At 45.2% G+C, this 250,716-nt stretch overlaps 1 protein-coding gene and 1 long non-coding RNA gene across 6 annotated transcripts in view; one reads left to right on the top strand and one right to left on the bottom strand.

The window, feature by feature from the left end:
* Positions 1–26,601: 26,601 nt before the first annotated feature.
* LOC104147813 (PDZ domain-containing protein 2-like) lies at positions 26,602–239,606 on the bottom strand. 4 transcript variants are annotated; one of them, XM_068927921.1, is made up of 25 exons: positions 239,546–239,606; positions 172,488–173,355; positions 95,792–96,194; positions 84,279–84,421; positions 83,339–83,471; positions 81,132–81,299; positions 66,492–66,603; positions 64,126–64,274; positions 63,387–63,506; positions 60,734–60,848; positions 58,923–58,996; positions 58,530–58,755; positions 57,325–57,442; positions 54,910–55,042; positions 51,809–51,890; positions 50,734–50,837; positions 49,948–50,107; positions 48,012–48,802; positions 46,605–46,749; positions 41,245–44,899; positions 40,357–40,474; positions 36,356–36,457; positions 34,312–34,582; positions 32,238–32,372; positions 26,602–30,793 (listed from the first exon to the last, which is right to left on the bottom strand). In XM_068927921.1, the coding sequence occupies exons 2-25, from the start codon at positions 172,964–172,966 to the stop codon at positions 30,627–30,629; spliced, it is 8,103 nt and encodes a 2,700-aa protein (XP_068784022.1). In that variant the 5' UTR covers positions 172,967–173,355; positions 239,546–239,606; the 3' UTR covers positions 26,602–30,626. The 4 variants fall into 4 exon arrangements, with proteins under 4 accessions (XP_068784022.1, XP_068784023.1, XP_068784025.1 ...); XM_068927922.1 differs by lacking the exon at positions 239,546–239,606 and adding an exon at positions 217,133–217,210; XM_068927924.1 differs by lacking the exons at positions 172,488–173,355; positions 239,546–239,606 and adding an exon at positions 112,324–112,366.
* Positions 239,607–248,909: 9,303 nt separating this feature from the next.
* The window catches only part of LOC138064798 (uncharacterized), a 3,664-nt gene continuing 1,857 nt past the window's right edge, over positions 248,910–250,716 (top strand). The window contains exons 1-2 of one of the 2 annotated variants that reach the window (XR_011138052.1): positions 248,910–249,277; positions 250,335–250,458. This is a non-coding gene — a long non-coding RNA (uncharacterized lncRNA). Of the gene's footprint in view, positions 249,278–250,331; positions 250,459–250,716 lie in introns of both variants that reach the window. The other variant, XR_011138053.1, reaches the window with a different exon arrangement.

Raw genomic sequence — 250,716 nt, 5'->3', positions numbered from 1 at the left:
TAAGGACTATCTAAATGAAGCGAGCTTTGTGCTGTGAGTCTAGCCGCACTTTGCTGAGGCCATGTGAGCTGTGAGCTCTTAGTATGCAGCTCCAGAGAGCAGCTATGCAAACTCCACGTGTGCTGGGCTGCTTCCAGCCCTGCCGCTGTGCACCTCATGCTGCCGACTAGAGACTTGGGGAGCAGTCAGAAGAGATCATTTTGATAGACTTTGCTAGTTTCGCTGCCCAAGAACTATCCCTAAGCGAATCTTTATATTCTAAAACCTTTTTTTTTGCTCCAAATAATTAGAGGGAAAATAACTGCTGAGCCCACTTTGCCCAAACTTTAGTCCAGCAGAGAAAATAGCATCATCTAGGCAAGTTACTGCCATCAGGCAGTGCTGAACTACAAGATGAAGAAAAAAAATCAGACATCATCAACTTTAAATCAGAGACACCTACAATGAGAAGGACTTCAAGGAAGATCTGAGATTTTTCACAGAATTAGAAATGGAAAACATTTGTGTTCTGCTTTTTAGGGCCCTTTTAATATATGTAGATACAGAAGTGTGACGTTAGCTGGCAGGTAGTATCATGACTGATTTCAGTGTGCTTTGAAGCAGGGACTTTTTTAAGTTTAAACCTTCAACTTCTGGGATTTCAACCAGCAAGTAATGTCTGAGAACCTGGATTTTCACAGAGCTTAGGAATTCAGCTATTTTTCTTCCTTCAGCCTAGAAAGAGTTTGCTTTACTGTGGTTTTTAAATCGGTAACTCAAGGTTTGTTTTGTGAAGATGACTTGATACATGACCTGAACAAAGCTGGAGAATGGACGGGAATTTTACTGGGCTGCAGAGCACTTCAGGGGATGACTCACTGCTGCGCTGGGCGGCTGCTGGGCAGCAGTGACGTGCCTTCGTGTGCACAGCCATAAATAAGCTCTTCTGCAAGAACGATGCAAGATCCATTTTGCAGAAGGTTTCACAGTCCTCTCGCCCCAAATTATCTCCTGCAAAGCCTTTGTTTTCACAGGATTTTTATGCATGCTCAGGCTTTTATTGCCATTACTTTTCCACTGAACAGAATAGACTCGCTGTTTCCACTCGAATGGCACGAGAACAGGTATTTTCCAGGAAGTAGCCTAGGCAAAGCTTCGGTAGCAGCTTCCTGCAGTGTGCTCGCTGCATCATCCCACTCCGGCAGGTTTTGCTTTATCAGTGGTAAGGTGATGAGGGAACACTTGGTTTTAAGGGACTGCTATTACTGCTTCCATTGCTGCTTGTCCCCTGCACATGGAAATAGGTAGTACTTTTGGCCAGTACCTTTACTGTCCCTCCCCTGTTTCCCTCTTCACTGCCCAGAACAGCATCAAAGGCTCTGGAAACATCAAAACTTCAACTCCCCCAGTGCTGCCCCCCATTCTTCCATCTTGTCTTTCAGATCTAAGGCCCGGACATATCTGGATGCAGAAAACAAGAGCTGAGAGACAGCATGCCCTAATCACGGTTTTCTCAGATTTAAACTGAACAAGCTCCTCAAAGAGCAAATGCCCTCCAGTTCTTTTGGGAACTGGAAAATGCTTCAGGAGGATGACATTAAAATAATAATAAAAAAAACCTGCCTACCTTTTTGCATTTGGAGACTATATGACAGTGTCAAAACTAAGGCTTTGTGTGGAAACTTGTTGCATACCCATCCCATCTGTCTGTCATTATAGATCTATGTCAAACACAATAGCGCTGCTTCCCTTAAAAGAGCTGTGCAACACTTTGGCATCTTGCTCTGAAAATCAAGCTGTTCTCAGTCTCCTGTCCATTACCTTTTTTTTTAACAGACCCTTTTACACGAACACAACTGATCCTTGATCATTACGTCCTCATTAATACAAGGAAAGAATTGGTAAAACAAGATTTACTATGCAGATGGCAAAACAGAATTTTAAAGCAGTCTTCAAAGTGATCTTTACACTGGCAGCATCATTGCTGCTGTGGTTCAAGCTGCTCGACAGGGTCCCCGCATGCATGTGTGTGTGGCGGAGGGGCTTCCTCTTCAATTAAATACTTCTACCTTCAATTAAATACCCCTCATCACAGTAATTAGGATGGAGATTTGAGGGCCAAATGCCTGCAGCTCTGAAAGCCAACCTACCCAGCAGGGGATGGTGAGGCATGCCATGAGGGGCACACGTCTTAAACCTTGCTGCGTGATTGCATAGTCCCACAGAGCTAATATTTTACTTTGAGCGGCTAGTGTTAAGGGAAGGGATAACACCTGACTGATACAGGAGTTGTATCAGGTAACAGGTTTTTAAGCTGAGGGACCAAAGAGGAAAACAGCGTATCTGATCCTCTGCTCACACATGACTCGCACATGCTTGTCCCAGTGCAGTGGGCCAGGCTCAGTCCCTAGCTGTGGGATCCTCTAAAAAGAGGAATTTAGGGAAGGAATCGGTTTAATTATTTAATGAGTAGGTCGTCCCCTGGGTGGCCTCTTCTTCAATCTTTGTCTCCCGTGCTTGAAAAACAGCAGCAACTTCCATGTATCATTTGTACAACAGATGTCAGATGAAAAAAGGCAAGAGAAAATATTGCTTCAGGGGTTTTCCAACTGTAAGGCTGTGGTTAAGCTAAACCTCCGTGACACAACGTAGAAGAGAAAAGATCAACAATAAACAAAGAGTGACCTTACAGCGCACTATCTAACAACGTAATCACCAGCAGAGCATCTGACCCCAAATAAGGAGAAGTGGCTACTTCTCCAGTCTCTATAGCAGGGAGAGGGGTAAAGATTTTGATTCCCATAGAGGGTCCTGGGAAGCTTTTTGGCTTTTTTCCCTTTATTTTCCCAGGTTTTTGCCTCTTTGTTCTCCTTTAGAACATAATTTAATGGTCTTAGTTTGTTGGTACAATATTATGTATGAGCTATACCACACTCTCTCTTCAACGTGCCATCTTGTCCCTCTGCGTTACCAAGCCCAGCCCTCGATGCTACAGACCTGATCTGCAGCTTTTTGTCTTCACTGGTCTCATCCACATCAGAGTTGAGGGCACATTTCCCCACTGGCCGCTCATCTCTATGCTTCATCCCCTGGAAATTAGTAAAAATTCTCACCAGCCTAAAACTTCTAAAGTTTATCCTTTTAAAAGGACCCCTTCCTCACCACACTGTCAGCATTTGCCATACCCTAGGCTAGTATAAACTTAAAATCAAGAATTCCTGATAATTCTCTGATAAGCAATCAGACAAACAGTATACATATGGATCATAGAGAGGCCTCTTAGCCTCTTCTCCATACCAGAGTTTAACTAAGCTGTGGAAACAGCCTTTGAAGCTAAAGCAAAGACAAGTGAAGGTAAATGTTAATCCTGCTGGCTATTGGCTGAAGTGCACTTTCAAATATGTAATTTACTTTTGGCCCATTTCCTCTATTTCTTTCAGTAAATATTAGATGTGTATAGCCCATAATTTCATAGGCAAGTTTCGACGACTACTTCCTCTTTTGCATGAAAGCTTTTCTCAGTTTTGTTCTTAAACAGACTCTCCCATCTCCTGATTTTCTATGTGTACAGTCATAATTTAAAAAGATTAACCAGACATACCTTAGAAACTCCACAGACTTTCCTAGGTTTATTCCTGTAAATGTGCCTCAGCATTCCTCGATTTATAAAGTGCAGTGCTATTACCTAGCTCACATTTCTTGCAAATGATCGAAATAAAGAATGAGTCATATGACTAGCTTTAGTAGGCAGATGATTAGATATTGATTTAAGAGCTACGATAACCAGTCTGCAGGTCAGTAACTCCTGTACAGAATTTAGCTGCACGGACAAGGAATGATGTAGAAGTAAAACGTGTAAATGGATTCGGAAGAAAACATATATTTGAATTATTAATTAATTATTAATTAATTTTATTTAATATGTATCCCTGAAATGTATACTCCAAATCAGGGAATCCTTAATCTTCTAGACTGCCAGAAATCGGTAGGATAAAAGAGAGGGGAAAGATTGCTTCGTGCCCATCGTGTTTTTGACATTCTAAGCATCCTCTTTTTCAGGCATCCCGTAACCATCGTTAAGAGGCAAGTTTCGGAGCTGACCCTGCCTGGCAATGCTTAATGTTTTGTGCTATGTAGATTCTCCCTCATGCCCAGAGCATAGGATCAAATCCTTTACAAGCACAGGATAAAGTACTGATCCCACTGTCCCAGAGAACAAAACAGTCTTTTCTATCACTGTTTGGCAGTTGGATGTCACTTGTTCAAGAAAAGGCCCAAATTCTTCTTGGATGCTCCACTCCTAATTATATTGTTGCCAAATAATCCTGGGCTCATATTAGGAATTTCCCTCGATCACTTTTGTCATTCAGCATGGCCATATATTGATTATTGGTGGGGAAGGAAGAGCAGCCATATGCATCCAGCTGGAATGACCTTAGATATTAAGAGAACAAGCATGAAAAAAAATCTCTCTCTTCATGGTAGAGTGCACTGCTTTGCTCAGCTTCAGCAGCATACTGCACTGAATGCTTCCTCAAAAAAGACCTGTTATACTCTATAGCTGCATAGCACACTGCCGGGTGTATAGAGGAGAAGTAAACAGAGAAAAAGAAATAGCAGATATAAGATACGTACATGTACCACAGCTGCAACCCCCAGAAATTTTACTCTTACGAAATCTGTCATTCTCTTTGCTCTACAAAAAACATGTAACGTTCTGCTCCTGGGAAAAGTCTGCAAACCACTAAGGCCTGTATTATCATGGGAGGTCACAGAATAACCTCCATTTCCTGACTGCCAACTGCTTGATTTCTCAATTTGCCGTTTACTTTTGCCATATACATTTTGTATGAATATAGAAGCTGAGTTTACAGCTTGTTGGATTTCTAAGGTGCTATTCTAAGAGGATATTAAAAGAAGTAACTGAAATAATAAAACACTCACCTTAGACTGGATATAGTAAATTCCAATTAAGGACATTTACAATCTCTTTTTGCTTCTGGTCAATGAATCTGGCCAATGTACTAACAAAGGAGGATTAGTATTTTTGCTTTTGTGTTACAAGGGATGTTCTCACCAAGATTTTCAGTTTAAATGTTACCTTTCCCAAATTTCTGGAAAAGAATGTGAATTTCCTTTAACCTCTCATAAGTTTAAAGTGAAATATATTATTTTTATGATTGGTCCAGTTATATTTTCCAACCAGTTCTATTACAGATGATCTAGGCAGATTAACAGTGTAATTTGATCAAACATCAAAAAAGTTACTAATAATATCAGTTTAGTATCATTTGAGACCCTGATCTCAAATATGTTACAACCAAGGACAAACAACAACAACAACAAACAATCAGAAAGAAGAAGAGTATGGCTATTTTCCACCCACCCTGCTTACATACTAGTGTTTTCTTTAATTTAAGGGTGTGGTTGGTTGGCGGGACAGCATTTAGAAAAGGAAGAGACAAATGATTGTTCCAAACCCAGTAGCAACACAGAAAAATGAAAGAAGGGAAAGTGTGGGACCTGGAAACAAAATCCCAAATACGCATTACAAAGAACATTTTGAGTAGATAAAATGGTTATCAGAGTTTCCAACAGCAGATGCAGAGTATGATGTCACAGTGTTGATTGTGCACGCTGGAAGTCTTTGTGCTGCTTTGTCTTTCGGAGGAGGAATTAATAACCAGGCGTTCTAGAGATTCACCTCTGTATCTCTGAGGTTTCCCAGAACTGCAGGCCCAGTTGTTCACTTGACTTATTGCCAGCACGACTCTGATTTTCCATATATGGCACCCACTATTTTTTTCTCTTTTTTTCTCTTTGAGGTTTTTAAACCTTGCCAGCTCTGCGTTGACATCTGTGTGACACGCTCCCCAGGGCAGCGGGAAGCTGCAGGCCAGGGGAGCCGCTGGCAGCTGTGGCTGTGCCAGCAGCCTCGAAACTAGCTCCTGCCCAGCCCTCGTGGTCAGGACCACGGCCAAGGAGCTAAAGGGAGTTGTGGCCGAGGCCAAGGAGAGGCCCAACCGGCTCACCCCTGCTATGGGATAGTTTCTACCATCCCCACGGTCTGCAGCCTGTCCCGAGCAACAGGAACGGGGTCTTCATAACTGGTGAGGAGGAGGAGGAGGAGGAGGCAGCAGCAACCCCAGGTCTCCTGGGGAACTCCAGAAGAGGCCAGTAAGGGAAAGGGGCTGGAGGCCCATGGCTGCAGGCCCTTTGCAGGCAGCCCACAGGCTCACACAGCTCAACCCTTCCTAGCCCAGGCACGCCTCGGCCACCAGAGACATCCCAGGAGGTCACATCCTACAGAGCTGCCAGGAAAACCCCAGGGGGATCACATCACACAGGGCCACCAGGAGCACCTGAGAGTCATCAGGGAAACCTGGGCGGGGGGGAGGGGTTTCACCCCCCACCAAGTCACCAGGGAGACCACAGGGCAGTACCAGGGATGCCCTGAGAGCTCACATGCCACAGGGCCACCAATGAAACCCCAGGGTGGAGGTCACATCCTGGGGTAGGGTCGCATCCCACAGCATCGTCAGGGACATCATGGGGGGGGTTCACACCCCACTGGGAAAGTGGGGTCACCCAAGAGGGTCAAATCCCATGGGGTCTTCGGGGACCCCCCCAGGAACCACAATCACCAGGGACACCCCAGCAACCACGGTCCCACGGGGTCATCTGGGACACCCCGGGGGGGGGGTCACATCCCATTGGGTCATCAAAGATATCTGGGGCAGCAAGTCACATCCCACTGGGTCACCACAGTACAACAGTGGGCAGCTTCTTCCTCAGTCACCCATGCCTACATGACTGGGGTCCAGACACAGAAGTACCTTTTACACCTTATCAGCAGTCCACCATGCGGACCACTCTCTTGACTCATGTCATGAGGTCCTGTTTACCTCGTGTTGCAATGGTGCCTTGACAGTGACAAAAATCACAGGGGCAGCACCCACAGGCTGGCCACCTTTCTGGGGAGCATTGCCTTCCCGTGGGCCGGTGCCCTCCAGCACAGCGCAATGCCAGGGTGGAGGAAGGCAGTTGAATAGCCACCATCAGCTGCACACCTGCCAGTTCACACATGGAGAAAAAGCACCTTCAAACCAGGAGGACTATCTTCCTAGAAGGGTTTAGCCAGCCCAGCATCAATTTTCTTAGTAAATACAGCTTTTAGGAAAGAAAGGCTCTTCATATTGTCTCCATAAGTAAAACATAGTGGGTATATCAATGTCTCTGCCTGGCCTGGAGCCTTGGGATTCTCCTACCACCTTTTCTCTATCCCTTTTGAAGGTCATCCCTCTCCTCCTTCACGTATGGTATTCACGCTGCCTTTCCTTGCCCTCCACCCATGCTTCATGCAGGCTGCAGGACCTTCCCTCTGCTGTTGTAACCACAGACACAGCTCAACACACCAGCCACCAGATCTATGCCAGATACCTGTCACCACTAATCAATGAAATCACCCTGTGTTAAAAAGGGAAAGGGAAAGGGAAAGGGAAAAAAGGAAAAGGAAAAAGAAAAGGAAAAGGAAAAGGAAAAGGAAAAGAAAAAAAGAAACAAAGAAAAAATAAAAAAAAAAAGCCAGACTAACGTCCAGGACTTCCAGCTAGATAAAAAGATAGGGTCGTTACTGGCCAGGGAACAGCTAAATATACCCCCCACCCCAGAAAGAGTTTATATGTCCAGGACACACAGAGAGCTCCTTGCAGATTCACAGCCTGCGGAGGCCTGGCCAGCTCCTTTTCCCTGCCCAGCTTTATTCCCCGAGCCAAGCAGCTGGCACAGCACCTGCTCCAGCTCCAGTCGAGGGCCTGATGAAATAGGGAAGGAAGGTGGCATCACTGCCACCAAGTATGATGCCACCCCAAAATGGCTGCAGCACAAAAGTCAAGTCTTAAACCTGCCTGCAGGATGCAGCCCTACACACTTCCTCACCACAATCTCCTTCACTTCCTCCCCCTTGGGCCTCTCTGTCCTCAGTTCCCTCACTCCTCTGCTCCTCTCCTGCACACGTAAAGTTGGAGAGGATGGCGACGGCCCTCCGGAGAGGTGCTGCAGGTCCTCCCTCATGGGGAGGGAGGTCCTCCCTGCACTTAGACCTCGGGAGGGGGAGAGTGGGGAAGGGAGCAGCAGACGTCGGGCCTTCCCGAACATCAGAGAGCTCAGAGAATAGACACAGGTTGAAAAATGCAAAAACACATTGTTGTTGTCAAGTGTAAAACCCTTTTCCTGTTTCCTCTCTTTACTTCTCCTTTATACCCCTTGGAGCTGGCTGATACATCTGCAGAGATCTCTGGTGAGGAAGGACATAGTGTCCTAAACCTCGAAGGGAGATTTTTTTTTTTATTTTTGACTTGTTTTTTTGTACTCTTAATACCAAAGGTCATCCCAGTGGCTTTCTCTCTCCCACCAATAATCAGCAACACATACTGGCACACCCATGGCTGGGGAGGGCACTTAGCACACAACCGCGGACATGTGGGGGAAGTTTGTCCCTGTGTTTAGAAGCAGTGTGGAAGTAAAACACCAGGGCTTTGAATCTGGTGCTTGTTTTGCTTTCCCTGATGTCGTCTGAAAATGAAGCAGGATCTTGAACGTTGCACTCATCTAGTAAAGAGGGAATTAGGATCTGGAGGATGCAGGCTGGTGGTACCACATGAAGCTTCTGCTCCATTGCAGCCATCCCACTGAAGTCGAGAAGGTCATGGGGAGACAGTGGATGGGAATGGCCTTTAGGTCATGATGGTGATAAATTAGCGTCCAGGGAGGAGAGCACCATTGCCACCTCACTACCTTATCCCACCACTAGAGCCAGCAAGTCCTCCTCTTTGCTGTGAGCTGATCACATCTCTTGAATAAACACTGAACCCCAAAAGGAGCACGGGTGGGCAGGAAAGGGCAGGCCTGGACTCCGTCTGCGCGTCAGCCATGCCGCGAGGTTATCGCCTCCGCCGTCACCCCACAGCATCTGCCAATATTGCTGTAACCTTGTTGTCTAAATGCGGGGCTGCCTGGCAGTGCTAATGCATTTCTTCTTGCAGCCCTTCACAGCTAAACTTCCTGCAGCAGATCTGGTGGGAAGCTGTGTTTTTCCATCTCCAAATTTTAGAAAAAGAAAACTGGTTTTCTTTCCAGTATAGAACAGGCAGCAGAAGTCATCTACCCTCCTTTCCTGGCGTAAGCTTCTGTTTAAGAAAAATTAAACACAATAAACACAAAAGGAAATGAACTGTTTTAGAGTAATCAGAGGCAAAGCTTTAAAGTGAAATTATCTCACAACATGTGACCAGCCCTTTGATACCAACTCCACTCTAAGGCTAGTGATGAGCCAGGTGGTCTTTTGCCTTCATAGTCTGTGGACATACTGCCAGCCTTCACACTCGTAATTTCAGTCTGCTCCACTTCCTAGCTACTTCCTAGCTACCATAGGCTGAGTAGGGAACATTAGTGATGGGGCAAGTAGCAGACTTAACACTGCCACGATGCAGCTGTGCAGACCTTGGAACGGGCAGCGGGCACAGAGCCTCTGCCCGTGCAGGTCCGTCACCGGTCCGTACATCCCAGCAATGTGTACGTGCGCGTGTGGGGTACGGGCACAGCCTGCTCCATGCTCCTGCCAGCTCCTGAGGGCTGGGCTGTGACGATCTACCCACATGAATGAAACCCTAATAATTCTCTTTTTTTTTTCTAGTTATAGCAAAGATAGAGCCGCCAAATTCCAGACCAAACATGCCTAATCTTCTATTCATGCAAATCACTGATGAATCAAATTGTAAAGGAGATTCTTATACTTTCTCAAAATGCCGAACATACTGTCTGCCTTTTCCAAATGTAGAATTCTAGACTTTACAGTGAATAAAACGGTTAAGCCCTCAAAATTTAAAAGGTGGCGGTTTCACAAAAGATACTGGATTTAACTCTGATTTGATCCTTGCTTTCTGTTACTAATTCTGCTTGCCTCTTTCTCTAAGTTCCCCCAGTTAAAATCTTTCCCGCTTTAAGTCTGCTTTGTGGGACTTATGGGCACTGAGTGATTCTTTATGCAGTTGGGAGATTATTCAAACAGGGCACTTCAAGAGCCCAGCCCAGAGAAAATGCTCAGAATGGTCCGAAAAATCTTCTAACCATGCAAAATGGCATTGGAAAGGCCCAGGGGAGACACTGAAGCGCTGAAGGGCCGTTCGGTTGGGAATCACAGGTCACCACGCCAGTGCCTAGCACAGTTCCTTTGGCCTCGCTAACTCCGTTAGAGTTCAGTGACCCACAGCGAGTCCCTGAGAACGAGCCCTGCACGCTTTGCCTGATTGCTGGCTCAGCTGCAATGGCACCGGCGGGCCAGGGACTTGCCAGGTATCTTGTACATGGGATTCTCCATTTTTCAATCCCACATATCTTGTGTTCACTCTATACAAAAATTATGATTTAAAGTGCAAAGTGCAGGGGAGGCTGTAAGGAACCAGGGAAATAGGAGGGCCTGAGAAGGATCTAGCAGACAAGCACGCAATGGTATGCACTGAATTCCAGTAGTGGAGCACATTCAAATTTACAGCACAGATGGCAAGATGGAAATAACCATAGTCACAGCCTCTGGGAGGACTCGCACAAAAAAATGGCAGTGCTGGTGCAGCTGTATTAATCATATTCTTGGCGTTTGCAGAGACACCTACGCACACCAAGAAGAATTCTTCAGCAAATATTCCACCAGCCTGACAAACAGCAACTAATATCAATATTTACTTTACTAATACCTTCTTCTGGATAGCCGTTCTGGATAGCCGTTACAAAGACTGGACTTTATGAGAGTATTATCGTCTTCCAGAGTGCTCAGACCCACCTAACAAACACACATTTTGCCCTCTGTTTTGTTAGGTCCTTTTTAGCTCTTCAGAAAGCAGAACTGAACAGGTGCCTGTTGAACAGACCCAAAGGAAGAGGCTTGGCGCACAAGGGTGCTGATGGTGCTGACTGCTGTTTGCAGTTTGCTGGTGGTGCTGTTGTGCCTCCGATAAACCCTGTTGGACCCAGGCTGGCCTTACGTGGAGCCAGTTTTAGTGTCTTTGCCTTCTGCTTTCACAGAAAATTCAGAGCACCAGATAATCTGCCCCTGCCTATTTTAGAACTGACCGCATAAGAACCTATGGCCAAGAAAATCCAGTCAGCTAAGTTTTCCTCACAGCTATCCCTTGATTAAAGAGCACACAGTCAATATAAACTCTGTTACACTCCAGATATATCAAGGAGGGGCTCTGGCATACAGGCACATCCTGAGCAAATACTATTTGTGTCAACAGGAAAGCTGCCCCGGCTTTGGTGGGGACCAGGTCAGATACATGTGAGTAATCTTTCAGAAGGTTTTTGCAGACAGGAAAATAAATAATGCAGCTTGCATGGCACACAGGTGGTCCACAGAGGAAAAGACTCAATGGGTGTTTCCCTGCTCCGTCTGTGACAAAACATTGCACTATATGAACAGGCCATGAAGTTCACCGTTTGCTAAGAAAATTACACGATTAACCTTTCAGGGGAAGTGGGCTAGAGAAAACAGCTTAGGAGGGAGAGTCTAAGAACTGGTGGTAGAGCCTTTAGGTAATATTTAAACAGCAGATAAGCCCTGTGCAAGTGGAGAAGGTCCATCTGAGCAGCAGGCAAGCAGGAGCGGAAAGAAAGAAACCTCCCTGGTTTCTTTACCTGTCTCGCGCTAAATTGCACCAGCAATTTAAAGTAGAACTAGCTACAGTCGTTCAGGTAACTATTTAAATCTGCATTAGCCCCTTCCCTCACTGTAGCGGAAGCATCGGGGCTCAGCAGCAGCTGCTGTAGGCCCAAGCTTCACTTCACTTACCGCAAGAAAACGTCTAGCATCGAGCAAAGCCATTTCCTTGAAAAGTGAAGCTGAGGCTAATGCTTAAGGCTCCATCCAGCATCTGTGGAGCTTCGCTTGTTATAGCGAACAATCCCTGGATGAACGCTACCAGAGAGGAACAAACAACACTTTAAAGTGTCAGGCTGATTTAAGAAATGACCCCCCCCCACCCCAAAAAAGCAAGCATGCCTGCAGAGGCCAGCAGGCAGCCAGGACAGCTGTCGCGAGCTGTCACGACCGGGACCGGCCCGGCGGGCGCCCAGCGCAGCGCAGCCGCACCCTGCCTGGCTTTCCTGGCCCGACCTTTAGTATGCGCTTGCTACAATAGACCTTCATTTCCTGCTAATACTTTTCGATTCAAGAGGATCCACAGGAACGACCAGCTTTATGGTAGGCAGAAAAGGGAAAAGGGAAAGAGCTTCTCAGGTGGCACAAAGCTGTCAATACCAGCCGGCCGCCGTTTGGAAGAACAGAAACAGAGGTCCGTTAATGAAGCAGCGGCGTATGCAAAATCTTATAGGGAGACACAAAAATAGCTTGAACCTGATTCAGCACAAATAACCGAGTTCAGAGGGGGAAAAAAAAAAAAAGAAGTTAGTTTCCTTTCTCTTACTCTCAATTTCGTTTCTATACCATTTGATTCCCTTTCATCACGTCTGCCTCCTAGGCTTACTCATACTGAAAGGCGGTCACGTGTTTCAGCAAGACGTTCCTACGCTGAACACGTTTGCCAAGACACTGGGAAAGCTCTGGCCCGTTTTCTCAAGTCGATTCTCCCTTCCCAGCTGTGCAATTTCACAAACTTTAGATGATGTTGCACAAAAATAAACCAGGAAGGAGGCAGAAGGGAATCAAGTCTGGCAGTTCCTTATATTTCCATTTTCGAAGGACGGTTTTGCTCAGTGGGACCCGTTTCATCTGCCCTGGCATAAGAAAGTCCGCAGGCAGGCAAGGACGCTACGCCGGGCAGGAGGCCCCGTGCTCCTGCCGCTCCTCCTCCTCCTCGCTCCGGCAGCTGCGTTTTCCCGGTGGTGGCTATGCCCACCTCGGGTCCGGAGCCGCCACCGCCGGCGCCCACCTCAGCAGAGCCAAGGCAAGAAGCAGCTTTTGTGGCTTCTCAGATGCAGCAGCTTCCTGGAGGCCTGTGCTTTCCATAGCTGCTCCGGTTTATTTAAGGGAACTGAAATCAAAAGCCTCAGGGCTCATTGGCTGCCCAAAAACCGCAACAGGCTGCTTTTGCGCTGCCCTTGCTGTGACGTACCATAGTCAGTGTCAGCCCCGCTGGGCGCTGCTCCCTCCAGAAGGGCTCTGATTTCCCACCCCTGCCCTTGTCCAGGAAAACGCTGCCAAGTGGACCTCTCCCTGCACCTTCCCCCAGGGCAGTGGGCCACGTCCTGAGCCGATGCAAGTTAGCTCCACTCCGGACAAGGGGAAGGGGCCGCCGTCTGCCTTGCACCGCCGCGCTCCGCTCACCCAGCGCCCACCGCAGCAATAGGGTAGCACTCAACCAGACACAAGCATTTTGGTCAGCCCAGCTCAGAGACAGGGCTGTTAAGCCCACTTGGTACGCCAAAGTCTGCCCCTGCTCTTACTATCCTGTCACTATTTGTTTAGAATAAAAGCAAGCAGTAACCTGCGACCCCACTTGGCCACTAGCTTGTGCCAGGCTGCCCTAGGGTGGAAAGCATCTCCTCTCCTGCTTATGCCCAAAAGAAAGGCTGGTCTCTTGGTGTTGCCACAGAAACGTGGGGAGAAGTCGCCCTTGAAGATCAGCTTCCTTTTCAGCGAGGAACTGTTGCTAAGCCGAACGTGATTGAGGTTCATTTCATTTTCCACCCCACTGGAGTGGAGTCACTTAACTGTGTTGCATATTAGATCTGTCTGTGACTTTACAAAGGAGAACAAGCCCCAGATTTCCCCTGGGTCTGCCTAAATGAGCAAAATAACCGTCTCTGCTTTCCCCAGCACCACCGCATGAGGCAGCCTGGGTGCCAGGGGAACAGCAAAGAAGAAACGCAAAGCATAGAGACGGCCGCCTTGCAGCCCGCGGGATCAAAGGATCCAGGAGGGTCCCGACACCGCAGCGTCTCCGACTCAGGCCCAGCCCTACGTGTGGCCAACTCCTGCTGCAGTACCAACACAGCCCTGGGAAGGGGAGGGAAAATGCATCACGTGCTGGGAATAAGCCAACCTATCATACCAGCCTACTGCAGTAAGTGCAGGTAAGGGGGAAGGAGAAGATGTCACACCTAACGCCCCTTCATCCTGGCTGCTCCTGCCCCCCTGCTTCCTTCCTTCGTCATGGGGAGGAAGATGCAGGTGCCCAGCAGAGCAATGGGCCGGAGTGTCCCTCTTCCCTGCGGCCTGAGTTTGTGAGAGCTTTCTCTGCGCTTCTGTTTGCGAGGCACCACGGCGCGTGCGGGGCTTGGAGGGGGGGGTCTCAGGAAATGCCCTGGTGCCCCACACCAGAGTCCCAGAGGAGCAGCAGTGATTTACAGAGCAGCCCTCAAGCTTCGCTCAGCCCCCAGGATTGCTGTGAGATGCAGCCCTGAGCATCTTGTGCTTCAGACCGTAACGGCATAGCTACAGTGAGGGAAGACACACGTCATCTGGTCTGATATGCTCCTGAGTTGTTTATCAGGCTTCCCGTCTTCTGAAACCCAACGGACTTGTTATGAAGAAACACTGCTTTACGTAACAGGATAAAGGGCAGCTGCCTCTAAACAGGCCTGATTTAGAAACAGGGCTATTGACATGCATTTGGAGCTGCAAAAAAGCTCCTAAAGAAATCGAGTCAAGCAAATAAGTCTGTACAGGTTTTATGCCAAGAGTGCTGAAGGAAATAGCTTCTAAGTTGTGCTAGATACTCTGCTGCGGGCTGCTTAAGTGTTCTAACACCTGGGCGCCAGATCGCAAGACAGCACACACTGCCCAAGGGACACCAGCATCCCTCCACGCTCCACCCATGGCCTGCTGCCCGTGAGCTGCCATTTCAGGAGAATGACTGCAAAAGAGTCGTCTAGCTGTGAGCCTTTACTAGGAAGCCTCACCCGAAAGAGCTGGTTCCGTGTTTGCACCCAGCACTGCTGTGGCGAGCCAGAAGCAGCGTATTAGTCAAAAACTGACCTGCCAGCACAAAAAAAAAAAAAAAGTAAAAAAAAAAACAGGCTTGAAATGACAGCTCTCCCACGTTGCAGGCAGGTGCTGGACAGCCTGTCTCTTGAGCGGCAGCACAGATAAAAGCTGCGACGTGCTGTCCCACTGCGGGCTGGGCACAAGGGGCGGCGCGGGGCGCGGGAGCCGCCTCGATGGGCCAGGAGGGCGCTTGGCGCAGCTTCCTCTTTCCCACACGCCAGCCGTGTCTTACCGGAAAGGCTGGGCCATGCCCAGTGCCTTTTGCAAGTCTTTGAGTGGTTTTGGAGATTTAATATGCAGTGAGCAAGTCTTTGAGTGGTTTTGGAGATTTAATATGCAATAAATTGCCCTTCTGTTTCAGGAGGTTTGCTATTGTTTTTAACACAGCTAGGAGCTTGCCCTAGGCTGGATGTATGAACACAGGGAAAGGCATTGCAGAGCTGAGCTGGTGAAAGCTACCTCTTTCCAACAGACTTCAAAGTCATCGGTCATCACGCAGGAAAGGAGCATCTTCACAGCCCCACTGCAGGCCTGCACCACGTGGCAGTGCCTTCTCCTGCCAGGGCCAGTGTTTTGTTGGCATTTACTGTCTTTCAGGCACCAATCAGGGCTTTGCTATGACTGTCCCTTCCACAGTCCCTTTAGGTCATTCTTGTTTCATTTCCAGCTTTTCATTTACCCCCAAAATAAAAGCCCATCCTGTGCACATCTGCAGCAAATACCAGCTTTCCTAGAGGCAGACTCATGCACTGCTGGCAGCACTCCTGAAAGGGTTCAAGAATCGCAAAGCCGGGACAGTGAGTTTACAGATTTAGATCTCGGTCCTCATAAATAGCATAAGCTGAAATTATAACCATCAGTTTCCAAACATTTCAAACCAAATTAAAAAAAAAAAAAAAAGAAGGAAATCAGCATGCCTCCTCCTTGGAGACAGAGGTATTCTGAAACCCTAGCCTGGGCCGTGCCCGGCCTGTGTCCTTCAGCCACCGCAGTTTCAGGTGGGTGCCAGCAGCTGCAGAGGACGGTCACCCACCGGGGAACCTGCCGGTTCTCCCTATGCCTTTGAGCACAGCCCGCTACGACAGTTAAGCTCAAAACCCGGGACCCAGCAACCCGAGAAGCGAGCGCGTCGCGTAGGGGTAGCGTTACGTCCCCAGGGTGCTTCCAAGCCCCTGGGGCGCGTGTAGGGCAGCCGCGACGCCCAGGCGTGCGCGGCGGAGCTGCCCACGGACGGGCTACCGAGCTGCAGCCCTCAAATCACGACGGGCCTGCGGCGCTTTGGGCAGCAGCGAGGTCAGCACCGCCCCGGGGGCCACTAGCGCGGGTGCTGCTGCCGCCGCGCGCCAGCGCGCCCGGACACGCCGCCGCCCGCCCCGCGCCGCCCCGCGCCGCCCCGCGCTCGCTCATTGGCGGCGCCGCGCCTGGCGGGGGGGCGGGATTCCCCCGCCGCCCGCCTCACGTCACCGCCGCCGGGAAACCCCTGCGCCCGCCTCTTAGGCGCGCGCCGCCCCGCGCCGCGCTCCATTCGTCCTCCAGCCCCGCACCGAGCTGCATCGCCGCGATGATGCCCGGCAGGACCCTGCGCAAGGCATCGCCGCCCGCTGCCCCGGCAGGTACCGGACGGCTCCCGCCGCGGGGTTTCTCCGCCGCTGCCCCGACCGCGCTGCAGCACCGGGGCCGCGGCCAGCGCCCGCGGAGCGGAGACGGGAGGGGAGGGGAGGGGAGGGTCCCCCCCGGCGCGACAGCGATTGCTCAGATTGGGGAGGGGGGGGATATCGGGGGGGGGTGGCTGAAGGGATGAGGTTTAGCGCTGAAAAATTGTTAGGAAACAATTTTGAAAGTTGTCAAAAATTCCAACCAGAAAATATCTCCTCTAGATTTTTTCTCTTTTTTTAAAGATTTTTGCTGGGCTTACCAGCCCTTGTAAAAAACTAAAAGCAGAAACGATCTCCTCTAGAATAAGAAATAATTAAAAGAAGTTTGCTGGATTTCCGTGTGGGCGCGGGGCAGGAGTTGCTGCCGGGATGCACTGCCACTGGGGGATCGTTTCTGTGTGTGTTACAGAGCAGGAAGCGGTGGCTGAGTGCGCCATGCAGCTGCGCCGCATCGGGGACAAGTGGAACCTGCGGCAGAAGATCCTCAACCTCATCACAAAACTGTTCTGCCCGGAGACGTGAGCTCGCTCCGCAACGGTGCATGGGAAAACATGGAAAAACCTGGGCTTATGCATTTGGAACGAGAGACTTCACTTACATCGGGGAGATGGAGAAATCTCTTTATATTGTATTTCGCTGCCTGTCGCCACTGAAGAAAAGCTGTCAAAACGTGATTTCTTTGGATACTACAACTATACCAGCATGGGAATGCCAAGTGGAAAACAAGATAATGATGTGCAGAGCTCCTGACCACGCGGTGGAGAGCTGTGGGACAGGAGTCCGTCCGGTCTGAGGCGCCTTCCTGCCGTCGGAAACCTGAGCTGCTGCCAGGCCGCGAGTCCCGCAGCTACGCCTCACCCAGGAGCCCGGAGCTCCTCCGGGAACGAGCCAAACCCGTCAGGCTCCTTCCTTCAAGATAGGATTGCATAACCCAGGGCAAAAGCCAGCTGCCTCGTTTCTAACTGCTCTTGTTTTCTAAAGCGTAGATTCTGCTGGACAGAGATCTGGTGTTGGGATTTTTTTCACTTGTTAATTTAAAACTATTTTTATTGAAAGGTTATTTGTTCTAGGATATGCTTCACTGACTAATAATTACAATTCTGTGAATTAACAAGATGCTGCATAATTCTAGTCTATATTATATTATATATATGTGTGTGTATATTTACATATATATTATATATATATTATATATATATGTATGCACCCTACTTGTATGAGATGAGTATTTCATGGAACTATTAATTGTATATTACGGGTTTAGGCTCAAAAAGTAGTAAAAAGAACTGTTCAAATCACAACAATAATACATCCTATTAACTGAAAGGAAGCATAATGCTTTCTGATAATAAAAGAAATATTTGATGCATTACTGAAGGGAGCATACTTTAGTCTATCATTAAATATGAAAAGAGATATATATATATATAAAAGTATATATTACACAGAGAAATACAGCTGTTAAGGTGTGTGCATTTGGTGAAAGGATTCTTTCAATATTAAAAAGAATTTCTTTAGAACAATACAATACTGCTGTGTATTTTTATAAATAATAATAACTCTTATCAACAGAAGCTGATGTTAAAGTTGAATCTGAGGTTTTTCTTGAGAACATTATTTTTTCAAAGAAAGCAACTACCTCTCTTTAAAGATATAATGTTGATAAAATTGAATGTTACAGTTAGTACAAGAAAGTAACCTTGGATTTCTAAATGTACTATGATACTTTTAGGTGAAGGCCCTTCCCTTATACTTTGTTTCCATTTCATTTCATGGCAACTTCATTTCAGTTCTGGAATGAAGAAGCTGCTGTAATTCATCCAGAGGATGGGGGTGCATTATGCCTGTCTCACTGAACAGTTGCATTTGGCTGGCTTTGAGGGAGCTGCAGCAAGCGTGCTGAGTCGCAGCAAGGCCAAGGCTTCTAGTCAGTAATGTCAGACATGACCTTCAACAGTATTTTTCAGAGGTGCAAGCTAGCAAGAAAACAGCAATAGCTGAACGTGCTTTGCAATTGCCTTTAAGCCAGTATGTTGACATGTGCAAAATAACCACCTCTTCCAGGATATGTAGCAGGAAAAGTAATTTGAAGTCACATTTTTGCTTCTCTTACTCCTCTCTGCTTTGGTATATAAACACATTCGCATTTTATAGAGGTGTGTATTTGTGCCTTTTGAATTCTGGGTCAGTTCAAGTTATATTCTTTCCCGCCCAGTGAATTCTCGTTTACATTTATAACGAATTTTTCAGTTAGTTCTTCTGAACCTGCCTTTGCAAAATTGTCATTACATAGCACTTTAAACTCCATCACAACTGACTAGTAGGACTGTCGTTTGTTGACACTGATTTTGCTTAGCAGAAAGTGACTGACTTTGTCTCCTTTCTGTGTATAGGGCTTAACCCAGTTGCAGTGACACTACTGGGAGCTTTGCCCTTGGCTTGAACCGGAGGCCGGTTCCTTTCTCCTCTAAGCCAGCTAACACTTCTTCAGTGAGAACATAGTGTTCCAAGAATAATTATTATTCATATTAGCACTGCAAAGTAACATGTTTTGCTGACATGTGTAGAAGTCAGTTTTTCAGGTATTACAAAATAAATGCAAAGAGTTTCTGTTAGGCTAAACACCAGCTTCCAGGCTATCTCCGCGTGTGATTTAGCAGAGTTGTTGGTTAAAGGCAGTCCTGAACTCAATCAAAAGGCTCCCAGTGCATCTCCTGGGCTTGGTGGAGTCCCGAAGTCCTTATCGAGCCTTCAGGAAGCTAAAGAGTGATTGGCCTGACTGGGACTCTCAGGAAAATTCAGCATGAGTGGTCACATTAGCAGCTGAAATGTATTCAAATAAAAGTGTTCTGCTCAATGTATGCTGCTTTAAAATGCAATAGGAAGCTTGGTGTGGGGCTCACAGAGCTCAGCCACTATTTCCGACTGTAGCAGGTGTGAATGTTATGAAACTTAGGGGGATGCATTTTCCTCGAGATATTAGAGTTGCGTTGCAGTATTTTTTTTTTGTCTAGATCTGTAAGGACTACATATTTTTCATGAAATGTTTTTATGTTTCTCTAAGGGTTGTCAAGAGTGCTAGTACACACCGTGAGCTCAGGAAAAAGACCTAGATCCAAATGACCAATGCCAGTGTATGAGCAAGAGCTTAATGATGTCTTCCCTAGGCACTGAGCCCTTGTGTTACCTCTCCAAATGATCTGCTATATGATTGTATCAACATGAGCTTGTTTTTCTTAAGGTCTGTTTTGGATACAGGCCAGATGTTTCAGTGTATGCTGCACGCATGTATGTCTTGAATTCTTGTTGAGATAATAAATATGATGTTAGCAAAGAAAATGAGTCAGTGTTTTTATAGCTCTGTTTTTTGAGGAGTCTGAATGAGTGATCACATTATACCAATTCCTTCCAAATACTTAGAAGTTTGAAGTCAAACATTAAGACATAAGGAAACTGCCAGTAGACTTGCACGGGGAGATTAGGGTTTTACCTCTGTTTCTAAGAGGAACGAGACTTAACCTATATCCCTGAAATTCAAAACAGGAAACCAATTGGCCTGTTTTCATATTTTCTAGTAGCTACCGCCTCCAGAATAGTTCAGTGGTGTTGGGGCACTGTTAGCTTTACCAGAGGTGTTGCAATTTTGAGGAAGAGAATCTTTGGGCATTGATGAAGGATGCACATTTATGTTAAAAATTTTTGTCTCAAATGTAGGCAAAAAGGAATAGAGAGAGTTTTGCCAAGGTTAGATTTTGGCTCTCTCCACAGAGTTGAGAAGCTGGAGTTTTGGCAGGGGAGAAATTATACTACTTACCAAGAGGGACTAGCAAAGGGATACTGTGGAGGTTATTCTTTCTCCCTAAAGTTGGGCTCCAAGGATGTGTTGGGGGAGAGGAGAGCCTGAGATTGTCGCTGGCTGCCCTGTGCACCACTGTAGGCTTTCGCAGGACTTGGTGGCTGCTTCTCCCCAGCATCACAGGCAGGCAGCAGCACCCCAGGCGTGCGGAGCGCTGAAAGCTTCCTTGCCCAAGGCTCTGGTTTTCAGCAGATGGGGAGAAAAAAAAAATCAGAGTGAAGCAAGTCCCTGTCCCTTCCCAGTTAGCCACCAGTGGAGGCTTTGAGGAACGTCACTTCGGAGGGCACCAGTGAACGAGTCCAGAGTGCTACCGCAGGGGCTGCAGGGTGATATATATATATATTTTTTTTTTTAACAGCCCCAAGTGGAAATATATCACAAAACTAAGTCTCGTCAGCCTTGCGAAGACATCCAAAGACATCCCTCCCCCCCCCCCCCCCCCCAAAATGCACCAGTCCGCTGCTGGAGCCCAACGCTCTCCAGCACAGCATGACGCGTGGCAACCAGCTCCTCCCTGCAGGGCAGGGGAGCAAAATCTCCTAACTGCGCCCAGGCATTTCTACCTGAAGGAGCCTGACTCATCCACAAGCACCTGATGCCAAAAAAACAAAGCCAACCAACCCGGCGAAGCGAACCACCGGGCTTCCCACCCCAGAGCGCTTTCCTTCAAGCACGGGCCAGCAGGCACCTGCCAGACCGACAAGTGCAGCATCGTCACAGTCAGGCTGCAGTCACTCGGGCGAAAACCCAGCCGGCACTGTCAGCCAGCTCACAGTCTCACATCCGAGACAGGATGTGCAAGTGGTATTTCCTAAACAAATTGCTAGACAACAACCCCCCCTCCCATTCCCTGCAGGATGTTTTTCTTTTTTTAAAGTCAACTGAAAAGCAGCGTCTCACATGCTGCTGATTATTTTTATCACATACGGCTGGAAGAGACTCATTTGCCTACCGTGACACCAGAGGCTGGAGGGCATGACGTGCATCTGTCGAGACGCAAGGCTGCTGGACAGGAAAGGCTAGGGGATATGACATGATGTCTCCCTATCTGGCAGGGTTTTCCATGAGGTAGGTGACTGTCTGATGACTTGACTGTCAGCGAGCAATATTCCTGACAGCTGGTAGAGCTGGGAACAAGGGTCTTCGATGCGTCATTATATGGTCGGGATGATGCTGAAGAAACCAGGTGCAGGGAGGCTGTCGGCCCTTCTCATGCACACTGTCTTTGCAGTGCGAGTCCAATCAGACCAGACCTCCTCCAAAAGCACGAAAGTAAACTTTACCAGTCCCTTCAGCAGCAGAAAACATCCCATAAAAATCAAGTGCAGTAACCTCAAGTAAAGCCATACTTGTGTCACTTTAGCTTACAGTCATCAGCTCTCCTGAAGGGATCTTGCCTCATGTGCTCAGGAAAGCTGCTGTCATGTCCTCCCTGTCTCACACATGTCACCGCGAGTCCCTCTCAATGCACCGCATGGTCAAGGAGGGCTTTGGCATTGCTCCCTGCTCACACGGAGGGACATTGGGAGTACTGCTCCCATTGGGAGCTCTGCTCCTCCAGCTCTCCTGCACCACTTTCCTGGGCCAAGGCACCTACCTCCAGGAGACAGCCCAGGTCATAAACCTTGAAGAAAACACAGTTCCCTTTAGCAACACTGGGTGTAAGGCAGGTTAACGGGTGGCAGAGATGGGAACGGGGTTAGAGATGAACCTCCCGCCGGCTTCACGGAGGGAGCAGGGTAGGGTCCAGGCACCTGGAGCTACCGCCACGACTGCCCAACCCCTTCCCATGGCCTGGGGGCCTCTGAGCAGAGGACTGCCACATTCACCACAGCGCTCCTTGGGCATTTAGCATTTTGTCTGTACTATGGCGCTCTGCCTGGCTCGAGGTGTCCCGTTTGCACCTCCTCCCTCCGCTCCGAGCGCAGGATCAGACCGAGACTGCGGCTGCCTTGTGCCTTGCTGCCTGTTAGAGATAAGGGAGGAGATTTCTCCTCTTGCACCTTCCCTTTGACGCTGGATGCGACTGAGCTGCGACAAAGGCACGAAGCCCCGTTAACTCCAGGTCCCTCCTGCCCAAGACCCCAGACTGGGAGAGAGAAGGTTTCACGGCGGCCCCGGGCTACCCCAGCGCAGCTGCTGGGCCAGCAACTCTTAAAGGGAGCCACGGCGCTTGGCACGAAAAAAAGCCTCAAAGCCAGAGCAATTTCAGGTTAGCTTGTTTGCTCAGTGCTGTCGTATCAGACTGAAATTGCTGAGGTGAGGCCAGCCCACAAGGGCGGGCATCTAAACCGAAAGGCAGCAAGGCTCTGTTTTTATTATTGGTTCACTTTAGAAATGCCTCAACTGCTGGAAAACATCTCGAGTCAGAGCTTGGCATGATGGAAGAGCGCTCCTTATTTCAGGAGGGGATGGTTATTTGCACCAACAAGTTTTTTCTTATGATCATTTAATGAGATCAGGGGGAAAAAAAAAAAGAATGAAATCTTCAGAACTCGTTGCAATCATGATTTACTTGGGAAATCTTTTAGCTGATTCAAGTGCTTTGAGGAACGTATGGGTACACAGAAAATAGGAAGTCTTAGCTGGCTTTCCCAGTAAGCGTGAAGCCTGAAACAGGCTAAGACATTTTGCTAAGAACAAGCGTTGACAGCACTTCTTGAAGAGGAGAAATGACACAACCTCCTCTGCCAGAAGCAGTGGGGATCAGCCCACAATAATGCAGCATCCCGTGCTGCCAGGGCTGCTGGACGCTGGCCGGAAGTGCTGCAAGAGTGCCCGTGCTGCCTAGTGCGTGGGAGGAAGGAAAAGTAGCAAAATCCCGGACCGAGCTTGCAGGTTCTCAGCCCAGGGCAGAGAGAAGCCCTCGCTGGCCCCAGGCTGTGCCCTGGGGAGCAAAAAGCAGAGCGCCTGGCCCGTGCCCGGGGAAGCGTGCTTCCCTTTGCTCTCAGCAGTATGCTCCCAGCAGCATCACTTCCCCGTTTACATGCAGGCATCGCTCCCCGGCTGCCGCACACCCTCTCCCCTTTCCTCTTCCCAACCAGGGATATTCCCCAGCAGGGGCTATCCTTCACAGCACCCTCGTGTAGGCACAGAGACGGCAACATTTAGCCTTTGGTCAAGTTTAGTAGCATAGTAAATTTGAAATATAAATGAAAAATATTTTTGAGTTCCATAAATATCAGAGACACGGGCTCTATTTGGACTTAGGTCAGGCTGCAGGATGCTAACAGGAAACACGATTGCAGGAAAGAGATAAAACATGACAAGTAACTGGGAACTTTTTGGATTGAACCATGAACTTGATCGCTAATAATAAAGTAGGTATCGCCACTTATCTCAGCCAGATCTGAGCTGTTTATGTTAATGACACAGGAATAAAAGAAGTCATGTCTGAAACCGCAAACTCCTTCTGCCTTTGAGTGCCAAGTTCCCCAGTTGCAGAGGCTCCGAGGTCTTCAGAAAACGCCTGGTTTCTGAAATGCGTCCGTGTTAGGCAATATGTAGCCCCTAAGAGACTGGCTTATGAATGTAATTTTCTACCGCTTTTGAATGTCTTAGTGCATAAACAATGTCACATGCACTAACGCCTTTATGGATTAAGTGCTTGTCTTATCAGTATTGTATTCCTTTTTACTTAGGTACTGTCTGGGGCAATTAAGATTTTAATTAAAGCCTTTCAAGACTGATCTTGTAAAAGCCATCCTTCTTTGACGCTTGAAGTCTATTCAGCTCCAGTTCACGACACGCGTTAGGAGAAAGTGGGAGAAGGATAGATAGGAGGATGGATACGCAGGGGAGTCACAGGCAAGAAGAGAGAGGGACTGGACTGCCCCAGTGCTGACGGTAGCAGGGTAGAGGGGAAAGCAGAAGAGACCTTCAAGGCAAAAACGCCCTTTTTCCTCTTTCTCACACAAGGAAGGGGTCACCGTGCAGCCCCGCAGGAGAGACAGGGCTCCTGCAGGGGAGATGTGTCAGAGTGAGCCCAAGCAGCAGCATGCGCTGTGGGGCCCCCAACCTCTGCCGCTGCGCATGGGGTGAGCTACGGAGAAGACCCGCCTGATGCCCCATCTAATGCCAGAAATCAGCCGGGACACAGGCCTCGGAGATCCCTCTGCACCATATCTCGATGCACTGGGCACAAGGTGGTGGTTGTCCTCCCACAGCTTCATCCTGCACTCCCACGTCCCCTTCTCATATTACTGTTTTTTTCTTATTGGCATTTTACACTTTGCACAATAAACCCCACGGGGCAGGACCAGATTCCACATTCCACCCTGCGTCGACTCGTAGGCGCTGCCATACACCACACCCTCGATATCGCCTTTCATCGCAGCTGATTGCAAGGGAGAGAGTGCTGGAAAAAGGGGTCTCTGTGCAGACGAGGGCTCGAGAGACCGCAAAGCTCCTCCTTTTCCCTTTCTAGCCCAAGAAAGAGGCATGGCAGTGCAGGGGACGCCGGGAAGCGGGAGGCCTCCCTGCCTCGTGATCTGCCCCGGCACAGGGTGATTCAGCAGAAGAGCTGGGACTTCTTCCTCCTCACATGATGCTTGTTTAGTCGCGCCCTGCCCTTGCAGTGCAGTGCTCAGAAATCGAAAGCAAATGGGCACGGCCTGCTGTTCTGCCGCCGTATCTGCTGGTGTCCTTGCCAGAGAGGTGCCTTTTGAGAGCTGGGGAGATACCCGCCATGCTTCTCTGAGGAACCAGCCCGTGGACCAGCAGGCCACATGAGGTTGGTGCCCTCTGCGCGAACAAGACCGGAAAGCCAACACCTTCCCCCACCTCATAACAGCCCATCTACCCCTTTCTGGTGGCATGTTGCACCTGAGGAACCTGTACGATTCCCCTACTCTGTATCCCATAAAACACTCCTTTAAAACCAGTCTCCTGCTGGAAAGTGCTTGGTGCACGCTGGCGGCGAAGGCTCCCCAGTTTGAGGTGACTGGAGTAATTTGCTGTCAAGGCACTTTACACCTTTCTAAAGCAAGTGAGGGACCCCGCAAGCTCACTCTTGTCCAGGTCTCACAGTCCACCAGCACCTGCCTGGAAAGCAGCCTGGTCTTCAAGGTTTGGAAGTTAAAGGGATGCCATGCACCCTAGGAGAAGGCACACCAGGGAAGCAGCAGAACCATGTATGGTGTGAAACAGGTGGGAATTCACAGCGTAGCTGCTGCGGTGAGCACAACACAGGTCACTTCATGCAGGTTTGCAATGTGAATATAAACTCTTAACTCACAGCAACATCCCTCCGCCAGCTCAGCCTACCTCACAGCGACCTGCTGATGTGCCCATACCTTCCCCAACAGCACTGGATTTTGAACATCTCGCGTTGGCTTTGGCACTTCCCATGCTGGAACAGCTCCCTGGAGGACGTCTGTACTGTGCTCTCCCGGCCCAGCTCACCCTTCTCAGCAATAGGCTTGCTTCAAACTTCAATGCAGCACTGGTGAAGCCAGCTGTCCCCTTTAGAACATGGATCACTTGATCCAGACTTTCCCAGTTAGGAGCTTATGGCCTGCAGGTCCCCCAAGGAGCTCCACCACAGCTACTTCAGGTTCTCTCAGCTCTCCAGGGTCTCCACGCAGAGAGCTGCCACCCAGCCCCGCCAGCACCCCCTGCTTACCACAGCTTGGAACGGAGTTTTTCCCTAAGGAAGGTTGAAGACAACAACAAGTATCAGGCTGGGGCTAGTCAGAGATACATAGTCCATACAGACACAACTTGTCCTCCTTAAAGCCAAGGAGCTGAGCGGGAAGCACAGAGTGGTTACTGCTGGCACGCTCCAGAGGCTGCTGCTGATTGAAAACTGCATTCACCTTTGCTATCTGCATTTTCCTTGGGTGCGGAAATATCAAGCACATCTTCCAAGGTACCAGAGCAAGTCCTACACAACACCTTTTAGGACTTCTTAAATGCTTTAATCCTGTTTATGCTGAATGATACCCCTAAGAGGGTGGTATGTACGCTTATAGCTCAGATGCACATCTCAACAGTTTTAATAGAGTCTTTGACTGTGCTCTCCAGGACAGCCTCGTCCCTGTGATCCCAGGTCACGCTTCCAGGTTGCAGCGGGACAGACTTTGGCAAAATAGAAATAAAAATCTAGAGGAGTACTAAGGATACCATTTATTTTCAAAATCACTAAAAAACCCAAACAAAACAGTTTATGGAGATACAGATTTACATAACAGAGACAGCAAATTTGAAAATGTACAATCTATTTCGTGTTATTGCACTCACTTTTTATAATATACAGGGCATTTTAAACAGTTTTCATTAGAAGAAGTTTTATTTATATAAATAAAAGTGTAAATATACAGTATCATACAAGAAGTGTATCAGCCTAATACACAAAACCTACCTAGAGTGGGATCCCAGTTTCTCACATGACCTAGTCTACTCCTCCTCAATATTTCCCTGTGTACATTTACATACCCTGAACGCAGAAGCGTGCAAACATTCCTCTCTGGGAATGGCTCCTTCCGCCTTGGACAAGAACAACTGCAGAATATTAACCGGGGTTATTTTTAAGTGAGAGTTACTAGGAAACATGAATCACTCAACATTTTCTTAATACTTAGTTGCCCTCAACAGAATCTTTTTAGCAAGAAAAATCATCTGATACTGCTCCCTCCTCACCTGATACTTCTTGCAGGCGCAAAAGACTGCAGGACATGCTATTGCCCAGTATCACACTAGAGGCCACTGCTCTACCCGGGATGTCCGTCCTCCTGAGCGGCTCCAGGCCTGGGAGATAGCAGATGGCAGCCCTGCCAGACCTACTCTATCAGCCTCATCTGAATGCCTTTGGGACTGGTCTGGGATGAAGCACGTAATTACAACCTTATTTCTTTTCTTGCTAGATGTAGCTGTGAGTCTCCGGAGAGTCACCCCTCTCCGAGAGCTCGGCCAACTCTCCTGCATGGACAGAATCACCTCGGGGACCGACATGCCACCAGGCAAGGCTAAAAATGCTCATGAACCTATCAACTACTGATGAACTAACAAAACTTCCTCTGCCATTTTAGTGCTACCAGGCACTCAGAAAAGTAACATTCACTTTGCCAGGTGTGTAACGGCAGGTTCTCTACATCTCTTTGATCTATCCATCCTGTTTTGAATAAAGCAGAACCATCTCCTATAAATTCTGGGACTTTCTAGGGAACGTCACCTCAATAGAGGCATCTGAAAAATGCTACTGCAATGATACAAACACTGGTAGCATCACTAAGGATGCTTCCTGCTCCTTCACAAAAAACAGTTATTTTCAGGGACAGAAACAATCAGGGCTAAAGTAATCTTTTTCTTGCTGCAAAGTTAGTAGAGAAGTGTGTCGTTCTATCCATATTGACTACTAGACTTTAAACATTAAATCTATCTTTTAAATTATAGTCACTACTGAATCACACACAAAAATTCCCCTTTCTCTTTGCTTTTACTGATCCAACACATATCTACATGCATGTAAAATAAAAGACTGAACAGTATTTGATTACTGAAAAATGACAACTTTCTAAATCACTCACAATGAACAGTACCTTCAAATAAGTGTCTGAAAACATTCACCACATTTTATTTTAAGACATTTCAAATTAAGTTTAATTTACAAAATGGAAATTTAACCTTTGAGTTCACACTGGCTTAGGAGTGAGGGAGCTATACGCTCCTTGGGTTGGAACTTCATGAATTTTAAACTGTGGACTGGAAAGAAATGCCATTTCCTAAAACACAATTGTGATTTACCATATTGAAGTAGCAAAAAGTCAGTACTGCACTTGTATGCATTATACATATACAGGTATGTATTCACTACGCCGCATTAAATTCCACATGCATTTTATGTATCTATTATACAACGCTGTCGATTACAATCAGGTTTTGGTCGTTCCTGAACAAGGCCTCGCAGTTCAATTGTCATTGCCAAACGTCTTCTCCCTGTTTTCAACCGACAAGCACAGCTAAGCTCTTTCTCCCAGCACAGTCCCGCAGGTGCCTCGCGGTCCCCCTGCGCGGGGCACGGCACCTTCCCGACGCCTGCCCGGGGGCCACCCAAGGCGAGGACCGGTCCCGACGGAGCGGCCGAGCTTTGGCATCATGAGGGACCCATCTCCACCGTCACTTCACAGTGCTGAACCTGAATTAGCTTCAACAGCAATTCTGCAGGCCAAGCAGCTGTCGGACTGTGTCCAGTATTGCCTTTCCTGCAGCCTAAAGCTACAGCTCTCCCTGAATTCACATGCTAACACGTGTCACCAAAAAAGAATTAAATCTATTAAATCATCAGCAAACACGGCACAGCTTTCCTGCTCACTCGCCTGGTCTCGGGCTGCCTCGCAGAGGGTGTTTTCTTTGCCCACAGCGAGCTGCAGCCTAACAAAGCTGAACCAAAGTGAGCGCTCCAGCACCCTGCGAGCAACCGCGATAAGCTTTGCTGAATAAATCCAAAGTTATCTATAGCACCATATCTGGGTAGGGTCAAGCGACAAGCCCAGACCTTTCTGTAGCAGCTACCCGGCCTCCTGGCTCACCAGGAACGTCGGCAGCGCTCCGGATCTGGAGCGGCTCCAGGCTGGGCGCCCTCCGCGCGGGGCTCTCGTCGGAGCCCGACAAACAACCTCAGGGCTCCGGAGCAAGGAAGTTGCTCTCGGACGGTCAGGAAGGTGGCCCACTACCCCATGTACCTCTTTGATGATGTTCAGCCACCCCAGATGTAGGAAGAGAAATAGCACAGTCTAATCTCTCTCATCCATGCGCTCTCCTCCCTACACAGCCTGCTATAAGTAACGCTCAGCAGAAGGGTCTGCTACCGATACCAACCGTGAGCAGCGGTGGGAAAATCCAAGCTCAACGCGGGTGGCACCAGAACCCCTACGGTTTTGCTGCATCTACAGTACGGTTTCTCCTCGTGAATTGTGATCTAGGAAAACCCTTTCCAAATTCACCATCCAGAACCCTCCGTTTCAGCCCCATCCTGCTGCCGCCGGGGTCATTTCTACCTTAACACGCAGCACACACGTACTCGCCCACTTTCACGCAAGCAAAAATAAATACGGGACAGGAAAAGAAAAGAATGATGGAAAGCCACCACAAATATGGCCAGTTCAGATGCGATCTGCTAAAATCCACATCCTTAGACCACCGTTTTCCAGCCTGAGCGTTTAAAGTTCGGCAGTCGCAAACCTCTTGCAGTCAAATAAACCTGGCCCGGCTTTCAGACGTAATTAGCAACCGCTGAAGTCTGTGGAATCGGCAAGTGCTCAGCACCTCAATTATCCCAATTTTAAAAACACAGAGATTTTAAAGGTGCCTACTGTTAGAAGCCCAAATTTTAAAATTCAGACCCCAATTTTTAACGCTCCCATTTTAATCACAACTAACTGCTCAGCGTACATCTTCTTGGTGAACAATCACCTAACACTTGCACGTGATTTTCTTGCGCACAGACTGCTGCTGCATTAATGCCAAGCACTTCCAGGTACAAATTGCCACTAAGAACAGATTCAGTTGTGATGGATGCTGAGTTAGTTCACCAGTTTTAAAAGGATTTTTCAGCTTTGTGATAAAACGTTCATTTTTTAGGCTTAAAAAGTTGTGCAAAATTATACTTCTCTTTTGTCACGCATTTTTAGCAAAACTGCACTTAGAAGAATAAAGTGAGATTGTTCCAGACATTCTCTTATTATAAGAAATAAAGACCAGACCCTAAATAAGTGTCTTGAAGTCAAATTATAGCTAAGTGATTAGTACAGTCTAAATAGCCATCCTTGTCAACAGGAGGGCAACCAACAAGTTATATTCCCAACACTCTGCAGATAGTAAAAATATCAGGGACAGGCACAGCGTTATCTCTCTCAGTCAAAATACTTTAAACCAAGCCCGGGTAAATGTCCTGAAGATCCAACAAAACTGCCACGTAACACAAAAATCTCCGTAGCGTTCGGCTTCCTACGTCCTCGATAACTAGGAGAGATTTTACGAGGCACAATCGCACGCTTGCTCAAGGCTTCTCTGGGGCTGTTTGCACTCCTCTGGAGAGCCGCAAGACATTTCTGTGTGGCATTAGAAATGTAAAGACAGCTTCAAGATGGTTTTAAATGTTTTGTCTTAGCGGGTGTGACTAGCTGCGGAGCTTCCATCATACTGAAGTTCTGTGTTTTCTGATCAGTAACTGAACAGGACCCTCTGGTACAGATTTAATAACGTTCCAGGCGTCGTAATGCATGAGGCCAAGTAATGATTTTCCACTAATAGCGAGAATTTCATCTCCAGTTTCTATTTTTCCAGCTTGCTCTGCAGCACCACCTAGGAACAAAAGGGGAACAAAGTCAACGTTTAAAAAAAAAAAAAAATCCACAAAAATATATTTTCAGCTGTGATGAACAGCAAATAAGTGATTCTTCGAACAGCAGCAATTTCAATACAAGTCATTTATGCTTAGCCCTAGGAATTTAGTCCATGCTACGTCTCACAGAAAATGTTACTTTAACCAAGATAACGATAAATCCGCAATCTTAGACAAAAGGTCTGTTTCTGAAGAAAGAAACTTGAGAGCCTAAAAGTTGATATAAATATATACATATGGGTTTGTGCGTACATACTCACACACACACGCTGCACACAACCTGCACAAACACGCAGGCTGTGCGCAACACCGATACTTTTTCCTCGGGCAGAATTTCCTTGTCACAAGCGGTAACACCACAGGGGACTGCAAAACCTGACAAACCAAGCGCGGGTAGCAAACTTCAGACAGACACGCCAGACACCCAGACACCTCCTAACGAGAGGCGCACCCTACGCTGCAGCTGAAGGTACGCTTCCTGTAACGGTAGTTTAGCTGACAGTATCAGCAATCACGGGGAGAAAACGGGGGGGGGGGGGGGGGGGAGTAAAAAGAAAAAGTGTGTAACTAAGGACATAAATTAATGACCTCAAAAATAAAACATGCCTTTCACTCTCAGAATCGCTTTTTAAAGAGGAGAACGCAAACACATGCACACACAAATCGACAAGGCAGAACTCGGGAAATATCTGTTTGATTTTTTTTCTCTTCAGGAGGAAATACGAAACTGAAATCTGCTCCGGTGACTACGCTGAGCGCCCATAGCTTCATTGAGAGTTTCAGCTTCTTTCAGAAGCTACGTATTTTGCACCGAACTGCATCCCCGACTAAACAGAACTAAAATCACAGAATAGTTCTGGTTTCCTTTTTATACTCAGTTCATCTATGTTCAACCACCTGCCGACCACACAGCATCCAAGAGTGGCCGTTCTTGAACACGCACATCACGTATTCCTGGCGAGAGCCAATAGCTTTATCTAACATGAAAATTAACAAAGATAGAAAAAAACGGGAAAAGCAGTAATTGGGTAAAATGCAGGATGGTGTTTGAAAACCACGCTCATTATCAGCATTATGCTTCTTAAAAGACACAAGCTTCTCAAACCATGGCATATGATATTGCTGCTGAAGTTTAGTATCCACAATAGTGGACAATCCCAGGAAGGAATTGCATCATATCTCATAAATCAGATTTCTCCACAAATGTTTACTAGTAGATGCAGTTCCTAGCCCGTCCCGGGAGTGTTTTTATAACGACCATTTTGGCTAATAAGAAATAATAAACAGGGGACACGAAAAAAAACCCTTGCTTCAAAAAACGATGAGTCCAAGAATTAAAACGTCTATACAATGTACAACAGGAAAAGTGCGATAACACCTATTGCGTATCCGTGTTTCTAGTACCTTTAAATATTCTTTTTACAAGCAAGGGCCTGTCTCCAGCAATTGAAGCTTTTCCACCATCAAGACTGAATCCCAAGCCAGCAGAGGTTTTCAGTAATTCAACACAGATGACATCGTTCATATCCAGGTTTGGATCTGCGACAGAAGGCACACAGCATCTTGTTATTCAGCTACAGGCAAATTGCGAGCTGCGTTTTGTTAGTTTTGTTTTTGCTGCTGTGACAAAGCAATTCACAGTTCAGCTCATGTTCAAACTCGAACGCGTTGTCACCTGGTTTCTCCTAGAAGCGAACGCACATTACTGCGGCTCTAAGGGGGGAGGCGGTGCAAAATGTAATTAGGCACAGAGACACTTAGATCTTACTTGTTCAACAGAAACATGCCAAGGCATTTTTGTGGGCAACATTAGGGCTGAACTTTCCAAAGATCGTCGCGCATCAACAAAAGGGTTTGAAAATTATAAGTATAGTTAGTGGAGAACATTTCATTTTCTTTCATTTGGTATCACTTGCTTATCCAAAGAACCACATATTTTTAAATAGCGGTAAAGAATGAGACATCATATTAAACAATTACATTGCGGTCTCTTAAGGGGGTGGATGTAATCACTGACTAGCATAACTGTTTCTGGTGTCAAATCTGTGGACATAGCTATTACTACCAGTAGGTGCGTGCTGCCTCCTCCGTATCAGTGTTAGATGCTTGCAGAATGCAATATTGCTATAGCTAACACAGATTATGATTTTGCTCAGAAGGAGGAAATAAATTCACATTTCCGGAGAAGAGGATCCTCTTTGTCCTGCGTAAATATAAAAATTATGCAGCCCATATTATCACAAAGTGCTGCTACGTCAAATGTCTGAAGATGAGCTTCGCTTGGCAGGATGGAGATGCACTGGTAGTAACACTTTCCTAGGTTGTCTACGAGATAATGTTGCCCTCTAGTGCCCGCAGCCAACAGATATTCGGCATTCGCCAACCTGAAGGGCACGTGCAAATTTAGGGCAGAAAGGGATTCTGCAGTAATTATATATATTAAACCCACGGGAACAATTACAGAAACGCTGGTCCGTTCATTTACAGAGCACTCCGTATTTCTTTTTAGCTGCGTTACAATGCTGTACTATCAAAGCCAGTTAAAGCGTAAGACGATAAAAAAAAAAAAACCACGCTGCAGCAGACTCTAGCCAAGAGTTTTAAGATGGGTTGGTGGCAGCACGCGGCCCAGTCCCTGGTGGCCTCAAGCCGAGGAGCCGGCATTGCCCGTGACAGCAGGGGAAGCCGCGGCAACAAATCTCTGGGCAACGAGCCCCAGCCACGGCCCGATCCCGCTCGGGGCCACGGGAGCCAGGGCAGGATTGAACCCCACCACGGCAATCCTCCTGAAGCAGCACATTACGCTCAGGCACCGATTAAAGGGTTACGTGCCTTAGTTCTACAAAATATAGGAGATCCATTTACAACATCCCAAGTGCAGCCTGCGCGCTGAAATGTTGCCTTGTGCCCAAACAGCAGTTTATTCATGATTTCACTGACATCCAGTTAAATCATTTATTTCTAGCTTCCCACGGGATGGCTGACTTAGATTTGATTAAGCTCCACTTACTGTAACACCAAAATAATTTTTTTGCTATATTTTTATTAGAAACAGTATAAAATCCACTATTACAAAGAGCAAGTTCAGTCCCTATGAACAACAAACTGCAGGGCTCAGGTTTTTCTTTGAGGTTTTCTCCCCCTTTTTTGACCGTTTGCTTTCTTGCACTGACTACTGTTATTACTTTAAAGGAGTTTATCCCGGACTTAAAGAATGTGGAAAGGCACTCACTAAGTTCAGTAGAAATTGGATTAGGCCCTAAACATTCTTCTAAGTTTCTGCTTATTTATGATATTTTTAAAAACCCAAAATCTGGATTTGGGCTCCAAAGAGCACAAATAAAAGTTAAAGGTAATTTCATGCGCTCCCTTCAGTTGCATAAGACACAGACACTTTTAATCTAAAACACATGGACATTTTTCCCTTAGTCTGCTCTGCGAGGGATTCCTTCCAACTGCTCTTGGACAAAGATCATACCTGTTGCTACTTCCATGGCAACATCCTTTCCAGACCCCACACATTTTTTGCCAGTAGCTGATATCTCAAGTCTGGAGAAATTGTTTGCTTTGTCTTTTTCCTTCTGGATGACAATGACCGCGTATCTGTGTAGTCTCGCCTGATGGAGCGCGTTCAGGACATCCCCATGGACTGAGCTCGCCAGGGACTTGCCGTTGATTGACAGAACAAGATCTCCCCGATGAATAGTCCCTTCTTGAGATGCCACTCCCTTTGAAAACACCCTGTGGACCTACCAGAAAGATTTTAACTTAGGGATGCTCCAACGTCATGCCCACACGCAACGCAGAGTCCCCTCTACCAAAGTCTGCGATCTGTGCCTACTGTCCGAGTAACACACAACATCCGCTCCAACAAGCGGCCCCAAACGTCAAGACCTGAGTGACCGCACAAGAACTGCAGTTAGGGATGGGAGAAAAGCAGAGGACAAAGATGGCATTACTGCACGGTCACTTCTAAGCCAAAGGCAACTAAGGACAGCGAGAGAAAACACCATCACAAACCACTCGCACGATTTCAGCAAATTCTGTAAAGGTCTTCAGGCACATACATTAACGTGACGCTCGTGCTACGGCAGACTCACCAAGGACAACGCTGCACTGTGTGACACCCTCTCCCCAAATTCCCATTGACTGTGATATGCCCACACTGCTCTCAGGCACAGACATCCAGGCCGTGCACAGCATCAGCGCACAGAAAGGCTCTGATGTATCGAAGCTACACGTTAGAACAAGTATTTCATCGTTCATCTCAATTTGGCTGAAAATAGCACATGCATAGATGCAAAAGACTGATTTAGTGGCTTGGAACAGATCTTTTCTAGGAAAAAAAAAAAAGCAAAGAACCAAAACACTAGGCAGAGGGATTAAACCTCGAGTAAACTCCATCGAGTGCAGATGACATTTATATGGGTGCCATTTACAGAAAGGAACCGACCAAAGGAGGTTAAGACCCGGTATTTAAAGACTAGTCTATCAGGCACTGTGCAGTTTTCACAACCAGAACATGGTTTCAACCACCTAGTCACACAGTCCTAGGCCCACTGGACAAAGGTTTGAGGCAGCAAATCGGTGTACACAACTTGGTATGGCATTTTCTCTAGCTATTTCACCACCAGCAGGGAGTCAGAAGTCTTTCTCTTCCTGCTCCCCCTCACTCCAGGGGTGTGCTGAGGTGGAGCCTGGTCCCTATACTGGGACCATAGTTTACCTCAATGGCTGCTTAATGCTAAACACAGGAACATGCTTAAGGCCAAAAACCGAAACATTCCTGTAATGGCTCCTGCAGCCCCCAAAGCTTGTCCTAATGTCAGCACTCAATGGATACATATCTCTTTCAGGGTAGAATCTAAAAGCACACCCTGTGTAAAGATACTGTCATATGGGACACTGGCTGTCTTGGATTTCTCTATCGCACTGATCCCATTCTGGATAGTATTTCAGTCGCCTGGTATCCCTTTTTACTTCCCAAATCACTTCATGGCAAACATAACGCCCTCGGTTCAGAAAGCTGTATAAGGCTTTTTGGAACTCGTTTCCTGAAATCCAACAGTTTTTAGCAACAGCAATAAAAACTTGTGGAGTGAAATCCAGAATGTTTGCAGAGATCTGAAATAGTCACTCTCAGGATCTGCAAAAACCTTCCAAAACTTTGCTGCACAGAATTCACTTTCAAGGGCTGGAAATTAAAGTCTTTCCCAAAAGGCTGCTGTATGCAGAATTTTATTCCTTGGAACTTAGACGCAGCTGATCCCATCCAGTAACAGACAAGTTACACTTTTAAAGCTTGAAAACATAATTGGCATCCATCTCCAATAATAAAAATTACACTACCCAGACACTCTCTCTTTGATTTCAGTAGCAGATGGTATGCAGCCGCCTCTGAGAGGCACTGTTTTATGACTGCGAATGACTTGCAGTGAGTCTTGATAAACGAGCACTTGATCTAATCACCAGCATGCTTTAAAGCGAGCTTTGCAAAAAAATGACTTGCAGTCATCACTTACTGTGACTGATTTCTGTTCCAGATCTATTCCTCCAGCAACACTAAATCCCAGGCCAGCTCCTTCTTCTTTACGAAGGACTACAAAGTACGCGTCTTCTTTGCTCTAGTAGAAAAATGGGGGTGGAGGGGAGGGGGAAGGAGGGAAGAACAAAAACAAAGATCAAGACCAAGTTCCCACACAAAAGACAAATTCCCAGCACTCTCAGGCTACGGCAAGTGGAAAAGACAACTCATAGATTTAAAACTCTGAGACGTTAGATGCGTTTCTGCTTGTGTTACAGACACAAGTAGCACCAGTATGGGAGAACTCGGATGGCAGCAGGGATTTCTTCAAGGGCTAGAAAGCAAAGTCAGAATTAGGACAGCTACTATACCTGGGGCAACTTCACTTACAAAGGCTTTATTAAACTTTCTGTTGCTGGACATTTTGCAGTCAAAATGGAATACTTTCCCTCATCCCTCCCCCAAACACATGCCATAGATCAGAGCACCTGAGGCAGTAACTCAGGGGAGCGAGGTCTGTATTACGGGGGCCAAACAGGCTTGACGCAGTGCTCCCCCAGCCCCATGGGTGGGAAAGCAGCAGAAAGCTCTTTTCCTCCCTCATCCTCCCCGGGCCCAAGACAGCCTCCTTGCTCTGGGGAAAGCAACGCCCTGTGTGCTGCTCCAGGATGAGCTCCTTGCTGAGGTAGCTTCAAGCCAGTGACCAATATACCAAAGGGTACCAACCCCGCAAGCCATCCCAGAGCTTGTCACAGTTCTCCTTTCTTTGTGCAACTCGCTTCAGAGGCGCTGTACATCCCTGCTGTCACCTTTCAGGTCCAAGCCCTGCCCTCCGCAGGGAATTACTGACACTTCTGTTGTCCCTCCTTTCTCCTTTGCCCTTGAAGGGCAGTTACAAAAATGATGGCATCAACCTCTTCTCAGCAGTGCCAGACAACCTTACAAGGGGCGATGACAGTGATCTGCAGCTTGGGCGGGTTAGACAGGACAGCAGGAAGAACTTTTTCACTTGGGGCCTGAAAGCAATGAGCCCGTTAGCAAGCTGAACACCTCGGGACTGAAGTCAGCTCTCGTGGAAAGGGAGCCTCCAGCATGGGACACAGACTAGCAAGGGCATGCACCAGGGCTGAATTTGACTCCAGATCAGAACAGAGGTGCGAAGCTGACTTCTTTGAAGCGATGGGCTGCTGCCAAAATACAGAATCTGCTATGAGAGAAAAACAGTCCTGCCCAGTGAGTCTGGTGCCGTCTTCTGAACAGCTAGTAGGACAAAACCAGACACTGTTACAGATGCCACGTTTTGCAGTGTAAGTGGGACTATAAGCAGTCATCTGGCAGAGCAAGGGGTAGTAACCGAATGTGTGGCAGAGCATCAAAAGCTGGGAGCGGAAAGCAGGTCTCAGCTTTTCCCTGGGATCCCATCCAACATCAATCATTTCCCAAAACTGCCAACAGTAAAATTAATGACACGTCACCAGAAACGAACCTTTTAATCTATTTATCATTAAATGACATATTTAGTTCACTAAACTTGACATCTTTGACTCAGGGCTGGCCTTTCTGTTTCATTTCAAAAGGCACAGGGAAGCACACATTACTATTATTGCTCAGTATTAGAGTCAAGCTCTTGGCCTCTCTGGGCGTGCTTTTGCCAAGCAGTGGCCCTAGAGGATTTTCCTGTGATTGAGGCATCCCAGCATAGCACAGAGCCAATGTCAGAAATCGATGCCACCATGCTCCAAATCAGTGATGCATCAGCGCTTGGGGAAAGAAGAGCAGTCAGGGCTGAACATCTTAGACCGCAGTCATTTGTAGCTGCCAAGACCCTTCCTACCTGTATTGAAGCGAGAACAGCTTTATGTTAGGTTAGAAATAGTAACATCAGTTACTATTAATTAGTTACTATCAGTTACATCAATACCTATGCTAGCCCCCTCCAACCACGTGAGCTAAGCGTGACAGTCATCCCTAGCATCTTTCACTGATAACTACTAAAGCAATATCCTTTTTGTTTAAGAAGGTCACGTTCTTCCCAACAGTTTCACCCTCTTGGTATCAGGACATAATTTGCTTACACCGGAAAAACAATTAGAAGCCTCTAGTCTTCGAGGGCTATATGAGGACCACGTGTCCTGGGCCAGCCACCAACACAATCTGAACACTGGCTTCCTACTCCTGATCACAAGCATTTCCCGACTCCCAAGCTGTCAAATTCTGTCCTCACCAACCACGTGTACTATGGGTCACAGATGCCCATCTAGGGATGCTTATCATTTTAATCAGTCACACCGTGGAAGTACATGGCCTAGAGTAATTCCAACCATCTGCTGGGCTTTGGGAGGAATCAGTACACGTAACTGCGTAACATCTCTGTGAGACAGGTTAGTACAAATTAACTCCTTACAGTGTAGAGCAAGTTACTCTCCTAAAATCTCTATCTAAAGAACTTGCCTAGAGCTACAGAAGAAATGAGCAACACAATAGGAAAGAGCTCAAATCTCTGGCATCTCTGTTTTGTCTGTTAGCCAAAGATCATCAATCACAGAGGTCTAATCAATAAAACATATTTTTATTTTTTTTATATTACTAGCACTTATTGAGTGCTAGCAATAAATTCAGCACTGTTCAGATCAAAAGATGATGACAAACTCTTCCCAGGGAAAGCTCTCAATCTGAATCGGGCACAGATGTCCATCTCATTTTTCAGCAGTTGCATAATTGTGAAGAACTGTCCTATTGTAGATTTAAATCCAGCATGTGACTAGCATAAGGTTTTCCAGTGTATGTGCCATACCAGGCTTAAATGTGGATATGAGAAACTATGCAGACAAGAAGTACATTCCAAAAAGCATTCAGTTTTATGAATACTTGAGTTCTCAGGTTTTAGCAATTGGCATGAATAAATAATCTCTCCAAGATCCCATGCAAAATACTTTAAAGAACAGTTAATTGTCCCTTCCAACCTCAACCGTTCTGTGCTCTAGACAACCCTGCTTGAGCAGGGGGGTTGGACTGGACGATCTCCAGAGGTCCCTTCCAACCTCAACCATTCGGTGAATTATTCTTGGCAAGGAATAAAACCCATTCCTAAAATTTCTGGTAAAATCACCAAACCCACCTGGCTCACAGAGCTCTTGGGACTTGCTACCTTTAGCTAGGCTATCCCTGGAAGGAGGTAAAGCTGAGCAGTTTGGTGACGTCCTGCTCCTCCCCAGCCCATTTTCTATTCAAAATTGCAACCTTTGCGAGTAAGACTCAGGAATGCTCCAAATGCAGCTCAACCAGCAGTTAGGCAGACCAGATGGCCGTTTCCCCTCCAGTGCTGTCATTATTTTATCAACTTCAGTTCTGCTTTAAAAAGAACGTGGACACATCCCAAACACAAGCAGGGCAGAGAGGGAAAAGAGCAATCATTTCACTTGGGAGGCCTTCTTTAAACACCTAAATAGCAAAGCAGGTTGCCTTGATGCAATAATTGTTTCCTACGGGACGGAGCAAAGAGGGCACAGGGATCTCTCACAAACGCACCACGCTTCCTGGCGTCACCAGCCACCAGTTCAGCATTAAAGATTAATTCAATCCCTGCCACCTTACTGCTAGTGAAAGTTGAGCGATTACATGCCAGAGAGGAGCAGAGCTTTCCCTGCTTGCGGAGAAAGTGGATGGACGGTGGAAAGTTAAGATCTGATGTGCAGTTACTGGCCAGCCCAGTTTCTCAGCTGTAATAACGACTGAAACGGAGACATACTTCTCCGCTTAAAATTGGTCTTTTTATCATGGCTCATGAAAGCTTTTGCACTGGACAAACAATAAGCTTTCTTATACAAAAGCCACTCAAACATACCATGGGTTTATAGCAGCCACTGTGGAACCGGTAGAAGAAAAACTACCTCTCAAAGGAACACTGGAAGAGTTCTGAAACTGTCTTGAAGAGATTTTCTCTCTCATACAAAAAATAAAATTATTGCTCACAATTTAGTTTTATCTGCTGGTTATTACCTTCACTTGTGCTTTGACTTCTTGGAGCATCGTGGCAACATCACATTTTGGTATTAGCAATGACAAAACAGACTGTAATTTTTGCTGGTCCAGGCTTGAGACTAGCAGCTGATCCAAGCTAAAACGAATATAAACATATAAAAGACAGCTTTATATTTCTAGGCTGTGCAGAGATATGTTTCAAGTACACAGTATAATTTGGATTAGAATAAGTGATGGAGTGTCAGGTCGTTAGCCAGCCTAAGTCTTGGAAACAGGTAACAAATAGTGCATATTGGGGAGAACGGGAAGGAACTGGGGTGATTGGGAAGGAAAGGAAAAAAAAAAAAAAAAGACAATTCAGAAGTAATCCTGACAACCAGTCCCTATTCTGTTCCCTCCCTCCTTTCCCAATGATTTTAGCAAGAGACGTTAATAAAAACAAAGCGACAGCTACTTCTGAGAACTGTTTCTGGCAGGACAACAAACTCATCCATCATCACAGGCTGCACTGACAGCAAATGCTGGGCAATCTCCCCATTTGAGGTGGGCAGGAGACAGTAATTGCTACTTCTTACATAACCAAAAACCAGACTAAAAGCAGTAAAAGAAGGGACACAGAAAAAGGGCCTGACCCTGCTGGCATAACATATTTCACCCTGTACTGAAGTGCAGCCACCACCGGACAACAGCATAACAGCTTTGAAAGACAAAGACCATGAAAAAATGCACCCAAATTTTTAGTGAAACATGAACTTGGCCCAAAGCCGTCCCACTGAGATGTGCTTTGGAGCAAGCCCTAAGCAACTGGAAAGTTCTCCCTCAGAAGAGCCTTGCAGGGATGAAGAAACACACGCTTCAGGACATCTCTTTTACTCACGGAAGTAAGAATAGAAAAGTCAAACTAACCTGACTGACCAGCTTTTTTCCGAACGCTTCCCATCCAGAGCGCTGTCACACACGGCGTCATCCTCCGACGCTGACCCTGGTGTTCCTGAGCCGCTGTTCCACGGGCTGCTCCCTTTCGAGCTCGCTCTAGTCCCGCCCGCGAGGTTGGAGAGGGCAGGAGATGCGCTCAGGTTGGCATCGCTCTCCATGGGCAAACCGAGCGATCTCCTGGGTGTGATTTCCAGTTCTGTTTTGAAATAGCCAGCCTGCGGGTCCCCAGAGAAGCCCTCGCTGCACAGCTTGTCCAGGTCGGGCATGCTGAGAGCTCGCAGCTCCCGGAGCTTGGAGCGGGACAGCAGCTGCCGGCCGTGACCCCGGCTCCGTCGGACCTGCGATGCCGAGGGCGGTAAGGCAGCCAGGTCTCCCAAAGCGCTTTCCTTCCCCGATTTACCTTCCCCTTTGCTGCCCTCGGTTGAATCTCTCGCCGTGTGCAACACGTCTACGCTCGTGGACGACTTCATCAGCTGCGGCGACGCCGGAGCGCTGTCCTGGCTCAGACTGCTGCCGTAGGAGCTCAAGCTTCGTCTCAGCGCCCGCGACACCTCGGTAGGGCTGGTCGCAGCTACAGCACCTATCCCGTTGCATGATCTTCTGCCAAGAGGTGATTTAGAGGCTGAGTGAATATCTATAGCTTTAACAACAGGCCTATCGAAATTTGCCAGATTTTCAAAGGATTTGATCCTCTGCTTCACAGAGAAGGATGAGGTAGCTTCATGGGGCCAGTTCAGTTCATAATAATAGTAATTTCTCCTGAAGTTTCTTAGCTTATCAGTGGCGGGGTAGCTAATGTCACTGACTAAGGGGGAGTCACCAGACACCTTTTGGATGTTTTTGGAAGCATATGTCTGCTCCTTCCCACTCTGGCCATTCAGGAGATTGAGATGGACCATCTTTAACATCCCCGTCTCCGAATGGGGGGATTTCTCATCTGCACCGTTGCTCTGAGGGCCTTGCCCAGCATGAACTGAAATGTCTGCAGCATTGCAATCCTCTCTCAAGTGACCTGACAACTGGGCTGGCATCGAGTAAGTCCTCATCACAGGTTTTGACAAGCCATAGAGATTTCTGTCTCCAGTGACATCCACTTTAGAAAAATACTGCGTGGCCTTCATCTCCTCATTCAGTTGAGGCACTTCTGCGTTCCCCTCTTCCGTTTTCTCCGTTAATGGCAGCTGCAGAAAGGGTGCTGGTGAGGAAGAAGCAGAGGAGGAAGAAGAGGAAGACGAGGAGGAAGAGGAGAGCCTCACCTCAATGAAAGTGCGTTGAATCTCCTGTCCTTCGGGCTGTTCCTGCTGAGCTGGGGGAGACCTCAATGAAGAGCAGTTTCTAGCAGATGTTCCTAAGTTCCGCAGATCTAATTGCTTAAGGTCATCTTCATTATAGACACTCTTGATCGAGTTCAGGCCTGTTCCAGGGTTCTCAGCTCTCCCTCTCACATATTCCACTTTTGGAATCCCCTTAGGGGATGAAGCAGCTTTGGGCTGACTGTCCCTGGCTCTGAAATCATCCACCCTCGCACCTTTACCCTGACACACCTCAGGCTGAGTGGAAGCTTGCTTTTCTTTTCGCTTTCCCCATCCCTGCTGCTGATCCGTTAGCTCCCCACAGCCACCACATTTCATTTCACTGCTCTCTGTCGGGCTGCTGGTGCCATTCAAGAAAGGCGGAAGTGATTCTTCAGAAATGACCAGAGATGGTTTATTTTCTAGCTCTGATCTCAGAGTCCTTGAGGCTGCTGAAACACTCTTGCCAGGATCTGTGTTTGAAGGTAAGTTACGGGATAATGGTGCTTTCTTCCCCAGGAGCTTGGGAGACAGCTGTGGAGAAACAGAAGGCCTCTTCTGATCAGCCCCATTGACTTTGGTAGGATTAATCCCAGAAGAGTCTGAATTTGCCTTTGTTTTGCTTTTGATAGTGAATCCCTTGAGCTTTGGTCCTGCTTTGGCCTTCTGGTTATTTAAAAGGGTTTCCATTATGTTTTTTTGTGCTGTCTGAGCCTTAGACTCCTGAGAGGATTTTTTCTGTGAGGATGGGCTGTGCGGTACTGCAGCTCCTTTGCAGTGATTTGTGCCTGAGCTTTGGACTTTTGCATTTGAACTCCTTCCTGAAGTCACAGAGTTAATTTTCTCATTTTTCCCTGGCAAGTCAGGGGTTATATTAGCCTTTGGATCTTTCGATTTAGTGGAAAAGGGAGACCTGAGTGATACTGCTCTTTGTGACGACGCGTTTCCGTGTTTGCTGTCTGTTTTAGACAAGCTGGACAAACTGTTGGTTTCTTTCTTTGTTAAGCAGTAACTAATGGTGTGATTACAGTCATCAACCACCGTTTCACCTTCAAATTCGGATCTCTGATCATCAAAACATCCTTCTTTGTCCAGCAAGTTGCTCTCCAAGCCACTGACGTTTCCAGCAGAGCAACAGTTTATCTTTTTGCAGTGCAGAGACCCTTCCTCTTCAAGGGATTCACAGCATGTTATATGTCCGCCAATGCTCCCCAAGCCCATCTGTTCTTCTGCACTTAAGGCAACGTTGTTATGGAAAGAACAAACTTCAGGGATAGCTGCTGAATTTTTTAGGGTGTCTTTATCTGGCAGAAAAGCTGAGGGAGGAGAACAGAGGGATGCAGAGCAGACATCTAAATGCTGTGAGGGACATAGCGTGGGACCACTCCGATCTTCCAGTTCTAGTTTGTTAATGCTCGTCTCCAGCGACCCACACATCGCACAGTCCTCAGTCTGCAAAACTTTGCTGCTGTCATGGTCTGGGGGGGACAGAGGGGATAAGCTTGTCGCAGATGCGAGATGCTGCTCCTCAGCAGGCTTTCGTGGTTCATTATTCGTGCAACAAATCTCGATTTGCTCCTCATCCGACTCTGTTATAGTACAGCCCGCAGTGGCATTAGCAGCAGCACAGGGGAGGAGCAACGCGTCACTAGCGGCATCAAAGGTTTCCACGACAGACTCTGTGTCTGAGTGAGAATCATCTGCGGCCCCATACATAGACTTTGGAAACGGGTCGCTTTTCTTACCTTCCAGAGAGTTTGCTGCAGGCAACTCGTCCTCACTTAAACTGCTAAAATTCCTAGAATAGTTATTTAAAGAGTTTTTATTCACAGTAAAAAGTTTGCCTGTGTTAATGGAGTCCAATGCAGACAACCCCAAAACCCCTTGTGTGTTAGCTGCACAATTCATAGTTTTTTCTAGCAGCTCCTCCTTCACTGGCCGGGGCTCAGGGCCGGGACAGCCTTCATCAGTCCCACAGCAGCACATTGTGGTGTATTCGTCTCGGAGGGGGCTTTCTGCTCGCGACGGGGTCCGCAAACCTCTGCACTCTGGGGCACTCATCTGGCCGAGCAAGTCATCGATATCGGTGACGGGCACTGCAGCGCTGTCCTCAGTGCGGCTGCTCTGCGTGGTGCCTGCTTGCACATCTTTGCTCTTGGCATGAGGTGGCAGTGTTGTTCTCTCCGCTGCACAGCCTGGACCATCATTCTGCAAACCTGCTCCTTCTTGCTTCCCACAGCTCTTTTCTTCAGCCACAGGGAGGTTGCTGAGGTCAGTCTGATTTTGACCATCTAGCCCTGGAGTCAGGATAAGGTTTGTATATCTGCTGACAGCTGCATCAAGGTTAAAAAAAAAAAAAAAAAGATATAAAATCCTATCAGATATGGAAAGTGATATAAAAAACAGCCGGTTTTATTACAAAAACAGACACCCACATAGTCAGCCTAGATGCTTTCCTTTTGCCCCACACTCCTCCTCTTCTTTTTACAACAGCTCCAATTAATCATAACCTTGTGTATTTGAGTGGCACACAGGAGGGAACAATCTATGTTGGGTAGGCACTCACGATCTGTTTAATTCTCATCTTTGAAATTTAAACAGCCAAGCAACCAGCTACCAAAGTATCAGTATGCAGAAAGTCAGGCTGAGCAATATCATTTCTCATTACTTCTTTGATCGAAGATGCCTTGAGTAGATTGCACAGAGTACTCAAAGCCCTGGCACAGCAACCAAAGGTGAACAGGTAACAGTGATGAGCTGTGCATGAACACCTTGACTCTGATCCTCTAGGCACCTCTGCAGGTGTTTAACGTGACACACATGGGTGATCTAATACCCACGTAAGGGTTGTGCATTGAGCAGGAAGGCTTTACAGGATTTCTGGCACAGAGCTTTCCTCGCTTCCAGTACACGTTTAACCCACTTGTGGGCAACCTACTGACCGCCCTGCCATCGCTGCACTCAAAACACATTCCAGCTCATCCGTTTCTCCAGCTCTTAGATTGCCACAAGTTCACCCCAAACATCTTTTTGCACCTTTCTATGCTGCTTCTTGGGACATTCAGGTCCTAACTGGTAGAACGGGGCTGAAGTCCGGCCTTACTTCAGCAGGCTGAATCACACATTGAGGAGACCCTCGTCTCTGCCAACAAAGGAGGGCGAAGGGAAGGGAAGAGCAGAGGAGGTGCCCGACAAAATAGTGCCAACCTGCACCTTCTCCAGTGCTAGAAGTCTGCAAAAGCCAGAGTAATCTAAGGAAACGGGAACAGGCTCTGCCCTGCCAGGAACGCCTTAAAGAACAACTGGAGTTGAAGCATCTGGAAGCAATTTTGGCTCCCAGGTATTAACAGGTACACAAAGAAGATCATAAACTAGAAGGAAGCAAAATATTATGTTCTTCCTGGATTTCGAAAAGGGTACTTTCTTCTTCAAACACTCATTTCCACACCACATAATTTGTACAGTCTGCAGATACGAATAATATTGCTGTAGCAGCATAATCAATCTCAATGAGGAACAAAACAGACATCAACCTTCCAATTCAAATAGATTTTTTTTAAAATAAGAAATATGCAAAAAAAAAAATTTAATAAGGTTCCAGTTTTTATCTTGGGGTTTCTGCTTCTCCTTTCTGCACATTAGACAACTTGGATTCATGAAAGGGAAAGAAAAAGGATTCTATTATCTTATTGTACGTTCACAAAAACACAACTTAAGCTTCAGCTTTTAAAAGAGACAGATGTGATTATAAAGGGTCAAAATATTTACTGAACAAGCACTAGCTGTAAAATTGGCTGTCAGCGCATCACTGCTGCTGAGTTAACTCCAGGTCTGCATGAGATGACTCAGACCTCTGCAAACACTGACAGGAGGGACGTACTATAAACGGGAGCTTTGAACACTTGACACAGGATTAGGTTTCCATCCCTCACCATGGTGCTAGGGAGGACCCTGAAGCCTGGTTCACCATCCAGCCTGGCTCACCCACACAGACACGGGTATTCAAAATAAATGGTACGAAAGCAAGATTCCTCTCACCTGATGCTGCTTTCTGGATCTCTAGGGTTACAGACGTGGGAAGACACTGCATGAGCAAGCAGATTTCCTCGTAAGTCATCTTATTGACGGGAATACTGTTGATAGTGGTAATCTCATCTCCCACACCCATCTTGCCCATTGATCCCTGGTGCAACGACAAATACAAGGAAATTATAAATATACCTCAGAAGCATTCCCACAGGAGCAAAGATTGCAGCGAAGTAATTAATGGCTTAGGAGCGACATCCCCTATTTCACATCACTGCAGAGCACAAGTACCACTGCCGTCAGTTTGTCAACACATAAATAAAGAGCAGACTGCGCTTTGGCAGGAGAGAAATTCATCATCCGTCTCCAAATGGAAGGTTAAAAGAGCTGCTGGGTTTCCAGAGAGACCGACACGAGGATGGAGGACATAGCTCCCTTCATTTAAACGAATTTAGCTGGGTCAGACATAGTTTCTTCAGTGTTCCCTGTAGGAGAAAACATCTACCACTTTTGCATTTTGCATATGAATGATATCCCTGGTTGCTATCTCCTCTTGGACCAACTGGACTCACCTAAATGACTATAAAATGGACAGAGACTGAGCTCTTGAGGTACAAAGCTAAATGTTTTTTGTTTTTTGTTTTTTTTTAATCAACGCCACAGAGTAAATCAGAGGAAGGGGCAGGAACAGCATCCACCACCCCAACTCTCACAGTCCAAACTGCTACGACATATCCCCTCTTGAGCCCTCTAACCGGGCTAAAAACGCTGCATCCAGCTTTGTGCACCAGAATATCCTGTATCTGCACAGCTGGGTCGAGGTCAGCAACCCCACATCCAGCACAAAGCCACTATCCACACTGCAATGTGTACATGTGAGGGGGCAGAAGAGCCATGCAACACTGGCACTGTCATCACCCCTGGCAAACCTAGCCAGCCCCTGGGCCTCCTGGCATCAGAGTTGTAGAAAACAGGAACATATGCAGATAAAATAACGGAGAAGGATTTAAAGCACACCCATTCTAGGTTGCAACACAGCTCATCTCTTAGTGAGCTTTTTTGCCACTTTTTTTAAAAACTTTTTTCTTCTTTTTTTTTTTTTCCCCCCCGTGGCAAAAAATATGATAGAAAACAAAAGAACAGTACTCCCCCAAAACTGTATCTGCTAATGTGGATGGATCTATCCTAGTATATTTGCCTCTTGACTTTCTCAGTTTTGAATCAGCAAGGGTGCACTTCTGAAGCGGAAACTTTTCCTTTAGCAGCAGCTTTCAGAATGATACGGGGTGAGACATTGTGCCCTGTGGAGGCAAACATCTCCCCTGCACTTACTCTCAACAGATCACTAGCTTAACAATAATAATCCCTGCAAGGCAAAAGCAAAACAAGCCAAGGCAAATCAAGCTGTTAACAAGTTACCCTTTCAGCTGCTCCACCTGGCCGCAGCCCTGTGACGACCACCTTTAAGGGCATGGCCTGGATTTCCAAATCCAGGCCGAAAGACTCGTGCTCATTGCGAACCAGAGTGACTATTTCACCCTGGCCCTGCCCGGCACTGTCGGGCGCCTCAGTCTTTTTGCTGTGAGGGAGCGTCCTTGCAACGGGCTTGCTGTAAGAGCCGTGCTCCTCCGTCTTCTGCCTCTGAAGGCTTCGACACTCGGTGCTCATCATGCTTTTCACTCTTGTGACAGCTCTGTGCTCCAGTTTTGGAGATCTCTTAGATTCGAGTTGTGCTTCCCGCAGCTCCTTCAAACTCAGGCTGCCGAGACGAACTTCAGGCACGCTTGAGTAATCAAATGCTATGATTGGGAAAAAAGGAGAGTCTACTTGCTCCAGTGCACCGTCTGCAGACTCCGCAGAGTGGCTGGAGTGGGGGGAAGACGTCTCCATGCCAACACATCTAGGCGCTTCGCCGTCCTGGCTCTCGTCATCAATTTCTACGGACAAGGTTGTAATAACCAGGCCAGAGTCATCCTGGCTCTTGGCCCTTTGGCTTCTTTGCAAGTGGGAGCTTTCATCGTCATCACTAACGTCGCCGTCGTAGAAAACGACCCTTCGCTGCCGATGGAAAGGGCTGCGGGCAGACTTGGGGCTATCACTGAGGATGCCGGGCCGGACAGACTCCCCGTGCTTGCTGTGAACGCCAGACGACCTCCCGCTGCTTGGGGAAGCCAGACCGTTTGCTTTTGCCACTCCTGCTTCTCTAGCAGCTAGAAAAAAAAAGCATCATATTTTAATTGTGTATATTTGTGATTTTTAATGCCATGCTTCCCACTGTAGCAGAAGACATGTGGCTTTGTTTGCAGAAGGAGCTTTACCTCCCCTCGCAAAGCCAAAAGCAGGTTTTTCATGTCCTCCCTCTAAGTTATAACTACAGTACACAGCAAGAGAGATGACAGATGGCTCCACAATTTATGGGTGCTTCCTGAAATCAGTTCATGGCACATCTGGTTTTGTTTTCAGCCCACTTCTAAATTATGACTATGACCCAAAGAAGAAAGGGATGCACACACACATATGTATTTTACTTTAAACAACTGAATTTCTTTCAGATCTTGTTTGAATCTATGCACAGGACTGCCTGAATCAATTTACAACGAGCGAGAAAAGCTCTCATGAACAGAAACACAAGCACACAATAATCAGTTTCAAATTAAGGACTAATTAGTCTAGGAACCCTTTTCACATCCTTCTTAGGAAGGACTGCATCTTATTTTGTAGAAAGCTTTTTAAATAAAAATGCTTTTCAGCATTAAATAATGAATTCGCAGAGAAAAATAAGTGGTAGACAAAGACTTTACTTGAGAAGCACAGGAAAGGGAGAACAAACGTAACACCCTTGGAATCTGAAATCAGGTGAATGTCAGTAAGGAAAAGATAAGATTCTTTCAGCCAATTACTATGGGGAGAAAGATATATATGCAAAATATCTGATGTCAAATTGATCATTTGATTGTTTTTACACCACGACATGTGATATTGCGAAGCTGTGCATTTGAGGCTGCTAAGAACACTTTCATTTAAATGTAATCAATCAGATGATCATCAAATTGAAAAAAGACTAGAACACTGTCAATCTAGTTTCAGCCAAAGCAACCAAATAAGGTCATTCTCCTGTAATCAGAGCAGCAATTTGGACAAACTACCATGGAAACAGGCATTTATGTGCACTGTTGTAAATCCTGCCCATTTTCCAAAACTTCATATCATCAGCGCTGGTTTGCACCCTGCTGGCAGACGTTTTCTTACCAACAAAGGAATCACCAGGTCTTTTCGGTAAAGCAAACCAGAGCTCGGTGACCACCCCCACATCAGACAAATGACCAGACAGATTTCCATTGCGTTCTCAGGTTACCGGGTGGTAGAGGGCTGTCATCCAACAGGCTGCTTCTGCTCTTCTGACGGAGCTGCTCTTCACTGCAGCAGCCGGTTACAGCGTCGGAGAACGACAGCTGGCTCGGGCCATCGTGCGAGAAGTACTGGGAAAGTTCTGCCTCCGAACTGACGGATCCCTGCTGAAAACAAGCGCAACTGGTGACCGGCGGTCATTTCCGCGTTAACGGCCCTATCTGCACACAAGCACTAATAACCCCCCTCGCGTCACCCTTGTCAACGAAGTAAGTTTAACAACAATTTCAAAAATAGAGGAAGTGACAGCGTCCTGAGCGTCAAACGCGAATTGCTGAAATGCAGCACATCAATACATTGTAGCCAATATAATACCTTTTTTTTTTTTTTTTGGCCAAATTCCCCTAGAAGTGAGTGATGAAGCCATTCACTTCCCTAATTCTCTTTGCATACCTTCCTCACTGAGAGGCGGGAAGGATTTGTACCTCTGGACGCAGCTCGTATGGCTTCCTTGGCTTTCCCAAAAAGGACAAGAGACTTTCCCCCTACAATGGCTATGTACAGAGACCAAGCGCTCAACCCGTCTACAGGGTTTGGTCTCTTCCGCCAACCTCTGCCATCTTATCTCCTCTGTCCTACCGCCACGATTCAAACACGCGGCTTAAGAAACAAACACCTTTATGGAGCACACGTGACAGGGAAGGAGGACAGAGGTTTAGTTTTGAACAGTTGAATCCTTGGGTAAGAGCTGAATTTGAAGCAGAGCTGTTTTTACGGCATTTAAGTCTTTTACCCGGCTTGCTGGCTCCAGGAAGCGTTTCATAGTCCAGCTGAGGGGAGACGAGGTCTCTCCTTGTTTGGCTTTCACGCTAGGCGAGGGGCTTTTTTGTGCAGCTCCTGTTAAACACAGTTCAGTTAGATGCACAAAATTATAGGAGTAGTCCACATATCCAAACAAGCTCCTCGTTCACCATCTGAGCTGAGGGCTGCACTTATTCCCACTTATTATCTGAATTGTTAAGTGAATCTTGCTTTATGCAAGCATTGCACAAGCTCTCCCTCAGATCAGGCAAAAATGTTATCACAGAAACCCATTACGCCAGCCAGGCACAGGACAGAGCTACGAAGAAGAGACAAGCAGAAGAGTCTCCCTCACCTGCTGGAGCACCCTGCAGGTAAGGTGCAACTGCAGAAGACAAATTAGCAGCCAAGGGCAAGGTCTACGGCAAAAAGGTCCTAGCTATTACTGATACACGAAGGACAATCACAAATCTAACACCTTAAAATCACCTCACAGGTCATTCTGCCATTACCAAGAGTTTTCCTGGTCTGTAAGATTTCAGGAAATGCTAAGTCTAAGGCTCAAAACCATCAGGCATACGCCAGAGCGCAGCATTTTGACATGACCTCTAAGATTAAGATGGCGTTAAAACGTTCAGTCCAGTATGCAATACCTGGACTCCTTTAAGTGAATTTACCAATACTTTTTTTTTTTCCCTCCATCATCTGCAAGGGCTAAATGTAGCTGATGGATGGAGTTGACTCCTCCCACCCCTTCCCTACTGGGACATTTTCCTTCCAAGAAATCTCAAAGAAAGGATAGAGCAACCATGTTTTGCCACCCCACCTTTCAGATCACGGCAGCCTGCCTAGAGAAATCCAGACCAAATAATACGACCTACAGAGTTGATGCATGTGAAATAGGATGTTTTTGCTGAAAGTTTTGCAGTGTACACAGCAATCACATCCACCGAACTGCTCAGCTTGAGGGCCCTCAAAATATTGATGATGGTGAGGAACCCACAACATGTCCTTAAACCTTCCCGCTTCTGGAAAAGGACAAATATTAGGAGAGAACATGCTGTTACCTGCGACATGAGAGGAGTTGGCGTCCTTGCTCTCTCGATGAGTAGTGCGTGCTATTGCTTCATCCATCTCCTGCTCAGAAACCTAAGGTTTAGTGGAAGACAAGAGATCGATATTGAGAAGAAGTGAGATGAGAGTCTGACTGCTTATCACTACAAATATGTGACTCATTTCTGATATGCTCCTATATTAAAGCCTCAGCAAAGAGGACCTAGTCGAGAGCTCCTAAATCCTGGCCTCTGACTCAGACTCCCTCTGTGCCATTCCTCTGCAGAAATCGGGAAGCAGAAACCAGCTGATTCACAAAGAGGTCCAAGTGCCACATTATGTAAACAAATAAAACTGCACCAGGCTTAAAGAAATCAAATGAAGCCATTACAGCTCAATCTTAACTCGATTAAACACTGTACACTGATTTATTGAGAAATATTACTTTAAAATAGACAAAGGCTGCTTTGTACCAACCTACGTCAGCAACAGAAGACATTCAGCACTTAAAGAACCTACCGGAAGAAAGCCAGACTTCCTGAGATATTAGCTGCCTTTTTAATTTTCATTTCTTTAAATCAGCAATTGGTACTTAATGTTTTCTCTGACTTAAGAATAAATACTGGTCTACAATATTTGAAATCTGCTAATTATGTCCTGAATTACTGCAGCGCACTCGATTCTTATTAACTAAAAAACTCCATGTAATTTTAGAACAGGAACAGCTAGCCTGCAGGAGTAGGCATTTAAAAACAGAAAGCAAGGTAATTCTGTCTAAAGTAATGTCTATACACATTGCTTTACATTAATTAAAATACAGCATAAAGAGAGATGAGAAACTTGCATCTTTCTGAACCATGAAGATCTGCAAGATTCCTAAGCAAACTCAGCACTTTCGGCATAGTTTAAATGCCACATTCACTCAGAATAACAAGAAAGAAAGAAAACGTTGTGGTATTTCTCTTGGAAGTACATGCAAATACCTAATTGAATATATTCAGCATCAAAACGTACCGTGGACCTTTTGTGTCATGAAATGAGAGATTAAGTATAAAAACGTCTAGAACAACAAGAACCTTTGCAGAACTATCCCTCCGTTTTCCGCTTGCGGCATGACCTTACAGGAAACTGAAAGTCTCCTGGCTCCCGGGGAGGAGTCCTCAAAGGACACGGACCAAGCGCTTATGCTCCTGGACCTTTGCACAAACCTTAGCGTACAAGATACCCTGAGTCCAAAACTAGGTGCGGGGCAGACTACAGCACTATGGATAAGACGGGGGTTCGGGTGGAAGGTGCAGCCCGTTAGACCGGCTCAGTCCCTGCCTAGGCTGCAGCACGGCCCCGGCGCGGGGAGGCACGACGGTTGCTTGAAGGTGCCATGGCAGCGGGTTGCGGGGTGCCTGCGCACCCAGCCTGTGGGTCTGCCGACAGGCAGGCAAAAGACAGATGGTCTCTTCTCTGTTTGTTTAAAGGCAACAAAAATCCCCGCTCCTGCAAGCTCTGGCACTTCTGTTTTTTAGCATCAGGCTTATCAAACCTCTTCCAGGGGAATTCTTCCAAGCTAACTCGTAACCACAATCTGCAGCCCAGGCCATTATCTGCAGCCACAAAAGAACAATTAAAAAAACTCTGTAGCTCTTCCATGCGGGCGTTCCTGCAGACATCCAGCTTGAAGGGACTGTGTTTTCAATACTGTCTGGGAAGAAAAAAAAAAATGCTTCCGGGTCCCTCCAGCTACGCTTTTAGCCTTACGCAGCACTCTTTGGCAAAGGATGAGTTGTCATTTTAAATATCACTTCTGGAAAACTGTAATGGGATCCACTTAATACATTCCCTCTGTTACTGAGTAATAGCGAGCAATTGGCTTAAGCCAGGCATCGCAGCTTCTCCTCGCGCCGAGCGGATCAGCAGGCAGAGCCCAGCACCCCCGGCCCGGCGGGAGGAGCAGCGGCCCCGGCACAGGGGCTGCGGCCCGAGGCGCGGGGGCAGCTCCAGCCCCGGGGCGCCGCGGGTGCCCAGCAGCAGGGCAGCCCCTTCCCCAGCGTGCACGGTCCCCGCTCTCCCCTGCCATGCTCCCGGGGCTCCCCGTCAAAAATCCCACTCCCTGGGTACGCTTTGCCAATGCAACCAATTGCGTCAGCTACCCGCCCGATTCTTCCCCCCTCCTATGCTCACCTTTAACCAACAGCGCTACGGCCTCTTTCTTTTTAGCATCACAAGCCCTCGAGGCAAGGATGATAAAAGCCCAGGCAGTAGGCCTCTATTTGCCTACTGTTTGTATATTTGATTTAGCAGAAAATACACAATTTTAAGTCTACATCGAGGAGAACTCCCGTTTCTTCTAAAGGCCTCTATTTGTAGCTAGGAGTTCAAAAGTCAGAGCTCTCTGGACCCCTGAGTGAAAATATTTTTACAGCTTCATTCCTGTTTAAACAGGAAGGTTTTGTACGCTCACGACATTCTTTGAAATATTAAAATAAAAGAAGTTACTATTCCCTATAGCTTGGGTAAATAGGTTTTATCTCCCATCAATTACTTGAAAATAATCACTCCCTTTGTAAACACAGGCTTATTTCTTATTTTCAAATTACCCCTGTACAGATTTCACAGTGGCAGTACATTCCAGATTCTCTTTTTCTAGTTCCTAAAGGAAAACTTTGATCCTCGGACAGATTTTACTTTTTTAAAACCAGTATTTGTATTACTTTATTATAGTTGAGCAGTTCAGTCTGTTGATGTTTATGTTGCTGGCCCAAATTATATTCTGCTCAAACACAGACTAACTACAACACAACTTTAAGGAGGAAGAGGACACACGCGATATTTGCATTGCCATTTGTCCGAGTATGAAGAACGATGGGAACGCTTCACCCAAGCAGTTCCAGAAAAATGATAAGCGGGTGACTAAGTGAAAAGCAGCAAGGAAGCTCCAACACCGCTACAACTTTTAAACTGCAAGGCATCATTGCAACCCTTTAGCCTGACTTCTTGCACAACATCTGCTGTACAGAGAAAACTCCAATACTCTTCATTCGCTGCTTTTCAAACAGCGAGACTCAAATTACAGCACAAGATGAAAACACCACGTAGGTACTTCAACACAGTTCCTCCTCACCTTCGGGTTAGGATGCCGACTAATGATAAGGCTAACCGGACCTGGCCCGCACTCGCTCAGAATGGCGTAGGCTTCGCTCAGCGCTGCGTGGCGCAGGCTCACCGAATCTGCCTCCAGGATCTGATCACCTCGGCTGCAGGGAGAAACAGAGCTCGTTAATCACATCCGCCTCACACAGAAACGCTTGTGCTCTTGACTGGTAGCCAAATTTTTTCAAAGATACGAGTTTGATCTGACTTGCAAAGCCACCAGTGTTGCTCTTGCTCCCAGTGACATGAACAGTTTCAGTCCTGTTGACTTCAGGAGGGAGGTCCAGGGTTCCTTTTTGCACTTACTGTCAGGGCTACAAACCCTATTAAATCAACAGAGAAAATTGGCTGCGTTTGGACAAGGGTGAAAGCAAACTTCAGTTCCAGTTCTGCATCCTGATACTTGTTGAGTACAGAAAAAAAAATATTTAAAATTAGATTCAGATGGGCTGTTCCTTACCATCATATTGAACTACTCAACACAAACATCGATAAAAAGTTCACCATTTAGAAATGGGTTTACAAAGTGACTCGAGAAAAATACAGGGTGAGATAAGCCTGTATTTGCTTCAAATTAAAGTACAGAACCCAGTTTAAAAAAAAAAAAATCACTCTTCTGAGAGGGAAGGATAAATTGTTTTGCTTTGTTTTTCCAATTTCTTAACTCTTGATCATTGGTGCTCAGACATCTGGAACTATTCAAGAGAAAAGATCATCAACTAGGGATATTATTAAAGCATTCTCCATAATTACTAAAGCATTTACTTTAAACAGGCATTTTCAGACAATCCACTGAGGCTGATTTATGCCGGATTAGCTGTGACAATGGCAAGGAAATTGCACCATGAATCTCCACGCCAAAGTCAGACTGGCAATTGCACACGGCAGCTTTTCCGTGGCCTGTATTCTGGTACAGGCTCAAGAAAGCAAAGGGCGATCAACAGTTGTGTAATCATGTCGCTGCTTTGCCCATCCTTCCAATTTAAACAACTATTAGAAACTATGAAAACGGAATCACAGACAAGCACGTGATTGAGAGAGAGGGCTCAGATACAGAGGAGCTGGGTTCAAACCCTTCCTGGTATTGCAAAGCCGGTACGTGATTAATGAGGTTTTCCAAAATCAAAACCATCCTCCGAGTTTTGGCTTATGGAACCATAAACCGCTGATGAGACAACAGGAGCAATGTCTCAAAGAAGCAGGCTAGAAAACTGGGAAGCATGCCTGGATATAATCAATCACTTAACCCAATAAACGATACAGCTGTTGCATACAGGCGCAACCAGCACTGCAATCTTTTCCAAAAGGGCTTACAAAGAAAGCAAGTCGGTATTAAAGTACTCTCTCCTACAGGCATTCCTATTTGGTAGCAACTTTGAAAAGATTTTGGCAGGGCTGCAATCCTAAAATTATCTTGTTCCCCTACTCCAAAACTCAACTTGCTCTATCACAGTTTTCCTAGCCAACGAGAGCCATTGCCCGTGCAGGGAACGGAGAGCTCTCCCTCTCCCCCCCCCCCGCCAGTGAGTGGAAGCAACGCTGCTGCAGAGCCTCTCCGCACCAGCGCTCGCACCGCCAGCTCGGCGCGGACCACGCGGCCTCGCTGCCCTGAGCGCCGCCCTCGCTCCAGAGCGCTGCCCCAAGCGCCCCCATGCATTTACGCAGGGATGCTGAAAAATGGGAGGCTTTGGAGAATTTCCTCCAAGGTTTTTTGAAAAAAAAGAGGACTCCAGTAGAGGAACAGAAAATGACTTTCTGCCACTTAATGCAGCGTAAAGCACAAGGGAATCCCCGGAGTGATTTCCCTTTCCCTTACAGTTCCTTATAGTCATTCCAATTTCCCAGTGGAAAGCACGGGATGGGCAGGTTGACCTGCCACGCTTCTATCGGACGCTAAGGGCAGAAAAGCTCTGCTGCAGCCATGGGCATAGCGCGCTGCAAGAACCCCCCCCCCCACACACACACACACCACCACCACCACTTCTTTTTAAGAGTTTCAGGCGACTGAACTTTTAACAGAGCTCTGCAAACATCTTGCCAACCTGGGGTCTCTGGATGCAGCTCTGATAAAAATCAATGAGGCTGCATTTCTGGCTGCTCCGCTTTCTTGAAGGGTGCTATTATGCTCCATTTTCTATATAGAGAATTAAAAAAAAAAAAAGAAAGAAAGAAAAACCCAAACCTCAACTATCATGCTGCTTCCATGACACAGAAGAATGTCTCTTCGATATTAAATACCACTCTGGAATGCCTTTACTTAAAAGTTTTCTTTCTGGTGAACACTTAAGCATAAATCCCCTCCCCGCTACATCAACCGACTGGCGAAAACAAAGTCTCGATCCATTTTATTGTAAAACTACTCTAGCACGTTTTTGCTTTAACTAACCTTAATCTGCCATCCATTTTAGCCACTGATCCTGGGGCCAGGCTGTGAATGTATATCCCTGGAGAACTATTTTCCAGCGTGAGACAACAGGCACCAATGCCTAGCCCAACCCCTGGCTCTGTGAAAAACAAAAAGTACAAAGAAAAGTACTGTTGAGTCCCTGCAGATTGTAATCACACCGGACACACAAGTGTTTGTGTTCCCACATCACATCTGAGGCCAAGAATCACGTATTGTTTCAGGGCTGGCCTTAGGTGCAGGCATTCAGGAAGCCAAGACCCACAGTGGAAATCAGGATTGAAAATACCTGATCTTGACTGTTTTCTGAGGACCATCGTTGAGAGGATTAATGGCAAATTAATGGCAAATTTTCAGAGTACCTTGGGAATTGCCCGGGATTGGAAGTGTCGCACAAGGACTGATCAGGTCCAAGACATAAAGGAGTGGGAAAGCAATAAAATAAAGATGTAACTCTTTAAATTATTTCATAAAATGTGAAAAAACACTGCCAACTGTAACACAGTATTTTGTTAAATACCTGCATGGCATCCCTCAAAGAGACACGAAGAAACATAAGAAGTCATCGGTGGTTTAATTAATTTCCCCTGTTCATTTTTACCTCTGCTTTCTTTCATGGAACAGGGTACCTGAAGTAGGAATTACTGGATTTCTGACCTTCTTTCTCCAAATTTTTCATCTAACCTTTAAAGTCATCACTCAAGCCTTTAAGGTGGATAGAGTCATCCCACTACATGTAGCGTATGTTCCAAGTTTAGCCTGTACTGTTATTGTTAATGAGAGAAGACCTCATGAAGGAGTTCAGATAGCTCATCTGGGCAATGCTGAAAGCACTGTGTGTGTTAGCCACCTTCAGGGCTGCCCTTTACCAGAAGGATACGGCTATGTGGGCTGTAGAGAGGCTGATTCACATTTCAGCTGGCACCTCACAGCATCCTCCTTCCAGCAGCATGGATGCCGCTATGAGGAAGAGCCTCCTCCTGACTCTGGGAGCAGCAAAACGTGAAAGGGGGACCTCTTCAAAAGGCTCTGCGTTAGAGAATGACGTTCTCCACCATCCTGTGGTTCACAGAGAGCTCTCCAAGACCAGAATGACATGGCCAGGTGCCCTGGGTATTAGAACTATTAACATATTCCCAGAGTAAACAGGGCTACATTCTCCGAGCGCATTTCAATGAACTTTCAACCTTTATTGAGCGTCACATCCATGACGATCCTATCCTTTGGGCCGGGGCCTTTGCGGCTGGAGGAGGAGCTGTCCATGTCGTCAGAGCCGGTGACGGGTGTGCTTCCGCTGGCACTGGAGCTGGGCGAGCTGGATCGGCTCAACAAGGTGGGAGTCACACAGGGCGTGAGACTGGGGCTGCGCAGCCTCGTGCGCACAGTGAGGGTCACCACACCTTTCTTGAGTTGCTAGAGAGACATCAGAGAAACCACCAGGTAAGACGATATGAGACGCCAACATTTGCCAGTAAACTTGCACACAATAAATTGCGGCAGCGAAAGCATAAAGCTGAGGGTGCTAAACGGCACTGAATGAAGAGAAGCACGGATGTGTCTCTCGGTACCACGCTTGTTACCTTAAACCTCTGAATGGCCTCCTGGTGGGTCAGCCCTTGTAAAGATTCTCCATTAACTTCTAGTATTTCATCCCCTGGTAATCAGATACAAAAATGAAGTCAGCAATATAAAAAGTATAGAGATGTAGCAAAACTTCTCATAAATAAAGCAACCTGCTACCATGTGGATTCCAATTTACTGCTCAATAAAAACCCTTTTACTATTCTCAGTTTGTTTTCACTTGTCCTGATGCCTTTACAAGTTAATAGAGTGATGAGTTAGCAGAGTAAAGCCTGTTCTTCAGCAGGGATCTTTAATGTTCTTATAATAACAAACAAACTGAAAACACTACATATTTTAACTGCAGCCTGAAATGTAGACGCTCATAACATGAAGTCCAAAGCGACCACAAAACTCCCTTTCTTTAGTGAGCATCAGTAAGAGAAATGAGAATTTAAGTGAAACACTACAGCACATCACACCAAAGCCTGTTCAAAGAAAACTGGCCTTCCATCCACGTACAGAAAGCAAATGTGCTCCACTCACTAAGCACACGCAGAGAGAAAAGCGAGTAGCTCACACACTGTGATAGTGAATGCCCTCCTCACCCCAATGAACAACCACCACCACATGCCTGCCCACCTATTACAAGCTTCCAGACTCTGGGTCTACCTTCTTTTTTTTTTTTTTTTTTTTTTTTTTTAAAAAAGGAGGGCAAAGTGAGCAGAATCCAGATCTGCTTTCTGCGATTTTAAGTACAGTTACATCTGTGCACAATTAGATGGGGCGATGTCATCAGCCAAGTCTTCCCCTCCTCTCCTTCCTTAGTCCCAGTAAAAACATGAGTGTATGAGCTCTGAATATCCTGTGAAGGCTTGGTGGGTTTATGGGACAGCTGCTACTTATTGGCTTCCCACGGTCAGCGCACAACCTATGCTCCAGGGACCCCCGCTTCTTTCTGGCAGGAAGTTCGAGAGTTGGCACCAAAAAGAGCCTCAAACGCAACAAGTGTGATGAGATGTAAAGAGGGAAACGATGATATGAGAAGGAGAGAAGTAACACAGGAACAGCTTTTTGGGAAAGACAAGTAACCCAGTTCCTGCAGAAGAGCTGTAAATCACTGTTCTACCTTCAGGGTCACTTTGTACTTTTAAGCATGTAAGAGTCTGCCTGGCACAGGAGAACTCAGAGCAGTGTCCTAACGCACACAGAGCAGTCCATACACCCAGCTCAGAGATCAAGACTGGAAAAGTAGTTAAAAAAAAAAAAAAAAATTAGGATATACCTGCTTCTTTAAACAGCTGTGTTATCTTATGCCAATCCTATCCTTCCTCTTTTTATTTGCCTGGTTATGACCCTTCCTTGTTTATTCACATCTAAATCATACCGTAAGGCTCTGAGACTGCAAAGAGGCTCAGAGATCACAAAGGTCTAGAAGAGACTCTCCCAAGCGTGCCCTTCTGTATAACCCCTGCTTGGCCAAGCACCTCTAGGCCAAACGTTGGCTGGAGAGATACGTTTCACTGCTACCAGCGTCCCGCCCCAACTGAAGAAGTGGAACTTATGGCTTGGTCAAATAAGGTTCACTGAAGATGGCAAGGAAAAAAAAAAAGTTTCATGCTGTAGTTTTCCCTTCTCAAAATGCAACATAATCGAGTTAACTCCTATGATCAATCTTCCCCAGGCAGACGGGCAGGGTGTGTTATATCCTCCACAGTCTCCTGGAGATGGCCAAGGGCCTAAATAAAGCAGTACTTGATTTTCTTTCTGCTGCACTGAAACAATATCCCGTTGTGGCCCTCTATATTCAATTGAATTCTCTCTACTGTACCTTCTTTAAGTCTTCCATCAGCAGCAGCTGCGCCATTTGGGAATATAGTCTTCACAAAAATCCCCATGCGTCCACGAGCAGAGTCCTGACCTCCCACAATGCTGAATCCAAGACCCTACAAGAAAAGGAGGAAGAGATGCACAGCTGGCACCTTATTCTATTATCACCTGTCTGAAAAAGACTGCCTGATAACGTACAGGACAAAGGAAAGATGAAAATGTAATAGCTTCTGATGAACCACATCCCAATCTTATTCTCTGCTTGCATCTCCCCATTTACTTTCACTCTAATATCAACAGCCCACAAAGTAGCAGCAGGCACATCAGACTAAAAGGCAAAAAGTTATTTTTGTGGAACATAGGACCAATGGCTTTGAGTTGTCCTATTCCACTTTTAAAAACCGTAACACATTGCCAGAGGATTCCCACCCCTGAGATCTATATCCAGGACTAACTGTAGTTTTCTCTGCTGTCACAGATCCTGCATTTCCTCAGGAAAAAGAAAAGCTTAAGAACATGACATAAGGTCAGTGCTGTAATGTCAGGAATGCAGCCGAAAGGGCCAGCGTGGGGAGGTTGTCATGCACATGCACATTTTTAATTATTCTGGAGACATGTACCACGCTATATTTAAATAAATCTAGATCAACATATTCCCCAGGGCTCCATCTGTTAGCTCTTGCCCCTGCACTGCCCCGGCTGGCTGGGGGACCATCTTGCAAAGCTGATCAGGGAATGAATGAGCCCAGCAGAACAAACCTCTCCCCCTTCTTCTGATTTCCCAGCCGAATCACTTCCTTGATCCATTGCCCTGTATTTCTCCTCTTGTCACCCCTGTATGCATATTTTATATACTAAGGAGAAAAGTCACCAACCAGGTGGACAAGGGAAGTGAGAAACTGTTGTGCTTCAATGATCTGAAGCAATGGTTATTACTAGAGCCTCAGGCAGCGCTGTCTAGCTGAGGGGAGCTGGCACAGTAGACACTAACACCGTGTTCACAACCCGGTTACTACCCACGGCCTCTTTTGTGTTACTCTGAATACGAGGCAGACAACCATTTATTATTGATTGTTATGAGCTTTTGGAAATGAGTAACACCTTATCAAACTACTAGAAAGAAGGGATCGCATCTCCACCTCGTATCCCAAAATAACTCAAACGAGGGTTTTCCGTGCAATAATCAACCACAAAGTAAACTACAGAGAGAGAGCCTGGGGCCCTGGCTGCTCCAACGCACATCCACAGCGGTTCTCCCCGCAGCTCCCAGAGCTGGGCTAGGAGAAATACTGCTGGAAGGCACAACGGTTCCCACATTAGTGCACCTTCCTGGAGAGGTGCTGCAGCTCCCTGGGGGAAAAGCTCCCCCCCCCCCCCCACACACACCCCCCAGATCTACCTAAAGAGGGGAAAAAAAGGTCAGACACTTGGCTCTGAGCCATCTGAACACAAGGACTCCATGAAAATACTCTGCAAGTCCCAGGTCTGCATAGAGATAAGAGAGTGAATGCTACTATACAGACTGCAGACAGTGCTTATCCAAAGAAAAGTGATTGCCCAAAAAGGAGTGAAAGGTACTTGAAACGGCCGCTGTTTGAGGTGGTTCACCGTCACTGCAGTTTGCATGCTACCAACTGCTTCATAATCCCCTGGAGTCAACTGCAGAAAGGCGGGAGGGGGAGCCTTGTCACATGGGGAGAAATTAAGGCCGTTCTCATAAGAAAAACAGCTTCAAAAAAATAAATAAGTGCAAAAAAAAAAAAACCACCCAAGAAATACTTGCTTGAAAATGTCATGAAAGACCTGAAGCCCCCAAATCAAGGAGAGCTATAGTAGCTGTGAGCCAACCTATCAGGGCAACTGTTATTTCTAACTCTTTGGTGAATCTAAAGCATAGCAAAGAATTCATTTTGTACTCAAGCTTGAAAGTCAAAATAAGGCATTTTAGTCCAAAATACATTCATCGGACGATTTTAAAACAGTATTTCAACCGAAAAAGCACATTTTTAGCATATTTAAGCAAGAGCTCCCATACTAGCGTGGATTAGATTGGGAAAATCCATTTCTACTCCCTCAGCGTTCAGCCAGCTGGCACCTAGCAAATGTGCAAACACATTACTGGTGGGGGGGGGGGGAATAAGAGGACTCTATGACCCAGAGAATTCAGGACTCTCAGAGAAACAATCAACCAGGAACCTATCTTTGGATTTAATTTACTGTGGGTTTTTTTTTTTTTAAATGTATACAGATTCCATGGAGATAAAACATGCTCGTCCATAAATATGCATGCCAACAGGTACTCTTCCGTAGCAGCACCGATCTTGCACAGACATACACATTTATAGGCCTGTTAATACTACTTGATATCTCGGTAATGACCAGACTCACCACATCAGAATCGAAGCCACCTCGCCCAAAGTGCGTGCCACAAACATCACTTCCCCCGTATTTTGCAGGTGTAACTTTGGCGTTCACTTTTGGAAAACGGAACGTATTGTTACTATTGTTGGCCACCTTTGACGGTCACAACCAGGCACACCTTTACTTTAATAAACAGTCAGGTGCTGGAAGTCATGGGACTTGGAGATGCCTTAGGCTCTTAAACGCCAGCTCGGACTACACGCGAGGAACCAGCCACATGCAGAAAAGCTCACCTTGCCTTGCCCTTTCATCAGGACAATGTTAGAAATAATGGACGGCTGGGTCAGTCTCCATGGAGATTCCACCTGGGCAGCACTGAAGGAGCGGGTAGACTTCTTCACAATCTGGTAGTCCTAATAAACAGGAGCAAACATGGGAAGTTACTCTGATTGCCTGGCACAGGCACTGGGACGTCACGCTGGGAAAATTGCATGTATCAGGGAGGGGGGGAGGAATCTTACAGACAAGAGCAAAAAGAAACACATGATAAAGTCAAATAAGCATTGAGGAGACAAAGACCTTGCTCATTACAATCAAAGTGAATTTTGCCATAATTTCCCCATATTTCACACTGTAAGAGCATTTTGTAATGTACCAGTCACAAATTTAGAAGATTCATGATATAGTGAAGTCCTTATCTGCTAAAAAATGCCTACATCATCATGTGATTAAAATAAAGAGAAGCAGGGCTTCTCTGTGCTCACATTTCTACAACTAGATCTCATATCTATCAGCCTGAGTACCCGGCCATAGCAGAAGCACCACCTTTCACCGTCCTCACAGCACAGTAGTTCTCCATCTGCAGCTAGCGTATCCTGCTTTTGGTGTCAAAGTTTGGTTTCAGTCTCCATGATTGACATATGCAGTCACATTTCACTACAGTCTCTTCTCAGAGAGTCATACAGATCCTAAAGGATCAAGTACAAGCTGACAAAGGAAACCAAGCTGCTCAGAGCCGGGCTTTCTACCCACCTGCCTGGCTCCTGCCGCTTCCAGCTGCTGGGGGAGAGAGTGTTTTCTCCCTCCTCGGGAATATTTTACTGCTATTTCGTAGTTCGAGTCACCATTCTCCACTGTCAGCTCGTCATCTTCTCCCACGGATTCTAATCGGGATCCGGCACCTAGGGAAAACCAAAGAAATGCCACATCCAACAAATATCTCCGGACTGGGTTATCCTCGCGCCAGCATGCAATAATCACCTCCTCGCAAATCCTAACTTAAACAATACCTTTCAACAACACTATGCAGCACGCCACCGGGCAGTTACAAGCTAAATTTGATCATCCTCAAATAAAAACTTTTCCTGCTGCCCTAGGCTTTATAAGATCATTCATGATGCTGAAGTCTTCAGAACTGTCGCTTGTGGTGGTAAGTAAAAAGATAATTGAGCCAGTAGCTCTGGGACAGAAAAGAAATTCAGCTGTTCTCACCCAATGGCACTTGCACTGCGCTAAGCGCTCAAACTCCATTTATTTAAAATTAAAAGACATGACACTGTAGCTGTACACGTTTCTGGACGCGTCATGTCACTTTGAGGGAAATTTTTCCGGAACGGAGAAAGGAAAAACGTGCCAAATAAATGTTATTTTCTTCCCTTCTAGCAACAATCCTAGATGTCTTGAAGGGGAGAAGAATGTAGAAACAGAATTCACATTAGAAACAGAATTGTCTGTCTTGAAGGACATCCTGTAATTAGTCAGAGAGTTCCCCATTCCTCACAACGGGGCTCCTCCAATTCTCATTTCTCCGAGGTACCTACATGACCCCCATTCACAGCAGCTCCCGCGCCTTTATCCTTGCAATTTCCCTGTCACACAGGGCAACCTGTGTTTTACAGATGAAAATCTGAGACACAGACAAAATTCAGACAAGTCAGATTTAATGATGTGGCTTCAAAACCACAAGTTAAATTGCAGCTGTCACTGAAGGGGGCAGCTCTGCTTTTCCTTCTCCTTCCGCCACCCTGTCTTTGCACTAGACAGGGCTCATGGGCCATGCATAGGAGGCACATCCACTGCAAATTTACCCAGCAGAGCCCCAAACCCATTTTGGGCCACCTCCTCCTCAGCAGGAGGCTGTGTAACCACTGGTGCCAGCACAAGGGAGGCGCAGAGAGAATGCAGAGCTGGGGGCAGTAGCTTGTTTTTACCAAGCTTTAACATGATTTTACAACCACTCCCAGAGGTGGAATTTGTGCCCATCTCCAAGAGTGCAATTCCCAACCCGCACCCTGCTTCGGAGTCCAAAGTAACCTCTGGTTTTAAAACTCCCAGTCCCTAGGCATGCAGGGTGCTGCTGCCAAACACACCCAGGCTGGCTATTTTGGCAAGACCCAGCCTCCTGGCATATCCTTCACTCCCAAACCCGCGAGGGACCCACAACTAAGCCTTCCCCACTCATCTACCTCCCCTCCTCTGCCTCAGGAACTGGAGCCGGCTGCTTTGGACGAGCACAAGGCACAACGGGGTTCAGCCCAGAACCCAGCAGCCTCCGCTATCCCTGTCCAAAAACACGGCAAGGCAAGGCAAGGCGGGTTGAACTGCCAGCAGAGCACGGCTGCAGCCCAGGGACCACAGACTCCAGACCAGATCCGCGGTGGGAAACTCTCTTCTAGGAGAAGAGCCACCCTCCCTGGTCTTTTCTCTCTGCCTCTGAATGCCATCCCCTTCCCGTGTGGCAGACCCGGCTGGAGGGGGCTACCCTTGCCCCAGGCTCACCCGCAGCCCGGGGCATCAGCACCCACCAGAAACGAGGGCTAGACCCCAGTATGCCCCGCACTGACGGCCCGTCCATTGGGGTCAGCGGCTCTGCCCCCACAGTAAACTCTGAGCGGTTGCCGCAGGCCAGGATTTTAAATACGTATTGCTTTCAGAGGATCTGCCTGCAGGATACTAAAAATATCTGAGTAAATGGAAATTAAGGTGAACACAGGAGGGAGGGAGTCTCTAAGAGCCTTAGGGATGAGAAAGGGATTGAGCTCTGCACACGGCTTACCGTTAAGACTTGGGCACCAGGCGATAGAAAGTGTGTGGCGTATTTGCCCTAATGGGTATTTTGGTGATAAGTGTTTCAAAAGACTCCTCCCCACTTAAAAAAAGAAAAAAAAGAAAAAGAAAAGAAAGAAAAAGAAGCTTCCAAAAACTTTGCTTCATCTTTCTGTCAATATAATAGTTTAACTCAGGAAGCTGAATGTAAACATTTTACAGCTGGAATTCTCATTCCAAATTAAACTAATATGATTTCCAAAGGAAAGAAAACTATCTCACTTTTAGAGAGCTAAAAGAAATACACAATGTAAAAATTCTACAACTGCTATCTTTTATCCACCTTGCTTTACCTTGGGATCGACTTCTGTATTTCAATATGCCACTTCCTGGAGTTGGACTCTGGTTGTTTCCTTTGGACACTTCTGCACAAGCTGGATCTTGAAACTTCTCTGTTTCCATGACCTTAAAAACAACAAAAAACAGAAAACCCAATTTACCTGCAAATCAGAGAAGATGATGGAGTTGTTCTCATTTTTATCGGTATAAGAGAGAGAAAATTCCACTGCACATCACCATTTTCCAAAGCATGTCATTGTATTAAGCCAGCACACGTTTCAGTCAGTAATTTTCAGGAGTACCTGTGGATATTATTAAATATTTTTACCTCTGGGCATGTTGAGACAGCAATCCTCTGCAGGGTACCGTGCCTCCAGTACCCAAACCAGCTCATTCAGGAGCTTCTCCACGCACTGTCACAAAATTTTTAGTGTAGCCTTCACTGCTGTTCGTTCAGCTCAACAAACTTCCAGAGGCACCACAACAGCATCTTTACAGACACGACCACTTAGAGTGCTATTTTATTGCTAGCGTCCACAACACGTACCAACGCATATTCTGGATAAAAAGCTAATTCAACAGAAGGTTATGAGGGTTACACAGCTAAACACTCCAAAGTTTAGAAATGTTCAACTTAAATTTACATGCTGAATCACATCCCTGCAACCCTGAGTAAATGCGCAGAGACACGAGGAACCTGCTCATCCACTGTCCGCTGCCTTGCGCTGACAAGTGCAAGGTGAGCGTCAAAGGCTACTGGCATTTGCCCAGGTGCAGGTGACAATATAAAGTGACAATCTACAGACCTGCCACCTTCAGCAGCAAGGTCACACACGTCCTTTCTGAGTAGGTCTCTCTGAAGAGGTGCCAAGCTGCTCAAGTACATGCTTTACAAAACATGCAAAGACTCTCCTCAACCTATGCATCACGGAAGACCCGGGCGATTTTTTTCCCCTCTCCCATACTTCCTTTACCGAACTACGTTGAGTGAGAGTTTCCAGGATGTGCCACTAGCCAGTGATCCTCAAAGTGCTCCTTACTCATACCCTAACACCATGCTTTCACATCTGCCACGCGTTCCCTGTACAATTTTAGAAACACTGTGACAAGGAGAGCAAATTTCCAATACAAGCTACTTACTGTTCACACGATACTTTTAGTCTGCCATATAAACTGGCTATAAGAGTCAGTTAAAAAAAAAAATCCCCCCAAACCACCAAATACATCTTTTATTGTTAAAAAATAAATTCTATTCTCAATTTGCAAGATTAAAAATGGCAGAATTGTTTCTGCAAAGAATCTGCCTCCTATCTCACAAACCCTCTTCTCCCAAAAACAAGAAAACCAGAACGAATCTGCACAGGGTCTAGACCTTATGATTTCAATTCAAAGAATAAAAACGTCAGGAAAAGAAAAAGATAGCCAATAACAGGGAACTAGAATGGAAACTGCTATTCAATTTTGGCTTTTTTTCATCTCAGAATCACAGAATCGTTGAGGTTGGAAGGGACCTCTGGAGATCATCTAGTCCAACCTCCCTGCTCAAGCAGGGTCACCTAGAGAATATTGCCCAGGATCACATCCAGACGGCTTTTGAATATCTCCAGCGAAGGAGACTCCACTACCTCTCTGGGCAACCTGTTCCAGTGCTCTGTCACCCTCACAGGGAAGAAGTTTTTCCTCAGGTTCAGATGGAACTTCCTGTGGTTCAGTTTCTGCCCGTTGCCTCTTGTCCTGTCGCTGGGCACCACGGAGAAGAGGCTGGCCTCATCCTCTTGACACTCCCCCTTCAGATACTTGTACACGTTGATCAGATCGCCTCTCAGTCTTCTCTTCTCCAGGCTGAACAGGAGCCTTCAACATTAACAGCTACACACAGTTTTACAACTCGCACGCTCTAGCCACTATTTGTTGATTTTTCAATGCGTTGCAGCAACGACCCCAGAGTCCACACCTAGTACCACATGCTCTGCAACTTAGTTCCACGTAACGTGATTCATCCGAAGAACAAAATAACTTATTAGTCTAATAAAATCACTGCTTGCAATTTGGCTGTCCTTGTGAGGGATTCTTTCCAGAAAAGATGCAAGAATTCAGACCAAAAAGTCCCCCCCCACCCCAAATACCCGAACCATCACGGACTAGGTCACAGCCAAAGAATCACCAACCCTCTCTACAATCTCCTTGAGAGCGTGCCTAAAATATGGCTGTTTAAACAAAGTTGTGCTGAAATTGATCATGTAAGTGAGAATATCCATTACAAGGGAGAACACCTCCCTTGCAGAGGGCAGAAATCACTTGTACCAACACACAAAAATCACATATCTGGTGGTTTCAGGGCAGTGAGAAACAATCCGGTGCCCAGGAGCAGCACTAATTCTGTGGATGAGGAATGTTTGAAACATAGGGATAGAGAAAAACACGACAGGATGCCTAACTGAAGCAGCCAGTTTTGTCTCCACGCCGCAGAGAGGGTGCCGCCTTCCACTCACAGCAGCGCGAGGTGGTACCAGGCTGTACAGCTGCGTTAATTTAGCAAGTCAACTAAAGGAGCTGGAGGGCATATACACAGGTAAGACCAATCTGCATATTTAATGAAAAAGTGCACTTCATTTTACATAAGTAATCCCCCCACTTAATCTTTGCCCATCCTTACAAACTAAGCCTCTTCCCAGCTGCTCTCTTTACCCCTACTGGATTCCCTGCTGCCTCTCCCAGTGCCTCACGTCTCTCCCATCTTCCACCCATCTCAGCTTCTTGCTGCTTCCTCCTTCCTGACCTTCTCCCAGTGCCCAAAAGCTGCAGCTAGGAAGTGCCAAGCACGCTGCCTGCTTGCTCTTGCCAAGCCTCCTTCTTCAAACCTCTCCGTCGCCACGAGCGTTTCCATGGGGGACTGAGCAGGGACCCTTTCCTCAGACCCCTCCTGAGCAGGAACCAGAGTCCTCCCAGCCCCGGAGCAAACCCCGGCGCAGAGACACAGAAGACGTCTGTCCTGACAGACAGGGATGGACCCAACCTCGCGTTCCTAGGACCTGGGCATGGTCCAGCGCTGCAGAGCCGTTTCATTTCTGCACTGCAAACGGCCACAGGCCGTTGCACCTGACATGACCACACAGCTTCCTGCCCAAAGCTGCTTGCTTCCTGCAGCTCAGAGCGCAGGAGAAGAAACTCGGGTCAGTCGGCAGCAGCCTACACACACATACTCTAAAACGTGCGCTGTTATATCGTATGCCCACACTGAGCCAGGGCTCAAGAGCCAACCATTTGGTACATCCCAAGTTTCTACTACACAGGGCTTTCTTTCAGTCTGGAGACTTCCCACTTTTATTTATTTATTTTAACTACGCAACAGAAGCAAATACAGACGCATTTTACAGTTACACGGATTTCAACCTGGAGGCATAGGAGGAAGAACAGAAGAGAATCACCACCTCCATTAATAAAATACAACCCGTCCCTTCACGTCATTACTGTGCAATCCTAGAGGCTGTCAGCCTACAGACAGGAAACACCCAACTGCACGTATGATCTGGCGAAGGGCATGTGCGTGCAAACACCAAGTACAGCCTCAAGACATTCTTAGTGGCTTCCTGAAATTACATTTTATCCAACTTTGCTTCAGACTCCAGTAAGAAGTAAAAACATCTAAATTACCTATGGCTCTGTTTATTTCTTATTTTAGCAAAAATGCTTTTCTGACATGGGTTATAAACATTTTGGGGAAGACATTCTAGCACTCACGATATATGCTGTGAAGTAGATCTTATTTAAGTTGTTGAGCTTGTCTAATAAACCACCAAGGGTTTTATCCTACTCTGAAAACACTCAGAAATCCAATCCACAAAGCTTTCAAGAACTCCCAATAGCCGCGTGTCTGTAATCTTTGGCTCCGATGTTGGCTGCACTGTCGTAACTTAGACAAGAAAAAAATGCAGCTCCACCTTATCCTTCTGGCCACACGTGAAAGTATCGCTTTACTGTCTCAAGCCGGCTGCCAGGACCGTAACCATGCCATTTTAATTTTCCTTGCTTTCAAGGAAACGGAGCTTATTATTTCAGTGTTGTATGCCTCTCATTAAACTAAGCTAATAAATCCCGTTCAATGCTGTTTCATCGTTAAGGACAAGGGGAATTTTAATATACACAGTAGTTTGAACAATTTCGAGGGAGATCTAAAAATAGAGACCCTTCTGCCAGTTCATTAAGTAACTCCAGGATCAAGCGATGGTGACATCTCAGTTGATTTCAAAGGAAACAGTGCTATCTCGAACACACAGTCCTGGCACTAAACCAGGATGAACAACTGCCCCCAGAGTCCTTACTCGGGCAGAACTCCAGCATGCCCTGGCCCTTAATTAGGCAAGATGAGGAGCAGGATTATAAAGAGTCTGCATTGTTTAACCACAAACAGCTTGGCAATCATCACCGATTTACAAAAACAAGGCAGCACACATGGGATCATACAATTTAATAAGCAAACTGCTTTACTGCTGCTGTTACCGAGCTCCTAAGCCTCTGTCTTTCCCAGCAGTGAGCCCATCTAGCTCCCCAAGGTAGAGCCTGCTGGATTTCTTCGCTGAAGAGCATCAGCAGGAGATAGACAAGTTTAACTTGATGTTTAGGAAGTGAAACTCGTAGGCAGTGAGCATCGAGAATTAGATTAGAATCAGCCCGAGCCATCAGCGGCTTGCCAAGTTCACTCATCCCTTCACCAGCAAAGGGTCAAACCAGCTGCAGCAAGTCCACTGCCCTCCTCTAAAACAGCATGCTCAGAGAGGAACGGCCGTTCCCCTGCACACAGCAACGGTGTATGAACTCCACGGGACAGCTCTTGACTTCCTCGGTCCTGCCAAAGCCAGGACAGCTTCTTAAGCAGCGTTCATATTCGATCACGAAAGCAGCATCGTTGCTACATATGCAGGGCAGCCGGCAGAACAAACCCAACGAGTCCCGTGCTCTGTCTCCAAGAGCAGCTAGCATCGGCCCCTTCAGAGAAAGGTACAAAACGCCCCTACCTCGATTAACTTGGTCCCTACAGAAAGACCTTCTAGTCCCTCGAGACTAGCTGATGCCTTAAAGGCTTCAAACTCTCCCAACATTTGGGGGATTTTCTTTGAAGATTTGTTATAATTCCAGTTGTTCCAGTGGTTCATGCAATTATTTATTGGTTTCAGGGACACAGCATGCTTTAAGCCTTAAATGTGTCTTGTAGACAGGGAGCTCCACAGGCCCTCTTACCTTGCATGGAAAGTAAAACACCTCCACTTTTAAATTAGTTCTTTTTCTATTTAATTGAATCCACTCCCATCCCCCCAGATACACTACAAAGCGCAGCACCGTAATTTAGCAGCGTTAACACTGCAAACAAAGAAGATTTTTTAACCAAGGAAGGCACTGAGCTTTCCACTGCTTACTGCTCCGGTTTTACTGCACGTGCAAAGCTTCAGGGACAGCTGGAGAGACCGGGACGAGCCAGAACGGACCTACGTTAGAGACTACGGGGGCCAGCCGCACCCTGCCGAAAAACAGCACCTCCCAACGGCCCGGATCGCAGCCGGAGCAGAGCGCACCCTCAGCCAAAGGCACGGGGCTGGCGACAAGGCCAAACGCAGCCCAGAGTCCAACATTCCCAGAGCAAACTCCGGGACTCCCTTCTCCGCAGGGCATCACTGCTGCCCGCGGTCACGACACACGTGCCGAGACCCAAAGGGGTCGGAGACAGAGAAGAGGAGGAACGCCAGCCTACGTGTCAGTGCTTATTTAGTGCCTTAGTTGGCATCCTCGAAAAACCCCCAGCACGGGACTCCAGGAGGGCTCGGGTCTGGGCTGGACTTCACACCGGCGGTGCAGCACAGCGCCGGCAACCTCCCCCCGCAGCAGCCCCGGGAACTCCCACGCTGCCGGTACCGCCGGGAGCAGCCTGCGCTTCCTCCTGCCTGGGGAAAGGGGATGTGAACCCAGGCCTCCATTCACTAGCTGTAAAGAAAGTGTTGGAAACCTCTCTGTTCATGTGCAAGCAAGGAGATCAGGAAGTCAGATAAAGGTTTCAGGAGGGGAGCTGCCCTGTTTTCTGAATAAGTGGAAACGCTAAATAAACAAAACAAAAGCCTTTAAAGTGGTCTCCTGAAGAATGCCGGGTCTATCACCCTACCAAATGTCTGTATTCAAAAGCAGGCTTAAGTTTTCAATGCAATAGTTGCTAGTATGAGCGTTACTGTCAGCTTCAAGAGGTGCAGAACTCCACGGTCTTTTAATTGCTCTTTACCACGTCCATAAACTAGTCACACACAAACCTCCAGGTGAAACGTAACCTGGCACTTATCAACACCAAGGCAGCAGCATCTACCACTTGCACACGCTCGGCAAACAGAACGCAAACGCACTGCAGCGCTAATCAGTTGCTCTCCTCTTACGTAGTGCTCAATCGATTTTGCGTGAGAGCTTCCTGTGCCCCAAAACACACTTCGATGAGTTTGGGATCAGGAACGCAGCACGCTGACCTTGGCCCAGAGGATCCTGGCAGCCTACAAGTTCTCAGTGTAGACGGACTTCAGCTGAGCTGGTTTCAAAGACTCACTGGTGCAACGTCATTTTTATAGTCAGGGCCATAGTTAAGTAAAGCAGATTTAAGTTTCAAATTTCCAAACGGTTGCTAAAATTAATAAAAAAAAGTTTTGAAGGCCCAAACGTTGCAAATATCCTTTTTAAATAGAAAGGAACACAGGAAATGGCTAATGCAACTAAGTTCTCTCCAAGAGGAGGATATCACAGACAGCCATGAGCCCTTGGAAACAGTAAGATTGTCCCAGCTGATCAGTTCCCAGTCCCTTTTGGGCCAGAATACTCTTCTTCTGCAATATATCATGATTTTCACTACAAACATCTTCTGAGCCGAAGGAAATCAAATTCAGACATTTCTGAAATGGTTCACAAACAGATCGCTGCAGTTTTATTTCTTACGACCCCCCCCCCCCTTTCAAAATATGGTTGCATGCAGTATATTCATAGGCCACAAGATGTCTCCATGTGCTGCAGAGAGCTGCCAGAAGACTGGCCCTGGTAAACAGAGGACACAAACATGGAGCTCAAGTTGTGTGAAAGCTGGTCTGACTCCTCAGCTGTTTCCTTTAATAAATGCTCATGGTTTAGCACAAATCCAGAACCCATACATTATGACAAACCATAAGCTGCTTCTGATCTTTTCTAATTACAACTTTTTTACCCAGGGTGAGGGACAAAGGAGGCAATTGCCAATCCTCAAAATAAACAACTCTCCTGAGAAAATGGAGCAAGACCTCCCTAATACTGAAGTCAGCCCACAGCTGCAGAGAACATTCCCACGATACAGCTGGTGGAAAGCTTTGGATTTCGGTTCTAAAACCAGTTTATATCATCTTAAGTACATGAGAGGATATGCAATCCATAAGCATTAAGTGCCTTTCATACCTGAAGCCTATGTATTTATATAGGCTGTATTTATTCAAGCACAGTAAATCTAGAATACATGGGAGCTGAACCCAACCAAGACTGGATTGTGTACGTGTTCAAGAATTTGCAGATAAACAAGCTGCAGATGTGATGATACAAGATTCACGCTCACTCTCAAATCCTAGGGCCTTTATCATCTTTCTGCTAACGTACGTGAACTGGATGGCTGTGACAGACTCCTCCTTGTTCCTATGCCACGAGGGGGTTATTTTTAGTTTTTTAAAGGCAGTTCATCTCCTTCAAAACTGGGCAGCTATCCAAACAGCCAAAGGAGAGACGGGCTGTACTGTTTATCTGTTGCTTTATGGGAAAAACCCTCATTCAGAAAAAAAAAGGACATACAAAACCTGTACCGTAGATAAACTATGTTTCTATTACTCAGCTGACTTGGCTTTCAAACACATTACATGGAAGAGCAAGAATTACAACTCTAGGCATTGTCTATGCTGATATTTATGGTCAAGTCAAAAAGGTTATCTTCCACTAGCCCAGGCAACAGGAGATATTTCATAGCTTGAAGCCTGCATCATATCTGCAGAGAACCCTGTTGATAATTGGTCTCTGGATGAAACAATTTCCCCTGGGCTTGTCCTTAACACAGAGGAAGCAGAAAGCGGTCCAGAATGGCTGGAAGCAAGGAACTGGTAAACGTGCCACCTTTGGTAAACCAGAAAGCGGTCCAGAATGGCTGGAAGCAAGGAACTGGTAAACGTGCCACCTTTGGTAAACGTCACCTGTGAGGGTGACAGAGCATTGGAACAGGTTGCCCAGAGAGGTAGTGGAGTCTCCTTCGCCGGAGATATTCAAAACCCGCCTGGACGTGATCCTGGGCAACATGCTCTAGGTGACCCTGCTTGAGCAGGGAGGTTGGACTAGATGATCTCCAGAGGTCCCTTCCAACCTAAACGATTCTGTGCGACTGCTGCTAGGAAACTCTCTCCTGACCTCAAGAACATATCTCCATTAAAGTCTCCATGACAGATAAATTTTAGAACCTGTAGAAAACAGTAATCTAATGACATCGTCCCCCAGTTGCCTTCTAACGCTCTTCCCCCTCCCCAAACTCATATGATCCACAAAAATTCCTATACTGTTCCCAATCCCTTGTCTGCAAGCCCAACACCACCATGTGCCCTTTGCAATTACAGAGCAACTCCGTAGCAATACAGAAGAATTGCAATCATTTCTTCTCACGTGACATGGCTTCTGGAAACAAGAGGGCTACTCGCACACAAGAGGAGCGGTCACATTAGGCAAGTAAGATTTGGTCCCTAAACATTTTGTCATTTTCTCTTGCCAAAATTCCTCACTGTATTTACTCTAAAACCTTGCACTTCACCAGTCTTCTGGATTCACTGAAGGACCTAGCGCATCTGTTTAGCCAAAGCATGAGTGAAGGGCACTGCACAGGCCCACAGATACGCTGGACAAGACTGTATCTCAGAAAGGTAGAGTACTGTCAGACTTCCAACAAATGCAGCATTTATAGTTGACCAGCAACTCCAAGACATGCTAAGCTGAGGCTGGACCCTGTTCTCGCCTGACTCTTCAAAGGGATCAGTGCCAAAGGACACAATCAGTAAGAACAAGGCAAGAATCACAAATGCTTCCAGCCCTCGCCGTGAAGAGGAAAGGAGCCGCTCAGCCCTTCTCCAAGACCAGGGCCAGCCCCATCCTAGCCTCACACCACCTCTTCATCTTCCAAGTGAAACATTTCAGTGCAAAGCAGATTATTGACAGCCAAAGGTCCTTCTTGTTTTTCCAGACAGGCAATTCTATTTGAAAAGAGATCCATGTTTCAACAACCTCTTCTGAGGCTGCAGTGCCCTAACGGGAAGGAACGCTCAAGTCCTCTAAGTAATGAGGGTCCCTCCCCGCGCTCTGCACACATTTAATTGTTGAGTAATGCTTCCTGCTCCTTTTCAACACTAATGCTTTCTCTGAAATGCTCTTCCAGTGTTTCCAGAAGAACTTTTGACCCCAGGAGTGTTTTTAAACTTATGGCATTGTTATCCTCTTCCTTATTATGCTTGCATGGCTAGAGGTAATTACATATGGATTCTCCAATAAGACAGAAAGGCTCGCAATGGGAAATAACTAAACATTCCTAAGGCTCAGATTAAAAAAAAAAAGGAGGTGGGGGGGACGACAAACGCGTTTCTGCATATTCACAAAACAGGTTTATTTATCCAATTTCAGCGGCAAGCCTTGCCAAAAACATAAGTGGGTCTTGGCACAGATAAAGAAACCCAGCTCATGCAAAAAAAAAAAAACCCTGGTATTTAAACTCTAACTGGCGACATCCTGTTTCTGTTACAGTAGGAGTATCAGACCTTGGTGGGTCACAGCAGTCTCCGCATGCAACGCGCCCACAACTTGGATTAACGGACGCTTCAAGCACTTAAGGTCAACACAAAATGATTCAATACTAGCAAAAGAGTTTTATAGCCCTGGAGCAGAGGCGGGTGGGAAAGAGAGAGGGGGACTGTCAGAAGGACAGAGCTCCCTTCCTCCCCCCAAACACCGGCAACAAGCATCTCCAGCGCTCTCTCCCTGCTTCCAGGAGCTGCAGACTCAAGCCTCCCCAGGCAGACACTATCCTCTTATACAAACTTTTTCAAATTTCTCATCTATCCATTCATATGAACCTGTTCATTACAGCTGAATACTTAATAAAGAAAATACTTGATCATCAGACATTGAACAACATAATAGCTCCAGAAACAAGGGCGAACAACTTTTAAAAGCAACTAGGAATTGTGCACGCCTCCACGTGGGCATCCAAAATGCTCCAAAGTCATCAGACACTTTGCAAATTCTTGGTAGATCCGTTTTCTGTCTAGAGTTCGTTTCCCAGGTTGCTCTGCCATCCAGCAATACAGTGACAAATAGGTTCAATTTCAAGCAACAGAAATGCTAGTAAAAATGAAATAGAATTAAAAATAGATAGTCCAAAGCAAATAATATCATGTTCTCCTATTTCACTTGGACGCATATAATGACATTTTAAAATATCAGTGACAATTGCACAAGGCAAAATATGGATTTGGGGGGGGGGGGGGGAGGAGAGGGTTAAAAGCCCCAAAGTAATTGAGGACAATTTAACACAGACTCTGTAGCCCAGTATTTCATATCTGAAGTTAAGGGACATTCTGGCCAAACTAGCTCTGAAAGAAATGTGCTTTAAGGATATTAATGTAATCCTTTTTCTGCCTGGCAGCACAAGTTTTTATTAAAGTTAGAACTTGAAGGAATGTTTCATGTTAAACAGGGTTTTACATAACCAGACTCTCTGTAGAAACAGAGCTCCAATTAAATTGTATTTATGAAACTTTTATTAATGTAACACAACAAATCGACTTTTAAGTAAGCTTTACAAAGTGATCTCTCTCTTAAATTACAGTTTTCAAGCGTCACTAAAAAATTCTTTCACTGTGTCCTGAGGAAGCTGAAGAGCTGAGAACGTTGCCAAGCTGGAAATACTGGAGCAAAACTTACGGTTTTAAAGCACTTGCTCACAGGGAAAGCTCTGAACAGCCAGCACCTAAAGAAGAGATGTATTTCTTTTTTTTTGGAAGTGATGCAAAATCACAGAACTATGTGGCTTGGAAGGGACTTACAGGGGTCCCTGGTCCCACCCCCCCCCGCCCCTCAAAGTAGACACAACTTATATCAGGTTGCTCAGGGCCTGCTCCAGTTCAGTTCCAAATATCAACGAGGAAGTCAATTCCAGTGTATGCCTTAGTTGTAAATGATTATTTCTGATGCCGTGTCCCTTTGACTCCAAGCCTGACCTCATGAGCCCTCCCTGCTCACCTGCAAGCTGCAGGGGGGTTCCCTCCCCCAGGGGCGCTCTGCAGAGTTCAGGAAGGGATATCGATCCCTCTGCGCCTAAGCACCGAGTCTGCTTCAGCCTATAAAAAAGATCAGGTGCTAACCCACTAACAGCAAGTGCATCGGGACAATAATTTCTGGTTCTGCTCAGCACTGCACTTATACTCACAGCAAAGTTAATGAAAGAAGACCTTAGACAATGCTAAGAGTTTCCAAAACCCTTCATCCTGTAATTCTGGTAGTATCTTCTATGTTCAGACTCTAGAATTAGATTTATGTTAACACTGGTCAGAAAACACCTGCCTGTTATTGCCTCAAGCCTCCCATAGTAACTATAGCCGACAGAAGTGAGGCACAACTGCTCCTGAGCCCTGCAAGTTGCAAGTGTGCAACAGTTGGTTGCACATGGCTAGTTTTAAAGTCTTCCTTGTTCACTTGGCCTTTCGCACAGCAGCAGCAAGCGGCAGGGGGGAAGCAGCAGAAGCGGAGGCAGGCTCTAGGACTACAAAAAGGGGCAGCAGACCCCTAGTTGACGATAAATCATTTTGAATTACTTTTTGTTACCTAACCACCCAGGACGTGACACCACTGACACCATCCCTTTCAGGCTCTAGAAGTACTGCAAAATAAGAATGAAAATTCATTACCCTCTTGTCAGAGGGGAGAAACCATGGGTGACAAAGCTAACTCCAGACCAGAGTCGGCTGGGAATCACTTGGAAAGTGAAGGCTTCTGATGCTGAAACCGAGTTCACGATCTCAGTTACACCGGTCCAGACCTTGAGTGCCTACCCCACTGGAAGTCTAAACACAATTATATTTGCACGGGTAAAAAATAACCAAGCTTAGCTTCTGCTTTAATCATCAGTCACACTGTCACCTCTTATCTACAGTATATATATGGAGTATATATGAGAGAAAGAAAACTTGCAATCATCAAGGGAGTCGGAGGAGCAGAGAACAGTAATTGCCAAAGTAATTTTGCAGGAACATATATGATTATATATATATTTATATATATATATATATATAAAAATATGCATATATATTTATATATATAAATAAATAAAAGTGATGCTTCATGTTCATGCTGACCTTCAAATCAGCTTCAAAAGCCTTACTATGAAAAATCCTTCTCCTCATCTCAGCACACCAAGTAAAGCCGTGCGTGAAGTTTCTCTCTTCAATAAATTTACCTTCCTATGTGCGTGCCCGGCTCACCTCTCCCCAGCAGGCTGCACTAGCCCTGCCGAGGCTGGGGCAGGTGACGGGCCCATGGTGGGACTCCCGCTGTACCAAGCACCCACCCCATGCTGCAGAGCGCTCCTGACGGCAGCCACGTAAGGGGAATACAGAGGCGTCCCGCACCTTGGATTAGAAGGGGAAGGACTTCATTTGCAGCTCAAGTAAAAAAGGAAAAGGATTTAGCCCCAAAAGACACAAATAACAAATAATAATAAGCACAGGAGAGAGAATATGCAGGTACAAAGTGAATACCAGCATCGGCTAAGGTAGCATGGCTACATCCCTCTGAATTCCACCACCGCCCCCAAATAAATAAAAAAAGCAATTAAATTGAATAGAAATAGAGAGGAGAAAAAAAAAATCCTCCTGCCATTCTTCTAATGCGTTTGTTGTACTCAAATTTCTATGATTTCCCTCCTCCCTCCCCCACCCCTCAGTAGTGCATTATATAAGCACAGAGATACTCCCAGAGACGAGACCACCACACAGGTAGGTATGATCAAATTAGCTTTAAAATCATGACAGCACCACTAACAGCAGCAGCGGCACTGGTACAGACTCCAGGGCAGGCTATAAACTCTGCTGCAGGGCCCTGGGCGGGCTTGCTTGGTGGGGTCTTCACTGATGTGCATGCTACCTAGTGTTATTAATCTAGAAAGGAAATATCTGATAACATCAAAAAAAACATCACTGAAAACCACAGATACCCCTGCTGGAAGCTCAGGGGCATATGAAGTGACAAATAATTGTTAACGTATGCTGAAATTTTCACTAGAGCGCTAGGTAGCTGCATGCTGAAGCCCTATGTAAGTAAGTTTTGCGAAATTTGATTTTAACGTTCAAGCTTTGCTGAGCCACAGCCTTGCAAATAATTACCAGAATTTGAAGTATAACAGCAAGAAGAATTGCAAAACACTTTTTAAGCCAAAAGAATGCTTAGATGTCCGCTCAAGTTAGCCCAAAAATACTAGAATTATCATCAACACTAAGCACCCCCTATTTATTTGTTTTTCCCTCCCTCCCACAAAGAGTCAGCCTGGCATATAGAAGGAAAGACTGCGCAGAAATAAAGCAATAAGAAAATAAAACTTGTCACACAAAAGAGTTGTTTGAGAGCCGGGACTATTATAAGCATAGACTCGAAGCACATGAGAGAGAATATGCAGGTACAAAGTGAATACCAGCATCAGCTAAGGTAGCACAAGACGGGAAGCATAGGAACACAGAATAGAAACAAATCACTAAATGAGACATCACTTGTATGAGTCCTTCCAAGGATGTAAGAGATTTATTACAATTGCCACAGAAAAGAGGGAGAAAAAGACGAGAAAAGAAAAAGATGAAGCCTTCAGTTGAATCCACCTACTTTCTCTTGCCTATAATCTAGCCTGTAAACTCTTCAGGGCAGAGATCATCATTTTATTCTGGGTCTGCACAATACAACAGGGGCCCAGGACACAAATGAAGCTTCCGAGAACTGCTACATTAGAAATAAATAACAATAATCCACTTAATCTCTGCTGAGCGTAGCCCCGAAGGGAATGCAAGTGAGATTATCAATTGGCAGCATTTACTCAGTAGAGCTTCAGTTCCAGTTCACGGCCAGAAACTCTTGCTCTTCCCCCAAAGTCTCTTGGCTTCAGCAGAGCAAATAACAACTTGAAGAATCGGATCATAAACTGTTAAAGAAGTTTAGTCACAAAAGGAGGGGAAAGAAGAGAGTATTACTACGCAAGCACTGCAAGAGACTTCTCATCAGTTCCAACAAAAGCATTTGGAAGTGGGTGGAAAACAATCCAGCAACAGAGAGAAAAACAAAACAAAACAAAAAAAACATTGCCATTGCCACATAACTTGGAGGACAAGGGAGCTCTTAGTCCCCGTAATGCTTTGCTATACTGCAGTAACACAGAGACGGCAGAAGCTGCAGTTGATCACATCACTGGCTAAGCTTGTCAACCACTTTTAAGGCAAAGAAGGGCTGGGCCGGATCGCCCCGTCCTGAAGATCCGTTCTGTGTCTGGCTGTAGGACAGATACAAACCGACCTCAAGGGACAGAGTAAAAACATCACCAAAGCCACACTTACAGCAACCAAGGTTTCAGGAGACACATTCACTCCCTTCACATCTTCTTCTTCTGGCTCTTCGTTTTCTTTATTATCAGTGCAAGAGACAGTGTCTTGGACTGAGCAAGTGCTAAGCAAGTCTGGCAAACTGGTAGATGGGTACTTCAGAAAATCCCCTTCAGCAGATTCCTACCAGAGACACAACAAAATAGATTATACGGCATGTAGAGAACCACCAAAGTGAAGGTGAAAGTGCTCCGTTTCACTTGCCCAGTGAGAGCTCCCTGATAATCCTTCCCCAGTTACATATTTCCACGTGCTGGTAACGTTTCAGTTATAAAAAGCAGCACTGATTTTAAAGTATATACATATAGTAAGCATAGGCCAATACATCTCTAAAACATTTAGATTTTATAAGAGAGAAGTTAAAATAAATGCTTCTCCAACAGCCTGCTCCTCCACAGCCTGAGTTTATTAGATGTCATTGCAACAAGATTCAGAGCTTAGAGAACTCATTACTCACTTCATCGTGTCCCCAAATCACACTCTGCATTCCTGCACTCTCCCTGTGGATGCTCTCCCTCACACATAATGCTATCTATGTGCATAAGAAGAGTAACTACTTAGAAGAACAAAATGAAAACTGACCCACCAACCCTATATTAACTCCATCCTGGATGCTTAAGGATGCGCCCATTCTTTGGCATGTTTTCCGGCAAGTAAACACGTGCATAAACTGAAGGCAGTAGTGAGACAGAGTCTCATTTTACCGCTTTCAGAACAGATCCTGCGTTCAGGGTGGCTCACCAGGCCAAACTGCAAGGCTGCTTTCCCATACTAACAAATCACATATCCAAAAGGATCTGTCAGAGAACGCTTCACCTATTTACATCTTTCCTCAGAATGCTTGACACAGGCAAAGATTAGATCCTCAGTTGCTTGGGTTACCAAGTTCTCCTCCCAGTGACACGAAAGTTGTCCAAGTACACAGAGCAAGGGCCAAAAGACTGAAAGTTTGATCAGAACTGTGAAGAGCTTTATACTGTAAGCTTATTCATGATTATTTTGATGTAGTTATAAAATGAATAAGGAAATAATTTTAGGAAGAAATTTATGCAGGCTACTCTCTCGCTTTTTGGAAGAAGCCCAATTGTCTACATGAAGTACAAAATGTACCTACTTCAGTTCAAAGTATCTTGTTTTCAGAATAAACACCGGTGGGGCTAATATCACATTGTAAGCCTACAGAAGGTCTTGAACAAGCTTCACTGTCTAACCGAAACATGAGAGAAAATACAGGGTCTTTGCTTGGACTATCATCAGGCAAAGTCTCTTCTAGACAAACAGGAGCATAAAGCGCTCCAGGAAACCGTAAGAGCATCCAGAAATTAAACCCTTATTAAACCCCATTCAGGCTAGGGCAACCTGAGGGTGAAACTTAAATAAATAAACGGAGGTTCCGGCCACCACCCCAATTTCACACCTGCCCTCACCCCACAGGTCCAGTAACCCCAGCCACTTCCACGAACTGGCTTGGCAGCCCAACACACACTTGCATCAACCCAAATGAAGGAGCAGCAAGCTGTGGTCTGAGGGAAGAGCGAACTTGGGTGGGCAGGCTTTTCTTAAAAGAAAAATACTGTGCAATATCCCCCCAATCTCTCCTGTGATTAAAGCAAACTAGGAACCCTACTGATAAATGAGTGCCACCCTCATTTTCCTGAAATTTCATGCTACTTTATCTGCAAGAACTTCACTCCAAGCTATTAACGAGGACAAATTAAGGAATTCAGACTAAGAGATCATCATCAAGAGACCTCAAGCACACAGATTATGACAAGAGATAAGAGCTACAGAGGCTACACAGGCAGGATCTGAAGAGGCTGAGAACAGCCTGCTTTATTTAGCAGGCTATATATATTTTAAGAAAATGTTTTTGGCCAGAACTTAAGTAATCTCTGCATGAATAAATACAGACTCATTTGCACACAGAACTACTGCGACAATACAAGCAAATTACTAAGTTGGCCTGTATCTTGCTGATTTGCCACAGATCTAACGCAGCTATCAATAGCTGTACGTTAAACTTAGAGAAGCAAACGTGCACACGTAGCCTCATCTCGCAGCTATTAAAAATCTGCCCTTTCTATACAGCGCATGCACAAACACTTTTAAACGGATATTCAGACAATCACCAAGGACAAGCACAGAGGATTTACTGAACATACCTTGCTAGCTACCACCAGCTGCACCAGGCCAGCTGCAGAGCGGAGAAGGGCCACAGCTTCCTGGTGGGAAAGCCCAACCAGTGACTGCCCGTTGATCATGAGGAGCTCATCGCCTGATGTCAATCTGCCGTCCCTATGGAAACAAAGTGGGAACACTGAGCTACAGAAGAGGATCTTCTGCTGATGCTGTGCTTAGACAGCATATGTTGGTGTGCAGGGACATGCAAAAAATGTGACTTGGTTGAAGCTGAACTCAAATCGATTTTTTGCCGTGTTATTTGCCCAAAGGGTGGGAAACGGGAGGAACAAAGAAAGTTGCTCGGAAGGGGCTCCACAGCAAATCATTTAGGAATGCTTTATAAACAGAGCCGTCCCCCCCTTCCCTCTGGGACCGAGTTACCCTCGCACCTTCCCTGGGCCCCACTGGAGGTGGCCAAGCCTCGTCCCTTTCCAGCAGGGCAGCTTCACTGCGCTCTCAGCCACGGGCCCCATCTCGCTTCCCCGGGCCCAGGGTCTGCAGTGAACGCCCCAGGCACACTGCCAACGTGCAAGGACTTCGTCCTCACCCTTTCCCGTGAGCCGGCTGGATTACTTTCCAGGCTCTGTCACCAAGTACTTGGGGGCCAAGAAAAGGCAATCGTATTTGGCCTGGGCCTATTGTACTGCCCCTCAGAGAAATCAGTATGCACTTGCAATGAAAGCAACTGTTTGACCTTTCTACATGTTGGATTAAACACGGTGGAAGAGGACTCTGTGGCCAATCACGAAAACAAGGTTTTAAACTAAAAATCCCATAGTCTCTTTCTGTAACAAGGATACCGGTTTCAACAACGGCAGGGCAAATTGCCCCAGCTTGTCTTTTGAGTTCAGCTAACAGTGATGACAATGGATGGTCAATCATACGTACTTCAGCTTCACGAAGGAACCAGTGTCACCTCACCTGTGTGCGGGGCCTCCTTCCTCCACGTGGGTGACAATGATGCTGCGAGGGGATCGCTTCGACCCTCTGCCTCCTGTTATTTGGATTCCCAGCCCGTCTGTCCCCTTCAGTATATGCATCTTCCATATACGGCAACCTTCTCGCTGGGAGAAAACGTGCAGAGAGTCCTTGAATTTACATTTGGACAGTAAGAGAGCGTCCTGCAAACGCCTACTGGTTTAGGAACATAGGCGCAGGGGTGTAGGTGAGGGGCTGCGAGGCTACAGAAGGGAGCTCTTTGCAGGGTGACAGCCTTGATGCCCATCACCATACATCTGCATAGCGCGAGCTATACAGTCGCACTGCGCAAGTTGCCTTTGTTATCTGTGGTCCAAGTGAAGGAGGCAGAAAGGAGGAGGCAGCACAGGTTAGTTCAGCATGTGGAGACTTCCTTGCAGGCGTGTTCGCAGCTTCGCCACTCGCTACACCCTGATCCTTCCAGCAGCAGCCAGTAGCCTTGAAGCCTTTTGCCAAAACTGCCTTGAGAGGAAAGGCAAAGATCTGCAGTAGCTGTGCAAATGGGTTGCAGAAGAGCAAAAGGCCATTCAAGGGGGAACTTCAAACACTGCGGTAACATAGCTGCTATTGCAGCAGGGATTTGACTTGCGTTGTACTGCAGCGTTGACCTCTCCAGAGAGGCTTGCAATATTTGAGACATAGGAAAGAAAATACCAGCCGCCCATCAAACATTCCCCTATTTGACACCCGCTGTACCAACCGGAAATAATAAAACTTACCACACGGAATAACTTTTAAATATAGGCAAGGTAATTTATTTAAATCGGTTATAAATATTCTCCCCAAAAGTGCTTTACAAACTTTGGAGCAATACAAAACACAGAACAAAAACTAGCTTTGAGAAGTCCTACTAGAAGGATTGGGCCCAAAGGAACATGAGTGTGGCAGGTATTAGCGGAACAGAAATGAAAAGAGAAAAACAAGCAAGCAAGCAAGCCAGCAAGCAAGCTACATTAGGCAATTGCTAAGATTCGCAAAAAGAGGAGAAGAACCAGGCTAGCAGAATTATGAGAAATTCTAAGAAGCTTGCAAGCTTGGAAGACACAGGAAAATACACAATTAGGGGATAATTTTCAGGCCACTTGCTGAAGTCATTCAACACTGCCTCATCTCTCTGGGCATCTATTTCTGATTTCTGGTTTTGTTCTGCACGCAAGTGATGCTCCCAAAGCACACAAATGCCCAAGGAGTGACAATGATTAAAATTTCATGCCAAACTGTGAAGAGCATGTAGAAATCACTGCTTGTTTCTGAGAAGTGCAACCGCTAAGTATATCAGTGAACCTAAGGTTTGTGACAACTTGCAGACTACAGGCCAACTATTTTCATCAGAGCCTTTGTTAGCTGCAGAAAAATGCAATTTTTTTTTTTTTTTTTTTTAACATGACCACTGGGGCCCTATGCTGAGACTTTTAAATGCAACGTCAGATGAGTTTTTCAGATATAGGAACAAAGAGGACGATATCTACATCAATATCTAAGAACAAAGTGACCCACAGTTAGGAGAAACAGGAAAAACAAACCCCATGTCTTAAGGGGTAACCCAAAAGTCTGATCCTGAAAACATATACACCTGTGGGTAATTTGTTAACTTGAAAGCCAGGCACACGAGCAACATCCCAACAGGTTTAACTGGGATCCTAAATGCATTAATAAAAACACAGTCTCCTGTTGGATAACAGGGCATGTCAGGACAGAGAACACCTTGAGATAAATTAAACTGATACGTGAAACACCTTGTCAAACGGAGGGGCAAGAGTCAACTATGTTTATGTACACATAAAAAAAGAACTTATCTACAGCACAGGAGCACTCCAGAGAGACTTGATTGCTATAAAGTGTCTTGTACTTATAATAAACATAGCATAACAGAGAAATATAATCCTTCTCCCCCCCACCCCAAACCAAGACCAGGCTAAAACGATGACAATCCGATCTCCTCACAAGATGTAGTTTTGAGTGTCCACACGCTAAATTCAGTTTAGAAGCATACCCTCTAACAACGTTTAACAATGCAGCCATCAAATTGTGTTTAACCATTTGCAAAAGCTTTGTGGAATGCAAGTTATGCAAAGGTCTACAACATGCAGTGCCTACTTGCATTCCTCAAAAAAATCATACATTCAAAAAAAAAATTATTCTTAACTGACCCACACTCAAAAACTCATTTACACAGCAAAACACTTAACAGAAGCAAATTACAAGACTCTGCTGTTCTTAACACAAGTATCATCTTATTCCCTTCAAAGTCCCATTGAAATCAGAAGCACTTGCAAAGTGAGGCATTAGTCTGAATACGGGTGGCAGAATCCAGCCACATTAAAGGCAGCAAAACAATCTACCATATGCCCAAATATGTATTTCTTTCACTAGTTTTAGAATGACATGATCACATACTGTTTAAAAAAAAAAAAAGGAAAAGAAAAGGCTGTCTCTCGAGTTCCCATTGGTCATCTATATGCATCTCACTGGAATAAGCAATTATTCCAGTGTGGACGGGAAATCAGATCACCTCACTATTCTTCTTGATAAAACATTCATAGCTACTTATTTAAGCACACTGGTGCTGTTACAAAGCAAACACACACAGACACACGTGCGCATGCGCACCCTCCCACCCCCCAATGCAAACATACCTTTGAGGTACATCAAGGTACATCACTCCAAGTTCTTAAAAGCTGAATATTTTAAAAAGCAGATTCCTAGTCTCTGTTTGAGGACTCTCAGAGAAAGGGGGGTGTTCGGCAGAATTCCCATCCCTCCACATGAGGTAGCTATCTTCTGTTTTGTACAGAGCAGCACGGGATACTTCACAGCCCACTGGGAAACCCTGCTGCTTTGAACACGTATCTTCTGCGACTCCATCACCGCAGAGCCTTAACGGTAAAGCTCTGTGCCGAGTCCAAGGATTTTTAAATGTATTTTACTGAAAGTTTTTACTGAAAACCAGTTTCCTTGAGTTACTGGACATTTCCAGGTTCAACAGCACAAAGCTTAAGCACTTAAAAAATAAATAAATAAATAAATAAGGCAGAGTGATTCGTATTAGGTCTTCAATTTAAATTTTTTTTAAAGGATCTTATTTTCAGGCTTTCCTTTATAAGCAAAGGGACTACAAGCTCACTTAATCTTTAAATGAAAGCTAGGATTCTGGTGTACTCACACAGCTCCGGAGACTTATAATGCACAAGGGAAACTCCAAATGTAGTTAGAATTGGCAGTTTGCAGGTCTGACATCACTATCCTTGGAGCCTGCCTAATTCCTGCTCAGAGCAAGATGAGTTTAACTACTGGACAGTCTCCCCTGATCAGCTGCAGGATTCTGGCTGCTGCTTGGCTGCTGCCAGCCTCATATTCCTATTAACGTCTGAATTTTTCCATCCACTCAGAATAATTCTCGTAACTTCATTTATAAACAACACAATAAATCTGCACACATGCCCCAGAAGCTCTCTCTGGAAAAGCATTTCATGCCTATGGCAAAGAGATACGCCGATGACTGTCCAGCCAGGTATTTCAAACTCCAGACCCCCTCAGTGGGGACAGAGAGAGGCAAAGCAGCTGCTGCATCCCAGGACTAGTCAACCATGGCCTGACCGGTGCTCTGGAGGGGGCATCTAAGAATAAGGAAATCATCCCATATCTGCCCTTAACTGAAGTCAGGTCACAATAAGGAAACTCAGCAATCGAGAGAGTGAATGCAAAAGGGCTCATTAGAGGACCCAGGCTGGCTATGCGTGTCGCACAAGCCATTAAGTTTCAAGAGGAGACTGGACGATCTCTTGAAGTCCCTCCCAGACCTACATTTTTGACATCCCTCAGCACTCCTGTAGCAAGAGGAAACACAAATAGTCGCGTTAATAAGGCTGCAGTTGGAGTGGCTAATTCTTCTCTCTAGTTACGTCATTCTTACGTGACTCAACTTTTTTCCTAACTTGGCTCTTTTCAAAGCAGGCAGCGTTTTGGATCAGATTTTTCCGCTTGCAGATGATAAACTTCAAAGCGCATAAGTTACAAATAATTAAAATGGTTTTAAGATAGTATGAATATTCTACTTGGATTAATCGCAAGCGAAAAAATAGGTCATCTTATGTAACAGACCACAAGTGAGAACAGAGAATACAGTTGGTAGTTTTGAGTCAGTCCCTGCAGGCCATCGTTCTCCACCATGAAACCACTGTACATTAGACAGCCTCTGTTCAGAATAAGTCTACATCTGGAATAAGCTAGTGTGTTACAGATCAGAAAGGAAGCGCGCTGCCGGTGCTATGCGGGGAAGCTTGCATTATGCCTGCTCCAAGCGCATACCATCAAATGCTCAATTTCATAAGCACATCATTAATAAAACAAAAAGGACCATTTTTCCCCCCAAGTATAAAATAAATAAATACATAAAATATGTCAGAACCACTCTTCTACCCTTTCTTTCACCAGCTAATTGCAGGGGAGTTTAAAGGCGGTTGACTGATTTTTTGACTGTGTGGTGCTCAAGAAGCTGCAAATCTATATATCCACAAAGGAAAAACTGCTTTGAAATCTTATATTAAAGAAAAGCTTGGCAGGAGCAAGGTGTAAACAAATGGAAAACAGAAATGCACTAAGTAGTTAAAAAGCCAGATAGTAGAAGGGAAATGTAAAATAGTTGTCTACAAAAAGCACTTTCTGTCAAGCTGCAATTCAGCAGTGCCTTCTGCAATAAAGCAACAAATTTTAAATAAAAAGCACTGATGAGAATACCAGTAATTATATGTCATCATGTGAGATCTGCGTCCATACATTGACGGTAAGAGGCCCTAACGCAGAAGACGGGATGCCTCCGTTGGCATTTTACCACAGATTTTTATTGTCTGTCTCCAGGAGCTGGTTCCCACTTAGGCATCTCACAGATTTTACCCATAACAGTAGCAGAAGCAAACAGCCAGGTCCTCCTCACTGCCCACAAAGCTGCTTTTGGAAACTCGACACTTAAAAGTAAAACAGATTCACACATTAAAGAAAATGACCACAATAATCTCGACAGGAGCTGGCAGCCAACGTGCCAATGACACGCAGCTGAAAAATCGCAAGACTATTTCCCATACAGAAGTAGGCAGCCAGGGCACCAAATTCACACCAGCGTGTAGGAGCAGGCCTGCAAGCACCGACCAGTGCACCAGCCTCCTCGATGGGCGGCCAGAGCAGGAGACAGGGTGGGACACCGGCACACCTTTCCCCCAGCACCTTTCACCGACTTCCAACAAATTAAAAGCACATCTGCCAGCAAGCCTGAAGGAGACCAGCTACTTGCCCTGCCTTGGGTCACATCATGCCTCCTCCCCAACCCGCCTCCCACTGTCCCTATTCCCAAACAGGCACGTGGGAGGGACACAGCGGTATCCAGCAAATTAACTTTCACAATCAGATAGATACCAGGCGATTAGCTTAAACATGCCAATCTCAAGATACAGTCAAGAGCCATCACCCTTCACATCGTAGATAGGACTGCGAATGACTCTGTATCAGAAAATCAAGGCAAAATCTGCTTTTTTGCAGATTCTCAACAAAGTAATTATTTCATTAGTGGATAATGAATACTCTGATATTATTAGGATATTTTTAAGGCTGATCTGGCAGCAGGGTACCTGCTTTCTTCTGGTCTTGCTATACAAGCAGGCTAAACAATTCCAAAACAACAAAAAGCAGGAAAACAAAAAGCTAAATTCCTTTATCAGTAAACTATATTCCAATATAAAATATTCCAAGACAAGAGTTCTTTGTCCTTCCCTATACTGTCTACAATGTTTCTTAGCAGTGAGGCACTGAAGACTTTGGTTTCTATGTCTGCATGACACAAGCCACTCCATGCCTCTCGGTGTCTCCTATGCCACTTGAAAGAAGGGAAAAAAACCCCAACCAACCAACCAACCAAAATAAACTAGCAGCCTTTAATAAAAATTGCATGGGGTTGACCATGCAACCTTCCAACGTCCAAGAAATAGGCAGGTGCCAACAGCACAGGTGCAACTGCGACTCCATTCCAGAGTGCACTACCGACCACCTCAACAGGGTGACTTGTTAAAGCAGTTCCCAGGCGCTTGGTGTCCTTTTCTGAAACGCGAGGAGAAAGAAGCGCCCCAGGAGATGAATCCTGGGGAACAGCTCAAGGCAACAACATTCCTCCCCTCCCAAACACATGCAACTAAAATACACAGAACAGGCATCACAGACAAGGGGATGAAAGCCCTGCTGCTTAAAACTGAATGACCTCCGGGGATCCCTCTCCAGGGACAGGCTCATCCCTGACATCATTTCCTTGGCAAGGGCTTTAAACATTTTATCAGCCATTGCAAGCACCTGAACTACATAATCACCCCTCATAAAATTCTGCTGGAGTCATTTGTCATCCTGAGCCATCACCATCTGGATGGTGCCTCCTCGGGCTCCTCCTCTCCCTCCCTCCACCTCCTGCCTTTGACTGAAGCTTTATTTCAAGAGCAGCCAGTGGATTTCTCACTGTCCCTGACCCAAGGGGGCTTACACACAGCAACTCCCCCTGGAAAGCTCAGGCTTTTAAAAGTTAGAACGCGTTTGCACTCTCACAAATGTCTTGCCTGGTCTCATTTTGTTGCTAGGTTATTGGGAATGTTTGGTCAGTTGCTATGAAGTTTCTCCAAAAATAAAAAAAAATTAATGATAAACCCTCACTGGCTGCAGTATATTGAAGCCTATCCTAGAGCAAGCCACCAGGGTCCTGATGTCAGCTAAAGTCGAGTCTTTCATGGGGACTGACTTGCATCCTCTTGTGCCAAGCACCCAAAGGATCCCTCAGGTTTGTTTAGTGATTTCACTGACTTCAGCCCCCTGATTCAAAAACTAAGTATACACAGCTTTATAATCATGACTTACAGCACTAAAAAACCCAGAATATTCCGTTTTAAGGCATGTCCCCTTGGTTTCCAAACATTTGCGCTTAATGATTAAACTTAAATGGTGTGAATTTATATTCAGCTAAAGCCATTCTTCTGTATTCCAGTTGTGAATTTTCTGTATCATTAATACCGCATGTAAAATGAAAAAAACCCACTTTTTAGCAGGTGGGAAATGCGTTTGGACTGGAGCTCTCACTTACGTTTTACCGTAACAGAGCTTTGATCTCATCTGAGAGCTCCTAGGTGCGTCCGTAACACAGCACAGCACCTCTCCGTGCTGCCTTTGTAGGTAGCTCGTTTCCAACGGCGAGAACTTAGTTTCAAGATGACACATTAAAACTAATTCATTATAACTTCTCTGTTATCAAATTATCTTTACACAACCCCCTCCCCCCCAGCCTTTGCCCCTTTGGAAAATTCATTTTAGACACAGAATAAGAGGACAGATTACTATTTGAAAGTAAAATTTACAGCTACCACAGCTGTACCTAGCTATGGCTTAACTCATAGCAAAGACAGACAACATCTTAAGTGAGCTGAAGAAATTTGGTAACAAGTGAGACCTAACTCAGAAAGTTGTGACGACTGTTTTTTCTATGGCAAGGTGGAACACCGCTGGCAGCAAACAAATTATTTGTAGTATTAGTACCGGTTCCATAAAAGCACTTCCTAAAACCCCAAGCAAAAATCAAGGCTATGTTTTCTCAGTGTTGTACAATACAGTTGAAATACAGCTCTTGCCCCAAAGAGAGTTGACAATCCTGCCCAGGCACGACAGAGGGAAGATATCCTTATCACGGAGCACGTTAAAGCGTCAAGACGGTAGGCAGCCCCAGGATTTCATGTTAACGAAAGCTGGAAGCAAAAACACAAGATAAAAAGACCAAAGAACAGAAACAGACTTTGAGGAAGGCCTTTACTATCTAAAGGAGTCTACAATAAAAACTAAAAACTGAGTTATTTATATCTAAAACATGCATCGTATAAAAGCCCCATAATAGCCCTGATGAAATAATAATCATTGCTTAGGTTGCCAAAAAAGCTGATGTAAATCTTTTTAGCCTCACTAGCTTCAATGGAGCTGCGGATATTTACACGCTTGTACGTTGCTCAGAGCAGGGTTTTCATTTTGGTAAAACAAATTGATACGAAAAGTTTTTCTCACCATGCTTAAAAAAAGTAAAATCTTTAAATTGGTATGTAACTAGCTCGCCCATGGTTTCTTTTTACGGTTTCTCAGCCAACTCCAGTAGCCTCTCCTCATACTCATCTTATAGCCTTGCCTTTACAATTACTAGCCTACAAAACACTACCCTGTTTCAAGCCACTGAATCAATGAAGGAAACTTTGCCTGCTGTATTTAAGCTCCCAAATCTTCCCAGAACATGATGGATCATTACTCCAGCTCAGAGATTGCCTGTTTTTAAATCACCCCACACAACTTCCACCAAGACCAGCCTAGGTCCCTCCCAAGGTCATACCTGCCTTCCAGGCCTCCAAGACTTTCCTGCTACACAGACAAGAGGTACCTGTTTAGAAGTTGCACACTTTAAGGGGCATTTAGGTTCATCCCAAAAATATTGCAGCATAACATAACCAACTGTAAACATTAAATATGGACTGCTAATTGATAGGTACAATATTTACTGAGGTTACGTACTAGCAAAGAGCCTAGCAGATTTGCTTATACACAGCACTAAGAACGGCAAGCGTACAGGAGAGACCGACCGAGATCTAAGAGACGAAGGCAAGCCTGAAGGGGACTGACACATGCACGTGAGCTGGTAACGCAGGAACCTCCTGCTTAGGTTCATCTGACAAACAGTATTCATCTCAGCTCTCATTTCACGATTCAGCATTGCTGTTATTAGCAGCGCACAGGGATAAAGAAAAACACCAGGCTAGTGGGAGAGCAGGTACGGCAAGAGCAAACAACACCCCATCAGCACAGCTGTAGCTGCCTCAAAAGCACTCCTGCTGCAACTTCTCCAAGGCATCAGCCATAAGCTACCTGCTGGGTTCGGTAAGGGAGTGGCTGAAGACACTCAAAACGAACTTTCCTGCCTTAACTTTTAGTTGCTACAACTTTAAGCAAACGCTCAAAAGGGAGAAAAGAAACTTTCCTGGCTTCAGTATTTCAATTTCTGCAACTCTTCAACCTGCTTCCCGGGGCAGGGGAGTAGGAAGGAGCAAAAGGGAGTACAGGAGGCGTTAACGCAAGAGGTCCTTGCGCAGCTGTGCAGGTCACAGAACCGCTTCTCCAACTCTTTCCTCTCACTGACAGCCACCCTCGAGCTCGCTGCAACCGGCTGGGATTGCTTTGAGGCAAATATAGTGGTCCCCAAAGGCACGAGACTGACAGCACTGGATATTCAATTAGTCAACTCATGGAGACAGCGAGCACTGCGCGGGCAGCGGAGATGGATCGGTTTTCCCCACAGATGCGATGCCCTGCCAATGCACCTCGTCCCCGTTTGGGAGGAGATAATTCATCCCATGGCTTTGAAAGGTTTGGCTCGCTCTTTGAAGCTTGGAATGAGGTTGCAACTTCTGACGCTAAGTTCTGGAAACTGTTTTCAAAAGGCTCCTACCACAACTGGATCTCAAATGCCTAAGTGCCAGGTCATGCTTTGAAAACAGAGCTTTAAGGGAGATTTGAGGGTCCCAAGTTTCTTTATTCCTTGCTTCCTCTCTTTTTTCCTTTCAATAGGAGGCAAATAATTTTTCAAATTTTATTCACCGTCTGTTAAGAAACAGAATTAAGCCACTGATTCCTTTGATAGAAGGATCAAGCCATGCTATTCGGGCTCTAGCTATTCAAATTTCTCCACGTTCAAATGTCAGGAAAACGCAATTAATACTGACACATACAGAGGTCAAATCTCTAAGCAAAACATTAAGAGGGAAAAAAAAAAAAGAGAGAGAGAGAGAGAGAAGCAATTTTGCTAAGTGACTGCGCCTCCCAAAAGGCTCCATGAGAGATGCACCAGAAATGAACAGACAGACAATAGCTCTTCGACTTCCAGTGACTTAACTAAGCTTTCATGTTTTACAAAGCCACCTTATGCGTGTTTCACATGAAAAACACGTATTTATTGCTCACGTTCATATATATGTTCTGAATTTAATAATTTACTTCTCAGACTGAGATGGCTCAAAAAATCAAGACAACACTAGCACGAAACAGCTCTAGATCAAGAGTTTTGGTTTTTTATATATTGTCTTTCCCCACAAAACCTCAGATCATCTTTCGTTTATGACATGTCTTTAATTAGACATCTTCAAAACAGATTTAAGAAGTTTTTAAATTGGCCAGAGCCTTCAAAACCCTGAAGGTCTGGATCTTTAACTTAATATTCTCTTTTGGAAAGGCTTTACAGCCTGTACACTTCAAAAACTGTGCACTAGCATCTTTCTCTCCCTGTTGCACCATGAAATCAAACTTGGCTCACAGATGGGAAGAGCAGGTTTTCTCAGTTACGTTTCTTTAGGACCACTTTTTTTTTTTTTTATTGGTTTCAGCCTTTCTACTGTATTTTAAGTTTGAAACAACCACCACCACGATGCACTAGTATCAGAGACTGCCAATTCGGGACACATTAATACCACACCTTTGTTCAACACAATTTAGTGATATGACATACACTCACACTGCTGTATTACCAGCTTTGTAGTTTTAAAAACAAAACCAGCTGTTGCAGCAAGTCCCCAGCCTAGCACAGCAGCATCCATCTGTTTATACTATCAGCGTCTTTGGAAAGTTTGGCAAACAGCTCTTCTGGTGATAGATGCATAGTGAAATCTGATCAAGACTCGGGTTATTTTTCTGCACGCAGCAATGCTGAAATTCCAGCCAGGCAACAAACCCCACGATCTCCATTAGGATGGAGAGAGAAGCGGTAAAAGCCCCTGTCCCACTGTTGTCCCAAACATTGACAAACTGTCCGTCTCATCAACACAGAGTAAAATTCACAGCAGCTTCCACGGGATCTCTAAACATTTTCCAAACAAGTTCTGTAACACAAGCTAAAAAATGGCCCGTGGTCTTCTGCTGACTCCCTTTCCCTTCAAAAAGGAAGCTTTTGATTCCAGTTTTAACCTAAGCTTTAACGGCCTGTAGAGCTCAGACAACGCTAAACACGAAGCCTCAAAGAACGAAATGACCGTCCTCCGCTGACGCTTCCCGCTGCAGTGTCATAACGTCATCAGTTGTTTCAAGCCAAAGAGATCCCGAAGCTAAGGCTGATAGCTCTGGTAACTAAGCAATCTTCTCCCTTCGTCACAGACGTAACGTGAGAGAGGCCCCTCACAATTATTATTTAATGCCCAAATCCTCCTCCCCCTGTTTCTGCACCCCACGCCAGCTCTGAGAGAGCCTACCTGAGGCTCAGGGCCCCACTGGCTTCCCGGGCGCAGAGGTTCAGCCTGAGGACCGAAGGCCACACGGTTCGGATGCCTGCATCCAAAGGGATGGGGGCAGCTGCCCAAGAAAAGCCCTTAAGTCATGGGCATACCTGCTGCTGCTTTTAAAAACCCAAAGAAGCATACCTGGGCAGACTGGTCGCTCACGTCAGGCACCCCACCATCCGACAGCCGGGACCGGTGCTGTCCCCCCAAGCTGCAGAACTGCTCCTCCACGCTGCTTTCCGCCTCGGGCGACTCCAGCTGAGGAGCCTCCACTTCCATCGGGGTGCAGTGCCCGTTGCCCGGCTCCGAGCTGGCCTTCTCCTTGCTCTCCTTGCCGCCTGGCGTTCTGGTGATGACGCCAAACTTCCTCGTTCTTTTCCCATTTTGGGCAGCTCTGTCGCTCGGCTCGGGGCCCGGCTTCGCCTTGGGGTCACAGCCGTTGCCGTTGTTGCCGTTGGAGGGAGGAAGAGGGGCTTTGCGCTTGATGCGGCGCAGCATGATCAGGTAGACGAAGCCGCCATTCCAGCACTGCTCAGCCAAGTAACTGCAGGGGAAGGGACAAGCACGGATTAGGACAAGCACAGCTTGCCCCGTGACGCCCACGCTGCACCCCGCCGACGGCAAGACGCGCCGCTGGGTACCCAGGCACCCTCTGAGCAGCCCCAACTAACTGGCTACCAGGATATATTAGGACACCTGGGGGCATCAGCAAATGCTCTTTTCATTCGGTATCAGATTTTCTAAGCAGCGCAGACGCGCAGGGGAGCTCGGAGCGACCGCAGACGCTGCTCGGCAAACAGCACTCAACGCCAGGCACGTTCGCTCAGGCCGATCTCATTCGGGCATTATATGACAACTGGTACACACCACCCACCAAACTGGTTTCCACCACTCTGACCTCAAGACCTGTGTCACAGCAACACAAAAAAGTGGATGACGCAAAGCAAAGCAGAGCGGGTTTCCAGTGGAGAATAAAATAAGTAAGTAGAGATTTAGAAAGGAAAATCAGGCAGGCTTCATTTGTGCAGCAGCCCATAGAGCTATTGCATCTGAAATGACCCTCCTTAGAGGAACTAATCTTCTGCTTCAGCATACATACAGGCTTTGAAGGCCTCGGGGGGAAAAAGAAAAACCACCACTGGGGTAAGCAGGCATAGCTCCAGTGGCCTCAGTACAGCAAAGCGTGGCACTACAAATGAAGGCGTACTGGCTCCGGTAAACGGACATGGAAATAAGGTGGGTTTCCTTCAGAGTAAGCATACTCCAATCAAAGTAAGAGCTATGTCATCTCAGCTGTGGAAGGAGCAAGCCACGAGGTTTCCAGCACTGCAGCAAAACATCACCTCCCCTCCCGCAGGCTTTGAACATGCCTTAAAGGAACTGACATTTCTGTTTCAAGCAAATACCCGGTGACCTTAAAGAAACTGCACCCATTGATGCAAAAGGGGAATCTAACTTCATGTCTCTTTTGAGAGCGCATATACCTCAACCCAAATTCTTGAAATATCTGGGTTCTGAGCCAAGGGCGTAGCCTACCAAGAGCACAAACAAGCTGGAATTTGTACTTAGCAGGTTTGTATGTGCCCTTTCACACTAATTTAGGCCCCCAAAATACATTGCCTTTCTCACTAGCAAAAGCTGCAAGAATTCCCAAGAGCATCAAGTAAGCGTCTGCTGCAGCTGCAACAAACGTTTCACTAATATGGAGCAGTTGGTGAACCTACAGCTACCAGAGATGGGAAAGTAGGTGTGGAGTTAAATCATAAGGGATCCTAAGAGAAAATAATAGAGCAGTTTTGGTTGAAAGAGGAGGAGAAAAATTCAGGGGTCTTCCATCTTTTTTTCCCCCTTACTTGAAGCTTCTGCGCAAATTTTCCTCTCTCCTTTCTTAAAGGGTTGGTTAGTCTTAAACACAGTCCCTGAAAATTATGCCTGAATAGAGGTGACTTACAGCAAAACAGGAAAAGCAGCTATGATAACCCCTGAAGCAAACTTCTGTACAGAGGAGTGAAGAAAACACTCTTTAATTACTGAAAGTAATCTGGACCAGCCTGGGAGTGACTGAAAATAACCTACGACGGGTGTGCATTTTGTCCACAGATGTTAGCTGGTAGTTTCAGTCCAGTTCTTCCCAAAGCTTACATGTCCCCACCAGAAAACATTACAATCAGCTTACATCTGATTAGAAAGACTCATTCCTGAACGAAGATAACAACTATGTAGCCTTCAAAACAACCCTGGGGTAACAGACTTGAAGGACAGACACATTGGCTCTGCCAAATCTCCCCAAAGAACAGAAACTGCAGTTCAACTCCCAGGACAATACACTCAACAGTTTTCACCAGGCAAAACTTGGTTTTTATTTAAATATTTTTAATGATTTAAAAAAAAAAAAAAACCATCTCAAAACAGACAGCCAAGGAGCCCTGTTGGCTGGAAAGTCTCTGCAGCCATGGTCAGCTATCTAGGTGGCCATGAGGTGACACTGCACTCAGCAAGGTGCCGAGGGAAGACAGGACCTAAAGGGTTAGCTTAAAACAAGTCCAGAACTAAGATGGAAGTACTTCTGATTATCAACTTAAAAGAAAAAAATCTTCTAATCAACAGAAAATGGGCAGTTTTGTTCCAGAAACAATATGGGCTGCCTGTTTTTCACATTCATCTTTCAACTCAGATTTCAAGGCAGCCAGTAAAGCTGATTAAAATTCATGACTTTTGCTTGCAGCAATACCACTGCACTCTGATCCATCACACATGAAGCCTGATAGCATTGCTTCTCCTGGCGCACGGAAGCAGAAAAGCAGCTCCTCTTCCAATAGTCCTGTGGTTCACATAGGTGCTGCCCACCCTGTTTTTGTGCAGAGTCAGTTCTGCCTGACTTGTTTTTGGGCAGGTGCATGTATGCAGGTTGTTCTTAAAACACAGATCTCTATCTCTGAACTAATCGCTGATGTACTTTTGAGTGCCAGTAATCAAGTGCATGCATTTGTCAGATATTTGATTTAGGAACTATGTGGAATGAAAGAGAGGTAAGTTACTGAATGTCTCAAATAAAGCAGTCTTACACAGGAAAAAATAATTTACTATTTCATTTCCCACTGTAGCACATTCATTCTGTTTATAAATGTAAAGTTATGTAAAGGTAAGATGGAAGCTCCTTTTTTCTGTCCGCTGGCCGCAGAGTATCAAGCCCAAAGTCTGGAGCAGGGTTCACAGCCAGCAGTAATAGATGCAGCAGCACTGAAGTCAGTGGAGCCACACTGATTTACTCCATATGTCGAGATGGCCTACAAGTTCCAGGCGTGCAGCCTGTAGTAACTCATGCTTTTATGTCTTCCTGAGTACTTCTAGGCAGTTCAAAGCACACAATAATTCTCCATGAAAAAAAGAAAAGCATTCTCTGGGTCAGTGAGCAACTACCTTTGAATGGCAGTAAATGACCACGTACCCCAGCCGATGTCAGATATTTCAGGACGGGGTAGATCCAGCTGCTGTAAGGATGGGTATCAGTGATGCAATAAGTGGTATCGTTATCTCAGAGTTTGTTTTGAGCCAAAGACCAGGCATCCCATGTTGGAAAACCAATAATGGTATAACACTGAACTTACATTACAAGACAGGGAACTAATATTGCAAGCATTTGTGGTCATTTGCTCCCTCCCTTCCCTAGGCAGGGCTGTTAACCAAGCAATCCAAGGCTCTCTTAAGTTGTGCTAAGAATACGCTGCCTACTTAGTCGGCTTATTTTTCCTTTGCTATTTCTTTTCTTATTTAAGAAAGAAGCCAAAAAACCTTAAGAAAGCCCAGGAGGCTCTAAGTGCAAGACAAAAGACAGGAAAGGTTGTATTAGATGAGTGAAAATCCGCAGATTTTTCATTACTTTCCATCAATCCAGGAACATCTTATGCCAGAAGGCAAGAAAAAGCTGGATTCAATAAAGCATATTTGTACAGCCTCTAGACTGCAGAAAACTGTGCAAAAGCTAGACAGGACCCAAAATTCCACTTCTCAGAGTTTTTAACGTGTGCAAGGCAGACAAGCTTTTTCCTGGATTTGGCCCCTACAGAGCACTTGGAGACATCAGAAATCGGTACACCACATCGGTTTCAGGCGGGCCGAGATCAGAGCTGATACAGATTTGGAGAATCAACTTCTACCTGGAAGTTGTTAGTTATTTTGAACACTGTCTTCAGCTGGGAAGGAGAAAACGCACGGCACAAAAGTATCTCTAACGCAACTTCAATTGATCCGATTTATTGGAAACTAAGACTGTTAGTCACAACTGTTTTTCGGCCTCCTCTCCCCCTCTTTGGTTGGTAGGGGATGGAGTAAGATTCAGGAAAAGCCCTGGATCTTATAAAGCAACTAAAAAGCCTGGCAAGCTACTCCTAATACCGGTGAATGACTACATGTAACAAATCCTATTATCATTGATTTTAAGAATGCAAGAGATTTTACCAACTCACAATACATCTATTAAGTTTAGTAACCCTATTAAGTTTAGTAACCAAAACAGAACGCTTTACCAGCAAAGTACCTGCCCATGATTTTTGTATTTGCCCGTTTGCAGGCTAGTGTCAATGCCCTCGGCACAGCTGGGCAAGCTGGTTTCCCTGCTCTCAAGAGGCCAGCTGCCAAGCAAACACGCAGGAGTACTTTTGTGTTAGGAAAAGGCTGTCTTGTATCCCCTCCCCTTACATAGCAAGGAAATCCCTTACAGGCAAGCCTCGCAACTCCTTTCCATAATGTGTTTTACTAGCAGGACGTTGCCCCATCCTACGTGAGTAACTACTGCTAGGGCTCCCGTGCTCCATGTTTCCCCAGGGCCTCCCCAGCTGAGCATCTCAAAGCCCCGCGCAGTACTTGATGCCCAGGAAAGCCCTACCGCAGCACAGCAGGATGCAGCAGCAGAGACTCACCGCGTCCTCTGCGACAACAGCAGCGGCAGAGAAGCCTACCTGCGGCAGTCACAGGCCAGGCTGGGGACAGTCAGACGTGGAATTCTGGAAAAGCACCACAAAGGCTGAAGCACAGGGAAACCCAATCCAAATTCACATTCAGACAGGAAACTACCAAAGATCACAACAACCACCTAGGCACCAGGGTGATGGACACCAAGACGCCCCTGGAAGGGATGACGAACGTTAGGCCTCGGTATTTCAGCGGCAGCTCCCCAAGCAAGCTCCAAAACGTCTCTGAAACATTTCTGGGCCCAGATACAACGACCACCTGGCTGTTTTTACTGCTCTGATCTCACTCTAGTGTTAGCTATGGTAAAATATCTGCCTATATGAAATATCAGCCTCAAGCAGTGAGGCAGACTTGTTCTTCTCTGTAGCAGAGAAACCATGAAAACGTTAGTAATTTTCAAAACTAAGGAAAAATTGTTTTACCCTTTAAAGAGTGCTGTAGGGTTACCTCTTGCAAAGTTCAGCCACATGTTAGAAAGTGCAACTGGTGGCTGGTATTAAGGGTCATTTAATACTCCCTTTCTATCAGAACTATGAAGAGAAGCACACATCTGCTTCTTCCTTCTGAGACTATTTTGAGCTCCACAGCCAAATCCCATTTCTCCCCAACACCGCTGAACTGATTGTAGCGATTATATAAACTGATAAACTTGCTGAGTTTATTCCAAGTTCCTCGGCATGTATGTGAGGTGTTAGACTCAGAAATGGTGTTTTAGGGTAAAGTCAGTCTTCTTTTCATTTTATATTTATATGTGTGCACGTGTATGTGTGTGTGTGTGTGTGTGTGTGTGTGTCTGTATAAAATACAAAGGTTTCCAGACTTGACAAGAACATGCTGCAACAAATTGTGTCACATCACATCTCAAAGCTAACGCAGTGACACTGGAACAAATACAGATGGTCACACAGAGAGAAGGAAAACCCAAAGCAGGCCCAGCAGCCACCAGAAAACATCTGGATTTACTTTAGGATCAGAAATATTGAAGTATGTTTATTTTATAATAATGGCACTCTTTTGCATCTCTACAGAACCTTTCATCCCAATAGATCAGAAAATATTTTGGAAATTATATACACAGAATATCACTGATAGCCAGCCAACTGCCATATAACATAGTTCACCAGAGCAAGAAGAAAAAATTTCAGCCGAGGCAGCTGCTTTTAGAGCCTCTACCTAGGACGTCTGGGGACCCGTAATGTCCTTAGCAGGACAGAGAGGCTGCTAATTTTTATGCTCTTCTCCAAAAGACTGTGATATGGTAAAACTTCTTGAAACTTAATCTCCAGGCTGGAAAGATACAGGGCAGAGTGGTTCCTAACAGAACTAAACATATGGACCCAAAGGGGATTTAAAAGCTAAAATTAACAAACTGCCTCTCCATGATAGAGGCAAATGATCTAACTTGGTTTTCAGGTAATACGGGGCACATAACTCCAATGACTAGCAGATAGTGACAGATCTAAGAGCACATGCCTCCCCGTCAAACCCTCACCCCGCTGCCACCACCACGTGTGAAAGCACCCAGCCCATCGAGCACAGATCTGGTAAACACCACAGGGATACCGTTCAAGCTCGTTGTTCTCTAGGACAATGATTTCTAGGTCTCTGGGCAGGATTCAAGTCACCATTAATGCATGCAGTCGAAGAGGAGGATCAGCACGCTCCAAAGACCCGGTCAACCCTTTCCCTCGCCACCTCGCAAGCAGGTTCACTGCAGGGCTGGGCTGGGGGCACACCTCCTCAGGGTGGCATGTCCGCCAGGACACCCACTGCCACCCCGTCTCTGCCGTCACACCTCCTCTGCCTCCCCAGGGGACCCTGCTCTCCCAGAATAGTTTATCTCAGTAGAAACCAACTGCGCTGGTAGAGCTGGCTGCTGCTTGAACATATTCCTGTGGGCAGCTACGGCACACCAGGAACGAGCCAGGGAGTTTTCAGTTCAGCGTCTCACCACCTACAAGCCCTTTCCTGTCCTGGGCTCTGCGTGTGATGACACACACAACAAGGGATGCAATGTTCTCCTCCTGCGCTAATAAGCAGGGGGGAAGCGAAGAAACAGCATGGGAAAAGTCAGTCGTGGAGCAAGACACGAAAAACATCCACGGAGCTGATTCAAACAGTCTGGGCTCCCACTTCCCTTCTGAGGGCAAACAATTCAGAGGCATCAGCTCATTGCCAAGAATAAGCAGCACTTCCTGCAGTCTCACATTAGCTGCAGCTCTCCAAGCAGTACCAGCTTTTTTCAGGAAGACCAAAGTGCTGGCTTTCAAGAGAAACAAAACTCTGAATTCCTTTTTTTTTTTTTTTTTTAAAAAAAAAAAAACCTGTGATGCATTTTTCACCATCAAATTTATAGCGAGGAATGCAATTAGACCCACTGAAATTTTGAAGAACAATAAGTTTTGAAGTTAAATTTCAAGGTATATTTCCACAGCCTTTTCTAAGCCAATATAAGCACGCCCTGCCCACGTTCGGCGCTGGCTAGACCTAATCCTCCTCTAGATTAAAACTGCTAGCAGCTAGGAGCGTGATACTGTGTTCGTGCTCACAGTGGTGGTGTTCAAGCTGGCCGGTGTCAGCGTGCACAACACAGCACAACAACAGCAACTCAGAGAGAAGCGACACTAGCAGCGAGCCCCCAGGGCAAGGTCCGATCTTCATTCGTTCAACAGAGGAGCTAAACCAGCAAGAACTTAATAGGAACAAATGCTTCAACGCTGAAGTTTGCAAAGAGGAGGGACAACAGCCCCTGCGGAAACGCACCTCTGGCCAGTGGAACGAGGCACGAGGCAGGACCGCTTCGCACAGGATCACCGTGACATCGCCAATCCTCAAAAAGGGCGAAAAGGGTGCAAAGGAGTGCTGCTGTGTCTCTGTGGGCTCGCTGCCTCCTTGCTGCTTCACGGGAACGTAACATTCAGCGAGGCCTTGCGACATGGGACCGTGACTGAAGTTGGGTGTGATACCTTATGCTACCCAGTCTTGATGCAATGATGTGGCCAGGAATTTGGGAGAACTGAACTCCTCTTCCCTCGCTGCGCTCCAGACCTCCTGTGGCGCCCCGGGCAAGTCTTCCAGGAAAACAAACAGGGCCAATAACATGCCTTATCCCGCAGAATTGCTGCAAGGCCTACGATGGTGAAGCCCTTGGACTTTAAGTGCCACAGTTTCACAAACACCTTATATCTGGGATCACCGAAGGAGATGGCAGCCTTCCTCCTGCCCCACATCCTGCTCTGGTGCTGGCGCAAACATCTGGGCAACAGCCCAAACGAACCCAACGAGGAAAATGATCCAGCTTAAAATGAACCCAGCCAAAAACAAACATTCAAAAACTCCAACCTCAAGATAGGGAGTTTTAACCCAGCCCAGCCCTCCGACCCGGCCCGCGGCGGGCACACCCGCGCTTGCATGGGCACGGCAAGAAAATCAAGTGGCTGGAGGTGGGCAGGGGGCTGCACTTCCGCGTCCCTCAGTAGCACTCACTCACGCCGGATGAAAGAGCGTCCACGGAGACGGCCTAAGGGAAGGGAGTCACACACACATTCCAGACAGAAGTACTGCCTTGCTTCGGCTTCCTGACATTAACACCTTTGGTTTCTAAAATTAAAGGGATAGGCATCCTCACAAAAGTGATGAAGACCAGGTGAATCACATCCCCATCTCAGGTGCAGAAAGGAGAGAGATTAGAATCATTGCAATTATGCTGGCACAACGCAAAAACACATTTCTGCCCTGTACCTTGCAGAGACTCTTCCCCAGAAGCACATCCAGCACTTTGGGAGAGCGACAAGAAAGGACCAGCAGCGGAGTAGGGGAACTCCGAAACATCAAGCACACGGACAAAGGGCGCGGACAGACACCCTGAGCCTTTTCCCTACCATCCCCACAGTGTAACGTCTCAAGGGGATGAGTCTAGGAGCTGGACAGCAACTCCTCCATGCCTAGGAAACCCCCAGAGCTCTGACAGACATCCTAAAGGTATCGGTAACAGATTATGGAATTGCAGTCATCTGTCCCCTGGGAATAACATACAGTCCTTTGGGATTTAATGATTTACTGGCTGTCTTAGCAGAACACAGGAGTGACATTGCATTTATACTGCAGAGACTTTGTACTCAAGCTTTACAAAGGACCTGATCCTACAAAACATGCAGCGCCCAAGACTTCATCGAGAAGTCCTGACAGACAGAAGTACACACTGCTTTCAGGGTTTGGGTGCTACAGACAGCAGAATGAGGATTAAAGAGACAAATGATGTTTGTTATGGATTTGGCAGCAGAGAACACAAACAGAAGTGGTCTAATTCAGTCAAACTATCATGACGCTGAATGCTCCAATTTGTTAGTTCATAGCTCTGCTGCAAACAAACATCTAGCTGGAGGCATGGCCATGTTTACAAATATCATTTTCAGCTACCAGAAAACTGAGCAATTCAAAATGATTAGTTATCACTTCAAAATGGTAAATACTAGCTTTTTACCTTTGGTGCAGCAACAAGGCAAAATAAGATGAAACTACAACTAGGCATTAGCACCTACAAATATTCCTTGATTCATGCTGTGTTCCTGCTGCTCAGAGTCATTCTCTCCCACCACAATGACTTTTGAAGACACTTACACTCTCGAAGATCCAGGCTACACGAGTACCAGAAGCCTTTTGTTTGGTCAAACTCTGCCCTACTGGTTCTTTTCTTGAGGACATTGAGAAAGGTCGAATTTTACACCTCCTCTGTGCTTTTGCCAAAGAAGGTGTCAACCCACCTTCTTCCTGTTGTAGCCCAGAGGTGGATGCACCCTCCCTTGGAGGATAGGGCAAGTCCAGACAGACTCGGCTGCTTCACGTGACTTGGTAACGCACCTGCAACACAAGGGTGAATGACTGCAGTCATCCTTCTAAATCCACGAAAGTGGCCGAAAACTGAGAAGAAAGGAGAAAGTTCAGTCCACAGGGGGCCTGCTAGCCCCATGGCCAAGGGCTGCCACTGATAGGGTTTGTCTACTTTGGCATTTCAGTTCAAATCAAGGGCACGCTTTTGAAGCAAATCTCCTTTCCCTTGTTACTGCGCTTTGGTTTGCACAGCGGAGCAGTCGCCAAGCACACAGACTAGGTGCTTTTCAGATGAAATTTAACAGGCTGATGTGGGCCAGGAGCACACTCAGTGCACTCGAGTGGCTACGCCATGCTCTCCAGCTGAAAGCCCACAGGCGTTCGTTCAGTCCCTGGGACCACATCAGAGCTAATCCAAAGTAACCCCCAAAATACACGCAGCATGGAGGTCAGGTCTCAGCACAAACGGTTTCACCCTACTGGCCCACTCCCTTTTAATGCTACGCTTACTTCCTAACGCAGGCACTGGCTAATCGCTCCATGCCGGTAATTCTTACGAGAGAATCCTCCAATTATTCATCTGAGGGACGTTTGCAAAGACCAGGACTATCATCTAATTAGGCCCACGCATGATTTTCTGCTTCACAAGAAGCACAAGGGCCCAGCCAGCAGCCAAGGCTTGTTTGCAGAGCATGCAGAACACGCACTGGAATACAAATAAAGGCATGTTCACCTTCTGCAGCAGTTGCAGAAAGTTACAGAGCAGCACTCTGGAAAACCAATGCCTCTTTATTAGAATATCTGAGATTTGAACTTTGACTTTCAAATTGAGAGAGTACATCAAAATAAGCATTTTACTTTACTGCAGATTGATTTTCGTCAAGTGTTATCTGTTTGACAACCATCAGTCTTACATAGGAGCAACATTTCTTTTTTGCTCTGCACCTTCCAAGGTATAAGGCTCGCTCCACACTGGAAAGCCCAAACAAGTTCCCATTTGTAAAATGTGAAACAAACTGTAAAACTGAAAAACACATGCCTCACATTAAGAAACAAGGAAACAGGTCACAAGCCATTCCTGTGTGACCCACACACGACCCACGTACAAAGTATAGGCAAACCGCAACGTCTCTGCCACTTCATCAGGAGTGCCCACACCTTGCCACTTCATTTCCCAGGGCTCTCAACGCTTTTGGTCTCTGCTATTTTAGAATCACACCCCCTCAAAATCAACTTATTTCCACATCTTTTAGCCATCTAGCTCACATCTTTTCTTATTCCTCCTTGCAATTCTTTTTATCTAATTTTGCCTCTGGTTTCCAATCACCCTAGGCAACAGTGACAGCTGGGAGCAGATTTAACCTGAGAGAAACGGTTTGTACTCAAAATTGAATGAGAAGTTAAGCATGGGAGATATTCCTCACTATAATCCAAGCTTTTTGCACAAAGGTAGCACAAGGGGATGGCTTTTACTCTTAGGAGCCCTGCAACAAACTCTGCCGATGAATGCAACAATCCCCGTTTGTGCAAAACCGCAAAGACCAACGTGACGGATGAGCCACGGGCCGCCCCAGGGCGCGGCAGCCACGGAGCTGTGTTAGCATCAGGGCTTGCAAACTCGGGCACGGAGCCACGCGGCCTCAGGACTCCTGGCTGATGCCAGCTCCCGCCTGGCTAGCGGGCTGCAGCCGCCCTCCACAGGGACCTCCCGCAATCGGCCGCGTGCGAGCCGGCTCCCTTCCCTGCCGCTCTAACGGATCCCTTGTTCCTTCTCCTCCCCATCCCTGGGAGCTGAAAGGATGGGGGAAGCCCTTCACCTGTGTCTAACAGAGATGTTCTCCTCCTTCCCCACTCGTATTTCTGCACGGTGAGGCCACCCCTTTGGGATAAAATTGTTTGTGTTTTCCCCCATACGGAAATTATCACAAATGTCCAAAAGGGAGAAGACAAAACACGTCCCACTGAAATAGCTTTTACTCCAGCCACAAAGTTTTGCGATGATATTTTAAATGAAAAAAATCTCTGCAACATTGTTTTGGCAAACTACATCCCTTTGGTTTCAACTTCAGCTGTAATTCCCAAAGTACCTCTTTTCCACTGAGAAGCGAAGGTTTTGCATGTCTGCTAATACCAAAAGGGAGAGCCAGAAAATTTAATCAGGTCAGTTTTACAGCAGGAAGCAGTACGTTGTGGTAGAAAAGACTTATTTGCAATGCTTTTGCAAGCTTGCTTGAGCTCCTGAGAAGCGCCCTATGAACAGTGAGAGGCCAGGCTTCAAATAACCCCACAGCTAGTTGAGGTGAAAGAACAAAATCACAAATTTACTTGAAGAAGTTAGTTTTGGCAACAAAGGTTATTCACCCACAAAAGACCACCCAGTCTTTGGCGTTTTCCAGGATCCTTCACGATACCAAAAAACCCTAGATATTTCACGAGCGGCTTCCTCCTTGCCAAAGGGGACACACTCCTTCATCATCCTCAAATCTTGTGATCTGATCACGAAGCTCACAAAGCCAGAAATGCGAATTTGAGATGAAAACCTCAGCTCTCTGCTGAAACAAACCCAAAAGGAACCCTAACCCTCCGTGGGCGCAGGGGAAAGCCTGAAAGTGTGAGTGACCTGACCACACTAGAATCAACTTTAAAAGGGAAAGAAAAAGGGAAAGGAAAAAAAGAGCCTAAACGTGCATACGCAAATTTTTTATGAGGATTTTATGAGGAAACCTCAAGTTGGGGGGCACCAGGAAGAAAGGAAAAGGAGTGGATTCTGCACAAGTTTGCTCATTTTGCTGAGGCCCTCAGACCACAGCGACACCCTTTATCCATCATTGGCTTCGTGGCCTGTTCGTGATCAAGCTAACTCGCTCTTTAGACCCTTACCGTTCCCAGCAAAGCCATCAACGCTTCGCTTAATTTCCAACCATTCTTGCAAAGGACATTTTTGTCCTTTGAGGACAGTAGCCCGCGGGGACAGCTGGTTTATTTAGCTATTTAACATCGCAACTTTGTTCTTGGCCGTAACAATGGCGTGTGTATACAGTAAATCCCTGGGATGAGCCGCTTTGGGTTCTGACTATGGGCCTGCTGAACCGTGCTTCCTTTACACGCTGCGACAGGTCTCTAACCACGATAATCCAATACAAAGCACCATCTCCCTTGCTCAACAGTTTCCGTCAGCGACACCAAACTCTTCCTCTCCCACTGCTTAAATACGTCTTTGATATTCCCAACATTTGGCCAGAATAAAGGACTCGCCCTCTCTAAAACAGGCAAAACATGCTTATATTACTTTAGTTTTGCAGATCCCCAGGAGCACAAACATCGCCCACCTGAGCTCCCCGGGGACAGAGCTGGGGCGGGGGGGCGGTCTGCCAGACAAGCGCATCGCTTTGATTTCAAGCGTTTCAGTCACCGATGCTCAGCTCTGAGTTAACTCAGCAATTCTCCAAATTCTCAGACGGAGGCAGTTTACCAGCCAAACAAATGCAACTACCAGCTCTTGCTAGCAGAAGCCGGATTTTAGACAATGCCCCGGCTCCCGGAGGCAGGACCAGCGCAGGCAGAGCAGGTCGCCTCGCACTGGAGCGACTCACCACCCCCAGGGCACCAGCCTAACGCCACCAAACCCCATCGCCACCAAACCCCATCGCTCCGCTCCGGGGCTGCTTGCAGAGCTGTGCTACAGAGTCAAGGCTACAATACACTCACAGGGTGGCTGACAAAGGGCTTTTTACCCTCTTTTCTCACTGCAAAAATAACTATAGGAACTGCATCTAGGAATCTGTCAAGAGAGTTCTGCAAAGGCAGAAGTTGGGCAACGCCAGATACACGTGTCTGTCTATATTAAGTTTGCCTCTTGCGCTGCATGCTCACACTGTAAAACAGCTTCTAATTACATCCTCACTTTCTGTTTTTACCACACTGAGTTTGGAGGAGGCCAAAAGGGAGAAGAATACACAGGACAGCAACCAAAAACATTTCCTTCACTTTTACTTGGTTTTGCAACACGAGCAAGACAGAGACATGCCCTCTTTGGAAGGCCAACAGATTGCTGCTCACAGCTGATTTTAACTTGCCAACCAACGCATTTTTCCCAGCAAAGTTCTGTATTTAACACACAGTGTTTGCAGCCTGCTGCAACCGCTCTATCAGCGAAAAAACATATCAAGTGCCCCTCTGACAAGCCACAACAGGGGCTTCAAAACCAGCAACTACTCAAGTGGCCAGGACAGCCCAAAGCCGCAGCACAGAAAGCGCGCACTATTTTAATAATCAGGAGAGTAGATGGGACCGAACTCTGAAAGTATTCATACAACAGGCTTTTTCTAGCAGCAAATCAGCTTCCCAAGCTGCTCCTGCAGCCAAAATTTGTCAGGATTTGCGCCAAGTTGCAACCTCATTAGATACTGGCAAATGTAACCCAGCACAAGACATGTCGGGAGAGGGAAAAATATATAAGCAATTTTGTAAAATAAAAAAGGATGGAGAGATAGTAGCCTCTCTGCCTCCATCCCGTATCGCTCTGAAAGACCTCACCTCCCAGCACATTTGCCTACAGACAGCCCTGGGACCCACGCACCCCCGGCATACTGCGACAACGGCAGGGATGGAGCCTTAGGCTGAAGCCTAAAAGGTGACCCTGGGTATCACAGCGCAGCGACCTGCCAGGAGTATATCGACTGAAGCAAAGGCACGTAACCGAACACGTCGCGGCACATCGCCTCAGCTGCCAGCGCGGTCAGGAGAGGTCCCCAGCGGAGCCGCGCAGCTCTCTGGAGCGCTGTCCTCCTTGGCTTTCCGAACAACGGTGTCCAGAAACGGACCTGGCCCTGGTACAGCACCCGGAAGGGGAGTGCAGGCAAAAAAGGATCCTGGCACCGGGAATTACAGAGGGAGGCTGCCTAAGTGCCCCAGCAGCTCCCGGCTCTCCGGAAACGTGGAGGCACTGCAGCTCGCGGCAGGCAGACTTCGGAGGCTTTGCGGGGAGTCAGTTAAAGCGCTGCTGGGAGCAAAACAGAGCGCGTGTGAGAGCATCGAGCCACGACAAAGGCAGGGATGGTGCAGAAGAGACGGGGACAAGAGGCGCTCTTTCCCCCGCTCCAGCCACGGCCGCTGGGCGACGAAGCGGATAGACCAACGCGGCTCCCAGCAGCACCCTCCAGGCCACGCCACCACCTGGGAAAAGGGCTCACCGCTGCCCTTTCCCCTTGCTGCGGGGCCAGAAAAACGGCAGAACAAATGAGAAAGCCAGGACCGGCACGGCTAAGCACGCGTCTCCCTGCAGCACGGCGATAGGTCCCAACAAATACATCACGTTTTAGACTGAATTTCCCAGTGTGATGGGAAACATGAATGCATTGTCTCCCCCTGTAATACACTAACATGCTTCCCTGGCTGATACGACCTTCAACGTAACAGAAAGCTTCTTTCTTAACCAAGGCGTTGGAATAAGTGTCTGCAAGCCTTGTCTTACCAAATTACCATGATGTCTGAAATTTAGGATACCCCCATTATTTTTCCAGCTCTGTCATGGAGCAGACCAGCCCCACGTCACAAGAAATCCCCCTGTAAGCCTTCTGATGATTTTCATTTATTATTCACTTACCGCAAATCCTTGCCGTTAACAGATTGCACTGGGGGAATCAGAACTTTCAAAGCCACAAATCTCCTAATAACTATGGCCTCTTTATGCATGCTTCAGGATTAGCCATGTCATCTGGTTAGAAACTCAAAGCTGCTCTTCATTATTGGATTGAACCTGCCTCTAAACGTTGAAAAGATTGGCAGCGCTGCCACCGATTTCAATCACATGAGATCATCCGTTACACGACATCTTCCTCCCGGACACATCAAGCACAGTGGCACGAATTTCCGCTCCACTACTGCACCAAAGACCCAGAAACCTCCCTCAAGCACATTACTATCACTCCTAGCAAACAGCATTGGCGTAAACTTGGCGGCAAGCACACAGAATAAATCAGCACGTTCAGACCTCATATTGGCTCCCAACATGCAAACCAAAGGCAGTTTTACAACTATCTGCTCTGTAAATTAAGAGCGCCTTTAGTTGCTCTGAAAAAATAAAGAGCTTGTTTAGTCAGTACATCAGCTTCTTCAAAGAGTCTACTAACTAATTAGCCATACTGAGTTACTATTAAAATACAGAGCTTACATGCAATACTCCTGATGATAACAGAGCTGGTGCTTTGGTACCGCAGCTATAGTATTAGCACAAACTGTTCTTCAGATGCATTTTCCTACAGGCTCCAAATTATACTTTAGACTGAGCATTTTCCTTTTCTACAATAGATATGGGAATTCACTTGCTTCATTTATAAGTTCAAAGCAGTAATAGTTTTTAGCCCGTGTGCAGATCAAGAATTTGAATATTCAGCAGACTGGAGAGAGAGTGAGAGGGGATGGAAGACAGACACAGAACGGAAGACAGCAAAACCAAAAACAAAAGCCGCAGTAAAAAAAAGACAGAAGTAAAAAATAGTCGCTGTACTACAAACAAGCCATACAGCTGTTCCAGATCAACTTTTGCAGGAAAAGGGTTTGTTTGATTTAATCCACAGGGCACATCAGCTAGAGGCAAACAGTCCCTCCTAGATGCAGACAGGCTCTCAAAGCAATACACAGTTTACAAACCCCCACAAGATATGCAAAGCTCAGAGAAACAGACTGCAAGGCTCACAAATTTTAATTCCAAGAGTTTTTACCCATCCCTGCTTCTTACAGAGCGGGTTTATTGGGCAGATGAGCCTTCGCTACTTAAAGATCAAAGGCAACAGCATCACAGGAAAAGAAGTTTCCTTCCCCTTTCGACTTTCATTCATCTGCTCTAGCTGCAGTTCTCCAGGTTTACTTACGGGAGAGAAAAGCAGGTATGCATACGAGGGCTCTGTTCTGCACTTCCTGCATGCCTCCAGCTCACATTAAAACTGGATTTCTCTCCTCCTCCCCTTTCCGCTTCACCACCACCTACTAAACCAACCTGCCCCACCCACAGCACTAGGAGCAGTTTTCAGAGCTCTTCCAGCTCTGTTGTGCCCAAAAGGGAATTGCCATTTCTTGCTCCAAACGTGTTGCACATTGTGTTTCTAAATTTCAGAGTACAATCCAACCGCGATAAAACTCATGCGTGTCCCAGCAGAGGAGGAAAACTAAAAATCCCCATTGCAAATGATCACAACCACTGAATTAGTAGCTTACACATGCCATATAACTAATTTCCTTCCCCTTCCCTTTTTAAACTTTCACTGAAGGTATTGATTGGACTTGTCAGCATGCTTTCACGTAAGACTGAATTCAATTAAACCTAACACAACCAATAAGACAGCAGGTACTGGACGTCTGCTTAAAAATAACAAGTGGCAACTTGTAAAGAGAAACAAGCACGTTCCATCATATATTTTGCGCCTACTGCCTGCACAGAAAAAGCCAGCAGCCTTATCCTAACCAGCAACTGTTTGCAAGTAGCAAGAGAGCAGCAGAGCAAATGACAGCATCTGCTTTCACACGCGGGATCAGAGTTTAATCCGAGCTGCAGCCACACAAATCTAGAGGGGCTAAATTAAAAATCAGTACAGTGACTCATCCCATGCAGAGAAGCATAAATTCAGAATCTGGACAGCTATATACTCCTTAAGAAAGCCTTTTATTTAGTTACAAGGATTTCTTCGTTGGATAAGCTGGGAGGCTGGATCCCATCTCCACTGCAGGACATTCATGCTCCTCTAGCAATGCAGAAGGGCACTGGACAGCCTGCATGCAAAGCCAGAGAAATCCTTGCTGGAAACACATACTCCTAGCAACTCCACCACACGCACTTTAACGTAGAGAAGAGGTATGTCGGAGCAAGGCCGACAGGACAGAAATTGTAGCTAAAGCAGCACTGTGCTATTTTCAGTCTTCCAAAAAAACCGCCACCGCAACCCAGCGTACCCTCAGGCTGCCCTAATCCACACGGATCCTCCGATTCCAGCAGCCAAACCCCGACCCCCCTGAAGTCAACGGGCACTTTGCCACCGGTCCCGCAAGAGCCGGATTTCCTCGGCGAAGCACGCGGATGGCTCAGAGCCACGGTTGCTCCGTCACAGCCCTTGGGGAAGTCGTGCCAAGCGAGGCCACGTGCCGCCTCTGCCCAGCCCGTCCTCGCCACCAGCTCCACTGGAGACGGCCGCTTTCCACGCACGCCTCCCCTCCTCGCCAGCCGTAACGCCACCCTTCCGCAGCAGCCAGTTTCTTGTTTTGTTTTGTTTTGTTTTTTTAACCCAATTAAAGCAATTCATCACAGTCATAACTTTGTTGCAGACAGCAGTATCAAAAAAGCCCACCTGGAGGCCTTTTTGTTCAAAGACAAAGCGGACTTTGTGGACTCTACTTGTCGGCATTTAGTCAGATGAGAAGCAGCTAAACAAACCGTCTCCATTTGCCGTGCTCATGAAAGTCGCACATGCAGCGGATAACCTGAACAAATTGTCACCAAGCACAATAACACACGCTTAAGCAGCCACACGCACCCCAGAAACAAGAGACCCCCATTCATCTTCATCACCATCACATCCTGTTTCCACGTCGATGATGAAACCCCCCCCCCCCAATTATGCATCAGGACTGAGGTACTGAAAACAAAAAAACACCAAAATCACACAACACGCACCTGTGGATCCTCTCATTTTTATCCGGCGTTATCTGGACGCTCAGGCACCGTTAGCAGCACCATGAGTTACAGGCAAAACCTTAAAATCAGCCCACCTATTGCTAAAGCCTTTACTCTGAAATATGGTAGCGCTTATTCTCCCAAGAATTTTTTTTCTTTTTTGGCTGGGATATTTACTCTCACATGGATCAGATACAGAAATATATACACATACAGATACAAGGCACATATGCATAAAATCCACTCATGTGGATGCCATAAAAGTGCCATATGTTTTATGCATTAGACTGGGATGAAATCATAAAACATGACTGAGATACTACAGCTCCCACACATATGTAACATATATTAGAAGCAAACACTATATAATATTGATAGGCCCAATTCTGAGAAGTGCTGGAGGACTGTTTCCAGTTACCTATCAGCACGGTGCCAGGCGAACGTCAGTGGGTCTAGAGGTGTTCAACAGAATAGCTGTTAAGACATTAGAGGCTGTAATAGTTAGCATTTAGTACAGGACGACGATACAGATATTAATGAAAGTTATAGGATGGCTAAAAATCCAACAAAAATGGTTATCAACCTCCAAAAGAACCTTCAAGATTAAACCTGTTGTGTCCTACTGGATTTTGCAGCTACCCCTTACGTACCTATGATGATGCGTATGCAGCAGGCAACGCAACACAAAGCCTCACCACCGTGAAGGGACTGGATTCGTACCAGTTTCGTTGCTTCACATCTGCTGTTCCCAATCTCACATTTCATGTGACGAAGCAGAATCGCCTTTGCTAACGCAGCCACTGTATTTTTCATGCAAGACGCTATACGTTCTCAAAAGCAGCGCTGGCTAGGCTGCCCGTGCTACCAGAAGGCAAGGGGGATAAGGGGCAGCATTGTCCTCACAAAACACTCCTTGTAGTGACGCCGACTAAAGCCCTGAACTTCAGAGAAGTTTCTGGCACGGACTCTATAGAAACATGTTGGCAAACAGCAGAGAAAGAGGTTGTCAGCTGTCCAGATGTTCCTGCCCCTTGAAAATCCCAACATATTGGCCAGCTTAGAAGTTGCCCTTCCTCTCCAATCGCTTTTCCCCACAGCATCGTGCCCTCTTCCCCCACCGCAACGTTTTCGCGTTCCTTGCAAGGGAACAGAGGCTGGAAGCTCTTCTTTCCTTCTCTAACTCTGTTTCTCCTAAGCACATAAGCAAATGTAGGGAAGAGAGGCAGCTCCTTCTTCAAATGAGGAGAACGCAAAGCCAAAACAGGAAGCCAACAATTTGATCAATACTCTTTAATTTAATTAGCTTTGGACAACACTCAAAGTTAATGCCTTAGAAGAGTCACCACAGGCTAACCTCAGTTTGCCAGACGGATTATTTTCACAAATTACAAAATAAAAAAAGATATAAATTCTGGAGGGGCTGGGGATGAATTTGCCCACCTAGAGAGACTTGCCTTCAGCAAAACAGGCAAGAGTCAGATGACTTACCTAACAGTTGATCCCCTATAAAGAAAACTCTTGCTAGCACCCTGTTTATTCATGTATTTTGTGACATTTCAGTTTTATGTTTAAGCATAACTAACATATTCGTCTTATTTTCCTTCTGTACCATTCTGACAAAGTCAGTCCTCACAGAGGAAGACAGCTATGGAGCCACAGCAGTACTGCCCGTTAGCCCCCAGCATAAACTCCCAGCTCGCCCTGAAAATAGTCACAAAGGCCATTTGCTGCACATAAAAGCTTGTTACCTCCTACAGTTTATTACATTTTAGCTAAAAAAATCAGACCTCTAAAAATATATACGTAACAGAGTTGTTAATATAACACATCAATCTCTCACTAATATCTACCATATTTTAAGGTCTATTTAGCCTCGCCAATATACATACATAAATTCTAATGTATTGGATCTGGACCAGAAGCTAAAAGCCAGGACACGAGGCCTGAAGTAGCCGTCTGGATATATGTCCAAATTTGGCAGTTTAAACTTATACATAATCATCATTACTCAGACTCAAGGATGGGAGGGCAGATCCTTAATCCCTGTTAGATTTACTGATTTAATAATTTACTAGATTTACTAATTTCCTTATTGCATTTACTGACCCAGTCGCTAAAGGATTCGAAAAGGAGGTCCTTAACTACGGAAATGGTGACTGTAGCTCAACGCTTGCTCTGCATCATTTATGACACCTCAAAGAGGGGTCAACCACCTCTACAGGCTAGTGTGCCAAACTCTGTGTTTTTATCTCCAAATGAGGCCTGAAGCCTGCGGTGGAAACTCGGTGGAAGCCAGGTGCTGGCATGGGGCTCTGCGCTCATCCATCGCCCCGTTACCCGCCACTCAGTATCTGCTAATGCATCTTTGGCACCCACGTTGCAGAGGTCTCTCACTGCTGGTTGACAATCCAAGTAAAAGATAGCACTTAATGAGCCCAAAGTGCAATAGCCTGGAGTAAATTAATCCAAATCATGACCCCACAGTGTCATCAGGGAATTAATCTCTTAGATGCAAGCCGGCAGATTTGAAAACCGCAGCCCCTCCAGACACCAGCGGTTGAGCACCCAGCTACAGACGCGGGAGCAGGCCCAGCCTTTGGACGTGCTCCACCGCTCCGCCCCACGTCAGCTGCAACCCCGCAAGACCAACACCCCTGAAATTCAGCTCCAAAACCCTGGATGGACGCCGCCTGAGGAACGCCAGGATTGGGGCCCACAGCTCTCCACCCCCGTGCTGCCGTTAAATCCACAATCCCCCCGCGGGGAGGAGGAGCAGGGCTGGAGTACGGCACCACGAAGCGTGCCAACCTGCCATGCTGCACAGATGCAACATAAAACCCGCAGTGACAACTCCGGCTCCTCCAGGGTCCTGACTGCCAACTCTGCTCCCGAGGAAGCAATGGAAAAAAACTACCAGCTCCCACATGCTGTGCGCAGGGTTACCGGAAACTTCTGTCGGTTTTGCTCAGACTAACCTTTTTAAGTGTTCGAAAAATGAGAAGCACTTCCACAGCCACCAACCACGGCCAACTCTGGAATATCTGACGGGGCTGGTGCAGGCTGCAGGCTCGTGAAGCTCTGCCTTCACCCCAGCACCACGAGCCCCGGAGGACAGCCCTGGGGAGCACGGCCGAGCACCGGCTGCAGGCGTGAGGTGCCCGTCCCTGCCGCACACACCGGCGTTCGCAAGGAGGCTGGGGTGCCAATGCGCTAAACCTGTTTTTACCGTTTAGGTCGCAGATGTTCTTTTATGCCTATGTAAGCTTCATCCAAACCATCTTTCTCAGCACTCCTCTTAATTGCGATTCGCCTGCACGTGAAAGACAGTAAGCACGCACTCAGCTCTATACAGGCCTTTGAAGTCAGTGCAATAGCTTAAAAACTGCAAGTTACACCATCGCCTGCTGGCATACAAACGTACAGTGACGGCACCGACACCAGGCTCGCTGGTTAAGGCCGCTGGGCAGAGTTTCAGGTTCTCCGTGTTGAAGGAAAGGAGGAAAGTGAGTGGACTTGCGTTTCCCCTCATTTACTGAATCTCTTTTGAGATAAAAGGGGTCTAGGAAAGAATCAGTTATTCTCAGACTCACACATCATGCTTACTTCCAAGGATGTGGTAAGGTCAAACTATGACTAGGTAAAAGACAAAAAAAAAAAAAGAAAGAAAGAAAGAAAGAATAAAAGGAGCAGGGGGTGGGGGAGAATCACACAGACACAGAGTAACCAAAAGAAGGTGTAAAAACAATACCTGATTCATAAAAGTGAGAAACGTGACCACGCCTGGGGGAAGGAAGTCACAGCCAACATCTAAAGTCCAGAGAACAAGGGAAAAAAGAAAACTATTTCAGACTTGCCTAACAAGTAAGAATTGCTTGTTTCTGCTTTGAGAGCAGCATTTCTTTGACCACCAACGCGACCAACAGTTACAAAAGGAGAAATCTAAAAAACAAAATGCTAAACTATGCCATGTCAAAAGGCTGCTGTCCCACGCCAGCGATATTTAGGACTAGACTGTACTGCCAGTTTGCATTCACAGACGCTGCTTACAGTACAAAAACAAAAGCCGTTTCCCTACCATTTATATAGCAAGAGAGACAACAGCACTCATAAAACCCTATATAAAGCTTTTTTGTGAGCCTTCTGGTTTGGGGTCCGATCTGATCAGCCCCTGAAGTCAGACCTTATGCCAGCAAATGGTGCAGCGGGTTATCACCATTTTAATACTAACCCTTTAAATTATCCACTCGTGCACGTTCGCTGCATCCTCCTCTTCCCCCACCCCATGCAGAAGGGCATTAACCCCATCCTCTATGTATATACGAAATGAAAGCATTTTGCTACGAGGTGTACGGGAATCAACAGAAATTACCCTCACCTCATCTGCCGAGTGTTTGGTCCTTTTCGTGGGTCTGTTTTTACTTGGCCTTTTCACAGCGTTATTAGTGGCCAAGAAAACTGCCTGACTGTAACAGCTGGGCACTATGAGTCAGGCCACGTGAATGTCTTTTAACCCCTTTCCACCTGCGCACGGGGAGCATGGGCTGCTCAGCTAAGCGCGGTTGGGATTAGCACTCTCCTGTGGAAGAAAACCCAAGCGCTCTCACCAAGGTCAAACCTTCCTAATTCCCAGCATCCTCAGAGGGAGGGGAAAAAGAAAGAAAAGGACAAGCCCAAAACAAGAAGTAGACTTTTCAAGTCTACACACAAGGAAACGCAGCCATCAGGGCACAAAACACGTGTTGTGATAGGATGGCACATAATACGATATAAATTCAGCACACACTAGAGCCTTAGCCGGCTTTACGCTTTGCAGAGCCCACAACTTTTGGATTCAATAAAATAATAAGCACCCTGACATCAATGCAGTCATCAATGCTAAATAAAGCCAAGCACAGTTGTTCTGCTTTGATCAGTCTTTTCACAAATGCAGTATAAATAATATTGCTGCTTTTCTGTATCTTAAGAGGCTTCACATTTGGAAAGCGTTACAGGGACACATCAGGAAAATAAGCGGCGTTTTGTTGCTTTTTGCTTCTAGTTTTTTTCAGTTGTTTTTCAAATCCTAGCGAGAAAAGTTAAACAATTGAGTCCTAACGATCCAAACAATGTGTTTACATAAGGGTTTATAAAATGAAAAAGCAAGTTACTACACATTCAAGTATCCTGCATTCCTGCCAAATGTCTCAGCAGACTAACCTCCTCCTCGAAACAGATTCTCACTACAGTGTTTCTGTCCAAAGTGTTTGAATCTGAACAGCCAAATACAAGGGCAAAAAAATACACTAGGCTTAATAGCATAAATCCCTGGAAAGGGGGATCTCACCAACTTCCAGGCAGTCACAAAGTCTAGCTGTCTGAAGCGAAGCACAAACAGATGTAAGACTTGCTCAGGTAAACGCTGCTACTTCCTTGCCAGCAGCCCAAAGACCGACTGAATCCTTCCTGCATCCTCAAGGTTTTTAATAACCTGCTCCCTTACCCATTGCATGTCGATTCATTAGGATACAGAGAGTCTTTAAGGAGCACACCAGAAGACGTCCTGCTGTTTTACAAGGCACCAGGCTCCGGGCCAGGACGTCCACACGCACCTGCTCCCCCCTCGCTGTCTCCCCAAACTCTCGGCAATTGCGATTGCTTCAGAAAGAGGAACGCTTGGCCGTGCCTGCTCGCTCGGGTCCTCCAGCCGCACCACGCTCATCGCGCTCCCATTGCGCCTTTCTATGCTCGGTTTCACGGTCCTCCGCAGGAATTCATTCAGCGCTACAAAAATTGAGCGAGGCATGAACTTCTAGCTTTGCATCTCCCAAACAGATGTGCGTGCGCGTGCCGGGGTGGGGTGGAGGGGGCTATTACTAGGCCTAGCACGTGCTACACAGCAGTCCAATCCAGCTTTATCTTGTTAAACCCATTTCTGCCAATTAGCCAAGAACCATTTCCTTCTGTAACAATTAATACTTACAACAAACGGTTCCCCTTCCAACTCACAGGGCTCGGCAGCCACCGTTAAATCTTTATCTCCCGAAGCACACGTGCTCCACAAAGAAGCTGTTTTCATGAAGGACAGGTAATATTTTTAAATCCTACCATATACAGAAGTCAAATTCAATCACGAAAAGGAGACATTTTACAATTAGCATGACTAAATGCACCATCCCCTACCAGAGGGGCACCCGACAGCACCTCCTCATTTTGATCCCCACGGCCTCCCTGTATGTCAAAGATGTGCTATTTAGCCAAAGAGCTACAAAGGAGCGCAGCTGTAAAAAGAAGTTAGTTAGACACCTTATATCATTGATTTTTAAAAATTGGGCCCCAACTGATCCGGGGTGAATCAAACAAAAAGGCCTTAACACGGCAAGAAAACGAATCTGGGTTTCCTCATGTCTTCCGAGTGCTCTGCTATTTGTCTAATACCTTCAAGCACCCTTCATCGAAAGTAAATGCACTGCAGCACAGAAAGGATATGGAAATGAGCATCCAAATCGCCCTTCTCTGAGCTGATGGAGTGAGGTGACATCAGGGGAATATGGAGAGAAGGATGTTATTTTCTCTCATTCTTCTAACGCCTCAGAGTTTCCATATTCTCCTTTTCCTGCTGACTCTCAATCTCATTTTCTCACTTCTTCCACTCCAGCAGTCAATTCTCCAGTGCTGAGCAGCCCGGCTCCATCGCCAAGGGAGCAGCGGGGGGCGAGAGCCGACTTCACCCGAGAGGCAGGCGATGGGGAGGGGGAGCCTTCCTTTCCCCTCCAGTGACAACCATCTCTTAGGGCAAAACACATCTCCAGGCCTCCTGACAAGGATTCTGCGTAAAGCATTGACGGTCAAAAACACAATTAATGAAGATCCTTAATAAATCAAACCATAAAACGTCACTAAACTCGGCCTGAGCTCGGGAGTGGTTACAACACTGCTGGTGCACCAGAAAAGCTGCCCCCACCGCAGTAACTCTGCCATCTTTTCAGTTGGGAGAACCTCCTCTCCCAGGAGCAAAACTTTCAAGACGCACAGCTCTGAGAGCTGCCTAAAATGCCTGGAGAGAGCCTGCTTTACCCCATGCGCGAGGGGAACAATCACTTTATAACCCAAGTCCCAAGAGTGTTTTTTCCTTGCGAATGATTTTTCCATTGTCAGTTCTCTAACAATACTGCCTTTTTTTTTTTTTTAAACACACAAAAGCTTTATAATCCTCTGCTTTTTCATTCGAGTGGAAACCACGATATGTCAGCTTCAAATTTTTATTTCTTTAAATCCAGCGCACGCTCCCTCCCTTCCTCAGCCATAATCCTCCCATTGGAAAGATCTGTTAGCAAGCCCCTTTTCGCCAGGGCAGCAACATCACGGCAGTGATTACGTCCCTCAAAATCCAATTAGCGTCACCTTTTAACTGAATGGCAAGGACTTTAACCAGATGAGAATAACCATAAGAAAATTAAGTGATAATTTGTTGCTACAAACTGCTCCCGACTCACACCATCCCTGGGCTCTGCCTGCAATCCGCTTCATCTGCGGCTCCCGAGTCCTTTGAACTCCAAGGATAACACATCTGAAAGCACCAAAGCGACTTTGACACCGGTGCCCCATTTTCAAACTCTTCTAGGCACACCGGCTTCTAAGACCTTTTGGACTTTTGATCATCCTCCCGCTGATTCTGGTTTTTCCTCCTCCCTCCAATTTTACCACAATAGCAGAGATTTAGCAACCACAGAGACTTAATATTTTCCTTATAATATTATTTGAACAGCACTTGTGTAACTAGAATGTTAGAATTTTAGTTCTAAAACTTAGAACTAAATTTTAGCTTTAATTCTGTAACATTAGAACTGCAGAGTTTTATAGAGAGAAATAAAAAGAGAGCAAGTTACTAGTGTCTGGATTAAAACGAAAATGGATTAACCTTCTTTTCAGAAAAAAAAAAAGGGGGGGAGGGGAAGGACATTCAGTGATGATGTAGTCAATGCATTTTTGCAACAGATGAAAAGCACAACATCTCCTCCCCTTTAAAAAAACGGTAATGAAGTCAGAGAAACTGCCAGTGCCCAGAACAAATCAATGACACCCTGAAATCAGACAAATTCAAGAGCAGAGCTTTGGTCGGGCTACCACGGGAAAGCTGCAAAGTTCAGCTCAGGGTAGCATTAGTCCCAGATATGCTTGAGGTCTGCCTTTCCCTTGCAGAAAATATGGGTAAAAAAAAGTCTCTGCAGAGTTCCCTTTCTTCTCCCTCCTCCGCAGGACAGCTGTCTAGTGCTGGAGCCCATGCTGTTGGCCTTACACATCAAATTTTCTATTCTGTCACCCAAATAAACCCTTGCTGTTCAGTTTCAGCTCTAACCACAAGCTGGTACAGCAGAACCGCGTGGCCTTCAATCCTCACCAGTTTTTACAGCCCCTCGATGAACCTGACCTGGCAGTGACCTAAAAAGTAGCCTATATGACTATCAAGCGGTTCCTAATCACCGAGATCATAGAGGCAGGTAACAGGATTTGGCCAAAGACTCAGAGGAGTTGTGCAACGCAAGTTAGGGCCCTGGAAGATACTTCCCCACTGGAGCGGGGCTACTAAGGAGAGGAACAGCGCAATGACCTGACCCTATGACCTGCCCATGGACACCCACCGCATTCAACACAGCACAGACAAGGCGACTTTCCCAGGTGCCTTCTTCCCGGTATCCTTAAACAACCAGATCAGCGCTTCTCACAATCGGAGGGCTACAACATCACTAAGCTGTACCCCCAGCTTGCAAGAGCCCCAAAATCACCGTAGGTGGGAAGCAAAGGACAACCCCCAACATCCAGTCACCTACAGCTATGGTTTAGCAGAGATTTTTTCTGAGCTACTGATTTGCACTGAGGTTTTTCCTCAGAAGAACAGTTAATAAGTGGAGAAGGAGAACAGAGCATTCCTTAAAAAAAAAATTGGAAAGAAACAGCATGAGATACCAATGCAGTTTGAAAGTTCACTCCTAAAACAGATGATACAAAGGCCAACTATTTCTTTAACAGCACTGCCCATGCACAGCAATGTCTAAAAAACTTGGCGGGGGGGAGTGGTTTGTTCTTAAAACACGTTTATACTTCTCTCCTTGCTCTAAACTCTCACTTTTTCCCTTTACTAGACAGGAAATCTCACTCCATATCATTGATCCTATCTCCTTCTTAACTATATGGCACGTCAGCTCCATCCCTAACTGATTCTCTTCAAGATGCGATAGCAGACAATGCCAGCACCACTGTGTACATAAACTCCCTCTCTAGCAATTTGTTGTGCTAATTAATAATCTATCTTCAGAACAGATAGCAATCAAAGAGACCTACTAAACATGCACAAACCCCACGTATCACAGCAACTGTCTTGCTGATGTGGCAAAAGCGCTCCTGGAGTTTGGGGCACTTTTGCCATAAATGAGGGCCGAAAAGAGTACAATCTCTCAGACACATCTACACAGCAGGGTGAAATGTCCAAGCTAGCTTTGTACTGCCCAACTGTATTTGTATGGCATCATTTACTCTGCTCTTCAGGCCATGTTTTAGCAAGAAAGTATATCGGGTGTTAGAGTGCATAAGATTGGAGGAAAATAGCACCAATCATACGATGTGAAGGGCCAAGCTACTACAAATTGACCCTGTCAGGTTAAATTTGCACACACAAAAAGAAGGCAAGAAGGGTTAACTATCTGCTGAGAGACAGTAAGGCCACATCAGGTATCACCTGTCCTTCTGCATACAGCATGAATCCAGCATAAATTGCATGCGCCCACTAACTCAACGAACGTCCGTGCCCGATCTGCATCAACTTGGAAGCACGGGGCGATCCAAGCACGCACAGATCTAGGATTACTGGTCAGCAAACCCTGCCCTCAGGCAGCTCCACTGGATGGTTCATCCGAGGAATCCTATGTCTACCAAAGTGTTTTTGCAGCATAAAAAACAGTGACTCCAGATGGGGTCTCTAGATGCTCTAGAAACTATACAAATGCAAAAGGTTACACAGAATAAATCGATGCAAGAAAAAGAACCATCACTGCTCAAAAACGTGTCCTCCTGACAGTACTGTCTCTTTCATGCAGATATGGAAAAATCCTACCAATATAGTTTATTCATGGCCTCGGTTTGACCTGAGCAAAGAACCTGAGTAAGAACTAAAGAATCTGATCCTTTATTTTCAAGTGTTAGAAAGCAATCCAAATATTTGTTTTGCACATCTTTTAACTAGTCTCTTGTGTACAGCTTTGCCCCGCTCACACAGCAAATTTGGCTGAAAATGAATCTAGCAAAGAGCTCCCAAAGCAACTTCTATAGGGAGATGCTACAGGTACGAAGAAAGAAACAGTTCAGAAACCCTTGGTCTTTACCATTTCTGCACCACAGCTTAAGGCAAACATTCATATGGGAAGAGATGTCTGGAACGCCTTTACCCCAGAAGTGAAGAAGTTTTTGCAGTGCCATCAAGTGTTTTCTATAGCACAGTTGTATCAAGTTCATTAAGCATCACTATGGAAGCTTCCTCAAAAGTGCAAGTTCTTCAGCTCAGCCACTTGGTAGTTCATCCACTACACCTACACTCAGCAACTGCAAAACATCCGTCAGGTAAAAAGCAATGGTTGATTTAAAAGCTTCTACTATCAAACAAAGGACATGAAATGAATACAGAAGAGAGGAACCAAATTAATATTACTGAAGAGATGTTGCCATTTCACTCATGAAACCTCCAGCTTTTCGTTTGATTGTCAAATTACATCTAGGCAGTTTCTGTCCAAATATGCTTTGTGATTGTACTTTAAACATCAAGTACATGCAACTAAATCTAACGCTTAAAAAAATCCCTATACTTTTAGCTCAAAGTATAATCACAGTGCATCTGGCATTTAAATAAAATAACTATTAGCACAGGAAACACCCAGCATAAAAAGTACCAGGTCAAGAAAAGACAGATGAACACAGAGAATCAGCATGGGATTGGATTTAATGCCATGTTTACTAGGGATCCGCTGTGCTGAGAAATGCAAAGAACTTCCTGTGGCAGGCTGAGCTCAGTTACAAGGATTAAAAATGCAGGCTATGAGTAAAAAGGGAGATTTAATTATCTGGCTTAATTGGACAAGGAGGAAAAACAGCTCCCATACAAGCTGCGTGCTGACTACTTTAGCAAAAGCTAGGACACCTATAGGGCTGTTAAGGGTTGAAGGTTTTTCATATTTCTCATTAAAAAATTCAGGTATCTGTTCATTGAATAAAGCAAAGGAAACGGTCACTGGAACTTGAAAGGAGAAACACTGGAACTTGAAAGGAGAAACACGTTACTCGAGATGAATCGGATTAAACTATACAAATTTACAGAGTGGCATGAATTAGCCTCTACTGTCAGCAAGTTCTGGCAACACTCCGGCCTGCAGTCAGTTAACAACTTAATAAAATTTCAAGTCATGTTCACAATTATTAACCAAATCACATATGTAACTGGCACAGACAGTCACAAACCAGTCATACAAAAATTATCCTCCCCAAAGCAGGCATTATGCCCAACTCTGCCACTGACTCATGAAATGCCCTGCAGCAGGCCATTTGATGTCTTCGTACCTCAATAAAATAAGAATAATACTTTCTTGCCATCATACTAATTGCCACTTAAGATTTACAGATGACGAATACTATGGAAGTGATTACTAATAAACCATGTCATGGTATTCAAGTCCCTAAATTCACTTTGCACATCACTCAACAGCAAATAAGAACAGCTTCCTCTTTATAAAGCTAAATTCAGTTTGTTCTGGCTATTTTCACAGTCACACTTACTTTCCCAGTAATAATATTTACAACTCCTGGAGTCCCTCTGACCCTTGCACTGGGAAACGACGCCAGAGCGCACCAGGCACGTGCATGGGCTCACCAAGGGCCCCGGAGCCATGAGGACAGGAGAAACAACCAAGTATTTCACCAACAAACTGAGCTTGGCTGGCATTGCTAATTAATCCACGTGCTAAACTGGATTACCTAAAGCTCGACACATCCCTGCGAGCCACACAGGTCGCCAACGTTATGCTTGTTCTGCCGCGGGGGAACCTGCGATGGGGTTAAAGCGACTGCCCAAGGCCGTACGGTAAATCAACAGCAGAGCTGAGAGCAGAGGCAGGATTAAGACATCTCAGTCAGTGCTATCGCAGGGCTGCGCCTGGCTGTGCTTTCGCACTCCCAGCCGGGCACCAGCACCAGAGCGCACGCAGCTGTCCCACTAGCAGATCAGGGAAATGACGCAATTAAAAACCAACCTGGGAGCGCGGCAAGGAGGGCTTGTTTTCAACAGCACAGCTCCCTTGACCTCTCTGACCACGCGCCCACATAGATGCTAGTGGCAGCACAAGGGTAGGAAAAAGGTGGAAAAGGTGGAAAAGCACAGCCACAGCCGGGGCAAAGGGAGGAGAAATACGACGTTGCGTCTCCCTCTAAAAGGGTTCTGTGGAGCCTTTAGGAGAAGCACCTTGCGCCAATCCATTCCTGAGTTTCTGCAGGAAAATAACAAGTGCACAAACAGGCCCGAACGTTGCTTTAGCCAAACAAGTGTTCTCCCCTACTTGTTGTGCTCACAAAGATGAGTCAGTGCCTCCTGCAAGCTGTAATTTACTGGGAGGACACCAACCAGCTCTTTGTGCTAGACAGGTGAAACCAATGCCTCCTTGCTTAATTGCCTGTTTTTCTTCAAACTAAGACCTGGTTGACTAGGAGGATCTTACATGGATTACCAAACCCAAAGGACAGATTTAGCAATGCATGTTCCCTGGCTAAGGCATCACCCTGTTTGGGGGGCGGGGGGGGGGGGGGGGGGGGGAAAGACACCTTTGGAGGAATTACCTGTACTACAAAAGCTTTGCTTTTCTCCCAGCTCCTAACTGAGCCAAATGACCGGATTCTCAGCAAATAAGATCATGCTCTTACCAAGAGAACTTTATTGCCAAAGGTCTCAGAACATGGGCTGAGGAAGCATGAGTGAGATCAGATGTGACAAAGGACATCAACAGCTAATTAATAGGATGAATCCAGCTTCCCTCTTGTAACCAAGCAAAATCTACGCTATGAAACAAAACAGAAAACATTTGAATTCAGGCTTTAATAATGTCCTCTTAAACAATTATCCCCAAGTGACACAATCACAGAGCTACTACACAGTAGGCTGGGCACGACCTTCTCTAACCCTTTTTTGAATTAAAGAGTGGCCACAACAGCTGATCTGCACACAAATTCTGTTGTGCATATGTACATATGTGACTGTTAGGTACACCCAGAGACCACCTCACAGATCGGACCTTCGGGGAATTAGGTCTAAGAGCACACAGTTTTATGATTCACAAAAGTAGGCACAGGCACTGCAGTTCTCAGCTCAAACAAGAGGGCGCCAGCACTGAGCATCTGCTGCAGCAGCAGCTTAGGTGCCTTGGAAAACAGAATATATCTCAGCTACGCAAGGAGTTACGCTATAAAACACGCCTGGTGCTAGGACTGAGCACTATGCCGACATAGCATATGAGCACTTTTGGTGCCTAAGCGTGTTTTAATGGGACTCTCACTCTAAGCAGTTTCATGGATAGGGGAGCAGGGGACGCTGCCTTGTTTCCAAGACTGTAAAAGAGATCAAAAACATCTCCTTAATTTTAATTTCTACATCTTGTTAATCCTCCATTAACAATCAGTTTTTGTAACAAGGAAAGCCACAAAGATAGATATCTGAACCTCTTAAAGCTTTTGAAGTAAGGGAGAACCAACTCTCAACCCAAAGCCTGGACTAAGTGATTACACGTTTCTCAAGTCATTCAAAAAGGTCTACAGCTTCTTTTTATACACAAGGTCAGACTAAACAAACACAACTACCCCTTCAGACCTGATAATCTCCATCCCTTTCTCCTTACTCTTTTCCTCTGTTTCTGCCACTGGCTCAGACGTTAGAAATAAGCAGGATATACAAGAAAATTCAGCTGAAATCAGCTAATTTATTGCATCCTCAGGGCTAGAAATTACTAGGGAGTAGAAAATTTTGAGACGTCATTTGTCAAAGGCACTCGGATAGCATTTATTTTATTGATACAATGAGCTTATCGGGTGTTTCCCAGTGGAGAGGCTATCAGTGGTGATCCGTTTTCCCATTACAATATAATGTCATTTAACATAACTACACAAGAGCGTCTGTGTCACATCATCCCCGGGCTTACCAAAGGAAATTAAGGACACAAAGGAGAGAGAAGGAAAGAATTCTCAAAACACAGCACTGCCCAGGCAGTAGGAAACACTGAAAATACTGTCTCATGTATTTGGAGCTAAGCCTTTCCGAATAAATTAGCATTCAGCCAGTGAGGACACGTGGAAGGAAACAACAAAGTGCCAAAAACGACTCGTCTGAAAAGAATTCAGTAAATAGATTCCAGTGTCTGACAAGTGTAAGCTGCACTGAATATTATCAGAGACAGTAATATCTCTTAATCAGGCGGGCTGCATTTTTAAGTGGTAGGTCCTACCAGTTAAAGTCCAAGAAAGATAATCTTAAGGGTCGTGCTAAGGCAAGGCAGAAATGGTTCACTGTGACAGATGCTGCTGAATCAGGGTACTCAGAAATCATTGCACAAATCTTACCAATGTATTATTTATTTTCACAGACTTGCTACAGATTGTATTTCTGGCACAAGGGGTAAGATCAAGAGCATTTCTTTCAAGAGATAAAGCTAATGAGGGTAATTAATGCAACTCCTAAATACACAAAACATGCAGATAACAAGCCATTTGAATTTTGTTATTCTAGTAAAAAGCACATAGATTGATCTGACCAGTTTCATGGGACTTTTACCTTGACCAAAAAAAAAAAAAAAATGAATGCTCTCATTTTAGTTACAGACTGACAAGCAGGGCAGCGGGTGTTCCTGGAAGAGGACCTAAAAATAAAAGCTTCAGGATCCTGGAAGAGGACCTATAATAAAAGCTTTTCTCTTGCCAAGATCTCCACAAGGAATAAGGGTGGCTAGCTGACGAGAATTTATACGCACAGGTGTTTTATAGAGCATTCTCTCTACACGGCTTTTATTGTGAACAAACACTACTTTGTTTAACGATAAGTAGCGGTCAACTGCCGCAGCCAAGCGAGAAAGGAGAACTGATGCTACATGTGACGCCAAAGCGAGGTCAGGTCTGGTTCAGTGAACATGAGGAGGAGGCCAAACCCCTAAAGGTCTGGAGGCAGGAGATCACAAGATTCATGGGAGGAGATCAGATGCAGCCAGTGCCTCACCCAGGACTTACCTTGGGAACTGCGAAAGCCATTCGCTTCCTCCTACCTCTTCAAGTTTCCTTCCCCTAGGTGCCATCTCTGAAGTTGTGGGTAAGTTTTTTCCTCAAGCCAGCTGCCACCGCTAGAGATGACCCAGAAAACAGTTCCCAAATGAGCAAATAAAATCACTTATTTGTTCAGAAACAGTCCCTTACGTGGTTTAAGGACAATTTAAGCCTTACTTTGCCTTACTCCTTGCCTTCTGCTTCTTTGCCAAGTAGTTCTTCCATTTTGCCCAACAGCGGCCTCCACAGTGGTAAAAGCCTTTGACAGCTGGTTGATGGACCTTTAAGTATCTGAGATAATAGCAGGGAAGAACAAGCCATCCTACATTCAGCTATACTTCCCTGCAGCGAAGGGAAAAACCCACAGTCTCATAAATTCAGCCTGTGGCAACTGGAGGAGAACGGGATACCCCCTCACTAACGCTATTAGCAATGTCTATACAACGTACTTGCCATAGGTTTGCAGAGGAACATAAATTCCCCTGTAAACAAAACAGGAACAAGGGAGAGATCTAAAATTTTGGATTTAGACCAAGTAAATAGTGCAACCCTGAGGTCTCTCTCAGAGCGCAGGACGTTTTAAAAGATCAGTAGATACCAGATAATCATACTTTCCATGTCAATGAGGAAAGAAACATGAATAATGGAGTGTTTCACTTCTTTGAATAGGTTAAAAAAAAAAGAGCTAGGAAAATAATTTATTACTTATGATCAATAACGCCTTGAATTTAATCAATCTTGGTACAGGCGAACCACCAAAATACATGTTACGTGAATAAGGTCCCTATCGTGGTGTCAACAGATATCAAAAGAGAGAAGAGCAGCCAAAAAGTCACAGCACAGATTGGATGATTTTTGTTCCCTAACAATTCACTTCAAATGGAGATCGCTATTGGAGACACAAGGCAGATTACACAGCCAGCCTCAGGAACTACATCACTGAACCTCCTTGCCTGCACACACACGCAACACACACGCCACACACACTTTTTAGGACTGATTTGTCATGAATATTTGCTAAATGGCCCATAACCCTCGCTATTATAGCAAACTCCACAGTTAGAGCTGAGCTGCCAAGACCTTTCCTTCCTGGCTTCTCAAAAAAATCTTCTGAACACATCCTATAAATTTTAACCAGGAACTGAGCCCCATAATTCTATGAAATGTTTAAGTAAACACTTGTGCTGAGTGTGGTGCTTTCCAGGTACTCAAGAGAGGGAAGTCCTACCTGCAAAGATCCCATAATTCAGGGAGTGCCCAAGAGCACGGAAAAGACATAACAACAGGTACATTATGGAAATCAGCCCTGGCAGCAGCATCACAAAAAAGGACTGCAGTAACAATGAGTTGAGCACACCCAGTCATAACGAGTTACACACAGAAGAGGAACTTGAACTCGAGCTCAAGCCCAGCCCATAGACGCTGCTTTAATTGGCTCGTGTCTGAAAATTAGCGTTGTTCCACCACGGCTTCCTGCACTCCATACCATCGCCACTGGAGGCTGTCACCTAACCTCTCCCAATGGTAATTGGAGAACTCACACCTCTACTCTCCTGATAAACCCTACAATTTCTTCTGTCTCAGCAGGTCACCTACCGCATACAGGTCTGCAGGGCCCCGAGGAGCGAGGAGGTTGCTGTTCGTCCCTCCAAGTTACGACATTCCACCCCTCTGCAAATTGACAAGATTTACAGCACCCAGAGGAATTTCACATCCTGCATCGTAAGAAACAATCCACTCTGAACCCACTGACCGCTGAGAAGATATCCAAAAGCCTCATCTGTTAACAAATTTTGGCATCTGACAGGAGGCAGCAAATGCCACGCTCCCAAAGTCTCCTCTCTACTCCCAACATTTTTTTAAATGCATCTATACAGTCAAATCAACATAGTTTTTTTTTTTGTTCCAACTCATTTTAAAATGCTTTCACTGCACATGGAAGAAAGAATCTATCATGTGGAATCCCTGCAGTTTAAAAGGTATTTGAAACAGAATTAAACAGACTGTAATGGTCTTTACTATTTAGATGGTAATTCTGTCCAGAATCACAGAACGGTTGAGGTTGGAAGGGACCTCTGGAGATCATCTAGTCCAATCCCCCTGCTCAAGCAGGGTCACCTAGAGCCTGTTGCCCAGGATTGTATCCAAATGGCTTCTGAAGATCTCCAGGGAAGGAGACTCCACTACCTCTCTGGGGAACCTATCCCAGTGCTCTGTCACCCTCACAGTAAAGAAGTTTTTCTTTCTGCTCAGTGTTTCAGTTTGTGCCCGTTGGCTCTCGTTCTGTTGCTGGGCACCACTGAGAAGAGTCTGGCCCCATCCTCTTGACACCCTCCCCCCCATACTGATGCACATTGGTCAGATCCCCCCTCAGTCTTCTCTTGTCCAGGCTGAACAGTCCCAGCTCTCTCCCTCTTTCCTCATAGGAGAGATGCTCCAGTCCCCTCATCATCTTTGTTCCAATCACCAGATTGGAATCTCACTAACGCCACCTTGTTTCCACCCAAAGGCTGGTTTACGGAGACATCACAGAAAAGGCTGATTTCCTTAACTTCCATCGGAATTAGCATCCTTCTGAATTCTGCCAAGTGGTATTTCCGACCTTATTACAGGGTGCAAAATATTTGACTGCAGGACAAGAACCTGATGAAAGAGAAATCCCACTCCGGTCCTCACAGCTGCAGATTGTGAGAATGCGCAATGTCTCCTCCAAGACCTGCCATGCTTTGGGCTGGGTCAGCACCCAGGACTGCTATGGAGCCAGAAGCATTTTGGCTACGCCCCAGCCAGACACCAGGGAGTCCACCCTGGCTTGAGATACATGGGAGAGGTTTGGCATGGTGGCATGGAAATATTGGTACGACCTGCTCAACACACGCAACACGGCCCTTCACCTCAGCCAGATTAGGTACGTCTTGCAGTCTTCAGAAATACAACGGAAAAGCATCGCTACAAACATTTGGGCGGCAGAGGTCCTAACGAGGCAACAGATCCCTGTTGAATTCTTACCTGGTCACACACACACGTGTCCGATCTGTGCACACAAACCCATGACTGCATCTACAAAGCAGATAACTGTTCGTGGATATTTATGGCAGCACATGCTGGCAGAAGACAGCACACGTGCCATCACGAAATGCACTGCTTGCACATACGAGCCATCATAATAGATGAAACTGAATCAATCACTGAAACAGAAGAGGCTGTTAAGTTTTCCTCGACTTCTAGCCTTCACATTAAAAGGGACTGAAATGTAAATGCTTTGAACAGGGATCCCTAGTTAGATACTGCAGCCAGGTTTGTGGCCATCACCTAAGATGCGCACACCTCAGCTCTGGGGCTCAAAGCTGAAATTCAATCATCTAATCCCTAATCTGCTTTCACAGTGCAGTTCCCCCTTCCACTTTTCCCCTGTACTAACAGACAAGATGACCGTCTTCTTCATACCTTCAGGCTCCGAATCCACATTCGGCCCTGCCTGTACGGGTTGGGTTGAGCAGAGGAGAGCAGCAAAGCCCAAAGCTCCTGAAGGTGCCACGAGCCTGGGGACTTTGCACAGCACAAGACCACGGACACCATCGTGATGGACCCAGACGCAGGTTATTCTCACCCAACGGCCTTCCTGTGAAGGTCAAGCCCAAACTGCATCAGGCCTATTTATCCTGGAGGCAGTCTTTACTCGTTTTTCTCTCTTCCACCACTGTGGGTGCTGAGACTAGCATATCTCCAGGGTCTTTTTCCATTCCCCCCTTCTCTCAAGTCATAAAATGGCAGACATAGTTTTTCCTTCTACATGCTATTCCGTCCATTCAAAGTCCTCCTCACTACTCATTTCTTAAAAGATGCCCAGAGGTTATAAATCAACAGCTCCCTCTCAAAAACTACAATTTCACAAACAACCATATCCTAGTCATTTCCTCTCTGGAGTTCTCCGGTACATCCTGTTTATTCTATATCTATCTTGTTTGAATTGCAAACTCTTCAGAACAAGGACTTTCTGTATATCGTGTCCCATATTGTTCGAAGCGCATCACTGGCGCTACCCGATTTGTAGCTTTTAAGGCCGGAAGAGATCGTTATGATTCTCTGACCTTCTGCATAACACATAGCAAATTTCAGAAGCAACTTCTGTGCTGATAATTCTACTGGAAGCATGCTGATAGCAGCTGACCACGCCTTTATTCTGCATTTTCTCCAAATTTAGCTGCATATTTAGGGATTCTCTTTTCTATATTCATATCTTTAGAGGATTTTCAGTCATTAGACTGTATTTAAATTCTTGGATACGTTCCAAAATACATACATACCTTACTTGTATGACCCCTGTACTAAAAGAATGGTATTTAATTACTTATTACGCTTTGCATTTGCCTAGTTTATATTTAATTTACTTGTTCTGAGACAAGATTTGTTCAAGAAGATGGAACTGTAAGGTGAACCATAGACTTTACAAGCCTGCATTTAAGAAAGCAGATCTGAAAAAGATTAAACAACTGCAATGATCTGAGAAAAGAGTAAAGGAAGAGAATGAACTGATGGAATCTGTTGGCATGCAAGGTATTTTTGTGTTAAAAACATATATACAAAAAACCTTTTATGCACTTTGAATACTTGTATTAACTTTAATGTACAACATGCTATAAAATGATCATCTTCTGAACAAGAAAGATTGAATTCTTTTCAGCCAAGTATTGAAAGCATTCTTAAAGCAGACAAAAGGAATTCTCACAAAAATATCTGTTTCTCATCAAAAACATATTGGCTTCAGCTAGAACTCAATCAATCAATACCCAAAGAAAAAAAAGCTTTATCCAGTTATAAATATTTTTCTTAAGTACAATCACCTGGCAATGGAACACCACTGACCTAACATCACAAGCATCTGTCCCCCTTGGTGATGGTCACAGTGCTGCCAGGAGCAGAAAACACCTATTCTTTGCTCATTTACTGAGGGGAAATCTGAGGCAGAGAGACAAGAAGCGACCTACCACAAATCCCACAGCGGAGAAAAACAAAAATAACGGGCGATGAAACCTCTGAGGCTGCCCCACAGCACGCCCTGCACCAAGCGCTCTCGCAGGGTGTAAGGTACCAAACGACTTCAGGCAACAGAGCCTAAGTACAAGGTGCGACTTTTTTACTCCATCGCCACTAGGTGGTTATTCACAAAACTCAGATTTCATTGTTGTAAAAAGGGATCCGATCTTGCCCATAATTAAAGTTTCCATGAACCTGACATCACAGGAGGCATTAAACAAGAGCAACAAAGTGCTTCCACAGTCTTCTTTTAATTGCCATTACGACTCTGTTTATTTGGATTAAAGCATCATCCTGGGATGTTTATAATGCAAACACTGCAATGTAGTAAGAGACAGAAGTGGAAGAGGAGAGCCAGCGAGACACCCATTTGGCAAACTTTTGTCCAAACTGAGTGATGCAAAAAACACAGTCAACAACTGTAATGAAAAGTACAAAAAACACAGTCAACAACTGTAATGAAAAGTACATGGGAACTCAGAACCAAACCAAAACAAACACTTCTTGCCACTTCCATGAGTGCCAACCTTAATGAGGTTGGCAACCATCAACAGCTCCAGTGACTTGGGGATGTGAAGAAGCTCTAGCAAGCTGTTCAGCTGCATTTGTGCACTTCCATTCACTTTTGAAAGCAGGATTTTAATTGTGTCATCGCCCGCTTTGCACGTGCATTTCCAAGGCTTCCTGAAGATATGCTAATTAACTGAAGATCTACTACACTTACAGTAACAATTGCGCTTCCAACTGTGCTCATAAACATCAATTATTAAGCAGCTTCGCGGGACACTGGCTGTACTCACAGCATATTTAAAACCCTGATTTCCCTGCAAGGTTAGGCTAAACAACACGAGCAAGACTCAGAGCACTGTGAAAGCTCTGCGACAGTATATAACTAACTGAGCTGGTTGGAGCCCAGGATGCACTTTCTGTTGGTTATGTTAAATGCTGGATAGACAGGCACTCCCCAGCAACGTTTCCCCGTAACTTCAGAAAATGCCTACACAGCCATAGCGAGGTACGAACACAGCAAGCAAGCGCCAACTGTAGTAAGTGCCACTCAAAAGAGCACAAAGACTCAGCGTCCTCAGCATCAGCACGTGCCGCTTGAGTTTGTCAGGGCTCGATCTTGACTGACCAGACAAGCACACCAACGCTGCACCATCACACCTTCGCTTCACCGTTCCCCAGCCTTGCCAGACTAGTGCCAACCCCATTTCCCAAACGCACTGCGGCCGCAGACAAGGGCAGTGTCCCAACCCCAGCGGCAAAGGAAGCGGCAGAACCACCAAGCTCCGCTGGATCTATGCTTCAGCCCCATGGGAAGAAAAAAAAAGTAACCTAATTTACAGTCCTGCCATGCTGATCATGAAGAACTGAGCAATTGTTTTCACAAACAATAGGCAATCGTTCAAAGAAAGCCACTGAATACAAGAGAATAACATTCTGCAGGAGATCTCACATACTGCACAGAGGCTCGGAAACTGATTTGTAGCTTCATCCATAAGGAATTTCTACAGCCAACTGACAATAATTTGACCCCAGCCAAGCACTGAGTGGACACAGAAATTGAGACTGGCTTTTTGGCTTCATTTCCTGAGCCCGTTCTGCGCTTTGCTCAGCACCAGGCCGGGCTCCGTTACACACAGATTTCTCGCACTGAGCGGGCTGCACCTGCACGAAGCAGCAGAGCTGGACACAGCTTTTGGCCTCCACAAAGTTAGTCCAGAGCCCCATCACAATGCTGTTCTCCCATAACATATTCTCTAGTGCCCCTAGCTTTGTATGTAATTTGTCACACACCTCTTTTCCTCAAAGCATGCATTTTACACGAGATGCACAGTTTTACTAACCCGAATGGGCTACACAAATGCAATAGCTTTACCCCCAAAACAAGGGCAAATCCACCTTCAAATATCCCTGAAATTACCATTACAATTACCTTGTCAATTAAAAACTCCAAAGGCAAAAGCTGTTTTGTGCTCTCCGTGGCACAGAGAACGGGTGAAGCAAAGATTAGCAAGCCAGCTAATTGCCCCAGGCACCCTGCTTTCTCCCACAGCACGGACTCGTTACTACAGGCTTCAAGCTTAGCTTCAACTTTTTCAAGTTTTCAATAAAAGATATCTGCCCCATCTATACTGGTGTTTTTTACCACCTTGGGAGAGTTGAAGAACTATTTTTTAAGCATCACCAATCACATACAGACGATCAGGTACGCTAATAAAAGCATGGGGTGGTTCACTCTGCGATGAACAGACTCATACAGCCTCTGTACTAGACCCTTGCAATACAGAATTAAGATATGCACACAGTTTAGATACTTCCATATAAACCGCATAGATGTTAACCTCCCCCCCACCAAAAAAGATCCATGCAGGGGATCCTCCCACCCTCTGTGCAGCAGAACGGACCCCAGATAGTCTCCAAACAAGCCAAGAGAGTGGGAAGGCCTGAATTTACAATTACATGGGGAAAGACAGCAGCCACCGCTGATGAGGACCCACAGAAGAGCTCTAGCACAGTCCCACAGTGTCTCTAGAGGCACAACACTCATCGTCACAACTGCTAAGTCTTGCTCACTTAACTACCCACACAAAACCAGTTTTATTAGAGCTTCATGCAGAGACAAGTCATACAGAAAAGTGTAAAAGCAGCAGCAAGGTGGAACTCAAGTGACGCTGCAGTTTGTTTGGCACACAAAAATATGTTTTCCCTGAAAAATAATATGCTTAGAAGGGTTTGCACAACTAACAAAACATCAATAGGCGTGTAAAAAATTCTATCAGTTTCCTAAATGACTTTTGGGGATTGGTCAGGCTTGTGGACCTACCAATAAATCACAGCAGTCCTTTTTAAGGAGCAACCACCTGTACTTGCATCTGTGAAACAAACGCAGAGAGGTTAGAGCTGCGTGTTAAATCACTTCCCCAGTGAATCACCCCTAAAGTTTTGCACATATTTAGTGGCAGTATTATCTCTGCAGAACCTAGGAAGTTAAGCTTACATTTAACCCCCTGTGCCAACATTTGTATAGTTTCCATTGCTGCACTAGAATCTGCAAAGAACGTGATCTGGCTCAGCGCTCCTGGGGCTCCCGGGATCAATTACCATTTTACACATCAGTATTTCATTACTGAGCTGTGGATATCCTCCAGCCAATCATAATCTAAGCTCTGCACATCAAGAGTCTGGTCTCTGAAAATTAGGTATTTGGCAAGATTTACTGTAATGAAGGAAAAGTTGCCTACTCATACTGTTTGAATATAGCCAGCTTCCATTCACAAAAACTGTCATTGCAGAAGCCGTTACATGCTTTAAGTTATGTGATTAAACAGTGATGGCACCTGTGCAGTAGAAACACGCTCTCATCTGTCACTTCTCTTTGAAAACAATGAGCTCTCTTCCTCTGTTACACTCAAGGTAATACATCTGCAGAAAAGTCTTGCAGAGATTAACGCTCAGTTGATGTAAATGAGCTTAGCTTTATTTATTCCAGGAGAGGATCTGGCCCCAAAGTCCTGATAAGCCATTGCCCCACCATCCTTATTAAAGGAAAATCCTACGCTAGAGCTAAAAGGGAACTTTGGCCTTGCGTCTCGCCTGTAAATCCAGTAACAGAGACTTGGCGCACTTTATATCAACAAGCCATGCTTAAGTGTGTATTTTAAATGAGGCTACGATACAAGATGCAAACACTATAAATCTTAGCACGGTAAGACAAATTTAGTGTTTCCACTGCTCATCTTCAGCTTTGCAGTGTCTTCTCCACGAGTTCCAATGAGACCGTTAACCTTACTCGAGCTCAGGCTATATAATATGAGAAACCCATCCATGGCAATGCAAACATCTGAACCATCTGATCCTTGAGAAGCAGCTCAGTAGCAGACACCCCGGAGAACTGAGGCACTGCACTTGCAGTGAGACTATCTGGGTCCCTGCAGTAATCAAAGCACCAGGGAAACGAGCTGTGTCACAAGGAGAAAAATTTAAGGGAGAAAGAAAGCGTGTTCTTAAAAACTACTGTGATTTCTATCCTCCGTTTTGAAACTGCAAGTATTCTACAGTGACAATACGCAAGCCACAACCACATGTTAGAAAGTTTGTTTTAAAATGCTGGGTCAAAATAAGAATCCACTATAATTCCGTTTAACATTCCCAGGCTGGTATGCAACCCACACAGTGCTACAGCTGGGGTAGCAAATCTTAAAAACATCTGATCCAAGGGATATGAGGAAACACCAGAACTTAGGACAATCCTAGAGCTCTCGCAGACTTGCACAACCATCCCCATTCAGCCTTTCCCCTTCCCATCGCCATTTACGCCCCAGCTGCATCCAGGCAGCAGGACAAAAACCGGCTGGCTACTTGAGAAGGATTTTTCGGCCAGGCTTGATGGTTCAGCAGTTCTAAGGCCGTGGCTCAAAGCATCTTACACTGGCCACCCAAAGTATGAATGTTCCCTTAAATAATTCCTGCTGAGAACTGGTGTTTCCCCACCTTCATTGAAACTACCTGTGGTGCCAACAGAACATTTTTCACTAAGGAGGAAAACAAAACAAAACAAAACACCTTTACCATGTGCCTCACATGGATCAGCTTTTACAGATCCAAGACAAATGAAAAAGAAAACCACACGCTAGAAGACTGACACACAAACAGCTAAGTCATAATCTACCCAATAATATGGCGCTTTCATGACTTTAACAGAGATTCTGTGAACCAAAGGTTAGCAGCCCAATCAACAGAGAGCTGCGGATTACCAACAGGGAGCAGATGCCAGACGTTAAAAATATATGTCCTACCTTTAGACTATTCTTTAATGGGAAATTAGTTGACTACAGGCTGCTCCTCCACATATTAATAAAAGGACAGAACTCCAAATTGTCTCTTCAAGTACACATACAGAGTGTAAATTTTCACGTGTGAATTTCTGTGGCTGGACAGCAAATGCTGTTAGTCTTTAAATCACTGCAGTCTGGAGTCTCAGCGCCCCAGCTGACATCGCAAAGATGCTACTGAGTTTCTAACCGCAAACAACACTATCAGGAACGACTTGTTTGCTCATTTTATCTGCTAGAATTCTCCAAGTGAGCTTAAAAGCCACTGAACAAAGGAAACATAGCAGTTATAAGAGTGGATTTAGAATACTTGATGGCCTTCCTCAGAACTGAAAGCACATGCTGATTTTAGTGAACATCATGAAAGTACAGCCTTCTCCCTCTGATACACATATGTGCATTTTTGAAATGTACAAAGCTAATGCCCTAGATCTGTCACGTTCCCCTTTAATAATTTAGATTATTGGCCATTTTAGGCATATAGAAAGTATGCTTCAAAAATTAGCCTTTTTTTTTTTTTTTATAATGACCCACTTGGTACATTTGCTGTTTATAGAAAGGTTATACTCTTTGAAGCTGCACTGCTTGCTCAGAGAGAACCAAAGCTCACTTGGAGCCAATGGTACGCCTCTCACTGGAACTGGACATGGATGAGGCCCACAGAGATTATCTATTCTGGACTTTTGGCACAAGCAATCAAAGAGGACACACAGAGGAAGCTTTTTAAAGACCATTTCTGGTGGAGAACACACTTTGATAAGCAAGTGAGACAGTGACAATGCTATTTCAGTAGTGCCTGCAATGCTTAGAGCTGACAGAATTGATATTTTTCAGTTCTGGTCCTTTCTACAACTAATAAGAGTATGAATGAAAAATGCCATTCTCACTTTACATTCAAATCACTGGTTTCATGTATCTACAATTTTTTTCATAATTTTTGGTTTTTGGCTGAACAAAAACCTTCTCCAGGAACTGTTAATTGTTGATAAAACAGATCAGAACGCAAAGCCATTTTTCACCCACCAAGAGGAAACATTAAACACCACCGCACTGACACATGCACGCTTGTTGCCAGTGTCTTGCATATGCAGTGTTTGCCTGTGTGTAGATGGCCAAACAACCCAGCTCGATGATCCATCCCGTTTACTATTTAGGACGCACACTAGAGCCAAACCAAGCTCCGCCCCTTGAAAGCCAAAAGAAGAGCAGCTTGTGCAGATGTTGAAATTCTGTCAAGAAAGACAAACTATAAACAAACTTGTTAAAAGATCTGCCTTGGGACAGCCTTATCTAATAATTTCAGTAATTCCCTTGGTAGGGAAAACAAAAGAATGCAAATGAAAACTGCAGAAAACTGAGTTTCTAACAAAAGTAGCAAAAGAGTGGGGAAACTCTGTCAACTGAGAGGATGGGCAGAGTTTTACACAGAACATTTGGAGGACTAAAACAACTAATATGAGGTACAGATTAATAAAAACAAATGCAGTCATGCCTTTGGAGATTAAAGAAATACATTCCGCAGCTTGGGATCTCAACAGTTGGAAGTGACATAGGAGAAGAAAGACTTAGGTAGTTTAGTGGCTCACAGCAAGACCATGAAAAAGCCAGATGTTGCCTGAGGTCTCAGGGAAGCACATGAAAATACGCAAGATACTACAGATGGCACAATGTATAATTTCAGGAAAGGTTAAGTGAAACTGGAATAGCACAAGGAAAGGTCAGTAAGGTGACCTCTCTCATGAGACAAAACGATAAAAAGAAGTTGGCTTGGCTACTGGAGCAAAATGAAGGCTCTCAGTGGAGAGGAAAGGGAAAGCTAAAGGAGTATAAAATAGCCATAAAGTTTGGGCTGGAATTTGGAAGAGGTTCATATCCACCAAAATAACACTGCTTGGGAAGAGTTTGCCCAAAGGAATAGCACAGAAGAAGCTTCATCATTCTGTGCAAGGAAAGCTACAGCACAGTCACCTGAGATAGCTGAAAACAAGACTAATCTTTCAGGAGGTTCAAAGTTTATCCTTATAACACACCTCCTCACCCGCTCGAGGAGCCCACAGGCAAACGTGCACAAGCTGCACCGCTCCCACAGAACTTCCCAGCCTTTCCTCACCTGCAACTGAGTCTTCTCCCGCTGACAGAGGGAGATGGTGATTACAGAGTACAGAGAGACATACAGTACTGATACATAGCAAGAGCTGCACTGGCTACAGACAGGCTTCCTGAGTCACTACACAACGCAAAGGGGACTCTTCACCAGAAGAGGCGAGAAAGACTTGAGGTGAGGAAGACTTGAAGAGAGGTTATGCCAGAAACAAGAGCGCAAGGAACATGATGAAGGCAGGCTGGTGAAGAACATGGGAATCTGCTTGAAATGACTGCGGTAGAAAAGAAACACAACTAAAGAAAATGAGAAGGATGAGGCCTCAGAGGGAAGAGAGGAGACATACTTACTGCTGAAGGCATTAGGAGACCATCATTGCGTCAGCAAGCAGTTCCCCAGTGCTCTACCCAATAACATTAACAGGGCAGGCAGGTTCAAACCAGGGCAGTTTATAATCTTGCTATACCAAATTAAATCCTGTTTCAAAGGAAAAACATGAAGCTAAAAAGGGGAGGGGAGGAGAAGGAAAACATAGAGGCTAATTAATGTCAATCACTGTAAAAAAAACCATGACTGATGCTTTTGACATAACACTTCGAGACAGTGTTTCTGCAGACAGCCGCGTGAGCGTGAGAAGGTTGCAAGAAGCAGGATTAGCCAGAGGATGCCTGGAAATCCACACAATACCAAAACATTCTGCTCCCATATTTATATACAAATATTGTACTGGATGTTGCAATAGAGACCTGTGGGTGTTTAGACCTTCAGTACGATCTCAACAGCAAAGGTTCAAAATGCTTGTTTGGGAGCATAAATAGGAACTATGCTTCAAATGTCTTGTATGCACAACTTCTACTAATGCAGTAGATGTACAGTGAAAGAGGATTATCCCAACGTGCTCTTCTTCCATGAATCCACAGTCCAGCTGGCACCGTTTTTTCTGATTTAGAAAAGCAAAGCCACAAAGAACACCTTTTTAGTTAGTATCGATGCATTCCAGTTCCCTTCCCCAACAGTGATTTTGCCCACAGAGGGGCTTCTCATGCACCATTTTTGTTGTTGCTGTTGCACTCGAGCTTTAAACCCTACATCAGAACATCAAAACATATAATTTTTAGGGCATTAGAAGAGGTTTAAACCTTCTAGTCAGGAGAAGCCATGAGTCAAAAGTTTATAGAAAGATAAGCTCTCAGTTTCCTTTATCCCTTGACCATAATCTGTTGTTTTCACTTTGCTGCAGCTTTGGGACTAGTAGTCTGACAGCTCAGGGATACTCCCCTTCATCAGGCAGAATTCAGAAAGTTTTCATTGCAACACAAAAGACAATAACTTCCTACTCTTAACTAAGCACTGACAGGAAGCTTTGGTAAGCAACAGCATCATGTAGCGTAAACTGCTCTTACACTATGGCCCTTGAGATCTGCATTAAATTAAAAGCCATTCTATGAAGTGCCCTTAAAACTACCAGCATGTGTCCCCTCTGTTCCCTGAGGGCTCTCTTTCAGCTCACCTAGAATGCAAACAACTGCCTTTGGCTGACTTAATATTTGTTTTTAAAGAGCAGCTGAGCTGATGGAAGACGATTTAAAACATACTTTTCCCCTTTCCTCCATGAGCACCCTGGCTGCTCAGCCAGCTGCTGCACTTTGCAGGCAGCTGGACTCTCTTAAATTTTAGTTTTAATGGAGAAACTAACTTTTCAGCCATGAACCAGATTCCAGTTCGGCTTTCTGTGTTTCTAACAGCTGTTTCTGGAAGGCTGCTCAAGTACCATGGCTGAGTGGCGGCTTCTTTAGAAGTTTCTTCCCTCGGGGATAACTTCAGAAACCATCTTGGCTCTTCTAAACTTTTGCTTTAGAAGCTGGACTGGAAGGCACTTCACGGTTTTTAAGTAAAAGCAGCACTTTAAAAGGATTGCAGCAGCTGGACTTGAGAAGACATGAGACACTGTCTGCCTTCCTCCAAAGTTTAAAATGGAGCCTACAGCTAGGAGAAAACAGTCACGTTAGACTAGTGTAAATCCTAAATAATTTCACTACAGTCCAGCTGGAGAGAGCAGAGGCTTCTGAACAGAGGTTTCCATCTGAAACCCCACAACCCTTGAAGGGCCCAGTGGCACCTGCAGCAGCCAACAGAGCCCTGCTACGTGGACACATCCATGTTTTTCTCACAAGATGCACACAGTGGGACTGTTTCTTTGCTGCCCCTAAACTTCTGTAAAACAGCACGTATGAGTTAGATCTCTGCACCCAACCGGAGAAGAGGAGCTTTCCCTCTCCCACCTAAATTCAAGCCGAAGACGCTGGACATGGCTGAAGTTGCTGGCAGAGGCTGAGCAGAAAGAGCAGACAGCAGTGATTCTCCCGCTCAGACCAAATGCCAGGCGCAGTCCCTGAGGCTCAAGCTCTGATTCAATTCGGCCCCTGTTATTCCTCCCTTCAGCAACTCACAGCCAGCCAGGAAAACCAGAAAGCTTTCTTTACGTCCAAGGGTGTCATTTAAGCAGTAACAGAGCATACCATAGCAAAGCATCAAGCAAACAAACTCAATCTACCCACTTCAGCTCACCTCCATCCCAGCATGCACTTCAGAGAGATTTTCCTTTGTTGCCTCTCCCAGACACCTCCCTCTCCCTAGAGAAGTAACTATTTCTCTGTCCCCTCCACGAGCCCCTTCTCACTCTGGTATTCAAATGCTGGTCTAGGGAATTGAGCAGGGCTGCAGAGTTAGCTCTTCAAAAACATCATTTCTTGCATCGCTCTTGGGTCTTGGTAGACAGGCGATTCCTGGTGGTTCCTACCAAAGACGTTTTACTTTTTCCTTATTTCATGAGTAACGTGAAAAAACTGAAGTGACCTCACACACAAAGCATTCCCATATCCTTCATAGCTTTCTCCCCAGAAGATCTATCAGAAGTAACTTCTTTGCTGAAGAAAGTAACTTTCCCCAATTTCTTACCAGTATGATGATCATCCAGAAAGCAATGGAAATCATTTACACCAGACATGCCACTTCAAAAAAAAGCAGTCAACAAACAAATCCAATCTGTATCTAAACCAAAGAGACGTGAGCATTAGCTCAGCAAATCACACTTATCTCTAGGTCACTGGTCAAGGCCCATGGAATCGAGAAGTCATTTTCAATAAATATTTTTATATTAAAGAATCTGGGAAAATGCCAGAAACTTCAGCCACTCAAATGATTACCCAATACAAGCTAAGCAGGCCTCTGTGGTCATCCTGTGTCTGGAAGCTGGCCTCTTAGCAAGTCATTTGCATCGCTTGCTCTTTTCATATTCTTCTCTTTTAAAAGCTGTTTCCTACATGTCAGTGTGTTTAAGGGTCTCCATAACTTCTTACTTTATCTGTTGCTTCCTCCTCTTCTCTACTCTTTCAGCTTTGACCTAGAAGAGCGTGAGTACTATAACTGGATCAGTCCACCTAGCAAAACATCCTGTCCCCACAAGAGGAAGGTCAGCGTTCAAAGACATAGGGCAAAGATATTTCCCCCAGTATAGTTACTCCCTTCTTGGGCAGCAAGATCATCTGTGAACAACCAGCACAGAAGCTTGACCCCACTAAGGCATTCCCGACTGTCCCGGATTACAGACAAGAACTTGAAAATATGTTTCCTTCCTGTTCAGTAGGGTGAGATTCCTGATCCTCACCACAGCTCCTGTGTCAGCAGTATCAACTCTGCCCTGCTCCTCTCTCTGTTCACCAGCAGCTGCAAGGATTTACGGATACGTTCCCTCTGTATTTTGTGCGTACTCATAGTAGTACTTGGAAGCAGCACCACAGCTTGTTGAGACGAAAGGTCAAATTCTGCAAGTTACTGCAGATTTTCAGTTCCAGCAGAACTCATCTGGAGCCAAGAGTTTCTCCATGCTTCAGGAAGCACTTGAGATGCTGTAGTAAAAATGACCTACAACAATGCCACCCCCAATCTCAAGAAAACAACACTAGTAACTATGCAAACAGCCTTCCCCTTGCAGTATCATTTAACCTGTGTTCCAGGCTGGCAACATTAGATTTAGCCTATCTCCCATTATCAGGGGGAGGGTATCATACGAGCTGTTAAAATATGCCATGGGCATGACATGCCCTAAAGCAGATACGCCTGAGCCTCCTCACTCCAACACAGTGTGAAGCAAACATAGTCATGCTGCTTCCAGTGCAGGTCTAGGTGCAGGACAGCCACATTCTCCTAACACTGAATTTGATCTTTAAGGATCTACTTGACCTTAACTGGCTCTACACTGAGAAAATCCAGTGTGCTACCATGTTTCCACAACCAGAAGCCCTGGAGGTGCACCTCTGTGACTCCAGATAGACTGAGGCTGGATCCAGAAGCAGTAGCGCTTCCACCTATCCCAGCTGTCTACAACTCTGGAAAATGGACCATTACCTCCATCAGCTTTTGGCTCAAATGACAAGCAACCTCTATCACTGATCACTATCAGCATTCACAAAGCTCCCTGCAGAAGTGGGAACATTTTCCCTACATCTTGGGTTAAGCTCTAGCCTAGTTATTACATTTTGGCCTATGATAATGGAATTCCACTGTGTATTTTAACTGAATATATTATTCCTTATTAGCAGTCTTGAGCTGTTACAAGTCTTTAGCCTAGCTAAACATTTAGTGTGTTTACTCCAGAACTGATGGCATTTCAACGACAAGCAAAGATATTTCCCGTCAATCAGGTAGAGCAGAGGTACCGAATCCTGCTCCACAGGTTGGGCACCACCTCTCAGGTAATGCAGGCTTCACTGCAAAATAAACCTCTCAGCCAGAGGGACAACTACCGTGATGCGAGGTCTGGAGGAGGACGAAGGACAGGAAAGAAGAAAAGTGACAAGACTCTGAAGAAATGTGCCTCAACCTACAGCGTGAATCAAAGTGCAAGTACACGAGTGAGCGAGCGCGTGTGTGAACTAAGGGCATATTTAGATGACTCAAACTTCACTAGAGTCCTTCCTACCAGCATTTTCATGAGGCTGCCTGTGGGCACCTCCCCATTTAAATCTTTTGAAGCATTCTTCAAGGGCAGCTGCCTTTATGCTGTCCTTCGTGAACATGCAGTAACCACAAAAGCATCCATTTCTACCCACATACGTTAAACAGTCTACAGCTTAAAGCTCTCTGTGATCACTGTGGATCTCAGTCTTACTTATAAAGCAGACAGACCACAACTTGACCTTTGTATCCCTGCGCTAGAAGGGGCTAGGGGAGTTAACAGTCTTAATCAGTCAAAAACTCTTCACCAAATGAGCAGTTGCATTAAGGAAATAACATAGGAACAAGACGTGCTGCGCAAAGACGTTCTGCAGCTGGAAGCTACTGTAGCCAATGTTTCCCTTGGTGGCACGGTAAGCTAGAACGTAATTCAGCTCAGCCTTCTAGGGCTGGTGGTGGTTCTGTGGTCATAGCAGGCACAAAGCATGGTAAAAAGTTAGAAGCAGACTTCAGAAAATATACAGAGCAAATCTGCTGAGATGTGTCTTTTTTCCCCTCTGCAGCAGACTCTGTGGACTCAGCACGCTCCAAGAGACATGCTACCTTTCAGCTTCAAGGAACAGGCTCCAAACGACCGGAGAAATCACTCAGGCCAACACAGCTGACCAGAGGCCGTTCTCTTTCCCAGGGATTTCCTCACTGCAAAACTGTGTGTTTAAGGAAGAAATTCTCTGCATGCACACAGGGGATACCCTGCACAAGGGCAGGAAAAAAAAAAAGTGTTCAAAGGAAAGGCTATACTCCCTATGAACACACCCCAGACCCATCGCTTGACAGGAAAAGATCCATTGCATTTCGATTCCTTAAGATCTGAAGAAAGGAACAGCACCACACAAATAAGAAAACAGGCACCAGATCATGCTGCCTTTGTCATTTTTTACCCCAAGCCCACAAAAATCATAATTTATACTTTAAAAAAAATAATAACGAAGCATTAAATAGCAGTAACATAAACAGGTCTGTCCGGTGCTTTCTGGAATACAGAGAATATGGATACAGAAAAAAAGGTGGGGGAATCTTTGCCATTTCACACACCTCCGTGCTTCAAGAAGTTGCACCTTATTGCTCTGCCCCCCCAACAACAGCATCTTAAACATGGATGATCAATGCCAAAACAAAGTCTCTGCCACCTTCTCCTTCCACTTTGGGGTATGATGGCTGGGTGCAGAGGTCACCAGCTGCCATGAGAAGGACACATACCCTAGTTCTACAGTCTGGCTAAGGATCTCCTTCTCTTGTCTTTGACATATGAGGGAAACAGTTCTCCACTAAAGACACGGCAATTAGACCCTCCATAAAGAAAGGATTCTGCCATCTCACTGTACTGCCGAAAAAATAGGATTCCCTCTGCTCACATTCAAAGTCCGTGCATACTTATTGCATTTGCTAAATCATAGCAAGATCCTTCCATACTGCCACAGGTTTTCTATTTTAAGTGGATTAATAATTTGCAGGCAACACACTTTCCTGACCATGCAGAAAAATCATGACATAAAGGATATATCATTAACACATTTCTGCTGAAGGATCATGCACAGAGATATATCAGGCAAGAAGACTAACCCTTCCAGCCAATCCACGTGAGAATGAAATACTCAAATTATGATTTCTAAACACTGTGGTAATATTTAGGCACTATATCGCAAATCTTTCCAAGACACAGGAAAAAGTAACATAAGAGACTAATGCTCTCTTCCTATGAAATACTGAATACCCATTTGCCACTTCAGCTAGACACTGGAGGCATCTTGCTGTAATAGATCCCAAGGTTACAATCAAGTCTGATAAGAAACATCTTCATCGCCTTTCTCACCCATGCCTGACCAAAACCACCTGGACGTTCCCATCTCTCCAGACCCCCTCCATAACGAGGGATCTCTTGTTTGAGCCAGGAAATGGAGTCAAGGAGAAAGTCCCTACCATGAAGAAAGGGTGAGGTGGGGGGGGTGAGACAGAGAGAACCCCAAATTCTGTTGTGACAGGTGCTTACTACCAGTCAATTACTAACAGCTAACACGGAACGGGAATCTGGGAGAAACTGGTACGTTTCTCCTGAAACAGCTTTAGAAAAGTTAGACACCACCCACCTGAGCCAGGCAAACACGAGTTACTATCTGAAGGTAGTTTGGAATTAAAAACTTACTTCTAGGACACACGTGTTTCTAAGAAACCTGCTGACTGGAGGTGTCAGGCATTGGAAGGGCTGTCAGGAGAGAGAAGAACTAACCTTTCTCATCGGAACTTCTGTTGTTCGAGATATTAACGCGTGATATTTACACGAGTTCTCCGGAACAGTGCAAGGTCTAGTTCAGACTGCGGACACATTCATAATACCCAGCGTTCTGTGAGCTGAATGGCACACACACACAGCGCGCACTGTTGTGCAACACAATACTTAGATGCTTCCCATCTGCACTCCATTTTAAAACATATTTTACTTGTTAGCTTCGTTCAGAAGGTCCCCCCAGTTCTGCTGCAAGACAGGACCCTGCCAAAAGGCAAGGCTGAGCAGAAGCATTGAATTTGTATCAACATAAAGTAAATATGAAATAAGAATTAAGTACGCTTATGCTGTACATTTACAAAACCCACTAAGCACCAACAGACTTCTGTTTGTTTGGGGATTAGGAGATATTTAGAGAACACGATGGCTGGGGCACCTGAACGCCACCAAAAGCTCTTCTAACTGAAAGCCAGAAATCACAATAGATTTAGGAAGCGATAATTCAGCTCTATTTTTTGCATCCAATTGGAAGATGATATATTTTCTTTATTAAAAGCCTTCAGTACACAAGCTTGCCAAGCGAAGCTCCTCTGCAAGGCTTTCCGCAACGCTTTCATTTTAAAAAATCTGGTATTCGTGTGTCCTGCAGGAAAACACTTTGTGACTTGAGCCGCAAAGGTTTTCTCCAAACGAACTGTTTAGAGGTTTTGGACAGAGTCCTGGCCCCAGGGGAAACCGTAACCTCACGCGAGCCCGCAGCTAAAGTTTGCGCCCAGCCCGGGGGCCGCTGCCCGCACCCCCCGCTCCCGACACCGGCGCTCAGCGGCCGCGGAGGCGCCGCCCGCCCCGCGCAACTTGCGGCTGCGAAGCCCCGCGCACCTCTCCGCTCTCCGGCCGCTCCCGGGCTTCCCTTCCTTCCCTCCGCGGCGCTCAGCGTCCTCGCAGCAGCTGCCGTCGCCGGCTAATCCCTGCCCGCCGGGCTGAGCAGTCCCCGCAGGCTGGTCATGAGCTTCATCACCTGCCGGCGCCCGAGCCGCGGAGCCGCTGCGCGCCGGCGGCGCTGGCTGCGGCTGCCGACGGGGAGGCACTTTCGGCAGCGCCGCCGCCTCCCGGGCGCGGAGCGCGTCTGCAGGCGGCCGCGCTGCTGCGGGGCCGCGCACAGCCCCCGCCCCGCCCCGCGCACGGCCGCGCACAGCCCCCAGGGCGGGAGCGCGCGGAGCCGCGCACAGACCGCAGCCGCGCAAGGGGGGGGGGGGGGGGGGGGTCGGGCGCGCACCGAGCCCGACCTGCCGCCCAGAGCCGCCGCGGCCCCGGCACCTGCCCCCGCTCCCGCTCCCGGCCGGGGCACAAGCCCCTCTGCCTGCCGCGGGGGAGAGCCGGGCAGCCCCCAAGCTCTGCCTAACCTAGCGTTAACTGGGCGCTTCCCAGCGCGGCCCGGTCTGCACATCGTCTTTTTCACTTCTACAGGCTTGCGCCATCCAAACCAGGCTCTTGCATGTTTTAGCCCCGTTGAAAAATGTTTCCACTCAGAGTCTAAGTTAAAATTCCCACTGCTGTCTCCACCCAGCTCCCAGGGGTTGTTTTCTTCTCTGGAGCTTGGCCTGATGTGCCAAAGCCTGTGCGCCATTATCACAGGCTGACATTTAACATCTCGTGGCCGTTTTTCCTCGTGCGTGGTGGTTCAGTTCCCAGAAGGTCCAACTGCAGGTAGCTTCTCCTGACTACTGAGGTTTTTACTTTTAGTCTAAAATACACCACTGTGGTCCCACTCATATTTTGATGACAGAATTGTGGCCCTACACCAGGCACAAACCCACCACTGTACGTACATGTGAAAGAGGAATAACAGTTAGTTGCCTCACTAGTGAGCAGGTCAACCTGGAATCAAGCCGGACAAGAATGAAACTTGTCTGCTGAGTCCCATGCTGCATTCAAGCCTTGTTGTTAAAAGAACTCTGCTTTGCTCACAGGTGCCCTGGCTCTCACATATACTACTACTCGCTACAGGAAAACGACCGTCCCTCCTGTTTTTCAGGATTTTCAGCCTGATTTTTCAGCTTTTCAGGAGTTTAGACCTCTTGGCTTTGTTTCTCGGAGCAAAATCGATAGGCCTGCTGTCAGTGCCTCAGCTCCCAGGCACCCCAGGTAGTTAATTAGGTGCCAAAACTAAACACACCGATAGTCAACATACCAAAAGGGAAGCTTTCAGACACCAAGATGTGCCTCTTTCTGGGGCTCCATACTGCTAAGCAGGAAATGCCTCCCTTCCATCCGCAATTCATGGCCTGACATCTCCTGAGAGAAAAAAATCGTAAGCCCCTTTATTTAAAGGGCAGAGAACAGATCACAGTTTTAGCTACAGTCAGAGAAAGGGGCAGTGGCTGCATCAATCCAAGATTCAGGACATTCGTGTGGGAGAATAAGTTGTCCTGGGTTGTGAATTCCCTACTCCAAAAACCATTTCTGTATTGTCTCCAATAATTGCTTAATGTAATAACATTAAAGAGTTTTGGAGCAGGAATCACACCCTGGAACATCTGCTTTTGTCTCCCCAAGTAATTAGGCTACAGAGTTATACAGAGAGAAGAGACAACATGGATTATCCTATCCAATCGAGGAGAGAGATGAAGACCAGAAAGGTCCATAGAGTGTTTATCCTACAGGCCACAAAATACGTCCTAGCTCCCTGTTTAAAGCCTGTACTCGCTCTCTCTGGGATGTGAAATGAGAGGCGGACGTACCTCCAGGGATGCTCTGCACAGCTGCTGGGGGGCGCCGCTCTCACTCTAGGGTGGGAAAAGAGGGCGCGAAGTCTGAATTCGTTCAAGCAGAGGAAGGAAATGAACTAGGGTCTTCCCCGTTTCCGCAAAGTCTCTGACTTTATCCACTTAGGGTACAAAAGGAGGCGCTGCCACCGTCATCTCGGCTAGTAAAATTTAAGCAGGTGCTACTGCTAATGGCGATGCATGGCACACAAACGTGCACAGAGGAGGCAACTTCTGACCGCGCAGAGCCCCCAGGCAGGGCACGGGGGGAAAACAACTCTGGGGATTCCCAGGGGGCCAAGGACACAGACAAGTTGCTCGGTCCCACACAAGACCAAAGCGGACAAGCACAGAAACCAGAAACAGGCTTTAGGGCATCACTAACGTCTAAGACACTTCGGAGTTGGGTGACAGCGGTACAGAGCTTTTCTAGGTCTATTTAGGAGCCCACATCCCACTGAAATTTTGGGGGATGTGTCCCCAAATCTCCTCAGCTCTCATTTTAGAGAGCACTGGTAGCATTTAGGAATTTTAGGCACACACATGCAGTTACACATTTCAAAGTAATCTGTTGTGATGTAAGCCAAAGCAGTATTTGAGTCATATGTTTTATTATGAAATAAAAGCATTGATTTATAAACACATACAGCAAGTCTATCCAAAAGAAAAATGGCTTCATACATATGCAAGCAACAAGAAAAACTACTTAGAAGAGCAGACCCTCTACTGCACCACAGAACAGGGCATGCTTGTTCACATATCTTTTTAGCTTGAATTTCAGAACTACAAAATTAAGAATGGAGAAGCTGTGGACTGATGAAACTATTTCCCACTGCAGTCAAAAGAAGCCTGCAGAAAGATCAGTTTGGTACTTAGCTAATGAAGTTGCAATCAAATTCCATATCACTTCACAGAGAAAACGACGCATGGCATTTTGGGCCTACTGTTATTTTTGGCTTTTTGCCTGTCGTCGTCTTTGTACATGCAGGTTCCTGATTCATGTTCAAAAGATGACACAAGTCATCTTAGATGCACACTCATACAAACTAAAAGCCTCGCTGAAATCAGCTCCAGTAATGTGTTAATATTAGAAGTTAATACTTCAAGGAAGCAACAAAGGACGCTTCATAAGTGCTAGGTCTGTTCGAGTGTCTAAAATTGCACAACATTCAATTCATACCTCAAACGTTACCTTTGAAAGCTGAAGTACTAGAAGCATTTTATCTTTAAGAGAGACACAGATATTTACATTTTCCTAACACTGATGTGTCCTGGGCAGCAGATGTCCCAAACCCTTGAAATGCAACGCACACAGATAAAGTCAATTATATAGTACGTGTTCTTGGGATCCAAGACTATGGTGGATCTGAGGGATAGCAAAATAAATACATAGATTTAAACTAAATTCCTTTGAGAACACAATGAGCATCTATATCCAGGACCACATATACGCAGAGCAACATGATGTTCCCTTTTTTTCCTAAAAGAAAACAACAAACTTCAGAACTCGGCCAGAAACCACAAAAATGACACAAAAGAGGGTTAAAACTGAGTAGAAGTCCAGCAAGCAAAGGCAGAGCCAAGGACTGCAGAGGCCACTTTCTGCTCCCAGCTATGCCAGTGTAAATACAAAAATCACTTCACCGACCTCTGCATGGATCTCTCCACGGTTTGCTAGCTTGATTCAGTACGTTCAGGCTTTTGAGCTCCCTAAGTCTCTGCAAACATCACCTTTAAAAAGTCCCATTTCTGTAAGACATGCTATTAAATTATGGGACAAATGCTGCAGACAAAACCTTTCTCCTACCATTTCTTCTGCACGCAAGAACAACAAAAAACATGTTAAAAAAAGAAGAACTAAGTTTAATAGCTCTAACACACAACTGCTATAAACAGCCCTGGATACCGCAGCCCACAGTCAGCACCCCACAGAGCCACCGAGGGCTCATCTAGGAGCGACACCCTCCTCCTTTCATGCCAGCTATAACCAGCCACAAGTTCATGGGGCGCTCACCACAACGCCAATGACCAAAAAAAATTCCAAACAGCTCCAGATCTCATTGAAAACGCCCAAGACCTTAAGCTTCAGTGGGTTTTTATATGGCAATTGAAAGCCGACAGGCCCTTGCAAGAGTTATACTAAAACTGTCTCCACTCATTTATTCCTCCCACCCTTCTACGAGTAGCAAATGAGTTGGTTTTGAGCCATTTGAGCGGGGATGACCTGAAGTCTTGTGCCCTCATGCTAGTATGTCCTTCAGTTGTGTTCCTTAGTTCCATAGGAGAAAACACGCCAGCTTATAGCCTATTACTGAAAAAAGGGTTTCTCAGGCAAAATATGAAATGCAAAGCACAAGTAACAGCATTGCTAGCTGCTGGGAAATTTACCCCCTCAATTTTCTTAATATTTTCATTTATCCACGTTTATTATTTTTATAGCACTCAAAATACAGTTGGTTATTCGTAGGGAAATACAAAAACATATGGCCCTTGTCCCAGAGAGCTTACATTGTAACTGCCTATGCTAAAGCTAATTGATATTCAAAATATGACAGCTCACTAGCCTTCAAAAGCGAAATTTTAAGAAAGTCGCACCGCTGGACTGTTTTTGTTTGTGCACTTGGAGGTTTCTTTGGAAGGCAAGGTAAGGCTGCCTGTATCCATAACCCTCCCCCAGGGCTCCCCGCACGCGCCTTTCCGGAATACCTTTTCCGAACGCGCTCCGTCAACCAGAGGCTGAGCTCGACGGGCACAGAGCTGTCTGTGAAACGCTTATAGCGTAGCGTTTGTTTGGTGAGCAGCCATATTCGAGCGGGTTTTATGCATTGGCAGTTTATTTACAGACTGATCATTTAAAAAAAAAAATCAATTCTATACGCAAAAAGATTCCCACTTTTAGAGAATGTTCCATCAAACGCCAAACTACGGTGCAACATATCTACGTTTACTGCTCTGAACTCATTTTTTATTAACTTTCTTTATAACCTCATAAAATTTATTTAGAGGTTACTATAAATCTGTAGCGGATGAAGCCCTCTCATCCAGACGGTTCTCAAATTCAGGTAGGAGCTTCACAATGGACTAATACCGTATCAATTAGTGCACAACAGAGTAGATTCACATGGCATTAAGCATGCTATATTTAAATTCAATACACACAAAGTGGTAACTAAACATCAGAGAACAGAAAACAGATATGGAAATCTACTGATACTATTGAAACAAAAGAGACATTAATAACTTAGAAACCACAGTCTTAAAACAATTTGCCTATCTACTACATTTAACACCAGCTAGGATTGTCAAAATAAAAAAAAATTGTTGTGCTAACTTTCATCTCTCAATCCTTATTTGCTGCCTGCGTTTCTCTCAGTAGCGTGCATTGTTTTATTTTAATTTCTATTCACTTAATACATTAACTTTTTTATTGTGCGTGGCTCACAGGTTTGAGACTCTACATTGGAACATGTATTTGCTCAAAATAATCTCTTATCACTGAGAGTTGTTTTTTTTTTTCTGGGTGGAAACGCTTATCTAAGCTTGTTTTTAGAAATGGTAACTTAGAGGCCAGATTTAGAATTGACGTTATCCTTTAAAAACAGAAAAAGTGAAAGGCTAGCTTTTACCCTCCCTCAAATTCAAAGATGATTTGCAGCAAGACCTCAACCCACTAGGCAGAGCCAGGCGTTTTCTCCCTGATAATCTTTGGCGCACCAAGAAAAGAAACACTACACAAAGATATAATATCTTAAAATAAGTACTCACCCGTATACCTCTATTTAAATTCCGTCCTTCTCCCTCCTCAGGGTGAAGCCAGTTTTCCCAGTTCTTAACCTTCCTCCAGGATTGTGCAACTCAAGGCAAACTTTTTTGCAGGGTCGAAGACTCTGTTCCGATTTTGTCTTTCCCTGTCTGGTCCAGAGGTTAGCATTTCAGCAAGTATCCTAAGGTCATTTCTACTCCCAAGAAATATTTTGACAAGAAAACTATTTTTAACTGCGTTAAGCTCTGTTGGGTGTAAAACGTTACACCAGGAGCTGGGCAGCCTAAGGGAACGCAGCTACCAAAGGGGCTCGCTTTGCTTGCACGCGAGCAGCGATCTGAATCTTTCGGCAACAAGTCTCTCTGTGCACAGTACACGATGTACATCTCATTATAAATCTGAAGGGTCACTAGATATTTGAAAAATGCACTTAAAAAACACCAGCCGCTAGCTAGAGACAGCACGGCGCTGCTGCGGGTCGCACGGGCTCTGCACGCAGCGCCTGTCGCCCGTTGCTCATCACGCCCCACGCGCAGCTCGGGAGGAAGACGACCAAGCGCACACCTAGCAGGCAACATCAATTTAGCCAACAGCTCCACCGCCCCGTCACCATTTTGTAGAGAAAGACGGCGAACCTGCAGGACTTTGCTCTCGGCCCCAGCTGTGGAGCAGCGCCATGAGCCAGAGGGAAGGCAACGACCCCAGGCCATCCGCTCCAGGACAGCGTCTCTGGCCCATGGATGCTCACGTCCACCTCCGCTGGAAGCAAGGCAAGCTCTGGCACGCTACACCTTCAAAGCATCCCGAGGAGCCGTTCGCTTTACCCCACTGCGAGCCACTGGCATGGCGGTCACGCATCACTTTCCCTCCTGGCATCTAACTCGGGGCGCTTGAGCCACGGAGACGAGTGCACGAGCTCTCTGCTCAGGGGTTAACTTTCCTCCTAGGAAATACACTGCCTACCTGTCTGCTCACTAGGAGACATCTAAGGTAATATTTTTCTCTTCTCTTAAACGACAAGAATAACGTAAGTGACAGCAGAGGCTGCCCCCTCCAGCAAACTCGTGCTCCAACCTGAAGTCATTTTATATTACTCTCCCCAGTGCCCTAAACCAGGACTGCAGAATTTGTTCCACACAAACATCATTTTTCATTTGATGCTAGAGTAGCTTCCATTAATGCAATAAACCGTGCTTCATACCCTTATGATATTCAGAGTAGAAGCCCAAATCCTGTTGGCTTTTTGAACATCACCAAGCATCCTGCATTTTATCTCTGTCAACTACCCAGTGAATGTCAAAATGTGCCACACTCCCATCACTTATTAATGTTGCAAGAGTCTTCCTTAAAACATACATGAGATTTAGGAAAGATTTTGACCATTCTCTGCAGTCACAAAGAGTAGTTTTATTTCATAGACTCTATTTAATACACAGAAACATACTGAATCTGTTTCCAAATACTTTCTTTCTAAAACCATTACAAAAGCCATAGCCAAAACGTGTTTGTTTCTCTTCAAGTATGAAACCTAATTTGGATTTTCTGATCCAGATCATCTTAACACTCAGGCTCAGTTTTGCTTGCTAAAGCAATCTGCAGGCTCCAACTAATACAAATTTAATCTGCAAAGCTTCTTGCTTGGGTTGGACAGATCCAGTGCGTCTTTGTTACAGTCTCCACATCATGTGTCAGAAGCATCTGGTGCTGATTGCAGGATCTTGGGCATGATGCTTAAGGCACTCCATGGGCAGGATCTTTCTTGTATTTCTGATCTGTTTTGCATTTACCCTCGAATATCCCTGCATCGTGTTGGATCTGAGATTGATGACTGGTCTATAGCTTCATGTTAATTTTCTGGAGCTGTGGTGTTTTCTTATGGACCAATCTGTGGCAGCTTACCGCCTTCGAGAACAAATACTGCAGTTCCAGTTCTCCTTTTACATAGTCATAAACCGAGAGTTACTTTTTTAGTTAATGGAATTACCCCAGCATAATACTTATCTTCATGCGAAAAAAATCAGAAACCACTCCTATATCCCCTAATATTTGGGATTCACCCCCTCAGTGATTAAGATACCTAAAAAAAAATGTAAACTGATTTTCTAAGGGGTCAAAATAACCCATCATTTTACTGTACCCAAATAGAATGGATATTATGAACAAAAGATGCTCTTCCTCTGTTTCAGGCTTTCATTTGGTACAGGCCTTCTTGAGGATCAGGAACAGTCTTTGCCATCAATTGAAAGAAAAGGAAAAAAAGAAAGAAATTAGGCCTCAGTATTATTCAGGAGCATTTTGATCAATTGGCATAATCTAAAGGTTAGAAGTTCCAGTACGTAGCTGACGCGGGGAAAAATAAGAGTGACAGTATGAAATTTAAGTATTCAGTCAGGCAGATGGACCCATTTCTCCAGGACACAATCTTCAGGTTTCTTTGATGAATGCCAAAGAAAAAGCAAGCAGTAAAACGACTCTGTGATCTAAACCCTCAACCTAACCTCACGTTCTTTCTTTTCGGTCACGTCCCAGCAGCAGCACGAACAGCCGCCGAGCTGCAAAATCCCCAAAGGTCCAGGCAAGCCCCGCAGGTTTGCCCCAGACAGGCCACTGCCAGGATGCCCCACGTTGCTACCCATGGGAGAGAGGATTTGGGGGACTGGGGTGGGGAAGACATGCCCAGCCTTACCAAACTGTTTCTACTATGTAAGCATGCAGCCATGGGAATAATTATATGGTTATATTTAATCCTGTTTTTCTTTTTTTTTTCCTGTTTTTTCTTCTGCATGCTTATCTTGATACCGATACTGTTTTCTCTTCAGCTCAGTTGCTTTCCAAGGAGCCTGTTTAGACTTGCAAAAGAGTGCTCACCAAAAACTAGTTGTATTGAACCAGATACTCTTTCACTGCCACAAATACATTTTCCCCAGAGTCCTAGTGGCTTTTTTCCCCAACAGACATACATTCCACACGCAGAGCCTCACTGCTTGACTTTGCATTGCTTCAGCTCCAAAAAATAAACAGGTGATGGTATAATATGCAAAGTTTTACAAAATTGTGTGTACCTCTCTTGTCAGGGAGCAATTGCTCCAACCAAAAACTGGCAGCTCCAGAAGGCTTGGCTTTGAACCTTCTTACTTCACAAAAAAAAACCAAGTACTGTATCTGGAAATCAAACTTCAGCTGCACGTTGGCTGGAACACCATGACAAAAACAAAGTGTTTTCTTAAAGCTTGCACTAGGAACAGAGACAGACAGTGTTTTGGCCTCCAGGCCTTGGAAAAGCAGAATTCAGTTTTTCCATTCTGTAACTATTCCAGCAATACCCTGCAGGTAAATAAGTCCTCACAGTTGTTTACACGAACATCTCTTAGAGACACCTAGGAAAACAGGACAGTGGCTAAATTCATAACCAGGAAGGTATCTCGTAAAGGTAGGGCAATTTGTATTGCTCAAATGCACGTCTGCAGAAGCATTTTAAAGAATTTTAGCTCTTATGAAACTGCTCTTACTTTATAGTCCTCCAGCAGACAAGCAGGTACCTGGAAAGGAATGCTCCACAGTAATAGCAGCATTTAATAAAGTGTTTTTCCCCCAGAGAGCTACTAGCACCTGCACAAAACAAGTTGCTGTCATCACCTTCCTGTTACAGGTGAGGTGACTTGTTCACAGTGAGAAGAGGCTTGACCAGGACCCAACTTTTCTTAAATTCGCACGTGATATACCTATGGATCAAGGGTATCCTAATGGGTAAGCCATATAAGGTCTATGTAAAAATAAATTACAAATAAATGATTTAAAATAGAAACGTCCAGAGAAGAAAAGAAACTTGAAAGTTCAACACATTCAGCAGTGCCCCTGGCACGCAACAGGGGCAGTGAGCACTGGCTTGCTGCAGGGAGCAACACAAGCTATAAACAAATAGCAAGCACCACTAACATGCAGAAGCGTAAATAGAGTTTAAGTTATTTATATTGCGTACATGCTGGATTCTTCTCTAAGCTGCACCAGCCTATGACTTGGTATATGACAAGGTATATGACATCTTGCAAAGGAGTTCTTGACTTAGTTTCACCAAGAGTAGCATGACTCCACAGATGTAGTATACAGCCAAGGGATCCCAAGTGTACTGCTGTGTCGGTTGAGGATTGTATAAACAACGAAGAATATTCCTCCTCATATTCTTTAATGCTATTTTTGATACCATCATTAAGTGAGAGAACATCCTCAAGGCTGGAAAGCCCACAGGGAGGAGAATATGGGAGCTGACACCTGGATTCAGGATTAGTTTCCTTGTTTTTAGAGCTGACTGAACAGTTTTGAGTTCTATTCATCTAAGTTAATTACATATTAGTCAAAACACTTTTGATTACCATTCAGCCAGCCAGAATTAATGAATCTGCCTTCCCAATCCTCAAGAGTTCATTGGATACCACCTATTCTAAGCCCTTCTTCTGCCATAAAATTATTTCTACCCATTTTGTCTTTTTATCTCTTTTGTTGTTTTCCAAACTCTTCTGAAGTCCACCTCTCAGGACAGATATTTATTTCGGTACTAGCTTGCCTGAAATCTCTTTTACTAGATGATTCCCCTTCAACTCATTTCCCCAGATCATGATTTGGCTCCTGGGTCACTAGAGAAAGCACGAGTCACCAAATAATTCCAATAACGTGCTAAGATTCTGACTTTCTTCTACACTATTTAAAACATAGTCCATTTATAAGTAAAGTCCTGCAGTAAACCCTTGTTGACTTTGAATTTCACCCATCAGCCATTAGCTTCTGATCCATTTGGCATTCATCCTTTTTTATTTTTACTGTTATTATTTCTTTCTGTACAGCATCACTGGTGAATTATTGAAATCCGATTTATCTTAACCACATAGTTCATCCTGATGAAATTGGCTAGTTTACTAAATAATTTTCTGCTCTGCTGTATATGCCACTTACTTTCTGCATGCAGGCAATGACCTAAAAACTCACTAAGGAGGGAGTTTTTTGTATTGTTGGAGGCCAGATATAGACTAGCAGGAGGAAATTTGGCTTCCATGCAGGCAAACTGGAAGTAATTCCACTGGAGACCACAGCGTTACGTTATTCCCAGTGACCTCAGACACAGGCTTCCTAGCTTTTTCTGTGCAATAAAGCTGCTCCTTAGACCGCTCTGCAGCGAGGAAGAAAGAGAATAGGCAGGAGGAGATCAAGTTGTGAACCCATGGTGGTTTGTTCAGTACCTGCAGCTATGCAAGCGTGACCTTTCCAGGGCTACGCACACGCGGGTATCTCAGCTCAGAGTGAATCAACCTCCCCACACCCCTAAACATAGCTCCTTCCAGCTAACGGCAAAAAATAATCCCCCCGATTAAGCATTAAGCTGTTAGATAGCTTACAGCCCACTGCTCAGCGAGTTGCAAACATGAGCCCTGAAGGTGTTCATGAAGATACGGTTCAGACCCAAAGCAATTCATCAGATCCACCTGGTGTGAGAAGGGGAACTAAGAATACTCAGTTGCCACTAGCTCCTCTACAAAATTGGGCCCCTACCCCTCTTTTTTCTTTTTAAAAAAAAAAAACACAAACAACAAAACCCTTGCCACATTTCTGTTAGGACAGCGTTTAAATCCATGAAAAGGGCCCGTCCAGCCAGCAACTGGAATTAAAAAGCAATCCTCACCTGTTTAACTTGCAAAGGCTACAGAAGAGCTGTGTCCTCACGTCGTGTTAGGACTCCTGTTACTCCAAAGCAGAGGGCAAATCCTGCTTGCTGTGCCTAATGACTACTGGCTTAGAAGCCAATATAACTACTGCTCTTTTTTTTTTTTTTTTTTTGCTCCACAGACCCTTGTTTTCAAACAGAGCACTCTGGGGAATAAGTGTTTTACTTGAATTAATTGCTTTTCCTGTTTGGGGAAAAGCAAACAAACAGGTTTACTCATTTAAAAACTTGGCAACTCCTGATTGCCAGTTACTTTTTTGGAAGAGATATTTTACAAAGAATTTTAACACACAAATTCAATAAGTATGGGGGATTTGCAAGTTAATCCAATAAGGCCATTATGCTGATGCTCCAGAGGACTAGTTACCATCAAGAGGGGAAGAGGACAACTTCTAAAAGGATTTCCCTAATGCCATTTTCATGTTGGGAAGTCAATAGCAAATTTCCCTTTTAATAATAGTCAGTTGGGGGGGGAGGGGAGGGAATTAATATAATGATAGAGATAACAAAACAGAAGTTTGTGCCCACGTAAGCAGGTTTCAAATTACACATCTGAGCTCTGAGAAAAACAAAACAGCTCTTTTATCTGTATTTGCCTTTTTTTTTTTTTTTTTTAACTGCAGAGACAGGAAATAAGAGATGATGTCCCTTAAGATCAATTATTAAGGGCCAGCGTAGCCATCTTTGATTTGTACTAATTTTAAGAGCTGTTCATAGGGACAATTAATTTAAAAATTGGGCTGTTATTAGCATCCATTAACCAAACTATAAATAACGAATTTGAGAATACCTAAATTCTTAGGGAAACAAGGTGCTAACACAAAACCCTTCTGTTTCCAAGGTCACGCAGATCACTGAACTGGAATTCAGATTTATCTTCTGCACTGAAGTTCTGACTACTAACATTAAGCTACAGCAACTGGCGACTCCTGCACTGTCAAAGGACTGGACTCTTTCGCAATAGTTTAAATAAGGAGTACTAGGTGAAAGTCGTAGAAGTTGCAGAGATGTAACAAAGGCATCTAGTCTTCCTGAACAGCTCCCTCTGTTTGCATTCCAGCTTACACGAATGTGCCCTGAATGCAAACAATATTCATGCCCTCTGTTTGTGCGAAATAGGTCCAAGAAACAATTAAAGTGGCTATATTGCAACTATACACCTCTCAAAAAGCCTACAGAAAAACACTTGTCACTGCTATTTTATGAAATCCCAGGTAAGGCAAGCTAGATCGCCCATTCACATAACCCCCAAAACCGCTTAAAATATTTATATGACATTGCCCCCTAGAGGAAACTGAGAAAAGTCTATGCTTTAAGTGGAATTTTGTACAGGTGAAAATAGGAAACGTAGTGTTTCAACCAAACAGTTAGTGTGTTAGCAACCATTTTCAGTAAAAACTTCACACACCAGATTGGCTTTGTTTACCACCATTCGAACTCTGAGCAGGAATTTCACGATCTCTTGCTCACCTTCCTTAGCTCTCTGGCTGTGAGATGGGCTCAGTGTTCATACGGTACCACAAAATTTAGGGGTTACAACACATCTGGGTTTTTCTCATCACTACCATAATGAAAACAACAACAGATTATGAAAAACCCACAGGCACTTAGTAACTCTTCAGTTATTATGGCACAAAGAGAGGCTGATCAATGTATACGAAGATGAGACAGAGGACATCACCGATTTTTTTTTTTTTTTTTCCATCAGATAGTTACTTTGCTAGCCTGAACCCATTCCAGTGCTCAAGTAATAGACCAGAAAAAACAGTCAAAACTATCATTCTAAGTTCAACTTATCTACTATTAATTTTGCCTATTTTTTTCAGAAGTCCGATTTTCCATAATACCTACTTAGAGATATGAAAAAACAGATTTCAGCATCATTCTAAACAACAGAAAAGAGTATCTTAGTCATCAGCAGAAACAATAATCCCCTTCATTCAGATTTCAACAATTTGTGTGTGTATATTTTGAAAAAGCTTGAATACATTTTTCCATCTACCTCTAGCTTGTCACAGATTGTCTTAGAGCACCTTCAATTTGGCTGTAGTTCTAGAGTTTTGGATGCTCTAGAATGAAGCTTACCACTAATAATCACGTTTACCCCACTCTTGTCCTGTCTCAGTAGGTACAAGTTGATCTTCCCGAGCTGCCCCAATCTTAAACACTTGCAGTGGTTCCTATCAAGTTATCTTTTTCCAGATACAGGTCTGTGACAAGAGCTTCCCTTTGGAGGCCCAGATTGCCGGCTGGGCATCATACACGTCCTCCAGAGGAAGCAGTGAGGACAGTGAGTGATGTTGAAGCGTTACCGATTGAAATAAGCCCTTCCCATCTTAGCCTACACCTCATAGAAAGGAGACAAGAAAATAAGCTTCAAGAAGCATGCGATAATACTCTGAGCCTGGAGGCAAGTGTCACATCGGATAAGAGCAATGAATTTTTCACAGAAAGGAAAAGGCTCAGCCCCAAAGCCTTTCACTGCCGCAGCCGTCTCTGGTGTTATATACCTGCTTCTCCGCTGATCAGACCTCCATTTCTTATATTTATTCTCTCACTTGTGTTCCTAGATGGCAGGTTCAAGCTGACAAGCCATCTCTCAAATGCTGACGTCAAGCACAGCCTCTCCGCGTGGAACTGTCTCCTATTCATCATCTTTCAACTCTCTCCACTCCTGTCCTTTCCAAATCAGGCCTGTTTCCCAGGGACAGGGGCTAGACAGGTTTTAAGCTGCCACAGTTAATGCCTTTAGCTCTGGAGGGGCACAGTTTAGTCCCAAGTGCATCTTGCAGGATAGCAACTGTCTCACCCAAAGATACACAAGGTGAGCGAGAAGACGCGATTGCCCCCTACTTGCACAGCTTGCATGGCTGCCCTGAAACTCTTCTAAGAGGTACACATCTCTGTTTAGCCCAATATTATGAGGAGAAAAAAAAAACAACACACCACACACACACACTTCCATGAAGAGTGGAGAAGCTGTTGCCGCGCTTTTCCAGGACTCATGCCACATGAGTCAGTATGGGTGAAAAAGGAGAACGTGCCATGTATCTCCGGAGCATGGTAATCCGGCTGCAGTCAGCTCTTCCTGCTGCAGCAGCTCAGTGCTTCTCCCTCAGAGATCATTCTTGAGCACACAAGCTGCTTTTTGCAAAGCTTTGGGCTCCCAGAATATTAAGAGCAGTTCCTTCCCATTTATGGTTTAGAAGAGACACTGAATGACTGAACATTGCAAATTGGTGTGTAAGGGCACAAGCGTTATAGGAAGAGCAAGAATAATGGGCACAAAACGTTGCTTGCTTGGGTTTTTGAGCATCTATCTTTCTTAATTATTGATGGCTAAAACACTGTTCTATGCTAGCAAATGCACTTCTGGCGAGTTTGTGAAAATAACTACTTCTGCAGCCAAAATCCTCCCCTGCTCTATAGGTGGATGGTGGAAAAAAGTGACCCTATTTTGGGCGTTACAAAAGTTTACCAGTCAATAAGTTTTGATGAATCCTAACTGTATCCTCAGATGACCTTACAATATAGGATGCTTGCCACATATAGGACTTGAAATCCCACTCAAGATGGAAAAGGGCTCAACTTGGTGGGACTCTGGCTTTAGGGATAACTGACAAGGTAGGAGGCTAATTCACCAAATCAGAAGACTATTCCCACGACAGATCGATGGGGAAGAAAGAGCTCCCCTCCCAAACAGGGGATTTACTTGCCTGTAATTGCAGCAAAAGTAGAACATCCTGTTAAATGGATATACACACTATACATTTGGCAACCAGGGACATCCTTCTAAGCTTGTTATGGCACGGAACGAAAACGGACAACAAATATTTCAAGACAATCCGCTCTTTACCTCTGAAACGTTTATACCTCCTACGGCAACACTACCAACCTTTGTCCAATGCTTTTCAAGCCTGATACAATCCCTCAGATCCGCAGAAGGAAATACACATATAACTAGGTGACACCCCCAGAGACATCTGCAGCCAATGGTCCCCAGCTCTGGCTTTGCACACCTTCTACAGAGACCTATCTTCCATTTCTCCCAAAGTTCAGTGGGCACAGCGTGTAGAAGGCTATGACAAGCGTACCGCTCCCAACATTTTGGAACAAATGTATGAACATATATAGGACATAAGCCATTTAAGTTAGTGGGAGTCTCTCCATTGTCTTTTATGGTTTTTAGATAAAAGGGAGATGAGTCAGAAGACAAAGATGATGCAAAGACAAGAAGGAAGAGGGGTTTGGAAGGCTAGTGCCTGTCGAGGAGGCAGCTGTAGCAGTGGGATGCTGCAAATAGCCATCACTACAGAGGAATGGGCTGTGCCTCAGCAAACGCTGGACTCTGCACAGGGAGGCTGAGAGGGAAGACAGGAACCAGAGGGTGCAGAAGCAAAATCAAGTGAACCCACACTCAGGTTAATGAGGCAAAGATGACAAACAAGCTAAATGATCTCTGTTGAGTCTGGGGATTAGTGACCTTCTGCTTAAGTCTTTTGCTCTTGAGAGAGGATTTGGGATAAAGCTCGTTTCTTCAATGCAATTTATTTCTCAACACGGGTGGCTAAGTCTACCTGTACCTTTCCTGAGGATTTAAAGGAAAGAAAAACATCTCCATTTATTTCTTAGTCCTGTCATAGTCTGGAAAGGGGTGGGGAATATATCCACTGTTTGCAAAAAATATTTCACTGTCTGCAAAATACAGCAGCCATGCTCACAGAAGGCTCCATGCTCCAACATACAAGGGTTTAGGAGCATAGTGAGACTTAGGCCGTGCCTGAGGTACGCTTCCTCTCATTTCACATGGGAGGATCACACATTTTATGTCTCCCCAGTTATAGAAGCTCAATATGAAGATAAAAACCCCCAGCCAAGATCCCTACATGCTGCTTATTTTCCATCCTCAGTACTCCCCTGCCAGGCAGCTCGGAGGACACGTCAGCATATGCGACTCATCAATGTCTGGGATAACGAGCCCCAGGCCTCTGCACCTTGAGCCACCACTTTGCAGCATGAAGACTGTTAGTATGATGAAAAACAAAACTAATTGAACTCTATAGAATGTGAGGGGTATTTTTTAGGCCACTTAAGAAAAATCTATTCCTTAGATTCCTTATTTGGTAGCTCCACTCTCCAAGATCACAGTGTTTGTTTTTCACTGTGTAGTCAGCCCTACTAATATTTTAACAAGGAGCTCCCACAGAAATGCTTACCCCTTGGCCAAGGGCAAAGGGCCAGGATACATTTCCATTTGTTTTCCTATTAAAATAAAAATATTTTCTTATGAACATAACCAAGAGAAGGACCTAGTAACACCATGCAAAGCAGCTGCTTATACGGAGCAGCACTTTTTGTTGGCAGCATTTTTGCTTTGGGAAGGAGGTGGGGAAACAAAGTAAAACAGAGCAATCAATCTGTGCAAGCTGATGTGCCCACGAGGAGGAAGGGTGGAGAGAGAAAACCTTCCGTGATGACCAGGGATAGTTTTCTTGGGGGTGTTTTTCCCTAAATAGAGGTGCAAAAAGGAGACCCCTCTGCCAAACCGAAAGTAAATCCGCCATAAGTTCCAGAGAAACCCAAGTCCATCACAAGCATAGAGATCTGAAACCTCCCCTCCCACCACACCATATACTGCCAGATGCTTTCATATGGAAGAGTGAATGACAAAGGCAGCCCTAACATCTAACCCTACTAAAGAAGGGATTTCTTGCCAACGTCTTAAACTGAGGGCCCTAGTGGAAGTAGCAAAGCCTAGGTCAGCAGACAGGGTACAGTTTGTCACACCCTGGCACAGGAATCACAGATCTGAGCATCAATTCAGGATAAATCACTAGTTTGCAGGGCATCATTTCAAAGTTAACCTTGCTCACCATGCCCAACTGTGCCATCCCCACTCACCAGTCAGAGCATTTGCAAGCATTTTGAACACCCCACCGAGTAACACAGCATTATAAAACCTTGCAGATGCTCCAGAGACAACCACAGCCACAAGCAGCAGGGAAAAAAGTGACTATGGCAAGGCCATCTAACCTCTTGCAATGGCAACATTTTACTACAGTGCGGCAGGAAGCTGTACCCCATATGAAACGCACAATCGGATCATTGCACTTTGATATCAAAGGGTGGCCGCATTTTTGTGGGAGTTGTTCTTCCCAAGAAGAGTATCTTTATATGGCAGGGGTGGAGGGGAAAAGCAGGTTATGATAAAAAGAATCATTCAGTTCAAACTCCTGGGGAAGGGGGAGCTTGAAAAAAGAGTTCATCGAAAGATGTACTCCTCAGAAACATCAATGTTTTCAATTCACAGTGCCAGATTTCTCTCCTCACCACTTGAACAGCTTTACTCAGAAGCAGCATAGGCCCAAGTCCTTCACTGCAGTCCACACCACAGATGCACCACTCCGCGCTCTCCCTGTACACAGGGGCCAAGAAGAACAGCAACCTCTTGAAGATCACTGGCTAGAGCAGAATTTGGCTCTGCATACAGCCAGGGACTGCATATTGCATTCCCAGCACCAAAACCGTTTCAATCCAGACCCTGAACCCTTGTTCAGACAAGCAAGCACAAGGCCCAGGATTGTCACTGACTGTGGCAAGCAAGCAGCACTGAGTGCTTTGCATGTTTTGAGACCTGTAGCTTGGTCTTTAGAAGTTCATTAGAAGTTCAGTGTCATGCTCCGCAACCACCTGCTAGCCCTTAGAGCTAGGACTGTAGTTAGGATGTCTGTTTATCATGAAGTACTATGTGCAAGATTCTTCTCAGAACAGCACTGACTTGTTAGGTAGACCATGATGTTACCTTCGTATTTACCTTTACCTGTAACTATACTGGAACATGTATGTGTGACATGCAGTAGCAGCGAGCACTCAAAGATCTCAGCAGTGCTGAAAACCACTAACTTAGGGTAAGGTCAAAGCTTCACCTTCAGTAGTTACACTTAAAACTCACTCTCCATCGCAAGTCTGGTTTCTGAAGATCTTTCTCAGCCTCTTCAGAAATACACCGATTCCCCTGACGTTCTGCATGCCATAGCTCATGCTGGGGAGGAGTCCCAGGAACTGCCCCAAGACACTGACTGAGGAGGAGAGACTAAGAAAAGGCCATGCAAAGGTTCAGCTGTCAGAACAGTTCTCTGTTCACTTTTTGGAAGCTACTCCAGGTTGTGGGCTAAAAAGAAGCCAGCCAGTTCTTTGACTGTATTTCCACATATTGTGATGTTTGGACATTTTTGGAGTTGAGGGACATGATATTTTGAAGTAGTGGTTGGGTTTCCTCAATGACAAAATTATAACAACATCTCATGTTTATACCACACTGTCATCGCTTAGAATGTATCTTAATTTGCTTTCTCCAAAAAGAGTTTGAATTTGAAAATCTATTCAGCACTGATATCAAAGATTAGATGTATATAGTAGCTGTATCCAAGCACTGGAGCTATGCTTGATGCAATTCATAATCAAACATTTCAAACTGGAGGAGATTCATGACAAAACTCTTTAGTAATCCTCCCAGGACTTCCTCACAGAGGTCCCACTCAGTCATGCTCAAGAAATGAAGGATTCATCTGTCATCTGCAAGAATACTAACAGCCTCCCTCCAGAAAATGAGTAATAGCCCGCAATGAAAGGAGTAGTTCCAAAATACATAGGAAGTTGTCGTCAGGGGAAAAACAATCCATATGGTTTTGAAAAGCAGTTTTCTAGACAGAAGATAAATAAATATGCAGGATTTTGACTAACCTTTATTCAGTACTCTAATACAGCTCATTTCCCTGCAATTGTATTTGATAGACATGCACAATTTGCTAACTCTGAAGAGAGCAATAATTTTCCTTCAGTCACTAACATCAAAAATACCACCACCTACATCATTACTCTGTAATGTAATAATACACTGTTAAGCAAAGAGCTTTCATGATTATATTAACGCATAATCTTTCTCTAAATTAAGAGAAACAAAAAAGAAACAAGATCAGCAATAATTAACCTGCTTCTGCCTTACACATGGCAATCAGGTGGAATTTAAATAAATCATCATTTTTTTAAAAAGTAAAATCAGTTTCAGCTTCTCTAAAAGAGAAGGACAGACTAGTGATACCAGCAGCCTGCTCTTCCAAGAAGCTGAGTGCTTCCCTTCTGCACGGTCACTGACCCCATTACCTCTCTGAGAGCTGAGGACGCTTAAGCACAGTACCTGCCAAAAAACTGGTGCTGAAAGGCACAAATTGTTCCTTGTGGGTTGTTCTTTCCTGCACAGAGGCAGCAGAAGAGAGGTTATTTGAGGTGCAAACCCAATCACTGGTTGTGAAGAAAGGGAAAAAAAATTGATTTTTAAAGTTACTTGACCACAAAAACTTTCCTTTTTTTTTTCCCCCCCCTCCTCTTTTTAGCCTACCTGTCCAGGTCTACCCAATCTGTTACTGCTCTAGCCATCTGCCCCCCCTCCTCTAGAGGCTGACTGCCTCCACAGACGGTCAGCAGAAGGGATTGTGCCTGACCCCCCCCACCCACCCACTCGGTTGTCCAGGAAGGCCTGTGTGGTGGGATGGAGCTCCACTGGGCTGTGAGGTGACCACCTGAGACCTGGGCACATGTTCACATTTCCTCTGACCCTGCTGCAGGGGTGGTAACTTCCAGGAAAGAGGCAGAATCATCAGGACCTCAGGCACTGAGCAGAGGGTCTCAAGTATGTGCCAAATTCCCCACTGTTACGGAACTAAATCGAGAGATACCCTAAGAATGCCAGTGCAGACTGCAACACGCTCACCAGGCAAGATGGGGCTGCCCTGACGTGCTTGGTGGGTGAGGAATGAGCATGAAATCAGTGCTTTTGCTTGCCCAATCCAACCTGGTGCCAACAGGAACTACAGGCAGAATAACTTCACTAATTCCAGCATAACTGTGTCATGCAGAAATCACAGCACTAACACCCCTTCGTATCCACCTAAAACGGTTTCTTGCCCAGCCAAAGAATAGTTACACAGTCAGGCACACACACAGCAATACAATCAGGACTACACGGTATCTCCATTCAGTGCTGTCCTGCTCCAATACCTCAAAGAACCAAGGGGAAAGGGCTTTGCTACTGTAGCAGTAATACAGAAATACTTTAGGAAAGCTGATGCTTTGAAACAGCTTTCCCAAAACGCAAACTGACCCTGTCTTTCAACCGATTATAAATATATGCAGAATTATCTTTGTTTTGAGAATGCCAGTAGAGAAACCAGAAGGACAGCTAAAGCTTCCTGGACCTGTCCTGCAGAGCGGGACATAGGTGTCGGGGCTCCCAGCCAGCTCTCTGAGAAATAAAACCAAGCTCTCCAAACTGAAAGAGTCCTCAGGATCCCAAACTGTCATCCACCAACATCATCCTTGTCAAAGAGTGGCCGTCTGTAAGCTAGACAAGGAAGCTTTGGATGCTGAAAATACATCAGGTTCTGACTAAGAGATGTCCATTCTGGGCCCAAATTTAGGACACAGAACATTCTAAATCAGGATCGTAAGAACACCACCACTGGCCTCATACCACCAAAATGTAGGAACTCTTCCTTTACGATGGCAAAAAAAATACGTGAACTAAGGAAAAAGGAGCACATGGTTCTCATTAGCAACAGTCACAGCTCGGTGGTCTAATAACAGAGCTTTCAGAAAGGAACAACCCCAAAATGAAGCCTTCAGGAACAGGACAGTAAGAACATATACCCAATATTTTGAACTCCATTGAGCATTATCTTTCTTTTTGCATTAACAACGTAATGTTATTGCTGGCCTCTGCAACTGATGCCCTTGGGTTTTTAGGAACAGAGATTTCTGGTAAACAGCATACTTAAAGTGTTCTTTCACCAGCAAAATTCTCAGATTTGGTGGTGCTACTGATCAGAGACTTTATAGCCACAGTACTAGTATTTATACACTCATTGAAATACAGGCTTGAAAGTACAGAGGCCTGTTACCATACCTGCAGTGCAGAAGCTGAGTTCAGACAGGATGTTTAAAGAGAGGTCAACCCAGCAGACCTGTGTGAGCCAATTACCATCATCCACCTTTCCCAACATCCACAGATTGGAGAGTCGCTGCTTTTATTTACTGCTTCTTTTTCCAACCAAGACCATTTTGCAAGGTAACGTGCAAACCCAGAGCAAGACTCAAACGTTGCGCAGAAGAACTAGCAGTCATAACAGAGCGCAGAGACAAAGCCACAGCAAAATGGAGTATCATGAGGCCCATTTTTGGGAGAGGGAACTGAGACACACCAGGTGACGTCTACAAGGTCAGAAACACGCAGTATAGTCAGGAGTAACGGTCACTCCAAACCGCTGTCACAGGCAGGCTTGAGGGTGGAGGATGTTCGCTACCTATTGGCAGCAAAGGCCACACACTCTGCCAGGTTGCAGCTGTTGAGCGTTACCCCCTCGAGCCAAAGCTGCTGGGCTTTGCAAGTCTGACAACTTAAGTAGCAGACGACCAACCAATTAGTCTTGTTACTGATGCCATATTCTTACTGAAGAAGTTTGTAAAGATTCAGCTTCCTCCCTCCCCCCAATATTCAATATCAGAATACAGCTTATTTCAGGTAAAAATCTGTTATTTGTCCCTGTTGCTGATTTCACTTGCTGGGCCACTTTCTCTGTTGGTATAAAACACCACTCCTGAGACCAGCACAGTATGCTGCATTATTCAGGCTGCAGATCAAGCCACTAAGAGTTTTCTTTTACAGAAGATCTGTTCAACTAGTGCTTTGTTTCCAAAACCATCCATCCCTAAATTGCACCCTTCAGCAAGAGGGTGGGAATTTTATGCCCTCAAGTACATTGCAACCTCAAGTATGAGCCAACATTTGCATCCTCATCTTTATCAGAGAAAGGTCTTTGCCTTTGCAAAGTGAAGGGTGAACAAGTTTCCTGACCCACAAAGAGCAAAGCTGCATCAGTCACCAATTCTACAGTATGCAGCAATTTGGGGCTGGGGTGGGGGGGGGCGGAGGGGGGAAGGAGAAGAATTTACATGGTTACAAATACATTCATTTCTGATGTGAATTCTCAAAGGCTTTAGGTGTTCTGGGACAGGAGACAGCAAAACAAGGGAAAGCAAAATGAAATAAAATCAAAGGGAATTTGTTAAAATGAAGCTGTTTCAGCCCAGAAAACATGAGAATGTCTTGCTTTGAAAAGGTCTCAGACACCATTTAGCTGTCAAGAAAGCTTCCCTCAGCCAAAATGATTCAATAAAAATAAGGTACACCTCGAAAAAAATCTTGCAGTGCTGCTAAGTCTGTGTTCATTTTACTAGAAAAAAAGTCTTATCCAAAACCAGGAAGAATTCTGTTCTAGTGAAGACCCTCTGCTGCTTCTGAGGTGGTATTTTTTTTTGACACAACGACCCCTCAAAATTTTCCAGTGAACGTGCAGGCAGCAAATATGGGTCTGTAGAAAACATGAAAGCAAATCAATAGTCAGTAGGCCTACAAGAAAGAACCTCTGGACCTCTTTGGGGCTGGCAAAGCAGAGGTCAAAACCCCTGCTCTCAAATTAGGATCAACCACAACCTACTCCATGGGTCATTACACACAGTGGATCACCAGCTGTCGCTTCACCCTTACCTTGCCCCACTGACATCCACGCCAACCATCAGCTGTCCGTTCAGAGAAAGGACCTCGTCTTTCAGTCGCACTCTCCCGCACTTCCCTGCTGGGCTGTTTTTCTTCAAGTCCGTCACCCAGATGCATCCAACATCAAGCATTGGTCCTTTATGACCCTTTCTCTTTTTTCCTCCCCGCCGTTTCTCTCCATAGTCTCCCAAAGCAGGGATGTTCCCAAAACTCAAACCGAGAACCTCAGTTTTTCTCATCTCCTGGGCTAGGTAAACCGTGCAGATCTCCATGTCTAAAGTACTGGAACCACCTTGCTGCAGTTTACTCTCGTCCACAGAGAAGTTCAGTTGGATGTACTCTCTCAGCTTCTGGATGGCCGAACGACACAGGCTCTGCTCGGGACCCTCCACCTCCTCCCGCAGGCTGTTCTGCAGCCACTGGCATAAGAGGGGGAGGAAGAGCCCCGCGTTCTCTTGGGTGATGGGCATTGTGGCCACCCGCGCACCCCGTCATGGGAAGAGCCGCTTCCAGCATCTGCTCCGCAAGCCTTCACCAACCCGCCTGCTGGGGTCTGGACAGCCTTCTGCTTTCCCCAGAACCATGCTGGAGGTGGGGTCAAAACAGAAAACAAGCCCCTGACCCATCTAATCTCACAGCAGCGGGGCTCTGTTAAACCGTGCTGCTTGGCAAAGCACAGCTGAGGTAGCCTTTTTTATGAACACACGGGAACCAGCCCTGCAGAGAGGTCAGTGGAAGGAAGCAGCAGTGAGCTTCTTGGGTTGCTTTTACAGCTGTCCAGTTGCATATGCCATCGGGATCCCACGCTCCACCAGGAGTGACATCTCCTTCCTACTACGATCAGCTGCACCAGCTTGCCCTGAAAAGAGAAGACAGCACAGTTAGCAGTGCCACCAACGCTGCCCAGCTCGGCAGCACTGCAGGAGGGAAGGAGCTCAGGACCTGGACTTTCACAGCCAAAGCCTGTTTCCTTCTGCTAGCTACCACTTGAGGGCACCAGTTGCCCTTCTCAGCAAGGGAATAAAAGGTCACCATTAGCTCCCGACCTCCCTAGTGAAGACAAAAACTTATGAACTGTGCAACCACATATGCCACCGCTCCAAGCCCAACACTGACACAGAGGCGAGCAGTCCCCGACAGCTGAACAATGTCTGCCCGTTTCTGCTCAGACAAATGCTGAGGAGGCACGTCTTAACACTGTAGTTTCACTGTTGACCGAAGCTGGTTGACACTGCTGCTGAAGAAGGTGGTTCTGCCCTCTTCCATACTAGTGTTTTGGGCTTGGTTTATTTTAACCTGCATCACTCCTCTGATCTGGTTCCCCATCAGGTAGCATGAGGGATGGGTCAAGGAAAAGGGTAGTAGCAAACATGAAAGGGTAAAATAAGTGTGTGGGGGGGGATCTCCTCTCATTGGCAGTGGTAGATTATAGCAGCTTAAACCTACCCTACAAGTAAAGCACTGACAGCACTGTGCTGTCAGTGATTCAGTAAAACCAGCTGTTAAGCTGCAAGCCCATTCCCAAGCCAGCCCTTATGAGCTATCTTCAGCATGTCCCTCTTCCCACAGCTGCTGCCTTTTCTCCTAAGACTGTCACCACCCACACGTGACTTGGTGGCTGGTCCCTTTCCCCATCCCTCTGCCTTCAGAGGCAAACCTGGAAATGTTTTTTTCCTGTGCTGTTTCCAGCAGCCTCCTGCCCCTTGGCACTGCCCCAGAACCGCTCAGCTGTACCTACACCCTGCCTTGGACAGGCACCCAGAGCTCCTGGATGGCTTCTAGAAGCCATCCATGAGCTGTTTTTTGCCTCTGTTCCCCCTGCACCACAGGACATGCTCACCCTTTTCCCATGGATGTTAAGAGCTGAGCAGGTGAGTTTCCCAATTTCTAGCAAATTCAAGGAGGGAGCTGCATATAGGTAGGTCAGGAAGCAGCAAGAGCTGGGGGTTAGCAAACAAGAGCATGAGCAGGAGGTTCTAGGATCACGAGGACCTATCCTCAAGAAACAAGGAAAAACTCTGCAACGAGTCAAATCTGGTTGCTTGGTTTCTTTTTGGGAGTAGTTTTCTAGCAGCATGTGCTGCTCAGTGAGCTATACCCTAGTAAGGTAAAAGGCTACAGCTTAAGAGTCTGCAGACTACATGTCTCCAATTTGTTGCCGCAACATAAGGAGGATGAGGGACTCAAGTTTGGCAGAGCAGCCTATAGCAACAGTCCCCGATTCTGAGAGCAGAGGTATTAACACAGACTTTCACAAGACACTGCTGTCCAAAAGCATTCAAAGCGTCACAGAAATGCTGCCAAGGTTTGCCCAGCTCCCTGGCAGTGTGGCACTAACTAGACGGACAAGAATGACCCCAAGGAGGCTCAGGCAGGGAGAGACATGACGTCAGGGTTACAGATGTCACCCCAGGAGGGCTCTGGCATCTTCTGCAAGATGATGATGTTCCACAAATGTCTGAACAAAGGAAAAAATCGGACCACTGCTTAGAGAGAGGTTTAGGCTCAGAGTGAGGAGCTGTTGGAATAAGATGTAACACTGGAATACAAATATAAGAAGTGTAGCTCAGAAGAGACTGGCAGAGAAAACAGAGGCAGCATTACTTTGGATACCAAGGGTTGATGTGTATGTTTGCTATGAAGTCCAGAACTCAGAGGGAGGTAGACCTGTTAAATTCTCTGGTTAACAATAAGAGGGAAAAAAACATGGAGAAGGTAAGAGGAAAGGGGTGGGGATGGCACAATAAATCCCCAAACCAAGAAGAGTAAATGGATCAGGCTACTTGAAAACAACTGACTTGATGGTAACGGGAAAGCATAAGCACCAGATTAACTGCTAGAAAGGAAGGCAGTTCAAGACAGACAGTCCTTGTGCCTCAGGAACAATATCCTCGTATAACTTGGGTCAAGTAATCATTAGTGGGGAAGTGCTTCCAGACCTGACTGTACCCACAAGAGAAGAACTTGTTGAGGGAAAAGTGGAAGGAAAGTCATGTAGGAGTGACTGGGAATAACGGAATCTGCCCTATGCAAAGGATTGAGAACAGCAAAATAGAAACGCCTGATCTCAGTATATACAGAAAACCGCTAGGTAGGATTTCATGAAGTAGAGTTTAAAGGAAAAAGAAATCAAAGAGAACTGTAGTTTTGCAAAGAAACAATATGTTGTGCTCAAAAGGCACAAGCACAAAAACATCTCAGTGCAGAAGGATCAGAAGACTTGGCAACATCATGAGCTTTTCGTACATCTCAAAGACAAGAAGAAAGCACGCCAAAAGGTTACTGAGCATAAGTTAAAGAACAGAGTGAATAGACAGGCAAAAATATTAGCAGCATAAGGGCACAAAAATGAAATGAAACTTGCAGGAGATAAAAAGATTATTTCTTGTTCCCCTTTATATGTATATTAATACTAATATGGCAGTCAGGAAAAGTGTTGCTCAGATAGAGGGAAAGTTATTGAAAAGTGACACCAAAAGAGGCAATGTCTGTTTGATTCTTGCTTAGGCTTTGTTAAAATTGTCTACTATGCACAGGGGATTAGTACAGTTAATACTAGGACCCATTATCACTACAAAGGTATACTATCCTTTTTCTCTCCCTGTTCTACAGTGGGATCAGTACTCTATCCGAGTCAGACATTTCCAGATCAGCAGGGTGTGACAAACCACCTTTTAAATTACCTACAGAGCAGGCTGAAGCAATCTCAGAGCACCTCACGGTTATCAGTGAGGACGCAGACAGGTAAGGTGCCAGGAGTCAGGGAAAAGGCAAACGCACTGCCTGTCTTCAAGGGTAAAAAGAGAAGGAGCAAAGGGATGCTAGGGCAGTCAAACTTGAGTTCTCTGAAGGTGGGGGGGAGGGGGGGAACACACAAAAAAACAACACACACACACACACCACCACACACTAAAACAATCAAAGAAATAGTTTGCAAGTACCTAGAAGGTAACAAAAACATAAGCAGCAGCAGACACAGAAGTGACAAGTTAAAAAAGACATATCAAGCCAAACTAATTTCTTTTCATAATAGAGAAGTTATTAGATGTCATTTATCTGGGCTTTACTATAGTTTCTGACATTGTCTTGTACAACTTTATGATAAACAAACTAGGGAAACATGATTAAATGACACTGCTGTAAAGCCATCCCAGGGAGTAGTATTTAATGGTATGCTGTGAAAACAGAAGGACAGTCTGAGTGGAGCTCTGCTGGAGCTATATAGTCTAGTTCTGCTCTGCATATCCATTAGTGACCTGGACGAGGGACCAGAGCACACTTACTAAATTTGCAGATTATACGAACCTGGGAATTACTGCAGACGCACTGGAGGACAGGATCAGAATCCAAAATGATCTCAGCAAAGAAGTTGTTTAAAAATTAGGACAAAGTTCAGTGCAAAGTACTTCTACAGGAAAATCGTGCACACATACAGTTGGCTAGGTAGCAAATCTTTGGGAAAGGATGCAAGATTTATAGTGAATCATACATGACAGTGAAGTCAGGCTATTGTAGGAAAAAAGGTTATTGTCCTGGGATGTGTAAAAAGAAATGAAGACTGTTAAGGTGTGAAGTACTCCTGTAGCCTCACTCAGTGTGGGAATGTCTCAGCTGGAAAACTGCTCAATTTGAGCAGGACACCAGGCTAGAAAATGTGACTTGTTAGGAAATACTCAAGAAATCAGGCCCAGTTAGTGAAAAAGGAAAAAGCATGGCAAGTGAGGTGCAAGAACAGAAACTAAAGGTCCTGAAGCACCTAAAAATACCCCACAATAATGAAGAGAAGAGCTAGAGGAAGCAACTGTTCTCCTTGCCCACGGTGCAGTAATGGGTATCAGTCACATCAGCCAATCCTGTCTTTGGGCTGTGGGACAGACTAGATCCCTCCATTTCAGTCCCATTCACTTTTATTTTTAAGCTTTCAGCATCATTTTCTATCTTTCTGCGAAATAGTGAGATCAGATTATTCTCATAGAAGATAACATTCAGCAAGTTATAATAATGACACCTGTACAATTGCTTTGGAGGGAAACATCGGCATGGCTTCCATAACCACACAGGGTTCAAATTCATTCAAGCTCCACAGGCGATCAGACCGGATGATCTCATGGCCCTTTTTGGCCTAATGATTTGAGGAGTTTTACTCCAAGCTGGACTATTTTGACATTAGGTCGACACGTTACAGGCTGCTCTTGCACGCTATCTGTAGAACAAGAGTATGGTTGCCATCTCCAACCTGCCCAGCCTGGGTCCGTGAAAGCGGCTCATGCTTTGGGCTCCAGCAGCTCCGAACTCCTCCACAGGCAGGCAGCTTCCAAAACGCTATCCTCCTCCCCATAGGAAAAAACACAGGAGCAGAGACGCTGTGGGTTGCCCGTCTACACCCCTGAGCTCGCTGCAGAGCCGTAACAGACACTTAAGATAATCGTGTAGATAATTATACAGTGCTTTCAAGGGATTTGATTTTCCTCAAACAAAACCTTTTTGGCTTTCAGAAAAAAAGCCTCTGACAGCCATAAATAGGAAATACTCCTTCCAGATGAAACACGCACCACACTACCACGCAGGGAGGCCTCAGGGAAAATTCAACAAAAACTCCACTCCGTTCCCTGTGAAGTCAGGTTTGGTGTCTAAATTGAACACATTTAAGCTGGTGAGAATAACAGCTCAGACTGCCCAATACCGACAAGAGGAAAAAATAGAAAGGTGGCAAATTCCTCTTCAAGGGAAAAAAAAAATAGAACTGTCTGATAAAAACAGCAAACTCAACGCTAAGATAAAATTGATTTTTGCTCTTGACTTCCACAGAAATAGACCCAAGGCCCATGTGAGAGAATTTACTGGAGCTATGAACACCTCGCTTGCTTTCGTAGGTGACAGATCTGCCAAACTGCTTACAGCCTCATGAACAGTAAGAGATTTACATCTTAAAAAAACCTCTGCTTTCACCCTTAACATTGACACTTGCCCAGAGTAAACCAGGCCAGGGCTAGGAAGGGACAGTCCTGGGGGGACAGGAGTCTCCACTCCTAGGGACAACTGCCTACCAAAGAGATTTTGTCCTAATTGGTCTGGATCCCTCTGGATCCCACTCTCTGACCAGTGATTTAATCTCATAGCCTAATCTCATACAGACCATACTTAGACCCAGGCTAAGTAAGATTTTTAGTTTGCACTTCAAACGATAAAGTAAACAAATTAAGATTTTGCAGCTAAGAGGTTTGCAGCCTAAGAACATCTCAACCAGAAAGATACTGGCAGGTGAGAAAAAAAAAAAAATCCTACTTCATTTGCTGGATGCAGTAAGGAAAAAGTTATAGCCCTGTTTAAATAGCTGCATCACAATGGCACAGAGACAATACGACCACTTATTTTGAGGAGTGCCCTGGAGAGATTACACCACTTTGTGCTCTCAGTTTAGGAAGATCCTGGCCGCACTGAGCACGGGTCTTGGGGCACAGATTTACACTCCTTGCCTGCAGGAGCCCACCAGCTGCACACACAGGTGACACGCAGCACAGGGGACAGCTCCTCCCTCCCTTTTCCCAGGAAAAGGGCACTTTTGGGTCAGATGCTCTCAGAAGCTCAGGAAGATGCTGAAGGAGACTTCCTCATCCAGCGATGCCAACGCGGGGCACGTTCACCTCCTCGCACCCACCGACGCGGCTGGCCATGCGACGCGTGTCCCTTCCCGACGAGGCACCGCCAGCCCAGCCCCTCCCGGACCGCAGGGAACCCGCTGGGCATCGCAAGTCCAGCACCCTGCTATCACGGGCAGCTCTGCCACCTGCTACCCAATCATCGGATTCAAACATAAAGTGATGAGGTTTTACACCCCTGTTATTCTGCTGGAAAGCTGTCCCACCACATCACTGCTTTCATAGCTGGAGAGGGTCTAAATTCCAGCCGCAGTGTACTCATAATCAGTTTATACCCTCAGACACTTAGCTTACGTAGCTCTCTGCTCTTCTTGGTGTTTATCAGCTCTTCTCACTTTCATCCTTGGAGTATTTACAGGTAGGAAAAAAAAAAAAAGAAATCAGCCTTTATCTTCCCTTGTTCCACCCATCACTCTCACATAAGATGTGCTCTCACAGGCTGAAATGCCACCCACGTAAGTGAACTGGATGCCTTGTTCTCCCTTTCCCAGTCAAAAGTCTTTAGTTTTGGATCCAGAAGTAACACTTCTTCTGTAATCTCCAGTCCTCCAGTTCAAGACACTGGTATAAGTTAAACATAGGTGAGGGAGGTAAAGAGGGTTTGCTTTTATTAGGCTTTCTTAAGGAAGGATCGTCTGTAATAGTTGTATATGGAAGAATAATAAAATTGCCTTTAAATGATTTGAGACTGGAATTATCAAAAAGACATATATGGATATTCATGGTATACACACAACTTTTGTTTCTTTTCTGACAAGCTGAGCTTTTCCCTCCTAGATCACCATCCTCAAAGGAGTGATGTAAAAAGCTCCCAATAATCGCTTGCTTTATTTCTTTTTCCACCTATGAGAAGATCATTAAAACGTCCCATTACTGATTTTTAAAAGATGATTTGTGTGAATGGCTAACACACAGTCCTCCAGAATACTCCCTCAGGCATTTCTAGCCTAGCCCAAACTTCCAGAAAAACATACATATAGTTATTTTAAAAATTCCTTTTATCCCCTAAGTGATACCACTTTATAATTGCTTTCAAGGTTATGTCTGACAGATGCCATTAATCTTTTATATATACATGAAGGCACCGTTCTTGTTTTCTTAAACTCACCTGTGCATTTGAGCACCAGAGAAATAAATTCACTACCAGTGAAAGATGTTCCTTTACTAATTTCTATTCAAGTGGAGCTTTCATTTCTTCTACTTTTCAGTTAGCAACTAATAGCAAAGAAAATGGGAGAGGGGAACACCTAAGAACTGGGTTGAGATGTTTCACTAAAAGGCATATTACTGCTGAAGGAAAGTTGTGCTGCAACAGTCCAAGGTCTGAATTATGCCACTGGTAGTACCAAAAATGTGTCATTCTGGATTACCCAGTGGTACGAATCAGACATGGGCACACGGTTATAGCTCTGCTGAATTAGCCAGAGTGCACACCTACAGGGTCAGCTCTATGCCAGCTGTAGGAAGATACTTGACCTGCATAAAAATTTCAATCTTGCATTGGCAGGCTTTAGGAGATTTTGAACAAATTTGAATTGACGGAGCGAGTCTTATAGCAGTCAGCATTTTACATCATGTGGCCTCAGTGCTTTAATCCAGTTCTAGGAGCCCTGAAACTGGATTTACAGTTCAGTCAAACCACAGCCTCAGGTTTAACCTACCACAAGCAGCAAACAGTAATACAGGGACATGACAATTTTCTTTCCTAACATCCACTGAGTCTTTACCTGAGCTAGCCACTGTGGGCTCCCTTTGTGGCCAACAGAGAGAAACGGGAACTCCTAGGAAGTGGTTCATCTGGCCTGTTGTACATATAGACTTTTGGACAAGATGCATCACACCTTTCACGTGCATTTTCTGCTCCATTGCCTGAAAAATGCGTGGCTAACTCAGAGATTTGTGAATGATCAGATGAATCCTACTGTAAAACACATAATTAACCAGAGAAATTAGAGATAGAAAAAAAAAACTAATAAAAGCAGAGCTGAACAAAGGCAGTGGCAAACATCCCATCAGCTCTTGCAAAAATAATCCCAACATTGCATTCTTCACTGCTTTGATTTTCCAGTATTTATGTTGACTAAATCAAAAAATCAGAAGACCTGTACAAACACCGAGACTTCCTAAGTCAACCCTGGCAAGTGCCAGGATGTTTACAGTATCAGCCCAAGCAAGCCCTCAGAACAAAGAACAGTTCAAGAAGAGGACAGTGAACTAGGCAAGCATAAAAGCAGAGTAAAAAATGCAAGACTTGTAAAAGAAATGTTACACAGTAAAGTAGGTAGAACAGTTAGTACAAATCTAGCCACGTATTCGGATTTGTTTCAAAAACCTTATCACCAATAGAGCAGTGCGCACACATGGCTTTCTGCAGTAGGTATTGATTAGCCAGGTGCTCTCATAGTTTGCAAGCGGGTGGCAATTAGTAAGATATTCAGTCAGGAAAATGTTATTGTCCCTGTTTTTATAGGGGGAACAGAGCTACAAAAAGGCTACTGCATGCATCCTATAGAGCCTCACGTTAAGTCTTCTGGCACCCACAGTTCCACTAGAAAATTTTATAAGTGCGATATGTGCCTCCAGACCACCACTGGGACTACTGCTGGGCCAGAGCACCTGGTTGACAATGCCTGGACACCAGGTCCTCTCACTCAGCACCAACACTGGCAAAAGAGACATTGCATGAGAATAAGCAGCCTTCCTTCCCTTTCCTTTCCCTCAGTCCTGCCGCTGCTTGTGCTATTCTGCTGTGTGCAGGGTAGTCGCGGTGAGCGGCCGCCTCGCCAGGGCCACGGGAACTGGAGAGAGGCTCCCCTAATTCCTCTCTCCTAGCCCCTAATCTTCTCTCTGTGCCATCGTTTTAAAATTCCACAGTTTGCCATGGCCCATCTTGCAATTTACTCTTTTTAGCCCCAGGGCTCAGTCCCTCTGCAATCTTGCTGTCAGAAACATGAACAGCTCAGCAGAGTGGTGCCCGTCTCCGAGGGGGCAGGCTCTCGGGTCTCCCGCGTTCCCAGAGCCTGGGCAGCTGCAGCACTGCTGAGTACAGGAGTGGCGAAATCCCAGCACGCGGGAGTGAAAGTCACTAGCTGCTCTACATATTCAGTGACTGGCTACAAATTGTGGAGTAGGAGATGGTGATTTCACATACTGAAGTGAATCTGGGATGGAGGAGCTGTGGCCATGGGATTCTTGGACACGACACCTTCGGGAGTTGCATGCTGAGGCTACAGCAGCCCCAAGGACAGACATTAAACCAAGATGTGCTCTGAGCGCATGGTGATAGCGCTGCAGAAACCTGCAATGCCAGACTGCTCTCAGTCCAGGAACCATTGCTTTAACACCACTGTGAAGTCTGTAGAGGCTTTGATCACCAGCATGACCTCAAAGGCCATCAGGTATGGCCTCTGTAGTGGCAGCGTTCAGAGGAAGCAGCCTCAGTTCTTACAAATCCCCCCCCATTGCCCCTTGGCAGGGGCTGCTTGTTCCTCCGAGAGCCCCGAAGCCACCTTCTTTCTCTTTATTTCCATGTCCATACAACTCTGCATCACTGCTCTCCAGGCTTCTTTCCATCCCTCACACTACCCAAGGACACTCTTCCCCTACTCAGAGGGCTCCACAAGGTTTTACCACAACTTTAAACAGAGCCCAGGCACGAGAGGCTCCATAAGCAAACTATGCACAACATATTGCAAGCTATGCATTTGGAAACGTGCACAGAATCAAACGTGCACGAAGAGGCACATTCCCAAAACATTGGGGATTTTTCCAAGAGCAGAGAGGCTGCAGACACTGAAACTCAGTGCATCAGAGCACTCGCTCTCATGGGCTAGGACACTGAGACTGCAATGGAGTGTTTGCGCATACACAGTTAACACAGCATCCAGCTACTGGACCAGTGAAATTACACCAAAATTCAGGGTTTATACCAGCCTGGAAAGTAGTTCCACTTGGCTAGGAACATGACAGAGTTTTACTAAAATATGAAGAGATAAACCCTGAAAAAAAAAAAAAAAAAGAGCTGTAGTATGTCAGCAGAGAAAAAAAATAAAACTTTGAAGTGTAGTGCTGACCAAAGCCTCTGCCTAGCATGCTAGGGTAAGACAGGACTAGCCCTTCTCTTGCTGCATATTGCTGCAGCCTTGCCTACGTTAAAGTGACTGGTGCCCCAAAGGGAACTGCACGTGTGATGCCTTTTGGTACGAGGCAATCATTCAGGCAGCTCCCTGGTCTGAAAGCAAGGAAAACTCAATCCAGTTGCGTTGCACATAGTAAGAGAACTCTGAGCCAGGGCCTGGGATGATGCAGTTTCATGGTTTTACGTCTTTTTTGCATTAAGGAACAACTGGGTTGTTTGGCCTGCTCCGTTTAGGAAAGAAATCCTCAGAGTGTACTTTCCAACTGGACAAAACTACTGTTGGTGTGTGAGGAGATCCAGGGACAAATACAGCGAGCTTTTAAAACTCGGAGTGCCTAGCTCTAACTATATTTTCCAAAATCTTTCAGATGAGTTAAAAAGAAGAGGGCAGGGGAGGAAGTTGCAGTCTTGCTGTCCACTAGTAATGAGAGGATCAAATCTAAAACTTCTTCTGACGCTGACACAGAAGACCTTTAGTATGGTCAAATTCTTCTCTTTGGTCCTCACCTTTTTACACAAACTGCCTCCACAAGCCAGCCTCTTCTCCAAGTCCAGATCGGCTGGGACAATGGAAAAGCTTTTCAATTTCTAAATGACTTCTTAAATCGTTCCAGGACTCTCTTACACTGAACTTATTTGAGTACTGAAGAAAGATAAGCTTGTTTCTCTGCATTCACCTAAACCAGAATGAAGCAATTTATTTTAAAGACAAGATTTAAAAATCAGCTAATTCTCACATGTTCTAAAGTCCCAGACCGTACAAAAGCAAACTCCTATAGCAGTTGGATATTAAAAAGTAAGTATCTATAGTCCTCTTAAGACTACTCAGTTTTGTAGCAAAACAGCAAAAGCTTGCTTAAGAAAACAAGTTATTGCAAGTTTGTTGAATGAGGGAAGAGCTATATTTAAAGACTTTCTTGAAGAACAACACCCATACAATTCTGCAATTGTTCAGCATCCTCTATACGCCAACAGGCCTAATCATTATTTGGATCTATTCCACTTGCCGAACAGTTCAGAGCTAGTTCTGGGAAGCACTACTGTGAATTTTCAGAATATTCAGAATTAGTTTCTGACATCATTTATAGAAGCATAAACCTGGGGTAATATAATTAAACTCAGTGATGCTTTTTTGGATTTACTTTACAGTTGTGTAACCACAACAGAAATCTAATTTTAAATAGGCAGATTCCTAGAAACATCCCCTTACTAAGTTTTAAAAGAGCATAGCTCTCACACACACACGCACACAGAGAGCTAGCCAAAACTATGTACAGAGAAATAAAAGAGTCCGAGTTTAAGTCTGTATTTAGGCACCTAAATAAATGAACGGTTTTCAAAAACCCTCACTAATGTCAACTGCTCATATATGATCTTGAAATAACCGTTTATCTACACCTCAGTAGCCACAAAACCAAATTCCACATTTTCAAGACTTTCTAAAGAAAAGGACTGGGCTTCTGTGTGACTTTTTAAGCATCCCTATAGGAATTAACTGCACACAGTAATTCTTTGTCTCTTATTTTATGTAAATGTTTTTTTCACAAAAAAGGTTTTGTACATCTGCAATTATTTTTAAATGGTTCCACTTTTCTCAAAACCTTCCTGTGGGAAAGACCTCTGCAATAATTATTCATAAAACAGGAAAATGCAAATAACATGCTAAGTTTGGACCACATTGTCTGCAGGAATCATGACTCCAGAATTACAGACAAACCACAAACATCTGATGTTCTAATACTGTCACTCTATATTAAAAAAGCAAATGTGCCTAACAATTTTTTAATTAATTTCTTATAAACACTGCAAAAAACATACAGCTCAAAAACCTGCAAGCTGAATACAGTTGGAAGATGGATTGATGTGATTTTGCTATGTTACTGGAAAGGCCACACTGAAAAAAGGAATGAAAGAAAAAAAGAAGCTGTTTTCCATTATCTCTGAACTCAGACTTGTTAAGATCAGCAAAATTATTACCAGATTTAACAAGGCAGATTTCCATACCAATATTTCCAAAATCTATTAAACAAGTCTAATCTAATCTGAACATTGGAAATAACTACTAAGCCACTGTAAGCATTCCCAAGCAATTGTGCCAAGCCGAGCTTTAAAAAGGGACTTTCAAAGATCTTTATCTCAACTCTATCAGCTCTTACAACTCTGCTCACTTCATCATCATCAACGATCTACTTTCCTTCCCCGCAAATTGCATCTCCTTTATACTTAAAGCTATTCAGATACTTGGTGACAGATGTAAATCACTATCAGGAATATCTACCTGGAGGCAATAACTGCATTTGCTTTCAGTGCTGTCCAGTTGCACTTCACTCATTCTCCTACGGAGGGAGGATTTTGTTGTGCAAAACACTTCAACGCATTGGCACAACTCTGCCTCCCTCCACGTGTCCCTGACCTACAAGCAAGAGCCGGTGCAAAGCCAGCTACCCACCAAAATCTCAGTACTTACACCAGTGAAACTGGGAGATATCTTCGACTAACAGCACAGCAGGCTTGAGATGCGTGGCAGGACTTCCACAGCTGGCGAGGCAGCCTCGGCACCCTGTGGTTTTAGTTTAGCTCCCGTTCCAACTCCTGAAGTCAATACAGAGGTTTTTGAGGCAAGAAGGGCTCATCCCTGACCTCTGAAGGACGCAGGCCACAACGTAACCCTGTCATTGCTGCCTTGGTCCTCTTAACCTCCAGCTGAACTACAGCAAGGATCAGCAGCCTCCCAAGGCATGCATGCCAGCCTACATTTTTCTCTCCCAAACTGATGGTTAACCCTGCCGGTAGAAACTCGCTGGAAGCTGCAAGCTGTTTCCTCCCGCTGCCAGCGCTCAGCTGCCGACTTTGAGTGGGAATCCGGGGGCCAGTGCCTCTGCTCCCGAGCCAGCACAGGTCCTCACACCTGCCCCTCACCACAAGCTGCTCCAGGTCTGCCCGCCTGCCGTGCCACTGGTACCTCTGCTGCAAACCGCTGGCCCTCGAGCCAGTGTACAGCCACCGGGAACAAACACGCTGCATTCAACAGCAGTCTAAAAAAAAGACAGTGTAAGTGGCGCGTGCCAGGAAAGCCTGCGTGAGAACAGACTAGGCCTCCTCTGACCTTCCCAGGGCTATGTATGATCCTGCTTTTGGAGGTGGCCAAATTTTATGGCTGCCTCTGTGGTTTAACACAACAAAACTCAGGACCGTCCTCTAGTTCCAGCAAGAGCAGGACAGCGTAAAACATCGTGGCCTTTGGTCCGCTTCCTCGCAACAGATTTTGTTGGCAGACTTAACTCTATTAAGGAGGAAAAAAAAAAAAAAGTGGGACAGGGGGAGTGCAGGCTAGAGAAAAGCAAGTTTAGCTTGCTCAAAAGTTAGTTTTGCCCATGCTTCTGGCAACTACTAAGTATTTTATGCCACAACTACAGGACCTACACCCAACCAGTACAGTGCACGCTCTCAGGATAACTTTAGGAGGTGCTTGTCACCTGGAAGTCTCCATACAGACTTAACACAACCAGATGCCACAACCCAGACACGTTTGGATAGATGGCTACATGACCTTACCCATCAGGGACTCCTGTTATTACCATTTCACCCATTCACCCTGACTGCCTACATACAATCTCACTAAAGCTTCATATGGTCTAGGGCAGAGATTTCAAGTATAGAAATCATTATCATGGTAGTTCTCATGCATCCCTTTGATGCTTTGAAATACTTCAGTGCTGAATTAAGCCCCAATTAAAGATACATAAATAAATGTTATGGTCTATAGTCATTCAATGCTTTACCTAATCACGTGCTTTTATGCAGTCATCATCTCTGCAAAGACAAGGAGCAGACTCTGGAAAGCAAAGTCTTGCCTTTGGGCATTTTAAATATTCAAATTTCTGAGCCAGTGTTCTTACTGGGCAGAAAGAACAGAAGAGCAAGCCCATTTGGAGCAAATACTACATAGCATAGTAAAAACTATATGTGTATTGTTAAATTAACGACACACTGGCCTTACAGAAACTTTACATGCACTCTCATGGCAAGATGTGTGTAACAGCAGATCATATTTAGAACGAAGTCATACAGGCTTTCTGAGACATGACAAAGATTTAAGACAGACAACAAGCTGACTACCCCACCTAAGCCCTCATGATAATTTTCCTTCAAAGGCCAAAACCATTAAAAGTGGACACAAAACAGAAATATTACACACCCCTATGCTCCCCCAAAACCTTCTACCAAACTTGAAAAAAAAGCTACTACCACATTGGACTCAACTGTTACAATACATGCTTTTTTTTTTTTTTCTTAAAAACAAAAATAAGAGGGTAAAAATCCAGATATTGAAAACTAAACTCCTAATTCTTCAAACACTTAAGCAGCTATGTAACTTTGCTCATATCAGTAGACCTATTGAAATCCATCCGTCTTATCATGTGCTTAGAAATAAGTACAGGATCAGGAGCTAATACAGATATATGCTGTCATCAAAATATTCCCAAACTGTGTTCAATATTTATTCCATACTAAACATGCATTTCAGCACAGAAAGCAATCCAGTCCCCCTCTTCATATCTGAAAACACTTTTTAGCTTCAAAAACATCTCCAGAAACAGCAACTCAAGCAGCCTTTCTGTGCAAGATAGCAAGATTCTGCCAGAGAGAGATTTGATAGGCATATTACTGCACGCGTGTCTAAACAAAGAAATAAGTTCTAGTGCTGTGATGATTAACATTTCATTATGAGCAGCCCCCAGGCAGAGAAGGCCCTGTCCCAACAAGAAAAATGATGGGGAGAAGAGAAGACACTACAGCTCTGCAAACTGTAGAAAGAGCTGCTCTTTCCAAGCGGGAAAACTCTTGAAGACCTGGAAGCACGTGCTGGCAATCCAGCAGCTAGGAAAGCCAAAGCATGACTAAGTGTTGTTCTGGTTAGTGCTGGTGCACCCTATTCTGCTTTGCAAGCCCCACGTTATTCTATTCTGGCAGCCTCCATGCAAGAAATATGGACTAATGAAATTGCAGCTTTTTTTTTTTTCCCCCAAACGTGGTACTGCTAGGAAGGGTGGGCAGGGAAAGGAGGAGCAGGGTGTCACATAGAACCCTAAAAAGACCCCATAAAACCTAAGCAATCCCCTCCTCCATGAAAAAAGGTCAAGTGACAAACTAAGAAACGGTCATCTGCACGGCGATGACAGTGGCTGAAAGCCTAGCAACCTTTGTTCCTTACTGGATTATTCTGTCACCTCCAAACACTGTCATAAACTCAGTGCCTGCCTGATGCACGGAGGGATTTCCCGAAGGAGGAAGAGGCTGGAGTGCTCTGCAGATCCAGCACAGCTCCCTCTTCTGCCAGACGCCCAAAGGAAATCTGCAGCCGACAGAAATCAGTCTCTCTGTCATGGCTCCACCCAGGCGTTAAAGCAGGACTGTAACACATCCTCGCCTCAGGTCAAATTCAAAGTCAGATTAATGACATAGTGGCACCAAGAAACCACATGGCAACGGGAGCTTTATCATCAGGCTCATGCTGAGCTGGAGCAAATGCGCTCACGTTGACAGCAGGAAGGATATGGTCCTTCTCTGTCTTTCTTCAGCTACTTTTCTTTTGTTAATTCTATGAAAACATGCAAGACTACCTTCAGATTACTGTACTTCATATACTTGTCCTATTCCTATACTTCAGATGCTTCATGTTTTGGCTGACTGACAACGTAAATGATACTAGGTAGCTGGAGTTACCCAAGCCTTCACAGCACGGGGAAGCCACCGCACACATACACCCCCCGGCAACACAAAGGCCCACATGGACCGACTTCCACCTTTGCATTTTGTAGAATTACTTTACTCTTATTTTGATAACAGGTAAATCCAGGTGAGACACTCTGAAGTCTTGCCCGGCTACGTTGGGGGTTTGTGTTAGGCAGGAAACTGCCAACATGCTTCAATCCCGGCTTTGGATAAAAAGCTTCATCAACAGAGGGGGATCATAACAGCCACTTTCCTGGATGGGCTGTGGAAGGCAGGAGCTATCCCGGAGGTCTCTGTCCCCCTCCATGCAGCAGACGAGTCAGAATCAAAACCTCACCCCTGGAACGATGAACTCGGTCTTAGGATAACGTGCTGAACGAGATCACAAAACACAAATTACAGTTAGAGCTCTTCCTGGAGAGGGAACTCTTTTAATTCATTTTTTTATTATTATTTATTTATTTTTACCTCAGCCAGGAGAGCTCTTGTTTGAACCTCAGGTGTTGCAAAGCGCAGCACAAACACACGCAGGATTGACAAGCAGCCAATCTAGGCCACAGAGGTCAAAAAATCTTCAACCACAGAAGCACGTTCTATTGTCTTCAAACTGGCTGGAAAACTGCAACACTAAGAGTCTTATAACTCTGGGCTTCGTAAGGCAAATTGATGGGGTATCAAAACATGTTATTTGGCGCATTACAGCTCAATAGTTTGCAACTTTGGTTTCATCTTTTGTTCTGTCCCATAATAAAACTTTGTGCAAGTATGTATATGTTAGCATGGCACTTTGTTTCTAAAAGGTGATTAAAAATACATTCTTTAAAGGGAAATGTATGGAACTGACTTTCAAGGCCTAGATTTTTAAGCTTCTTTTGTTTTTTGACATCTGTTTGCAGAGCACATGTAATTTCTTCCTTGAATTATTTAAATGTCCCAGTGCTTTTCTCAGAAAAGAAAAACTGAAGCCAGATGCCCAAATCTCAACATGAAAAACCCTAAAAATGCAATCAAGTAGAGTTAGTCAGAAATTGGAATTTTCATCCACTGGGAAATCCTAGCATTTTAAAGACGCATTCACAGCAAATTAGGAAGAAAATATTAAACACATGTACTTCACAGATCTGAAAGTTCTAAAGAACTCTAATGAGAAATCTCAAAATATTTCTCCACTTGTGCCCACTCCTCTGCCGTCATGCACTGCTCTAAAAAGCTGAAGAGTTTGGGTGTCTAATACCGTTCTTACAGACAAGACCGATGGTCACACATCAACATCCTGCTACTTCCGTAATACACAGAGTCTTCAGTCCAATGGAAAAAGCCCACAATTCGCTGCAGGAGACAAGCTGGAACAGGCAGGGTTGCCTGTAGCGAATAATAGCATCTTGCATGGATTACCACTGCAGGGTTTCCTATGAGGAATATCTATTTTATGAAATCTGTGTTCCTCACTGAAAAATTACATGGACAGAAAATTCTTCTGCAGTTCTACAAAAACCTTACAAGTACAAGCAGCAACAGAAATCCAATAAGGAAGGAAGGAGAATTAAATTAGGATTTCATGAAGCCACGAAATCTGCCAAGAGACATTTTAGACCAACTTTCTTTGAATATGCTTAATATACCAGCTAACAATATTTGAAACTTAAAAAAGAAGAAAAAAAAAGGAAAAAAGGAAAAACTACCTGGTGTTACATCTGTGCTGATTATCCCCAGGGTTTCCAACCTCCCAGCCTTGCCAAGGCCTCCTGGGGACTTGCAGATTGCTCAGGTCTTCCCTCCTCCCACTGCATTGCAACATTGTATTTGTATATTTGCATTTTAAAAGTGTTCATCTTTGAGTAAAATTAATTTTACTTCAAAAAAATTGAGGACACAAGCAAGCTTTCTGGATTGTCATATGAGAGGGATAAAAATAAAGTGGACAGGCTTCCAAAGCAGAAGTACAACACTTGGAGAAGGGGGAGAGAAAAAGAAATGCCAAAAATAAAGTTGCCCGGGTACATTATGCCATAGTTTGTAATTAAGATCACACACTCCCCCCACCGCCCCATAGCCCAGGCCTCTTCCAGGGAGCAGAATCCACGAGGAGCGAACGACGGAGCAGGGGAGAAGCTGCTCAGGGTTTTGTTTTAACTCTTGCCCACCACTGGGGCCTCCCTCGGGCCCAGACCCCCACATCAGCCTGGCCCAGGGGACCTCAGTCCCTGTCCCAACTCCTGTCGCTCCTGCCCAGCCTCGCTGGTGGCCCCAAACTTGAGGAACACCTCACCATGCCTCTACACTGCTTTCATCCTCTTACTGGAACCCAGTAGTTCATTTCTGAGTCAGATCATCAAGAGCAACCATGAAACACCAAGTCCAGGCTCAAACTCTCCTTTTCAGCCCGTGCGGATGTGGCAGGAGCCGCTCGCATCTGACAGAGGTTTATTCAGACAGGACCCTGCTGGGACTGCCAGCACAGCCCTGTAGGGCTTCCTCCCCTTTTTCTCCCCTTCTGGATTTTCCCCCTCTCCCCACTTTGTGCCAACATGATTCCTGCAAGAAAAACTAAGAACCGAGAGGTGGGACGCAACAGCTTGCGCTTCGGGCAGCGCTGCAATTCCAACGTGTGTCCAACACAGCTTTATTACCCCCAGGCCCATTCCTCCTCTGCATGGAGGAACTGGCACACTTGAGGGTCTCCGACCCTTTTCACCAGGCCCCACATGCAAAATAGACAAATAACGAAGACTCAGTCAGGGAAGAAAGTTTGGCCACAGCCCAAAGCAGCTCAGCTGCAGTTGGGCAAAGTCACCTAAATGCACCTTGATGAAGATCAAGGGAACAGGCACCAATGTGCCATTGTTTCAAACACCTTGGGGGTATGACCTAAAATGCTAATCTTTATCTCTAGTGCAGTAAAGACTGAAGAGAGCAGAGATTTATCCAAGCAAGCAGGCAGAACTCCAGCCAGGCTGCCTTTTTCAACCAGCACCCAATGAATCAAGAGCGGGACGGTGCCCTCAGAGCCATCGCCAGCAAACAATTCGCTTTCTTCCTTCAGCAAAGCATTCCCAACTCCCTACCCGCACCCACTAGACGCTGGTTTTGCAGCCATTGCTCTACACCCACACTCACCAGACACTGGTTTCGCAGCCATTACTCTACTCCCCTTCGTTCTTCTACTCTCTCTTCCCACCACCCTTACTTTTGGATGTTGTGGTCAAATTAGCAAGGCAAGGGTCAAACCCTAGCCTGTCCCAAACACTGTAATATACTTTATTACACCTGGAGCAGTGCCTGAAAAGAGCCACAAGTTTGAATCACAGCAGCTGCTTGGAAGGCTTACAGCAGGACTTTCAACACTGCTGGAAGGACATTTAGCACCCCAAACCCCTCACTTTAAAAGCAATGGGTTCTAAAACCCACAGGCAGCTTCAGCAAGCTCCAGACATATTTTGCAAGCCACTACACCAGAAGCAAACCTCGTCTCACATTGGGAAGCATTTTTTTTTTTTTTTAAAAAGCTTGGCAGCTATACAAAACAGTCTTTGTCACGAGGGTGGTAAGCAAGTGGAAATGCAAAATCTGACATTGTACCTACCAAAAATTCAGAGCCATGGCCAGGTTATCATGGCTTACCACACGCCTTGATGCAGCTTTGTGGATGTACCATATCTTCACACATGCCCTCATCCCAAGGAAGCAGAAGGTAGTTTGACTGAGGCTAGTCCTTTTCCACTCCTCTGCACGGAAGTAGGGGTGGTTGGGCAGGTTCAAGACCAGGTTGCACAAGCATTAGTTCCTGCAAACAGGAAGGGGCAGAAACATGCACCAGTAGTGACTGGGAGGAGAGGACCGCTCCAACAGATTGCCTCAGACCTGTCTTAGGTTGTCGGAGGCAATCAACGAGCCACAGTTACCATGGCTCAGCTGACGTGCAGTAATGCAAACTCCACCTTGTGCCTGAGCCCGAATTTCCCCTCCAAACATAGTATACCGGCTTTCTCTCAAGTCACCTCTAATTTTTATTGTCTGATGCAAATCAGGTTTCATGTACTGCTATGAACTCTCTGTAGGGAATATCAGGTTTCAAGGTCTTGCTAAACAGCTTTTCATTGAATAACAAGTGGAAAAAAAAAAAAAAACAAACCTTCATTAGTTTTACTTATGTATACTGCTCCTTGAACAGGAGCGGTCGACCAGCACAAAGAAATCTCTCATTTACAGATCTGTGCAAACAGGTGCCAAAGAGTACGACTACCTAAAAAACAACTCTTATTTTAAATAGAATAGACATCTTGGTCATTAAGAAATAGAAAGTTTTCCTGAAGCCCCAAATATTAGTCTTTTGTTTGCATTCTAGGAAACCATTAAAGTCTTACAAAGTTAAAGAACGATAAAAGCTATTTTAACATGGAAAAGAGTTCCCTTTTGAAGCTTACAACTTGTTTGGGATCGGGGCATTTTAGTGGACCTGCATATGTGTTATCATGATTACTACACTTCTTCCAAGGAATTATCCTGGACTTATGTTCAGCAGAAAAATATAAAACAAATCGCAAGACCTGCCAGCTTTAGACTTGCCATTCTCTGAAAAGCCCTTAGGCAGATAACTCACTGCTAAGAAAGCCAAAACTCTGGAAAAAAATCAAAGTGACTCTTTGCAGCCATGGGGATCTGGACCTTATCCTGCTCTGGCCACACATAATTTTTTAATGTCAAATATTCTTTGCATTAACATGCTTTTCTTTCTTGGGCAAGTGCAAAGGAGGCAAGACTCCTGTTTCCTCGATTTTAAACTAGTACACTTGCCAAAGGCTGACTCCCTCTTTTATGTCAGGGAAACCATACTAACCTATTTCAGAAGGCACCTCAACAGCCATCTAGTCCATCCCCCCTGCTCCGAAATAGGATCAAATAGACCTAGTTGATCCCTACAGTTTTCTCCATAACAACTCTTCAAAAGTCTCCACTGATGCAGATTCTCCAGCCTCTCTAAGCAACTTCCTCCAGTGATTCCCACCCTTACGGTTAGAATTCTCGTCTTCAATGCCTGAATTACTTCTCTTCTGCTGCAAGCCTGTGTCAATGTGCCATTTTCTATCCTGTCCTAGGAGAGCAGGGGCTATGGGAGCTTGTGCCTTGCTCACCATCAAGATTCTCAGAAAACCATAGAAACAGAGCAAAGGAGAGCAAGGAATGAAAAGCAGATTGAGTAGGATTCCTATGTTAGTTTTATTCTCACATTAGATAAGTTTGTCTACCAAAGTTTGTTTTTGTTTTATTCGAAATGCTAACGTGTGGCAACACCAGCTGCCAACTCACAGCGACTTACTTGGCATGCCAAGACTCATGTCACCAAGATTCTCATCCCCTACTTAATTCTTCTGATAGTCACCAACACTTCCAGAAAGACAGATTTACTTGGCACTCTTGAAAAAACACTTACTTGATGAATGATGCTACCTCAAATCACAAGCCTCCCAAACTCAAAGCTCTTTGTCTAATGAAAACTATTACTGCTTTTTAATAAGTTCTTCAGCATTTAAAAATAGCACTCCTAATTTCCTGCTCCACCGAGCACCACCTTGACTTCAAGTCAAATTATTCACAACCTCTTCTCCACCAGCCCTGGGGGATAGAAGTCTTGCATTTTGGGGCTAAGTACTTCTCTCAACAGCTGCGAGCAGCTCTCTGAAGCAGGAAAGAGCAAAGCACTCCTAACAGTATCAGACATCAAAGCTAATCCAACCTTTTTTCCCTGCTATTTAACCTAAATGTTGTAGGTTAACAAACAGTGACACCTGAAGGATTTCTTTGAAGCAACTTATGTTCAACTACATTAGTTTGTGGGACAGTAATATTATTAATTCAGAAGTCCAAAGAGACTAACTTTGCCACACAAGCAAGATTTATCAGTTTTAACTTGCACTACTTCTAGCCAGATGCATTTCTCCCGGGGGTGGGGAGGGGGAGAGAACAGAAGCAAAATAGTTACGTACAACACAAAACAGAAGAGCATGACACTGGCTCACGAGCCTCAGCACCAACTCTTAGAAGGAGGCCTTTTCACCCACAAAACTAGTACCATGATCCTGCAGAGCTGTGCCTACAAGATAGGGACCTGCTTGCATAGGAGGTGCCCCAAGATCAAGGCGTAAAAACACTGTGTGCACTAGCAGAGCTTTCACGTGGGCTGAAAGTTCACGCTTCAGCCTCGCGCTAGCAGAGCCAGGACTGGTGGCACTGCGAGGGCACAAATAGCACAAAGATAGAGAGCTGGTTTGCGCCCGGCAGAAGAGTTTTTACATTCTATTTTCTTCCTCTTTTTCAGTAGTTGTCTATAAACACTTCCTCCACTTCTTGAATTTTTTCAAACCTCCAGCCCCACTAAATATCAATGCGTATTTTTGTAAATTACTTTGTGTTCGTTACCTTATTCATTCTTGTTGATACTTCATGCATTTAAAATATTCTGACAGATAACTGAATCTCTTAAAAGTCTGGTCCTTTCACAAGCTGCCTGGCTTTCTAGAAACCTGACATTCGTCAGAGGCTTTCACATAGCCCCCTGCTAATTATTTCATCAAAAACATCCTTCTGTGATTACATTTTTGTATGTAAGCAGCAGAAAGAAACAGTGCACCCTAGTGTGCCCTACTTTTGTGTAAAACTAGAAAAATGTTTTTAAGAAAAATGGGAAACAAATTCTGCACGATATCTGCCTTTTTAAGTTTAAACAGAATTTGTCTGTTTTGAGGGAAAATGTTATTCTGACAAAATGCCCTAATTGAGGGCTTGGTCAAATAGTAAAGTAAGCATCCAACACTAACACCACCCTACCTAAATATCCAGCACCCCAGCTTTGGTCTTGATGGCCTCCTTAGATTATTCTTGATTCTGCAACTTATACAATAGGAGAAAAAGAAACCACTCGAGCACAAACCGCCCACATTTTAGGATTCAGTTATCCAATATCTCTGACAAGACTTTGAGCTTGGATGTTTTGGATCCGTAGGATGGACAAACAAGAGGAAGTTCTTCCTCTGCAAAGTCTCACTCAGGTTTTTGAGGGAACTACTGACCAGTTTGGTTCACACAAATTGCTTTTTCCTGAGTGCACAATTTGCATTTCTCAAGAGAGGAAAAAAATAAAACCCCAAAACAAACCCCGGTGCTGTGCCAATAAAACTCAGGCAGACTCCAAGTGAGCTACCTGCAAAGGTACAATTTCTAGAGGACACTGCAGAAAGAAGGCACATGAACACAGTAGGGACATATACCTATTCATAAAACATAAAAAGATTCTTTTAAAGTATTTTATTCCAGCCCTCAAAATAAGTTAAAGAAAATTATTCCAGCAAGTAAAATCTTAGTATTTACCCAGAGCTTCCAGCTAACTCTACAGCAGCTTCTCCATAATTTTCTCCTTTACAAAATGAGCCAACCTCTACTACGCAGGTGCATGTGACTTTACAGCATGCCTTACCCTGTGCAGAGAACAACTAATGCAAACATGAAATCAGACTCTATAAAATAAATGGGACACAAACATACACTACCTAGGACTTGGCAGGTCCTGGCTTGATTGAACTGCGTTGCAAGCCTTCTCTGAGGATTATTTTTCCTCTTTCCTATAAATGACACCTTGCTGGGCATGCCCTATTTCTGCTGAAGAAACAGACTAGTGCCATTTTTCTTTACGTTTTCCTTCAGAATATCTTTTTTTTGAATCAATAGATACATCTGGGGATGGGAAAATTTTAGTCTATATTTACAAGTAATAAGAGAAAGAGCCATTAGCACTGACAGAGAGCCACTGGCAGCTAGTTACAAAACAAACTTTTTACAGTGTGCCTTTAGACACAAAAAGGAAACACGCACAGGACGACCTACTCTACCAGAGAACAGCTATAAACAGAACTAATGGCTGTAAAATAAGGCTAAAACCGTGAATGCAGGACCATTTTGTTTCAAACGGTACTGCTTGGGAAATGACTTACAATAAGTATATATATGTTAAAGTCCTTTCGCAAACAACATATTCCCTAATTTTCTATACTAACGCTGTCATAGTCTTATTATATATACAAAACAATCTGGACTTCGGCCACAGAGCATTTTTGTACTGCCTTTAAACCATAGCTTTCTGAACTCGCTACACGCCATACATTTCAATGCCATATGCTTGTTCCTCTTGGGTACAAGAAGAGGCCCGGTTTAATATGCACTTAATTCAATTAAGAGCTATATGGCAACAGTCACTAGCAAATTTTAACCTTTCTTCCACACATCATTTACTAACCTTCCATTAATTAAATACAGTTATTAAACTAGTGTGTTTATAATTACTGTATTTTCCATGAATGAACAAAAGCCATTTATGAGAGTCTACCAAACACCGCTTGTTCATTCATGGCATGGGACTGAACGCAAACACGTGAAGCCAGCTGGCGTTTCAACAGCACAAACAGCAGTCAATGGGCGCATAGAGGCGGGTCAGTAGAAACATGTTTTTCCCAGAAGAAAACACCATACTGGAATATTTAAAATTCCTGCTTTGAGCATTTACAGCTGAAAGAGGCACCACTTTCAGGTGCCTGATCACACAGAGGAGCCAGTGTATGCATTAATAAGCCCAACTCACAAGTATAACCATTCTCCAGCTCTGACAGGTTACAGTCCATCGTCTTTATAAGTGCATTTGCAACAGCTTTAAGTTTGGCACAAAGCGCCATTAGATACTAGCAAATACTAAATACCAGAGTTACCACCGCCCTCGGTCATCTGTCTTCCAGCAGACAAACCTCAGGAGAAGATCTGCTCTGGGTGGGTGAGCGAGGCAATGATGTGGCCACAGGTGGCTGGCTGGCAACCTGTCTGTGCAATCGATTGTATAATTTCATGAAACACCCAAACCTGTTCAAGCAGAGGAAGATACAGGACATGCATCCCACAGCTTCCCTGTAAGCCACATTCTGCACTTTCAGTTACAAAAAATTAAGATTCTTTGGATGAAGCACCAGTTTGCTGCTCAGAACGGCACACCGGTTTGACACTTCACCCAGTACAAGGCAGCAGCAACACAGAGGTTAGCCACAGGTCTATCACTGCGCATAATCAATTTTAAACAAACTAGAGAAGCAACAGCAAAGCCATAGAAGCAATCAATTTTTCCACTTCCAGTACTAACCTAGAAACGTGAAAGACAAAAACCCACATGCAGATCTGAACCAAAAAAAAAAAAAAAGACAGAAGGAGAAAGCTCTTTGTCTTTCTTAGCAAAAATAAAACGCTAAAAAGTTTTGTGCGGGTGTTGAATTCATGTGGAATTATATGACCCAAACAAAACATGTTGTTTCCATTTGGGAGCATGTTTAATGTAAGCAAAGCAACACAAAAGGAGGACTGGACTTAAGACTTAGTTCATAAAAATCAGCAAGAAAATAGCCAGTTTTTCACCCAGTAAACTAGTGAACAGGGCAAGATACAATACGACGTATTTGTTGTACTGATTTCAGATCCCTCAGAGGGTAGAGGAATTACCTGCAGGTCACCTGCCTCCTGGATAGATCCCGTTAGCAATTCCCATTTTGTAACATTTCTATTTCAGAGAGACAACTTCACCATTTGGCGTAATGACTCCACGTGGCACGTGCACACACAACGAGACCCGGTCCCGCGGTCCCCAGTGCCCTGACTGTTGAGACATGGTATACAAAAGTAGAGAAACTGCAGCATGGAAAGGACTGTCCTAATTCTCCCCAGCAGGGCAATGGCAGCATTTTCCCCACAAGGTGGGAGAGGCAAGTTCGAGTCTCTACATGGAGGAAACTGGGCAAATGGTCTAACCACAGAGCTAGCGCGTGGAGAGTGCCCATGCCGTCTGGTTACATGACTGCAGCTCCTCCACCCTGAATTCAGCTAGACTGTTCGGCAGACTCAGAGGTAGCTCTGTCAAAAAGTCACATTTTTCAATGGATAAATGCTTTGCCAATAAATTGCAGCAAGCCAGCTATGTGGAACACAGCCACCATAGCTATAGACTGATCCTTGGGTCTCTGGTTTTGCAGAAGTGGCAGAGGGAAAGAAGATAGTTTAAATAAAAAGCATAAGATCTTTCTCCTCGCTCCTTATTTTAAAATTATTATGAAATCCTCATCTTACTTTGCCTTGTAGCGAGAAAGAAGCACCGTGCCACTTTGCCAGCATCATTAAAAAGTCCTCACAAGCGTTCCCAACAGCATTTCCACACAGTGCTCACTCACCAAACACATTTGTAACTCAGGAGCAATCACCTATGTAGCATATTGTCTTTTGGCCTGCTCATTTGTCTTCTATTATTCTGCTTTTCAAATGACAGACTCCTCCCTTTGCACTAGCAGATGGGGAAATGTCATCTCCCATTCTTAGAGGAGTTTTGACCTGTGTTCTGCCTCGTGTATTAAATAGAGCAGAAGTCTACAGAGCTACCTCTGCTTTACGAGATTTTCTCATGCATGAGCTCTGCCATCAACGATGTCAGCAGAAACATGCATGATTTTCCATGTAGTTCATGTCAACAGTTATTTACTATGCAGCAAGGGGCTGGGAGCAGTGAAGAGAAGAAAATCAGAGCCCTTTTATTTAAATTTATAATCTGCAGAATTAGGACAAGGAATGAAAATATCAGAAAGTGGCTCAAGTAGTAAGATAGACTGAGATTCAAAATGTTGAAGGTGCAGAAGTGCTCAGGAGCACTAGCAATTACTTAGAGCCTGTTAAAACATGTGGGATCACAGAGAGACAACACAACTGAAATATTTTGAGGAATACAAACAATATTTAAAGCCATAAAGGATTAAAGGCTTTAAGCCACCCTTCTTAAAGGGTGCAAGACAGCAGAGCCTACCCCAGGACCAGACAAGGGTGAAAGGAAGTAGCTGACAGACAAGAAGCTCAGTGAAAGGGGACATCTGCAAGGCTTTTGCTTAGCAAGGGTAGAAGAAAAATGAGAAGCAGCAGCAGTGGGGAGTTGGTCCTGGGGACACCTGGGGAGCATGTGGTTCCTGCAATGAGTGGATGCTCTTTTGATGGTGACTACTTGGAGAGTTTTCCGAGTGGCTTCCTTCTGAGGGCATGCAAGCAGATGCGCTTGGCACCACTTACAGGACTGCTGGAGATGACAGTAGGCTCCAAATGGAGGGACACAACAGCACTTCATTATGGCCAACAGCTGGCAACGTCTACTATACATAATGCAAATTGATTTGCAGCCTTTAAAGTCTTCTGGGTTTGTAACTCTCATTTGACCTCCAGAGAAAATTCGGGTGCTTTTTTTTTTTTCCCTTGAGGAAGAGGAGGAAGAAGAAACAGTTTGCAAAAAACCTCTTGAGTTTTGTACTGTGAATGAAGACAAGTGGCAAAAGTATAGTTGCCAAAACAAAGGAGGAATCTTATTGCACCTCAGCTGAACAAGACTGCAAAAAGTCCCTCTGAAAGCTGGGCAAGTTGTGATCCTCAGTGAGGATCCATGCCTATTTGTAGAGGGAGGGAGAGGGAGCACTGGATTGCTATCAGAGGCACAAACCCACAGTAACTGCAGCAGGAATAAGGAGCTGCAGAGAGCCAGGCAGCTCTGCTCTCTGCACCCCTTCATCTCAGCCCCATTGCCTGGGAATTGAAAGGGAGAGAAAACAGCTTCCTGGGAAAGAAGAGAGGCTTAAGGATCCCCACTGTGGTAAGAGGGGCAAGGAGCCAAGCAGTGCCCGAAATGTCAGCTTCACCCAGTTCTGGGCCCGTTCATCACCATAACGCCCAACGGCAAGTCCAAGATCACCTTAGGTCCACCTAAAAAGAAAAGTTAAGCTCAGCCCAACATTTCTTTTGATTCCTGTCTGCACAGGACTGACTTTGTCCTTTTTGTGCCATTACCACATGCTCCCCTTGGCCTGAGCAGCTGTGGTGCAGGAGATGAGCTTACACTCACCAGGAAGACACACTTGCACGTACCAAGGGTAACGCCCCAAAGCAATCCTCACCAGGAGGAACAAGCACAAGAATTCTTCTTCTTAACCATGCAAGTCTAAGCTCCCCACCGTGACCTATCTTTCATTCAACATACACAGTTTTAAGTTGCTTTTTGTAACCAACTTTCCCAGCACTGCATAAGATTGTTTCCAACAGCCATAGCAATGGTGGAAACCTACTCTTTGCCTGTCTCAGCCTCATCTGTGGCGTTATCTGTTGGAAAGGCAAAACTAATCTCCAGTCACTTTAATACTGAGGTAGACAAAAGAAAGAAGCAACTAAGAGCGGAGCAGCTAGATTTAACTGCAGTATACTGCTTATCATCAGTTTTTCCTCTTCCTGATTATTTGTTATAGATGTATGTTATAAAGGTTACACCTCAGGATGCAAACTGTAGCATGCAGGCCAAACTACTGTTGCTTACCAACTTTGCTATCCCATTTATAGGTGGGGTGGGATTTTTTCGTTTTTACATTTAATGATAATACATCATACAATTAATTCGTGCTCCTCCACTCATCCCCTCTTTTTCCAAGCTGAGGGATAGGGGCTCCGAGTGGGATCATCAGGCAGCAAAAGCTTTTCACACACAATTAAACTGGGGAACTTATGGCCACAGGATGTTGCAGATGCCAAAAATACAAAGTGGGCTCAAAAAACACAAACAAATTCACAAGAAAAAGGCTCACTGACAGCTATTACACACAGCCTCAGGCTTCACAAGCAAGTTCAAAGCCCAGAGCTGGAAGAGAACTTTGCTGAAGTTATCGCTATATACTTGCCCAGTTTGGACATTCCCTTCTAACTACGTATCCCTGACCACTTTCTCCTGGGACAATCCAGGAGGAAAGATGTGGGGAGAGAACAGGCATGGACCCATCCTGAGGCAAAAAAGTCTCTGGAAATGACAGTGGGAGGGAAAGATGGAATCAGAAATGCAAGTGAATTCCAGGGGCAAATAATTAAAAATATGCATATATATATATATATATATATATATAAAAATAGAAAGGGTGGCAAAGGATGAGGATTATAAATTCAGAATGAGGATATCTACAGTCAGGACTGGACAGGATCCAAGTTCAAAGGGATTTAAAAGTTAACTACATTAGCTACCTCATTACAACCATCATGAAATCCATGTTTATGCCAATGGCAGGGCAGGGGGGAGGGAAGAGCACAACAGCATGGTACAAATCAGTTCAGTCAGTAGTCCCTGGTTAACAAATGAGTTTCAGCATCTGGGATGAGACCCAACACATCTCAGTTACCAGTGACGTACTTTGGCTCTCAAACCAGACTACTGGGAGCACAAGAGACACTGTAACATACAGACTAATTATTTGGTAGAAGACAATGATTGAAGGTTGCAGTTGCGGATGCATCTCTTAACTGTTGTCTTGTTGGCAAAACAGGTGTTGAGAAAAAGCACAAATGACTGCAAATGCCAGCAAGCTGTGCTATGCATACTTCCTTGCCTTCACAAGGGAGTAAAACCCAATCCAGGTCTTCCTGGGTGTATTTTTGTTTTCCTCTGGGTTGTCCTTGTTATGTAACTGCTCTCCTTTGCACATACTAAGGGTCAATGTGAGGTTAGACTGCACCTTTTTGGAAGGGAGATAAAAAGTCTGGCTGAAAAACTGCCCTTTTTCTGCCCTCTTCTGAGCCATGAGAGTCTAAATATGCAACTATTTCTCCTCTTGCTTCTAGCCCTTCATTCAGGGACCTGCTCAGAGACTGCCTTACAGCTGGATCACTGATCTTCAGGGCAGTGTTTATGTTGGCAGTTGTGCCAGTCCCAGGTTGGGATGCCTAAAATCACTTCTTTTACTAGGATCTGGACACTCAGGCATTCGTTTTGAAAAAAAAAAAACAAAAAAAAACCCAAAGCTCTAAGATACAAAACAGTGCCACCACCAAGCCCACCTAATTCCCAGCTTCTGCCCCACAGGGGCAATCCTGAATCCCCTGACTTCCAGTCCCATAGGCCCAGTGCTTCCTCTAGGTGAGGGCTGCTGCTTACCTGGCCCTGCAAGGAGAGCCAACCTTTCACCCTCCCAACAGGGTTACAGTTCTGCTGGTTTATCTTTCTGATCCATCCTGTGGCAGTGCAGGGCAAGCAGCATTGAACCCACCACAGCCGGCATCAGCCTATGTGCAGGGAGAGATGCGTCGGACAACACTAGGCGCACGGCTGGGAATGCAGCTAAGCCAATCCAGCAGTCAGCTCTTACCAGCAGGGGAGACATCCCAGCTACTTCCCTGATGACAGCATTGCCTCCCCAGCCCCATGCTAAGCTGGTTCAGGGCACAAAAATCCAGACTGTCCTAAATGAAAGCTTTCTGGCAGTTAGATGAAGCATCGCTCCCAGGGGGCAAAGGAGGGGACAGATCTACGCAGCTGGCAGTGGAGGGAAGGGCACGAACATGCCTTTCCAGCACCCACCAGCCCTTCTCATGCTCGGCTGCCTTGTGCAACCATGTCCAGAAAGCCAGCAGGACCCAGGGTACTCTGCCAAGCAAAAGCGTTGCAGAAGATAGCGCAAAAGGCTCTGTTCAAAGAGGCAGTAGCTATTCTCGCCCGCAAAGACATGAGAGCACAGAAGATATCCTTTTATCAGACAAGAGTAGCAGACTGCATAGGGAGGGTTAGAGAGACAGAAAGAAACTTAATTTGTGAAGTTGAGCCATCTCATTCATGCAGCCGCTCTGCAGCATTTGCAGTATTGACATTAGCAGACAGTAATTGCCAGGATTGTTTTCTGCTGAGCTCTCACTTTCCGAAAAGTCATTACCCAATCAGTATGGAAAGTCATTAGCTAATTCCCTTAGGATCACACTGTTAACAGAATCTGTTGGACTGCCTGGACACTAGCCGAAAATATAATATATGAACACACAAATGACAGAAACTTATATTTAAAGTATTAGTCAGCTGTGTCCTCAGCTGCACTGGAGCAGAGCTCTGTGCTCGTACACCAGCAGGAGAACTGGGTGCTTTTCTGTGCCAGCTTCAACTCAGCCTATTTCCCAACAGAACTTAGGAGAATCTCTGAACTGTCCTAAATTGCACCAGCTTTTCATTCCCCACTGCCGCCGCTCCATTTCTAATAGCAAGGTCCTTGTGCCAAGAAGGGAAAGAGCCGCAGAGGTGGCATAGGCCATACTGGCTCCACAGCAGTGGAGAAGACAACCATCAGCAGCCAACTTACAGCAGCTCTAATAGCGCGTTGGGTGCCAGAGCAAAGCACACGAGAGCTATCCTCCCACAGACAGCCAGAAAACTGCACAGCATTATGCTAATGCAACAAAAGTAACAGTATGCTCACTCTTGATCCAAATTAAAATTGTACTGCAAGATGAACCAGTCACGTGCAGAACCCAGACCAACTACTATGAGACCACAGGCTAAAAAAAAAAAAAAAACCAACCTCAGGAGTAAACGTTAGAAAGAGGGGAGGGAATTGGTTGAGGCACAGAGAAGAAGTAATGGGCAAAGGCTATCAAGGATATTTAGGATTTAGTAAAATCAAGGAGACTAGGGAAAGAGGAGACTGCAATTTGAGATGAGGCTGCAAGAATTACTGTGTAAGAAAACAAATTTTACACAAAGTCTCAGTGTCCAGTGGGAGACCAGGAAGTCATTGCTGGCCAGGGCAAAGGGAGCCTGGGTGCCAGTTTAAGTAGTAAGAAAACAGAAAACAAGAAGGCAACTTCTCTAGAAGTAACAGTTCAGTTAGGACACCTCTTGTCTCTAAATGCACAGTAGCTTTGTCTTTCTATCAGTTATTTCTCCATAAAAATTTACCTCCTTATGAAGAGCCGTGAGTTAGTTCATAGAAACCAGTGGTTACCACGGGGAGAGAAAACAAACTTCAATCCCCATCAGATCTGCAAATCCCGAGTACTTCCCTAAACAAGTTACATGTGTGCAAAACATTCCCCTTGTGCTCCTGATGCACAGGGGGAGTGCATGGCTGCACAGATAGGGATGTAATGGCAATTTGCTGATCATTTGGACCAAGTGGCATCCATGATATGATGATGAAGGAAACAGGTAGAGGTTAAAAAGAAAAGAAGCAAACTGACTTGTAGAGTAAGTACAACTTAACATTTCTAAACAGCAGGGAATACAAAGATTCATTAAGCACCTTTTGGTTGATATTGAGGGTTTTCCTTGCTATTATCCAGAGTTCTGGCCTTTTATTTAACAGAGGCCCTCACTTAAAACTGAGCACCCTGGCTATTATGAAACTTAGCCTCAGCCTCACTGGGCAGCAGCAACACTAACGTAAAAAATCACTTATTGCACCCCTAGGAGCTGGCATCACTGCTGTGGACTAACTGCACTTCTATCCCACCTCCAGAAGTCCCTAGACAACAGGTTTAGCTTCTCTGCCTTTACCTGTAACGTCTCCTGCCCTTTGACAGAGATGCAAGTAAGGTATCCCCTAGATATTGAGCTGTTACCCTGACAGGCACTTGTGTCACACAATGCAGAGACTCATCAGCTTTAATCATGTATTTACTGGCTGTAAAAAAGCACCTGAGAATTTTTTTTTAAGGTGATTAGAAGAAAGGAAAAAGAAAAAGCCTCAACCCCTACAGATGCTCACCCTTCACTTAGGTTTCACTTCATGAGGCCCAAGTCAGTTAGACCAATCTCAGTTAGATCCAGATCCTGCTTGAACACCCTTTGCAAAGGCCAGACCTGGGCTCCTTCCTCTTACTGCAGGGGTATCGAGAGCATTTCAGTTCTTCACCCCAGCAAAGCTCCCGCAGGGTCACCAGTACCTGAGAAGCAAGATCCCTCTCTCAGTCTCAAGGTAGCAAAGGTGCCATCCAGGACTGCTGAAGCTCTCTTATCCTCTTCGTTAGCTTAACACAGCACCATGGGAGCCAAACTAATGAGTCACCAAGCAAGCACACAGCTGATCCTTATGGGCACATTTCATCACAGGAGATAACTGCTTATCTTGCTGTGTTAATAATAAAGAAAGAAAAAATCCAGAGGAGTCCTCTTCTTTTCTTACGCAAAAGTCCTAGTGGGGACGAGCGCTGGCAGCGTTCCCAGGCAGCTGCTCGACATGACAGACTTAAATACATCCGGTGTTGCATGCTGTCAATAGGGTCACCATGCTGAAGTTGGCACAGGTCCCCCACTTAGGTCGGCTCCATCCTTAGTTCCTTCCACACCAGGAAAGAGGGTCACAAGGGGAACCATCGCCTGCAAAAAAAGGCATCTCGGGAGCGTGTCCATCCAAAAGCAGCACCTCTCAGCAGGGAGCAAGAGCAACAGCCCATGTGGGTAGATGCCCGTTCCATATTTTGCACCAATGAACACCAGCATTCAGCATTTCTGATGTTTGCGCAGTGGGTGTAGCATGGGAAACTGGCAAAAAGAACAGGCAAAGTGGCCATCAGTCTGGCTTAGCCTGGCATTACACTTGTAATTAGCTCTAACCCTCTCTAATTTGAAGACAGGATACACCACACCACATCACACAGCACAGACATCCTTCCAAGTGGTACTGACTGAGCTTTTTATAAGCCAAGTAAGTACCAGTTAGTACCAGCTTCTGCTGTAAAGGATCTCCCAAGAAACTAAAACAGAGTGCTAAATAATGCTTGAAAAATGTTACCGCTTGATTTTGTGCCTATGGAGAATCAGGACAGTTACATCACAATATTTTGCTTCAGCAAAATATTAATTGCAGGTCTGTGGTACTATCTCCTTTCTTTGTTAGAAATATTACCAAGATATGGTAATATTTGATATTATGATATCAAATATGTGTCTATGACATAGAAGCTGTGGTCTGTTGGATAAATTTGGAGCTAGAATTTACAGAGTGTTTTTTTCCTATCTTCTCAAACCTTTTAGGAAAGGAGAGAGTAACTAGAAAACCGACCCATACAGCCAACTATTCAACTGCAAGGAATAGCTTGAAGTCATTCAAATCCATACAGCAGCACCAGCTCCGGTTGCCCCAATGATTAGAAAGTTACTCTGTAGTATTCTGGAAGGTACAAGATTTCTATAGAGAGGATTGTAGGTAGGAAGGGGAAAAAGCTTTATGATTCCTTGAATCTTTGCATTTTAGATTTTGAAAGGAAGAAAGAAGAACTTAAATTGCTGTTGTTCAAAAAAGGAACTTCAATAATGTTTTGTCCTGGAGAAGATTTTTTTTTTTTTGCTTACATGTGTACTTATGTCTGGTAAAGTCACCTTTATAAAGAGGTACAGAATGAATAAATTCCTTAGATGTTGATACAGTGCTAATAAAGACAGACGTCACGGATTATGACAAGCACTTCTCCATGAATTAATTCCACTGTGTACAGTAAGAAAAATTCCAAGACAACCTACTAGGTGACCCATTGAATTATTCCAGATTTTGGATATTTTACTGCAAGGCTGTGCATCCCTCTGAGGAAAAGCGAGAAGAACAAGTTTGTTTATCCTCAGAAAGAGAGGTCTGAACATAACAATAAGTCTTCAGATCTGTATAAGGTTATAAAAAGGACAGCAGCCAATTGTACTCCATGCCCATTGAGAGTAAAACAAAAATTAAGCAGCTTAATTTGCAGCAAGGAATATCTAGGTTATACATTAGAAAAAAACTGCAAGGGCAGGGAGTATCAGAACAAGCTACTAAAAGACGTTGTGTAACGTCCTTCAGTTAGGTTTTCAGAGGAACAGGCTAAGTAGGCAAGGCTCTGTCAGAGATGGCCTAAGTATACTGGTCCTGCTCCAGGATGGGCAGCTGGACTGTAGTTCCCTCCAGCCCTATATTTTTATTAATTTTCTGGTCCCTATTCATCCTGGGAGCAAAAAAGGATAACCGGCAGAAAACAGGCACAATTCACCGCAGATGGCTAAATGCCATACTATTGAATGCCATGTCCTCATCAAGAGGATACACTTTTTTTTCTAAACTGATCCTAAAAGCCAGTGTGAGAAAACAGACGTTCAAGTAGTTGCATTCAATATCCCTCTCAGCACAGCTGAGCACTGGTAAAACAGTATCAGTAAAACAAATATCAGTAGATTTAAAGTTTCCGCTCTGATTGCGAGAGCAAAGCAGATATTTTCAATCCCTCCCCCCAGAATGCCTTGGAAAAAGTCGTATCGTTCAGCCAGACACAACAGTTCTCACAGTACCACTGGAGGCAGGAGAATTTACACCCAAAACGTGACAGCCAGCCAGCACAACCAGCAACCAGGAGGGACGTTCCCTTGATTACAGACCCTCTGTGAACACCAATCACCTGTGTTACAAATGCGCCAGGGACGATGACTCAGAGCATAGGGTGTCCCTGAACTCCAGCTGAAGTGGGAAGATCTCCTGGCTTCCTCTGGAGCTCTCTGTGGATACTTGCATTCACTGCCCGAAGGCAGAGCCTATGTTTGGGATCCACATACGGTTCTGCAGTTTGCAAAGCAGCGGATTGCACCAACAGGTTGAGTATTTTCAGTAAAATTCCCCCGATGTTTAGAGGAAAACATCTGGCACCTCCTATAAAGTCTTTCCTGCCACCCACACGTAGGCTGGACACCACATTGTACTGTCAAAAACCTCAATCTGTTCTTAAGAGCAAAGCAAAAACATTTCCGGCAAAATGAAACTTAACATAAATATTGCTAAATGATGCCACCTCCTTTCTGGTTACATTTATGGGGGGAAAGAAATACATTATTTAGGAAAACAAAGGAACAGTTCACTGGTCCCTCCCTCCCTGCAAAAGCTCTTGTGCCCCTGAGAAAAATGGCTCTTAACTGCTAAAATAGATCATTAAATATTAGCAATGCACCATGACGTACGGTCTCAAACGTAAGTTCTACCTTTTCTTGTTTTTTAACCAATCTAAAACTTCAAAACCCCCCATGTCAAATGGCAGCCAGCCAGGGCAGGGCACAAAGCAGGATACCAAGCGCTCTCTCTCTCAGGGACACACACATACATGCAAGGCAAGACAGCAGCATCTTTTCAGACACATCCCGGAGAAACTAGCCTTGACAGTGAGAGGCCCTCCCTCTAAAGAAGAGCTCAGCAAAAGTCCAGATTGCAACCAGGTTTTAACTTGCAGCGCTGAGCTCAGTGAGACAGAGTTTAAAGCTGGGACTTACTTTTCTAGCTGCTGGCGAAAGCCAATTAATTTACAAAGACCAAAGAAAAGTTTACAGTGCCATTGAGGACATGATGGCTCTGGTGCTCTGGCTGGACTGATGGGGCTTTTGGGAAGGCCGAATCACACTCGGCAGAATTCACCAGGGAAAAGCACTAACTCCTCTTGGCAGTCTTTCATTGCTCTCCCTTCCAGTAAGTAACACTTGTGTGCCTAGATGATGTGTCTAAGATGGTATCCAAATGGACACAGTTATGTATTCCTGGGGTAGGCAGCTAGATGGGGTTATCTGCTGTTTGCTGTAACTCCTCAGTGTCCTTTTCCCTTTCCCTCCACATGTCTGGAGCTTGAGGACATGGAGCCGAACCATTCTTTCCATCAAGTCCGTTCCCTGACACCAACGCAGTTCTTGGCCTCATTGCCTATGTGTTAAGCTTCTGCCTTCAGTTACACAATCAACACATACTTTCTAGTTAATATTGAAGAAAAATAATGAATGTGAACAATGCACAATATAGTCCTGATTCTACAGTAATCGCCTTGCCAACAGAAGGATTGTAGCTTAGCACCCTCAAAATCATACGGGCTTCTTGTCAGGGATTGCCAATACATACCCTGGCTGTAGGAAATCAGACTGGTTCAGGGCATATCTGACACCAACCACCTGCCTTTCTTTCTTTTCCCATGCATCTGAATTTAGTGAAGTCCTTCAAAAGGACAGTAACATCATAAGAAGCATATACTTTAGGCAACCAAACTACAGTTCACATATGAACATTTAAATTACTGCTTTTCTCTTTGTAATACTTGCTTTTCTTATGTGACAGTCAAAGACATATGGACAAGCATAAAAAAGACCATCAGTACACCAAGCCTGCTGTCCATGCAGGTACCTGTTAATGCCAGGCACATGATACTGATCCAACTGTTAATCTCTCCCTCAAATAACAGGATGAAAGCATGTTCATATAAGGTCACAAGAGGTTATGAAGTCTCATCATTCCCAATAAATTCAACCCCAGCCATAAGATCTCATGCATCTCAGACAGAGATGTTTGCATCTCTTACTGCTCAGATACAACCTAACGTTGAAGATCTTTAAATGAATTCACCATCATTGAAAGGATTTTAATAGACATTATTAACCTTTACATCTGTTCAATTTCATAGCCTTTTTCTGACCAACAGCGAACAATTCAAAGACCATTACAATTAAATCCTAATTGTGATGGTTTTTATTCCCCATAAAAACAAAGCCATGAAAGAGGCACACATCGGTTGCTAAACAGCATTTCAATAAAGCATACTCCAAACCACTAACAATACTTTGTCTACAAATATTCAGTATTTGTTTCTAATGAACAGGAGTTTCTAATGAAAGCTGCCTTAAGTCAGCTTGTAAATCAATCAGCTTTTCCGTCTGTAACTCCAGAAGGTCTTGGGTGCTTCGACAAATTATAGCCTTCAGAGAGTGGGAAGGGTAGACCAAGGCCACAAAGAAGAGTCTCACACCAGATTTGTTTGGAGATACTACAAGTGTCTGTCATCACTTAACATAAAAACCCTCACTATACAGGCCAAATCAACAATAATCATCATCATCATCATTCCTTTCCTAGGAAAGCATAGTAGTTTGCTCATGGCTCGCAAAAAGCCTTTTTATGTCTAACAATGTCAAGCCAGGACCCCTCTGCAAACCACCGTTTTCCTTGCTGGTTGTCCATTTGGCTTGATCTCCTCAGCCATCCACGGACCTCAGAGCCACTCAGAGCTGAGCAGGGCACGGCGGGATGGGCCCTGGCTGATGAAGTCCAGGGATCCCCTGCGGCACCCCAACATCAGAGATCTCGTTATCTGCTTAGAAAGTAAAGAGAGAGGGGGAAAAACACAGTGTTCAAACTGAAAGTTTCTCTAATGACCCAAAGTGGAAAACTAGTGCCCCTCCAACCTTGGTAAATATATAGGTAGACATACGCTGCATGGAGTCTGTAAAGTAAGGAGGGAAGATAATATTTCATAGGAGGTATTTTTAGGTGATGCAAAAAATAAGGTTGTTTTTTATTACATTATAAGCAAAAATTTAGTTCACAATTCATCTGTCGCACGTTCCTTTTTCCCGTTAGCGACTTTTCAGTAGATGCTCTCTCCAGTTAAAAACAGTAGACTTAACTGTCCTGTTGCATGCTTAGATTTCAAAGCCAACTGTTGATTGTATCAAGGCAGATAGTTTTATAACCAATGTTAAATAAATTACTTGAGAAATCATTCAGATTAAATAGGCTTTCCACAATTACAACAAATGATAGACGTGATTTGTTAGCATATTAGTTACAGATGCATGCGTATGGGTCTGCCGGCCTAAACATTTGAAGATCAAATGAGAAACTGAAAGCAGACCAGAATGTTTATTATTTTGAGGAACAGCACGTTCAAGAAGTCTTCGCCACGGACAAGAGCAGCCTTTGGCTATGGGCTGCACTAGTACAGAGCCAAATTACACTGCCCCCAAAAGCTCAGAGCTTAAGCAGAGGACATGAAACAGATCCAGGTAGGCACTAGAAGTCAAGGATGAAATGAATGCATCAACACCTTACTTTTTAATTTCAGTATATTTTAAAAGGTTTACTTAATCTCTACCATTTCATCTTGCTGTCTCTGTCATCATGTAACCATTATGTAACACAGCATAATCAAAAATAAACTTTTCACTCCCCAGCAACAGTTATGCAATAACTTTTAATTAACTAAGATCCTGCATGTTTAAGAGAACAGTTAAAGAGTTGCCTCAACTCGATGCCTTTCCTCATAATTTCATATTCAAAGCCAACAACAAAACTTATCTGCATCTTCCTTTTTCATCCCTCCAGTACAAAGATGGTTTGTCAGGTTTTATTTGGTTTTATCTGCTTGCAAGATGCTGTCTCGGGGTCCTAAAAATGCAGAGACACATTTTGTGCAATCTGTCAGCAACTCTCTTCAGATGCAAGGCTACAGAGAGTTGATGAGCTCTTCTCTTATCAGAATAAGTCACAAAAATGGATTATCCACACTTAATCCTTCTCACACTAGTGAATTTCCTGATTTTCCGTTCAATAAAGAAAAAATTAAGATGAAAATTGGCCTGATGAAACCTTGTAAGAACAGGTTTACCTCAGGATGTCCTTGCAGAAGAGAAATCCCTCTCTGCCGTTTTATGAGACCGCAGAGTAGCATCAGCCCGCTTTCGGCAGATGCTCGCAGCCCTGCGGAAGGAGCCCCCCGTGCCCTTCCCATCACATCGGGTGCCCCCACCTCCACCTGTTCAATGGCTGCATTTCTGGGGTTCTTTTGCTCTTTTGCAAAGCCCTCTTCTCCCCACAAATTAAACAAACAAGAAACCATTTAACCCGTTTTCTTCACAACACGTCTTCGCTATAGAATGTCTTACGTTTGCTAGAAATGCAAACAGGCTTTCAAAATTGTTCTGCTAATTTTCACAAAAGCCAATACGTTGCACAGACAGAACTACCTCGCTGATACTCTTTTTCAAACACCACAGTTAAATCTCAAGATAACAAAACCTGAGCTGGGCAACCTCGCTTCCACTTTGAAAAGGGATTGTAAAGAGAAGCGTGAGTTTCGCTGCTGTTTACTAATCCCAGCACAGAGAAAAAGGAATCCAAACTGCCTGAAAACTCATCCCTAAAAATAAAGCGATTTTCCTGTAAGATTTAAAAAAAAAAAAAATGCATCTATTCACAGATTCAAGCTTAAAGAGAAACAAAGTCTTCATATTTCTATCCTATGGTCCATGGCCAACTCGCAGTGAAAAGCCACTCCTCTGTCCTCCCAGGCAGCGAGCTGACAGACCGAAGGGAAACCAGGCCTTCATCGTAATGGTTATTTCCCTGCTTATTGGATTTGGGTTTTTCGCTTTCCTATGAAAAGCTGCCACGCTACATTTAGTGCGTAGGAGTTGGCATTACTTTAAAGGTCCCGGCAGAACTCAGTCAGCAGAAGGGATTAGTTACGCCGTGCTGGGAGGATGGTTTGTGCGTTTTGGAGAGCGACGGGGAAACAGGAGGACATCCCATGGCACTGGCACAAAGTTGCCAGTTGGAGGGAGAGGGAGGGGAGAAAAAAGGAGTCTTTTTTTAAGTTTAACTTTCATCGGAAATAGCATGCTCTGCTTAACTGCACAAGACCATTACGCACTGATTTGACTGAACAGTCCTAGGAGATTTTCCCTATCTGATCTTGCACGTGAACAGTCGCACTACTGCAGCAGAAGCTTGTGTCTTGTCAGGCCACAGCAAATTTCAGGTTCGTGCACCCAGTCGAAGCTGTGGGACCACGCAATCAGTGTCAATCCCTGCGGCCAGCATTCCCCTGGGGACACCCAAAGCAGAGGTTCAGCCAGGACCTGGGCACACCAACGGCATGATTTTAACAGAGCACCAGCTATCAACCCTTCTTCTCACGAAAAAGGTTCTGCCATTCTGGCTTTCATTTAATCTTTTACTGATAGGAGCATGGCTGCAGTAGGACCCACCTCCATAGGGTCTGTACAATAATACCTAATTTGCCATTCACTCTGAAAATGGTTTGGGGCCAAGCATTTCCTGTAAATTGTTCCTTTCCCTGCAAAATCAGCTTAATGGAATTAAATGAAGGACTGAGTTGGCCCGTGGATTATGTGAAGTGTAGAATTAGATTTTATCTCATTCCATTACAGAAAGTTCAAAATGGAAAAAAATTTCATTTGTAGCCTGATAAAATTTATTATAAAAAAATACAATGCAAAAAAATGAAGTTTTTTTTTTCCTATAGAAATCATTTTAAAATATATGGTTTATTCAAAGCATGAACGTTATTAAAGAATTATAGACGACAGCTACAGAGAAAGTGGATAAGGAGAAAAGTTTAATTATTTTTAAAATTTCTTTTTTTCAGTTTTCCAGACAGACAAGAAAATCATTAAAGTAGACTCCCAAAAATTACTGTACAAGGAAAAAAAAACCCTCATATGCAACTTAAGACACAAAATGAAGTTAAACATACACGTAATGATCTTCTATTCATTAAAATATAACCTTGGTTAATCCCTCTGTGCTTAAGAATTTACAAAAAACATCTATAATGTAAGATTAAGATACCGTATTTCTCCCCCTACCTGTCACCTTCTGAGTACTTTAGAATTTTTTCCTCATGCACAGAAGGAAGAAATTTTTTATCATTTTGGACCTAGCCCTTGGAAACTCTACTTCCTTAGCAGTCAGATTTTGCTTTGGGTTTGTCTCCTGTCCCTATTGGAGGAGCGTACCCTAGGCTGCTAACCTTTCCATAGCTAGTTTTTGGGGGAGGAGATAAAAGAAGAGAACAGCAAAACAGTTGCATAAAATAATATTACTATCTAGGAATTACACCATCTAATCAACAAATAAAAAGGAAAAGAATAAAAAGATATTTGGTCATGTTTGGGGCATCAAACATTAAGTTTCCTTTCAGCTGCGAACCTCCTAGCTTTCTCCATGTGATCTCTATCAACTCTTTTGCCACCCTCATTGCCGCCATTTAATGCTGTGTAGTGGTATTTGTATATACATTTGTCACATCTGGTTTATTCTCTCTCCACCTCCCAAGGAGAAGAACTGCGCAGCCAGCAAAGGCTTTGCTGGTTCAGTTTTTTAAATGGACACGATGCTCTGTGTCCTGCAGATTGCAAGTTGAAGAGATGTGACTTGAGTTTAGACAGTAAAGATAGTCTGTTGCAAGCATAAGATTACTTTAGGAGGGTTTACACACACAGTGCCATCTTGGGGCAACCCAGAATTAAGTTATCCGGAAATTTTGCCATTATAGGAAATAAAGGTTAAATTAATTTCCCTCACTTCCATTGCCTACATACATCTGAATATCCATTTTAGCTGGCAGAGGAAAACTGGCTTTTTAAAGGAGTAATTCATGAGACTTTTTCTAGATATCTACTTCTAGGTGACCTGAACTGCCCCAAAACAGTGCTAATTTTTCTCCACTGTGTGGAAAGAGAATCTAGAGCAACAGCTCGGAGATCGTCTGTATTTGATCTGATGAGTGCCAACCTAGACACGTATACATCAACAAAATGAACAAGAACACAAAACATACCCTGCAAGAAATCTAGCCTGTTCCACCAACAAAACAGCCACTGCCTAGGAAAAAAAATCCACAGCTAATTCTAAATCACTAAAAATTAAACCACTATATTATTGGCAGGAACACCAAGTGAGTCCTACTGTTCCCTCCCTGTCCTGAAGGCAGCAGTAAGCCCATGCTTTCCCGACTGTGCTCTGCTGGAGTCAGTCTAGTCTCAGCTCAAAAATGAGGCAATGCCTCACCTCCGGTCCTCAGGGTTACCACTGTGCTGCAAGCACACGCTCTCAGTCTGGTGTCCGAGAAACAAACAGAAACAATTGGCAAGCCTGCAAATGTGGCAACATGCGAGAAACATTGCCGTGGTGCGGAAGTGTGTCCAGGATGTGTGCCTAACCCAAACGAGGACAGCCGAGTTCAGCAGAGAGAGCTCCAAAAATGACGGTCCAACCGCAATGTCACACAGTTATTAGAGAGCAGAAGACAAATACACGTTTGTTACTTACGGAGAGGAAGAACCGCCTTTTAGTAGATTTTCTCCCCTTCTTCCAATACTTGAATATCAACAGCAAAAAATACCAACCTTTTCTATAAATATGCACAAAGTATTAATACCACGTGTGTGGAGAAGGGTTTTTGCACTTGCCTTCATTGCAGGGCTTAAATCCTGGAGGGGTCTCAAGAGAAGAATGAAACTGGTGGTCTGCTGCAGTTCCTGTATGCGTACATCATAAACCACCAGACGTTCTGGCACAGCTCGGCCCAACTGCAATCTCTGTTCCCGAGAGCCAAGACCAAAATAACCAGGGTGGGAAAACTTGCAGAGCCATCACCCACACACTTTTACTCAACCAAATATAATTTGTACTAATTTTCAGAAGCCACCTATTTTCTTCAGTAAATACTAAAGCTAGATGAGAAAACCAGCAATGGGGTTTAGAAGAAAATGTTTTAGCGCTAGGAGTAATCCCCCCTGAAGACATACAAGGAGGAAGAGGACAGACAACAACAGAGACTACAAAAATAAAAATACTTTGGATCTGTACCGGAGATTCTGAGGCAATATCTGCTTTTACACAGTGCTGCCATCTCATACAGGGCAAAATTTGCAAAATTTTTCCATATGGAGAGTCTGACTAGTGAAGCACACGTATGGGAAAGGTCACCAAGTTACAACAAGCCGGTCTCTACCCGCCAGCTAACAGGTAGGTAATCCATAAACCCATCCTTCCATGCCCTTAGCTATGGACTTGACTGTCTAGATCCAAAAAAGCATTTAGAAGAAGGAGGGATGGGTCGTAACTGTCCTTTTCCTGCATCAGGGACACAGACAATCCGCGGAGAGCTGGCCAGCAGCTGAGGGGACGTGCACTACCAGAGGTGCTTCTGGAAAGGAGTCCCCATTGGGGTGACCTCCGCCCCATATGGCTGAATCTACCAATCCTGCAAAGATCATAAATATGGCTATGAAATACAAGCTGCCATCTCCCATGCTGAAGGGCCAGCAGCTTTCGTTCACACATGACTGCTGCTGCAGCACCTGAGGAGCTTTGCACAGACTCCGAAGCGTCTGACGCCCCAGAGTGCGTCTACACAAGAAAAGTCATCCAGATTAAAGCAAATTTGGAGTTTAAAATGAAATTACTGGTTTCAGTTAAATGGAAGCAGAAGGAGATAAAAACAGTTTGTAATAACAGTTCCCTTCTTTCACCCCAAAGGCCAACAGACAGGGAATTCATCATGAACAGCATCTCACAAAGACACGTCCTTAGTTTCCCCTACACCACCTGAGATCCTCTGACCAGACAGGACCTCCCTCTCTAAATACCTCTAAATACCAACAAAAATAGTGAAAATAAATGGTCTCACACTTTTTCTGGAGATCTTTGCAGTGGAGGCAGGGCCTGTGCCGAGCAGGGAGAGTGGAGACTCGCAGCCATGTGGTAAATCACTCACTGAACCAGATGCTGTCTTTCAAAGGGATGTTTCTGGAGCCAGCGAAGAGAAAGTCAAGCCCCAAACTTGCGTCATCCCATCACTGAGTCATCTCACCCCACTGCTTCTCTCTCCTACCATCGCTCCTCGATCCAGCTTACATAATTACTACCACAGAGCTGCAATCATCATTTTGTAGTCAGAGGTGCAGCACACAGTCTGGAGCAAGCCCGGCATTCTCACCCCCCACCAAAAAAGAGTCACGCTCACCACCAGCTAGGCAGCTTAATTTGCGGCTGAGACCCAAGGACAAAACAGGGAGGTGGGGAGGGCTTCCCCAGCACTTCTGAAGGAATTCAGACAGGGGATCTTGTCTGGGATTTAGGATGTCCTAGATAGTGGGAAAAGGGGCCACGACAAAGCCAGAGTGAGAGACGTGATCTGTAATTTCCTTGGCACTTGGGCTAGTGCCTATGACCAACTTCTGTCAGGTAGTATTAAGGCATGAAGCGTGAGTTTGTGTGTTAGTAACACTGCTGCAGACTCTTTGCTCTAGCAAGCCTCTAAATAAAACCTCAGCTTTTATTAAACACACCCCAGGCTGCTATCAAGAGCGAAAAATGTTCAGCCAAATACACAGGCGCTAACCAAGGAGCACGGCACCCACCCAGCATACTGGGCCTCCCTCCTCACTCGGGGTCGGGAGCCCCACTGTCGTTTCCTAAGTAAGGAACATATTCATTTTTAAACCTTTCCCATTCAGCTTAACAGCCCAGACACATCCCTCTAAGCCAAAACACCAGCCACCGGGGACCTCTGCCATACGCAGTAGATTCAAAGAGCCTAAACTGGGTCACCCAAAATGAGAGAGAAAATCTGATTTTTGCATTAAAAAACAGGGCAAGCTCGCTGGATGAAACACAGCAGAAGGCAGGGAAAGGTGTTTGCAGGCTCCACTGCACAGGGGCTCAGTACAGCCAGAAAAAAGCACAAATGCCCTCTGACACCGCAGAAAGGGAACAGTGTTTTCCCAGTCTGCAATAGGATGGCAGTAACAGAAACACTTTGCGGGGGCAGGAGAAGATAAGCGTGTCCCTCTGTCCTCCATGCAGCAGTTTGCCTATGGCCACCCATAGTCCCCAATGAATTTATTCTGACTAAAACCAAGTGAGACAATTTTAATCCATCAGAATCTAAAACCCTTAACGAGCCTCAGGAGTCTTAGGGCCATGTCTTGCACCCTCCTTCCTAGTGCCAGAGCAAACTCAGCTGATTTGAGAGGAAAAGCCCCACTAAGAACTGCCCGAGTTTGTGCTCCCAACTCATGCAGGATCTTCTGCAAGCAATTAAAAACAACAAACGTTAAACAGGATGAACAGGAGATCGTGAAAAGGAAGCTTTATTTTTTTCCCTTTGTAACTCTGACAGAGACTTTTGACCTCAAAATAAAGTCAAGCCAAAACCACTTCTGCATTTATAGGTGGAGTGCAGCAAATGGGTTTGGGGGTTGCCAAGTCTGACGAGTGAGGTGGGTCTTTAAGAAATACAAAACTCACAAAACCGTAATTAGAGTTATGTTTGAAAACTAAAAGAGTTTTTCAAACGGTGACACTCAGAGCAGTGAAAAGGATGAGTAACTAGGAATCATTTGCAACAGGTAGCACATAACCCAGAATAGCCAAAACACAGCTGAGAGCTCTCGTGGGGACCCAGACTTTGCTAGTTCCTGGAGCAGGCAACAGTGGCTAATAAGAGATCTTGTTATCTTCAGGTGCCACCGAGAAACCAAGAACCATGCACATCCTTTCTCCCCTTGGACTTTCTGAATCCCATGACAAATCAGACCTTGCTCAGGCAAGACACCTTCCAAAGTCAAATCACTGGAAATGGAGTAGCTTTTTCTGTGCAGATCCCAGGATAACCCAACTCAGATGCCTTCACTGGACCCAGAGATCCACCAGTGTGGTCTGTGGGCCCACACAAAGCTGTCACACCCTGGTCCCGACCTCCGGCATCAGGGTGGGCTATATATTTGCTTAAAGACTTCCAAGGAAAATATCAGCTTAAGAAATCACAGCAGCAAGGGATGGGCGGGGAGAACATTCCCCGCAAAAAAGAAGCTGAGCTCTGTAATTACACATATCACATCTAGATATTGTTTAAGAGTTCTGCCTACATAAGGAATAAGAGATTTGATCTAATAAGCAAATAAAAATCAGAAATATCTCCTACCAGCCAAGAAAAGCGTTATCAATAATTCATTTTAACAAAAAAGAACATCAAATAAAAATGCTGTTTTGGTTTGACATTTTGATATGTTGTTTCAGAATTCTTCTCTAATGTAACATGTAACAAATAGCAGAGTTCATTTATAAATGCCAGACACACTTGTACATTGTTGAATATAGCAGTTCCCATTAATATTCACTTAGGCTTTCTTAATTAATTCACTTTGACTGCCTTCACAGCTCTTCTACTGCCTTTATTCAAGTGTTCTAGGTCAAGTGGAATTCTCAGAAATGTTACATAGGGTTTCCAAAAATAGAGTTTCAAATTTGTAACCACATCTGCACCTAATTCTTCAAGTTACACACCATATAGCCTGATGTCCAGCTTAACTTGTTTGACTATCACCTGCTTGCTGTGAATTGCGTATGAAAAACTTAAGAACTGGAACAAGGTGTTTGTGCCCTAAATCAACTGTCTACGCAAGTTCATTCTGGAACACAGTGCTTTAATTTTACATACAATTTCCATAAGGGCGTTTGGTGGAGTGGATAAATTATATCATACCTCAGAAAGCACAGGTTTGCAATCCACAGATTTTGATGACAATGATGCAAGAAGTATTTATTGCAGAGGTTGTGCAGAACTGTTGGCAAATTTAAATGTGTATTTCTCAAGCTCAGTCTGTATTCCTTTCAGCGCGCAGAACACACCAGGGAGTTTGCTGCTTCTAAATTTAGGGAGGGCAGGGCAGACTTCGTCAGAAGTCGAATGCTCCTGAGAACGGTTAACTATCTGTGACTTACCAGTTCCAGGGAAGAGCGGATAAGTAAAAGCTCCCGTTGTTACATCACTTTGATTAAGGATTTTCTTTGAAGTACATTTTTGTGCAATATTCAAAGGGACATTAAAATAGCTTTTTCCCCCGAGGAAAGTCATTAATGGCAACAACTTTCTTTAGAGGCTAACACTGCAAATACTACCTTTGGAGGAAAAGCAGCTGTCGCTCAGGTCCTGGACCTGGCTGGATAGTACAGCTTCTTGGTGATGGATGTGTTGCTCCATGGGTTTTCGATATGTTGTAGTCTATAAATCAGTATTTTTTATACTATTACTATTTTATTACTTTTTTTGTACTATTTTTGACTATTGTGTCTAGAAAAGAACCATTCCAGATAGAGTTTGATGGAGGGGGGAACAGTTACTGAATGTGATGACAGTCCAAATGATAAAGCTGTTATCCAATTCAGATGCCAAAGTTATATCATCTTTGTTCTATTCAGTCGGTGGTGAAAAGAAAGAGTCGAAAGGATTTTTTTTAACCAACTGTTTGCAGATCTCAATGCTGACAGTTGCCTCTCCCGGAATTCTTCATCAATGCCGAAAAGCCCTCACAAAATTGTGTACTCTTTGGTTCGTTTCTTTTACCAATATGCACAGCTCAAGAGAGGAGAAAAAAAGCTCAAGGGACCTCAAAAAAGCTCAAGGGACCTCAAAACCCTCGCGAAGCCAATAGGATTTCAGTCTTTTTTGTAGTTGGCAATAAAGCCACTGAATCACTTGGATGCTTGTGAAAACTGTCGCCAGTGATGGCATAGTCAAAAACAACAGAAAAGCCGCCCTGGCACCGCCACTCACCTGGAGTTAGGCTCCGACCGCAAAGCCCTGAAACCCGTTAACCAGCGCCACCCGGAGCCGGAGGTGAAGAAACCGCCACAGTCGGCTGCCGCGTGACAGAGTGACGTGGACCAGGGTCCGGTCGGACAGCTCGCACCTCCAGCAGCCCGAGCACAGAGTTTATTTCTGCGTGGGAGAAACAAAGCCCAGCCGCTCGCCCGCTGGGGCACGCGCATCCCGTTGGGCCGGCAGCCCCTCCGCCACCGCCGACCGCTCGCAGGCTCGGGCCCCGCTGCTCAGTGCGGTGCCCTGGCTAGCTCGCAGGATGACCCCGGCAGGGAGAAGCGTGAGGGCACTGCGCTAAATTTACGACGGTTTAAAGCACAAGACGCCGTTTTACACGAGCCTATCCATTCCCGGATCTCTAGTTATACCGTCAAAATTAGGCGGGGATGAAATACTTTCCTGCTAGGCAGTAGGAACACCAACGTGTTATTCTTTGAAAGGCTGTACAGAGGCTAAGGCTTTAATCCTTTTACTCCAGACGACGAGCAAAACCCCAGCAATGGGATCACCGAGCACCGTTGAGCTCTGCTCGGTCTCTGCTGGGGGCTCTGCAGTTCACTGCTACGGCATTTTAAGAGCCTCTAACCAAAAAGTTACTGCAAAAGAAATAGAGGCGTGCGTGGTTGGGGCTTTTTTGCCCCTCAACTCCTCAGAGCTTTTTACCAGCAACGTGGCAGACTGGCCTCAAACTCTGAGGTCCTCAGTACCAGGATTACTAGGTTTCAGGTCTCTCCCGCTGAACCAACAGCCGTTGCACTCTTACCGACAACAGCGCTCTTGAGACACAGCGCCTCCACTTACCTGTTACTGAATTTGTGTACGTAACCCACAAGTGGAAGTCTCCCGGCAAACGTTCGCAGCAGACGATCTGCAGGCCTGAAACAACTTAACTCTCCACTCAACCTGCACTTGTCGCGGCCCTAACTCTTGCTCTCACTTCCAGAAGTGAGACATGCATTTCTCTGACGTGCAAGAGAAAATGCAGATTTTCCGAAATAAAACCGAGTGTTTGAAGCAGGTGAGTAACCAAGTAGTAGCACAAAGCAGCGTCAGAAGATAAACTGCAGAGCATGGTATTAGGGGCCCAAGGGAGCTACCCTCTTTGGTCCACGCTAGGGAAAGCGTTCAGCTCGCTGTAGCGCGTGCCAGTGTTTGCACCGCTCCCAGCGTGCGGTACTGTGATAAGCAGACATCTGCAGCAGTCCTAAGGGTTAAATGGATTTAGGATCTGATCTGGGCTTATCGGAATAATGGGAATTTCTGCTATCTGTTTCATTATGAATTGGGTCACGCTCCAACCACACACCTTAAATGAACCGCAGGAACAGTGTCACTAATTTCAGCAGCATTATTCATGTGATTCAAACTCAATATGTAGGTTAAGTACTGTGTAACTCTAAATGAAAAGTCTAAGCCGTCTCTACAAGCAACACATTCAAAATATCATTATCCTTTCCGGTATAATATATCGGACCACAAATTTGCAAGCTACCACTACATCTGCATTTGCTTCCCCTCAAGGACAGCCACCAAAGATGAGGTGCAAGAGGCAGTAATTAAAACCCACACTCCTCTCCAACTGCTCCTTGCCTTTTCAGTATCTGTCTTATCAAGTATTCTTGTGCAGATTCTGTCAATTTTGGGAGGAGTAGCTGGGCACAGTATAAACAGCCACTACTTCAGCAGCACATAGTTAAGACAGCAGAAGCATTACCAGCGCTGATGTAACCCAACCCTCAGTAAGAATCTGTGACAGTCTTCTTGGAACGAAAAAGTCCCCTCTCTCCTACTTTCAGATGCTCTCCAGGATGCTACAACAGCTCCCTAATCCTCACCCTGTTTTGCTGCAAGACAAATTGGACCTGATCTCTTGCTCTGAGCAGAGGTCAGGCCTGAGTCACGCTGGCAAGGCAGCAAAGCATTTGCAAGTTGTACTGCTGCTAGATGTCCTCTGGTTATTCGAGCAGTCACTCTGGTGTATATCAAACACGCTAGATTCACATAAATAATTCCTAGGGAGGTACAGAGCACTCACCACAGACCTGCTCACAGCGCCCCACAGCAGCCAGGACTGCAAGTCTTGCCGGTCACGCAGAGGAAAATGCAAAAAGTAGCGGAAAGATGTGGACACAGATTACGTGACCCAGCCTATATACCTCCATACACACAGGCAGAGAAAGAAGAATGCAAAGGTGAATACTCTGCAATGCCACGCAATACAATGCCGCTAGTGAATACTCTGGATTTAGGGCAGCCAGCTTTTGGATCCAGGCTAACCAAATCCAAAGGAGTGCGAGGTGGCACAGCTCGCTACTGCTCTGCACATGCCTCGATCTGCCTCTGGTCTCAGCAGATTCTGCTAAAGCACGCATCAATTTGAGATGATGTGGGCAGCAAAGGGAAAAACTAGACTAGGGAAAGAAAAGCCAAGCACACAACACACACACCCTCAATTGTAACTTGGCCCTGAGTTACTGTTAGAGCGATGCTTCCTTTGCCACCAGGATGGCAGGTGTCTGATCTCATTTTGTAAAATAGCAAAGGTCACTGCAAAATTATAGCTCGGTTCTGGATCTATTTAAAAAAAAAAAAAAATCTAGGGTCTGTTTAGATCATTTTGGAACCGGTCACCCCTCTCCTAACTCTCTGCACAGACGTCCCATCTCCCCACTTTTTCGTCCCATCTCCACAGAGCTAAGAGTTGACATGCAACAGAGTAAGATTTGTTAACAAAAGCAAAGGAAAACTACTGTAGCAGCCTGGAAAGGGTGCAAACGTGAACACTGCTAGTGCCGTACGCTATTGGACTGCCACGCTCCCCGCCTGCCTGAGTGCTGACAGCCTTTCTAGCCTTGGCAGTTCACAAGGTGACAGTCCCTGAAGATACTTCTTTCCACTCACCAGTTTATTTTTCCTCAGCCCCATAAATCTGGGCTCTGTTCTAGCAGCCAGTAGCTAAAGAATATGACAATTAAAGATTAATGATATAAATGCACTGAAAGTTGAAAATCTAGATTTTTGAATGTCCTGCCAGACATATTCATTTTTAAACCTTACCCTTGTGGTTTGAGACACCAGGCCAAGAGTGTCACTTTTCCCCAACAGACTAGAAATGCTTTCTTCCTTTCAGCTGCCAGATAGTTTTGCGGGCTTATATATGTTTCTTTATTTAATTATTCACCGTAATACATGAAACATTAAGCAGCTTCTTTCCATGAAGCAATGAGTGCTGCTTTCCGATGACAACATACTAAGTAACCCTAATAGCAGGAATAAGGAAATGAGCTTCCTAGAACAAAGGGGAAAAGGGCAGAGGAAAATGAGATAAAAGCTCTGAGAAGCTAGCATTTACTAACACAAAAAGTTGAGACTTCATTTTGAATAAAACAGAGCAGCTGACCTGGGAAATAAAGGCAAAAAGAAACAGCCTTCTAAAACTTAAAAGGAAAGTGTTTTCTGATATGACTTTTGGGCTAGGACTTTCTTCTTCCTCAGCCTTTGAAGAGACCAAAGTCCACGACTAGGAATCCACAGACGCAACGGTAGGACACGCAACGCTCGCTTGCGTTCCCTCAGTGGAACTAACACCACGTTCGCGATCAGAAACGCTTGTTCTCCACGCGAACAGAAAGTTAAAGACGGAAGTCATTAAAGAAAGGCATCCCCAAGCCACAGTTCTTCCTGTGAAAACAGCACCGTGCGCACAACGTCCAGTTTACGCTCTTCCCATGTAACGCCTTTCGCAGCAGCAGTGGCGAGACAGTCTCATCAGGTTACGAAACAGTCTGCTCTCACCAGCACCTCGCACTGCCACACGGCCTTAACTCATCATCAAACCAAGGTAGGACAAACCTGATGACCTTCCCACTGCCACCGCTTTTGCTGAAAGCCTTCACCCTGCCCTTGGAAACTGAGGCAGGATTGTGGGCGAGAGGATTTTCCTGATTCTTGTTTTTGTTTGTTGCATCACAGAGGTAAAATTATCTCTGTTTGATTATTTAAAGCTGCTGGCTGTGGGGATAATCTGTGTATCAGCAGCTGTAGGGTGGGTGGTTAGCATTTTTGAATTTGTAGCTGGAAGTAAGGAAGTCATTTTGCGTAGTTCTTTAAAGAGGAAAACAGAGTGCACAGTACAAAATCCCATCACAGCCTGATGCTGAGGTTGCTTTCTTGTTCCTTCGCAATGAGAAAACCTTTCGTTTACTGGTAAGGCTGAGGGTGAGTTCCCAGCCCTGGCTCCTGCCATTCCTCCATCTCACATAGGAGAAGACGACAGGGAGCAAACAGACAATGAAGCGTTAACTCCTACAATTGCAACATTTGCTTGCTTATGCCTTCCCAAAACGTGACTGATTACAAGAAGCATCACTCAGAACGGTAGGCTCCAGGAGCTCAGCAAATGCGCTATCTTTAAACTAAACCCCACTAACCTTGGGGGAAAAACTCCAAAAACCCCTACCTGGGCAACTCCACCTTGGGGAAATTTGGAACAACGGACCTAATCACCAGGTATAAATATTTAGAGCACAAACACTACAGGAAACAACTCTGTCTATACTTGCAATCTGCTAACTCACTAAATAGTTAGAAGCAGTTTGGCTGTTTGCGTTTATACGACAGCTACAGCAAGCCACTCCTTCCCATGCCAGCACAACTTTGGCCTGCACATTCTGCTCTCGGTATTTGCGATTTTTCTCCTCCTACCTTCATTTTATCTGCAGCTGCTCAGCTTGCTTTCCTGCAAAGAGGGCTGGGGAACCAGGGTGGGGTCAGTGCAATGCCGGGCGGACTGGAAGGTTTATAAAGAACAGACATCAACACCAAAGAGCAGGAAACTGATAAAAAAACATAGCAAGAGATGCAAAACATCCCAGGGATAGGAGTGACAAGAAGCAGAGATGCATACTTTTCTTATTAAAAATCTGCATCTGAAAGCAGAGGGGAACATCCTCACGCACACCAGACCTGCACATTACTATCTCTTCCCTTCTGCGTGGCGTGGCATAAGAACAGAGACACACAGCTTTAATGTTATAGTTTAGAATATAATCTACAGACTTCTCCTTTTTTACAGTTTTGCCATCATCATACGTGCAAATGCTTCAACGTGGTACGTGACTGCACACATACTAGCAATATCCACACAACCATAACTGTATGAAAGATCTTTAGGCACAACTGGTAATATCTGGAACACGTTAAAAATTAGAATATATAGTTCCCTCAGCAGCTGTACTACTTTTCTCACAGTCTTTACTAATTAACATACATGAAGGCAGTACCAACCATTGTGGACCCAAGGTCATGTTTAGCTTCCTTTTTAAATAAGGCACAGAATAAAATCTTCAGCATTGACAATGCTGCAGTCTCAAGTGTCACATAACAAGAACTTCAAAGAGTTTCTTTGCCATAAGCCCTTTTTTTTTTTCTTTCCAAATCATAGAAATTAACGGCATATGGCACCTCTGTGGAGTGGTCTTCTGATCTACTTTGCTACCTTCCTTTTCCCTAATTCTGCCAGTGCAAATCCTTCCTGAGTCCGTGAGCTGCACATCTGAGCTGCTTCTTACCCTGGCTGCCTCTCTGCCCTCCGTTTCCACCCACCTCACTAAACTGAGTAGGCTATTGGCTGCCCTCCTTGATGTGCATTTCTCAGTGTGATAATTCGCATTATAAAATATACAGTGATAAATTCATTAAAGTTTGGCTCCCAAAGGCAAGCATTAAAAAGCATTTTAAGGAACTCCCAATATTCCTGCTGCCGTCTTCCCTGCTCTTTGAAAGCCACCTCTACTGTGAAACCAGTTTTTATATCTTTTAGTAAATCATTTAAGACAGCCTTCACTGCCTATTACCTTAAAGAAGTTAAAGGCTACAGGGTCTGTATTGTCTCATGATAAGAAAAGAGATAGACAAGGCAAATGTTTTATTTATGCTTGAAAATTGGATGCAGAAAGATTTATAAATGGACTAATTTTAGTCAGTGTCCTCATTTCATAAAAAAAAAAAAAAAAACACTAAAAAGCATGCCTTAAAATTAATGTACTGCTACCACATGTATTAACAAATATGTCAAGTCTTTGCTTGTTTTAAAGCCCCTTTGATAGTTAGAGAGCTTTTTTTCATTATATATATAAAAAGCAATCCTTGGCTAGTTATTTTCAGAAACTGTGCTGGAATAAAGCATGGGACAAAGGGGTTTTTTTCCTCTTTAACAAGGCTGCCCCATAAGCGTTATCCTAAGGGATAAACATTTGGACTGTGACCTTTGTGCCTTATCTTGTAGCACGATGGAGGCCAACTCCTCCCTCCAAACTCATTCCAAAGAATCTCTTTGCTGTTTGTTAAGTCAAAACCAGGTATCGGCCACAGAACATAAGCATTTAGATAATGGCTTTAACATTTGTCTCTCCTTGAACAGTTTCTCCAGTGGCTGCAGAAATTAGATTCCTCACAGATAAAGAGCAGATGCTGTACCTAGGAAGATTTTTAAAAGCCCACATTTGATGCCTTGACATTTGCGTTGTATTTCACTGAGGCACGAAGCAGAAGTGGAATCACTAAAACCCAGCAAGTCCAGAAATACTGACTTCATCTTTCTGGAGCTCAGGAATCCAAATGCTGAAAATCTGAGTTTCTTCTGCAGACAGCAGCATCACAGACAGGAGAATTACTAGCCATCTACCTTGATCCTCATTTTCTCCACACTGACCAGTGATAAACATAGTGAAGTGCGAGCCTCAGAGCTGCTCCAGAATAAGCAGAATAACCCCACTGTAGGGTTGCATCATTCCCAGAGAGACTTTACTCACAGTACAAACCACGCAAGCAAAACTCATGTCCTTTGCTACCTCCAGGATCCCAAGACTCAATCCCACCTCTTATACACAAGTCTGCTTGCTGCCTCTTAACGTTGTTGACATTTTATGACCATCTCTGAAGATATCCTCTCTCCCAGACACAAGCTCCCATGAATAGGCTCCCTTATCTGAAATGTTTGGTCCTGCATAAGCTCACTAAGGTTTGACCTTCCCTCTCCAGTCAGAGAGCCAGCACTCAGCATCATAGTCCTCCTCATCTCATACCCCGATTATTGCAACCTCTTCTTTCCTCTTAATGAAAGTCTGACTTGCTTCTACTCCAGACAGCACCACAGCAACTGAAATAGGAAAAAATAATCACATTGCTCTTCTCCTGCTCTCCCTTCTTCCAAGTGTTTCAAAGGTCTTTCTCTGCTTGACTTTGACATATATTTATATGTACTTTGACTTTGCTCTGAATATATACAGGGCTCTGCCTCTCAGTCACAGCAGCCCTCATCTCATTTCCTAAAAAAGCACCTTTGCATTCTTTCCTATACCAGGATAAGGCTGGAGAGGAGCCCCCTCTGCACGCTCCCGCTGCTCTAATACCTGTGGGACCACAGCCAGTCCTCACTGGCTATGCCCACATCAGCAAGTAGAGCAGACCCATGGAGAAGCTGACTCTCGTAATACACGTGTTGGGGTGTGTGCTTGTTTTTGCAGTGGCCTATCTCTAGGCTGGGTCCAGGGACCGAATATGCATTTGTAGCCAGGCTGTAGTAGGTGTCCCCTGGAGCAGATCTCCCTGCTAGGCAGAAGCCTGGTTCATGCGCTCTGAGACCACTCCACAACACAAACCAAAGCCCAACCAGGAGATTTGTTTCAGAAGCCCATTCTTGATCCACACTAAGACACTAAATTAGACCTCTAGGTACTACCGCATCATCTGTAACTTTCTCCTTCTCCCTTCCACACGTATCCCGAGATCACCTTGCCCTCTCCATGCTGCCCAAATAAGTTAGCATGACTACTCTTCAGCTCCCGGAAACTTCATCTCAGCAGCACAGAGGTAATACAGCTTTGCACCAGCAGACACGCAGGTAGTCCAGGTAGGCACCAGATGCAACGCCGGGACATTTTTGAGGGTGTGACTCCCCCAACAGAACGTGAGTGACCATTTTAGGATATCATGGCTGTGAATGATGGGTTTGTGCGAGTTGAAGTCTGGCACGTTTCTGTGCTTCAGACCAAAGGAAAGAGGGGAGGGAAGGAGAGAAGTGACGCTTTTCCTCTCTTCCAGATGAAAGGAAAATTGGGGGGGGGGGGGGGGAACAAACCGGGAACTAAGCCCCTTATTAATTAATGCGTGTTTTGAAAAAGAAATGCAACTGTGCACTCACTTATCTGGGTTTCTAGGAGCTTTAGTGACCTTAATAATTCATGTTTATGTAAGCTGTTTATAATTTTAAGCAGTTTGTTTTGTGCAAATTTTGTCCATTGAATTTAACAGAGATGAATACATCGAACTGTGAAATGAGGTTGGCCATAATACTCAAAGGGAAGCTTTTCAAAAACTACAGTGTTTTTATAAGGACAAACAAAATTCACAGCTTTGTCTGAAATAATTTTCCATCCATTACTGATACACACAATGTGAGAAGGAAATTTTTTTTTTCCCCCAGATTCATCCTTTCCCTTTCCTTTTCATGTTTTGGCAGCATTTCTAATACCATAAAGTTTCATTGTTTCTCAAGCATGTAATCAAGCGTCTCCTGCCTGTTTGCTTTTCTTCATAGCAACAGAAGAGTAAGAGGACAAGGGGGAGCAGAATTACGTTTACCAAAGTGATTAGAAAAACTCAGAGGCAGGTATAGCTCCTGAGATTACCTTTAAATTCATGTTTTGTGTAACCATTTGGGCTCCTGCAATGCATGGTGCTATGCAGCAAGCGGACTGCCCCTACGCTGTAACACAGGGAGAGGCTTCCTCATTCCAGGCTCGTAGCCACCACCCAAGGGCTTAAAGTCCTTTAGGACCTCACTCCAGAAGGTGGGTCAGACTGAGCAGGACCTTGTAACTGACCCACCAAGTAGCCAGAAGAAAGCAGGCCAGAAGCCAGAAAAAGCAGCTGCGTGTAGTCCTAAATGTTTTCATAAGCCTTTCCTGATACGCCAAATTAGACCATCCCTACACATTCTTCATTAAAACAAATAGGTCCAGGAAAATCTCAGGCTACGTTGTGTCAATATAAGCTAGACCGCTTTTCACGCCATCGCCTCAGAATTTGGCCAGACTTAGAGGGAACAGAGACTCTGCTCTTTCACGGGCAGCTTCAAGAAGCAGACAGGGACGCTGTTGTGAAGGGTCACCTCTCCCAAATGCTGGCACGTCTGTGCAGATCATCACCTTGCCATGTGTAGACTGGAAGCTCTTCTTTAAAGATTCTTATATGGTTTTTAGCCTGATGCCATTTAAAGAAGTTTTTATTTAAGAAAAAGAAAAAACAGCACCTCATTTAAACTGGAATTCTAATTTGTCCCTCAACATAAACTGCCAAATACAGGTTCTAGCTGCACCTCCCAGCAAACAGAAAAAATTTCTGTCTGGGGCAGAGGAAGTATGAACCATCCCAGCGGCGCCAACAGCATAATACAATAAATAGAAGTTGGAAGCTGGAATAAAAAGATGACTATGGGATCCACAGGCTTTTGTTCCACATTTGTTCTGGGCCTAGGAGAAATGGGTCCCAATGGATCATCTTCTCACAGATAAGGGGTGCTGACACTTGCACAAACACCGAGAGCAGCAGGACAGCCTTTACGGCAACCTTTAGAGAAACAAGGGCTTGACAAACCAACCACTTTCTACAGTCTGTACAGCCAAGCAAACTACTAGCAGTTGTAGACCAAAATGAGATTTGAGGCAAGTATCAGGTCTTTCATAGAAGAGCTTGCATTCACTTTTGAAAGATTAACAGCCGTATTCTGTTGTGTATCCAGCTTTCATCAAGTTATCGTTTCAACTAACAATTTTTTAAAAATCATGTAATTGGTCTTAGCAGCTTACAATAGTTTTTAGAACAAGTACCACCCCTCTCCCTCCCTCTCAATAAAAACAGAAATCAGTGAATCCAGGCATTGTCCTACGAGTCCCTAGTGATACCATTGCCAGTAGCTAAAACATGTCTAGTACCTTGATTATCAAATATTACATAAAGATGAAAAAGTCTCCTAACCTTTTCCGTATTTCTTTGTTTACTTACAAGATCCAAACTCATAGTTTTACTCACCAGAGATTAGAAGCTGGTACCTAGATCAGTTAGACTCTGACCTGAGCTCTATCTGATTAAAGGGCATCCCCTACAGGGAGGGGGTGACTATCCCCATTAAACACGGAAGAGACACTGAAAGATGCCAGTCACATCTTCCAAGCAATAACCCTTCTCGTTTTCCATCTATTATCACTGAGCTATTATCCTATCTATAGAGGTAATTAAAAGGCTACAGATAAAATCCTTGATCACAAAGCAGTCTATTTCAAGGCAAGACTTCCTACTCACATACTCCACTTTTCTGAAGTCTTTGTACACAGAAAAAAAGAAGCAGCTATTGTATGAGAGGAAGATTCCAAAGAAGCGTCATCAATTTGAAAGAGCTGCCATGTATTTCTCAAGCTGAGCCACCATTTTTGACACTTGCGACCAAAACCACTTCCATGAAAGAAACACATGGGAGATACAGGGCTTAGGACCAATGAACAAACTTTAAGGCCTAGTTCGGTCTGGAAAACTGTGATTGTGATATCCAAACCTTTACTCTACCTCATGCCGCCACACGCATGACGCGAGAGGGCAGTTGCAGGCTCTTGGGCAGGCTACAAGCCTCTCACAACATGAACAGTGATTTCACAGCCTTCAGCCTGGAGCAGTCAAGCTGCATCCACACTGAGAGCGCTACAATTAGCCACATGGCTCTTAAGATGAATGCTCCTTATCTCGTTATAACTGCAGTCAATTACCTTTCATTTAGAATTCATTTAAAAGTAAATATACCTCTAAAATACTGAATGCTTTATTCAGATGTTCTCTAGACAAACACAAATAGCTCATCCACGAGAATCAAAGTCCATTGGAGAAGGAAGAATATTTTTAATTGTTATAGCTCTAGACTGCTAAATGGCACCTCAAGGAACTTCTGTTACATAGCGTACAGTAGAACAGATACGGCAGGAAGGAGAAAAAGCCTAAAAACACCAAGAAATAAAATCTGCGGCAATGCCTGTATGATCAATGGAAACATAACAACACACATTTGCATTAGAATAGTTTCGTAAATAACCATCCCACAGCTGAGACATTTACAGTCAGCTAGTAAATACAGTTTAACTTTTAGCAGAGAAGGTGGTAATTCATTAAACCACCCAAACAAGATATGTTGCAATCACCAATTGTACTTTAATTAGGAAGAATACTTTTGAAAGCAAAGCAAAAGGCTAGATGACCCAAGTACCAAGACCCAAGGCTAGATGAGCAAGTCCTTTCCATCCTAGTCATCCAGGAGCTGTAATTCACTGCACTAAAGACCATTCACAGTGCAGAGCATTAAATCATTAATTAGCAACTCGATGTGAAATGAAGGAAAAAGCTGTTGCCCTCAAAACGAGCCTCCCACAGCTGTCCCCAGTCCCACACCTGCCAGCAGTGACGGTACATAGAAGCCAGAAACGGCTGGGATCTCCAGAGCAGCTCCATCCATTTGTTTGCTGCATTTATTTATTTCCAGATGAGCTCCAGGATGCACATCCAATATGGAAATGTTGGTGGTTTTGTTCAGAGGAAAAAGAGTGGGAGGTCTGTTACTCCATACAAGAGAGGAGATGGATCGCTGCTGAATGAGGTGGGCCACGTTCCAGCCCAGAGCCCAAGCCCTGTTATGCTGAGGAAGATGTTTCCTTGCTCAGCTCCTCAGTATCAAGTGGAGGACCTGAATATAATGCTGATGGAAGAAGGTGGCTCGGCAGTGAGAGTGAGATGCTTTGGTTTTTCTGCTGCACAGAGTATAAGGTTAAAGGGTGGGGAAGATGATTAAAGGAAGGGTAACGTAATCTGTGCTGCTTGGAGCCTGGAAGGCAATTGCAACTTGGCTTAAAGTCAGCCCACCCACTTGTTTCTATTCCCAGATAAACATGGTGAGCACGTTCCCAGCAGAAATACCTGCAAGTGCTCAAGAGTGGAAAAACAGCACTGCAGATTTAGGATACAGAAGACCAAGAGATAGGTAAATTCATCACTTGTGAAAGTCTCAAGTCCTCCAAAGACAGACCTACTGGGAAACAGGTATGAGCACGAGATCGGGATTACTATTTTAAAGCAGAACGGCTGGTTAATGTTTAATACCTGTCCCACTTGTCATCTGACATCCTTCACGTTGAGAGTTGAGTGCAGACGAGACAGGGACTTTAGTCTTTACTCCAAGGTCAGCCGCCGCTGGTGTTCCTGCCAGCCCTGATGAACGGTGCTGTGACAGCTGGACCATCCCACTGGCAGAGGTGGCTGCCACCAGCACCATCAGCTGAGGGAGCAGAGACGAGCTGCTCAGGCTGCACCATTTCCATCAGAGCTTTAGGCTTGCATTAAATAAACAAAGCCTTTTCTTTGTGCGTTTTGGCATAGCCTTTGGTTGCAAACTCTCTCCAAATCCATACTGTTTTGAAGCCCCCTTTTGATCTTCGATTGTACTGAGAAAGACATAAATATCTTAATAGATCACATTCCTTGGTCATCTCAAGTCCACAAAGACCATTAAAATTTATACCTTGATATTAAAGCTAAATTTACCCCGCACGACTGGGAGATTGCTTTCGCTCCAGCAGCGGAGAGCAAAGCAGCAGTATGTTAACCCTTACCTGTGGTCAGATCATTGATTTATACACTACTATATTTGCACACAGCTGGAGGTGTGGAGAAACTCTGGTTCAAGAGGACACAGGCTGTATTGTACTAATCTGTCCTGGAAAGCTGAGGCTGGGACGCAGACTGCTCCTAAACTTACAGATAACTTGCAAATAGGATGCTAGTACTGGAAAGATGATATCTAGTGAAGATGCCAATGTATTTACAGGCGGCTGAGCAGGTGGGCTGCCGTTGCATAGATCTGTAACACCTGGGAGACAACGGCAGGATGTTTTCACTGGACGGCAGGAGAAAACAGAGTGGGCTCCGCACTGGTGGTTTAATAGGGCCGACCTCTATCAAACCTCTGGCCAACGTTTGTTTATCCAGGATTTTGCAAAGGGCGAAGCGAGCATCAAAGCTCTCCTTCATTTTGTAGGTCAGGAATGCTTTTGGGCTGGCACAGTGTCAGCTCGGATTTATTCTGCAAAGTGCACTTTAATTTTTCATTATAACAGCACCTACAGCCTTTGATTGAAATAAATAATGAACCAATTTATATCATGAATCTAAGAATCACTCTCTTCTGGTCCCCATCACATTTAGGATTTTCTTCCCAGTGACAAGTGTTAATGCATTTATGCCCTAGTTTCACACAGTGGATGTTACAATTGAAGTGTCAGGAAGGAAGGTTAGGGTGGGTTTTTTTTTTTTTTCAGATTGCTATAGTCAGACTCAGCAGTCCATTTTGGATGAAAATATCACGGCAGAACACAGGCTGAAAGAAGTCTGGATTTTAAACAGCACAGCAAAAGCCTTTGTGTTGTATATGACTAAAATATAATACTGAATAGGTTTTTCCCCAGTCTGAGACAGGGATGATGGCTCCACTATAAAATTATGCGGGGGCTTTTTTGTGAAATAGCACAAGTTTCACAAGTCTTTAATATAGTTAGGGACTCTGCTTTCTACACTTTCCCCATTTTTCAATTCTGCTCCTTCTGGAAACTCCTGCAGCACAATCATGAGAGGAATTGCTACATTTTCAAGAGGACACCTGACCATTGACCGTAATGGGACCTCAAAGCAGTGCCCACCTTCGCTTTCCACTAAGCAAAAATATCCAAAGTCAAAACCCAGTGGGATCCAGACCCACTGTTTGATTTGAACCATTTTGACTGTGTGGATCGTGATAATTTTAATAAGCACAACCGCTCTCTTAGAGGGGAAAAAAAAAATCAATTATCAAAAGTAGCCTTACTGTCATTTCAAACTTTTGTCAAATTAGCTTAATACAATTCCATTTCAAGAGGAGTTTAGATTAAACGCGCACAATAAATACTGCAACCCACCCAGAGTACTAATCCCCTTTGCAAACTGTATAACACTGCAGGGAAAGTTAATAAAATGCTGGCCAAATCAAGCTATAATGACATTAAAGCACAACTGGCATAGCTTACAAAAGTCCTCCAGCAGCAAATCTGGGAGGCTGCACCGAAGAGGAGCCGTTCCAATTAGGCAGCTATAACAGAAGAAATATTAGATTGTGGCATTCCAGAGCCTCCCCATTTTGCTGTGCCCATCTCCCTGGCAAAGCTTTATAACGTCAGAAAACAAGACAGCAATGTCAGTGTTTTGATACTAGATTAGGAGCCCTTTTTAACTATAAAAGAATAATTATTTTATTCCAGAGAGTAACCACAAATTAATTTTATTCACCCAAACCGCCTTTTCATTGCTGGAAGCTGCTGCTGAAAGACCACAGACTCTGTCCTAGATGACAACAGATTGCATGCAAATTTCAGACTCGGTACCGTGCTAGCTGCACGAGATATAATGTCTTGTGACATGGGGAAGGTCAGATTAGACTATTTGACCTTCAAGCTAAATTTATCAACTTAGTGAAATACATTGGTATCGCAATTTTTAATTAAGACAACATAATAGAAAGAGCACTATTGCTTGGTCTACTGCAGATCTGTATTAAAATACTATATGCACGTAATGATTTTTGTACATGATGTAGTAAAAACAAGCCAGAAGAGCTGTTACTGTAACGCAGGGGTAATACGAGGAGAAAGCTGAGCCTCACCAAAGCGAGCCCACTGCACTCTGTCATAACCCCAGCAGGGTCAGACACATCCGTCAGGAATAAAGAAACAGGGAATGCTTAAGGATCATAGTACAGCTCACAGACCTTAAGGAACAAAAAGCAGTTTATTAAAATGATATTGTTTCAACACAAGCAAAACCCGCGTTACTCATTCAGTGATGTTGTTATTCTTGCTCCATCAGCAATCAGGTACTTCTGAGTCAGCAGCGCACACACTGCCCAGCACGGCTAAGGGACTACCATGCTTTTCCAGATGACACACAATAGCCAACTATCACATGGACAAGTGGGTCAAATTCAGAAGACTCTTCTTTTCTGCTCTCTCTCTCTCTGGATATATTAATCTATGAGCTTATTCCTGTTTATCTTATGAGATGTATGCCATAAAAGAGCTTACAGGATGTGTATTGCTGCCAAGTTAATATTGCTGTTGGAACCTCAGCCGCTGCATTTCCTGACTTCGTGTTGCCCAGCTAAAACTTTTTTTTTTTTTAATTCTGCATTTGTCTAATGGAGTTTATACATGGCTTGACCCCACTTTGGAGAAGAATGCTACGCAGAACACCTAACAACACCTGCAGGAAACCAAGCAAAAGAACAAGCCCTATACTGAAGACAGTAGCAACACTTAGAGATAGAATACCACTATGCACCACTATGTAGACACGCGTAGAAATATAGCAAAGAAATGTACTTTAGTAATAACATTCAGAAGCAATTTAGAAATGTACCTGCATTATAAGACCTTTCCTTATACTTGCATGGACAAAATCCACAGCTTTTGACTTAGGCCAACCCAGCTGAGTTACCCAGGAACTGTCATTAAAATAGTAACAAAAAAACCAACTTATTTGTTCCCAGATGTTGCTTTACTTGGATTTTCAAGGGAGCAAGTGGAGAAAAGTGTTACTTAAAAAAAGAAGCCTTCCACAAAACGTGCACAGCTGAGCCAAGGCGTTTTAGGTCCACTCCTTCCCTCTGCAAGAAGGTGAGCATCTGCTGCACGCCCCCAAGCCCGAGCAAGGCCATTGCCTGACTGCACATGCCTTTAAGCAGAGAGGAGGCCGCACTCTTGAAGTGGCCACAACACTCCTTACATCTTTGGAGGGAGTAAAGTCTCATCCTGCCTCCTAACACAGACCAGACGCTCTTGCACCAGACCTGACTTCTGCCCAAAGCCACTCCTTTATTCCATGAAGCTACAGAAACGCTAGCAAGACACTGACTGCAATATTATAAAGCTGCGCAGCTCTCCAGTCCTTTTAAATTTGGCCCTCAGGACATAGGGACCTGATTTCACTGGCATTGCTAGCAGTAGATACCTGCTATGCAAGATGATGGCTCTTGCATGTGAGAAGTCAGGGCTCTCCAACCACCTAGGTAAACCTTTCCAAAGACATCTGGACTCCGTTTGTCCTCCTCGCCTTTGAGCAGCCCTGACAAGGTGCCTGGGACAAAGTGTTCCCTTTTGTTTGAAGAAGCCAGAGATTGCCCTGATCTGCCACATTATAGTTCATCTGAATTTAGAGAGTCACAGTCCCGACTTCTGCCCTGTGCACCCCTGTCCGCAGCCACCTTCTGAGGCTGTGGCCAGCCACACAGCCCACGGGAACACACACCGCAATCCCTTAGGAGTCTCTGTCCCTTTGTTATTTGGGGAAATGGAGGCATTTCCATTAACGGCTTAAAGAATCCATAGGAGAGAGAGAGAGAGAGAGAAAACAGTGACAACAATATACTGATAGACAACTCTGCAAAGTACCGCCTGGTCACCAAAGTTGCTATTTGTATTCAAAGAGTTGATAACAACTGCCTTCACAAGCTCATTAGTGTAGAAGTCAGTGTGAATATCTACTCAGGTGTCAAGGTTTTTAGCACAGTATTCACCTGACAACATTGTAAAGGGAACGCAAGAAAGCCCCGTGTCGTGAAAATTGAAAGACTTTTAGTTCTTCTTTTAACCCCCCAAAATTTGTATCCCACTTCTGCAAAATATTCCTGACTTCTATAAAAGTGAAAGAAAATAGCTATCCTCTAGGCTAAGCACTGAACATTTTCACGGAGACAAAGCCTTCAAAGACCCACTTTTTACACTCTATTTGCTTTCTGGCATCTTGCTTTTCATAGAATTATTGCCTTAGTAGCACTGCAGGTAATTCTTCCTTGCGCTATGGGCTTTAGCTACTCAGAAGATAATTTCTCCAGTGCAAGGATCGTGCAAGACAGGGAGAAGTCACTCTAAAACGACAAAGTTCATAATCTAGAGGGATTAGCACAATATTTGCAAGTAGGTGCATCCAGGACACAAAAATGAGGGTTTCAGAGGGCATGCATCTGAGTTTGCCTTAAAACAGAGACTTTCAGACCAAAGTGCCTAAGCGCTCCCACAAGAAGAGTCTGCTCACAGGAACAAAGTGCGCGTCCAAGCCCCAACCGCTCCAGGCTGCAGCACAGCATCTCGGCTAATGCACGGGCAGCCGATGCCACAACAGGGCACACGCTTGAGCCGCCTGCAGCCGCCTTCGCCAGAGCCCACCACCCCTCGCTTCAATCCCCCGCCACCTCCCGCAGCTCGCGGAGGAGAGGGGAGCGAAGGCAGCTTGGGGTCGGGCCCCACTGAGCGCTCTCCTTCCGCGCGGCCCCTCCGATCGCTCCCCAGACACAAGGGGAGAAGCTCTGACAACCCACTGAGGGAAATTCATGAATGCTGCAGTTCATTAAAAGGCTACTGAGGGAAAGAACTGAGGTTAACAGAATGGGCTATATTAAGCCCATTTATAGCTTTATGGCACCTGCAAAGGGGGCAATCAGGGCTTTCTGTCCCAAAGCATAATGGTCAGAGAGTCACAGACTGAGACAGGTTTGATAAGAGTACCCCAGGCCACCTGAAAGAGAGGCAACACGTTTCACTTCAGCATTTGAGGTCAGCGCTTGATGTTTTCCTCGTACATATCTCACCCACAATTGCTCCTGGGCTTACAACACCGCATATATCACAGCCTGCTGTGTGCGGACAACAGTATTTAATGACACAGGGAACTACTTTCCGATGATTCCCCCCCCCCCCAAAAAAAAAAAAAAACAAAAACGGCCAGATGCTTCATGCTGTCTGATTTTATTAGACTGCTGCGTACAGGGAAGGGGGGTGGATGGGGGTTAGGTGAAAGCCACCCCTCTTGCTCGCCTCCCTGGCTCCTGCCCCACAGCAGGGCAGTAACACGGGCAGCGACGACGCGAGCTAACGCACAGCGCAGGGGCGATGCCACGAAGCCTCACGGCAGGGGATGGTGCCCACTGCCCTCCGTGTGCCTACACCCGGCTCGGCAGAGCGTGGGTCGGGGCACGAACCCCGCCGGTGCCCGGCCATGGGGTCCCGCCGACTCCCGGGGGATGCGCCCCGCCGTGCCGGGGAGACGGAGCCCCCCCGACCGACCCCCGGCAACGGGACCGCCGCCGCCGCTCCCCGGTCCGGCCGCGACCCCGGAGGTCCCCGCCGCCCGCCGCAGGCACCGGCGGACGGAAGCGGGGCAGCGGCTCCGCCGGCGGCGCAAACCCCGTCGGCGCGGCAGGGAACCCCGGGGGGGAAGCAGCGCTCCGCCGCCCGCCGCCGCCCGCCGCCGCGCTCCGCACTCACCTCGGCGGGGCCGGGGCTCGGCCCGACACCTGCCGCCGCCGCCGCCGCCGCCGCCCGCCGCGCTGCCCGCCCGGCCCGGCCCGGGGAGCGGCGCGGGGCGGGAGAGGAGGGGGGGGGGCCCGACGGCGGCGGCGCGGGGCTCCGGCGAGGGGCGGCCCTACGGGGCGGGCAGCGGGGAAACTTTACGCCCAGGCCGCCCTGCGGAGCCCGCCCGGGCGGGGATGCCCAGCCAGGACCTGCCCCCCCCCCACACACACCCATGCCCACCCCGCGGGGGTCCGAGGGGGCGGCTCGGAGGGGTGGAGGGGGGGGGAACCGGGTCGCAGTTGTCCTGCGGGAAGGGTCGCGCGTCACTCACAGCCTGGCTCCAGCCCCCCAGGAGCAGGCATTGTTCTGTGCCGGGTTTTAATATTTTCGGGCATTTGGGGATTTTCTTAAGTCCTTTAAATATGTCCCTTGTACCTCTTTTATCTTCTGGTCTCGCTCAGCAGGAAGTGCTATATGCAAAAGAAGATTTAAATGAACAGTGAATTACTCATAAAGGATCAAAAACAAGTGAAAAACCTTTTTTTTAATAAAGTTCCTTTTTTTACTAGACACTTCAGATTATTGAAATGAAAATACATTTTTAAATGGTTGCTTTTTCAGGTTCACTTTTCCTGGCCACTGCAAAAGGAAATGGTCAGCAGCTCTGTTTTCTTTCAAGCCAGATTCGCTTCCTGACTCATGCCCCAATACAAGGCTTGGGGAGTGGGTTTCCAGTACTGCAGTTCTAAAATTAAATCTAAAAAACGAGCTGAGAACTATCACAGTGTCTCTAAAGTATTTGCTTTATTAAAGACAATGCCAGGCAGTCGCATTTCAGTTTTGTCCGAATGCTCTGCCTATCACTCCTTTGAAGACGATTATTCCTGCTTGTAATGTCTCTGCTGATAACTAAATAAAGCCCAGCCGTTAAGATGGTTAAAATGGAGAGGTGTCTAGAGGCACTTGTTGCAATGTCAAGAAGCTCAGCATGAGGTTCTAGGCAGAGCCTTAGGCCTCTTCAGCATCTGAAGACGTTGTTAGTTGAACTGTTCTGTCAATGCAAAGTACTTGCACGCGAACAAGATAGCATTGCAGAGCCTGCAAGATCAACCACCCTCTGGAAAGGACAAGGAGCTTCCCAGTGGTGTCAGCCACACCGGGAAAAAATACCCTTCCAAGCTGCCGAGCTCCAAGGCCTGGGAGGGGTGCAAAAAAATAGGTGCATGATTCCTGCCAGTGACCTCGTTTCAGGGAGGAAATCGCAGGCACGCAACGCAGGTAATAACTGTGGGCACCCTGCTCAGCTGGGCGGGCTGCAGAGAGAGCAGCTCCCTGCTGGCAGCGTGCCCAGCCTGCACCACCACAGATAGCAACCTGCCACCCCATGCCAGGCAGCAGTTGTCCAAGCAGCGGCCAGATGGGAGAACTGTCTCCCTCCATGTTTTTCCTCCCGCGTTGCCATGCTGCAGAGCGATCCAGTGAGGAATGCTTCACCACAGGGCTGGGGTTAACGCAGTGCAGGATTCAATGAAATTTCACTGAAAACAGATTTTGGAGTACACAAAGTCCTGCCACCACTGATGATCCTGAGGCGCTAACGCTGTCCTGTGCCACCTGTCAGTACCACTTGACTGACCTTCATGGGCACAGCTCCTCCAAAAGCATTGCAGTGTCAGATGGATTCAGTCTCCTTAGGTGATTTTTCCACCCTGTTTCTAGGGCCTTGACTTTGAACAATACTCTGTTCATTATTTACCCATGTGAGAGCAGCAGAGCTTACAAATGATTCCTCCATGCTCCCAGAGAGCTCTTTGAAAATGGTGCTGGCTCACGAAAGCAAGATGGATGGTGGGGTGAAGCAAGAGAAACTCTGAGAATTATTCCCTTTGACTCCCAAGTTCAAAAATGTGATTATCTTCTGGTAGGACAGGAAAAATCCCCAGAGCTCCCAAAGCAGAAAGCAGTGGTGCACCTTGGGATAGCTGCCCAGAATGCTGAGGCCTTATTTCAAAACAAGGCTGTCCCCTGTGGTCAGTTCTGGCAGGAAATAACAGCCAATAGTCATGCAAATATGATGATCGTCAACAGCAGCAGCATACAGATCAGAATTACAAAAAAATCCAGGCACCAACTTCAGATTATCTGTTATCTTCATTTTTAAAGGTCCACAATTCCAGTCTGCTTATAGAGCACATCTCTAAAACAAGGGGACAGATTAGGCCTGAACCCTTCTTATTCAAATCAGAGCAAGTCTATTCATTTCAGGGATGTTACACCAATATAGAAACAGAATGAAAAGGGACTTTGCTTTCTCTTCTTTATCCTCTTACAATAACGATATCATTTAAATCTCTCCAAAGTCAGTCATGTGCGTTGCCCCCATTTTCTACCTCAATTGTAGGATAATGCTCTGAGATGCTGCAGATTTGGTGCTCCTGCTGGAAAGCGTTTGGCTTCTGGCAGGATTATACCATGGAAGTAAAGCTGATGCTCGTAAACAATGTCTTTTACTAAGTAGCTTCATAGGCAGCTGCTGGCATTCACTTTCACAATGACAATCAGTCATTGCTTGTATCTTCTGATACCAGACCAAAAGGTAGGAAAGATGCTGTACACTGTATGTGTTGGGTTTATTCTTCCGCTCTCTGTTGAAAGGTCATCTTTATCTACAACTGGAATCAGTAATTCTTGAGGCTGCCAGAAATATTTTACCTTCTCCCCTTACACATCTGAGGAGCACTCGTTTCCTTCTGCTCTTCCTGAAGGTTATGCACCTATTACACGGCGTGAACATCAAAATCCCAATCAAATATGGTTTCATGAGCGTGGATCTACCAACATTGATTTATAGGTTCTGTGGTACTTGTCTTTTGCAACCTGGTCAGTTGTCAATAGGATCAGTAGCATTTTGTGTTTTTCCTAGTGACCGGCTGGGTAGAGATTAAGTATATTCCTTAGTGTTTTCCGCATTCCACCTCCTACATAGTGCCCACAATTTCATTTTATTTTGCTTTCAATAAGGGAAGGAGGCTGGAAGTAGAGCGGGCTCCTGAAACCCAGAGGACCCTGGAAGAAAAACGGGAGAAACCAGGAAGCAGGGAGAAAGATCAGATGAAGCGCCAGGGGACATAATATTCAGCTTTAGGGATTTGAACGCTGCTCAGGTCATTTAGCCTCACGTGGATATATCAGCTGGACCCAATTTGAGTAGTTTGTTTAACTCTTTTAGGAAAGCTGGAGTACTTGTAAAGTCGCCATAAAGCAGATTTTAGTCATACTAACAACAACATTTTATCCCCCTGCCAGCTTGAGAAATCTGTAGTTTTGTCACATTTTCCAAGAGCAAGCAGGAGTCTCTGCCCCCGACCTGTGCCACCAAATCGTCACCCGGACGGCCTCTGTCTTCCCTTGCACCCTGGAGACATCTGAACGACGTCCGGCGATTGAGGCAGATCTGCTGAGCTATCGTGTGCCCTCAGCTCACCCTGAAACCCCCGGATGCTGAGGTTCATGGTACTCCAAAGTTTCTCTGTAGATGATTTGATGACACTTTGGTATAGTCTAGTGACAAGTCTGGCCCTGGGTATGAAGGCAGTAGGGAGAGAAGACAGTACAAATTAAAGTACAGCATCTTCCTGTCCAGGGGAGTGAGCAACTCTGCTGTCACTGACAGGACAAAGTGGGGATACTCGCTAAGTAACTGGGATAGAATAAGCTAAATTGTGACTTTCCCCAGCAGCTTCCAAAATCCAGGCCACGGCTTAAAAAAAACACACACACACACAGTATGGCTCCTAGTAATTTGGGAGCTCTACTAGCAAGGCATGTATTCTCCTTTATGTTTATGAAACAAAATTGGGACCCTTCATCTTTATATTGCTCCTATCTCTCCTCATCTCTGCCCTTTATACAGACAGATGTACTTAAATAGCTGGGATAAAATAGACCGCAAGGACAAGCCACCACTGACTGTGCTATTATAATTTCTGTTCAGAGGGAGACTAAAATGAACTACCCTTTTGATTTCCTTGTCTGCATGAAAAAATTAACCAGCATGATTACAGTAATAACCTAGAGTTATCTTAGTCCTCAGGTGGAGACTTTGTTCCAATTTTACTTGGAAATAATTACTCCAAAAGCAGAGTAATTTTTCCAGAACAACGGTATCTTATTCTGAAAGAGCGTATATCTGTACGGCTTCCACCGCGGCAGCAATGACAGTTATTTGCCTTGCATAGACAAAGCCCGAGAGGGAGAACACATTACACACGTCTCCTCCACAGCACGCTGCAGTAAATATGAGTCTAAAAAGGCTGAATAAGAGAATTCTTGAAAGTCGGACGGAGCCGTGCATGCAATATGAAAAATCATGACAGGTTCAGAGCTACAACCACTACTTTGGCTCTGTACAGCCTTATATCACCTTTAACAATGACACTCCATTGTGTCCCGGCTTTAATTTGGATCACCCATTGCAAATGGGCACAACAAGAAGAAATAGTGATGCTGATCCAACCCCTTTTTATACTGCCTTGTGAAGTCCTACTACCTCTTTGCAGCAAGGGAAAAATAAGCTAATAGCTATGGATCTATCAGCAGAGATTTGTCTCCATTTATGCCTTCCTCCCTGCATTTTCATAGCCTGTCTGCAGGCCGTCCTATGAGGCAAAGTTCCCCAGACTCAGTGGATTTCTCACAGAGCACCAAAGTGGTTAACCGTTAGGAACTTCTTAGTTTAAATTGGCATGAATCTGCCCCAAACATATGGGGGAAGGTCCAAAAATGCTGCTATCAACAAGGTCTAAACCTTAAAGTGAGAAAATATACACTTGGATATTTTTACTGGAAATTCTTTGTGGATACTACCCATTAGATTATTAATTTGCTGCAAAAGTCTAAGTTACATACTCTGCCTAAGTATTACCCTTAACAGACCAAAATAAGTCAATAGTAACAGTCAAAGTGTCTCAGATTCAGACATCCAACTATATATATCTTCACAGAAACATTCATTTTCCAAGCTCCTGAGAATAAAAGCCTCTAAGATTATTTGCAACATACACAAGATATGGTTCTCTAAAGTATCTCTTCTGTATACCTTCCAAGGTCATCATGTGTTTGGTCTAAGATATCACAGGTCAAATTTACATATTAAATGAACCTGACTGTAGGTATAGTATTCGCAGAGACCAAACAGCTTGCAAGAAGGAGATGTAAAAAATCTAAGGTTAAAGAAATCAGGTTTTAATGATCTTCTTAGAGCTTCTCACCAAAATACCTTTTCTCCTGATTTCTTTAGCAAGTTAGTCATTCCGCTCTGTATGTTATGCGGTGCTTATCACACCTGCTCTCATGCTGTGTTTATTTTTCTTTGCTGGAATAATTTTTGGAATTCTTGGACTTCTATTATTAAGTCATCAACCCGCATCCTTCCCCCCTTTGCCTACGGCAGTGCTCCTTTATGGAGTATGATTGATTAGACTTCACTGTTAAGTACGTGGGCACATGCACAGTCATTTACTATTCTAAAGCATCTTTTAAGGTTGAACATGGTTTTTTTGCTCAAAAATCCATATCTACACATACCTTTTGGAGAAAACAGCATATTTTATTCACAATGATTGTTGAATTCTCTGTGGGCTGTCTCAACAGGATAGTAAGAAAGGCACTGAAGAAACCTTTCCTTGCAGAGAACTGGCACCAAGGACTTATAAAATCTGTGCAATAGATATCAAGTGCTGCTTAAAGGATTCTCGTTTCCAAAGCAATCTATCTTCAGAGGAATGTTCGCATCTTTAATATACAAACAGCAGAGGTAGGCAAAGCAGCGCCTTGTCAGTATTACATTAACCAAGGGCTGTGAAAAGATTGAGAAATACTGCCATATAAATAGTTAGCTGCCAACACTGTCCGGTTTCGGGGTACCAGCAGCATTCCTGCTTTCCCCAACACAGGGCCACATTCACAATCTCTCAGAACCAAGGGCATCAACCTCATTTCATGGTTACTGAATTAGATGAGAAACACCCTAATCTTTTTCAACACTAAAGTGCGGCCAGGGAAAGTACAACCCCCCCAGTAAGATGTCCTCTCCTCTCTGGAGCAGAAACCACTTGCTGCAGACAAAGAAGTCCATAAACAGCCTACTCATTTTTCAGTATAATACTTGTCACATGTGTTAATCGTTATGATCTTTTGCAGTCAGATAGCACTGCTCATCTGATGAGCTCAGTTTACAAATTTAGCTTGAATCCGGTCTGGCCTCTGCCTTGAAGTATTCTTTGATTTGAAAATTATGTTCAAACTTTGCCTAGAATTGCTTGTGTGTGCGTGTGCGTGTGCGTGTGCATGCATCTGTGGAAAAAAAGGGGAAGAGGTATTTTATTCCTTTTACTCATAAAGAGTAATAATTTCTCTGCGTATTCAAGCAGCTTTGAAAGCAGGGTACTGTTTCCAAAGCTGGGTCTATTCACCAAGTTCCTGAATTCTTCATAACTTGATATATTGGTATTCTACTACATCAAACAGGGAAAGCAATGCTTCTTTATCTAGCCAATATCCATATGGCAGTTGCTTTTCAGGTGTTAAGGAATCTCAGTAAAGTGCCAAAGAAAGGCAATATAATATTGTTAACCGAGGGCAAGGGATAATGAAGTGCAATTGTTAGAATATCTTTGCGGATCGTGAGGTCTCTTTCTAATATTGCAAACATAGATTTGATGTTCAGGAAAGACCTCTTTGTTCAACCTGTCAGCCTTTGCCGCGATGTGTGCAGCACCTTTCTTTTTCCCTAGAGTTGCCGGAGTTTCTCTCCAAATTCAATTTGTTGCTCTTGAAAATTCTTCATCAGAAGAATTTTCTGAGAAAAACGTATCCCTAATTGTGCTGCAGTCAGTATTTCTTTGCTGTCACATATCCATTGCACCATCCACAGGAGCCTGTTCTGAATGCCTTTTAATGTAGGCTTTCACTCTGTAATATATCCTTGTCTATTGCTTGTACTTACTTATTTTAAAAAAAAGAGATCTAAGGCTAAGAAAATACAAGCTGGCTAGTGGAAAAATACTGCACACCTGAATTTTTGTAGTCCTATGGAGCATGGAGTCCTCAAAGTCTTGTGAAGCAAGAAAAAGTTCTCCCGTAGGTGCTCCCATGTCTTGCCTCAGTGGCCATTTTAAGCACCCAATGTCTGGTTTCATATTTTGAGTAAAACGTGGTGTTATTCAGCTTGAAGCACCTGGGGTCTAGGATTCTGAAAAAGCTAATAAAAAAGTTTTCCACACAGTTCTATTTTTGTATCACATCCAAAGCACCGCAAGCCAGAGCTGTTACTTCAAATGAACATTTTTCCGTGTCATGGAGACACAGGTGCATTGTAACAAAGCGTAGGAAATCCAAAGGACGAGCGAATCAAATAAATCACTAGAAGTCCTGATAGAAAGGCAGAGACAAAGAGACAGACCTAGAAAATGAAACTGTTACACTGTCCTTAAAGAACTGCAATTTACAGCAGTAAAAACAAAGCCCTTGCAAATAATGTAACTGAAAACTTCTCAGAGCTGAAATGTCAAATACTAACGCAGTTCGGCTAAATACCACCCCCCCCCCCATATAAATCCCATTTCTGTGACGTTAAAGAGTCAGAACACAGAAAATTACTGTCCAGGGAGCCAAGCACTGGGAGCGGAGGAGATGGAGATATGCCTGCAGAGATAAGGATTCAGCTGAGGGCCAGAATTAGCAGCCTGTTATGTTCCCCAGTCTGGTGAATTCGCACATGGAAGTGAGTCAGCACAAGAGCTGTTTATACTCCTGTTTCTTTCCTAGGCTGGCAGATGAAGAAGCCTTTGCTGTATTGTGAATCTGTTGGATTTAATGGAAGGTCTAGCCTGGTTTTAGGCTATTTCACTTGGAGCGAAGAAGTCTGAACAACACAAACGCTATGCGTATCAAAGGGGCCTAAGTGAAGCTCGCGTAACCCAAGGGACCGTTATGCAGGGAGCCAACGGCTTTGGCCTTTTTTTTTTTTTTTTTTTAATAAATATCACATTGCCAGTTTGAAATCTGAACAAATAACCTCGTGCTGCAGGGACAGCAGGGTACAAACCTGGAGCTCCCCTCCGGCATGGTCCCACTCAGAGCGGAGATGCAGCTGGGAGCCAGTGGCTGCTCCCCCTCCCTCCTTGGGGAAGCCTCAGCCCATGCATTTGCCTACAGGAGCAGCAAAGCCAACGTGTGACCATGCTGGTGAGGTGCACTCCCAGTCTGGACGGACACTCACCCCCATGTATCCACTCTGTGAGCTGGGGACATGGCGGGGGCATGGGAGCAAACTGCCGGTCATTTAGTTTCTCAGCCAAAGACCAGCAGAGAAGCATGAAGCCAGCACAGAAACAGGCCTCAGCAGATTTTTATTCTGAGGGGCCAGATTTGCACTGGAGCATCTACAGGCCGGTGAAAGCAATGGCCCTTGCTGGCTGGGCTCTGCCAGGTCATCATCTTGCAAACCAGATAGGTGCCAGCTTGCAGGAAGGAAGCCCCTGGAGCATAGCCTGTGATCCTGCAGCTGGGAATAGATACAACATTTGATAACAATGTTGATTGCAATATTTTTGAGGTTGTAATTACAGGGTTGATGGAAAGCCATCAAGCAAACGCCGTTTGTGATGGTGGTGAACTATGCACTAATAGATCCACTTCTGACACCTCCCATCAGTCTCTTTGGCTCTTCTGCCCTTGGTGCTCCTATGATCCGCAAAGTGTCATAGTCCTCCTTCAAATCCTCTTTGCCCTGGCAGATGCATACCAGTGGGTGGCTGGCAGTGCTGAGTGCTCATCTCTCTGACCAGCCTTGCCTCGTTCTTCCCTTGACTGGTCATCTCTGTGAGAACCCACCCGAATATTGGTCGAGAGAGCATGTGTGGCCCCAAGACCGTGATTCACCAGCTTAGATCAACCCAGATGTATTGATGAGGTGACTGATGGCATTAATTTAAATATTACAAATGTGACTATTAACTTGCATGCAAATTAGGACCGACTGGAACAGTAAGAGGGCTTTTCTGCTCTATTTCTGTGCAGCAGCTAGCCCAGGGGGATCCTAGTCCAAGACAAGTGGTCTACTATGGACCACCTGCACCACTAAAACAACACCCTGATTGTGATTCAAGTCTATCTCTTGTTCAGCCAAGCTGAAATGGCCAATGTTTTGCAGTGAAACAATCCCATTGTGAGCAATGCTAAGGCTATTGTTGTGGGCAGATCCATCGGTCATGGCATAGATATCACTCTCCCAGCAGCTGAAGCAGAGGAGCCCCAGTTCTGCTATGCCTTTCTCTACAACTTAGCTCCCTGTAAAGCAAAAAGCAAGAAGATACCAGGGTGCTTTGGAAATGGAGAACTTTAAGAGGAATCACTGCTAGACGGTCTCACTCTCGCCAGCCTCCCTCTCTCCCAGCAGTCTTGCCCCCACCTCTTTGAGATCCTCTGGCTCTGCGCAGGATAAATAGCGACTGTGAAATCCTTACAAAGGAAGGAGAACTAATGGGATATTGCTATTTCTGGAGCTGCCCATTAGAGAAGCTGTTCTGTGGTACGCAGTATGCCAGTGCACTTCAAAAAAATAAATAGGAACAAGAATTATTAGCAGAGGAAGCATATGTGGCCCCAAGACCATGACTCATCGGGTTAAATCGACCAGCTGAGGTCAGTGGTTCTATTTATCAGCTTTTAGTTGCAAATATGGCTATGGGGGCAGCGATTCTATTACTTAAATTTTACATGCTGTGTATAATATGGCAGTGATTAATGCTCTGTAACTAAGGGAGCTAGCTAGATAGATATGCTGTTTTTAGAATTTGGAAGCTATTTCAAGGGCAAGGGGTTTAGTTTTCCTCCCGAAGTGGGCTTTCGGCTGATAAAAACGAACTTCCTGTAGATTTCAGGGCGCATATTTATAGGCAATAAAAATATTTTGTGCTCTCATCAGCATCTACAAACAGAGCCCAACAGCAGCTTGATGAGAAAAGCCCAGCTAATTGCACTTTCACTGTCACATGTGCATCCTGGGACCATGGAAGCATTGACAGGGCTGCCCCTAAGCTGATGCCAAACCTGAAGCCGTTTTGACAAGTAAGGAGAAATGACCCAATAATGCATTTGTTTCAGTTAGAAGCAAGGTGTCCCAAATTTTGATACAAAAAGTCATCCTCTTCAGCCAGTCTGGACGCTAGCACATGTGTTCATGCCTTTAGGGTGCAGGGGCTTGGGTTAGATAGTGCAGGTGGGGGAAGCAGTGGCAGCAGCTTTGCTCCTGGACTGTTGCATCAGTCTGAGCTCAGGCTCAGACAAACAGATGGTGGGAAACCATCTATTTGAGGAAGATCCACTTATGTTGCCAGGACAATGCATGCAAAGCATTATAATAGACACCAATAATTTTAGGTCCCTGCTGTTTTATATGCCAGTCGCTACCATTTTATCAACATTTTCACTGACTGCGAAATTATTCCATTCTGTTTCTATTGTCAATTAGGAACTGCAGGCAGTGCTGATGGGAGGAGAGGGTCCCTCTCCACCTGAGTAGCACCCAGAAGCCTGTAAACATGCACTCATATGGGTATGATGCATTCATATGGGAAGAGAGACCTGTCTCTCCTAAAAGAGCTTACACCAGGAAACCAACGGGACATCAACAGGACAAGCCCAGCGCAAGAGAATAGCTGAGTTATCTCTGGTTTTTTTCCCCTATATTTCCCAGCAGAGAAGCAGAGGTAAGGAGAAACCGAGTGACTCACCGACCATCCCACAGGGAGCCTGCAGCGTAACACGGTGCCAAGCCCAGTTCCCATCCCACCCCGGCCGTCCCTCGTCCCGCCGCCGCGCAGGTAAACGGGGGCTCAGCAAATCTGGCTGGAGAAAGCCAGACTTTGCTTGAGCGCAGGAGCTGACTACAGAAGCCAACAAAGCCAGCAGAGCCCAGACCAACCCGTACAGCGTGATCCCATCTCAGTCCGCTCAGCAAGATTAGCGTGTTAGCTATCCCCTCCGGGGGCTCAGGATGGGGCTCACCACCTCCTTCACCCCTTTCCCAGCCAGCCCCCTCCGTACCGAATTCCCACAACCAGACCCACCGGGGAGGTGAT

This window comes from Struthio camelus, chromosome Z (genome assembly GCF_040807025.1).
Source record: "Struthio camelus isolate bStrCam1 chromosome Z, bStrCam1.hap1, whole genome shotgun sequence".
Lineage (NCBI taxonomy): Eukaryota > Metazoa > Chordata > Aves > Struthioniformes > Struthionidae > Struthio > Struthio camelus.
Note: the sequence above shows the minus strand (reverse complement) of the source record. Positions and strands in the feature narration are given on the sequence as shown.

Coding starts and splice junctions, on each gene's coding strand:
- LOC104147813 (XM_068927921.1), bottom strand. CDS start 172,966: ATGCCCATCACCCAAGAGAACGCGGGGCTCTTCCTCCCCCTCTTATGC. Junction 58,997..60,733: donor TGATGGAAGACTTAAAGAAG/GTACAGTAGAGA, acceptor TCTGATTACCAG/GGGATGAAATACTAGAAGTT. Junction 46,750..48,011: donor CAGGTGGAGCAGCTGAAAGG/GTAACTTGTTAA, acceptor TCGTTGCACCAG/GGATCAATGGGCAAGATGGG.